Source organism: Nesoenas mayeri (assembly GCF_963082525.1).
Source record: "Nesoenas mayeri genome assembly, chromosome: 1".
Taxonomy (NCBI): domain Eukaryota; kingdom Metazoa; phylum Chordata; class Aves; order Columbiformes; family Columbidae; genus Nesoenas; species Nesoenas mayeri.
This window is the reverse complement of record NC_137541.1, coordinates 66,286,290-66,574,647: the sequence shown is the minus strand read 5'-3', so window position 1 is coordinate 66,574,647 and position 288,358 is coordinate 66,286,290. Positions and strand designations below refer to the sequence as shown.

Below are 288,358 nucleotides of genomic sequence, written 5' to 3'. Positions count from 1 at the left end.
ATCCTAAGCCATCTAGAAAATGCAGATCATATCCATATAGTTATTCAGAAGTTTGTAGCCAAGATAGGAATAAATTTAGCTTAAAGGTCAGCATTCACTTGCATTATCCACAAACGTGTCTTTTCCTTCCGTTATTCTCCTCATTCACTGTAAGCCTTCTAAATTCTGCAAAAATTAGGTAGGGATCCTGAATTCAGTGACTGTTTTAATGCACAATTCAATTTTGTTCTAAGGAGGGGAGGTTGTTTTTTGTTTTGTCTTTGTTTATGGAAAAACCACATTAAATGTGTTATTTTAAGGATTTATCAAAATGCCAACAGATAGACACAACATGAACCGGATAAATGTTGGTTCAGGAAAATTTTCTTCTACTATTTTCTAACTTTTAAATGCCTAATTTTACAGGCTTGCTAATATTTTGACATCACATTTCCAAGGTTTCCCCAATAATCTTATGACTGAGACTAATCTTCTGTCCCATATGTTATCTTCCTCCCTTCTGTCTCTTCTGCATCTGAGTTAAGCATCTTCTTGCCTGTGTGCTCAGTATCAGAAACACAGGAAATGTAAGAGCATGATTCCCTTCCTAAAAATTAGGCTGGTCCTCACAGCAGTCATCCAAAGCCTTACAGTCTGTGTGTTGTGTTCTCTGCACATCAACTCTGGAGAGTTTAGCTGTTAAAAAACCTAACTAGCACAGGGGTGAGCTGCAACTTGCAAGACTTCTGATAAAGTCAAAAAAGAAATGCTCTGACACAAATAACAAGCTCGCTTTCATGTGCCAGTCCCTAATGTGAAGCCTTTAAGGGAAAATGCTTCCTTTAACCTCACCCTTGGAAACAAGTGGATTTCTTTTGAATTTTTCACTCACACACACAAAAAGAAATCCCATGTCAATGCCTGCTCTGCAATGTTTCCCCTTGTACAGCTGAAGTTTGATGAGGTCCCGAGTGAGGACAGAGAAACTTACAGAAGCAGGTGATGCTGCTTGTGCTACTTGGACCAGAACACCTTTCCCCTTCTCAGCTGTCCCCTCTTATTACTAAGGTTGCCCAGCACTTCCCAATTTATTTGTTTAATTTGCTTTTACAGCTTTTTCAGTTCTAGATGAAATCTTCTGTTCTAGGTGTCTGCCTCAAACTGTGTTGAGACCCACTGGATTAGCCATTTATTTCAAGAACGGGACTAAAAATTCAAGCAATTCAAAGGGTACTTTCTGCACTTTCACGGAAATTCCAGAAACCCACAGCCTGGGAACAGGAATTTCAACTTTGCTGTCAAGGAGTGGCTTTTGTGCAATATGCTTACATGCAGGCAGCTGGCACATACTCCACAGAGAACTCTTTCAGCTGAACTGGTAAATTCTCTAAAGATGCTTCTGCCAGGGAGCATAACACTGTTCCCTCACAGATCTTAAAGGTGTTAACACAGGCTTTAATTAAACATACTCTGTTTGGCCTGGAGCTAACTAGGTGAAATTTGACTAAGCTTGTAATGGCTGCTCCCAGGCAGAGTAACTGTTGCTGCTTACTTTTGTGGCTCACTTTCCTCTTTCCCTTGAAAATGATGGAAGAATAAAATGTCTGATGAAAAAGTAGAAAGCGGGGGAAAAAACCCTTCAAAATTAGAAGAATGGAGTCAATAAAATAAAGAATTCTGGCAAGGTGAGCACCGAGGAGATTAAAACTGGCTGGGAACTGGAAAGGGTGCCTGGCACTGGCTGCGCAAGAAAAGCAGGAATATGAACCAGTTTGCTAGACAGGATTGAACACGGTGGTGAGAAGGAGGGAGAAAAAGTTCCTACACAAGGAAACTAAAACTAGGATCCTGCGATGGGAACATAGAAGACAAGGAGCTGGAGCGTAAAGGGAGAATTATATCTTTAAGAAGCATTTGCAAAAGTTAGTTAGAGATCATTGCAGTGTGCAGCAGCTTGTGTAAGGCAATACCAGACACTGGGTGAAGCACTGTTTCACCATACTCCTTGGTTTCAAATTCTGAACAGCAGACATGTAGCCACGGGGTATGTATGTTAATAAACTCCTTGCAGCATAGCATAGCCTTGTAGCAACCTGTTTTCTACGATCCTCCGGGTTCTTCCAATAAACTGGGTGTAATTCTGGCTAATATTCCTCTTTGTGAGAGCTAATGTACTCATCCCTTGTTGGTGCCAGAATTCCTCAACCTTCCTTTTCTGAGAGATGTTCCACGACTGAAACAGGTTCCTTTAGTCCATCACTATAATCTTTTCAACACGTTTACGTCTTTCTCCCCTGAAGTTAACAAGCAGCTGATCTTATTCGGCACATCCATTTACCTTCTGGTGTTTCACAATACAGCAATAAAAGGGATGGCAGGGAATGATGGTGGGAGCCTGGTCTCAGTTGTCACCACGGCTGGCTGGGGGCTGGCCTGCTGTAGGTGGAGGGACGCAGGGGGAGGCACCGGGTGTCACTGAGATGGGGAAGGGGTTCGGGAGGCTGGATGAAGGGTCGGGTGCAGAAAAGCTGGAAGTGGTTGGGCAAAAGGGCTGGAATTGTGTGTGAAGGATATCCTGTGACTCAAAGGAGCTTGTGAGTTGGACAACATGCAGACCTGGGCAGAAAGACCGAACCTGGCATTCAGGAGTGGAAATAGGAACACAAGAAAAATGAGAGTGGGATAAACTGCTGGCACTGGGAAAAATACAGGGCAGTCCCATTTGGAGGGGATAAGCAGAATCAGTCAAACATGAAAAAATGAACTTTATGGGGTTTTTTCAGCCATCAGAGTGCAAACTCCCTTTGCTCCTGGAGCAAAAGGCACAGATCCCCAGGCTGGGAATGCCAAGCACCTATGACTCTGCAGCTGTGATTGATGTGTGGCTGGACTATGAAAACACATCTCCTTAAAGATGATCCCACAATGGATCTGCAAAATGGCATTTAACTAATTCATTTAGGCTGTGCTTAGTCCCAGCATTTCCTAACTTTGATGCTTTTGATCTTGCCACATTAATAACACTCTGTAAAGTACTCTTGAGACCACACATATGCTATAAATGCACATAGCATCAGTCTCAAATAATTATTCTGTGTTTGTTTCAAAATGAAGTTCAAATATCCTTTGATATTAAATATGGATTTGGCTTCTATGAAACTTCCTTTCAATTTTTTCCTCCTTTATACAATTTCGTAATTGTAAAAGTGCACTAAAAAGTACTTTGCAAACTGTAATTACGATTTATAGAATAGTCCCAGGTGTCTGCACATTAATTATGACTTATTATTAATATATGCATTAATTGATCATTCATTTTATAATTACTTTGCAAGGATCTAGCCCATCAGTGGTAGCTTTGAACAAAACCACACGAAGAATAGAAATCTACTGGAAGGTCTTTTCGGTGCATGTCGCTGACCCTAGACACAAGCCGTGTCTTAATCATTAGGATTTCTTCTCAGTCATGAAAACCCGCCTCATAAAGTGACCTTAATATAGGAGCTAAAAAAATAAAGTACTTTGAGACTTGTGATTAAACCGGGAGAAGTGGGAGACTGTGGATGCCACAGGTGGTTCCATATGGTTGAATGCGATTCTGTGATACTCTGTGAATCCCCATTATTGTTTGAATCACTTATCATTTGCTTGGATTTACTTTAAACGCAAACTTTTTTTTCTGTGAGCCGTTCCTCTCCCCTGAGGGTCTCTTGCAACCAAAATGATTCTCTGATTCAATACTGTGCACAACATAAGGACCTTTTGTTTTCTGTAAAACCTGCCTTTGCAATCTTTCGTTACTGACTCATTTTTGTATCTTTCAAATTATCTCTGTTTTCGTAACTTTCACAACTTTCAGAATCTCTCCAAACTCGCTATATTATTTATTGCTTTTTGAGGTAATGGCCACAAAAAGAGGAACAAAGAAATCATAATTCCAGCTTAGTCCTCTGGTCTTTGCAAGGTCTGTTTTCTCTAGTCTTCCCACCTTCAGTACCTCACGTGGTGGCCAAGCCATCGTTAGAGGTTAACAAAAGTTTGTGATTATTTTACTGTGTATGTTCAATAGACAAGTGCTTTTACTAGCTGCCAAGTGTTTACGTGACGGAGTTGCATCTATAGAGGACATACACATGTTTGTTACATAAGATGACGCACAGCCCTGCCAGTCTCCTCAAGGGGCCCTGTACTGGCCTGGAGGAACCCATCTGCTGGTTCAAACGGGCACAGACCAACATTTGTCGCTGCCCTGCAGCAACCCAACCCACAGAAGCGAGAGGGTGCCATGGGAGCAGGTGGAGGCCGGGATCCCCCTGCACTGGGGCAACGAGGCTTTTTTCTCAGGGCTGCGTTCAGAGAGAAGCCAGCCTGCCCTAGGCCCGCTGTTTTGAGCAGCTGCTGTGATACACACCACTAGACAGCAGGTCACGGCTTCACCGAAGGCCTACATGGAACTCTCCCTTACTGACAGAGACGGGCACAGGGCGGTACCACGCCACATGTCCCTTCCATATGGAGCTGGTGTCAGGCTGCGCTCTCCCTGGACACCCTGTTCCCCTCCTCCACCACGGTCACCACTCAAGTAGGTCTCTTGCCCACACCAGGCTCTGGCAGATCCCCTCTCACAGAATCACAGAATGTCGGGGATTAGAAGGGACCTCGAAAGATCATCTAGTCCAATCCCCCTGCCGCAGCAGGAACACCTAGATGAGGTTACACCGAAATGTGTCCAGGCAGGTTTTGAATGTCTCCAGAGAAGGAGACTCCACAACCCCCCTGGGCAGCCTGTTCCAGTGCTCTGGCACCCTCACTGAGAAGAAGTTTCTTCTCAAATTTAAGTGGAATCTCTTGTGTTCCAGTTCATACCCATTACCCCTTGTCTTATATTGGTTGTCACCGAGAAGAGCCTGGCTCCATCCTCGTCACACTCACCCTTTATATATTTATAACCATTAATGAGGTCACCCCTCAGTCTCCTCCAAGCTAAAGAGACCCAGCTCCCTCAGCCTTTCCCCATAAGGCAGATGCTTCACTCCCTTAATCATTCATGAGATTGTTGTGTGGAGAACTGAGATTTTCTACATAAAATTCTTCCCTTTCTTGATCTTGGAAATAGGAAGAGCAGAAAGCAGTTATTTGCTATGTATTTATTGATTATATATAACTATTCGTTGAGATGCAAGTTTTCTGCAGCTGAATACAACGTTTCCTAGAGCTCCACGCCCCACCGCCACAACCCAGGGAACCCACGGGCGGCCTCTGGGGGGGCAGCCTGACCTTCACGTGGACCCGCCCCGCCCCTTCACACCCGCTAGCGGGTAACGGCTCCCGCCCCGCCTCACGTGCGGCGCAGGGCGGGAAGGCGGAGGGGGCAGGTGAGGCGGCGCGGCCGCCGGGGGGCGGGCAGTGACCTCCGCGGCGGGCCCCGCCCCGCCCTTCCGCCACCGCTATATCAGGAGGGGGGCGGGCGCCAGGGCGGGCCTGAGCGTGTGCGGGCACCGAGGTGAGCGGGGAGGCGGGAGCTGGGTGGTGTGGGGACGCGCTGGGGGCGATCCCTCCCGGCTGTAGCCCAGCGGCAGCGCGAACGGGCGCGGGAGGTGTCGGAGGAGGTGACTCCTCAGGCAGGAGGGCGCTGCTGCTCTTTCTTTCCTCCCCCCACTCCTCCGCCGTGCTCAGGGAGCGGCGGGGGGTCGGCGGCGCCGTGTTCTCCTCGGGAGATGCTTCCTCGCTGTCCCTGGCAAGGGCGTGATGAAGGGCCGAGCCCGGGCCTCGGAGCCGGCGGGGCGGGGTGCGGGGTCAGCTCCGTGCCCGCTGGCGGGGCCCGCGGCGGGGGCTGAGCGGGCGTCCCGGGGAAATGCGGGTTTTCTGCCCCTCGGCCGCTCGCCTCGCTCGGTGCGGGCGGCGGGTGCCCGCGGGGCCGCTGTGCCGCAGGGCAGGCAGGCAGAAATGTGGTGTCATTGCTTTCCAGGAGCAGCTGTGGGGAGTTGGAGATGAGGGTAGCGGGGCATCCCTGACAGAAATTCTTTGCTCAAGGTTAAAGCCCAGCCCCTCCCATCAAGGCTGGTGCCTTGCCATGGCACAGGCACATCTTTTGGATGGGCGTAGGCAGAGACCCGTTCCTCGTGGAGAATGAGGCTGTTGTAACTCAGCGTGCTGCTTGCTTTATTAAGCTTTTTTTTCTTCAGTTAAAATGTGTTTAATTTTGTAATTCTTGCTTGGACTGCCGCAAAGCTCGTGAGGGGCTAAAACTGATCGAATGGGGGTAAGAAGAAGAGGGGCTGTACGTTCAGGCATGCCTCTTCCACATCTTCATTCAGGCTGCAGCATGGATGTGAGGCTGGCAGCATGATTTGCAATTGCTTGCTTGCAGTTTTTTCCCTTGTGGGTGATGCGTGCAGGAAACCCGCCTAGTTTTATATGGACACTATATTGGGTTTCTGGAATCATCCCCTGTGCTGTCTGATTCTGCCTATGTAAAGGATTTCTGGTGTCTGGATGGGTGGGGAGACTCGAACAATACAAAGTTTGCCTTGCTTTGAAATTCCTGCTACAGATATTCTGAAAGGGGGAGGGAGAAGAGTGAGAGATTGTGATGAATTCTTATTGAGGCTCAATTTTGTGGCTGTATTTTCTGAATGTGTGATAAGATGTAACTTTAAAAACAAAAAGCAAACAAAAAAAATCAAAAAAAACCCAACAAAAGTGGGGGAGAGAGAGTAGGGTGAGAGAGATTTAAATAAAATTAGTTTCTTTGCAGCTCCATCCACTTCAATGGTGCAGCTTTCCCAAGCCCCTTTCTGTCGCCCATCATCACCTTCAGGCTGGTCAGAGGAGGGCAAGGACAAGAGCATGAAGGCAGCCAAGCAGCAGGTGAACCCGTCTGGGGAGAACCAACCTCCCTCCAGCCCCCTGCAGTCTGCGCTGAACTCGGCAGCCTCTCCTTCCCAGGCATATGAGACTTACATAGATAATGGGCTTATCTGCCTCAAACACAAGATCAGGAACATTGAGAAAAAGAAGGTAACTTGTTTTTTCTTTGGTATGGAACATATTTAAACTGCTGATTGTAAAACTCACTGCGTATTTTATGGTAGCTGGAATAAGATTGTCTATGTACATAGAGGATAATAATGGATGATTTTTTTTTTAAATAGCCTGTGAAAGGACCTAATTGTGGATTTGCTAGTGGCTTTTTGTTACCATTTATTGCTGCCGAGTAGTAAAGAATGGTGTCCTTTACTCTGTTCTGAAATTGCATTTGACATTGTGTGAGCATAACATTATAGCTTTGGAGAATCAGGATTGCAGATAACTATAAACCTGCTCTCAGCTGCTGGCTTTACAGTGCATGTCCAGTAGTTAGCAAAAGTAACTGAATGTTGATCAAAACTGGGGATGCTTCTCTAATAGACTGCATCAGTTAAGAACTATTATAACTTGAAACTGATTTGGAGATGGCTTAGTCTTGCAGAAATCTTCATATTTCTTCTATCGATTAAATGCATCTAATATTAGGATGTAGAGATGTATGTAAAATTGGAAATTAGAACAGTGTTTCCTATGACTCATGGACACATCGAATTCTACTAAGTATGTATTGCCCTTCAATTTGTATAAATTTTTGACTTTTGTATTTTAAATGTAGTTGAATGGTATTCACTAGAAAGCATTTATACAGAAAGCCTCCAAAGCTAGCTCTCTTGCTTTGAACTGTGCTTTTCTGGGGGGGGCAGAATAGTGTTAATAATAAAAAGAACTAAGATAATGACACGTGTAAAATATTGTGGCTATAGCTGCCCAGACTTTTGCATTCCAAGATTTTTCAGTTGATTGGCAGATGACTGAAGGATATGTACATGATTTTTAATGGGGGAAAATGCTATTTTCCCAAAAAAGTAAGCTGTTTCTGGACTGGATCAGATTATAAGTAAAACAATTATATGAATATGTTGTGCTTCTCTGAATGTCTGAAAAGCTTTGTGTTATGTCTTGGGGTGAGGAGAGGGAGTAGATCAGGCTTTTGGCCATGTGGCTAGGGGACTTGACCTTCCTGCAGCAGATGCAGTATTACTGCTGTCTCATGTCATGCATCATGCTGTAATTTTGAAGGATGTGAGATAAGCATATTTTCTTTGTGTAATTAACCGACTCTAACTTGAGAAATTCACAGTAGTAATATTCTTTGGACAGAATTAGAATACAAGAATCTTTAACTTTCACATGAATGATAGTATGGTCTCCTGAGCAAATGAAAGTGGGACTTACTGGAGTGAGTAGAAAGTATTCCTCGTCAAAGGTACTGTGTCAGTAAAATGCTATGTGGGTAGATATACAAAACAAATAGTTTTCAACTTCACGGTAGTGAACTCCCCTTTCTTTTCCCTATGTATATACAGCAGCTTGTAATACCTACTAGTTTAGTGTAATTTTAAAGACTGAGTATATTGGAAATTAATCTTATTTCTTCACTAAAGACATTAGTCCACTTTCTTAGGAAATAGCACTATAAAATCTTGATGACATAACTGAAGCCAAATTTTGAAAGACATGCTCTGGAAAAATATTCAAGGATAACATAACTAAATTCTAGCACTGACTTGGAAAAGCTGAAAAAGCTTAACCTAAAATAAGGATGTGTTTGGAGCCCCTTAAAGATCTAGGTTCAATGCATTAGTATTTCTTAAATGAAACAAAGGTAGCAAGTAAGGAATGAAAGATAGGAAAGGTAAGTAGGCAGTCCTGAAGACTGAGATTGCCAGATCAGTGGCATAGCAATACTTTTTGTTCCTTTCTTCTGAAAATGAAAGGAAGTAGTAAAATTCCTATTCTGTTGTAGTGTGCAGATGACTTAAAATACAGAAAGAATATGTAAATTCACTTGTACCCCATACTCCACATTAGACAGAAATAAATATAAAACCTTTACTTTGGATTTTCCTACAGCTCAAACTAGAAGACTACAAAGATCGACTGAAGAAGGGAGAAGCCCTCAATCAAGACCAGTTGGTAAGTTTGCTTTGTGTAGGAATGGGTGTCCTTAAAAACTTCAGATGTGTTAGAAGAGATAGGTTGCTGAAAGATGTGGTGGTGTAGTTTTACAAAAGTAATGTCTGAAGGCTTGCAATGGTATTATTCACAGAACCAAATGGATAAAAATTGTTGCTAGTTAAGCTGAACAGTGAGCCCAGAAACTTTGTCTCCTACTTTAACCTTTGTGTTGTGTACTGAAGTAATGGAAGGTTTTTGTTTATCTTTGCTCTATAGACTTTCAGCTTCACCTTTATTTCTTGATGAGTAGCCTGTATGTACCTCATCTATATGGCATTGCAGTGTCAGAAGCCAAACCTCAAGTCTTCTTGGGTAGCTAATTAATCCTCATGACTTCTTCATTACCAGTTGTTACTTGAAATAGGCTGTTGGCTGCATGGTGCTGTTGGTTACAAGTAGCTGTTGACAAACAGTCCCTGATGGTAGAAAGGAAGATTCTGGTCTAACCTGCATGGTGTCGAAAGGCTTCCCTAATACAAGAATCTAGCTCTGAGTTACTGACTTAGTTTGGAATAGTCTAATACCTGTCCTAGTGCTGCCATTAGATAGCTGGGAGTTGCCAACACTTTCAAATGCTGTTAGAACAGTATGTCTGTGATCCACTTAGTGGAGCTAGCTTCAGATTGCCTGGTGTTAAAACAGTGGTTCTGGCTTTTTTCTATCTTGCACCAGAATCAGAATGGATTCTAGAACTGAAGCAGTCTGAGTAAGGGTTTACTGTGCTAGTCATCTAGGAATCACATTTTTAAAATGTACTTCATGGACATCCTAAAGAACAATTATGTGATAAAGGGCACTTGACACTTGAGTGGTAGTGCTGATCCTGCTAATGAACCAGTTGGAAAAATACTTCACTGACTGTTGGCTTTATCACAGTGCAATAGTGTGAGAACACAAATGCAATTTCCTTACTCTGAATCATTTGTAAATAAGAAATAGACATAAATGGGCCAAGAGGGAAAATAAGTTGTTACTTAAAGTAGAGGTAGACCTATTGGAGTGAATGATCATTTAGCACTTAATTACAAAATCTGTGGTGTCTTGCCATCTCAAGAGCAGAGGTAAATTAATTAAATTTGATGCTTTGAAGTAGGATGACAACCTTTTATTACTCTAAACTCAATCTGGAGTCAGGTGGGCAAGAGCCTTTTGTGTTTAGATCATAGGTGTTAAATACAGTCTGTTCTCTTCTGTCACTGACAGTGACACTATTGAACAGTATTCTGTGTAGGTCTGAATAGTCTGAAACAGTTCTAAAGCTACTTCTAAATTTGATTAATCATCTTTGTTATACACACTGGACTGTGAAGAGCTGTTAGGTGAAAGTGCAATTAAGATGTGAGGAATTACAGAGGTGAAGGATTCCATAGATGTTTTTCTTGCAAATGTGTCCAGCAGCCCCACTCACTTAAGAAAATGGCAGTTAACTTGGTTACTGGCTTTCAGTATCCCCAGTGGAGCTTAACTTTTTTAGAATTAGTATTTTTAGTCCCATTTCTGGGGTCTCAGACTTCTAAAATTGAGAATTATATTCAGTCTTGCTAGTGAACTGACCAGTGATAAACTGTTCAGATGACTACTGTACAAGTGTGTGTCAACTCAGTATCTAAATAATCTAGTAACCTCTTTCAGGGGTTAAAATACAGAAATACTGCATTTGTACCTTTCAGATGCAAATTCTCTATGTACAAATACTGGGACCTGGTGATTGAAACTAGAGCAGGTCATTAATAGCTTGGACATTTGCCTAAAGAAACCTGACTGCCTATAATACAGTGGAGCTCTAATGTAACTTGTAGTCTATATTTTTCATTGTTTCTCAGGCAAAAGAAGTAGTGCACATCTGGTAATGAACTTGTTTTGTAAGCAGTTTGGATTAAACTCATTACTTGTACTGCCTGCCTGCCAGAGCTAATATGTGTGCTAGCCTTACTTAGGAAACATTTGTTTCAAAAAAATAGGAGCTTCCAGCAAGTTAAATGCTCTCACTAGTAATATTGTGCTGTTTAGCCAGCTAAGCAGACTTTCCTTGGTACTGTTGCTCTAACATGCTGTTAGTGTTAATAACAGGTTTGACAAAAGAAAACTATTGCTTTCCTGCAGGCTGAGTTAAAGCTTCTTACCAGAGCAGTGCTAACTGTTTTTGATGCTTTCAGATTGGGAGTTTTACTCTGGGATTTGTATGGTTAAAAGCACAATTGCCACAGTCTATCTAGTTGTTGGTGTTAAATTGTGAATCTTTCTCACCTGTGTGGGTATTAAGGTCTTAGAAGTCGTTCTCCCACATGTTAAGTGAACTTTCTAGTTTGTCCTTAAGTTGTTTGGTAACTTGTGTGAGGACAACTTAAGCTACCAGGTGAGTGTAATTCAAACACTCTGAGTGAGTAACTCAAACTTCATTGTGTTGAGTAGCATTTAGGCCTAGTAATATCTAGTAAACTACAAATAAGTGAATACAAGTAAGTGAACAATTGAACTGATTGAACAAATGAATGTGTAATTTGTTTTCCAGTTGCTTAGAAACACACATGGAATTTGCACATGTCCCAGATCTTATTGGGACAGTAGATTAAGCTTTTGTCACTGCACTGATGAAACACTTACCAACATTAACACTAGTTTGAAAGAGCTTTATATTAGACTGAGTGGCTCATTCTAGAAAAACTTCTGATATCATGCCATGAGCATAAACCAAACTGACTGTAAAGCACATGTGAGCAGCTGAAATGAAACTTAACTTGTTACTTCCCAGGCATGCCTTATGGTATGAGGATATGGGCAGGATGCCTGAACTACAGCATTTTGCCATCTTCAGAGCTGTCAAGGAGACTTATAAAAATGAACTGATTACTCAGTGGGGAGAAACTCAAAAATAGGGTATATCAAAATGCAATTAATAATCTACTTTATCTACTTTAAATAGTCTTTTTGAAGACTGGCTAGTAAAATATTGGTGAAAGACATCAGTGAAGACAGGAATACTGCTTTATTTGTGGAAGCTAAATTTGAAATACTTTTCTCAAAGTATGACTTCTATATTGTTTTCTTTCTGAAGTTTGTAGTAATTATCTGTGAAGACATTCAGCTAAGCATCAGCATAAAAGATCAGTGCTGAACTTGTCTATCTCCTGTAGTCTTTCTAGGCTTTCATATCAGCATCTGATTTGAAGTAGTTGTTTACCTATGGGAACAAAAGGAAACATGAAATAACTAGTATCCAGGCTTTCCTGTTTTCAACATTAGTGCACCAAGTATTGCACAAGATGTTGCCTGGGAAGTCTAATACAGACAAACTTGTAGGATATCTGTATGTTGGTGTGAGCTGGCTTTGTATTACACCTCAGACAGTCATGGATGAATTATATTCATGACTAAATTTAAAGTACCAGTTACAGACATAGTATCTTTAAAAAAAAATACAATTTTGGAGAAGTATACCAGTTCTCAAGGAAAACTGAAGTACAAGGGGAATGAGATGCAACCAGTAGTCTTAAGCATGAAAACCACATTTTTTTTTATCTATTCCTTTGTAGGAGGCTGTAGAGAAGTATGATGAAGTAGTACACAACTTGGAATTTGCCAAGGAGCTTCAGAAGACTTTTTCAGGACTTAGCCAAGATGTAAGTATGAAATGCTTTTCCTGACACTCTCAGGAGGTAACTACAAAGTTTGTGCTGCTTTTGTAACGGCTACATTTATATGCCAATACACAGAATATTAGGAGCATTTTGGTGCTTGTTAACTAGTTCTGTCTAGGTCTTGTCACTTGGTACACAAAGGCTATGAATAAACTTCAGTGAGTCCAGTGGTGGTCCTCTGAATGGCTGGGGGCTAGAGCATGAGACCTGTGTGGAGAGCCTGGAAGAAAGGGCCTTGTTGGGTCTGGTGTAGTAAAGGTTTGGCAGGAAATGTAATATTAACCTTCAAATACCCAGAAGATTACTGAAAGGATGGAGCCAGGCTTTTTGCTGAGAGATGGGGTAGGAGAAGGAATAATCATAAATTGAAAGATGTTCCAACTAGATACGAAGAACAGGATCACTCTGAGGATAGAGCACTAGAGGAGGCTGCCTAGGGAAGCAGTAAAATCTGTCCCTGGATCTTTTCAAGACTTAACTGCACAAACCAGGGCTGTCCTAAAATTACATTTGGCCCTTTGAAGGCAACTGTGAGGCTGATGTTAACCCCAGTGAAAATGAATTTGACAACCCTTCTAAACAATCTGGTCTCGATGACATCCCAAGATCCCTTCTGAACTGAATGTTCTGGTGTTTCCAGTGGGGGAAAGTGCTGGAGTTAAGTCACTTTGGTTTCAGTGAGAAGTACAGCTCTCAGTAAATTTTACTGAAGCTTGTGGAGTTTGCCACTTACTCTGCTGTAGTTAGTTGTCTCTAATTATGGCAAGTCACACAATTAGTGCTTTATTTAAGTATTTATTCAGGGTTTAAAGCACTACATACTTTAATTTTATGTAAGCAAGTGTTTTATCTTTGGAGAAACTAGTCTCTTGGCTCAAGCAAATACTGTCCTTATGAAGACATCTGATCCAAGGTAGCACGGGGGATGCTAAACATGATTAGTCACTGCTCTGGTGGTATTTCTGTGCCTCTTACAGACTGCTGAAGGACTAGTAAAATGGCTTGTCTTGGTGTTGACTGAGGTGCTAACAATTATGCTATAGAGGCTTATCTTGTATATGTAGTAATTCCAGGCAGTGCAGTAAATATCTTGAAGCTCTATGTGAGCAGAGATTTAAGAGACTTTTCAGCGGTGTTGCTGCTTTGGGTTCCCTCAGTCATTGTATGTTGAATGTAAACTACTGTATTTGCTTCCTATTGCTTTTCTCTGTGTAGCTGCCTGTAAAATATCAGAAATGAAGGGTTATGACCCAGGGTATCTTTCTGTAGGTGATTTTAGTAATCCAGGATTAACTTCTACCAGTTAGTGTTTGTCCTTGAAGTTATGCTGCATATAAAAGTTAACTCACTTTTTTCTTTCCTCGGCTCTACTTCTACCAGTGTGGAGTCTACAGCCGATACCCATTAGTGGAACATTAGGGGCTATTCTGGCAACAACAGCCTTATATTTTTTTTACAGTGTGTTCTAGAAAACAAAATTTTCATAGATTTTGCAAAGAAACTTAAGATACTGTGTATTGAGGCATTTTAAATTTTGCAGTTACTTATTAGTACCTGAGAAGCTTCTCAAATGCATGAGGGCTGTGTATGTTCTGTGACTTCTGGTATTGCTTATTTTGAGTGCTTCAGTCTTCTGCCAACAGAAATAAGAGGAACTGTAGGATTCTGCTGTATTACTTAAATTGGAGTATTCAAAAGTCAAGAGGCAGTTGTCTCACTACGAGAAATCTGAGACAACTTCTGAATCACTAATTTCATGTGATAAGTGGTCAGCTAGGCTTGGATTTGTGAATTGGTATAAATTCTATCAGTTCCTTATATTCAGTTGTGAAAGCTGTTAGAATAGAACAGCTAGCCAGCATAACCAGGATCTAAATGTCATAAAGGCATATCCCAGGTGAAGCTACCAGTATCAAGTTTGACTAAAAGCTAGATGTGTAGAGAAAATAGTAGGTAAATGGGGAGCTCTTCCAGAGGAGGAGCTGGAAAGATCTTGTGTATCTGAAGAGAGTTAGAAGCTTCTGTTATCTAACTAAAATCAGTCACTTTGATCAGCATGGGATGATCAATACTTGAAGTTGGTGTGTTTTATCCTAGAATCCTGTTACTAAACCATTATGTTTAACTGTTGAATTCATGTATTGAAATAGCTGCTGAAAGCACAGAGGAAGGCTCAGCGAAGAGAGAGTCTACTGAAGCTTGAAGCAGAGAAGAAAAAACTGCGTACAATACTTCAAGTCCAGTATGTGCTGCAGAACTTCACTCAAGAGCATGTTCAAAAAGATTTCAAAGGTGGTATGAATGGTGCAATATACTTGCCTTCTAAAGAACTAGACTACCTCATAAGATTTGCAAAACTGACATGTCCAGAAAGAAATGAGAACTTGAGGTAAGTTCAAGATTTCTATCTAATTGGTATGCTTCATTCATTACAATAAGTGTCTGCTGTTTGACACTGCCATGTCTTGAAATATTATGCTTTGGGATACTAATTAAAATTCTGTTCAGTACATTTGCTTTAGTGTCAGACTAGGAACGTAGCATATTTACCTCATCTGTGTATTAAAGGAAGGCTGCGGCAATTACAGCCTCAGTTGTCCAAGTCACATACAAGCCCTGCCAACTTCTGTCTCCCTGTGGGGCTGAGGGGAGATGGGCCAATATCATTGTAAATCAGGAGGCTGGTGCTATGCTGTTTCCCTGAGGTTTCACTGTTCAAGAAGTGAAAAAAAGTGTGGTAAACACAGGAGAGCTGTTCTATGTTTCATTCTCATGATGATCCTGATGTGCTTCTTTGTTCCAGAGGAACATGAGGTGGTAGTCTTGAGGCTATCTTGCTATTAACTTCAAAGTAGTTTTAAAAATTTAACCAGAGTTTTTGATATCTCTGCACTAAATGTCATACTTTTTAAGGTAATTGGTTGTCAACAGATCTAATGTTTATCTGTGCTACCTTGGCACCATACTTACACTATGATGGCTTATGCATGACAGCCTGTCTCTTTTTAAGACAGTGTAGTAAGAATTGTATTTATATGTGGGAAAAGTAGTTATTAGCTGGTAAGTTGAAACACTTTATTGGGTGTGTGATTTCCATATTCAAACATTAAGTTCTTAAAACTTCTAATCACTTGTCATATGCTAAACTTGCCTAATCTTAGCTCTTCTAAAGAACAGCTGCTTATAAAAAGCTACACAACAGGAGTCTCATCCCAGTGAAGTAACTTTTATTTCTAGCTTATCCTCATTGTATTATACTTCTACAAGAAGTATAATCCTTGCCTTTGGGATATTCAACTTCATAGTGGACTTCCAAATCCATTGTCTGGAGGGGGTGAGGTCATGGAGCTGTGTCAAAGGTTCTCAATAACAGAGTGATGGGAGCTGTTGATGGCTGCTCCTGTACCTGTACATCCAATAAATGAGGTGATCAGCTAAATAAACAGCAATTATTTCCCTGTCTGGGAATCCTGGCTTGGAATGAAGTCCAGGGATTTGCTCTTGTGGGATAGTGCTAGGCTCTCTAATCTGCTTTAATTACCAACAAAAGAGCTGCCATTTGCTAGATTAAATCATGTACAGATACAGATTGATCACTTTCAGTAGTGGATAATGGTCTTAGGATTCACTCTATGTATACAGCCTTCATTTGGAAGGCTAAACATTAGTGTCTTAAAATGAGGGGCTCTGGGATACTACAAGACTTGATCTTGGCTATGACTCCACCTGGTAAAGCTGTCATTTATTTTAGTGTTGAAGACCAGATGGAACAATCATCTCTCTACTTCTGGGACCTTCTAGAAGGAAGTGAGAAACCTGTGGTTGGAACAACATGTGAGTGTCTTGTCTAGAGAAATAACTTGGAGGTCTGAAATTTGGGTGCTGTTTAAATGTCTTGAAAACAGTGAATATACATCAAAGGCTACTAAGTTAAGCACTTTCAAGTGCTGTGTTTAACTCGGTTACCCAAGGATGTACTGCTGTTTGTTCCAAGTTCTGGGTTTTTTTGGTGCAGATCAATAACAAAACAGCATGCTTTCTTTTTCCAAGTAAAGACTTACTCTTCTACCAACATCCTAGCACCTCTTTGAGAAATAATGATGGTCATTTGAAAGTTGATGCATTAATACCTTACGGAATCAGCAGTGGGAATTTTTTTGATAGCTATCTGCAAATCAGTTAAAAATCAGTTCCCAGCCAAGAAATGCTTAGACGTATACTGATGTATATTAGAAATATACTGATGTATATTATGAAGCTTTAGTGGCTCCAGGCTGAAAGTCCCACAGCACTGAAGATTCTACCTTTTGTAGGAACTCCAGGGTCATACCCATTTTTTTTTTACTACAGTGCAGGATACCACACTAAGCAAGGACAGTTATTGCTGGAACTTGCTGTGATCTCTAATCATGCACAGTGTGATTAACTTTGACCTGTTGCAAGTATCTTCACTTTTCAAGTGTACAAAAATCTGTGAGACTCCATATTTTCTTCCTTCTGTGGCTTAGTTTCAAAAATCCTGGTTGTAAGCCTTCATACACATTCTGTGTTCCTGTTAAGAACTTGCTTGTGAGGAAGCTGTTGTTACTTGAATTGTAGTGTCTTTCCTATTGCAAACAGACCTTGTTTGTCCTGTTTGTGCTGATCTTGTAATGGCTATGCAGCAGTAATCTTTCATTTGTCATTGAAAATAATGTTGTTGAAACTGTCAGACCAGAGCACTGATGTTCCCTACCTAATTTCCACATACAGATAGTTGAACTGACAACTAAGTGTTAACTCTTTCCATACAGTTCTGGACAAAGTGCAAGGTGGCCTTGTATGGCCACAGGCTAGTAACTTTAGGCTTGTATCTGTTGACATGAATTGATAATTGCCTCATTATCTTGGGATCCATACTTTTGTAGCTTTTTGACTATCATCTAAAGAACTTCTGTGACTATTTTGTCAGTATCTCTATCACTTTAGTGTCAGTATTACATTGTTCTGTGTGAAAGCTAAACTTCAGATAAAGCTGTTATGACTTACTAGCATTCATTGCCTTGGAAGGCAATTTTTTATATCTGTATTAAATTCTAGCTTCTATTCCTGTTCATATGGTGGTCACTGGTAGGAGTGATCTTTCACTGAATATTTGTCCTGTTCTCAAGGCTGCCCTGTCTCTAGGTCCTCTGAAAGAATTTCTACTATCACTGCTATTTCTGAGGTCTTACTCTCTCCTCTCAGCTGCTGTCTCTTTTTTGCATAAAGGAGGAAACTGGACAGTGACTCTGAGTACCCAGTTAAGTTTTTCTTCAACCATGTCAACTTTAGCTTTTCTAGAACTTTAGAGGATTAAGTTCAGTCTGGAACAGTATTGTTTTCTCCTTCTCTGCCTGTTTATGAAGTTAATATTTTTTCCTTCTGAGACTTAGCATCCTGTCACTGGGAAGAGGGTCTTGCAGGGCAGTTCCATAGTGACTTTGTATAGCTTTACCTATGCTACAGTCTGTACAACATGCCTTTAGTATCAGCACTGGCCAGCTTATAGATGTAAACAAATCCCTTTCTAAGCATTTGGGAGACCTGGTGGCTCAGTGTTTACCTTGTGTGCATTTAAACACAAGCTGCAGTCTTACCTCTGCCTTACAAAGATGTTTTCAGTTGTACTATATAAAGCAATTTAAAATGTTTTAGTAAAGGAAAGTATATTATTGCTATAACTCAGTAAGATGTGTGAACTTAAAGAAGTTGCAATTTATGTAAAAGGAGGAAGTAAAGAGTCTTGACCTGTAATCTGAGTACCCCTTTAATTTCAAATTTTCATATCTTCATGGATTTTTACTCTTCAGATAAACACATGAAGGACCTGTTATCCAAACTTCTAGACTCTGGCTACTTTGAAAGTATTCCAACTCCTCGCACCACCGTGCCAGTAAAAGAATTGGAAGAAGTAAATAGAAAATCTGAGAGAACAAGACAGATGTCAAAAGGAGAGTCTGGCAAAGAACAAGGTGGAATATTACATGGTTCAATTTCTATATCATAATGTTGGGATAAGCTTGAACTGAGCGTTGACTTTGCATAGCTTGATGTTAAATCTAATCCTGTGCTGTAGCTTACTTGCAGTGTAGTAACTAAAATGAAACATGCAAGGCTTGCAGCCCTATTATGGCTAATATTGTACCAAAAAAATTTAATTCATAGTAATAGGATGCTTTTGCCTTCCAAGCAAGTCTCCATGTTAAAGATGTGAGAACTGTCTGGTGTAGGGAATATTACATATTACAATAACCAAATTATGGATACTTCAGAATGTTTGCTTAACTCTAAACTTTTGCAATTGCAAAACCAAATCAGAAAATAAAAGCTTGTCTAAAAATAGCATGTTGACTGAGAAGCTGACCTTTCAGAATATCTGGTTTAGCAATTGACACTACTGTTTAAATAGAATTAAAGACTTGCTACTATTTGGTCTGCTTTTCTGCATTTGATCAGTTGAAACAAATTAACATCCTTTTTCTAGAATCCTTTATGGAGCTTATGAAGTCTGAAATACAGCCACAGGAGGTAAGATATTTCACTGCTAATTGCTTTCCTTTAGTATTGTGATTTATCAGAAATATAACTGCACTTCTACAACTCTTCTTTAAACTTAAAAAGGGAGTTGAAACAGCAACTTAAGTGTTGCTTTATGTATCAAGCATTGAAGACTTGGTTGCATTTCTAATTCTAACCCCAAATTTATGGCTTCTCTAGGGTATTAGGAGATAAATGGGGCAGGACTATATGAAGCAGTATCGTACTTCAATGCTCTGGTATTTTCCTTCCTAAACCAAAGCATCAGCCTTTAGAGTTGAAACATGCAGATCTTCTGTGTACTATAGGATAGAGAAGATACTCATCTACTAAAGCCATCTCTAAAAGCTAAGCTTATTGTAGCAGGGTTGATATTGGTGGGCTTGAGAATGATGTAGGTCATGTTCTGATTTGTCAGAAAAGTAGGGATTCCCAAGAAAGATTTCTGTGCACAGGAGTGTGTAGATCTGTTTCAACAGCCCTTCAGACTCCTGAGTTAAATACTCAAGCTTCAACTGGCAATAGCGTAAAAACCATTAGACTTGGTTCAAAAGGTGGGGAGGGGTATCCCTTTTTTAAGTGAAAATAATGGTTCTTAAAATGCTGAATCCATGTTTCCCAGGTATCCCACCAGTGGGTATACTCTAGAACAAGTTTTTTTGTAACCTACTGGTAACACTGTTATGTGACTCTGACACTTCTCTGGTGACTTGTCATAAACAAAAAATCTCAGCCAGTGAGCCTCCTACATCCTTCACTTCATATATATATATGTATGCATACATATATATACAAACACTTCCTCTTTATGACAAAGTGGTAACTCAGGAAAACTTCAGAACATCTTAATTGAACTCTTGGGCTTACAGTAAACACAGCATGGAGTTGTGGAAGTCTAGTGGTACTAAATCTGACTTTTTAGTATTTAAACTTCATGAAGAATTATAGCTATATTTGGTTATTGGAGTTCCAAAGGGCCAGAGATTTTTGGGGAAGATAGTGGTGCTACACTTAGAACATCTACTAATATAGTACCTCAAGGTATTTTACATGCTTAAGAGGAGAGCTACCTTTTTAAAAATCACAATTGAATTTGATGTTGTCACTGCCTAGGAACGTCAGTTAGCATGGAGGATAAGGGTAATAAATTCAGCTCAAGTATGTTTCACTTGTGCGGTTCAGGACTGTTTCATGCTTCTCTGTGGCATGCCAAGCAAAGCTAATCTGTGATGTTGTAGGATAAAGCCATGGCTTTCCATGTAGGTTTTTATGGCTAGTGTTTAAACTGTCTAGGGTCTGCTTTTAGTCAGAAATTTTTAGTAGCTTAGTGACCTAACTTAACTGACCTGAACTGTAGTAGACAAATGTTTTCTTGGGAGCCATTAAGTTTCTTTGGTCTATATAGTTTCTCAACAGGCGTTATTTGCCTGAAGCAGAATACTCTGTCAAGAAGAAGCCAGAAGAGCCCAAATCTTGGGAAGCTGAGTGTGCTAGAAAGCAAGAACCTCCAAAGTCCTGGGAAATGCTTGTTGATATTGAAGAGCGGGAACAGAAGCAGAAACAAGAGACCTTAAAGCCTTGGGAAGCTCGTGTTAGGCAGCAAGAACCAAAAAGACCAGATTCTCCAAAGCCTTGGGAAGCTCGTGGTAAAGAGGAGGAGCAGAAGCGTGAGTCTACAAAGCCCTGGAACACCCGTGTTGAGGAGGAAGAACAGAAGAAGCAAGAAGCTCCAAAGGCCTGGGTAGCAGGTGTCCAAGAAGAGCAGGAGTCTCCCAAACCTTGGGTAGCGAAGGTTAGAGAGGAGCAGGACCAGAAGAAACAGGAATCAGCTAAGCCATGGGTAGCAAAAACTAGGGAAGAGCAGGAACAGAAAAAGCAGGAGTCCCCAAAACCTTGGGTAACCAAAGTTAAGGAAGAACCAGAACAAAAGCAGAAATCTCCAAAACCTTGGGTAACCCAAACTAGGGAGCAACCAGAACAAAAGAAGCCAGAGCCTGTGAAATCATGGGAAATGTCTGTTAGGGAAGAGCCAGAGCCAAAGAAGCAGGAGCCTGTGAAGGCTTGGTCTGCACATGTTAGGGAGGAGCCGGAACAAAAGAAGCAGGAGACTCGAGAGGCCTGGGAAAAAGCTGACAGGCAGCAGCAAGTGTCATCACAACAGTTACAGAACCCTCCGAAGACCTGGGGAGCTGCAAGTGTTGGGCCAAAGGAGCAGATGGGGCCAAAGAAGTTTGATATGGAACCCAAAGAAGTGAGTTGGCATATGTAGTATTACCTGTCATAAGCTTTTGACACTAGTGCATTGGACTAAAGCTATCTATTAGCACAGGCATTATAAGGGGCATTTTGTAGGCCTATATTTAGACTCCTATTTCATTCTTGGGGAGAATAATTCTGGCAGTTAAACTTTATATATGAAGACTGAGATAGTCTGCTTTGCTTTTTACATCAACACAGTATTGCTGTGTTTGAGCCTTGAATAACTGCTTTATGCATAAGACAGAAGAATTAACTACATCCCCAGCTATTGGCTCTGTCCACTGTTATCGGTACAAAGCAGGTATGACTCATCGAGGGATCAAATACTTTGTCTGTGGCTGCATGCAAATAGCACTTCAGTAATTTTGTAGGCTTTTGATTAAAATAGCTGCTGATTCAAGAGAGATCTAACATCTAGATCAGGCAATACCAACTGTACAGGGGCTTAAATATGTATTTCCAGATGAATGCATAAGCCATACTGCTGTCCTGGAGAGCCTAACAATAGCGGAGTTTGTGTTAGAAATGTAAAATGAAAGCTATTGCAGGGCTTACAGCTGGGCAGGCTGCTAGCCTATAGTTACGTTATATTCTTTCTCACCTGTGCTTGGGTAGGAACAACTGATAGTGTAAAATAGATATGACAGGCAAAATAGAGTTTAGTTAAATCAGTATGGTGATTAGTTTAGAGTTAAACTTCAGGAAAAAATAGAAAGGAATTGAGTAATTCTCTTGTACACAATGTTGTCAGCGTGACTACCTTGTTTCTTAAAGAAAGCAGAAATCACTTCATTCCATATTACTTGTAGCAAACAATTAAGCTTAAATATTGAAGTCAACTTGACAGAACTGAAAAAATTGATGTTCTTGTGCCTAGAAGCGAGAGCGCAAACAGAAGGTTGAACATGAAGTTAAAAGAGTATGTAACATGGAGCACTGGGTGACAAAATGGGATTAAGATGTTTCAGCTTGATTCATCTTTTGCACTCAAGCTGAGTAGAATCTTGTGTCTGGTGGTGGTACAAAACCTGGTTGCCTCACTAAGTAACTCTGAGCACAAGTAGGTGTTGTGCACTGAACTATGCATGGTATTTACTATAACAGACTATCACAAGTACTGGAATAATCTCAAGCATGTTAAGATGCCTTGGAATTTCTGGTGTTGATTACTGTGAAGTTTAAATGCAAGATGCTCCCTAATGAGATGAGGCTCTTATTTTTCTATAGGATGGAAAGATGGATGGCTTATGTGGTGGGCAAGACTTTGATGCAGTGAGGAAAAAGGCGGGTCTCCAGTCAGTCGGAGAAACTTGTAAACTGCCTAGGAATCTTCATAGTAATGTGCAGGTGTGCACATCAGCAAAATTAAACTAAATTAAATGTTGGAATGTGAGGTTGCTTAAGATTGCTGAATTAAGTAAACAAAGCATATTTTTAAAAGTATTCGAACTTTGATTTACATTGGGGTGTCAAACTAATTTTCACTGGTGGCCACATCAGCCTCATGGTCACCTTCAAAGGGCTGAATGTAATTTTAGGACTGTGTAAGTGTAACTATTCCAGCTGTGAGGCTGATATGGCCCCTGGTGAAAATGAATTTGACACTCCTGGTTTGGATAGTAGACCATAGTGAAACACCAGATGGCTTTAATTTTTAGTAGATGTTGATAACCCCTAATATCAAAACTATATTGAATGAGGAAAAAAAAGTGTGCTGTCAATCTAGCTAGTTTCCATAACCAGTGAAGATATCTTTGACTTCTGAGGTATGTTTCAAGAACAATTAAAATCCTATTAAGCTTTTTGGATAATGAAATTTCTCTTGCCTTTGCTTGTATGAAGAAAGAAACAGCAATCCAGTGCTATAGCTGGATCTGTTTCACTGCCAGAGAGAACCTACAAATGACATTGTGCAGGGATCTAGGTGTGGTAGGTAAAGGGCCTATGTCACTGCTCCTGTTTTCTGGAGCTGAAATTAACCTTTCTTTACTCCTGGAAATAACTGATATCTTTTAATAAATTGCTAGGCTTTGAGATGTTAAAATATACTTAACTTATTGTACCATAAGGTGCAATACCTAAGAAGTTGTGCCTAAGACAGCAGAGTGAGCTGATGTGCAGGGCTGCTGTGCTATTATTCTATGTAAAAGTGTTTGCAACCTGTGGACTGGCAAACTTGGTTAGAGCTGAATTTGTGGCCTGTTACATGAAAGTAAAGCAGTTCGGCTTGTGCTGTCATCCAGTGCCATTTAATTCATACCTGCTGTGAATACTGCTGAGTAGAAAGCAAATGTTAATTGTGTATCTATGTGGCACAGCTGGTGATCACTGTTGTGATTACAGCTTAGGTACCACCATTGCAGCTCATTTAATGCTCTGCAGCTAACAAACCTAAAGTGGAATTGAGGTACTGGCTCTCAGAATGGAGTTTTATTCATATATATGAGGTGATTGAAATGTATGTTAGTGTTATGTATAAATAGACCTCCGCTGTCTTAAAAAAAAAAAAATCAAGCTTTAATAGGAGTTCCTAGCATATTGCACTTTGGCTAGTAAAATTCTGAAGCTATCAATGTGCCTTTACATTCGTTCATTTGCAATGGTTTAATGGGTCCTGAAAAAACCTCTAGGTGTTCCAACTCCGTTTTTAGTTAGTTCTCTGGGTATATGTCAATGTTGTTTTCTGAGTATACAAGTAGTGTTGAAGTTAGGTTTCAGAAACAATTGTTATGACAAATTAGACTCTAAACTTATCAGTGCTTTGTAAAACTCTAACTTGATGTTCCTTGAACTGCTGGTATTAAGTGATCTCAACATGCATAAGTCTGAGCTGGACTAATACATTACTAAACTCATAATCTGCTGCCAGATTGAAATGACTTCCAGGATCAGCATCTAGCTGTAGGCTAGAAGAAAATGGTTTTAAACAATTTTAAGGCTGTCAAGTACCTGCTCTTTTTCTAAGCATGTCTTTTATAAAAAGTCATAAAACCTGGCAGACTTCACCTGGTTAGGTGACTTAAAGGTTAGAAGTTTGTTATCCATTTGCAAACATACAGAACCAGCTCAGTAGTGTGCTTGTGTCTTGGTAAGCTGTGGTGAGGAAGAAGAGCATAATAGAAGCATTAACCAGTTTGACCCATAATGGATTTACCGTGACAGCAAGTGTTTTAAGATTGTGTGCTTTTAAGTGAGGGCTAATAAAGTGATGGATAGGAAGATTCACATTCCTAGTAACTTAATCTATAACTTGCTGAGGTTTAACTTTATTCAACTGTATCTCTTGCCCTGCACTGAGATGCTTAATAGCTCTAGTTCCTGTTCATTATTGGAAACAATACAGCAATATAAACTTGCATAGTCAGTAGCTGATGTGCCTCAAATTCTAATGAAGATACGTTAGTACCAAAATATATTCTTCTAGCTCTAGAGCAAATTTTTTCACAGCTCAACAAGTAGCTATCATGTGGGCCACAGATATTAAAAATTGAGTCCTCCAGAGTTAATGATGTGTTATGTGTACATACATTATGCTTTGCAAAGCTCACTAAACCCTGTAAGCTTCTTCTCTGTGCATGCTATTGGAATTTCTGCAAATGCTAGTGATTAGTTTCAGATAACTGAAGAGGAAATGCAGGAGGGGTTTGGGGCTTGTTGTCCTAAAACTGGACAAAGAGCATTTCATCAGTTTGTTTAGAATTTAGTGTGACAATTGTCATGACACACATACACTTCTGCCATATAGTCTCCTAATGACTTCATACAAAATATTCAACTATACTGCTATACAGTATAGTGAAGTAGTAACTTCCTGTACTGTAGGAAAGTGAAGGCTTTCACATGTTCCTGTGTCTCAGCATTTGGGCCAGCTGAAATAATGCAACCACTTAATGTCTTCAGATTTGCCTTCCTCTAGCTGCATAGACAAACATAATTGCAGCAAAGCTTTAGAGAATCACTAAAACTTATGGTTTTAAAACACTTAACAACAAGCCTATCTCTTCCCGAAGCTGCTTTCAAAAGACATTTTAGACCATCTAGACAATCTAATATTATTGTCACTGTGTAAATAACAAGGTTTCTGCTATTTGAGTTTACTATCATGATTTTTGATACCGGAGACTTGCTAATTCTCTGATAAACCATTTCCTTCTTTTAGAGTGAGGTCAGAACCAGTTGGGATGAACTGTTATGTGACTATCTGAAACAATTAAGTAATAAGGCCCTGCAGAAGTCTTTATTTAACAACAAAGGCTCCTAGATAGGAGCACAGGTGTATTTTCCATGCCAAGCTTTGAAAAAATTAATACTTTCTGCAGGAGCTGGTGCATTGGAACTGTCCGTCTTTTTAGTGGAAGCACTTTGGTCTCATCCTGAGTAATCTGCTTGCAGCATCTTTATTAGGTGCACTTTTTTCAGAATGCCTGGAAAAAACAATCCTAATAAAAGATCTATACTTACTGGCATGGGCTTTCCTGGGAGGAAGTATGTTTTAAACACTGAGTGATGCAGCTTTAATTTCTGAGTCTGTTCTGGCCTTTGACTTAAATATTTGGATTTTCTTAGATAGAGGTGCCTAATTTTGCACTAAATGCAGGCAACTTATTGTATTATGTGCATTTGGTTGTAAGAAACTGAATTAATTCTGTCCCTTAGCAACAGTAGGCAGATTTTTTTTTTTTTAACGAAGTGAAAGCTTGATTCAGGAAATATCAATAACAGCACAGAATTCCTTGGCCTGTGGTATCTGACACCTATAGGTTACTCTGGAAGTATATTGGGTAAGGCAGTTTGTCTTGCTTCCAGTATTAGATATAACATCTTGTCTCCTTATTAGGTGCCTAAACCTGTACATCAGCCAGCTGCAGAATTTTGCTCTACTTCAACTCTTCCAAAAGATCCAGTATTGAGAAGGGAGAAACTTCAGGATCTGATGATTCAGATACAAGGGACTTACAACTTCATGCAAGTATGTTGTTGGTTTTTTTTCTTTTGTAGCATAAAGCTCCCGTTCCTACTGGGTTAGGGACAACAGTGCTGACAATGCATGTTTGTACTGAATGAATGAATCTAGTTCCATTTAGCTAACAGCAACTTGTCAACTGAGAGTGTTTCATTTGTGTCTAGAGTTTAATTTTTTTTTTCACCTAACTGTTCTCTTTTCAAAAGGAGTCCATTCTGGATTTTGATAAAGGTTCACCAAGTGCCATTGGTTCATCCCAACCACCTTCAGTTACTCCAGCAAGTAGTCCTGTAGGTAGGTAATACTGTAAGTGTAAACCATATGTAAGATTTTGCAAACACTAACAGTTTGCTTGGGCTGTAGATAAGTATGCTTGGTGAAGACAGCTTGTCTAATTATGAAGACTATGAGTATCTGATTTAAAAAAAAAAAAAGCAGCAGCTTGAGCCACTTACTTGCTTATTTGTTGCTGGAGGTGGCTTAAGTTGGTCCATCTGCCTGGAAATTTGATGTTTGTATAACCACTGACTGGCATGTGCATCTGGATCCAGCTGCAGGATTGACATGCTGTATCTTTGTAACAAACTTGTCTAGCTGTGGTGTATATAGATGTAAGCCATGAATGAGCTCAGAATAGAGTGGTTATCTAGTTACACTTAGAAAATTAGAACTTTCTACAATGGGCCATGTTAAGAAACTGTCTGGGTGGCTCTCGGGCTATTAAACACAATTAACCAGTCTATTAAATATTTATTTTTTTTAAATCTGGAGGTAAGTATCTCCAGTGTGGTAGAAATATTTTTCACTGAATACCTGTCTTTTACAAAAAAGAAACTGAAGTTTTTGGTTTGGTGTAGTTTACTGATGTGAAGTCTAAATATTTGCAGTGGACATACTAAAAATAGTAATGCATCTTCATACACCAAATGTTTTCAAAAACTAGAACTGCACACTGAGACTATATGTAGTGTTTGAATTCAAAGAAAATGTTCCTTAAGACATTATTTTTTTTTTTTTACAGCTTCAAAAGAACAGAAACTGCCAAGTCAGAGTGATTTTCTTCAACAGCCCCTTCAAGTAAGTTGAAATTAGGACTGCCCTGAAGAGGCAGAGCTGTAACTAAGGAGCAGTATGGAGATTATTCACTAGAATAGACTTAGTACTTTGTTTTTTCTTGTTTGTAACAAACTTCATGTAACTTAATAGCTTGCAAGTCTAAGAACATTCAAATGCTGCTTAAAGCTGGCTGCTATCCTGCTTGAAAAACAGGAAAAATGTTTGAAATTTCTCAAAGTAAAACAGTATATTGAAGACATGATGAAATAGTTTGAATATTTAACCCACAGATTCAAGTTGTATCTAATAGTTGTGTGCAGGAGAACATGCTGCTTCTTTCCTAGATAGTGCATGTCTTCATCTTTGAGATCCTCACTTATGCCAAAGATAGCATCTCAGGCTTTGGCGGCCATGGTTAAGTGAACCTTAAATTCACTTAATGTGCTTGCACACCTTGCTGCTTTGGCTTTTAAATAGGTTTCCTAGCCACTAACAATAATACTGAAGAAACTTGGATAAGAAACTGGTCAAAGCACTTCAGCTCCTGCCTCATTCTAAGGTTTATTTGGAAGTGACCAGAATGTGTGTTTCAGTGAAACCAACATGTTAAAGATAATCTTTCAAAACCTGATCTCAGTTTTCTTTTCTTGCAAGGCTGCTGCTTCATCCATGACATTACATGGCTCAAATACTTCCCTAGCATCTGCTGATCAGACTCTTTCTGGCCCTGATACTGAAGACTTGGTGACACCACAGGTAAAGAAAGGACCCTTGGGTTCACTGGCATGCAAAGATCTATGGGATAGCCAGCAGTAACAAAGCTGTGGTGGGGCCTCTCCTGAGTAACTGTACTTGAACAACACACAGGGACAGAATGCAAGTAACAGCAACAGTACAGCCTGCATTCTGGAATACTTCAGAAGATGGTGGGGAAAGTCTGCCTAGCTCCACATAAATGCAAAGTGAACAGTCTGCCCCTTGAAATGAGAAGGGTGTGGGATGAAAAATGCAGGCTAGGAAATATGGTGCATATTCTTGTGGGAACACATGAAGCAGCATAAATATCTGCTTTGGTTACAGTATAGAATACTCTCATGACAACACAGAGGATGCATAAATTGGGATGGATATGTCATGAAATAGACTTCTGTGTAAGCTAAAGGATGAAATGTGTTCTCACAAGCACTACCTGGAGAAATACTGGGAATCTGACTTTGTGATGTTCAGCCAAGATGTCAATTGGCTTTCTTAACTGTATTTATGTGCAGTTAAATATTCAACTAGCATTCCAATATTGTTTAGAGCTGAAAAGTGTTTCAATTTATGCAGATGACTGTCTTAAAGATCTCTTGCCAAGTTTTGCTGTGTTCAGAAACACAGCTGGCTCTTTCTTGTTGGACTCTTATACAGTGTATGTAGATTATAATGGGGAAATGTACATGCTTTTTAAAATGTTTCTTTTGCTGATGTACATGTTATCAGTATACTGTGCATGTAGCATTTACTCTATTCCTTCTTGTACTATATAGTTGAAGATAAGAGTCTTGACAGGGATATTAAAAGTCTTTCTGCCTATTGAATCAGTAGTTTTGGCCTGATTCTTGATGCCTTTTTTCATTTCTACAGTGTCATAGGAATTCTTGTGCTGACAAAGATTAAATAAAATTAGTGTTCAGTATGCATCCAGAAGACTTGTGCTGCACTGTAATGTAGAACATATGATTTAGCAGAACGTTCTTGAGTTTTGGTGCAAACTTACTGTTTGGAATTAGAGTTGCCTGTGCTCAGCATATCTCTAGTCCCTTAGGCTTGTAGTGTGGTGTCTTTCTTTTCCAGTCCTGCTTCTCATGGAAAGCAGTAGTTAAGCTTTGTTTGGTCCCAGCACAACTGGGGAATATACTCTGTGACAGGGCACTCTCCTGGTATGCACATGCAGTTCTGTTGGCACCTGTGATGGTAAACGTGGTGAGAATGGGACTGGTAGCCTTTAGCCCTAGGCTGTGTATCTAAGTATGAGTAACTCTTAAACTTAGCATTACAAGTGTGAGCCAACTATAGAACATGCAGGTTTTGCAATAGCAAACCAAAGTTTGGCTCTGAAGCCTTGTTTGACGGAGTTTATCAGAAGTTTAACATCAGACATGTCTTCCCGTTTAATTCAGGTGTGTCACAGACTTTATTGTAAATAACTGCTTGAAGCAACCTACAGTTCTTAAAATTATCTGACTTCACAGGGCTTGTTGTACATCTTCTTGTGTAAGAAGGATAATATAAGTCTGAACCTCTAAAGCTACTTACTTTAAGCTTTTGGTTAAGATGCCTATTTAGTACATTTACTTTGGACCTAATGTTTGTCATGGTCTTTCAAAACCTATTTGTATTATTATGCACTGGTATTTCATAGAACTTTGTGCTTTCTGCAATACTTCTTGTAATAGCAGGTCCATGTATGGCTTCTTCTAGGCATCAGCATCTCTTCCTCAAGAGACTGAGAAATATGCTTCCCAGCCACTGTATCAGACAACTTCACATATTTCTGAGCCACTGATATCTAAAAAGATTGAAATTGCCCAGGTGAGCTCTCACAAATACAGGTAAGGTAGATATATGCCTTACATTCCTTTTGACTTCTGATTCATATAAATATTGGTATTTAAAATCAATACTTCCTTTTGCCATCTGCCCAGATGAGACTTAATACTGGTTAATACTTGTCTGCACAACCAAGCATTGTTTCTAATCTGAAACATAATTAAGTTGGGAGGGGAAAAAAATCAACCTCCCTAAACTTCCTGAGTTCCTTTAGAAAAGAGAAGTCACTTTTAATATCAGCCAGAGAATAATCTTCCAATAAATGGAACATAAGGCATTCTGTGTTTCCTTAGTGGTGGGGGAAAAATACCTAAAGTCCCTTGATTGCAAAATTATTACAATGAGTGGTATGTATAGTAGCTCATAGGCACATTTCACTTAATCAGCAGAGACTGCAATAGAAGTACTGTTTGCTGAGAATGCACAGCAAGATTTGAAATTGTAAGCAAAAGCTCTTTTGTAGCTCTACTATGTCCAAATGTCATCCTGTAGAAACTGCTGACTTCTGTCAGTCTAGGCTTTAGAACACATTAACTGCTTCTGTTACTGCCTGACAACTATCAAGTGACCTTTCATTACATTTGTTCTTCCCTCAGGCAACTGTTCCCCTCTCAAGTGAACCGCAGTCACCATTGCCTACTTCAAGCACCTCTATGTCCCCAGTACCACCAGCGCAAAGCTTTCAGTCTCCTCCAGCAACTAGCAGTTCTGTCACAATAACAGCAGCTCCCTTCCAGGCTATGCAGACTGTAAGTATGCAAACTGAGGCTACAGAAGAATAATTGACAATAATGCTAATAACTCAGTCCTAATACTGAGGGACTGGCTCCCCTTGATATAGTGCAGAACTTGATAGATCACTTTGTTTTATTGTTAAAAATCTGTATTAGACATCTGCTTCTCCAGTGCCTTTAGAACTTAAGAGATCATCTAAGAATAGAGAACCTGTGTGGTTTTTTTCCTCTGTAGTCCAAAAAAATCTAATGTTGGGTTACCTTAGTGGTCTTAAACTAAGAGGGAGAAGTCAGACCTTTAATCAACAGATTTATAGCTGTGCCCAAAGGTAAAGTTGACTATACTTAAACTGTTCTTGTGCATAAATTTCAAATAATAAAGGCTGCAGAAGAGAGGGGGAATCCTGAAGCATATAGCTGTCAGGACTAAAAGCTTTCTGAAGACTGAACCTGTCTTGCTGCTTTTTAGACCATTTGCTTTAGTGGGATAAAACTCAGTCAATGCAGTCCACTGGAATAATGGAAAATGTCCTTGATAAAGATTAGTGTAGCTCATTATCCTAGTGTGTAAACAAGTAGTCAGTATAGATGTCTAGAGAACAGTCAACACAGACTGAGTGGTGTTTCTTGCAAGTAGATAGTATTTTTTCAGATTATACATCATTACTAATGTTTTCTAACATTACTACTGTCCAGTAGTTATCTGCAGTAAAGCTTAGAGGGACTTGGAGGAAGGGTGCCCATTTAGTTGCTGATGTTCCCTTCCCTGTAATTGGGCTTATCTACTCCTTTGCCTTCTTCAGAAGATGATAAAACCTTAATGTTCTTGCTCTAAAGCAAGCTTAGAGGTCATTTAAGATTCTCTAAAGGCATTCTCAATTCTAACAAGTTCCACAACTTGCAGGACAATCTACATCTTGCAGTATTGAGAGAGGTGGTAGGATTTGGTGGAAGAAGATAGCTAATAGCCTTTCAGAGCACAGGAAATAATGACTAAAACATCTAGGATATTCTGGTGTGGACTGTAGTGAATCACTACTGTGACTTTCTCATTGGTTTTCTGTACTAGTAGAAGAGTTTCAAGTAGAACCTGCCTCAGAAGTATGGAGTTTTGATATACGCTATAAGTAAGACAGGGAGGTGTTAGGTTTTTTTTTCTAAGCCAGATCTCTTTAAATTATGCTAAGTGGCTGGGTGGTGACTTTTTATGGAAGTGGGGAAATAACAGCATGCTATGATCAAGGAACCCATAGTCTTTCTGGGGATCCATTCTGTAAGAAAAGCAATTGGTCATGATGTAAGTGTGGAGCCTTGGTCTTGGTGACTGTGCTAGGAGTGCTTTTGGCCAAAATAGTATAACTGGAAGTTCACTTGAATTAATGCTGTGGCATTTTCAGTGATGTTAAACATTAAAGATTTCTTTTGGAATTTTTGGGTCAAACTGGCAAACATCTGTCACTATATTGTTAGGATGTTAATTCCTCCTGTAGTGGTGGCAGTCTTTAACTTCATGGTGTGGGGTTTGTGGTTTTGTGGTGGGTTTTTTTTGTTTTTTTTTCCTCTACATTGTTTAGATCTCATTGCTGCCAGGAAATCACAGCCATTGGATTTCAGTAGATAGCCAGGAGCCAGAGTTTCTTGCCAGAGAGGAGAGTACAGAGACATAATGGAAGTCTCTGATTGCATTGCATGTCCTCAGATTTCTGAATTGCTGCCATTGTGATTATGGGAACTTAAAGTCTGATCCTACCTGTAGCTGAAGTACTTGGACTAGAATTCTACCTTGTAACCCTTACTGGAAGGAAAAAGTAGACAATTTGCTACAAATAGTCCAAGATATGGCTGTTGACAGCCTGACTGCACAGCATCTTCAAATTGCTTTCTGGTGTATCAGAACCAGAATTTGTTATTTTATAATGGTTCAAGTTGTATACTCAATACTTCAGTATCATGAGGGGGTTCTGGGCTGGCTCCCTGTTAGAGGAAGCACCTGGCTTCTTGACCCTATAAAAAGTGTTCATTTCCCATTTAACTATAGAGGCTTCTGCAGATGACAAGAACTGTGAAGCTGTTCCTTGCATCTAGCTGTAGTTTGTATTGCCTGGTCTGCCTTCAGTTTATAATCTTGGAAAATGTTTAGATATCTCTAGACTCAGTACTGCTGACAGCTCTTCATATGAAATTTAGAGCCTTCTACTCAAAATAGACTTTTTCTATTTGATCTTGATACTAGTTGTCACTTGACAGCATTAATTCTGGTAGTTCTGGGTTATTGGCTATAAAACAATAGTCACTGGAGTGACTGAACTCTGGTTGATTAGATCTAACAGTAATATGTGTACCACCCTCCTGTGCAGGCTGTAACATAATAATTGTATTATAAGACTGGGTTATTTAGGCTACATGTTTACACTGAGGGAACTTAAAACAAGAATATGGAAGTTGAGGTTTGATTTAATTTTTTTTTTTCATGGAGGTGAAGGCTGTCTAATATGGTATTTATCTGAGTGGATAATAGAGTTGCACCAGGTTTCAAGATGGGTATAAAGACCTCAGTTCTTATCAAACATGAATATGTCATCTGAGCATAGGCTGTCCTAGCTTCAGGTCAAAAGCTGTAGGACAAGTACTCAATGAATCAATGTAAGGGTAAACTTCCCATAGAAGCAAAATAACTTACTGCATGGTAGCTGTTCTTTTGATCAAACATGGTAGCTATGATCAGTCAAGCTCCATTTCTTGGGTAGCAGCTATGTAAATATTAAGTCCTAGATGCTTACCGAGAAGGAAAAATCTGGGTTGAAATACAGTGTTCTTGATCCTTTCTAAGAAGCAGTTGATGTTCTAAAAACTGGTCTTGGCAGATGGATTTAGACCACAGCATAGCAGGGTGGTGGCATTAGGCAAAGACTTTATCTGGTAGTGTTAAGTACTTGTCTTGAAATATGTTGTAGGTATTTAAAGTGAATGCACCACTGCCTCCACGTAAAGACCAGGAGATTAAAGAGGATTCTTCATATTCAGCAGGATATAACCAGAGTTTCTCTACAGCAAGTACACAAACTCCTCCTCAATGCCAGTTGCAGTCTTCTCATGTTTCAGAACAAACTTCTCTTTCACAAGAATCTCTGTCTTCAGGTGAGAACTGAACTTGTTTCCATTTTTCAAGTAGTCTTTAAAGTTCTTCAGGTTATAATAGTATTTTAATTAATTAATGTGAGTATATTAAGGTTCTTCAAAGTGAAATTCTGAACTGCTTATGTAGCACCTGTTAACATTATGGTTATATCAACTCTAGCTAATGGTATGTAAACTTGATTTCAAAGCTGCTAGCAGGATGATGGGCTGCTTCAAACTAGTTTCTATACTAGTTGTATGGACAGTGACATCTAAAGGCCTGATAAAAATAATTTCTCACCTATGAAGCTCAAGTATGCAGTGCTACTTGTGAGAGTCAAACCAGTGCTCAAAATTGAAGCAGTGATGAAATACTGCATTTGGAACCATTCATTTTTGTCTCTGGTAGTAGACACCAGTGTTGTCTGTAGTGCTGGGAGTTTCAGGATGCTAAATAAGAAACTCTGTTTAAGCCTTCAGTGCTGAGGTGAATTACTCAAAATGATAAGTATTTTATGCTACTGTACAAGACTAAAATGTGTTATCTGAGAGCTGTTTAGGATTTAGAATATTCTTGTTTTAAGAATGCTGGTATTTTTCCTTTGAACTTACAGTTTACAATACAATTACTGTAAGACACATGGCTGATCTTGACTGTACTAGTACTTGCCAAAATCTTCATAGATATTACACCTTGTTATATTAGACATAATCATTCTAGATGTTACTGACAGGTCACATCTGTCTCACCTATTTAATATTCCAGCTGTATCTTGTGATGAAGTTCTAACTTTCTGCAGCAGAGATCCATGTTGTTCCTAATTAGGCCCCACATTTGTCACTTGTTTGTTACCTAGGAAGGCTTGTTTCCTAACTAGATGGCTTGTCACAAGTTCTTGTAATTCAGTGAGATATTGAGAATCAGCTGAGCTGCAGCAAACTGTTCATGTGCTTTTAGCCTAAAGCAGGTGCAAGCTGACAATGGCCTACTCTGCAGCAAAATGTAATCCTCCTTCTGTTTATATAGCTCTGACTTCTTACCAATGCTGATTTTATTAGCTGCTTGAGTCTGAGCATCTGACCTGAAGATTACTAAGCTTCTGATTAGTGGGATCATGAGCTGCCTTGTTCAACATAAAACTAACCTGCTTGACATTCAGCTACTGTACCAGGTGAATCTATATAGCTGACACTATGAAACTGAAATGAGACTAGCCCCTAAATTTGCTTGAAACAAGTTCCAGGGTGAAAGGAAGCTGGCAGCTAGGAAACAGGATTAATAAGACTAATCAAGTGACTCAAGGTCACTTAAAATTACTGTCTTTCTGCCAGAGGACTCTTCTTAGAAATTATAGTAGAAGCAGATTGCTACTGTATGAAGTCAGTGAGACACATGAAGAATGAATTCCAAATAAGAGTATAAGTATAGCAGTGAGGAAAGCATGTTTAGCTTGAATGCTCGTTCTCCTCACTGAGACTACATGTTATCAGCCTTCTATACATGTTATTTTTTTGATGGAACATCATGATTTTAATTTATCCTGTGCAGTGGCTCTGCCCAGACTTGAGAAAGGGGTTTGGACTGTCACTCTGGATCAGTTTCAAGCTTTTTTTGATTGATATGAAAGAATGGTTTATATCCATGTGTGGAGATGTATTCATGGTTGCAAGGTCTGTATGTAAAGCTGACCACTCAGCCACCCTGTGAGTGAAAAGCATTCTTGAATACCTGTTGCTTAGGGTGAACCTGCCTAATGACATGTGGTAGTAATGCCTGCTGAAGAGACCAAACCCAAATATATAGCTTTCCAGTTGTCTTATTGCTATCCAGACAAGACTGAGTTTGTTTCCTTTCAAAGGATGTTAACACTGAGGTAATCTGGTTTATTATATAGACCATTGAGGTCTTGCTTGTAGAATAGTGTTAGTTCTAAATGAATACTCTTAATCAGGTGTTACTTTATTTTATTCTAGCTTAGTTATATTCTTCACACTGTTAGCAAGCTTGCTGTCACCTACACAACTGGATCCTGTTGAATGCATTAGAGGCTTCCACTGAGCTTGGGCTGTCTACAATATACTTTAACAAGCATCAAGCTCTACAGAACAAAGGGGAGGATCCCCATCCTATTTGAAGTAGTGAGTGGCACAAGAACAGGATATTCAGAGCAGCCTAATCAGTCTCTGAACTTCTTCCCTTCTAGGTGTGGTAACTTACAGTTACAAAAGTTTTGAATTAATCTATACCTTCTCTTTTTAAGGAGTGAATTATCAACCTGATGGAGTGGTTCCTGTTAGCAATGGTAGCCTTGCCTTTTATCCAGCACAGACTAATGTTATTCCCAGACCCCCTCAGCCTTACCTTAACAGTCGTGGGTCTGTCAGAGGATCTGCTAGAGGTGGAAGGTCACTGGCTAATTCATATCGTTCCCCTGGTGGGTACAAAGGTATGTCTGTATTTACTACCACCTTAAAAAAACAAACTGAAAAACCTGCTAATATAGTAACACTGGAACATGATTTAACATGGTATTAATTTTAGGTTCTATATGTGAAACTTCTTAAAACAAGACTTCAAGAGCAATGTGAAGATAATGGGGTCTTCTGTTGTGGAATTTAAGCAAGTTCATTCTGTTTGGTTTTTTTGTAGTCCCTGTACTTTAGGTGTCAGGTGAACTGACAGAGCAATTTCATAGCCTTTTTAATTATGAAAGTAGAAAATTTCTCTAGTGGATTATTAGATTACTTAATTACATTGACTTTTCTGCTTGCTATTTCATTTACCATTCTGAACTTTTAACCCCTTTATTCTTTCTCTTGGCATCTGTCTTGCTAACATTCTGGGCAGGTGTTTTTCTCATCAGATGTCACTTGTAGTATTTGTTCAAAACAAGATATGCTTTGCTTAGTGTTGTTGCCTTTAATATTACCAGGAGAAACTGGGATGGGGAGATGCTCCCAACAGTGGGGAGCCTTTCTGGATTAATAACAAACTGAAGAGTTTTAAGAGGAGGATTGTTTGGTCTGTATAAATCAATTACTATTTTGTTGCTACCTCAAGTACTACAGAAAGTTTCAGCTGACTTTAAGTAGATACTAACTTAAGGTTGTTGGTAGCTGTGGCCTGTTCCCCTTTGAAATGGAAGGGTCCTTAGTCTGTTTCAGTTATTGGGTTGAGCCTGCTCAATACCTTGTAGGAATGTGTACCAGACAGCGAGTTGTGTGGTTCTAACCTAACAGCTAACTTAACAGTTAAGGGTTTGGTAGTGTCTGGTACTAAATTGCTTGCAGCTCCTCTTTGGTATTTAGTCTAATAGCTAAAGGGGCTAAATATTATAGTAGCACTTAAGTGTACAACAGTAATAGCAAAAATTGAAAAGTACTAATTCTATGTTAAATTCTGTCTCTGGATCTAGCAAGTTATTCAGGTGTTCCTTGAAGTCCCATTAGTATCAAACAGGCAGTTTTTAAATTCTGATGTTAATACTTTCAAACATGTAATTTTGATACATTTACAGTGGGTAGTTCTGAGTAGCTCATGAAGTGCATTCTTTATAGTAGTGAGACTCTGCTACAAATTCTGAAATAAGGAATAGATGTGTAATTGCATAACTTAACAGACATAATTGCCAAAAGGAGCTCTAGTTGTATTCTGGACTTGTGCTGTAAAACAATGAATGACACTGATTATTCAATCAACTTTATTTGAACAGGTTTTGATGCTTACAGAGGCTCGCCTTCAATAACTAATGGCAGCTATGGCCAGCTGCAGTTCCCTGGTAGAGATTATGCTGGAATGTCTTATACTCAAAGGGTGAGTATTGACTTTGTTTAAAGTAGCCTTTTGAGCACTGTATGGGAGGTAAGCCTAATACTGTAGCTTTTCATTATTGTAACAGGTGAACTATTCCTTACAAATCATAGGTTACTTCTGTTTCCTAGACAAAACCCTTTTTTTGGAATAGTAGACAGCAGTTGAAATAGGAAGTTGGTTCAGACAGGTAACATCTCTGTATGATAGGTGGATTTTAGTCTGAAGGGAATCTCCAAAATGCAAACAGATGGCAAATAGGATGTGGTATAATGAGTCCATTTTACTGTGAAGTTTAAAGTTGGTACTCAGTGCCTCTGTAGTATAAAATAATGAACTCTTAAAGGGACTGACTGAGAATGTGGTCAGGCAAAAAACCAACAACAAACAAACAAAACATGTAAAAAAGCAAAGGCTTCTGGTAGGAAGAGGGTCTTCAGCTTTGAAATTAAGTGTATTCTCCTGTACAGATTCAGACTTCTAGCAGACCTGAGAGTTAAGATATTGCTCAGTGAACTGAACTGAGTGTATAGTTCAGAAGCTAACTTGTTAGAACTGGCATTGAAATAGCACTCTTTTACAAGGTATTATAAAATTAATTTTTCCATAAATAAGGTTGTTTATCTGTATCTTAATTCTGAACTCGCTAATTGTTTATGCTAGACCTTGAATTAATTGTGCGAATGAAAAAATACTGTATTTGTTAGCCACACTTGTTTTCAGATTTCCTTATAGTCATCTTAGTAATACTTCTGTTCTCTTTTAGGATGTTAATTACCAGCAGTGCTATAAACGAGGTGGGATAACCAGTGGTCCTCGAGCAAATTCAAGAGGTAAGGCTGCCCTAAGGTTCCCAGTCATACTTATGTGCATGTGCACAGCAGATGCTGAAATAGTGTTATTGTGAATATTGAGGAAAACAATGTACTATCATTGTTCAAACAGATCAAGCTTGCTATAAATTAACCAAGCTAGATGGAAGCTTAAGTACTGTTCTTAGTTTTGCATAGCAGCAGATTTAATTTCACTATTCTCAGTTTATCTTCCCATGTTGGAGTTCTGACACAATGGTACCTTACTGAGCTTCCTTCACAAATAAACTGACTAGGAAAACATGCACAGGGTGGTTCTGATGTTGCGTTTGGCATCTTAATTGCATGATTCTGGGTAAGCTATCAGATCTTAGAAAATTTGTAAGAACCTATTCTATTAAAATAGTTTATTTGGAAATTCAGCTTTAATTCCATGCTGTGGTACAAAAACGAAAATACACAAGACTAGCTGTTTCGATCCAAGCATGAACAGCATGTGTTTTGAAAAGCTGTGAACAAGATTTTTTTTAATCCTACTGTATGTGCTGGAAAAAGCTGGACTCATAGTGCTATAGGTGAAAAGTGACATGAATAGAAATGATGGATCACTACAAAAATAAAGGGAAATTATAGCATATGGAAACTTTTAATATAAAGCAGGTCTTCCCTCAGTCTGAGGGAGGACTAGACACACTTCAGAAAATGAGAATTAGAAGAAATTATGGTGAGTCAACAGTTGAGAAAAGTGCTTGTTAACATTAAGATATCATAGCAGTGTTACTTCATTTTATTGGTTATGTTAAGGTGTTGCTTTCCAGTAGAAATGACAATGGCTTGCAGCTTTGAGGGGTGACTGCTTTAAATTTCTCATAAGATAAACAGCTTCATTTGGGGAAGTAGGGTGTGGAGAATGCTTAAAAGCAATTCTGGTTCTTCAGACTTAAAATATTTTAGCAATGTAAGCTGATACGACCTACTAAGGAAAGAACTCCAGAACAACAGTATTGAAAGAACTTGAAATGAAATTTCAGGTCTTGAAGATGACTAAATAACTAGTTAGTTCTTGATAATTTTTGCCTCTTTTTGGCTTTTTTTAGAAATCACATTTTTATTTCTGCTCAAAAGTTAGCATATGTTTTTTAATGATAATGTATATGGCAATACTAAAGCTAAAACTACTGCAAGCTACTGCTTTCTTCTACTTAAAAGCAGGAGTAGTTAAATTATGGTGCATCTTGCTGAATGCAAGTGTGGTGAATGTAAACCAGCTTCGAAGTGCTGTTCTCACTAGGGTACTTCAACTTCCTGTAGCTAAAAGTCAAATCTGTTGCAAAGCCCATACAGTTGCTGCTTAAGATGATGCCCACCGATTTAAGGGTATCATTCTGTTATAATACTTACTTATCATTGCTAATGATCTTTAACAGCAGGGTGGAGTGATTCCTCTCAGGTGAGCAGTCCAGAACGAGACAATGAAACCTTCAACAGTGGGGACTCTGGACAGGGGGACTCCCGCAGCATCACCCCTGTTGATATGCCAGTGACAAGTCAAGCTGCTGCCATACTACCAGTGCATGTCTACCCCCTCCCACAGCAGATGAGAGTTGCCTTCTCTGCTGCTAGAACATCCAACCTGGCCCCTGGAACTCTAGACCAGCCAATTGTGTTTGATCTGTTGCTCAACAATCTTGGAGAAACTTTTGATATCCAGCTTGGTAGGTTCAACTGTCCAGTGAATGGTACATATGTCTTCATCTTCCACATGCTGAAACTGGCTGTAAATGTTCCCCTGTATGTGAATCTCATGAAGAATGAAGAGGTCCTGGTATCAGCATATGCAAATGATGGGGCTCCTGATCATGAAACAGCCAGTAACCATGCGGTCCTGCAGCTGTTCCAGGGAGATCAGATCTGGTTGCGTCTGCATCGGGGAGCCATCTATGGAAGCAGCTGGAAATACTCCACCTTTTCGGGATACCTCCTTTATCAGGACTAAAAAATCCAGTGCAATGTTTACAAAAGAGCTGCTCCAAACACCTTGGTGGAGGGGGGTGGGACTAGCTTTGCACTTACTACTGACTTTATAGAAGATATGTGGTTCCTTTATTGGGGGAAATGATGGTCCTGTTGTGCAAGGTGAAATCATGGAGTTGGGGTACTGAATCAGCACTAATTTGGCACTTTATCAGTTGTGATGTAGCCTTGCTAGTAAAGCTGTGAATGTATATTGTTTGCACTTACCCTAAACTGTATTAATGTCCAGCTTACTACACTATTGATTGCCTCGAGTATGGGCTATTCACAATGCCTTGTTGTGCCTCAATAAAACAAGTTAATATGCATTTTAGTATTAATCTTGCCAGTGGTCTTTATTTTCAAAAGATATCAGAGCTTATTCCTGATGGAGGGTGTACATGCATGCTATTATGTAGAACTTGTCTTCAACTTTTAGTGATTCAGGGTAAACTGTGTAGATTAAATGGGATTACTTGTTTACTTAGTTTTTGCTTGATGCCATTCTCAAGAGTGTTCTATTGATCAAAAGGTTCAAAGGGTTATATACCTACTTCCTTTTTAACTGAAAGTCAAAATTAAAGTGAAATGCTGTAGACTTTGTTAGGACTACTTATTTTAAATGCACATCCTGTCAAAATCTAGTGTTGCTGTATCAGCTGTCTTTCAGCAGTGAAGTAGCTGAAATTTTTAAACCTCAAAACAGTCACTGAAGGGCTGGCTCACAGTTTATTACTCAGCTGCAATATATTAAAATTGACCATTGTGAAGCACAAACAGGTATGGCTTCACTCCCCCATGAGACTTGGATTGGATTGTAATGCCAAGTTCTCTTCCTTTCAGAGAACTAAGGAACTTTATTTGTAGTTGGGACCTGCTGCTTGTGTTTTAAATCAAACCTGAATACAAATGCTAAGAAGCCTTTATGGAATTCCTTATAGCTCAGGGGCTGTGTGATCAGCAATCTCTTGTGGCCTGCGACTGGAAAAGCCATCATGTATGTCTGTGTCTAAGAAGCAGCATGTCACATACTATAAAGCACTTCAGTATTTAAAATGGAAGTATGAGCTAGTAAGAAGACTGTAGGTCACTGGCTCTACTTCTAAAAGCTTCAACAGTTTTAAAAGCTTCAATAGTTTGCTTTAGCAGTAGGAAGTACTTTATCTCAGTGTACTAAGGTACATAGTAGAAAAGCCTGACTGGTGTATCTAAGGATGAACTAGAACTCTGCAAAGTAAAGAACTTTACAGCAGAGTAAAAGCAGTCTGGCTTTCTGCTTAAATGAAACAAAAAACTTAAATTGGACCTGGTATAAAGCTGTTGTTTCCTGGTAACTAGTTTTACAACAAGTCACTGCCAGAAAGATTTTGTTTTTATTCCAGGCTTGCATTTCTTTTTCATATAAATTTTTAGAGGGTGATCTTAATGCAAGTCCTGGTTTAATTTCTTTGAGTTCTGAGGTGAAAAAATTAGGATAAAGCTTTAGGGAACCTAGTTTTGTTTTGTTTTGTTTTTTACCACTACAGACAAAAATATCAAGCCATAGCCATTGAAAACTAAGCCTGTATTGTGTATTTTTAAATGTGCTAATTCTGACTCTAGCCTATAAAGCAGCTTATTTCTAGAACACTCTCAATAATAAAGGCTAAGTGGCAGGAGTTTAACTAGTATATTTTTTCTCAAACTGTTAACTCTTCTTGTGTATAAATATGGGAATATGGTAGACAGGCCTAAGTGCAAGGGGTAACTTCCAGCTTGCAGTAGCTTTGTGGCTGTGGATGGACTTTGCTTTTCTAGCAGACCTGCAATTCTGGATTTTTAGACAGAGCACTGACTCAGTCTCTCTTCTTTCAGGTTGTTTGCATAGGGACTAATAAATAAGCCCTACTCTGTGTATAGCAGCAGGGTAGCTCTTGTGCCTTAGGCTGCCTTGGTGCGGACTTCTTAATTTAGCATGTGACTTATCTTTCTTGGGTTTATTATATGTACTTGTATGATAGATTGCTTAGTTTTAAGAATAAGTTACTACTATTTCTCAGCATTGCTAACAAGCTTGGCCTTTGGCAGTGTCAGATATGTTTACTGTGAATACATGAAGGACATGTTGCTTCTAATGTTGCAGTTCACTGGAGCCTGGACAACTGCTTGGTGGACCCATGTTACACTTTGTTTCAGACTGATCTGGCAGTTGTTTTTCTTCTTGGCAGATCTATCAAAACTTATGTATCTCTAGCTTGCATATATTTAAGATATCTGAGGTAAGCATCTCAATTTCAGAGCTGGTTATCCACCTGTATAAAATGGATTTTTAAAACCAAGAAGTGATGATGAAACATGAAATCTAATCATTACACTATCCCTTGATAGTAAACTTGACTGTAAATCATATAATGGATGGCTTTGAAAGTTTCATACTTTTGTAAGCTTTATCAGCCTGAACTGGAATCATCTCTACAGCGCCAGCTACTTTCAAATAAAATGTCTGGTTTTCCCGATTTTGGTTATTAAAACACCCAAGTAACCACTCGGCAATTCTACTCCATACAGTAACTGAACGCATCAATTTTATCCTCTAGCATTCTTGTGTAGCTCCCTTAGCTAGAACTATTGGCTTTCACTGTGCTTCTGATTGGAGCTGCAAACCTCTGTTATAAAAATGAATATAAGTACAGTTGAACAGGTACTGTCATAAAAATGTTTTCAGACAATATGTGACTCAAAAGGCTAGTACTGAACCGTCCATGTCAAGGCTACATTAAAAAAAAAAAATACTGCAAAAGACCAAGCAAAACAGCTGCTTTCCACACTGGCAGCTGGCCAAAATCCACTGATAGAAAATTTCAAATACCTAGAAATACGACTTCACATGATTTCCCATAATGATAAACACTAAGCTATTGATACCTCAACCCTCATTCTTTGTTTTTCTAGATTAAAACTTGTTTTGAAAACTTCTCAAAGTACTTTTGAGTATTTCAGTGCACTATTTGCCAAAACAGTTTTAGTTACCTCAGCACATGCAGACTTAAGGACCTAGAACCATATTCTAGTTCTGGATGAATAATTGAACAGGTGAGTTTCACAACTTGAAAATACTTGTGGTAAGACCAGTATAGACTTCATGTAAGTACTAGTTGCCAATACTTTTGGTTCCACAGTTGTTAAATGAAGTTGCTTGAGTTGTTGCACCAAGTAGCATGCATTCATCATATAGAGATGATCATCAGGTCTTATTAATACATACAAGGGGGCACCATAGTTCTGCTAACTTCCTATTGCTGTGTTTTGCTATGCAAATGAGATATCTCCTAAATTCTCTCCAGATCAGTTATCTTATGCAGCCTGCTGAAGATAAATTGTAAGGAACTAATACTAGTTTTGGATTTGGAGTGAGCAAATTTCCATATTTCTTTCTCTGATTTCAGTGAAACACTGGAATTACTCTAAAATAGGAGGGTGTATGGGATTTGGCTGTGACAGAGGTAATTTTTCTCAGAGTAGCTGGTATGGTGCTATGTTTTGGGTTCATGACCAAAACACTGTTGATAAAGCAGGGATGTTTCAGTTATTGCTGAGCAGTGCTTACACAGCCTCAAGACGTTTTGTTTCTCATGCTGCTCTACCAGCCATTGAGCTCGGGGTGCATAAGAAGTTGAGAAGGGACACCCCAGAATGTATTACATCATGCTCAGCAATAAAAGCTGGGGGAAGGAGGAGGAAAGGAGGGGACATTCAGAGTAAGGGCATTTGTCTTTGCAAGTAACCACTGCATGTGATGGAGCCTTCCTGTCCTGGAGATGGCTGAACACCTGCCTGCCTGGGAAGTGGTGAACGAATCCCGTTTTGCTTTGCTTGTGTGCACAGGTTTTACTTTACCTGTTAAACTGTCTTTATCTCAACCCACGACTTCTTGCACTTTTGCCCTTCCAATTCCCTTCCCCATCCCACTGGCAGGGGACAGGGGGAGGCAAGTGAGCGAGCAGCTGTGGGGGACTGAGCTGGCTACCTGGGTTAGACCATGCCAGAGTGTTTCTTAAAGTTTTCAAAGTACTAATGCACTTGTGACTTGTGTGTTTTTTTCCAGGTTACGGAAGTGAGAGGAGACACGAATGACCTACCAGAATTGCCATGGCTAACTTCCTGCAGCAAAGGAAACCTCCCTCCTGATGGCTGCAGTGGTGCTGCAGAGAATGCCACTGCTCTGGTGCACTGGTTCAGTTTATGTACGTTTTCCTCCCTGACTGCCACAAATTATCTGCAGCTGCTTTGACAAAACAGTGGGGAAGATGGCTTTGGAATGTTAAGTCTGATCAAAGCCTTGTCTCTGGAAACCTGGCATACGTTTATCTGCTGCAGATCGCCCTTGCTAGCTCTTTATCAAATCTATTCAGGTCTTTTGAGAAAATTAAGTTTGAGAGTCTTGTGGAGGATATGAAAAGTCTGTTGTTTACTCTAACCGGAGATGTACTGTACCGTAACCAGATAAAAATGAACTTATGCACTTGTTCACAAGTCTCTGATCAGCTTAGTTTTATGTCTTGTCTCCCAACTATAAACAATTCTATTAAGCATGAAAAAGCTTATAAAAGTGTATCTGCTGATCGAACATTTCCAGGTGGTGTTGTACTTGAAAAAAAAACCAAAACCAAACATTGGAAAGTACTAATTTAACTGGAAAGTACTAGCTCACACAGCTTTTGGACTGTTTGGGTCTTGGATGAGTGAGGCTGTGGTTGATATGGAATGAAGGCTTTATGCTAAGTACAGATCCAATCACTTTGTCCTTAGTTCACTACAATGAAGTACACCCCATATAGAAAACAGTGCATACTTTTAGCTTGTAGCACATCACACAAAGGATTGTTGTCATCTTTGTCATACTTTTCCATGGGTACCTCTTATTAACTACAGCTGATAACCAGAGGCTATTGTACAGGAGCTTGGATGGCAGGTTAACATAGCAGTTGTTCTATGCCAGCAGAAAGTGTGTTACACACAGCATTCAGCTAAAACACTACCTACATTTCCAAACAACCAAAAATCAAAGGACTAATTCTAAGAAACTTGCAATATGTAAGGTTTTTCTTGTTTTGCTCCACCTCCCAAAGTTCTTGAACTTAATCAAGTTATCTTGATAGCAACTCTGCCAGGAACTTCGTCTGATTTTTCTGGAGGTCAAACTTAATGTGGCTTTAAAAATCCTTGGATTCAGCAAGTGAGTTTCAAAATATGATTCCCTGTTCTAGATGCTTCATAAAACTGTTGTTATAGTACACCTGGAGAGTTCTGGAGCTTTAAGAAAAAAATCTTTGCTCTCCCTTATCTCTCCACCTTCCTTTTATTCTCATCTATTCTTTTCCTGTACTTGCATGCTCGTGTCACTTGAGTTTCATTTAGTTGCTTTTAGCTTCTTTGTATATCACTTGTCCCTGTCACATTGGGTCTTCTCTCACCAGCAGGGTTAGACAGCTGACAAGAAAATCTCAGAGTACCTCAGATTCTTCATTTTGCAGTTCCAGATACACTATTTTGAAGTAGATGAAGCCCAAAATATTAACAGGATCTTTGCTCTAACAAAAAGGCATATGAGTTCTTGCTTATAAATAGCTACTTCCATCCTAAAGTTTTCGAATTTACAGAAAAATATTTCAACTAATGCCTAAACTTATTTTTAGAATAGCATAGCAAATGGTATCTATGGAGGTTCGTGTCTTACTGAAAGAAATATCAGGCAAGCATCAAATCTTGCACATAGGTAGATGCTTGCAACAATACTATTCACAACTAAATAACTCCTAACATACTACAAAGGGAATAACTGCTGTTGGACTGGATGTTACCTGATTCAGAGACTTGCTTGCATTGCCTCATTGACGGCTGCGTGCACAAAAAGTGGGTCTTAAAAGTAAAAGCCTAACTGTAAATTTTTTTCCACTTTTTGTAGTGAATGTTGTGTGTTAAATGTGCGGTTTTAAATGCAGGTTGTAAGTGCAATAAAATGCTGAAGAATATTTAAGGAAGATGTTAAAACAGCCTTTAAGCATGTTTTGTTCATTATTGATATGTTTTACCTCACTAGCTCCACAAGACTGAAGTCCTTCAGCAAATAAATTCAGTAACTTTTAACTTCTCCTACCACAGATGAATACACAGAAATGGAATAAACCAGATCTGCTTTTAAACTGTCCAAAACATGCTAAAGGAAGTAGAGATATAACAGTAAAAAATTGGTTTTAGTATGAAATATGATCCAAGATCTTTAAAATGAGCAGTTTTCATTGAACTAGTCTTATTTATTATGGCCAAAATGGCAAAGAATTACCATCATGAAAAAGATACACTTTTTATGCTCACCTTGTTTTTTGTTTTATGTATATTGTGTTTACTGGACATAGTCTTGTGTGCTTCTAAGAAGAGATGAAAAGGTGAATGAAAGTACCTACAATGTCTTGCTAGATGCTGTAGAGCTGCATTACTGGAGAACAGAAAGACAGCTCTTGAGTGATAATGATCAGGTGTTCCGCACCACTTCAAAAAGTGATGAAAACCACAAGAACGCACACAATCCCCAAATGCTAGGTAGGTCCAATTCATTTTTACAGCTAGATTCTTTTTTAATTATAAGCAAACTTATCAATGGACAATTTTTGTATATGAAATCATCACAGTATTATCTGCTTTAATATTTTCTTTGTAAACAATTTAGGAACTTAAGTTATTTAGTGGCAGTCAAGGTGTTGTGGCAAGCCTTACCATATAGTCCTCTTGGCTACAGAAGGGTATCCGTGCCATAAATGGCGCTTCTGTGCATTCCCCATTGTTAAGAAGAGTATTCTTCAGTAGAGGTCAGGTAATACATAAATTGAGGGAAGTACTGCTGTTTTCTTAATTGAGGAGCAATAATGAGAAATGATGTTTTATACTGTAATTAAAATGAACAAATGACACGTCCAATTGTGTTCTTAGGGCATCTATATAATGGGATGATCTTGTAATTGCCCTGGTGTTTGACTCTTCCAAAGCACAGCGAATAGTCCTTCTGTTCTTTCCACCAGTTAATAACATGTCTCTGGTTTGTTAATGTTATGTAAAACATCACCTGCAGAAGTAACCAAAGGATTTGGCTCACCAAGATCATATTAGTTGTGAGGTTTTCCTGGCATGCTGTTGGTCTGTGAGCTGCACCTTTGATAGCTACCTCACACCTGCAGGGGTGTTTAAATCTTCCCTGGGTTCACCTGCATGTTTTCAGGATTTGAGAGGAGAAATAGGACATTAGTGGAGAATCACAGTGGGCCAAATGCTTGCAGTTAGTCGTGTTTTGATGTTCCTGACAAACCTGAGTGGAAAGCACCTTCCCCCCACTTTCACACACAAATACCATTAAGATAAACCACTTTCAGGGTCTGCTAATCTGTATAATAATGAGGGCAAGTACCAGAAGCATGGTAGGAATTGTGATGTGTCTTCCAACTGCACATTTTAGGAAGCTCCTTGCAGCAAATTTCTCTCTCCCCGCGTGTTGTAAGCCCGTCTTGTGCAGGGGCACGATCCTGAGGTACCTGGATAACGGCGTCAATAACCTTCCTCATCGTCGCCATGACAGCGGTTCGCCATGGGCCCACTGTTGGTATCTCCAGGGGTGGAGCAAGGGGCAGCTGCATCAAAGGCGGGAGTGGAAGAGTCGCCGTTCCCACACAGACCGTGATGACAACAGCGCCCCCAGCCGCTCTGTCCCTCAGGGAGCGGGACACGACATGGCCGCCCCCTCACCCCGCCCACCACGGGCCGTCCTTGCTTGTGGCCGTACAACAAGATGGCGGCCACCTCTTGCCGACCTCTGCACGAAGCCGGGAGGAGGCGCTGCGGCCGTAAAGCAGCGCCGCTTTTTCCCGATACCCAGCTGTCGCAAACCGGTGAATGGCTCTGGAGAGGGACCGGGAGGGGGGGTGGGAGACACGAGCCTGTGATTGTGGCGCGGGGGGGGCGGCGGCGCTAGCGGCGGCGGCTCATCTTCCTCCTCCTGCCCCCGGGGAAGCGCTGCCCGCCGGCGAGGGAAGAGGAAGATGGATCCCAACAGGATCATCCAGGCTCTGAAGGGCACCATCGACCCCAAGCTGCGTATCGCCGCCGAGAACGAGCTCAATCAGGTGAGGCGGGGGGAGCAACGGGCGGCCGCGGCCGGGACCCGCCGGCCTGCCCTGCCCCGCCCCTGCCCCGCCGCGCCTCATCTCCCCCCGGCCGCCGCGCGGCACGGGGGCACCCGGCCCCGCTGGCAGGGGCGGGAGCGGGGGTCGGTGCCGGGGGGGTCGCCCCCTCCTCCGCGCTGAGGCGGCAGCGAAGGGCTGGGGATGGGGGACACAGGGGTCTCCGCGGCGCTGCGCTCCCCCTGCGCGGGCTGCAGCGGAAAGAGGGGCCGGGGGCGGCGGCGTCCCCAGCCAGAATGGGGCCTTCCGCGCCGGCTGTCAGCAGGGCCGGGCGGGGGCGGCCTGGCAGCGGGAGGCAGAGCCGCCCTGCTCTGGCTGCCGGGACCCCCGGGGCGGGCTCAGCCGCTGCGGGACTTGCCGGTGCTGGCAGCCTGCGGGTGCGGAGAGCGGCGCCGGGCGCCCCAGGTCCGCGCCGCAGGTGCCCTGGCGGGATCGCCGCCCTCACTCAATTTCACCCTTAATTTTGTGACCCTGGGAGCGGGGCGTAGCGAAGCGGAGCGCGGCGGCTCGGTCCTTGGGCTGTCCCGGGCGGTCGCGGTCAGTGTTGGGTGCTGGGAGGCGGGACACTGAGCGCCACGCTGCCCCGAGCCCGCGGGTGCTCAGGCAGGTCACAGAATGTTAGGGATTGGAAGGGACCTCGAAAGATCATCTGGTCCAATCCCCCTGCCGGAGCAGGAACACCTAGATGAGGTTACACGGGAAGGTGTCCAGGCGGGTTTTGAATGTCTCCAGAGAAGGAGACTCCACAACCCCTCTGGGCAGCCTGTTCCAGTGCTCTGTCACCCTCACTGAGAAGAAGTTTCTTCTCATATTTAAATGGAACCTCCTGTGTTCCAATTCCAGATGCACGGTGACAGGGACTCCAGGGTATTCCTGCTGTCCCATTCAGCAGCATGCCAAGCAAAACTTCAAGAAAGCCACATTAAGATTTTTGCGGGTAGTATTTATGACGGCATCCTGCACTTAATGTAGTGGCAGTCTGTGGTGAGCCAAAACTGTGACCAAATCTCAGTTTGGACCTTTGAGAGAAGAGAAAGTTCCCTTGCACATGAATAAAGCTTTAACCTCTATGATTTGATGGAAGATTTGGCCAATTCTATTGGAGGACTTGGATTTTTTTTTGCGTGTTAACAAAACGATCAATGGGAATTGGCTGTCAGGAATTACTGCTGCTTCAGGATTGCTACTCCGGCTTAATTTTCTATTTAGGCAAATTAAAACTTCTGAATTAGCTGTAGCTAATCCTGGCTTTAGCAGTTGGCAAGTTCCTTTAGTAAATCAGTGGATTAAGTGCTGGACATTGAGAATGCTCTTGTGGATAGTTAGATAAAAATGCAAAACTTTTTTTCTTTATTTGGCCTAGTTACTTTAAAAATTCATCAGTACCTATTTTTATACCTACTGTTAAGGGCTGAGAGGGAAATTATAAATTTTTGTCAGCATCCTGTTGCACAAGAATCAGAAGTACAATAATAAACTGCCATGTGTTTGCCAGGCTCAGAACAAAGAGGCAGATGTCTGGGTTCCTGGATCTTGCTCCTAAAACTGGCATTTTAACATAATCAATACGTACTGTGACACCCAGGAGAAGTTTTGAAAGTGTTTTAAGATTGAGATCTGTAAAATGTTTTAAGTTCAAGTGATGAATAATGCAATTTGCCTGAAAGACCCTAGTTTTGACATTGCATGTGCATTTATCAAGCATAGGCTGAGATACGGATTTTTGTTTGAAATAGCAGACACATTTTCTCTGTTCTAACTGTTATAACGAATGAATCTTGAAATGAAGACATATCTATTATTCTGTAGGCTTTCTGTTACTAAATGAAGCATGGTGTATCTGACTGATATAATGTACTGATGCAGTGTTGGTAGTTTGACGTGACTCTTCGGATGAGTAGAACAAAAGTGCTCCTGAGGAATGTTGCGTAATGTGGGCCTTTGGCACCTTGAAGCCTTTCAGTGCTTTTGAAGCAAGACTTCAAAGCGACTTGTCAGGCTCCTGTATACGTAATGACAGTGTTGACATGTAACTGTCTTCCTGCAAGTACTGGAATCCAGGTGCTGTTCTAGCTTTTATCTCGTTCTAGCAAAGGAACCAATCCACCAACCAAACAGAAAACCCTCCAGTAATAAGTACTTGAAGTGGTAATACCACACTTGGCCAAACAGAAGAGGGTCCACCTTTTTTCTCTGCTCTAGTGAAAGTGATGCTATTCCTGATACATGCTAATAGGTATTGAGGTAGATCTTCTCTTGCATTAGCCTGTCTGCAGTATACATTTGCTTTCAAGTTTGAGTCCAGGTAATCACAGGAGCTTCCCAGGAAGTATAAATCCTACTAGTCCAGCAATATAACACCTCTCTGTAGGCACCTTATTGCTTGTGCTAATACAGAGAGTCCTTTAGAACAGAATCATAATAGTCTCAACTCCATAATTTGCTTACAGTGTAGTGTGGAGAATGGAGTTAAAATGAGTGAAAGCTTATCTAGCTGTAGAAAGTCCCGGTAGGTTTTTGAAAATGCCTCTTTCTTTTCTATATGTTCCTGCACCTGTGTAAAGACAGAGATGAATCAATGAAGTTGCTGTCTGCCTTCTGGATTATCATCTAACTGCATTCAGAAATGGAATCAAGATTCCTTTTTTTTTTCCCCCCATTATTATATCTATTGGAAAGCTGTTTGTGAATTTTCTTCCTCCTGTAGCTAGAAAAAAAGTGTTGATTTCCAGCCGAAATAAATTTATGGTCTGTTTATATGCATTTATGCCAATCTTACTTCTTAACTGGAATTGGTTTCTTGATACCCACTCTCAAATCTTTGCCAAAGGCTGATCCCTACAGGACTGTTTTCCTACCCTCAACAGGCTGTATTTCTTTTACTTTATCGTAAAACTGAATTTATGAAATCTAATAATAGGAGAGCACAGCATTCTTCACTCTTCTGTGCCTTTGAATTAATCTTTCTTTTGCAATCTTGTCATTTGTGCTTGCAGCACTCCATAAAGTCTCACGCTCAATGCCACTAGTATGTCATTTGATACACCCTAAAACTACAGTTATCCTCTTTGTGCCTAACGCCTACATATTTCTTATCACTTAATATGCTGAGGTCCTTTTATCCTATAGTTGTTCCTCACTGAGAAACCTGAACCTTTAAGGAGAAATTCTTGTTGTTCTTTGGTGCATGACCCTGTATTATACTTTGCCCTATTACTCTGATCCATTTTTGTTGGTGCAGTTCTGAAGATAGTTCAGTTCCTTGTAGGATTTTTCTGATCTTTCTCGTCGGATGATGCATGCTACTTCTGAGTCATCGAAAAACTTCACTTTTCTCAGTGATCTGAACACAAATGTAAGTGTGGGATTTGTCTGAAATGTGATTCTTGATAAACTAGAGCAGTAATTTCCTGCCAGGTCAGTAATATCTGTGATGTAGCAGCTGTAATTTCCCTCTTAGCCTGTTGATTTTCTAAGTGCACACATCTTTCCATCCCCCTCTTTTTCTTTCATTTTTTTCTTCAGCTCTGTCATGTCATAATCAGTGTGCACTTTAGGATCATATTTATCAACCACACTGTACTTATTGGAACAGTCAGTTATCATACCAAGAAAGATACTCAGTTTCTGTGCACCTCTCTTTGGCAGCTGTTCTAGGCTGTTACTCTTGTTAGGTCTGTCTCATGGGCTTCAGGGACTTTTGCTGGTGGTTTATTTTTTTGTTAGTTTGGTTTGGTTTTTTTAATGGCTAAATACTGCTTTCATGTGCCAGTTCTTGGAATCTTGTGGAGTGTACTCTCTGATCATGTGAACATACAAAGCCATCTCCGATTCCAATTCGGATAGGATTACCATACAATTTTTATGCATTAACCTTCATTGGCTCAACCTGCTCTAACACATTTCTTTGGCCTGTAACAAATGGGAAAATTAGGACACAATTGTAAAAATACAGCTGTTTGTTTAAATATTGAGAAGGAGGTACAGAATTTGGCTTTGACAGGAACTGGGAAGCAGTGCTGGAATAAGAGAAAGAAGTGTAAGGAGATTGCCCAAATGCAGAAGAGTCCAGAATAAAGTTGGGCTTCTTTCCATATCATCCATATCTTTGTTGAGTTGGCTCCCATAGTAGGCAGGGATGTAAAAGCCACTCTGAGCGTGACAGTGAACACTTCATGTTACTTAGAGGAAGGAATCTCAGGTATTTGTGATGAGGAGGTTGACATGCATGATTAGAAGTGCTGTGAAAGCTGAGTTTGAGACTGAACAAGTTTGGCAGCAGAACCCACAGTGGAAAGAAGCTCAGGTAGGTTCTTATGTTTATTTTCACTTTGTGCAAAAATACGGTGCATTTCCCCCTCCTTAAATGGTGGTTTGCACATAGGCAGTGAAAGAAGAAGGTGTCTTATGAAGTCCTAGTTCATTATAACAATCTATCTGTGACTGCCAGCATAAAAACCAAGAGAGAAAATACTATTAACAACTGTAAAAATATTCCCCAGTGTGACAATAAGTAACACATATTCAGTGTGCAGCAAACAGAAAATAAAACTTAGTCAACCAGGTAGTTGAACATTCAAATCAAATGCATGAAAGCCTTAAAATAATCTTTGTAAACAATTAATTGCATACATATTCGAGGTACATTTTTCTTTCTGTGTGTTTATCTTTGCAAACAAAGTGCCTTGATTTTCCAGCGGTTTTTATGTACCATACTGGAATTCAGAGGTAGGGAGAAAGAGATGTTGTTTATTACTGGTGGAGAAGGATGGGCTTGGCATTGCTTGCAGAACCTGAGGGTGTCCAGTTTTCCACGTCCGTTGTCCTGTTGTTCTGCAGAGGAAGAAGCATCTTCCCATGCCGTTCTGTGCTCAGCTGCTGTGGTTGCTCTCACTGGAGTGGGAAGGTCACTGACAAATATGATTATAGAGCAGTTGCTTGCTGTGGGCTTTAAATGTGACAGCAAGCAAGACACAGTAATTATACTTAACTGAAATAAAGTTTAGTAGTATGTAGTGGATGATAACCAGGGAGCCAAATCTGAATGTTAGATGTGAAAATTGTTTTCTTCAGTAGGATTAATTTGGGGAAGCTTTTATGTGTGTTTCCTGCTCACTTCTCCTACTATTCTAGTCCTTTACATATGACAGTGTTCATCGTATTTTCTTGGTGTCATCTGTTCTAATGCCTAATCAAATGGAAGAGACAAAAAAATGATGCGTTCTCTGATGTTTTGAAGAATGGAGCTGACATGAGGACGATTGCATGTTAGGCCAAAAGTGAAAGGACAGAATGCAGAAAGCTGTACAGCTGCATTGCACAGATCCTGAGACATGGGACACACGTGAAAGATGATGTGTGGGGACACAGGCATCTCCTTGGTCATTGCTGTAAATTTACTCAGTTGAATCTTACTAGTGCTGTATGCCTCTTCTAGTTCAGCTGCTAGCCTTGCACATTGCTGTACCCCATCCTATTAATCCCAGTGGAAATTAAATTAGATTATTATTTTTTTTTATCATAAGTGCTCTGATCTGTGATTCGTGCAAGAGTAGTCAGTACACGTTTTATACAGCTTTAAAGTAATCATCATTCCTTATAAGCACTCAGGGAAAGTTCATCTTTCAAAAACTTGTACTTTCTCCTTTAAAGTAAACATATGCCCCTGTCGAGCAGCACCTTTATAGAAAGTTTTACCAAATCACAACAATGAGAGTTCAAGGGAGTGTGATTATTCACAAAGTGCAGGAAGCAGCCTGCTGTGTTACGGGAGTTGCGCTGCAGGTCTTTTTCAGCCATCTGGTGCCTCCCTGCGGCTTCTGGGCACGGCTCTTCAAAACCAGCAGCTTTCCATTCCTTCCGTGGGACTGACGAGATTCCTGCACTCCTGTTCTAAAAGTTCAGGTGCAGCTCTAACAATAGAAATAACTGTCGTGCTGAATTTATTGAGCTCTGACATCTTTTCCTTGTCTCTTTCCATTTACACAGTGCACACCTGACAATTGCTCTGCACCTGCTACGTGATACGTACAGCTTTACTTGCTGGTGTCCAGGAGCCTGTTGTACGGTTTCCCAAGCAAAGCAGGGAAGAATACATCCCAAGATCACAATTAGCGTGACAACTAAACCAGCAAGAATGTGCTGGTATAGGAAAAATGTTGCTGCATGCAGCTTTTTAAAAAGTCCTCTGTTCCAAAAATTGCAAGCAGTGTGTAGTTTTCCTGACCGGATTTGTTGCTGCATAAGTGAGCAGGGTGATATTCAAGCTTCACAAATACAACAGAATTCGGTGTCTTGTTTCTAAAATGGGCACACAATCGCTGTTGATCTCTGCAGCATTCGTGTTTCTGATGATGGGTGGGAAAGGGAGCTATGTGAAAATGTGGATGGGATGGAATGAGGAAACTAGGGCATTGCTCAAAGTCGTGATAGAAAGGTAATGATAATAGCGTGAAGCAGAAGGATTTAGTGGGAGCTCAATGCCATGTCCCTGTGATCTCTTTAGGGTTGTCAGTGTGTGAAGTGTAAAAAAAGCCTTCATAGTGCCATGTTGATGGGGATCGGGCCCCCCCCCGAGACGCTCTGCGTATCTTCCGTGTAACTTGCGTCACCCCAGGCACTTGCTGAGAGGATTTGCTCTGCAGGCCAAGTGACCGTATTTGTACGGATCCTGGCAAAACTTCAGGAGTAGTGATCGTGTGCCAGCACAAGTGGTACCAGTAAAGCTTTCTGGAGTAACAGTGACTTTAATGTAGATGTGGGTAAAGCTGTTTGAACAGGAAAAGGGAAGGAATTTATACTGTTACTACTGTGTCTACCCTAAATGTGATACTGGTAGGCTTACTGCAGGAAGCAACAACGAAAGAACCCCCCAAAAGGTTGCATTCTTCATCAATGTGTTTATAGTGCTAAAAGCTGTTCATAGACTGGGTCTGAGGACAGCACACTGGCACTATTTAGAAGAAAAAAGATGGTGAGAGTTCAGGCGTATTTTTGCTTTTCTGTGCTGCTGGGATTCCTTGTGCTTTTCTCATCTCCCTGGGAGTTGGGTGTTGAGTGCTGGAGGCTGCTGCAGCCCCGTGGGTCAGAAACCACCAGCTTCGTACCAGATTCTGGCCGATAGTGACTGAAAGACAAGCTTTGGACTCCAGTATACTTGATTAGAGGTGACCTTTGGAATCCAGTATGCTTCAGCCAGTTGACTTTGAAAGCTGGTATTTCAGCATGTCTGTAGATAAGTGGAGTTCCTGTACTGTTACAGCTTTTACTTCATTTGGAGCATTGCTTATGGATAATTAAAGTTTACAGGGAAGGGAATTGCAGGAGACTGTGCTTTTCATTTGACATTACCGCTTTTATCTGAGATCTGAGATTACTCAATAAAGATCAAATGAATCTCCGAGCACAGAGCAGGTTAGAATTACACTATCATTATAGTGAATAAAATGAAGGCCAGAAAGTTAAACAGTTTAGTCAAATGATTGAATGACAGCGTTGTGATGCAACTTTTACACTTAGGCTTCATGAATGCAATGTTAAGCTTACTTCATTATGGAAATGTTAGATCCAGGACCTGGGTGCATGAAGAGCAGAACATACCTCTTATTTCACAGGTTTCAAACAAGGCAGAATTTATGGGAGGATGTAGTGGACTTGTACTTAAAGCGGAGCTCTGGAAACAACCACACAACTGCCAGGCATAATCTAGCTGGAAAGAAATACTATAAAAGGTGAAATAAAGAAAGCTACTGCCATCTAGCCCCAGGAAACATCTCTCTTTGAACATCGAGCACACAGATCTAAGTGATGAAAGATCTGACCTACTAGTAACTACTAATGTTGCCAAGGCTTAGCAGTCACTGCACCATGCTGAGTCAACGATTCTTCACGTTGAAGGACCCCTGTTGAATGACAGCAGCATAATGCTATCAGATTTTCACATCTGTTAAATCTGGCGTGCTTTCCTCAGAAGTTCAGTGAGCATTGTTTTCTCTTTGAAATTCTTCAGCTGCATAGCTGATGTAGCATTTGAAAAGTTCTCAGGAAGGCTGTGGGTTTTGAAATGTCATCTATCCATGCTTGATTGTAATTAAAAATAGTTATTTTGCTGTGTTTCCCCAGTTTTGATTATTCTGTTAAGATGCACTGTACATCTAGCTGGTTAAAAGATAGATAGCTGTATAATACATAGCTGATGCAGATACTGTTTACACTTGAAAATAATTTTAAATGGTTTTCTTAATCTCTTAAAAATTCAGTATTGCTGTTATACCACAATCTATTTTGCAAGTAAATGGTATGTATTGATGAAGCATGTCAATATCCATCTGACTTAGGAAGCCTAGTTAAATAATTCAAAGACAGATCTGTAGTGCTTCTCATTATGCATTCTCAGAATTATTTAAATATTCATTATCACTAATCTCTAATAGAGGGCTTTGTCACATTACTGATTCCACCCATGTGCTGTCGTAGGCTCAGCTTTTACAAGTAATTATTTGGATTGCTGCACATCTGGGTAAATCCAAGTGCTAAAACCTTTCATATTTCATGAGGACAGTCAAAGAACACTGCAAAATACATAGCTTATAATTCTTATTCAGCTTTTGGTAATACAGTCTATTTTAAACACAGTGATTTGCTAACTTTGTTTTATGTGTTTCAGTCCTATAAGATCATCAATTTTGCTCCAAGTCTACTGCAAATCATAGTATCAGATCAAGTTGAATTTCCAGTGCGTCAAGCAGGTGAGATAAATTCCTTCTGTAGTTTTATTTCAGTAGAAAATCAGACTGTTAGTTGCTTCAAGAGGGTGTTGAGCTGTTGCAATGTGAGTTCATGTTTGTTCTGACTGTGGAAATGAGAAGGATCCATCTTTGCCATGTCTTTCCTACATGAGGATCAGGTAAAACCATGGGTGTAGGGTAGAGTCCTGCTTTGGCTTCCCTGTGTTTGTAGTAATCCCTACTGGATTGCTGTGATACTGATATGCACAGAGAATAATTTCTGCTCGAAACTCGGTACCTAGGGAGCCTTAGGTATTTTTCCACCTGGTGGTAAAGAAATAGTGATGCCAAGACAAGCAGAAGTTTAAAAACAGTGGATCTCATTTGAATACCTGTTTATTTATTTGAATCACTTTTCCTGGAAAAATGAAAGAAACCATAGTTCCCTAGGTCAAGGATGGCCACATACACTTGGTCAGTATCTGTGGTGTCTGCTCACAAAAGCAGATATGAAGAAAGGTCGCATGACTGTTAAGTTATACATTTGTAATAAATAAATTTATAGTCTAAGCATGTCTAGAAACATTGTTGAATTGTACATGAGTGCAGGTATGGTGATGCAGTTAACTTCAGGGTATACACTTGTGTCAGAACAGTTTCAAAAGTCTCATCTGTTTTAACTACTATACAATATTTTTGACAGATACAGAAAATATTAAGCTTTTTCAAGAAATTGATAAATACTGTTTCATTCACAGCTCTGTTTTTATCCTATGGAACAGCATTTCCCATAGAAGCACTGTTGTTTCTTTTGTACAGATCCTATTAATCCCCTGAGTGCGCTGGGGCATGCTGACATATGCTGTTTGTCATGCTGGCATTTATTTTTTCAAAGATAATCCAACTTTGAATGGCATTGTTAAACCATTCTGTAGTAAAGTTTTATGCTTTATCTAGACTCCATAAGGTTATTTTTATAAATTAATCTCTCATTTCAGTATCATTCAGGAAAAAAACAAGTATGTAGAGCATAATTTTTATTTATTTTTTTTTTTTTTTTTACAGCGTAGGGCTATGAAATAGAAAAGCACATTTAAATTACATTTGTAAGTCAACAGGTTTCCCTGGGATTTTTTTTTTTTTTAAAGTCAAGAATTTGGATAACAACAAGATCTATGGACAAAGTAAAATAAATCCTTGGGCTGGTCTTTCTGGACCTGTTTCTTTGTGAATATTCTGGCACGTCATAGACACAGAGCTGTTTTTCCTCTTAGTAAAGTGTTTTACAAACTACATGTTTTCATGCTTTGTAATTTGTCATCACCAAGAAAAATTATTTTACCCAGGGATATCTTATTTATACTTTAAAAGCTCAGCTAGTAATCAACTGAAATGGTACAGGGACAAGAGTTTTATTAAGAACATTACTTTAATGTCTTAGACCGTGTTTCCTATATTTCCTAAAGAATGCCTAGAGGCATTTTAGTACTGAGGCATAAATGCTGCTTTATTTTCAGTTGAAGATTAACTTTCTTTTTCATGTTTTTTCATGTGAGACAGAAGGGAACAATTCTAGGGGATTATGGGAAATCCTAATAGTGAGATAAAGCTCAGGGAATTCACAACAAACATTTCTGTCTGAATAGAAGGTGGGCCAATTGCCAATTTCATACTGGGCATTTCCCCAAGCAGAGTGTCCCATCTGCCCGCACAATGATTTGTTTACACGAGCTTTCCAAAACTTCTCTTGCTGAGCTTGAGTAGTTCTTTTAGGGATGAGTGAAAATGCAGATAAGTAGGTTTTTGTTTGCTTGTTTTGAACGGTGGAATATTGTGTCCCTGTGGAAGACTGCTGTAATAGAGAATGTATCCTGATAGAAGCTGGCTGAAATACTATTCTGTTGTGTTTAGAATGAGGGACTTGAGCCTGATCTTGTGTGGAATCATTAAAAAAAATGGTTTTCTGACTCAGCTGTGCTTAGTGCCTATAATCGTTAAGAACTTGCTCTATCTTCTGCTTCCAGCTGTACTACATGTTGAGCACAGAGTAATGTGGAGATGTGCTAGAATTAAACTATTATTTCCCCGATGTTTATACTTAGCTGCCATTTACCTGAAGAACATGGTGACGCAGTACTGGCCGGACCGTGAACCACCTCCTGGAGAAGCTGTATTTCCATTCAACATTCATGAAAATGATCGTCAGCAGATTCGTGATAACATTGTAGAAGGAATAATTCGTTCTCCTGACTTAGTGAGGTACATTACATTGTGTAGAGATACTTCTGTAGCTCAGGTTTTCAGATCTACCAGTCTGGATGTAGTTAATTTGAGGATCTCAGTTTATTGGGAGATGAAGCAAATACTTGTTCTGAAAATGTAATAACAATAAATTTTAACATATTTATGTGCACCTGTTCTTCAGAAATGTAGTAACCCAGCTAAGAGGATTGTAATGCAATTTATCCTCTTATGGTGTTGTTTAAAGTGTCTTATAACATTTGCTGTAGTGACAACCTGTCTATTTGGCTGACTCAGAGTAAATATATTAGAGGGCTATCTGCAATACAAACTTAAGCATTTGGAGAAATGCTGCCCAAGATATATTTTCTTTTTTTTTTCTGGTAGGCCTTTTCTCAATTACCTTTGCAATTTTATGTGTAATCCTGGTATTTAAATGTGTATTAGCATTCTTGGGTTTAAGATGTTAAAAGAATGAAAAAATGCTGTCCACTTTTTGCTAGAATAATAGTTTAGATTCACAAACATACTGCAGTGTATGATTGTTCACCACTAATGAAAGTGAGGCTGATAGGATGTGATTAGACTGTGATGTGTAGATGTTGAAGAAGAAAATCTTCCTCTTCTGTCTTCCTGCTCTCCACCAGCAAGATTTCAAAATATGTCTTTTTTTGTCAGTACTCATATCCAGAAGAGGGGTGCTTGGCTACAGATTGAAATTGGGATTAGAGAAAAACACTTTACAGAAATAATAAAATACGAGAATGTGTTAGACTTATAGCATCGCTGTCACTGGACGTCTTTATGAATAGATCAGAAAAACACCTGCCAGGAATGCTTACGGTATAAATGGGCCTGTTCTGAGATATCATTTCCAGTTCAGCTTTTCTAACATGCTCTGATGCAGATGATTAGTGTTTCCACTGAAAGAGAAAGGTTCTCCTTACCATGGTTGTGCTACAAGGTGAGGCAGCTTGTGTTGTTTCTGTGATAATGTATTAAAGGCATGCAGTTCCCATCATGTCGAAAAATACAAAGGCTACGTTTATACAAAAGAACGTAAAGTAATGAAAGTTCAAGGAGTTTTTTGCAAATTTGTTCAGGTATTGTTTCATAGTGTGGTATTCAAAATGTCCTGATGTTACTGTGACAATCTACATATTAAAGGATCGTTAAATCCCTGAGACAATCACCTGGAATAAAGTACAGGGTTTTTAAATACTGGATAAAATTGTAGATTTGTTGGAGGTTAAAGAAGTCAAAGAAACTTCACTGGAACTAGTCTGATGCTGTAATACTGATGGGTTTCACTGTTTGCTTGTGAGAATAAGTGGCGAGGGGGAACCAAATGAGCAACAAGCACAAACTCCAGAGGCTTGGGGGGGAAGTTTGTACAAAGCTAAAAGGATCAGTAGGTGGAGGATCCCTTATTGAACTGCTTTGTAATAGTGGCTCCTTCGGTAATGCACTGCAAGAGAATACCCAAGGAAAGCTAAAGAGAGAAGAACTGATATTTTATGCAGACTTTAAAAAAAATTATTCTTCCCTAGTGGAGCAAGGAGTATTTATTTACAGCTTCTAGCTCAGTGCCGCCCAGGTTTTTTTGTTACATCACACTTCAGTCAATTAACAATCATGTCTTACCTCACCATTGTGAGTGTCATGTAATAGTGTGTGGAAGGAAGGGGAAGTTAAGATGTTTTTACCCAATTGGCTCTGCTATGTACCTCAGAGGTTGAGAAGTGCTGTTTGAGAAGATCCCAGGAAAAATGTAATTTCATGAGGAACCTCTGGCTTGGATCATAACACAGGCCAATATTGTTCAATACAAATGTACAAATTTGTGTTTTTGTGGTTGCTTTCAGTATTAACATTCATTTTAAAAGTACAAAGCTGGCTAGTTTTGTGAGCAATTAATTGTTTTCAAATATTGCTTGAATGGGTGTGAAGAGAGAGGAAGAAGGGAGAGAACTAGTTCAAATGGTCTGATATTTGTTTTTTCCTTAAGGTTAAATCCCCTGGGATTTTTTTTTTATTGCTTTTCCTCTTCCACTTCACAGAACTCTTTCAGTGTTGTCAAAATATGTATGATACTTATGATGTAATACGTCTGTTGTGGCAAATAAACCAAGATTTGGTATCTGTCCTTTAATATTAAACACTCTGCCATGATCTTCTTTACTTACAATGTATTTCTCTTTCCCTCCTGCCATAGAGCACAGCTGACAATGTGCCTCCGTGCTATCATCAAACATGACTTTCCCGGCCACTGGACGGCTGTGGTGGACAAGATCGGCTACTACTTGCAGTCTCAGAACAGTGGGAGTTGGCTTGGGAGCCTCCTGTGCCTGTATCAGCTGGTGAAGACCTACGAGTAAGTTGATGTCCATCAGTAGGTGAGAAGTCAGTACTTGTAGGCTCAGCTGATTACCGAGAATAACGTTCTTGACAGCACTGGCAGTTCTCCAAGGAATTCAGATAGAAAAGGGGAATTAATAATTATCCTATGCTTCCTTTCCTGCAAATAAATGAAAACTCTTCATCATATTTATATCATCAGTGAAAGCAGAGAAGCTAGCAATAATCTGTATACATTTACTGACATTTTTCTTGAGGCTTTGTGCTTTTCATCTGATTTAACCCATTAGTGAAAATTTTCTTAAATGTTTATAACTTCTTTTGTGTGAAGATTTCCCAAATGCTGAATATATGAATGCAAATGATTTTCTACTTTTGTGTCATGAAGACGGTACTGTCATTGTCATATACTTCTATTGCATATTGTTACCTGCACCATCCTCCTGATTGTCTAAATCCACAAAGCGTAAAATAGGAGAAGTGTAGTGACCTCTCTCTTATTTAAAAAAAAAATATATATATCTATTGTTAGAAACAAATGTGTAAACTGCACAGAAGAAATGTAAATGAAGAAAGAGAGAATGTTGGCAAAACAAAGGAATTTTCTTTCCCTTTCAATGGCTGTTCACTCCTCTTTGTTCAGCACCCAACTTGGGTTTGGCATTGATATGAATGACAGAGAAACTCATGTCCCTACTCCTGTGAGCTGACAGTTCAGTAGTAAAGAACATTAATTCTTCCTCCTAATAGCTGCGTTTATATAAGGTAACATTTGTTGGTTTTCATTTCTCTATTTATACCTTAGAGAATTTGCACAAATTGTTGATATGGGGGCTAGAAGAGAGGAAAGTGAATGAGTGAGTGCTGGATTTATTTATTTTTTTATGGTACAGAAATTAAACTGCTGATAGGAAATAGGCATTAGAATCTCTAGTGTGTAGATCCTGGACCAACGTTTTTGTTTCCTTTGCAGATACAAAAAAGCAGAGGAGCGAGATCCTCTCATAGCAGCAATGCAAATATTTTTGCCTCGGATTCAGCAGCAGATGATCCAGCTTCTGCCTGATAACTCCCATTACTCTGTACTGCTTCAGAAACAAATCTTAAAAATCTTCTATGCTCTTGTTCAGGTTGGCATCTATGTAGAGGAAAACCAGAACTTTTACTTTACTGGGCACAGCGACCGCCTTCAGTACTCTCATGGGTGTGATTGACTAAAAATACCAATGTGGATGGGAAAAGTCATGTACAGTTAACAGCTTTTATAAAAATAGGATCTTTACAGATTTTTCTGGTCACGTGATCCGCCAGATTAAATTTTTAATGAACCTAGGTACTTCTGTACATCCTGTCTATAAGCTTACCAGAGAAATGTTCCTATTTTTGTAAAGTCACCCTTAACCTGATACAAACTATATGAGTATCTAGACTGTGCTGCTTAGCCTCTGGAAGTAGCAGTAGTGCTTATTGTAGTATAATCGTAAAATAGTGCACTTCAGTAGATGGCATTTCTCATTATCTTCTCAAGATTTGGCAGAAATTATTTATTGAGGTACAAGCATTTACAGGGATGAGTTCAGCTTTTACAGGGCTGAGTTTGGTGAGGATGTACTTTTAGAGAATGGGAAACAAAACAAGATCCTATGTAAGGGGCAGCCTGAAAATTCTTAATAGACGTTAAAAAGCCAGAGTAGTTTGTTATGAAATGGGGGGAGGATTAAAAAGACCCCTAGATCCTATTTTACCTTCCAATAGCTTACCAGAATATTGTCACTTTGCTTTGGATTTTGTAGAGAAATAAGATTTACTAGATATGGGATAGGTAATAATTAGGAGTACGTTTCACTTACTAAAATGCTATTGGTTTCCCCGAGCCCTGTGATATAGCTACTACCATTATCCCTAAAAGTCAACTGGGCTATTGTGAAGAAGAGGAAGAACCAAAAAGAATTAGCAAGTTCTTATACCAAGGAACCTTCCTCAAAGAGTGTCTGCTGAGAAATTCCTCTGTAAAATGTACCAAGAAGGCTGCAATTAGAATAGTGTTGATATCTAACCCATTACTTTTAATTTTACTTAAAACCTCACCTTCCTGGGAATGTAGCTACTGTATAAAGATTTATCTTTTTTCGCAGAGACTTGGTCTTTTGTTACAGTGTGTATTTTCTTATTTCAGTATGCATTACCACTCCAGTTGGTGAATAACCAGACTATGACTCAGTGGATGGAGATCTTCCGTACTATAATTGACAGAAATGTACCTCCCGTAAGTTTTAGTTTTGTAAAGACCTCTGAGACTTGTGTGTTGGTGTTTGAGGAACAGGCAGTGTGATGATTTTGTAAGTGTTTATTTTTCTAAGATGCCATCTCTTTAAGACTTTTATCCTTGGAATAAGTGATATTTCTGACAGAAATGCAGGAAGATCACGTAAGGTGTCAGAATTTCTTTGGCTGACGTAGTGATACATTGTAAACTCTAATCTGAGATATTTTCGAGTTTCTCAATGCTTTAGCCAGTTTATCTTGTACAAGAAGTGAAAGCTCATCACAAACCCATCATTTGTCTCTGTTCCTCTTTTTCTTTCGTGTCTTCCTTGTTTGTTGAATAACAAATTAAAAATACTACTTAAATTCTTGTTTGTGTGTGTACAACTTTAACTGCCATTTCCTAAGTTATTAGAAATTTATTTAATAGCCTTAACATTGGTCTCAGTTTCAGTTTTTTAAATGTGCATATTTTTGAAATTTAAAGTACGGACATTGTAGAGGTATTGATATATACAATTATGTTGACTAATTAAGATATCTGAAACTTCATGAATGTTATATAACTGTTAACAGATCTGAAGCTGAAGTCAGTGCTGTGCATTTGCTCAGCAAACAATGTTTACAACATCATTTGTCTCAACAAAACACACAGTTAATTGTTAATGTATTTATTTATAGGAGACTTTGCAAATTGATGAAGATGATAGACCAGAACTGGTGTGGTGGAAATGCAAGAAGTGGGCATTGCATATTGTAGCTCGTCTTTTTGAACGGTAACGAACTAACAGAATGATTAAAAATTAAGTTGGGGTTACAAGTCTGTAACGTTACTTGTGGTATAGTTAAGGGAGACAGTTTATTTTTCCTGCTCCTGTCTTCTGCCTTGAACTCTTTCACTGGCTCAGCTACTGGTCTGAGCTCATAGTGAAACGATTTGACTGTTATGCCTCTTAAGCTGACATGAAACTTGCCTTTTTTGTTTTTTTTCTACATTCAGCTACAAGTGCTTGAATATAAAGGCAGGGGAAGATTTGAAAACACATAAAAAACCAGTGAAGTTATAGAGCATGACAAAAAGGCAGCTGTGTTTACTTGACTAATCTAAGAAAAGAAAAGGGAAACAGAGTATTATTTAGGAAATTAAGGCTTAGAAGGAATCTGTGGAAAAGGATTCCTTGCAAATGGAAGGCTACTCAGAGTCCTTCATGTTTTGTAATGTGTTTTCCTGACATAGTAGACTTACCACAATGTAAATATCGGTGTTTCTTCTTTCCAAAGGTATGGTAGTCCTGGAAATGTAACTAAAGAATACTTTGAATTCTCAGAGTTTTTCTTAAAAACATATGCTGTGGGCATACAACAGGTAAGTACAGTTCAGTTGTTTCTGAATTAGATTATTTTGGCTATTCAGCAGTGTGCTGGTATTGAAGTTTATGAAACAAAACTGAACAGTCAGGCAGGTGTTCCTTGTAGTGACTGAGAAGTTCTTTAGAACTCAGTGGCATAGGCAACTAAGATATAGTAACACTAATTTTTCAGCAATTCAAAAGAACCCTGCAGGAAAATTCTCAGAAAACGCAAGTGCTGATGAAATGCTGTTATCATCATGTATAAATATTCTAGATATAGCTGAGAGAAACAACTGGTGATGCAGAGGCCTCACATCGTATAAAGGTGTATTTTCAGGCCAGTCTTTAGTAAGTGCTTTGGCTGCAAACAACTGAGGTACAGCAATCCAGTGATACTGTTTTATTTCAGCGGGTGGAGGCAAGGACAGGTAGCCTGGGAGGAATGCAGAGAAATTGTCCGAGCAGACAGGGATCAGGTTAGGAAAGCTAAAGCCCTGATAGAATGAAATAGGAGCAGGGATGTTAAGGGCAACAAGAAGAGCTTATGTAGGTATGTTGACAGTAAAAGGAAAACTAGAGAAAATGTGGGCCCTCTCCAGAAGGAAATGGGAGACCTGGTTACCTGGGAGAAGGCTGAGGTACACAGTGACTTTCTTGCCTCTGTCTTCACTGGCACATGCTCCAGCCACACCGCCCAAGTCACTGAAGGCAAAGGCAGGGACTGGGAGAATGAAGAACTGCCCACTTGTAGAAGATCAGGTTCAAGACCATCTAAGGAACCTGAAGGTTCACAAGTCCATGGGACCGAATGAGTTGCATGCACAGGTCCTGAGGGAACTGACAGATTAAGTTGCGAAGCCACTACCCATCATATGTGACAAGTTGTGGCAGTCAGGTGAAGTTTCCACTGTCTGGAAGAGCAGAAACGTAACGTGAATTTTTAAAAAGGGAAAAAAGGAAGACCTAGGGAACTACAAGCCAGTCAGTCTCACCTCTGTGTCTGGCCAGATCAAGGAGTAGATCCTTCTGGAAACTTTGCTAAAGCACATGGAAAATAAGGAGAAGATTGATGACAGCCAACATGGCTTCACTAAGGGCAAATCATGCCTGACAAATCTGGTGGTCTTCTGCAATGGGGTTACAGTGTTGGTGAAAGAACAACTGACATCATGTACCTGGACTTGTGCAAAGCATTTGACACTGTCCCACACAACATCTGTGTCTCTAAATTGGAGAGACATGGGTTTGACCTTGGACCACTTGGTGGATAAGGAATTGGGTGGATGGTTGCAGTCAAAGAGTGGGACTGTGTGCCCCCTCAGCAAGTTTGCTGATTACACCAAGCCACCTTGACAAGCTTGAGAGATGGGCCTGTGTGAACCTCATGATGTTCAACAAGGCCAAGTGCAAGGTCCTGCACATAGGTCAAGCCAATCCCAAGCACAAATACAGGCCGCATGGATAATGGATTGAGAACAGCCCTGAGAAGAAGGACTTAGGTGTCTTGGTTGATGAGAAGCTCAACATGAGCCAGCAATGTGCACTTGCAGCCCAGGAAGCCAGCTGTATCCTGGACTGCATCAAAAGGAGCATGACAAGTAGGTCAAGGGAGATTATTTTCTTCTTCTGCTCTGGTGAGACCCCACCTGGAGTACTGTGTTCAGCTCTGGGGCCCCCAACATAAGAAGGACATGGACCTGTTAGAGTTAGTCCAGAGGAGGGTCATGATGATTATCAGAGGGCTGGAGCACCTCTCCTGTGAGGACAACCTGAGAGAGATGGGGTTGTTCAGCCTGGGGAAGAGAAGGCTCCAAGGACAATTTACAGCAGCCTTCCAGTACCTAAAGGGGACCTACAAGAAAGCTGGAGAGGGACTTTTTACAAAGGCATGTAGTGATAGGGTGATGGCTTTAAACCAAAAGAGGGTAGATTTAGATTATAAATAAGGAATAAAGTCTTCACCGTGAGGGTGGTGTGGCACTGGAACAGGCTGCCCAGAGAAGCTGTGGATTCTCCATCCCTAGAAGTGTTCAACATCAGATTGGCTGGGGCTTTGAGCAACCTGGTCTAGTGGAAGGTGTTCCTGCCCGTAGCAGGAGACTTGGAACTAGATGATCTTTAAGGTCCCTTCCAACCCAAACCATTCTATGATTTCAAGATACAAGCAGATTAGAAGGTGTCTGGAGAAAAGCAGTAAAAGTTATTTTATACCTGAATAACATATTTTATGAAAATATAGAATAAGTTTGCAAGGCAATTATTTCTCTTAGGGATTGCTAATGCTTTGTGATTAACACGGTGTTGTGGAGACAATTCAGTTTTGATAAAGTTGCATAGAAAGAGAGGCAGTTTCTGTCAGATTCTCCTGTGTTTTTCTGCCGGCTCAACGGTGCGCCCCCAGGAAACCTGGGTTTCCACATCTCCAGCATCTCCGTGGTTTGGTGGAATGGCTAGAACAACTGGGTGCCTGGAAGCCTTGAGAGTGCTGGCTCCCAAGCTTAGATATTTTTGGCACAGCTTCTCCCATTTTGCATTCAGTATGCCATATATTAGGTGACTTGGAGTGGTAGTTCCCAGGCTTCTGGCTCAGCTAAAGCTCTTCGGTGTCCAGGCTTTTGGGTTACTTATTCCAAACAGGCTCCTAAGAAGCAGGGGGCTCTCTGCTCGTGATTCTGGGCTCTTGATTCCCTTTGGCCTGTAAACCTAGGAAAACACCTGGGAATGCTGTTTTTCAAGTGACAAGCGTTTAGATAATGTTTATTTCTGGAGTGTGTGGCTCCTCAGCACATTGCCAGGTGAAATATCCCTGAGGTGGCATCTGCAGGCTTCTTACTGTTTAAATTTCCAGTGTCTTTGATGCAGGGTGCCAGGCTGTTGTTGTCACTTCCAAGTCAAATTTAAACTGGATTTCAAAATATTAGGGTTGTCTGCAAAACAAAATTACTTTTCTCCATCCAGTTTGACAACAGAATAATTTATCCCTCAGCATATTAATTCAGTGTAAATAAGTAAATGTTAAGAACTGAAGAGAGGAATGGTTGTGGTAAGGCTGTAAACATTAAGTGAAATTAGAATGAGAACATATCTATTCTAAACTCCTTGCAGTGTTTAACTCCTGAGTGGAAAAATAGTCTCCCATGAGTGGTTGTCATTTGAGATACTTAAAGTTTGTCTGTTAAGAAATTAGGCTATGTAGTAGAGGGAGCAGTTTCACTTTCAAGATTAAATTAACTGGACAATGTGCATATTTCTTCCATTTCTGGCTCTTAAATGCTGATCTGTCACGTTTCCTTGCAGAGTTAGTAAGAATTCTAATGTGAATATTACATTACTGAGCCTTCATTACTTATTCATCAGTTGTTAAGTGCTGACATCGTGCTAAAGTCTATATGAGATATAGACAATTCTTGCTGAAGGAGCATGTTGTATAAAAGACTTAAGATCAGACTTAGTACTCCTAAGGAAGGAGTTACATTCACAATAACATTTATTATAGTCTTGCGAAGAATTACGAAGCAGAATTGTCCTTCTGAAAATAGGTGACTCAATATTTTGTTATGCATTGCCCTTGATTTTTATTGTTATTTATGTACATGCCAGTTCTTTACACTTACTAAGACTTTAATAGTTCACCAGCCATTAGTGCAGATTAGTGGCTTTGTACTCTAGGGTTTTTTTTTAGTAGGATGAGCCTTTATAGTAAGGAAGCTTTGTGTGATAGAGTTTGTAATCGCAAGTGGTGATAATATCTAGTAGTTACAACAGGTAATTGAAGTTAAGGGGTTTACATCTCTTCTGATTTACAAATTTAGGTGCTAACCTATTTTTCATGTCTAGTTTAGTATTTCTATTCTTGTCACTGTTCTTCTGAAGTAATTTGTCTTTTTTAGTGGCCTGTCCTTAAAAAATGAACACAGACACCACTAACAGACTTAGAAGCCAACCGATTTGAAAATCTCACTGTGCTTTTTCCTTATCTATTCCAAAATGTTCTGTGAGCCTGTGAATATTGAAGTATATCTTTGGTTTACAATCACAAGTGATCACATGGTGGGGCTAGTAGTAGACATATAAATATACATATGCATAAATGCTTGCAAGATTAGATCCTTAGTATTTAAATGATTTTTGATTTTTGGATCAAATGCATTACAGTGATTACTAACACTAGAACCTCTGCTGTAAAACTAATTAATCTGTCCATGTACATTCACTGAAGAGGTACACTGCATGTCTGCACATGAGGGACAAGACTCAATCTTCGTTTTAAAATATCAGTTTGTTATTTCTTTAGGTTCTCTTAAGAATCTTAGACCAATACAGGCAAAAGGAGTATATTGCACCGCGTGTTCTTCAGCAAGCGTTAAATTATCTGAACCAAGGGGTTATTCACTCTGTAACATGGAAGCAAATGAAGCCACACATACAGGTCAGTGCATAAAGCCCAGTTGTAAACACTACATGTCATCAGAGTGATTAAAAAAAAAACAAAACAAAACCAAACACAAACCCTACCAGTTTTGTAGTTTAAAGGTGGTTTCATGAATCTTGCATGCAGCAATGAATCTGGGCAAAACCCAGCATTTCTACATGAATGTGGTTGGTTTTTTTTCAGTATTGTAACTACCTTTTATTGCAGATACTGTTACCTCAACTAAAGATTTGGTTCCATAAATTCTTAATTTTTATTTTTGAAGTCTGCCAGAAAATCATAATGTTCTGGGTTTCATTGCTTGCCAGTCTTCAGAATTGTCTGTAGATTTGGAAATTCATAATTGATGAATAAAAGCTAAAAGCCATAAAAGATAGTAGGCAAAGAGAACATGAACTATGAGGAACTGAGCTCTGTTGTAAGGACATGTTCTAAAAGTGAACTACAAACAAGTGAGAAGTGATTTGGATGCTTTTATTTTTTCATATCATAAGCTCCCTTGTAGTTAGTTAATCTCACGAGTGTTAAGAGGAAGGACTCTGAAATCCATTCTCATAGTAAGTGTTGAATTGGTGAGATTCTTCTGCAGAATGTGATGTTCTCCTGTTTATAGCCTATATACTGAAGTATATTTTGTGTGTGGTAATGTATTGTTATAAAGTTAGATTATATAATTACTGATGTCTGGGACTGTTGCAAAAGAAAAGTATTTATATTGCAAATTTATTTCTGTTAGCCAAAATAAAAGAGCACTGGTTAAAATAACTTTGCTTTCCTGAAAATTAGATCTAGTAAATCAGTGCATAGTGGAGGGAAGCTGTACTGGAGTTTGGTTTTATGTACTTACGTGTATTTGACTTCTCTATTATTAGAATATAACAGAAGAAGTGATATTCTCTCTAATGTGCTACAAAGATGAGGATGAAGAGCTCTGGCAGGAGGATCCATATGAATATATCCGCATGAAATTTGGTAAATGCTTGTGTTTAGGATTTATCTTCTGCTTTCATCATAACTGTACACCACAATCCAAGTTAACAGCATGGCCACTGTAGTGTCTTTACCAGTGTCCTGAACAATAGGAATAAGAAAATCTGTTTCTAAAATCTCACCAATTTGGATTTAAAAGAAGAAGGCAGATCAAGTGGGTTTTGACCATTTGACTGTTAGCTTTAAAATAAATTATTTTCTTAAAGCTTTTCTGTACTTTACATGTAGTCAGTGCAGCCGAAATAAACTGTTGTGCTCACTTCTTAATGCCAGTTTCAGAATCGTGAATTACAGATGTGCCAGCTGTTTGCAAGTTCTTGCAGCTCTCACTTTGACCAGAAGAGGCCTGACTTGCTCTTTCCCTATTGAAAATCATGTCTTCAGCATATTTTCCCAATTATTATAGCTAAATTGTAAGATAAATAAATATATTTATTCTTTCAAAAGATGTAGGGCAAAATCTTGGGAATATCACATCGGACCATATTATGAATAATTACTTTTATTAAGAGAGTCATCTCTTTGAACAAGAGAAGGATACTTTACAGCAAATTTAGCTGGAAAACTCCAGTAAGCCGGGCACCACGGAGATACTTAACATTTGGGAATTTGATTTGGGATTAGCATAAGTGAAAACAGAATTTAAATGTTCGTAGAATAGTTGAAAAAAACTTGGAGAGTTGTTGTGGAAAAAATTAATCACAATATAGTGTTGATCACTGGGGTGCAAATATATTGCTGAGTTTTGGTATATGAATTCAGCTCTTTCTGTGTAAGTAGTAAATAAAATTTTTATGCTTAGCTGAGACAGTTAAATACAGATTTAAATTGTGTTGTGGAAGGTAAATATAAAAAGGCGTGAAAGAACATTTAACTGAAGTTTAGTGAAGGCACATTTGGGCTTGGAACAAGAATTCCAGTAGTCTGGTAGTATTTCTCCATCATGTTTTATCTTCAAGTTCTCAGGAAAAGTTAGCATGTAACTTTAAGATTGCATTTTTAGATCTTTTTATTTAATTCAGTTTGTCTAGGGACGTTTGGATTAGAACATGTTTGACAGCACAGATTTTTTTTCAAGATAGAAGTGATATTTTCAATATGATTAAAGGAGGCTTACTTTGATGAGTGAAGCTAAAAAACTTCAGCTTTCAACAGATATAAAACTACCCCAGATCCAAGTAGTTTTTACATACAAAAGGTTTCCCATGAGGTTTTAATAAAATCAAGCCAAAATTCTGTACATATGGTATACAGATGGTACTGGAATGTATTGTTGTTCTTCCTATAGTGTTTTTAATTAAAAAAAAAAAAAGCCAGCATTTTTCATCCCTTAAATACATAGTCTCAAAAGAATTAATGAATAAATAATGCATTCCTACTAAAGGGAATGATGAATAGGCAGTAAATTTGGAAGGTAAGAAGTAAATGCTTTCATAAGATACGTGGCGTAAGTTTGTATCAGACTCTTTAGCCTTGAAGTGAAGACAACCATGTCAATAGTTTTGAAGTTACATATTCACCTTGATTTTGTGATATCTCACAAACAAGATGGTTTATAAAACATTTATTATTATGTCATTCAGGAAAGGAATTAATTTATTTATTAATTTATTTAATTTGTTAGATGTATTTGAGGACTATGCATCCACTACAACAGCAGCGCAGAATCTCCTTTATACTGCTGCGAAGAAGAGGAAAGAGGTACGGAACCGGTGGTTTTTAATTATTTCAATTTTCCTCAATGGTGTCATTTTCACTTAAATTTGAAGGTGCTACAGGAATCTGGTCTTGAAAAACCTTCTTGCTAATATTAATACATGGTCAAACTCCTCAAGGAGTGCTGTCAGTTGTGGGAGAACTAAAATACATGCATATATAAAAATAAATTAATTAATAAATAAGTAAATAGGTTCCTCTTGCAGCTGTAAAATGAATCTGCTAGATACGAACTGAGTTGGAATAGATGTGGTGGTATTTTCCCAAGTTTACAAACAGCTTCTGTCACAGCTGTTCTGAGCTTCCTAAAGTAGCAGGGGGAAAAGTGAACCTGATCCTTATTAATTTTCAATGATGCTATTTAAAATCCTGTTGACAGCAATGAAATTAGCCAGAATGAAACCAATTTTATGCAGCTGCTCTTGAAACGAGGACATGACTTTCCTGTAGATCTTTCTATATTTAACGTGATCTGTGCAAAAGTAGTGGGCCTGGCCCTGGAAAGCATACATCCGTTTGCTAAAACTGCTCACTTTTTCTGGTTATCATTTTAACACCCCCAGAAGTGAACTGGTTTTGCCAGGAAACCTTTCTAAATCTTGTCAGCTTTACAAGCTATTGCCCACACCAACAGAAGAGAATAAGTTTATTAGGTTGTAGTTCAAGCTGTTCTTGAATATGTATATGTTTCATACATATGTGTACACACATGTATGTATTTATATATGTGTGGGACAAACCAGAAGAGAAGTTAAGGGAAAAAAAGAATCAGTGAGGTACTGCTTGACCCTCTTGTCTTTCCGTCACCTTTTTGATTTGCCTCAAAGCAACAGGATTCCTTATTTATTATTACTAATGTGAAATTTTGAGGAGATTAATTATGACAAGTTTGGGTGAAAGGCTGAAAAGGGAACCTTCTACATTTTCACTGTGGAAAGATGGTACATATGCAGTTACTTTGGCCAAGATAAAATTTTTACTTAGAAGAATCCTACTAATGTTTTAATGGAAACAATGCTATTAAAGTAATTTCACAAAAGGAGATTGTGTATTTTCTATCTTATGTAGGTATTACCAAAAATGATGGCATATTGCTACCAGATTCTGACAGAACCAACCATTGATCCAAGAAAAAAAGATGGGGCTTTGCATGTCATAGGATCCTTAGCAGATATTTTACTGAAGGTAGGTGGGTAAAGAAGAGAAAAAGGTATATGTTTGTAATTCTTATTATCAACTGCTATTTCCAGTAAAAAAATCCTAACTTAGGAAGTGCAACTAGCCCTTAGGTATGCTTATGAAGTCTGTAGAGATTGCACTGTGCAATAAGAATCTCAGAGTTTGTTTCTTTAAAACTATTAACGTCTTTCCTGTTTTTTATATTCCCATTTTGTACGCAGTTTCTTCTTCTCGTGTTTCTCCAAAGTTCTGTTTGTTTGCTACAGAACAGTTCCTTGGTCCTCTCTTGCTTTTACTAATCACAGTATCACAGTATGTTTGGGATTGGAAGGGACCTCAAAAGATCATCTAGTCGAATCCCCCTGCTGGAGCAGGAACGCCTAGGTGAGGTCGCACAGGAACATGTCCAGGCGGGTTTTGAATGTCTCCAGAGAAGGAGACTCCACAACCCCCCTGGGCAGCCTGTTCCAGTGCTCTGGCACCCTCACTGAGAAGAAGTTTTTTCTCAAATTTAAGTGGAACCTCTTGTGTTCCAGCTTGATCCCATTACCCCTTGTCCTATAATTGTTTGCCACTGAGAAGAGCCTGGCTCCATCCTCATGGCACTCACCCTTTATATATTTATAAACACTAATAAGGTCACTCCTCAGTCTCCTCTTCTCCAAACTAAAGAGACCCAGCTCCCTCAGCCTTTCTTCATAAGGGAGATGCTCCACTCCCTTAATCATCTTCGTTGCCCTACCCTGGACCCTCTCCAGCAGTTCCCTGTCCTTCTTGAACTGAGGGGCCCAGAACTGGACACAATATTCCAGATGTGATCTCACCAGGGCAGAGTAGAGGGGAAGGAGGACCTCTCTCGATCTGCTAACCACCCCCCTTGTAATACACCCCAGGATGCCATTGGCCTTCCTGGCCACAAGGGCACAGTGCTGGCTCATGGTCATGGTGTTAAATGGATGTTAAAATAGCAAACGTGCATTCCATCAGTAGCACTGCCTGTGATTCCTCAGCAAACCCCCCAACAGCCTGCACTCTTGTGGGCTGCTTCTGATTCTAGAAAAATGTTTACTTAGCATGTCGCGGGAATGTTTTGTGTAGCTTTCCAGCTTTCGTAGCCTACAATGTGTGGCTTTAAGTCTTATTTCATCAGCCAGTTGGGAGTTTTGAAAATAGCTGGAAAGAGCACAGAGTTTCTATCCTTTCTCCACCTTTATAGACAGTATCTTCACAATTTTGTGTATTTTTGAATACACATTCAAGCCACACTGTTGGTCTCTATCGTAACATTGGTTACAATTTTCCGTAAACTTTTGTAGATGCTGGAGTCCAAAGTGTGCCCTTGCTCCTCGTCAAAAGTTACTGGCAAAACATTATCCCTTTTAGCATGAGAATGATGGTCTTGTGCTCAAGGCTTCCTTTGTTAAGTATGCACAAATTTATTCTTTGTGAGTGCAGGATGTGTCTTCATGTTACAAGGCACATCTTACCAACATTACCATCCTTTTTTTTAACCAATGTACCCATCCATGATCTGATCTGAAATTCCAAAACATCAGTAACTTTTACAGGCTTTTTGTAGATTATGTTGGATTGTAAATGCCCTCCCTTGTGCTGGAGTGTAACAGTGAAAGAAGATTATGTTGTTCATGTTGTGAGAAGTCTTTCATATTGACTGGAGGTTTCTAAATCCGTTGACCTGTCCTAAGCAGAAGAAAAAACAAGATTTATTCCAGTATACTGCTCCTATTTGACATTTTCAGTCTTGAAACATGAGGTTCTAAGATAATTCATCAAAGAGTAATAAGCGCCAAACACTTCAGACTCCTCTTTACTCTGAATTTATTTGTTTTGGGATTTGGCAGATAGAAGAGTTCCATGAACTGTTTCTGCACAGAATACTTGATTTGTAAGTGTTTTCTGACTGGTCAGTTGAGAGATTGATTGATTGGTTGTAAGGAGCTCATAGACACAGTGACCCTCCCTTAGCCACCTGGCTCTCCACAATGGCTCCAGTTTAATGTGTGCATACTTCTGATCTCTGTGCACAAGAGAAAATTCTTTTCCCTTCTTCGTGTTTTTTCTCTGCTCAGTTTCTCATCTGCCTCTCAGTGTGGGGAAAAAATGGTGTATGCATTGGTGAAGTGTGATCACTTAAGATACATTTTGTATTGAATGTGCCCTTTTACCTTCTTCCTCTCTAAGCTACTGAATCATTCCTTTGGATGCTACCAGTGTCCCCAGCATATATCTTTTCTAGTATGCCGGGCTTATAGGTGCTAGGAAAGTCCAAAATCTCCGTGCTGGTGGTCCTGGCTTCCTGTCAGTATCTTGGGATTTGCCAAGGTTGGAATAATGAGGAATAATTTTCATCTAATATCCTTCTCTAGCCAAGGAGATTTCTGTCACAAACGAATTATCTAAGTCCATTAATAAACGTGTAAAAAGATGTGAGTTATTGTTGCAGCATATAAAAATAAGTTGTTTTAATGCTTATAGTAACAGCAGGTCATTTGATACTCAGATCTGTTTCATGCTAAAATTATATTTATCTTCAGCTATTCATGTACTCTGGTATATGAAGAATGGAGGTACTAGATTATCTATCCTAATTAATTTTTAAGTAAAATCAACTAGAATTGGTTGCTTTAAAGCAAGTGAAAAATTCCAGTTTGGAGTATTTCAGTCAGTGAAGTTGATTGTTATATATACAGTTCTTTCACCTCTCTGTCTTTGAACTTGCTATGCTCATGAGATACAAGATCCAGATCTCTTCATGAGACAATACCTTTATTATGTAGACAAAGCACTGTATTTCCTGTGGTTGAGAGCTGAAATGGATTATTTGCTATAATGAAGTATGTAAAAAGAATGGTTTCCAAAACTGATTTTTATTTACACCAACAGAAGAGTGTCTTCAAGGATCAAATGGAGCTGATGTTACAGAATCATGTATTTCCGTTGTTCATGTCTAACTTGGGGTACCTCAGAGCTAGAGTAAGTTCACCAGTTATATCAACTTCAATATTTGCCATGATTCTTTCCTTTGCAGTTTGACTTCATTCTGGATGTCAATGAAAGAAATAAAGCAGATACAAAGTAAAATTTTGACTAACTACCCCATATGGTAATTTTCCAGGATTTTAAATTAAAAAATTATTTGTCAGTTAAATGACTTGATCAAAAGTCTGTGTCATGTTGTTGTTTACCTCTTAGATCAGGCTGGAGAATTTGAGCAGCGGTTATGGCCCTTTTGTGACCATTTCTTGTTAGCAGACCTCAGTAACTTAGGGTGGTTGAATGGCTGTGAAGAATAGGTAGGATTTCCACAGAATAGATAATGTCAGTTTGAGTGTAACTTGAAGAAGATCACCAAGTGCCCATGTCAGTCATAAACAAGCAGTAAATTTCATTTAATTTCTGTTCTGATTTTTTTCCTCAAGAAGGACCAAAACTATGAATGTCATTTGTATGTATACTGAATTTATTGGAATTTGGGAAAGGAAAACAAGGAACTGCTTGGTTGCAAGAACTATGTTACATGTTACTTTATGAGCACACCATAATTAAGAAAAAAAAGCAATGTGTGTAAACAGAGATAGTTAGCATTATTTTTTAATCAGTTAAAGAAATGCTAAAAATTGCAGTTGTCCCTATCTTGCTTCTCTTTTTGCTATGCAGTCCTGTTGGGTACTTCATTCATTCAGTGCTTTGAAATTTCACAATGAGCTAAACTTGAGGAATGCAGTAGAGTTGGCAAAGAAGAGCCTGATTGATGATAAGGAAATGCCTGTCAAAGTAGAAGCAGCCATCGCTCTTCAGACGTTAATAAGCAACCAAGAGCAAGGTATGCTACACTGATTCATTAGTTGTATATGCTGATTATTTTTTTTTTTTGTTATTTAAAAATGGGAAGGTTGGTGCAGATTTATCTAAACGTTTCTGCCATTCATTTCATCATGTTTAGACAGCTTCACTTACTCGTTAGTTACTGTATACATCCTAGAATTCTGACTTCAAGTTTTACAGCAGGTCTTTGCACAGAAGTTAGAATCAACAAATTTCTTTTCATAAATGAAATAGCACCTGACTTTGTTTCTCTTTAGCAAAGTGAAGCAGTGTGTATGTCTAAGAACGAATGCCGCCTATGTCTAAGGGCATGTATTACCCCAAAACAGTGGATTTTTGTTGTAGATGGCATTTCAGTATTGGTTGTGTTAAATGTACAATTTATTTACTTTGCTGGTCTGCTGGTTATAGGCTGTAAAAGTGCCTTGAGTAGGTTTTAAAAATTATTTTGGTCAAGACTAATCAGGTATGTAGTAGTTTTAAGTGCTGTATATTTGTGTTTATGGGTAGTTGATTTCACTTCAGTTTCTTCTTTTAGCCAAGGAATATGTGAAGCCTTATGTAAGGCCGGTTATGCAAGAGCTCTTACACATTGTTAGAGAGACGGAAAATGATGATCTTACTAATGTCATCCAGAAGATGATCTGTGAGTACAGTCAGGAAGTCGCTACCATCGCCGTCGACATGACTCAGCACCTGGTAAGAGACAATAGCAAAGTAACAGTCCAGTCAGAAGCATGTGCCTAGTTTGGTAAACATTTAATGAACTTTGTTAGAAGTGCACACTGTTTAAAGGAATCTTTGTAAAGGTCAACCTATAGCATTCACAGTATTATTTTTTTTTTTATGAAGCATCTTTAAAATGTATACATTTTTCAAAGATCCTGAATTTTGTCACTGGTTTTAATGAGCCAGGCTCTAACTATCTAACATTTCAAATGACTTAACATAGCCAGCCTTCTCAAGAGGAGTTTTTAATTTGCTATATTCCCCTTTCAAAAGTAAGGAGCATATTTTTCAGTACTGACGTCTCTTACAGATAAGGTGTTGCTGCTGTTGAATTAGGTGTCTTGGCTTTGCATGACAAATTAGAAATGTGAATTTGTGAGTTTGCTCTTGGATGTCAAGTTAGTTGTTTTTTTCCATAGGCTGAAATATTTGGTAAAGTTCTTCAGAGTGAGGAATATGAAGAAGTAGAGGACAAAACAGTTATGGCCATGGGCATCTTGCACACAATTGACACTATCCTGACAGTTGTGGAAGATCACAAGGAGGTGAGATTTTATTTTATACGTCTTTTATCCTGCTGTTCCCTCATGCCTTTCATTTGTGACAACAAGCGCTTTAATGTATGTTGCATCACTCGAGTTGACATGAACGTGCATTTACTATAGCAGGTTGGTGAATTAGTACCAAGTGATCTCTGACAAATTTGAATTTAAATCCTGGTTTACTTTTGTGATTTTTTTTTTTTTTTTTTTTTTAAATTGTTTACCCCTCAACTTCAAGGGGAATTTGTATTCTGAGGGTAAAGTCCTTAGCTGTTTTTCTGGTAAATACTTGATTGGATAATTGTATTACAGATTGTTAAAATAGATTTCACAGAATCATAGAATGGTTAGGACTGGAAGGAACCCCTGAAGATCATCTAGTCCAACCCAATTTTAGGGAGTATTATTTTGCATAAGGCTAATTTTTTACAATGGTAACTCATATTTTGTTATTTACCCAGAAATTCTTGTGTAGAATTCCTGGGAATTGGTCTCCCAGTTGTGGTGCAATGTAAGTCTACATTTCACATATTCAGAGAAGAGGTTCTTTCTGCTCATACCACCTGGGCTGACTGAGGTAGGAAGGAGTTCAGTGACTGACCAGAGAGGCAAAGTCAATCAGTAACTTTAAGCTGAGTTGGCATAAAATGCTTTGTCCTAGACTGTTTTGCTTCCTTGATTTACAATGAGAAAGTTTCATTTCATGTGTGACATCTTTTTATGAAGCTCATAATTTTAAAAATACATAATTTAAAATACTAATTATTTTCTTGGAAGATATCGCTGTTTACTGCAGGGTGACAATAAACTGTGGCAGATGCTCTGTTAACCCCCTCCCCCCTGCCCTTCCCACTAAGGAAAGAGAATAAGAGGAAAAGGTAGAGAGACTTGCAAGTTGTAAAAAGTTAAAAATGCTTTACTAATGCTACTAATAAAATAGAGAAAATAATACAAAATATACAAAACCAATCTTGAATTTCCCAGTGCTGTGCAGCCATGGAGCTGGCACCGGTAGCTGCAGGGCAGGCACCTGCAAGTCCTGGGCTGGACTATGCAGCAAACTGGAACTGGATTCAGGGATGCAAGGTCTGGAACCAGGCCTCGGATGCCAGGCACGACAGGCAGGGTCCTCTTCAGATGCCAGCCGTGGTCAAAGAGCAAGACCCACGTAATCTCCCACTTTTGTAGGGTGTATGACGTTTATGGGATGGAATACTTAGCTGGTCAATTTTTAGTCACCTGTTCTGCTCGCCCCTCCCTGCAAATACTCCCCCTCTCACTTATGGGACATGCAAAATTTATCAGTAACCTTAGCTACCATAGCAATAAGTCTAAACCTGGGTCTTTTCTGCATACCATTGCTACCATTATTAGCTCCTGTCTGGAAAAACGTGCAGCCAAATTTAGAAAAGTGCAGTTATTTAGAAGAACTTAGCTGAAAGGAAAATTCACTGAAGGAGAGACTGGTCTTGTTTTTAACAAAACCAGGACAGAAGACCATTGTGTTCCTTCTGTATTCAAAACATCTTTTATTTCTTTACAAGAACCCCTTGTATTTTTTGAAAGCTAAAATGAAATCTGGTAAGTAAGCTGAGCATCAGGATTGATAGTCTGAAGTATATCTTCAAGTTTTAGCCTAGGAGAACCTTTGGGGTTGGGACATATTTGGTATAAACTTAGCAGCTTGTTTTTCTGTTGTATGAAGCACAAACTAAAATACTGTGCTGAGTGCCTTTCATCTCAGGATCTTATTTCAGAAGTGATATAAATGGTATAGAAATTATATATGGGGCTGAAAGCTCCTCAGAAATTCCTTTCCCTTTCACCATTAAGTATTAAGAGATTTTAGGGGACGATCATTTCTGAGTCAAGTGTCTGAAGGAAAGTGGATGAATCCGTGGTAACATACTTAATCCCTTTGCTAGAACAAGTCCAGAAAGCCTCACATCCTGCAAGGTTCTGTCTGTAATGAATAACCTGTGGTAATATCATGAAATGTCTGTATTTGCTGGTTTTAATTAGACTTACAATGTGGCCGTATAGATCTCCTTGCAATTTAGTTTAATTCATAAGTGAAGTCTCTCTGCCCAACAGGGCAAAGCTGAATCCTGATTTCAACACAGTTGTACACTCCCAGTTTCTGCACATGTTCCTCTTGCTGAGCCCACTCTGGGAAGTTCTGCACAGAACTTTGGCAAAAGCATCTCTTCCTTTCTGCCTTTAAACCCATTCTACTTCCAAGATTTTGGACAGAGGCTTCTTCACAAACATTTTGAGGACGGTGTTACTTTGTCTCTTGTGCTCTCTGGATATACAGGTTTTGATAGGACGTGTAGAATAACCAAAAAGTATTTTTTTCTTTAAATAAAGCAAAATGCTGTAAGTCACAAATTTTAAAGCAATATTGTTTATTGAAAATCTGAGTAATTAGATCAGTGAGACCTTATTTCGTAATATTGCGATTGCTAATACAGTATTTAAAGAGTCATTTAAAGCCTTTTTGCTTCAATGAACTTCTCAAACTGAATTAGTGAAATCCATTTATTAAACTACTGTATTTCTAAGTTTTTTAAAAAACTGCTTTATGTTTTTATTTCAGATAACTCAACAGCTTGAGAGCATTTGTTTACAGATCATTGGCCTCGTTTTGCAGAAACATGTTATAGGTATGTTTTAGAGATAATTTTTAGAAAAATATTAGATGTTTTTACATAAAAAAATTCTCGACTTAATTATTACAACCTATACTGTCTTCCTGAACAGAACTTCATGTTTTTTGGGTGTGCTTCACTGAAGAAAAAAAAGATGTGAATTTTCAGTTGTGATTTGTTTCTCCTGATCTCTTGTACATTAGTCAGGCTGGTTATTGTGTTCTGGAGGTCAGACTCAAAAGCAGTAGATGCAGTTCTGATTACAGTTCTAGCTGTGTTAAAGGACAACATCTACAATTACATTAGTGTTTTTATGGACACGGTCTGTGATTAAATTACTGCTTTATCAATACCCTGTACTAAAGAGCTACACAGTTTTGTGATAAGGCCTTTAAATACAACAGAAGTTGGGGAAATAAAAATATTTTGTAGGAAATTGTTTAGAAACAATGTCTTTGTGCTGGTAATATGTTTCTCTACTGTGTATTTATAAAGAAAAACTGTATATGTTGTTGTAACTATAGCCAATGTAAGGCCCATCTAAAAGAGTCTTTTCCAATTTGTATTATTTTTCTACCTATTGATTTAGTTCCTAATTACTGTCTTCTACATGTTATATGACTCGTGGCTTGGTTTCAGATTTCAAGGTGTTTGCAATTTAAATTTATTTTTTAAAGCACCTTGCTTCAAATGGTTTATCTTTTCCAGAGTTTTATGAAGAAATTCTCTCCTTGGCCTACAGCTTGACATGCCAGATGATTTCACCTCAAATGTGGCAGCTTTTAGGTGTTCTGTATGAGGTTTTCCAGCAGGATTGCTTCGAGTACTTTGCAGGTATGATCACTTCTATTCTGTTTATGTTTCTGCTATTTGGGAATTTATCTCAAAAACCCACCTTGTGAGGGTCACATCCATTTAATGTGAGGGTTTAGAACGATCATGTGTTTGAGTCGTACCGTGAACGTCTGTTTAGTGTGGGAGTGTAACAGGAGCATATTTAAGTAGGAGAAGCATGTTCAAATCTCTCAGTGTGATCAGTTATTGTAGGAGGTCCAGAACTCAAAGCAAATTAATTAATTAAGATGTAGTCCTGTGTTATTTCTTCTGAGAATGTACCATGCTTGGTGCACTTTGTAGAATAATTCTGCTAGAATAGGCTTTGCAGGGCTTGAGTTTCCACCCATGTCCAAGAATCTGAGCTAATGAATCCCATTATAGGATTACAGCCTCACTGGTTAGCACTTCATGGATTAGTTTGTAATTTTTTTCTCCTTTGCTCTCCCTGTTTTGCAGATATGATGCCCCTGTTGCATAATTATGTGACCATTGACACTGATACTTTACTGTCTAACCCAAAGCATTTAGAAATCATTTATGCTATGTGTAAAAAGGTAAGGCTTCTGATTCTTACTCTTGCGCTTATCACTGGTACTTAACAATCAGATTAGCAGGGTGACCTGAACATGCCAGGTGGTGGCCGGTCGTTTCAGAATGAAACGAAATCTGGTCTCGACTCAGTTCTGAGTACACATAGCACCTTCACACTTTTTAAGTGACATGCTTTTAAAAAAATTGCATGCACAAAATCTGTGTGGGAGAAAGTTGCTGTTCATCTCGACTCTCTTCTATGAACAGCTATTTTGGTAAGTAGAGGAATTAATGAAGCCTGATTTCCTTGGGTTGTACATCCTGTGATTAGATTCTTTAGTTGTCAGCTAAGCTGTGAACTCATTTGAAGTTCTTCCGACATTTATAATGTTTCTCTTTTATGCCGATTCTCTCATGTATAATTAAGAGATCATGCTGCAGCCTTTCTCTGATATTGGGCATTATAGAGTGTTTAGCTACCTGCTTATTTCTAAGAAACTTATATAGATATAATGTGTTCAAGAATTCTGTTTCTTTGTCAGGTTTGATTGACACTGACCATAGGGTTGAAATGTACTGAGAAGCAGCAGTCGTTTTCATGTATATGTGAATATACAGAGGGATTGCACACATCTTGTTTTTAATCAGAAAGTAGCCTAGAGAGAGGACTTCACTTTGCCAGGCTGTTAATCTGCCAGTGCCTATATTAGCATTGAAGTAAAAAATTGGAAACAGAACGTGGAAAACATCAATAAATATTCTAAGTAACATTTCCTTTAAAAAAGGGAAAACAATGACATATAAAGAATACTAACATTCATAAAGAACTATGGTGATTTCTTCTAAATTTTTGAATTCATCTTTAGCAGCCACTTATCCTTTTTTATGTCCTGTATAGATGATTTTTTATGTGTCTTAATTCCTCACAAAATATAGCATGAATAGATATGTATATGTCATATAGAGAGTGTTTGATGAGTGCAGGTACAGGAGCACTTGCTTTCAAAGTTGTCAGTGATTAATATTGATAACCTGAGTTGTCATTTTGGTTGTTAGGTATTAACAGGAGATGCAGGAGAAGACGCAGAGTGCCATGCAGCCAAACTCTTAGAAGTAATTGTTCTTCAATGCAAAGGACGGGGTATTGACCAGGTGATATATATTGAATAGATTTTCTCTTTTACTGGCTTCCAGTGACGTGTATGATTCCTGGGAAGAGCAGTTGGAATAGGAGAATTTGAGGGAAAGGTAAAGTGTGGGAATGGGGAGAAGTACAGAAAGGAACAAATGAGCTCAAGAGAGTTTGTAAGGTTTGGTTAATTTGGGGTTTTTTTTTGAGATCAGAGATTCATGGGCATGAATGGAAAATGAATATAGACTGTAAGGTAAAGATATAGTATGATGTGCAGGATTGTCTTTTGTTTTGTTTTGTTTTGTTTTGTTGCTTTTTCCTGATAGGACTTCCCTTTTAATGCAAAACACACGCTGTTAAAACTATTGTGGCTGAAATGTTAACTATACATATCCAGCTACTGAAGTTGTTTCTTTTTAATTTTTGTAATTGCTCGATGCATTTGGAAATGAAGAATTTTTGGTGCGGCTGGATTGTGGTTGCTGGGAAAAATATTATCACAGTTTTCCTGTTTGTTAAAATACGCTTTTAGATAGTAGTCTTTTTCTTATTAAGGGCTAAATTCTGGTCTTATATTTTACATAACGCTCCAGCCTAAATTACTTTAACACGTCGTGTTTGATGTTGCAATCTGTGGACTGCAGTGATAAATTTTCAGTTAATGTCACTGAAACCAGTATAAATTTACTAATGTAATTATGAAGTAATTGAAGATAAAACTGTTCCCTGGAAGATTTTATTTTTAAAAGAAATCTGGAAGAGATTGAAGTGAATTGCATGCATTTGCATTGAAATAAGTATGTGGTGGAAGGCTTAACTGAGCTCCACAACTCTGTCAATTAAAATGGTTGCACACTGAACTGAAACTCATGAACTAAAACATTCATAATGCTTCCAAAATTATTGTCAAGCATAAACCTGCACATTGAAGTATATGTAGATGTTTATGTCATTGGGTAGAAATTTGTGCATACTTGCTTTTATCTGAATAAGCTCACTCATTTCGAACTTTTATCATAAATTTAACATCACTTACATTTGTTAGGAAAAACTTCTTTTTCTTTCAGATTTAGGTAATTCCATTTTTAATGCCTGTTGGTTTTGAAATTGTTGGATATCTTTATTTAAATATGAGAATGCCTTTGAGTTATTTTCTAAACCTTTTATACATGCTAGAACAAATTCCACCAAATGGCCCCAAATATTCCTTTCCATGCTGAGAATAATAACATTGGCAGTTCTTAGCTCAGATTATGGTTATTTTGCGAAAGATTTATAAGCATGCCAGGAGAGGCTTAAAATGCTCTTATACTAGGAAGTGAATAGAATGTGTTCCTAGGTCATACTTGGACTTCATTTAACTCTGCAGAACAGTTCTGATAAAAGTATTTTAAACTGTTATATAATCTGGCAACATGTATAACGTCTGTTTTTCTTTGTTTTTCTCCTTTCCCTTCATACTTGTATGCCCAGTGTATTCCACTCTTTGTGGAGGCTGTTCTGGAGCGGTTAACTAGAGGAGTTAAAACAAGCGAGCTTCGTACCATGTGTCTTCAGGTTGCCATAGCTGCGCTCTACTACAATCCTGACCTACTTCTGCACACCTTGGAGAACATCAGATTTCCACACAATCCTGAGCCCATTACTGCACAGTTCATAAACCAGTGGATGAATGACACAGACTGTTTTCTTGGGCAAGTATTGTGTGTGGGGTTTTTTTAAGAGTCCATGGGTTTGATGGTTTTTTTCACTTCTGTTTGCATCCCTAGTCGTGTTGATGAAAGAGTTCTCATTCCTTCGCTAGTCTAAATAACAATAGTCCACACCAGCTCTAATTGCTGTGATGCCAGTAAATATGATCTATGTCCATGTAACTTTTCTTGGTTTGTTGAGCTACGTGCTGAATTTTCTGTGCTGTGAGGATGCAAGGCTATGATACATATCATATTTCAGAATTATTTTATGTTTCTTAATCAGAAACTATCTGCTCCTTCAGTAGATGTCCAGCATGCAGCTGACCAGCTGTTTTTCAGCAAGATGTTAACTTTTTTCCTGAAACACAGTGTGTCCATCTTTTCTATATTTTGTAAAGTATTTTTAATGAATTCATTTAATGTTAAAAAACCATTATTCTTTCCAATGAATCCCACACTCTGATTTTAATCCCTATGAGTTGTTCATGATCATCTTTGCATCTTTATCATTATGCCATGGGTATACTGGATGTTTAGCATAACCCCTGAACTTAAAATTCAATCCGACCTCCCTTGAACGTGTGTGTTTGCTGCACTAGTGTGCACTTGGGCAGGAGCTGAACATTTTTAAAGTAAATGAAGGTGGACAAAGCCTGTCATCGCATAGTTAAGCACACACTTGATGCTGGGCAGACGTGAAGTCCCATGCTCGGCAGCTGGTGCTTGCCTCTTGGCTGAAGATGTGGCGTCCAACTGTGAGATTCAAATCCACTCAAGGGCAATCAGACAGTCAGATGTAGTTAACAGCTTCCTCTCACCTTCCCGCTGTGAGGTACGTTTTGTCATTGGGGCTGACATCTGACTGCAGGCGTACGGGTAGGCTTAGAACGCGTCTTCTCTGTGTATAGTCTATGCCAACAGATTAAGTGAAGTGTCAGCGTGTCAGGAGTCATCGCAAGAATGAGCATGGGCCCAGGCAGCAGCTCCTGACCCACAGATGCACACCTTATTGTAGGTTGTCTTTCTTTTCCTACCTGTTTTTTATTGATACAGTCTTGTCTTTCCAATTCTAAGCAAGTCTCTTGGGGGTTTCTTACAATTAGGTTTCTCCACTCCCCAGTCATCCAAGTAAGCTTTTCTCTGTACCAGTTCTTACTTGAGTTAATATTTCTTGAACAGAATTATACACCATCTTGGTATAGCTGCATTATTGTCCCAGTTGTCCATCTTGCATTTAGAACTGTGTGGTGCTTTATAGCACTGCATTACCTTTACTGTAACTGTAATAAAATAATGACTACCAGTCAATCAATGGCCAACTGATATAAGCAGGTTTTGCCCTGAGCATGCCCTTTGTAATATTTTTAAAACACATACCAAATGTACACAGTAAAATTTGTTTTCCTCCCTCCTCTGCCCTAAGTACACATTTTAGTGGGATGAGGGTGAAGGCACAGTAGTTTGAAGAACTGCAACATAGACTACTTTATTTCAGGTCTGCACATTAATTCTGTCTGTTTTACTAGAATGAAAACCATTTGGAGATACCAGAGAAATTGCCTACTTGAGTGTATACAGGCTTTGTGCAGATTCCCCATTGATGTCTGTATTCCAAGGTGTTACCATAGCACTCATTCCTTGAAGAAAAAAAAAAATAAAAAGTACAAAATTAAACAGATAAAAAGTGAGGAAAAAAAATATTTTAGTCATTATAACAAAACCAGACAGCTCATATTATCACAAACATTCTGACTTCTTCTGCCCACTGTGTATACAAGATGGCTACGGTACGTCCTGTATCTTAACAGAAATACACATCTTATCAATTAGAGGGGTTACTTGAGTGGGTGACAAAGCATAAAGGACCCAGTGTACCTCATTTCTTTTGGAGTGCCTGTGGTTGGAAAAGGGCACATTTAATTCTATAACTTCTACACCTTGTGGAGATGTTATTGTTAATTACTGAATTATTTTTACATCTACTGACTTTAAAAAAGACCAAGAATTTTTAGGATTTCCATGTACTGATTTTTTTTTCTTATGGCTGAAGCAAAGTTCTTGAGATTCAGCTCTGTGTTGTCATTTTTTCTACTGCATATCAAATGCTGAATGCATACAGAGACAGTATGAAAGAAGATATTCCCTATAGGAGGTAAATGTGTCATTCCTTTTTTTCAAAGAAATAAAAAATGAAAGAGATTTATAGCCTTAAACTGTTCATCCTGGAGCATTTGGTGAGAAACTAGTCAGATTCAGAAGGGAAAAATGCTGAGATCTGACTAGATGCCAACCTCAAGTACTCCTGTAGGCTACAGCTTAACATTCCGTTCTTTTTTGTCGCTTTTCAAAAAGCATCAGCTACTGCAACTAGTGTTCAACTAAATTCTTCAGAGCTGAGGCAAAAATTGACAAAGCTTATGACACTGAAAATGGAGATCATCTTGCAAGATTCTGCTCAGACTCTGCGCTTGAACAGCAGCAGATCAAAATGTATCTCTTTGATCTGCTGCTACCAGCAGTGAAATAAATATCTGTAATATTGCTTAAATCTAAAAGTTGCTCTTCCTTCAGTGGTGTCTCCTCAGTCTGTGGCTTCCAGGTATAGGGCTTTTGCTGTAGTCTCGCTTGTCAGGCACGGTGATGCTATGTGATGTAAGGGTCTTCCTCCCTTTTCCTCTGGACAGCACGGCTTCTAGAAGACAATTTGTTTCAGTAAGGGTAGTAAGGGTCATAATCTGAACAACAGCCAGATACTCAGAGGCCTAACCAAGCAGGAAAAGACAGAAATACGGACAAAACCTGACTTTCTTGAAACCCTTCTTGGGTCTGCCTCTGTAGATTTCATGTCTTCGTCAGTGCGGACATCAGTGGGCACCTTGAACCATACAGTCCTTTTTCCCACCACCCATCATTCACTGCTGCTTTGGGTTGCAGTTATTATAGATTGCTTTCCAGCAAGAGGCAGTTTTAGGCTCAAATTCAAACCAGTTGGAAGACTCAGAGATCCTAGAGAAACTGGAGAAGAACAAAGTAGATTCCCTTCCACGTGTGAAGGACCAGGTGAATCTTCCTGCCATTTCTTTCTCATCTGTGCAGAAAATCTGTGACTTACTGGTAGCAGTGGCTCTCCATAAATCTCACACCCCTCTGTCTGTCTTCTGCTCATGTGAGGTCCTACTACCCATAGATTCTGCTCTGCCAGCGGCAGGGTTGTGCATGTCCACATGCTCTCAGGCTGAAGCCAACAGTGTTTGCCAAGAGAATGCAGGATTTCTCGAGCAGCACTTGTGAATGCATGAGACGAAATCCATGCGAATAATACCTCTTGTAGGGGGAAGGCAGTTATGGTAGGATAAGTAGCTGTTTTTCCATTAAAAGTATAGAAACTATTTAAAGCCGATTAGAAATTTGGAGTATTAAAAATGGCCCAGGCAAGGAGAGCTGAGAACTCATTGTAAGGCTCTGCATAAATCCAGTATGTCATTGTGGATCTTACGTATCTGTGGACGTGTGCCCGTAATACCCATTTACCACAGTGTATTGTGTTTATTTATTTCTAAATATTTTCTATAATAACCTCAAACTGAAAAGCCATTTGTAGAAACATTTGTTCCTTAACTGCTTTCCATGTTTTCCCTGGCAGCTGAAATTTGGGTGAGACTTCTGCAAGACCGATACTAATTCTCATACTAAAAATTCTTCTGTGGAAAGTAGGGTGAAAGGAAAATCTAATTTGCTTTAAAAAAAAAGTGATTTTATTTTTTTAGAAGTTGAATATGGGGATTTATTTGATAGGAGTTTAAATAGTTAGAAATCCTAGTTTTCTCAGAGTTATATATAAAATTTAGGTTTTATATAGGAAAAGAGGGTTGGTTCCAACTCTGCAGCTAGAAGGAAATGGCTAATTATTTGCAGTTTGTCAAGGAACTGGACTGATGTAATAGAAAGCAACTTGATCCTCACATAAAGGAGCAAAGCAAACCAGTAAAGGAAAAGCTTAGTGATTATTTTTTTTTTCCTTTGAAACACTTTCAGCTTGGTTTTAAATACAAAAGATTCTTGGATCTTTTTGTCCTGTGTTTGAAGGAAGTGTATTAGCAAGAAAAAGTCCTGTGGATTATGAAGACCACACGCAGCTTCTTAAGAACAGACTTGCCCAGGAGTTGTGCATTGCACTGATATGCGTTGCATGTTTAGCACTCTGGGCTTCATATACCATTGGGGGAGCAAGTAAAGTCTGTGATTGTTAGGGAGGACTATTGTGTTCTGGTGAGCAAATAAGTACGGATCTTGAAGCACAAAGCGCTAAGGAGAATTGTATCCAGGCTCCCTCATGCAGATGGAAGGCTGCTGAGATATTGAGCCTTTGGAGCCAAAGGAATGGTCCTGAGACCGTTCTATACCATTATGAAAATATGTAAATGACATTAAATTCTGTTTTGCTTGTTCAGTCCCGTGGGTAGTTGGTACAGCTGGGGCGCAGCAGAACGCTGAACTTCAGGCAAGGTGGATGCTTATCCTGCTGTTTGTCTCTGCTGGCAGGTGGAAGAAACAAGTCTCCTTCTGGCTCAGCTTCACTAAGGATGGCTTCATGCCTGGATTTTTGCTGTCCTGGTGGGCCTTCTAATAACCTGCATGTTCTGAAGACACATGTTCATTCTTACAACTTCTCTGTTTAGCAGCTCGAAAATGGAGCATGACAAATAGGCTGTATTTTTCTGGCCATTTGGGCTCCTTCCTAATGATGACTCCCTTTTAAGCAGCAATGCTTGATTCTTGCGCTTTCATTTGTTGTCCAGAAAGATAGTTTAGTATGAAGCTAAGCCACTAACTACTAAGTTGTTGTTTTGGTTTTGTTTTTTTTACAATGTTGCATTTTACAATTGGCATTGTGTAATGGTTGTAACAGTTAGAGCCAAATGTCATTAACTACTCTAGAGCATGTACACTGAAATTACTTCTTTATATATTTGGGGACTGAAGAAATTTCATTGCTTCCCAGTTTCAAGATGCAGAATAGAAGTCTTGTGCATAGATTACAGAGCTTGGGTCAAACTTGCATGAAGGTGCAGGCAGAGAGAAGGGGTGGAGGAAGTTCTTTTGGTTTGTACTTGCTGTAAGGACAACTGTGCTCAAAAAGCTATGCTTCATTCATAGGCAACATCATCTTTAGCTTGGATTTTGGTCTTCACAGTGTTGGCAGGAGAGCAAATGGTGCTGAGCTTGTTTTCAAGATAGATAAACTCACAATAGTGTTTTGTGTTTGTTGTTGTTATTTTTTAATTATTATTTTTTATGGTGAAAGCAGACCCTGTTTCCCTGCTTGGTCTGTATGCCCTCTTTTGTGCCCTGTTCCTTCTGAAAATAAAGTATTGCAGTTAGCAGTGATGGAAGGACACTCTTTGCCTACTTGCATTTTGGTACATTTTTCAACATGTGTAATGGAGCAGCCAAACCCAACATGACAAAGCGCGTAATTTGATACGCTGGTTGACTTTGTTTTTCTTGGAAGGTCTTCTGTGAGCATAATGTTACGCATGGTCATATATAATTTATTGTAGTTGTCAGCTACTCTGAGAATGGAATCACTTCGCTAAGCCCTAACAGGACTAACAACGTGGGGGGTGTAATGAAATCCCTCTTAATCCCCAGCCTTGTTTAAGCACATGCAAAGTTCAGAAAGTTGTAATACATAGTCACTTTTATTACTTAAAGAATATTGTAATTCAGTAGCATGTTGTGTGGGACCTTTGGTAACTAAATTGTAAGCACTTTTAAAATTGTATTTCTGTAGCAATTTTTGAAGTGGTGGATTGAGCTGGCACTTCCCTGTAAGCTTTATTACACTGCGGCACACAACTTGATAATTTCTTCTCTCTCAACTTCTATCCTCTTCATTCCAAAGTAGAACTCATTCAGTAGGGAAATATCTACTGAGAGTCTGGAGGACTGCCATCTTCTGCCAGCTCTGGGGGTTTGCTTGGCTTCTGTAGGTCTTGCTGTAGCTTTTTGCTGGAGCTACTTGTCCTGCAGAAGGCTGGCACAGAAGCTGTCAGCATCAAATTGAATAGTTCAAACAAAACAAGTTTGTCTCAAGCCCTTAATATTAAAAATAACATAATGGTAGAGAGGAATTGAATACTGCTGGTGTTTCCAGTAAAGGGAGAACCAAAGAGTATCTGCAGAAGAAGTTAGAGAATTTTTCCTTGTCTTGTTTGCAGATGACTTCTGTTTCTGGAAGTGAATATCAGTTCTTATTTTTAAGAGCATAGTCTTTTACTTAGTAGTCTGGCTATGGTCACATAAAAGTCTTTCTGCTACTAATTTCAAGACTTTCTTTCCCTTCAGTTATCATTTGTTTGTTTTACTGGAAGTCTATCCATTTGCAAGTTCCCTATTTGAGTGTACTGCCAACTATTCTTGATATGGTAGAATTACTTCCATGCTTTCACTGGAGTTAGCAATGTGTCTCAAGTTAGTGTTGGAAATGGACTCTTTAATAAACACATTTAAATACAGCTAGCCCTGTGGCACTCTGTAAAAGTGCCCTGCAATTCAGTGCATTCCCACTTATCATTACTCTCCACTAATAGTCTTTTTGCTAATTTCAATCCCTGCAACAGTACTGTTATCGAAGCCAAGGCAAATTAATTTTCCATCCTATTTAATGATGATAGTCTGTATCAAATGCTTTATTAAAGACAAGATATTCTGCATAATTATTTAACAGTATTTATTTAGCATTACAGATTTCGTATTTGGTAATGCGAAACAGTTGTTCCAGGAATTTGGCCAGTGCTTGAAAGGTATTTAATTGTTATTGGGAACGGACTTTCCAGTGGGGAACTTGCATTCAGAACGAAGGAAATAATGTGTTTAGGAGCTTTGATCACAGACTTTGAACACAGTCTATATGGCATTGTCTCTGTCTTCTGCCATATCAGGCACCAGGACTGTAATGCTCTCTCTACATGTCCTTGCAGTGAAAATCTGTTTTTTGTCTAACAAGTGTGTGTTGTTTCAGACTCCATGACAGAAAGATGTGTATAATAGGACTGAGCATCCTCATGGAATTACAGAACCGACCGCCTGCAGTGGATGCTGTGGCTGCCCAGATTGTCCCTTCAATCCTCCTGCTCTTCCTGGGCTTAAAACAAGTTTGCGCCTCACGAGAACTCACAGAACATGAGGATCATGCTAAAGATGAAAAACACGTTGCAGAAGATAATGGTAAAATCTCCCCTTTTCACATTGTGGATTTTGTCTGGATTTAATTTAAAGGGGGCAAGAAATTGCAGTTCATTTTTAAGACTCATTAGTCTGCTGAAAATAGCTAGGCTTAGTGGGTCCTTGAAAGATCATCTTAGGAATTGATTTTTCCTCCCAAAATGAAACCAAAATGTTTCAATGTGTAACACCTAACACTTTGTGAAAGGGTGGTATCGGTTAAGAGTAACAACAAAACTCGCAAATCCGCTCTTGTGGGTTGTGAATGTGCTTTGTCTTCTCACACAGGCAGCAGGGCTTTGCCAGGATAGCACTGGTTATATTCTTGATTCCTGGAAAGAAGCTGTTCCTAGTAGCCAACTATTTGAAAGACCTGTTGTGGTCAACTTTGAAGGAAATCTTAGCAAGTCTTCTTTGTTCAAATGGAAGGTGATTTGTAAAGTGAGGTTTGAGACAACTGAAGGTTCCTGGAGCAGACAGGCCTCTTATTGCTGAGTCTGCCAGAAGAGAAAAAACATCAAAGAATACCTTGTGGAGGGAATTGCAGGGAGAGAATTTTACACAGTATTGCAGGCAGATATGCGTAGCTGTATTTGACTTAGAATAGTAGATAGATGGTTTGAGGCCTGAAAATTAGATTGCATGTAAGCAGATTATGTAATCCACTCAAATTTCACACGTGATTGTTCTGTAATGGAATTACAGAATTCTTCTCAATGCATAGGAATACAGTATGGAAACAGCACAGTAATTTTCAAATTTCTGTCCTGTGATTCAGTGCTTCTGTTTGTTGCAGATACAGTCATCTTTATTCTTTCTAAACTGTTGACACAGGAAGATCTGAAGGTTTGGAATTAGAAGTGTTTGGGTTTTTTTTTTTTTTAATCTTGGTTATTACAAACAAGTCTCAAATATTTTTCCTTCAGTGAGAAAGAGCAGTCTTTAGAATTGCATGTTGGGGTTGCATTTAATTCAGGATGAAATACTTCTTTCATAAGGAGAATGGAAGGTAAAGCTAAGCAAAAGACGTGATTTTAACTTTGTTCAAATAAAGGAGCACTCTGAAGAATAGCAGGCAGACATTTGCCCCACATCTGGTTTTCTCTTTGTTTTGTGTCAATTTGTGAAGTCCAGGCAAGTCTCTGTTCATAATTTTAAAAGCACAGTGATGGAACACTTTGTCAAAGACACATTTCCTCAACATTTTTGGATCCTATAAATGCACAATGAGTACATAAATGGAAGAAGAAAAAAGATGGCAGTTTCACATTCCCCAGGTGTGCTTGAAAACAAAAGTTTAATGGATCTTGAATGTAGGAAACATCCTAACAGCTTCATTTTTCCAGTTCTTCTAAGGTTTTGGGGAAAGGGTGTTAACAGAGGGTCCCCTTTCCAGCTGAAACCTAGATTTATTAATTGTTCTTCATTTGTAAGCCATTGTTTCCCTATACTTTCTAATCTTTGTTTTACAAAACACATCATTGCTTCTGCAGAGGAGATACCGAGTGATGAGGAGGAGACAAACGAAGTGAGCCAGGCGATGCAAGAGAACCATGGTGGAGGAGGAGGTGGAGAGGAGGAGGATGAAGATGATGACGATGATGACTGGGATGAAGATGCCTTGGAAGAGACTGCTCTTGAAGGGTTCAGCACACCTCTTGACCTTGAAAATGGTGTTGATGAATACCAGTTTTTTACTCAAGCACTTTTAGGTATGTGTTTGCAAGCTGGCAGAATGATATAACATGATGAAATAGTTTGGAGACGTTCACGGTCATCACTTAGAAAACTGTTTTCTGTGTTAAGAGTAATAATTTAGATCATTGAAACTGGAACATGTGATTTTGCTTTCTAATGCTAGACGTAAGATTTTTTTGGCTTACAAGTACTGCAAAACACAAATGGTACCAAATACATCCAGAGATTAATTCTCTTTCGAAACTTTTTAATCACAACCTGAATAAGTGGGACTTGATCACTAGAGGGACTCCTACATATAGAAATATTTGTTTCTTTCTAGATGTTGCAATCATAATGGAGAAATAATTTCTCCCTTTCCTGTTTGACTAATCCTGTTGGTTTTAGTTTTGATCTAAGTTTTAAATTAAAAGATTCACTTCATAATTGTCCGTGAGTAACAGCCACATGGTTAACTTTGTTTCAGAAAGCAGAGAATGTAATCAAATTCCCCAAAATGGATTGCCTCTACTGCAGTGAGGATTCTGTCAGGAATACTAAACCTGTTTTGCAGTGCAAATTCTCTGTTAAAACCAAGCAGAGATTCCATGGGTTTCGTTTTGTTGTTGTGAAATGAACTTGCAATATAACCTGATAATCACTTTTCATCCCTTCCTATTCTGACAGCTGTGCAGAGCCGAGATGCAGCGTGGTACCACTCGCTGACAGCACCGCTGAGTGAGGATCAGAAGAAACAGCTGCAGGAAATTTATACATTAGCAGAACACCGGCGAAATGCTGCAGGTGAGTCGCTTCTCTTGGGCCATTTTATCTGTTGCAAGGATGTTGGAATTGCATCTAATTCGCAACAATATGAGAATAAATCTCTGTGCTAATTAGCATTTTCTGAGAGGCCTGAGTAGGATATTGTGCATATATTATCCCTTGCCTGGAAGTGTGTGTTATTCAGATAGATTACTGTTACTTTCAATTAATTGCCTTCTCACTGATATGTGCTGCTGTTTGAACAGGGTACGAACTAGTTTTGCACAATCTGACATTTGAAATGAAGAGCAAATTAAGGCAACACCTAGCTGTCAGCCAGGCATTTGATGAAGATTGCTATAGATTATCATGTGTTTAACAGTTCTGTAACTTTTTAACCGCTAACATTGCCTTCACAGTCAGTGTAAGATTTCAGGTGTTTAGAAAGCTTGCATCAGGGAAAGTAAATTCAGATTTAATAAAAAAGAATAGTGTAATGTACCCTGATTCTGTAGAGGCTTCATTTCTCAGTTTTGTTGTAGAGGTGTTTGCGATTATGCATTTAGAGAAAATCTTGAGTGTAATTTATTACTGTCACTACATTTAGGGAACAAAATTTTGACTCAGCCAAGAGGTTTTTCCATAACTTTGAATTCTTAATGGTATTGTTTCTGGCAAAAGCATTCTCTGTAGACTATTTTTCATATCCTTTCCCTTCTTTGAATTCTAGAGACTAAGACAATAGAACAACAAAGTGGCTACACGTTTGACAACAAAGGACTGATCACAGCATTTAACTTTGCTGGAAGTACTCCTGGTGGCAACTGAAGGATCAGCTACAAAGGTCAATGGGAAGGGTCTCATCACTACATTTTCTTGAAATCATCGCAAGTTCTGAGTGATAGGGGAGGGTAATTTAATGCTGCTGAAGGTTTTCTGGAAAAATAGCAGTGTGCTTTCCCCACCAGAATGCTCTTTCTAACCAGCTACTGTAATGTACAAATTCTTGTGGTGTGTCTATAATTTGGTGGACTGAAAGGAAACATTTGTCCTCGAGGAACCTGAACGACTGGGAGGAGCCAGGCTGCATCTAATTGAGTTGCACTTCTCAGGTTTTTGCTGTGCAGAATTGATAGATTCATATGGATAACAGTGCCTTCTGTTGTACATGGATTGCCTGAACAAATGGATTTTGGAGTGCATTATAATTTTTTTAAGTGTAAGGACATTTCTTGATACACTGTAAGCCTCGGTTCCATGTTTTCCAGTCACTTGCTTTTTACTGCTCGGTTTGATTGTTTGTTGGTTGAGTACACATTGCTGGATTCGGAATATTATCTCATCTTCCCTACTTGGTGCAGACCAAGCGTGTAGAGGGAGGTGTCTGTTGGAGTTGCAAAACATACACTGGTAACGGCAAAGGGTCTCAACAATACTGCAGATTTTCCCTTGATGCAGTAGTCTTAAATTATTTCTCTTAGCAATGGAATCAACTCACTTGAGTTACGATGACACACATGGCAGGTGGCTCCCCTAAATCTACCTATTGATGTTACCTCCTGCCTGGATAAGTGGTGTGGCCCTCGCATGTAGATGTTCTACATGACAACTTTTAATTTCCACTGTTTTTGCTGAATATTGAATTTTACTTGGGATTTTAGAAACCTCTTTTCTGTTTTTATTCATTCATTACCATTCCAGTGGTAGTACTGAATGATGTGGTACAAAATATTTACAGTATTTTATTTACCTTAATAGAAGTAAAACAACTTCTAACTTATTTCTTCTTACTCTTACACTTCTGTGGTTGAGTTTCTGGTCTGCATTCCATTTGGCTGTTCTTGTGTCATGCTGAAATTTCATTATCTGCCAGATTTTTCCTAAATTTCAAAGACTGATTTCTTATAAATTGCAACACATATAATAAGATGTTTGTGAATATGGTCATTTAGTGAGAACCTGGTAGCAGCACTAATTTGGATAGGTACCCCTCCTTTAGATCTATTGGGATCGCAGTGGTTTAGTCAAAATAAATAGGGGTGCTTTAGAATGTGAAGTTTGGATTAGAGATAAGATGTTGAGACCAGATTTTGTCTCTAGGTGTTAATTTCTTTATGACTTAAAAATATTTACCAAGCAATTTTAAGGGCATACTGACAATGTATGTCTTTAGAGCAGTGCTCCAGCTGAAAAGTCAAAGTCTTTCCCATACCCCATTAAATTTTCGATGACTGACATGAAGTACAGATTGCTGGCCCTGCACTGTGCTGATACTTTTTATTTTTCTTTTTTCTTTTTTTAATATGTCAGAGTGATTGGAATTCAGTCTGATAAATCTGAAGCTCTCTGCACCTTGGCTTCTGGAAAAGGCCAAAGCATCTTTGCCTGTTCCTTGTTCCATCCCCTGGAATTTTCTCAGCCTGGCAGCTGTGGGGCAGAAGGTTCTCCACTGCTTTTCTTTTACCTGCACCTTTGTGTCAGACTCTCTCTGTTGCTGCTTTTTTGTGTTTGTTTTTCTTCCCTTCTGCTGCAAAGTAAAGTTGGCCTGGATTGTGTAGGTTTTTCACTGCTGGTACTCACTTAATAGCAACCATGAAAATTTTCTCACTTTTAGCTCTTTTGTTTGTGTAGAAAACTATGAGCATTCCAGGGTCTGCATTTCCAACGGTGAACAATACATTGAGCTGCCTTGGACAGGCTCTTTAAGCTCAAGCAGCAGAGGGCCGGGACATCCTTTATATTGAATACCACGCCATGAAAATCGTAGGTCACTTTTGCTAATTTAGGCCTGGGGTTGTATTGACTGAGAAGGCAGGAAAGTGGTACATCCAGTTTGTTGGTGAGTTTCTCAGAAACCATAGTTTTGAAATTGTTCACAGATCTAATAAATGTTTTTCTGGAAGTTAAGGACACGGCCAACTTCTCTCTTACCTGATAATTGAAGTAATAGGCAGGTAAACTATTTAAGCCTGCTATTATTTTATTTTAAAAAAATATATTGTGGATGGGTTTCTTTCAGAGCCCATTTTCCTTCTCTACACTAATGCAGAGTGGAAGAGGGGCTTATTTGTGTTCTGTGCTAATGAGGTTGTTCACACAGTCACAAGCCAATATTCAGGAGTTGATGCGTTCAAGGAGAACTCTGCTTTTGCATAGGATCATCTTTGTGTCACTCAGCTGAACTGTGGCTGCTCCCTAGTTCTGCTTCTTGTATACTTCTCAGATCAACTGCCAAGAAAATTTCATCCAGATGTTTCTTACAAGGGGTTTAATAAGCAGCATGGAGTCGGGAATCTTTGTTGTCTGTTTTGCAGCAGGGGTCAGAGATGTCTGAGGGGATGGCATGGAAAAAGGTTAAATGCCCTTCCCTTCCCAGGAGATTCATGAGCAAATGTTTCTACTCGCAAAAGCAAATGTTAATTATTTTATTCCTTTTTTTGAAAAGGGATCTCATCCAAAAAGATTTATTGGGCTCTAGCCTCCACTTTAACATATGGTTCTCTTTTAACATGATAAATATCCGTTTGTACATGATCATAAATAGGTAATGGATTTTAGGGATTTCTTTATGAGTTGTGTCCAGCTTTGTACTACATTAAAGGGAGAGTAACACAAATGTGCATTACTGTCTCACTTTGAAGCCAAGGTAATCATGGAATATCAGATACCAGCACTGGCCAACCAAGCATGATGTATTTGCTGTTGGAAGTACAGAGAATCATGAATGTGTTGTAAAATAAAACAGAGGCTGATAACCAGTGACCTATGTTGCCCCATGCCCGTGTTCCCAAAGTGTGAAGGTGACTTGTATGGGCACCATGGGGGCTTTACATAGGAAATTAGGATTACATATTATAATCATAGCAAATATTCTATGATAAGCTGCTTTTTTCAGCTAAAATTAACTGGTCTTTGGTATTGAATTGCATATGCTGTTTTGTCACTCTTAAAAGAAAAACAAGAATCACCACATGTTTTGGCTGCTTCTTTTTGCTCTCTGTCTTTCAAAGTTAAAGTACTTGGTTTGCTTTCATCACAAAGCAAAATCTTTAATCAAAATGTTGAGCTTCAGAAAGTGCAGAATATCAAGCTGAAGAAAAAGCTAAAAAAAAACTCCAACAAAGCCCCCTACCCCAAACCCACATGTGCACACGGATTGAAATAGATGTGCTTTGGGAGTGTAAGTGAAAACATGGAAAGAATGTTACACATAATGATATTGCAAGATTCTGTGCTTTTGGGAGAAAGGCTGCCTGCGGGGTGTCAGGGAGACATAAAAGGGGCTGCTGTAGGACATGCCCTTTGCTTGTGAAGCCCAGGCAGTTTGTGGCTCTGGATTCCATCAGACATTGTACTGGAGAGAAGGTTGGGCTATAAAGCAAGAGAGACTTTTGTGAGCCAAGGGAACTGAAGACATGAACTATTAACTGTCTTTTGTTTCCAGAATACTTTTCAGCCTTTTTTGATTCCCTCCTTTCCATCCCTTTACCAACTACTATGCTAAAAGGTGTGTCAAGGGGTACTCAAAATATCTGAAAAGGTAAAGCTTAAACAAAATTCTTTAAAATCCTGTTGTTCTTGAAACAGTGCAGCCTATCCATTGCATTTTTATCAATAGAACAACATCTTTAGTTTGACTTATGCAGATGATACAGACCTGCAAAAACACCACCTATGTGCCTGTGGTTTGAGAGGAGCCAGTGATTTACTCCTTAACGTGGGTACTTTGAAATCCCCACACCTTGTACTGAAATCTGCTCAAAGGACAGGCAAAATTGCACTATGTAATGGAGTACCCAGTCCCAGTTCTGAAATACACCCTGGTCAGTCTTCTGATAATGTTTGACAGTCTGGCGGTCAGACCCTCAAGGATCTCCACCTCTGATTGAGGACATTCAAGTCGAAGAGACTCTGTATTTTTGCAGGTGGACACAGAATCATGTTTCCCTCATCGCAGCAGGTATGGCTCACGCATACAGGTATACCTCATGCAGCAGGTATAGCTAATGACTTGTTGTTATGAGTGAACATAACTTGGATGTCAAATCTTACCCCAAACAGATGGGGTACAGTAGAGATGGATCTTCCCAATGTGTTAAAGGAAGCCAGACATTATTCTAGATATCAGAAAGTTGTAGCATAAAGCCATATCATAAAGAGGATATACAAACAGGCCAAGCCGCTTGCTTTTGACACCTCTTCCACTACTATTACAGCCAAACAAAACCAATGTGAACCAAAAGAGAACTAGAGCAGTGCTTGTGCACTAGACGGGTAGAAACTTCCTTGGCCTGTGTATCTGATCCCAATACTCACTGCAAATGCACTTGGATACCTTTAAAATAGGATATACAACACCTGAATGGGTATCAGTACCCTGAATCTGATGGTAGTTAATGAGAGGTAAAGACTTGGTGTGATTTTTCTCTGGCAGAGAACAGATGCAAAAGTCTGGCAACCTCTTGCCCTGTCTGATGTGTAGTCACCAACGTGAGGCACGAGGTGAGATTACAGCCTTTCCTAAAGATTGTCATCATACCTCCCACCAAAGTGCTACCTGAAGTGCTCCATGTCCGGGGAGCTCACTGATGAACCTCTGCTCAACTAAAGAGTTTTGGGGAACAGCAGCTCAAAAAAAATCTGCAGGCATATGTAATTGCGACAAGTTGGGAAAGCATCCATGTAAATTGAGGTGATATGTTTGATATGATCTCAGATCTGCAGCCTTCCTGGTTTTTGCCTGGATCTTGTAGAGGATTGTCCAAGAACTTCGTCCCGTTCCTTCCTCCAGGAAAAGAATGAGCCCGACTTGTTGAGCAACCCCAGATTTGGTGCAGTGCTTTGAACTTGGGATCAGAAGAAGATTATGTATAAGCAGGTTATTTTTAGAAAACAGAAGAACTATGGCAATATGAGACAATAAATATTTATACAAAATGCATGAGGCAAAGAAATGAATATAAGATAATATAAGTGAGACTGTTCTTTGATCACACCTGTAATGGTTCTTTTCATTGCCAAACAATGTGTGAAAATTGCTTTTGATTGCATGTGTTGTTAGTATGCTTGATGTAAATCACCTGAAATGTTTTTGGGCTCAAAAAGAGACCAAAGAGGCCATGCAGATTTCTTTTGGTATTAAAAGCAGTGACTAGAGAGAGACCACTATGTGCTACATTAGCAAATTGAATTGCAGGATCATCACCTTTGTAAGAAGCCTGGAATACTAAACTGTGGGTTGGCTTTGAGGGCAAGAATTGACAAATGCAAAACATGCATCGATGACAAGAAGAACCTCTTCCTAGCTTAAAGAATTCTGTGCAGTGTTCTCTTAAGCTATGCTGAATTTGCTTTAAAAATAGTAATAAATCTTACTGCTTAGGTCGAATGTTACATCTGTTGTGCATTTATAGGGGAGGAATAATATTTCTTCAAAAAATGTAACATGCCACCTACCAAGGAGCACAATCTCATTTTATAGCCTCTCTTCATACAGCCATAAAACTTATTTGCAAGAACACTCCAGAATTAATTTTAAACAAATGTGTGTGGTACCCAGAGTTAATATGTGCATTTGTGTAGCAGTGTGTCTTTGTTAATCTCAGGCTTGTGACAACAACTATTCACAAGCACACTTTGCCTGTGAAAGAACGTAACTGATATTTGATGTAGATCATTACGGATCATTACGGATCATCCAAATACAGTTCTCAAAATATTAAAATAGTGAGGATAGTCACCTTGCAGTCCTGAGAGGGGATCGCACCAGGGCTTGGGCCAGTCTTCCGTGCATGGAATTCATGAAGAAGATAGTTTTACCAAGCCTCCCCAGGACAAGAGGTTAATCCTTCTGAAACTATAAACTTGGTATTTGTATCAGTGGATATTTCCCTGACGGTGAGTTGCTGAAGTAGCCCATTTGCTAAATTGCACCATTGGATAATGCTTGCCCTTTTCTGTACGGGGCACTTCTCTGAATCCTCCACAGTGTCAACAAGAGTAGTGGTTAGTGGCCCATTTTTATAACTGGGGAGGTTGAGTTAGTGTAGTTTGCCCAAAGCTGTAGCAGTGTGTCGCAGCTGGCACGGGGAATTAAAATTCGGGCTCTGTAGATGTGCCTGGGAGTTTTGCCATTAGCTCTAGCAGAGCCAAGATTTCACCCAAGAAATTTCCTGGGTCCTAGTGTTTGGATCACTGCTAATACCTTCCAGAGAAGCTCTGCCAGAAAATATTTTATGAAATTGCTTAGTAACAGTGAGTTCTTCTATTGAGCTGCAATTTTAATGTGTCTAGCAGTGACATTGTTTCATTGTATCTTGTGTGGGTTGCTTGGTATGACAAGCTCTCCTATGGAAAAATGGTTCTTAGCAAGGTGATCCCTGATGATGTGGGAGCAGAACTGCAGGTAACCCATAGAATCAGGGTCGTCTCTGCCAGGGGTGTCAAACTCATTTTCACTGGGGGCCACATCAGCCTCGCGGTTGCCTTCAAAGGGACAAATGTAATTTTAGGACTGTAGAAATAGGAGTAGTTACATTTATACAGTCCTAAAATTACATTCGGACCTTTAAAGGCAACCGCGAGGTTGATGTGGCCACCAGTGAAAATGAGTTTGACACCCCAATCTATACGATGTATCAGGGTGTTGGGAAGCTTGTAGCCTCTCCGCAGGTATTAACAAAGATGCTGAATGGATTGTGAAGTTGTTGCAGGTTACTGCTTTTAACATGCTCTGAAGAGTATATTTTTTCCAAAGTAAATATATGTCTCCTACGCCTCCTTCTGCCCTCTGATAGAGTGTTGATCTTCTTTTAGCCAGAGGCGCATTCGTAAGCGGAGTTCTAACTCTAAATCCCCTGAAATGGTTGTTTCTTTTGGTCAGTCCCCAGCAAGGATGAAAAAATGATCACAATTTGCTTTCTCTGGGTATCAGGTGTGTTAAATAAATAGTTTAAGAAATTTAATTACCTGTTTGATTAAACCACTGGGACATCAGCCACTCCCATGCAGTTTTCTGCTGCATTTATGGTTTTTCTGGCAGAGCTCAAGCTACATGGATTTGTGTGCACATCAGGAAAACTCTCCATAGCCTTATAAATGAAATTCAGAGTAAAATATAGAGAGCATCTGGCAAGGTCATATCCATATATGAGTAATGGATGTTTTCTTTGTTGTTAAAGATATTGGCCTGTCTCTCAACACCTTGTAGAGCAGGGTATCCAACTGCAACAAATAAGGATGCCTTATGCAGCTTCAAAATCTCCCCACTCTTTTAAATGCAAATAATCCGTGCTGTCCTTTTTAGCACAACACAAATCATTGTGTACACCCGGCTGTCTCAACAGGCTGTTGCGCAAAGTGCGATGATGGAGCGAAATGGCTTTGTCACCTTTGTGTAGAGGTTTGACCACGGCTGTGGGGCTGGCCCTCTGACCTCAACAGCAGCTCTGGGCGTCCTCTGAAAGAGCTGCATCTGCGTGGAGACGGCAAACCCTGTGTCATGTTTTCCTCCTGCCGTAAGTATCTTTCTGGAGGATGCAGCGGGTTAAACAAAACCGCAACAAGAGTCATTGGAGAACACCGCGATGCATCGGAGCGTGCACTGAACAGAACCAGCTCTTGCCATCCGTTTCTATGTGTAGAAATGTGTCAGTGTGAAGTGAGATTAAACAGATATGTGGAGTCTAGTTCCTTAATACAACAAGGATCACAGTTGTTGAATTCTGCCAAACAAGAATCAACTCAGGGTGAACAGCATGATTAGCTCAATTTGTGTTATCGTTCTGAAGAAAGACTAACAGGATCTGTCTGCATCGCTGTGAGGGGGAAAGAAAAACAACCTGGCCAAGAGAGAGTCTAGGCACAAGAAGTACACCGAGCACTGACTTTACTGGGAGAGTAAACATGGAAATTGCTCCAAAGAAGAATTACTACTACTGATGTTCAGTTACGGAATAGTTATCCCACTGTATTGTTAATCAAAAGTTTACTGATCTCCTGAAGCAAGGACTAAGGTAAGGAGGTTGCTAATACTTCCCTATTGTGCTCCTCTGATTTGTAAGTACGGCTGATTTCAGAACCCAGGGCTGGAGGATCTAAAGGACTTTCCTGGCTGCCAAAGGTCACTCTGTCAAGAAGGGAGAATTCTGCACAGTTTCAGGCTGCCTCAGTCCTTCTGGTTGCTTCTTCCTATCTGTTGCAAAGGCGAATTTGATTGTTTAATGGGATTTTCTAATACCGACTGATTGCTGTTCTAATAAAATACACATACTGAAAAACCACTGCCACTGTGTGGCTGAAGTAGCAGCTGTTTGTGGTTGCGAATCATTCCTGGCTGATTGTCGCAGAAGGGTTGTTGGGAAGTGCTTGTGTTCGTCTCTTGCCAGCTCTGATTAGGCTTTTTGTTACCCTCTTGCTTTGTGGCCTGGGCTGGAGCTTTAGGGTGCACTGGTCTTCCAGCCTGTCAGCACCTTGCCTTAGATATTCAGCTTCTGCTTTTTGTAAACAAAGAAATCCTCTCACTTAATTGTGATTCTGGATTCCTCAGTCTTCCTCTCACATGTACAGCTCTTGGGGGTTTGGGGCTGTGATCTGCTGAATTAGGAAGAACTGTACAGTCATGCCAGATTTTTCTGTCAATAAATATTCCCACAAAGCACGGACTATGAATCACAAGATTCTTTTGCTATTCTGTGTCTTTCTTTAGATTAGGTATTGTAGAAAATGTTTTCAAATAGATTTTGAGCAATTTTTTTTTTCAGCATTTCAGGGCTCAGTTACTGAATCGGGGCCCAAATCCTGATTGAGTGAAATTCTATGACTGTACAGCAGGTTGGGGAAGATACAGAAAACATGAGGCAAACAAACCTGAGGTTAACTATGACAAGAAAAAGAATGTTGCTTTGTTTATAAACTGTAAATAGTCAGTTTATATTATAGCTTTGTTTTCTTGCCTGTTCCTGATTTGGGTGGGGGGAAGGAGGGAGGAAGAGGAAAGGAGGAAGATTTAATTTACTTTTCATTTGGGGATGGAGTTGTAGTTGACTTTTAATTCCAGAATGAACTTTATGACAGTACTGCTGCAGGAAAAAAAATAAAGAAAACACAAACAAACAGCAGCTACTTAAAGATAATGTCAAAGCACATGTGCTGGTTTATTTTGTTGCCGTCTTTGTGCCTTTGATCCAAGGTCACTTACGTTATGGGATGCCTGAGTCCAAGATTTATTCTGCTGCAGGAGATCGCCTAACAGGGCACTAACAGTTCATAGTCTAATGACTTTCCAAAGTCATGTTAAAGCCCTGGGAAGCTTTTCATCCTTTCCTGAACAGTTTCTGTTTCACAATGTAATTTTGTACAATCTCTCTCTCTTTTTTTTTTTTTTTTTTAATATATATAATATCTTTCTGTGGGTTGAAGACAAACAGGGGGAAAAAAAAATCACCAACTGTGGATATGACCTTTAAAGATACACAAGTGAGCAGTAGTATGTGTAGTGCTAACAGGGAGATAAGGAAAAAGGTAAGCACACCACCTGATTTTTAAGCACCCAATTTAGGTTAGGTGGCTTATCTTGTTAGGCTTTCATAGGAGAATGGGGGACAGCCAGAGCAGTGCTTCTAACCCATCAGATGCTCTGAATCACTCTCTGGCCAAGCCTTCTTCTAAAGAGAGCTCAGGGAAGTGAACCATCCAGTGCTGGGTGGGTAATTCTTCAAATGTGACCAGATTCCTGGTTGGTTTATTTGGAGAGGAAAGAGAAACACTCAAGAGAATTATAACCAGAAGTAATTAGAGAAGAAAAGTCTCCACTTCTTGTTTGTTGATTGCACGCAAGTGCACAGTCATTTTTGCTGTTGCTCGTACATAAGAGAGATTGTGGAGCATGGCAGTGTTGATGCATATATAATACTTTGTCTTGTTGCAGTAAATTACAGCTGTTCCTTGCCCAGGAGCTGAACTATCGCTTTTCTTATGTTTTACAGTGCGTTAAGTTGCCTTAATGGTACCATCAATCATGAAATTTTTGTGCTTTTTGTTTTTGTCTTTTACTGTGGATGTTCCAACCCAAGTAAACGATACTACAGCATTCAGAGAACTTGTGAGGCTGCATTCAGGTCAGCACTGAAAGATAATCTATGAATGTCAAAGTTGTAGGACCTCGGAAAAAAGGCAATCAGCAGGAATAGCTTGGAAATCTGCTGAACAGAAGCACATAAAGGTAGGTGAGGTTCTGTTTATGAGTTACTGAATGTGACAAGCCCCTGCGCATGTGGTGTCCAGAGCTTGGGCATTCTGTTGACCATTTGCTAATTCTTTAGAATTAAGGGAAAACCCTAGAGAAGGAAAACATAACCCATGTGGTGGAGCATGTTACAGAGCTGGATTTTCTATCCATTTCTATTGCTATCCCTTTAGAACCACCGAATAATTCACATTGGAAGGGAGCTTAGCATGTTTCTAGTCAACCTGCTGCCAAAAGTAGGATCAGCTTGGAGATCAGACAAGGTTGCTCAGGATTTTATCCAGTCAGTCTTGCTGCTCTGTCTGTAGGATGGGCAGGGAGAATTCAGGGTCAGCAGTGGCAGAGTAACTTGACTGGGCTGCGTGGGCAGAGATGATGAGGAGGGCAGGTGTTGGACTTGGTCAAAATGTGATAATGACAATAATCTTGGATGGAGTGGCTCCACTTCAGACAGCGAGAGGATAATTAGACTTTGCATTTGGAAGGAAACAAGCAGGAAAAGCAATAAGCATTAGGCAGGAGTCCCACTGCGGTGCAATTTCTAACCCTGGAAAGTACAGCTTGTTTAAAGTAGCATTGTCTTCAGTTGCAAGGGTGTGTCATTTCCTCAGAGCAGTCCACAAAGAGCTGGATTCTGTGTTATCATAAACCTATAGAGTTTTGTGGGAGAGGGAGGTATAAAGGCATAAACTCTATAACATGAACTATTGAGTTGTGTGGGAGGGGGAGATATCAAAGGAGGACCTACCTGAGAAATCAGTGTCTGCTTGGATTGCAAAGTGTCAGCAGGTGTCTGGTAGGTTTTGGCTGCTGAGGGAAGCAGATGGCTCATTATTCACGAGAGAAGAAGGAGCATCTTACTGACAAAGGATCTAAGCATGGGCGAACCAGATGAATGGAGGGATCTCTGGAGGTTTCAAGGAGATGGGTTGTGACCTTGATGTTCTTAGCCTTTTCCAAGATGACAAAGCATATTGGTGAAGGAAAAAAGGCTAGACAGGGAAATGGTGGCTTTTGAAAGTTGAGAAAGGCACCTGCAGTCATTTACTTTGTGTTACTGCAGAGGAAAGCAGAGGCATATTGCTGACCCTGAAAGCATTTGCTCAACTGCAGTACAGAGATACACAGCCAGCACAACTTTGCTTTCCAGTCTCAAGATTTGCCATCAGGCTTTAGCTTCTTCACAACGATCCACCAATGAGGGTTGCAGATGTGTTGTCTCTGTATGGATGTGCTGGAAGTTCAGATAGGAAAGACCTGGCTGTGGAAAGGTCTGGATACAAATGTGGTGGTGTGGAAGAGGGGATGCGCAGGTACGCACGAGTTTAGGGAGAAGATACAGAGCTATTAGTACAGTTACGGACCATGTTTTCTCTACAGCAATTTAGAACACAGAATAGTGTGGGTTGGAAGGGACTTTCAAAAGTCATCTAGTCCAACCCCCTGCCATAAGCAGAGACATCTTCAACCAGATCAGGTTGCTCAGAACCCTATCCAGCCCAACCTTGAATGTCTCCAGGGATGGGGCATCTATCACCTCTCTGGGCAACCTGGGCCAGTGTTTCACCACCCTCATTGTAAAAAATTTCTTCCTCATGTCTAGCCTGAATCTCTTTCAGTTTAAAACCATTATCCCTTGTCTTGTCATAATACACAATTCGAAAAAGTCTGTCCCCATCTTTCTTATATGCCCCTTTTAAGCACTGAAAGGCCGCAGTGAGGTCTTCTTGGAGCCTTCCCTTCTCTAGGCTGAACAACCCCAACTCTCTCAGCCTGTCCTCACAGCAGAGCTGCTCCAGCTCTCTCATCATCTTGGTGGCCTCCTCCGGCCACTCTCCAACAAGTCCATGTCTTTCCTGCACTGAGGGCTCCAGAGCTGGACGCAGGTCTCCATCTGTAACTCTCTCCTAGATTCCCACTGTCATTTGCAGGGAAAACATTTTAGCTGCGGTACCAACCCCAGGTCGCTGCCACGGATCCGCCGCCGGCCACGTCCGGGGAAAGCAGCTCCCGGGACACGCGTGTGCGGGGCGGGAGCGGCCGTGCCGCTGTCCGCGGTGCTGACCGCCGCGGCGCCGCCACCCAGCGCGAAGTGGGGCGGGGGGATCCGGCTGCTCTGAAAAGCCGCGGGCAAAGGGGAAGGGGGTGTCTGGCCTCCTCCGGCTGGGGAAGGCTCCCTCGGCTGGGCAGGAATGACAGGTTATCTGTTGCCTTCCTGCTTGGTCTTGAAAGGATTGCCTGGTCTGTGAGCTGTCTGTAATCTCTCTGTGTCATTTCTTAAATAACGTGGCTTGGTGGCTGGCCGGAACCCAGAGATTTTCTCCATGGCAGATAACTCTGAATATCTCCAATCACAGCTACTCTTCCTGTTTCATTGCAGAAAGCTACTATTACTGAAATAACTATCCCCTAAGCTGAGCGCAGTGGGGAGTTCTCCGGAAGATAGTTCTTCTGAAAATGGCTGTGCTACACCAAAGCAGGGAGCAACTCTTCTCTTATCATCCCAGCACATTAACTGATAGAGCTGCAAAACCCAATTCCTTAAAATCCTGAACTGCTATAGCTGTGTGCTCTTGATTGCAACACTTGATTGCCTAGAACTGCTTACAGTAGCTAAAAATATCTGATATATTCAAACTATCAATGACACATCCAGCATATAATACTGGATGCCACCCACTGGCTTGAAACATTTTTTTTCACCATGTGACTGACTTGCTACAGGAGCCAGAAGGGAGGGAGAGATAGAGGTGACAAGGAAAGAAAGAGGCTCCCTTATTACTTATCTAACTTGTTGGGTCAGTTTGTCGTTCAGGGTTTTGTAGTACTAAAAGCTCTTTATGAGATGTGGTTATCTAAACTGATGGAATCTCTCTGATGGTGTTGGAGAGCTGCTTCAAGTCCAACATTTTCTAGGAAAGCTGATAGCAAAAAACATTTCTATATCTTTGTATCCCAGGCTCGTTTCTCTGCCTGCCACCATGGATGTGGCTGGGTGACCACTGGCTACCTCTTAGCAGCACTTGCACTGAAGAGGAATCCCTGCAGCCAGCTCCCTTTGGGGAGCTCTGGTGCTTTGTAAAAGGCTCAGGTATCTCTAGGTGTGAAAACCTAAGGCCACCTGGCGATCCATTGCTCTCCTCTGTGGATGGGTCATTCTCTGTTTCTCACAGGATTTTTGGGTGCGCAAGCCAAGACACATTTATTCTGCAGGCAGTCTTGCATCTTTACTGGAATGCAAATTTCACATGCCTCTTTCTACTACTTCCAGACAAGATAAATCACTCAAGACCTTAACTTTTATTTTCTACAAATTGTCTTTTTCAGTGCTGTGTGCCATGAAACCTCCACGTAAATAGGCAAGAACTGAAAGAACAGGAGTTCCTTCAAGTTATATATAAACCAAGTCTGAGCCTAGATAGTGACATTTATAGAGGCAGGTGGCTTGTTGAATAGTATGCTCAACTGCAAGCCATGATACTAAATGTCAGTCTGGGAATGCTATAAATCCTGTCTAAAAAGTGCTCAGATTGTTTTAGGTTTCAACACACTAGCCCAAAGCTCCACACATAAGAAAATAATAAACAGTGTGGGTGGCATAATTGTTACTTCTTTATATCCCAAACATATGCTTTTAGCAATCAAGACCTCATAAATTTTCCATCAATGCTTGTCAGCATTGCTTTGGTTTCCAACCAGGGGCTTTGAAGTCTGCTGGCCATTCTCCAGAGCTGTGATCTTGCCTGCACTGATGTCTGCAGTTTTGGGGGTCTAGTAAAATGCTCCTGAGAACAAAAGTGTAGCTTCTATCAGTGAAAGACAGAACTTGACAGATAGGAATAAGACTTGTTCCCATTTTAAATGGGCCCCCCTTTGCTAATCACCGTCTGCTTTGTACTCCCATCCCCACCTCAAGCTGTGGCTGTCCTGCAGCTCAGTCCTTTTAGGTTTTGCCTTTTGCAGCCTGTGCTGCTCCCATACACATTTCCTCTACAAGTTTCCCACCTGACTGGCATTTCAAAATCCTGCTCAACTCCTCAGCAGGACCTATGTGAATAACACTGCCAGATTTCCAGACCATTCCCTTCAGTTGCCCATTCTGACCTGTGGATAAGTCTCTGCAAAGCCTGCGACTGTAGCTGCAGGAGACAGGCTGCTGCAGGGCTTGTGATGCACAGGAGTTCTTCTCAGAGAAAAGGGGTTTTAATTTATTTTGATTTCTTGTTCATTTTGCCGTATTTACTTATTTGATTTGGGGTTTTTTTTGTCTCCCTGGTATTGCCTAGTAATCAAAGGTTTTTGATTAGTGTTTCTTGTAGTCTGGTGGCCAGCAGGTCCTCAGCACTGTCTCTGAAGAATTCTCCTAGTGTGACTTCTGCCTTCCCGCGTTCAGGCCTTCATCGCTGTTCTCACAACAGGACCTCGAGCACTACTCTGCTCCAAATGCATCCGAGGAGCAGGAGTCGCCACGTCCCGCCTCTCCTCTGGCGTGAGCTGATTTGACGCTTCAGCCAGGGATGCGAGTGCCAACCTGTGAACATCTGCTGCCCATGTGGACTTTTCTGTCAACAGCAGGTGAGCGCTGGGCTGGTGCTTCGGTAGCACATGGTGGGGTTGGCATGGCTGGTCAGCCTTCCTCAGCCATTGCAGCCTACCTGGCTCGCCGATTACTGGCTGCTGTCCTCCAAAACAGATGCAGCTTGGCCTGGGCAGGTTTCTGTTTACCTCGCAGCAAGCATCCTTCCTTGGGTTTATGGCAAATGGTTTTCCCTTATGGAAACTTAACAGATGCAGCACTTATTTGGGATGTCTCTAATAACAGAAAAGTTGCGAGGGGGGACATTTGGGGTTGTTTGCGCAACCCTAGACACACTCGTTCTAATATCTTTTTTCCTCCTTTTGCTGAAAGCGGATTTCACCTTCGTAAGTCTAAGCCTTAGCTATAGCAGACCCATTACAGGAAGAATTATGTAGTGCTGCAGCTCTTCATTGTGGTAAATTTAAGATACTCAATTTATGCCATTGTAACTCTTCAAAATGATCTAAGAAACTCACCTCTGAAGCCCAAAATTTGCTTACTTCTCAAGAGCAAAGATGAACCTTCTTAAAAATCTTCATGTTAAACCTTGCTGCAATTTGGTAGGAGTTTAGGGAGGAGAGAAGGAAATGGTCTGGAAAGACAATCATGATTTAAGAAGCTGTTCTCAAACAAAGTGGCCTCATTCTTTTATTTCTGTTTATCTAGCCTGTCTTTCAGAGAGCATTTTTTAGCTATCAAACCACATTTATTTAGATCTCTCTCTCATGTGACTAAGATCTTGTCAGACAGTTCCTGACTTGCAACTGCTTTATTCTGCAACCTTGATGTTCTCTTAACATTGGTTTGTATATAATTTCCTACACTTGGTCTTAGGAGCAAATTGAAAAAAACAGTTTTCTCACCATATGGGACCATATGTACCCTCACAGGAATCAGCAAAATGGCTGAGCTGCTTAGGCTGAGATTTAGCAGGGACCTCCACTTGAGTTAGGACTGTGCAGCGAGAGCACTGAAGAGCTGTTCTCTCTGGCAGGGTGGTCCGCAGGCTGCGACTGTCAGCGGATGTGGCAAGCGGTCAGCAGCTGGTCTGCAGAGTTGTGTTAAACATCAGAATAAATGTAGGTTAAAGGTGGAATTCCCTGTTTGAAAAGCATAGGATGTGCTGTGGATTTTCTGTGAACCACTGGGATGCAGGATTTGGGAACTGCTGGGGTGTGGGGCCAACCACTAGAACGTGTGCCACCCTTCTTTGACAGAGGGCTGCCCAGAGAGGTTGTGGAGTCTCTTTCTCCAGAGACATTCAGAACCCACCTGGACACATTCCTGTGTCATCTGCTCTGGGTGAACCTGCTTTAGCAGGTGGGTTGAACTAGATCATCTCCAGAGGTCCCTTCCAACTCCACCCATTCTTTGATTCTGTGATTCTTCAGATGGTTGAAGAACCCGGAGTTTGATTTGAGTTGCTGTGGAAGAGTGCATCCACAGACATCCCTCCTGTCTCAGCTCCTCCATCTAACTCTGTCACTTGTGAAGGTGGTTGCTTCATTCTACCTGCACAATCTGGGTGTCATCACCGAGAGCAAGGTGACAGAAGGAGAGCTGCCATCTGTGCGTGCTACTGCTCTGTCTGATGCCATGGTGATTCCCAGAAGCAGAGAATTACACAAAAGCTTGCTTGGTCCTTGACCCTACTTTAAATTGTTGATGGGGTGGGGGAGTGTTTAACTCCAGAGGTCTGGTTCACCTAGGTTTTTCTGTTCCTACATTGTCTAAAGACTGCTCATGCACCAAGAAAAGCACATTGTTCTGCAGTATTTTCTATAAGCAGCTGAAATGAATATAGACCTGCCTAAGCAAAGACAATCACAGGGGTTTCTTGGCAATGCTAACTAGGACATGGTCAGCAGTAAACAGCTTATTTATTTAACAGTTTTTACAGGTTCCAGTATAGGTTGGGAAATTACATATTAGTGTAGGGGAAAGAGACCTGGGGGTCCTGGTGGACAACAGGATGACCATGAGCCAGCACTGTGCCCTTGTGGCCAGGAAGGCCAATGGCATCCTGGGGTGTATTACAAAGGGGGTGGTTAGTAGGTCGAGAGAGGTTCTCCTTCCCCTCTACTATGCCCTGGTGAGACCACACCTGGAATATTGTGTCCAGTTCTGGGCCCCTCAGTTCAGGAAGGACAGGGAACTGCTGGAGAGGGTCCAGCGCAGGGCAACAAAGATGATTAAGGGAGTGGAGCATCTCCCTTATGAGGAAAGGCTGAAGGAGATGGGTCTCTTTAGTTTGGAGGAGACTGAGGGGTGACCTTATTAATGCTTATGAATATATAAAGAGTGAGTGCCATGAGGATGGAGCCAGGCTCTTCTCGGTGGCAAACAATGATAGGACAAGGGGTAATGGGATCAAGCTGGAACACAAGAGGTTCCACTTAAATTTGAGAAGAAACTTCTTCTCAGTGAGAGTGCCAGAGCACTGGAACAGGCTGCCCAGGGGGGTTGTGGAGTCTCCTTCTCTGGAGACATTCAAAACCCGCCTGGACATGTTCCTGTGCGACCTCACCTAGGCGTTCCTGCTCCAGCAGGGGGATTCGACTAGATGATCTTTTGAGGTCCCTTCCAATCCCAAACATACTGTGATACTGTGATTATTTAACAGTATTATTTAACAGTTCGTTAAAAAAACTAAAAAGTCCAAACCAACCAAAAAAAATGAAAAAAACCCCCAAACAAACAAACCACAACCAAAAAAACTCCCTAAACCAAACAGAACCCTAACTTTGGGCAGCTTTCTCATTCTTCCTTTCCGATCTTCTCTAAAGCCTCCTGTATGTTGCCCAGCTGCTGCCTCTGTAGCCCTCTGAACTCAGCCAGCCTCCGTTTGCTGAAGCCTGCAGAGCAAATGCGACGTGGTCATGTAGCAGAAGACTCACAGCATTGATCAGCTCCCCGCGAGTGATTCCATACCCAGCTGCTGTGGGTTCGCTGCGTGCCTTGTGCGAGCGCAGAGGCCTCCCGTTGCGGCAGAGCAAGCACACGTGGGCAGCTCGCGGCTCGGTGCACAGTCAACAGCTGAGTGCGAACCGCTGCTTTTGGGCACGTCTCTCTTGGATTGTGGATGGATTTCTGAGGCAGCAGCACATCCACTTCTGGGATACAGCACGCTGCTTCCTCTCAGTGTTTTGGAGACTTGCTTCAAAGCTTCAAGAGCTTCTAAATAAAGCTGTTGGAGCCTTTCTTAATATTGGTGAAGCACTGTGTTTTTTCGCTAAACTCATCCTCAAAATGGCTGGGCTAGTTTTGCTGGAACTGTCTGAAAATACTTAGCCAGAGGCAAGAACATTAGAGGGAAGATTTTTGCATGGACACTGAATGTTTGCAGTTGCAAACAACTGAAATCAGGGTCCTATAAAGGGAATATGGCGCAAATTTAACTGTTGTCATCTGTGCCAGGTGTCTGTGTATGTTAATGTTTCTGGGTGGATGCACAAGTAATATGTGCAAGTTCATAACATATCCTTTCTCTTTAGGAACCAGCCGTATTCTGGTAAAACTCATTAAAGTCCATGGAATTACAAGATAATAAATCTAATGTAACACTGGAATATTGGGCCCTATAGATGTGTTCTGTGTGTGGTATCAATCTATTTGCAGTGTATATATAAATAAGACTTGTGGTGAAATGAGAAAAACAAGCTGCTTGTACATCATCTAGGAATGAGCTCTATGTTGTGCTTAATATTTTCCAGAGACAAATGCAGTGACAGACTTATCAGAAACACCGGCTGAAACAGAGCTGTTGATCCAAACGGCCTCATCATCCTTTATCCTAAAGCCAAAGCAAAAATGAGATGTCCCAGTGGATGTGGGCTATGGTAACATTACTTTTTATCATTATTATTATTATATTCAGATGTTGGTTGTGTTTACAATTACAGTGCTGGCAGACAGACTCTATTAGAACTGCCAAAGCTGATCATCTCGCCCCAAATCTGATCATATTACTGAGAACACAGTCTGGGAGTTTACAGGGGCCAGAGACAAATTGACTCTTTCTTCCTTGCCAGCTCATCTTGCCGTATCTGTTTCAGAGTGAGGCACAACATCTATTTTATTGAGCCTTCTCCACTTGCTTTGCATCCTTCTGGGTGGCTGTTGGGCAGAGACCAAGCGAAGTTTGTGGCTTTGCACTAACGGAGGGAACAACACGCAGGTATTCTTGTGGGTTCAGTGGGTAAGTGAGCTCATGTTCGCTGCGCATGAAAGATAAACAAGGGCTTTTTTGCCTATTTTAGCACTTTTTCTTCTTTTTTGTTGGGGGGTGGGTAACAAAAGGAGTTGTGGAGGAGAGGAAATGCTTGACTAGCCTATATGTGTCATTTCTCTGTGGTTAGGCTGATTATTTTTCTGTCCCAGAGGTAAAAAGCCAACAGCGCTTGCATGGTGTACATTGCATCCAAAGGATAAAGTGGGCCTAGCAGATGAACTGGGACAAAAGGTATCCTTCAGGCAGGTCCAGCAGTCAGTGCTTCAATGAGTTTCCACTACACAGACTCCATTCCCTGGATTTAATGGCTCATGGAATGAAAATTAAGGAATGAGCAGGTTAGCTTGCCTTCTGGAGAGAAACAGAGATGCTCTTTGGAAAGTAAGGCAGATATTCAGATTATTTACAAGCAGAGCCAAGGTAACAAGAACCGATGGGAAATGACCATGTACAACAGGATTATTCTGAGGAAATGGTCTAGGGTAAACAGTGGAGCAAAACTACTTGAGCTTTTGTGTTGACTCCCGCAGGAGGGCTGTTTTCTACCGTAGGAATGACTCCTTGCAGCTGAATATTAAAGACTGTCTCAAAAGACAGCACAAACCTTCCAGCTCCTGCTCATGGAATCTCAGGACAGGAGCTCATGGGGCTTTGTGACAGCAGCATTCTCCTGTCCCACAAAATAAAGAGATTCAAAAACCTCTCCATTTAACTTACAGGGCACAGCAAGCACACAAGATTCTGTGCATCCAGCTCTAATTCAGGGAAGGGGATTTCCCATATTGCAGCTGAATCTGCCAAGCACTTGGTCACTGGAGTGGTCTGTGGCAGCATCTCCTTTGTTTACTCCTGGCAAGAGCTGTTGAAAATGGAAATCCTCTACGAGAAAGAGTTTGTTTTGATGAAGCTGAAATTTATGTTTTTTTTTTTTCCTTTGGTGGAAACTGCTCGCAGATGTCCTGGGGTTTCAAGGAAACAGAAATTGCCTTTTTAGTGGCAAAATGATTAATTCTGTCCTACCCTGCATTGTATGATGTTGTTGACATAAGGTACCTTGAAGAGGGTCTGTAGCTTCAGGCTCAGCAGGGAACAATTTCAGGAGCAGGCAGCCAAAAGTAGTTTCTTCTCACAGCAGAGAGGTACCATGGGAGACAGCAATCTGCTGGATCCTGAAGTCAGTAGGAGACAGGTGTCAGGAATCTGCTTTTTGCAGAGACAAGGTCTGCCTCGGGTGAGCGCAAAGGTCTTCTGACATGTAGCTTGTTGGCTTTCCCAGGTGCCTGAGCACCGTAGCTGGTGGCATCTGCTATTTGTGGAGGCAAGGTTGCCCAGTGGAGCTGATGCAAGTCTGTCACTGCTCTCAGAGCAGCAAGATTGTGGACCCAGAGTGCCTGCTCTGTTTTGAGCTCAGGAAAAATTCTGATCTTTCTTGGAAAGGGGCAGGACAGCTTGATCGCCATGGGAGAGAGAAGGCTGAGGAGGGAGAAGATAGGAGGGTGATCCAGCATGGTTGCCCCCCAAGGCAATATCTGGCTGCCTCAGTAAGGTGCTACAGCAGCCAGGGGCAACGAGTTCTGAGCCACTACTCCACTTTCAGAGCCTTCAGCCTCTGACCAAGAGCAAGTGCTGTGTTCCTGCAATTGTCCCCAGGTGGGGAGTCCATCCCTCAGCTCTGCATCCTGTGGGAGAGAACAAGAGAGAAAATGAAAGGGCAGAGTGGAGTAATGGTGCACATGTCCCGCTTCAGACTGGCTGGGCATTCACCAAGTTAAGAAACAGAATTCCATCCACATACCATTCCCCTTTCTAGTTGGTACAATATTTCCCTATGCCCTTTGCTTTATGCAACAACTGTTCTTGGAATTACTGGGTGCTTTCCTTCTGCGCCCTGCCACCTTTCTCTTTCTCCCTCTCTCTCCTAACTGTGTAGATACCACCCTTGGCTTTCTCCGTTTCCTATCTGTTCCTTACCCCGCGCTGTCAGTGGATTGAAAAACATCTTCCCATAGAGCAGGAGCCTTCATAAGAAAGTCATAAGCCCCCCCAGCAGTGAGGTGTTCAGAGCTGGTCAGGAAGGGGTTGGTGGTGTGCTCTGGGCTCTAAGCCCACTAAAGGTTTCTGAGCCCTTTAGGTTTGTGTGAGGGAGGGAGGAAGCATCCTTGAGGTCCCTTTCTCTGAATTCTTATTTTCTAGTTTATTTATTCTTCCTAAATTCAATTTTTAGCACCTCTTTTTGTGGGTAAGTAGGAAATAAGTATAGCCTAACTCAGCTAGTGTTTTTCCAACAGCCCTTTGTTGTGGCAAATTCAGGCACATCTGTGTTGGACCTCAATCCGCAAAACTTCTGAAATCAAAAGAAACGGTGTCCTGGCTTAGAGAAGCTCAGCACAGAGGTGAGCCCTTCTCAGGAGAGGACCGTCTATTGAAAAGACAGTGCCAGCAGGAATCTCCATCCTTAGGACAGGCTGTCCATCTGCTCCTTCAGGTGGGTGAATCCTCACAGTTACTCTTCCTGCCAACCAGATCTTAACACTGGAAACTGCCCCATGGTTCTCTTTGAGCTGCTAAGTTTCTCCTATTTCCTTTGGATTTTTCTCAGCAGACACTTGGCTTTTCCTAATGGATTTAATAAGTGATTTGCATTGATTTAGTGCATGGTGTTTCAATGTGCTGTGACAGACAATTGAAACGGGACGAGTAGAAGCCATTGTGTGTGTGCAGGAATGAAAACAGCAGGAGGAAGGTGCAGATATTGCTGTCAGCACAGCTGTTTGTGGAAAGGAGACATTTTCCCCTTCACTCTGAGCAGTAGGTGTTTAGGTTTTACATAACTAAGAACACAGCATTATCTTCACTTTAACTCTTGCTTGTTGCTACTTAGCTGTTGTTGTTTTATTTGAATGAATAAGCAGCTCTGAAGAGGAAATAGAGCTGGTTTTTCCTGTGGACAAATGCCTATGTAGAGGAGCAGTCAAGCTCAGCTTGGATGTTATTTTAAGCAGCTCATTTTTGCTACCTGACCTGTATGACTGAGTTAAGGTCATAGGAAAGTGCATCTTTTTTTCCCAGATTAGATGATGTGCTTCCTGCTTTGGGCTGATGCTAATTATTTTGATTTCTGGGACTGTAGGTAGAGATAAAAAAGGCACCTTAATTCTACCAGTCCTTGCTAAATCTTCTCAGAGGAATTCTGTAAGCTGCCTCTGTAAATGGCATCATCCTTTGGTTTCATCTTCAAAAGTAAGGGCATCAGCTACCCTGTGAAGGACAGCATCACAGAGTGTTTTCCAGTAGAAGAATAAACACGGCATAACTGTCAGTCCTGCTCCATTCTGAGTTTATACAGTACCGTTAAGCTGACTATCATCTCTTTCATGATGTTCCTTTGAGTTATTTTGTATATTGGGAGTAGTTGATGTGCTAGAGGGCGAGGCTGCCATCATTCAGGGGGACATGAACAAGCTGGAGAAACTGGATGACAGAAGCACCATGAAATGCAAGAATGCAAAGTCCTACACCTGGGGAAAAATAGCCCCATGCAAGTATGCAAGCTGGGGACTAAGCTAGAAATCAGCTTAATGTAAAGGACTTGAAGGTCCTGATGGACATAAAGTTGAACATGAGTCAAGGATGTGCCTTTGCAACAATTAGAGCCAACCACACAAGGCATGAAGCGCATTAATACCAGCAGACCCGGCAGGCTGAGGGAAGTGATTGCTCTCCTCTGTTCAGCACTTGTGAGGTGACATCTGGTGTAATGTGTCTCGTTCTGGTGCCCCCAAAAGTATGGGAAAGATAATGATAAACTGGAGCAATGTTGGTGGACACCCAATAATGTGGTCAAGGGGCAGGAGTTTGTAATGTAGAAGGAAAGGCTGGGACAGCTGGATTTCTTCATCCTTAAGGAGTCTCAGGTGGAACCTTATTGCTGCCTTAAACTACCTAATGTGGGTTACAGAGATAACAGAACCATTGTAGGTGCCCAGAGAGAAATGACAAGAGGCACCAGGCACAACTTATACCAGAGGAAATTCCTACTGTGCCTGAGGAAAAAGTTTTACCCTCAGGGAGAGATGCAAAGCTGAAGAAGTGCTCAGAGAGGCTGGAGGCCCTGAATATGGTCAAAACATAGCTGTGCAAGACCCTATGCAACCTGAGCAAATTTTGAAGGTAGCTCTGCTTTGAGCAGAGGGCTTGGACTAAATAATCTCCCTGTTACTCCATGCTTCACTTTTATTTGGTGACCCTGTACTTAATCTTTCTCTAGCTCATCAGATTTCTCTAACAGACTATTAAATATTCAAGTTATAGCTGTTCATTGTACCTCCCAAAGGAACTATTTGTGGCCTACAGCTTTTGATGTGTGTTGAACTGAGCCGGTGAACACCTAGGTATGTCTTGGCACTATACATTGTATGTCTAGTCCTGTCCCCACTGAATGGAATAGCTTGGTATTTGGTGGTGTCAGAGAGGCTGGGACTATACCCTTTAATATTTATTTTTATTGATGTCATTGAGGCTTTCTTATAGAATAAAAAGTTAATTCTTTACAGAAGTGGGAGCTTTCAGGCATGATCTTTTGCCTTACTGCGTCGTATGGCTGCTCCTTCAATGTACATCTCATATGAGGTGTGTTCATTTTGCCTTGTAACCATGATTGCCATTTGATTCTCACAACTCATTTGGGGGAAAAAAATACCCCCGTTACCATTCCTGTCCCTTCAGTAGTGGTTTCCACTCCTTCATTCATCTTCCAGTCCCTGGAGTAGTAGACACAACTGTGGTACATGTCCACAGAGAGGATCAGGGTAATGATTTTAAACTAAAAGAGGGGAGATCCAGGCTAGACATGAGGAAGAAATTTTTCACATTGAGAGTGGTGAAACCCTGGCCCAGGTTGCCCAGAGAGGTGGCAGATGCCCCATCCCTGGAGACATTCAAGGCTGGGTGGGATGGGGCTCTGAGCAACCTGATCTGGTTGAAGATGTCCCTGCTCATGGCAGAGGGTTGGACTAGATGACTTTTGAAAGTCCCTTCCAACCCAAACTATTTTATGATTCTATAATTCTATGAGTCTATGATCAGAAGTAGCTGAAAAGGAGCGGGGCTGTGGAGCTGTTCTGGCAGGTTCCCAGTGAGCCACTGTACCCCACCGCGTGCCCCTGCTTCCCTGAAAAACCTTTTCATCACCTCACCCATGCCAAATGTCAGATAAACTGCTTGTGTGGTCCTGATCCAACCAAAAAAGGCAAAGCCCTGTGGTGAGGGCCAGATGCAGATGGCTGGAGGAGAGGTGGGAACACCTTCACACAACCGTGAAAGGAGAAGCCGATGAATGCTTTCCTACAAGGGCATCAGAAGGCAGGTTACTGGTTCACAGCTCTTGTCTGTATCAGACTATCTGTCATGTACGAAGGCAATTAAAAAGCAGAGTGCAGAAGCCTGCTTTGCTGAGCAAAGGGAGGAGTGCACAAGCTCTTTGAGATGAATGTGACCGGGAGCCGTCGGGAGGTGTTGGCATTAGTCCCCTAATGCTGTCAGAGGCAGAGCTGCAGCAGAGCTGCCTGGAGAACATCAGGCTGCTTATCTCAGCCACAGCTCATCCTTGCTGTGATGCAGGAAAGGTCACACTTGTGACTACTGCACTGGGCTTCCTTCAAACCCTGCTCAGCAGCCACAAATGAATATGGAAGAAACTAAAAAAGAAATGAAACCTGGAGGCAGTAATGAAAAGAAGGGGAATGCATCCGTGACGCATTATTGCATTGAGACGTGTGCGTTTGCCAAATACGTCCTGCTCCTTTCCCTCTAGGAGATAATCCACGGGGAAAACAAGCTTTTGCTGTTGCTGTCAGCTAATGAGGTTATTCTTTTGGTTCCCATTGACAAGTCTGAGGCTGGAGTTCCTGGTGTCCCACTTCTCCCGTGCTTCCCTGCCAGGGGTGTTATGGTGGCTGTAAGCTTTCCTCGTTCCTGCGCTTTCCCTTAAAAATTGCATGGCTGTTCACAAGGAGACAGAAGGGAAAGATGACATTTTTGTCAGTTTTGCTTCCTTGGTAATGATCTGTGAATTTTCTTGGAGAGAATCAAGCAACTCAGGGATCTTGAGAGCGAAGTTTCATGAGGTCATTCACACTGATTGTGTGCTCTGCTACCCTTTTGCAGGGCAAGGACACTCTGCTTTCATACTAACACAGCACTATAATGCTTTAGATTAGCTCACTCTATTGCTTGGTGTATTTGGAATATGTCTTTTCTTATAAATAGGGGAAAAAAGGAATTAATTTTCTTTCTTAGAATTTAGATGATACTTTCACCAATGCCTCTTTCAACAAAGCCATTTTCATGTAATAGAAAATACCAAGATTTTATTTCTTTTTTATCTGATATAATACATTTTGACTTCATAATAATGTGGCACAGCAGTTGCATTTTCAATGCCAGCATAAATAGTACCTACATCACATTATCAATGATCATACGATACCTTGAGACATCTCTGTAAAGCTCACTTGCAATCTCAAGTATTTTCCTGTTTCCTCATAAGAAAACCTGAGGTAGATCACAACCTAATGGAAATGCATTCAAGGAAAAAGTATTCTGGGCATAGATTTGTTTCTTTGGACAACATTAGAGTACAAAAGTAGAGCCAAGCTGGGCATAGGGTAGACCCTCCACATCCTTGAGTCTCTGAAGCACTTAAGACCAAATTGCAGTGCTGATTTGTATGTTTTAACTGGGTCACTGAATGAGAGCCATTTGAATGCTTCATGCTCTGCATCTTCCAAGTAATTGCAGTTTAAGGATTCATTTTAATGTTAATTTTCCCACTTACACGTTTGAAGCTGAGCTTTGAGTTATGCAGAAATGAAGCACATCTCACTCTGGATTCTGGGTTGAGTCTGAAACCAGCTAAGTGTCAGTATAAAACCGACCCTACATTATAACTTCACACATTTAAAACTTTTTACATTGTGCTTTTGAGACAGTGAAAGACAAAGGACTCTTTGTTGATAACGAGTTTTCTGAAGAAGCACAAACCACGATGCTGCTTCATGCATTTGTGTATTTGAAACACTAGGATTGACAATCTTTTATGAAAATGGAAACTAAGAGAAGTTTTGTGAGGACATAATGAGATTTAAAGCTGAGGGTTGTAGCTCCCGAGTTCTTCTCCCAGCTGTACACGTAACCTTTGCTATGGTCAGTGGGCAAATTGCTTAAAACATCTACACTTCAGTTTGCTGAGGTGCCTCAACGTCTTTGCTGCCATAACCAGTCAGAAAATACTTTTATCTCCATGGAAAAATCTGACTTTGATGGTTAAAAAAAACAAAACAAAATGAATTACTGTCCAGAATCTCAGATTTGTAGCAAAGAGTTGTAGCAGGCTGGAGACCATCACTATGATGTCCTCAAGAGCTATGACTTCAGTGACTTGTGGCACAACCTCCAGTGAAGGGTGGAGTCCCATAATGAATGAGTCTCCCCTTGTTCACCGGTGTCCTGCCCCTTCCTCAGCTGGTGTGGGGTGCAGCTCGTGTGGTGTGTCCTGGCACGTGTAATCCAGTGGGAACCCTTGGCCATCTGAGGCTTCAAAACTGCAGCTCCCACCGAGAAATATGAAAGAATTGCCAAATGCATGGATTTTTTGGCCTCTGACCAGACAAATTAGCAAAACTAATGATGAGAACTGTTGCTTAATCAGAGCAGTACCTGTCCATCGTGACTGACATTGCTGGCCCTTTATTGAGAGGGTTGCATTTGCCCTGTGATAGCTCTGGCCTACAGCTAGTTAGCTGGTTGCCAGCCTAGCTGGTAAGGCACTTCCAAGCCTTGTCCCTTCCCCAACTCCAAAAGAAGCATGAGCATCCAGCTTAGGGCTTCCTCCCCATGTTCTTCCTGTACAAAAAGGAAACTCCAGCTATGAGGAACTTTGGCAAACCCAACCTCTTGACTTTTTCCTCACAGCAACCAGCACGAGCATTTCAGGGTCTCCATGTCCCCTCACTACAAGGCTTGGGGGCCTTCAGGGTCTGACAGCCCTGAGGACATTGCGGTTCCAGGTTGGGCTTTCCTGTAGAGAGTCAGGGAATGTTCTAGGGCAAAGCCTTTTGCTTGGGTGAAGATGATTCTTCTGTTTGCTTTGCAGTAGTCCTTGCAATGTGTTAAACCCTGTGGAAGTCCATAAGGGAGCACAGACGCTGCCCCAAAAGAACAAAAGAGGAACAAATGTCATCAAGAAGGGGATTTTGTTATGTAAATAAGCGCTTTTGGCGTCTAGGCGCTGCTGAGGGGCAGCCTCAGATGTACTTGTTGGCACGCTGGTGGAAGTGGTTCTTGAGGCCATGGGACAGATTTATTGAGTAGGACTGTCGAGACTGAGTTGAAGTGATCACTGACGGCAGGGACAGTGGCTGGAGGCTCCAGCAGGGCTATTAAGGTGGACACAAAGACGATCTGAAGGTAAGGATAAGGAAAAAAGCAGCTGAATTAGATTAGGGATTCGAAGTTAATGGCATTCTTCAAATGACCAAGTAGGAAACACAGCTTCAGAAGCAAGACAAAATGCTAGCTGGACAGCAAAGAAGGCTAATAAGTGAATGATACAGATTTTATTGCAGAAATATTCAGCAAAAGAATTTAATTACAGTCATGATTTATTAAAATGAGCTGGGAAGCGTCCCAGTTCAGAGTAGCTTTTTATAGAGGAAGCAGCCCACATATTGCCTATCCAATTAGCAAGAGAGATTTGTGGACATAGGATGTGGAAACTGGCAGCCACAGGGTGAATGAAAGTGTTTCTGTAAATCACATTTTGACAAATGAGGGAGAAGACTGTCTTGGCTCATCACAACCACTCCTCTGTCTGTCTCTTTTTTTCCAAACCCAGAATGGAAGTGTTTGTCCCCTCAAACAGCTGTCTTGCCTTTGCTTCTTTTGATGCTGTGAAGTTCATCAATATTCATAAGAGCTGGAAAGAGAGAGAGAGAGACTAATTTTCAGCAGAGTCAGCTGGGTGACTCACTGTCAACACTAACACTGGCAACGAGGCCAGATCCTTTGCCTTTTGGTGTCTCCCACCACCTTGCAGCAGGAAATCTACCGTGCCACTGCAGCACTGCTGGCTGGGGAGGTCTGCCCAGGACAGCAGGGATTCAGACATGACACCCACACTAATTCTAGCAACTCCAAATGAGAGCACGGGGAAACCTAAGCAAGCTTGCAAAGTGATGGGCAGAAGCTTTGAAGGGTGAGTTGTTGTGTCTAGCTGATTGGCAAGGGTAAGCCTCCATGATTCTTTTGAGAATTTTTCTCTCAGCTGATTGAATTGTCTTTTTTTTTTAAAAAAAAATACTATTTAGTCTTTACCTAGAAATGAAGCCTTTAACCTGTGCACTGCTTTTCCAAAGCGCTGGTCTGAGCAGACCAATTCACCTTTTTCTTGCTCTATGAAGTGGCTTCCTAGGTAGTATAAATTACAAAGCATTTGCACTTGTTTTAGGATTTGCTAATGTTGTTTACATGTTATGTGCATGGAGGGGAACACAGCATAACTGTATTGCGATGAGAGTCTAAAAGGAGCTTAAAGCCTGTTTCAAAAGTACCACTGTCACTTAGGGCAAAGGCAGATGTTATGGATCTACAAACACTTGCCACTCTGGGAAGAGAAGCCATGGGAAGTGTTGGGTAGAGGTACCTTGTAAGGCTCTGCAAGACAACAGTCTCAGCAGCAGAGACCAAACCAGCTCTGTGGTGGCACTGTGTGCCTGCACCGAGTAGCCCCAGTGAGCTGGGATGGTGAGTTCAGGGTCAGCATGGCTCTGCTGGTCTTCTACAGCTGATACCCAGGCCATGCCAGCCTCCTTGGAGGTGTCACGACATCCCTGTGCCTGTGACAGCACAGATGGCACCCAGTATGACTTCTGCATTTCTGGAAAAGACACTTGTGGTGTTGCATTTAGCTATGTCACCCCATGTCCACAAGTCTGTTGTTGACGGTGATGCTTGCAGGAATAGGCAGCAGTTAGTGTGCCTTGGAGTGATACTTGCAGCAGTTCCCTTCCAATTTGAGACCTATCACCCTGCTAGACCCTGGTGGTGTCTGTATAGATGGTGGCAGGTGCTGCAGGTAGGTTTTAATCCCTGGGGGTGACAACTTGGCTTTTGCCAGGTCTGGTGGATCCATGCTGGCTGTGGCACATCACAAGTGATTCCATACTTACCACCTCTTTTCCACCATCAGATGGCCACCACGGAAGTAATTATTGCACTAGACAATGCCCTCAGACACATGGTGTCAACAGTGGGGTTGGCATGTGCAGGGACAGGAGTTGGACTTGATAATCCTTGTGGGTCCCTTCCAACTCAGGACACGCTATGATTCTATGATTCTAACCCCACGGAGGAGAGTAAAATGTTGCAGCTGAGGTGAGGGCAAGATTTCTGTACTAAAAGTAATTTTCTTTTTTTCAGGGGCCCTTCACACCAAGCAAATTAAGACATTTCTTCTGTACAGTCAGTGGCACTGCAAAAATTCTGTTCTGCTCTCAGGAGTTGCCACTGAATTTGTGATGACTCTCAGGCTGTAACTCAGTGATCTCAGGTGGATGCTGTGAGTACCCCAGAGACTTAAGTTTTACATTAGCTATGTACTTACCCTACTGGATTGAAACTATTCATGGAACAACAATATTATTCTCCATTTGCAAATCTTCATCTAACGGAGATTTCCATAACACTGCATCCATAAATGCAGAGAAAGAAAAACAGAAATGAAAAACCAAAGGGTTAGGTATGTCCTTTTTTGCAACTGTCTGATATTTAGGAATCTCATGCTGTGAAAGACATGCAAAGCTTCTGCGCTTTTTCCTTTTTTTCGTCACACACATTTGCCACCAATCCAGAGTTTTTGTCTGTTTGGCATGTAAATGTGAAACTGACCCAGCATTGCTGAGATTTGCCTGATTTCCTGTTGGAGTTGGACTTGCTTTTGGCAAATGGGCACTTGCAGCTGATCCAAACCCATTCAGAAGCTCAGCAGATGCTTCTCTGAGCTTCTTCTATGCTTAAAAATGGAAATGAAGCATAAAACCAGATGTTTTCTGTGCTGTCCTGAATTACGGATTTTATTCTTCTTGTTAAAACACAGTTTACACATCTTCTAGTTTATCATTTTTGAAGATGATACAGTGTAAAATATGAGTTTCTACCTGACAAATTTTGATGGGACTCAAGGAACTGTTTTCTTTCCTAAGGCTCCGCTCCAGTTCACTTGAATTCAGCAACAACCCCCTCAGCAGGGGAGAGCAATTGCTCTGTGCATTGCAAGGACCAACACTGCAAATAAATCTGAAATTAGTCGTGGACTTTGCTGAAATTCTGTGGCCTGTGTTATGCAGGAATTCAAACAAGATCTTAACAGTCCCTTCTAGCCTAAATCTCAATGAAAGGGGGATCCATGTTTTCAAGATTAAGCATTGGAGGACTTTATTATGCAAAGAGTTTTCTGAGGAGCCAAGAAACACTTCGCTTCAGTTTTCTAGTCTGAAAATACCAGCAGTTTGTTTTGTTTTGGAAAAAAAAAATAAAAGCCATGAGAATGATGAAGCCATTGCCAGCAGTTCTGCAGGTTTGCAAAGATAAAGGGAAAATGGACTGCTGTATCTTAGTTATTCCATAGGGTGCTTAGACGTAATAGGTTTTGTGTTAATCAAGGGTGATCACCTTAATACTGAGCTGAAATGCTAAGTGGAGAAAGAACTATTATTGTCATGGCTGACCTGAATCTGGCAGGATTCTTTGTTGTTTGTGGCTTATATTTTTGAAATTAGTTTTCACCTACTAAAACTATAGCTTCTCTATAAGCTGAACTCAGAAAATGACGGTCAATAACAGAAGAAAAGACTGCTGCAATCCCACCTAAAGGCAAAAGGTTTGAACTTCTGGCTCGCAGTAATTTGCATGAAATTCGCTGTTATTTTGTTTGCAGTGATTAAAGGTGAGCAACTTAGCCCTGTGTGGGATTTCATGACTTTGAAACACATTTAGTTAATTATTACATCTTAATTTATTTGCTACTCTAGAATAAACCTTGCTGTGGGAAGCAGAGCATAGGAAACACAAGATGGTGCTTTTCAGTGGTAAAGCTTCAGCTATGGTACTGTTTTTCACACTTGCAATATTAAACCACAGTATCCACAAGGGAGGTACCATAATAGCAAAATGCTATTAAAATGATGGTGTATTTTATAAGAGCTTACAGTGTCTCTTATAATATTTGCAGATAATCTCAGTTTGTCAATTTGTTAAGTCATTATTCTCCATCTGTGATATCCAGTGATAACCAAATAGACTTTTATATTCCTTCTTATCAACATTAGTGAGCTCATCACTAACATATTGAAAAAAAACAAATGCAGGCATTAAAAAGCGGTGTAAAGACAAAATATTTTTATTCTAGCATGTGCTCAAGCATGCATAATAACCACTAATTAAAGTGTTAAGATCTTCATTTTAGAAAGACAGAAAGCCTTTGTACCCTACTAGCACATCTTTTTTGTGATTTGCTTTCTAGAATTAGTGACCAAAGGCTTGTTTTGCCTGGCACGAGACAATTGCAATTTATCAGATGCATGCACTAAAAGCAGCAGCTACCATTAGGCATTCACTTGCATCAAATCTACTACCTCTAGCCAGTATGTGCACATGACCATAGATACCCAACTGGCAGGTACTTTGCCACCTTTGGAGAGGAACACGGGAAAATTTTCAACCTTTTCTTTATGGCCTGGGTGCTGGCAGACATACACACACACCCTTGCCCCACAGACCAAGTAGGAGCCACTTCATCAGTGCAGAAGTTATTTTAAAAAACAGATGGAGAAATACTGGTGGGAATGGGGCACTGGATTGTGTAGCTGGGAGAAAAGGAGATCTTATCGCTGTCTACAACTACCTGAAAGGACGTTGTAGCATGGAGAGTGTTGGTCTCTTCTCCCAAGTAACAAGTGATAGGACAAGAGAAAATGGCCTCAAGTTGAGCCAGGGGAGGTTCAGATTGGATATTAGGAAAAAACTCTTCACAGAAAGGTTTGTCAGGCATTGGAACAGGCTGCCTGGGGAAGTGGTGGAGTCACCATCCATGGAGGGGTTTAAAAGTTGCCTAGATGAGGTTCTTTGGGACATGGTTTCAGGCTAGACATGAGGAAGAAAATTTTTACAATGAAGGTGGTGAAACAGTGGCCCAGGTTGCCCAGAGAGGTGATAGATGCCCCATCCCTGGAGACATTCAAGGCCGGGCTGGACGGGGCTCTGAGCAACCTGATCTAGTTGAAGATGTCCCTGCTCATGGCAGGGGGTTGGACTAGGTGAGCTTTGAAGGTCCCTTCCAACTCAAACTATTCTATGATTCTGTGGTTTAGTGGCAGTGTTGGGTTAAAGGTTGGACTTGATGATCTTGAAGGTCTCTTCCAACCAAAAGAATTCTATGATTCCATGAATGAGTGAGACCTCTGTGCTGTGCCTTAGAACTTTTGAGTCGGGTATTGGTTTGAGTGATAGCGATATTTAAGAAGCACTTTGCACACTACACATTAGCACTAAGTTCCTAAAAGAAGAGATCCAGGCCTCCTGTTTGCACATCCATGTGATAATGTTGTGTTCTCATAGCTTCTCCCTGAACTGCAGTATCACAGCTGGACACTAGAGAGCTCCTTTTACCAAAGACAGCTTAGCAACATGAGGGCGCCCGAGAGAGGCACCTTCCAAGTATTAATACCCCCCCCCCCTTTTAGGGGAATTTTACTAATTTTTCATTTTTCTGTTAAAAATTAATGTTCTCAAGGGAAAGCTATCTTTGCCAGAGTGATAGCTGCAGCTGTAACTCCACATCTCCGACCCCCAACAAGACGGAGATTTTGCAGGACATGTAACTTGGGAACTAATTATACAATTTCAGAGATAGCAAAAAGTAAATCAAATGCTGCTGGCTTGGAAATTATAATTAAGTTTTCCTCGGAATAACAAACACACTCAATATGTGATTTATTATGACTATTACTGTATTAATGATAGCGATAGTCTATGTCAGGCACCTATGCAGAGTACATGTTTTCGTCTAAATTGCTGTATTACAGTCACAGATGTGGGATGAATTCTAACTAGCTCTCTGCAGTCACTCTGCTGATAACCTTAAGCCTTACAACACACAAGCTATTGCTAAACACTACTCTATTAGCAAGTGATATAACAGGATGGTGACTGGGTCTGCTTCTTTCATTAGCTGTGTTTGACCTGTTTCCACAGTTGCCTTTACCCTATCAGTCATTTATTCAAAACCAAAACAAAATCTCCTATGCTGTCACTGTAAGGGCATATGCATTCCTGCTTCTCAGACACAAGCACCAGCTGCTGCAAGATGCTACAGCGATGTGACATCCTGTCATATTCCCCGTTAGAGATTTTGCCCTGGGATTGATTTACGGATACCCGTGTCCTGAGATCAGCAGTGAGAGGGCACAAGATTTTGCATCCCCGGCAAGTCCTCTCTCACTCCCACCTCCATCTCCTGAAGTGCAAAGGCTGAAAGAAGTCTATATGAAAACTTCAGAAAGGTTGGGGAATGCCTTGTTCCAGCTTCTCCTGGGCACTGAAGTGGTGCTTGGCCAGGGCACAGAGATAGCTGGCTCTGTTGAGACCTGTGGCAACAGCTGCTGCTGAAGCTCTTCCCAAAAGCACTGGTACACTGGTGCCCGCTTTCCTCGCTCCTGCCTCCTCATCCCAGTGTGAACCAGAATACGAAAGTCAGTGAAATCCAGAGCAGAGAGCCTTAGTGCTGCACACTGATCTTTCTCTTCCCAGTCCCAGTGTGCCCTCAGGGGGAGATTGCCACAGCAGGAGACACGTTTTCAGCTCCTGTCTCTGTTGCTTGCAGAGCTCCTTTGTAGCTTTGGGCACATCTCTTTACCCTTCCTATGCCCTGTTGCTTCAGATTTGTTCAGTGATGAAGCTGAGGCCTGTTTTTTTCCACCATTTATTTGCCTTGTTCCCCTACCCAAACTGGGACCAGGAGGCTTCTACTGGGCAGGGGTGAGGGACTGTATCTCGGTGAGTGCTTGTAATAAGGGCCAGGCCTGGGTGTAGGTGCCCCTTGTGTCCTGGCAGGAGGTCAGTGTCTGTGCAGCTGCTTGCACAGCTGGAGACCAGGCTGGCACAGCTGGCAGGGTGGTGAAAACAGGTGGAGACTCACTATTGCAGTTGCTCGATGACACTTTCAGCTGGATGGACCAATTCATTATGAATTAAAATGTTCCACATCTGATTAGATTACTTGCAGGCAGCCTGACAAGGCAAAAATGATTATCATTGTTTCTGCCTGGATGTTGAGGAGGATATTCTGCAGGAGAGAGTCAGACCTGATCAGGTTCACCTAGAAAGCGAAAGAAACAGTACTGAGTTTTGAGGAAGCTTCTCTTCCAAGACAGCCCGGCTGCGTTAATGACAGTGAGCTGACACGTGGCATTAACTTCTCATCACTTGGTTTCCAAAACTAGCATGCAGCAATGATAGCCAAGAGCCAAACTCCAGTGTTTTTTCTTTTTTTCAACCTACTGTCCTCTGAAAATATATAGATGTGAAGATAGAGAGGATTTTCAGCATAGGGCTGCTCCGAAGAAGGTCAGTGTGGGAGGAGAGAGGCTGCCTTTTGGTTCATTTGAAATTCTTCTCTTTTCCAAACTGCTCTGTATGAGCCTTGGCTGTGTTGTTCTGCAGCCCGTACACTGGCTCACATACACACAGAATGAGTCTCTGACATGGCACTCCTCATCTCTCTTCCTAAATGACCTTGAACCATGCAGAGGTTCCGCCTCTACCTTTGGGAACAGAGGGCACATAATGACAGAAAATTTAACAAAATGCAGCCCGAAGTTGCTGAACTGCAGCTAGCAAAATGAAAGGGTGTGGTGAAGTCAAGGCTAGCACATCCCTCGCAAAACCTCATTTCTCAGAAAATTGTGGTTTATTGTTTCCAGCCCTGGGAGCTCACATTACACCCCAGCCAAACCTAGCAGGGCCCTGTCATTCATCAGTCAGTTTTATGGCATGACAGGAGTCTGCAAAGTTAGAGGCCAGTTAAACAAATTAAAAAATTTAATGGGATCCTCTGACTGCATCTTGCAAAAGAAAAAAAAGGAAATGCCTTGGGATAGCTTTTCTTCATAGGGAGGATCATATGGGGCCCCAAAAGATGAGAATAGCAAGGTGGCCATTGGAGAGAAAAGCTTGCAAAATTTTACAAAGGAAATTAAAATGTGACTCCTGTCAAGTCACCCCTCATGGGCCTGTCTTTTCTCATCAACATTTCAGACCCTGTGATATTAAGAAAAAGTGAAAATGCTAGCTGTCACTGTGAACTACTTCTCCCCTCTAATTTTGTTTTGCTTTGACTGTCCAGAGAGCAAAGCTTTTGGGAGGTATCCAAGACCTCAGTGTCTGAGGAACTCTTTCTAGAAACTAAATATAACAGCCCTGCCAATTTAGCTGACAGATGTGGTTATTTCAGTGAAAAAGTGCCCTGGGAACTTCTAATCCCCCTCCTAATAAATAAATAAATAAATCCCCCACCATCACTTTATTCATCTCCCCAAAACATTTTGGTACGTGGGCTTAGGAAAAATGCCTCATTTAATATCATTTTTATAAACGGCTATTGAGTGGATCGTGATCTGTAGGCTATTCTTTTCATCAAGATGTCACCTATTGTCAAGTCTGACTAATAAGAGTTTATAGACCAGCAGTGAGTAGAAGCGATCTCGGCGACACAAACACAAACTCAGCAGTTCAGCTTACTGCAGCTTAGCACGGATTACTTTCCCATGGCAGACGCCAGCCTCATGCCAAAAAAGACTAACCCCGTCTTTATGATTTTTCTCTTCTTCATAATTGTCGATCGATGTAAATACACAGATAACTAGAAATAGACCTAAGCTGCAAAGTGTGGATCTCTGCAGCACTTCTTTGATGTTGGGCTGTGCTTGAATTTTCCTTCAGGCTCCTTTTCAGTCCTTTCCCTTATAAAACTACTCCAAGCAAGCTTGGTGTGTTTTTACCATTTTTATCAACAGATCTGTTTAAGCAGTAGTGTTATAAATGATATTGACTCTCAGGTAATTCATTTTTTTTCTCTCCATCTTTTCCCGAGGCAGGATTGAGAGTACCGAGGAGCACTGTGGTTTGACATAGTGGTTTGTTTGCTACTGTTATTATTTTTGTTTTTACTGGAGAGTATTGGCCTTTTGCACTGAGAAGGTGATGATGAGGGTCATTAAAATCCTTGAGTCTTGCGGGGAATCACTCATTATTCTTGAAGCAGCTCCCAGGGAAGGTCTGTCTCAGCATATGTGACCTCTAATTTACAAAGCAAAAGGTTGCCTTGTGCCTGAGGGACAGAGTTATGGAATGACCTCGATAATAGTTAAGATATGCTGGTTCTTGGAGCATCTCTGAAAGCCTCTAGACAGCCTGCAAGAAAAATGAAGGACCTAGGACGTGGCAGTAAGGTCAGATGGAACTTCAGCCAGGTCACTGAATCTGATGTGATGTCCCAGGGATGGAAGAAAAGAGGAGGTGTAATGTGCTAGGACTGGCCTACTAGAGGTGACAGAAAACCCTCCAGAGAGGCATTGCTGAGCGGGTTTGGTAACAGCAAGCACGTTAGATTTGCTCTCAAACTGTGGCTTGTTTTGATTTCTACACCTTCCAGGCTCCAAATGCTGTCCAGAAAGCCTCCAGACCCCCATTGCAGGAATCCTAGGAGTGTTTCAGCTGAACTGCAGATGACTTTTGGCTTTGGGCTGAAGCCATGGGAAATTTTTTAAGCTCCAAACTAGGCAAAGCTGAGCACTTTGTTTTAAAAATTGTTTAACAATAGAAATTCAAAGGTTACAATTTCCTACTGATTGAGAAAAAAAGCTGGAGTGGAATCATACAGGAGAGATCAGCTGAAGCACATGAAGTGAGTGTGGGTGGGCATAATAAAACAAGCGAGACTCATCCCCTTGGAGAAAGGTTCTGAAAGGAGGGAGTCCTGTGGTCTCCACTAGCAGGAGGAGGTGAAAATCCTGCGCTCATACATGTGTGCTCATCTTGGGGAACATGAAGAAAAAACACATCTCCCCAGAGCATTTCAGGCAAGCGAAGAGTTTGCATTCACATGGATAAAAGGTGTGTAAGTATTGTTAGCACATATGGCTCATAACTCTAACATTGCCAGCTTTGTAGCCACAAAACTAATTTTGAAACGTTGCAGTAACAATGTAACAAAGCTCAATGCCAGCAAATACAGGGGAGAAAGTGATTTTAGCCAAAACTAAACAGGATTTGCACATGCTCTCACACCCTCATGTGTTCTTCATCCTGTTGCATCCCTGGATTAGGGTTTATTTTTCTCTCCTTATCTGGGTGTTTGATGGCTCTAAGCCTGTTATTTTCTTCCTTGCATCACTTCTTTAGGGCTTTGGTTTATAGTCTGTCCTCTGATCCATTCTTCGTGTAGTCTGTCTTCAGTTTAGGGAGGTCCTGGTAAGCTGCACATAGATGTGATGGCATCTTGATGACTTTGGTGCCACCTGTACCTGCCATTCTCACAGCACTTCTTCCACTGGTGCTTCCACAGCCAGATAATCACTTTTGTTCAGAATTGCCTTAATATTTTAATTACAAATTCCTTGAGTGTTGCGACATATTTTACCTGTCCACAACAGATGTACGAGGGTGCAGGTGAGCACTGAAGAGCAAGGATCACTGGGGAGGGTCCAATTTATCCTACCTCAGCTTCAAGGGTCACTTAGGTGCACGGTCTATGGAACAAATGGAGAGCGAGAAGGGAGCACTGAAAAGCCACCCCAAATATCCCCAGCTGCCGCTTCCTCCATCCTGCTTCCTCCTCACACCGCCCTTCTCCACTAGCCACTAAACTGGATTTTCAAATTAATTCCCTTGAGAAGCTGTACAGGTTTTTATTGCTTTGGTTTTAACTGATCTGTGAATTTCTCAGACATTTTGGGAAAACAGTAGCCGACGCTCGATGATATTTGCAGGTGAGCAGCAGATCTGTGTGACAGGTTTCCAGCATCGGTATTGGGTTAGGTTGTTCTAATGGCACTTGAAAACTTACTTTTGCTTTAACACAGCCAGAGCTCCTCAGTACACCTTGGTGTAAGAAGACTAGTGAGAAGAAGCAGTGTCCAGAGTGGCTCATGGATGCGTTGTTCTATCTGGAGTGTTTGTTCAACATAAACACTAGAAAGTTAAGCACTATAAAACAAAACTGTAGCTACTTGCAAGAATAAAATCCAAAGAAGTCACCTGAAAAAAAAGAAGTTGTGTCCCTTTCCCAGTAGCTTTTATGGAAACTTTCACCCTCCTCAAGTTACAGAGACTCCATGTGGCTTATTTTGCAATACAGATTTTAATATTTTTGCTAAAATTTATTCCAGCTGTTGCTAATTATAAAAGTATGTATAATATTATTATACAGAGTCTTGACTGGACTTGGTGCAGATTTATTCATTTGTAATTTTTCCACCTTAAATCCAAATATTAAAAAATAGATGAAAGGAAAGAAAGGTAATTGTAACCACTGGCTTCTAGTTCACCATGATGAAATTGAGCTCGCTCACTAATCAGAGAATAAATGTAGAGATTTCCTGATTTTATCCAACTGTCTGGTTTTATCAGACCACTTGCAGTGACTGCAATTCAATTGAAACTCGGGATGCCAGAAGATCTTATTTATGAATCAGTTACTTTAGGAGCGAACTGATACTGAATTCTGGCTCAAAGATGCCCAGGAAACAAAACTGACTGAATCTGGATAGGGAACAGGCTCGGGGTCTTTAATCTCTGTTCTTATTTTGACATATAAACTTCCAAGAGACAACTACATTGAGGAATTCAGCCAACTCCGAAGGCTGAATTGAACTGACTCAGATCAGTCCAAACTGAAAATGCCTCCTTTGCCTTGCCAAAATCAGATTCTTCTTCCAAATCCAATGCCTCCCTGCAGGAGCAGTATGAATCCCAACCACTAAATATTGATCAGAGTACTGTGCTCAAATCTGTTTCTTATGCTGCATTTGACTTTGGTGCCCTGTGCAGTTCAGTATGCAACTTTACAGCTGTGTGACAATTTGCATGTGCCCTTGCATGGCCTTGTAGGGAGCATATGGTGGCAGAGTTACTGTCTGTCAGCAAAGTTGTACTTTTAAAACAGCTTCTATTTAGCAAGATCCCAACTTCAAACAGCCTCACACCCATTCTGACCTGCTTGTGCTCAGAAACAATGTTCCAGGCAGAGAAAAAATGCAGAGCAGTGCTATACACTGTAAGTGAAATGAATGTTGGGTCATCTAAGTGTCCCTCATTCGCTCATGCAGAAATGGGCCTATCTTGAGTTGGGTTTTCCCTTTTTAATTTCTGTGGTTCTGAGTCATTAGCTGATTTCCATGAAGTACATAAAAATTCAACTTAAACTGTCTTGTGCTTAATCAGCATTAAATAGATGAATGTTAGAAGTGATAATTCTTATGGCTCAAGCCCTATAGGCTACACTTTTCCCTTGATCTGATGCCATAAAAAAAGATGTTTCAGGCAAGGGCAAGGCTGAGAACTCTCTTTGGCTTTGGAACATTTCTGCAGTGCTTCTAGAGAAGGAAAAGTGCAGATCCATGCTCAATACGGTCAGGAAAATTTCTTTCTCTCCTTCTCTCCTCAACACAGGGTTCTACACACCCAAATCAAGTGCATAAAAATGGAAAGTACCAATCTCCTCAGCTGATGAATGAATCCACTGGAGTGGGCAACTTCAGCAGCGTATGTCATAGTCTGTCTCTGCTCTGTAGGTGATGAATCCCATTATTCTCATTACTGGGATTTGTCCCACCTCTGTTTTGTCCTTGACCTTCAATCTGCGATGACCAAACTCAAGTCATTCTGCACCATTTGCTGGATGCCTCTCCCCTGTCAAATCAAGGACGTTCCACCCACCACGGTCATTCAAAGACCCTGTACAATCCTGCCCATAGACTGAGGCTTAACCTGAGTCTCTTCAAAGGCAGAAAATGCATTTGTTGTATGAGCTGAAAAAGAGATTCCCTCTAATCCAGTAACAACTATGGCAAGCTTTTTCTCAGCTTGAAATCTCTCATTTTACACAAGCATATGAAACAGGTGACAAATGGATGTGAAAATGGGTCATGGAGGATTCTGTGTTACTTGCCATCTGTGTCAGGGATGGGAAATGTGCGTCCATGGGGATCCACCAGGCAGCGCTTTCCATGTGTTATCTTCTTGTTGATATTGCTTTGTAAAGACTGAGGGGTTTGAATTTTCAGGGCTAATATTTGGCACATTCTGTGACTGCCACAGGGAGAAAGCTTATTAGGGGGTTGTGGGCTGAACTTTGAAATACTATGTCCCTATTGAAAAAGAGACGCCATCCTGAGGATATTTGATTTCTTTATCTCCTAAAGATCACAGGACCAGGGCAAGAACTTTTCCTCTCCTGCTTGTATTAATAATAGTACTTCTGGCTCTTGGCCACGGTTGAAAACGGAAGGAAAAACAAACTTTCACGGGGCTGTAGGAAGGATTCACCAAACATTAACTTTTTGTAGCCTGTATAGATCTAGAAGCAAACTGATAACAAGCAAAAAGGATCATAATTAGGATTTCTCCAGCCCAGTCTGGCACAGCGTTTCACTCCACCGTTGTAGTGCTCTTGGTATCTCCCAAGTCCAAATCCTACTTGGTTAAACAGAACGATGCCCCTGCACCGAACTCCTTGGAGGTGCTCTGAACCACACGGATTGCTGCCATCTGTCCAAAGCTCTTCCAACACAGATGGCGCATTCAATTCAAGATGCCAAACTCGGTTCCAGGTTTTGCAACACTCCTTTATTTAAGATGGCAATTTCCTTTAATAGCTGGCAGAACCTGGTAGCTGGCTGGCTCATTCTTTTTTTAAATTTAATTTAATTTTATTTTATTTTTTCTTTTAACCATAGGAACATAATCTGTATCAACTGAAGATTATATGCATGGCAGATACAGAGTTTCATCCTGGGGCTACTGAAATGAATTGCAAAACCATTCAGTGACTGACTACAAGCAGAAATCAATTATACCAGTTACCAAATGACTTGGTTTAAACATAAAATTATTTGTTCAGACAGCAAGAAACTATTTACATGTGCTACTTTTGAAATTTACCTCTAGCTATGACCATATGGTAATTTAACTTTTAAATTGTATTTACCGCATTCTTATAATTTAATCAGTCAATGCAAAGCCAAACTCTTCAGAACTCCATGTTTAAGCTTGAAACTCAAAACTTTTGCAGTTTCTCTCTGCCTTTGAGCAGTCACTATCTTCAGATAATAACAGATCAATCAGTGCTCAGCCCTTTGAAGTTTAACAGTTCAAATGTGTCTACTGCCTTGTATACCCTGCCGTATGTTTTACTCCGAGTGGAGGCTAAACTTTCCTACTTCAGAAGTAATGAGCTCTGCTCAATTAGCAGAGCAAGTTCTTTTGAGCATCGTGTGTAATTAGTTTCAAGGTCTCTAGTTTTAACAGCCATTTGTTAACAATCTTTTTATATAGCTGGCATGGAACTTGTGATTCAAATACAAGTAGGCAGTCAAATAGCTGGAGTGCTTCAGCTACACACATGATTCCAGAACCCAGCTAGGCTTTTCTGAGAAGCAATTTGGCTTTACATTTCAGAAGCAATGACATGGCTACTTTAGGTAGAGAAAGAATCAAGGCTTGCACGAGCAGGAAATGCTTCTTATTAGACCAGATATTTCTGGAGGTGGCAAAGCAGCTTTGGAACAAACCATCCCATCACTGGATTCTCTTCTTTGTCTCTCTCTTTCCTCTCTTTCTCTATGTCTGTGCCTGCCTATGTGTGTACAGACTTAAGACTCCATATACAGTGGTGTTCAATGTGTATTCTCCTGCTCTCTGAATTCTGGCTTTTTGCAGTTAGTTTTTATAGGTGGACAGGACTTCTGGCAATAGACAACATCTTGAATTCAGTCAGTGACAGTGACTGCTGCATGACTAGGTAATGTTTCCCTTTATGGATCAAAAGGAGAAGACTATGTGCTTGTATTTCAGCAGGTCTTGGTGTGGAGAACAGGTCTTCCTCCACAGCTGACTTGAGCACTGCTTTCTCTCTTTCACTTGTTTGCTTGAGGGAGGAAAGGAATCATCTGGTTTATCTTGGAGAAGTGAGAATAGATTTTCCTATCACAAGAGAAACTTGACAAATAATTGTTAACTACGCTTTGTGCATAACATTGTGATAAGTGCATTAAAAAAAAAAAAAAGGAGAAAAAGAGAAAACAAATAGGATTTTTCTCCCTTGCAAACTCTACGTTTCCATGCCAATAGCCACCATTGGTGCCCTCCTAAGGAGCATGAGGACAGAAGTAGTCCTGAATGCACCAGGACTGCCATCGCTTTCCGCGCTTTTTGATGTTGTCAAGCATGGTGAGTTATGAAAACGAATGGGAAATCGTAAATCTGTATAGGAAGTGATGTTATTTATTTTGGAGAGTATGTCTGTTGCAATCTGGCTGTACGTGACTGTCATAAGATATTGTCTGCAAATCCCTTGATTAGAAAAATGGTCTTTTATCACTTCTTCAATATTTGCCGGTTTAGACCTCTGTATTTTTGTGAGCTTTATGTGGCAAACTATTTAAGCTCGAAGGGTGGACAGTGGGACTTGTGACAAAGCAGGGACGTGTACCACAGTTTTGGATAATGAATGGAGAGACCCGTCCCCTGATGGCAGCCCTGGGCCCCGTTTCATGGCAGGAGTGGGCTATCGGTGGGTTGCCCCCAACCTGGGACAAGAAGTACAGAAGGTTGGAAGACATCAGTGAGAAAGGCTATGTGGACATTGATCCACACTGAAAATGAAGTATGGGGATTCTGTTGGGAGGGACAGCCTGCCGAAGCCCAGCTGGGCTGCTGGGTGCACTGGGTTTGTTTGGGTCACATTAGCAGTGCTGCTGACCCCCCTTTAGGCTGCCTAGCTTACCTGTGTGTGGTACCTCTGCCCCAGAGAATAGTTAGACCCTCAGCTGCCCATTTTAGAACTACAGGGGATTGCAGATTTTGTTTGGTACAGTAATTTAGGATGTCAAACATTACCTAGAGGTCATTTCAACCTTTAAATCTTACGTGTTGGTTTTGCTTTCATCTACATTACAGTCCGTCTTTCCCTTCAACCCCCCTGCCAGTACCTGACATTTTAATTTATGTCAATAACAAGTCCCAGTTCCACCTTTTAGGTATGGCTTCAGTAGTGACTTTTTTGTTTTTTCCCAGGGCTGCTGGGAACTTGTGGGCTTTGGTACTTCGGTGCCTCTGAATACCAGGCTGTTTCTGTGCCCATGCACAGATGTTGGAGTCTAGCTTTACCTGTCCAAGCCACGCAACTTTGGTGAAAATGAATAGCCATGCATCACCACAAATGGTTTCCCATGCTGGGGAAAACTCCAGGGAGCCGAATGCCAAAATCTCATCAGCTGCTTAAAGGGAAAGTTTGAGCGATGGCCCTGCTTCTGGTGGAGTTTCCTTCTGTTCCGGATGTAAACACGCTGTCCTAGTCGGACTTAACTGTTATTTTTAGCTATGACAAAAGTGCATCTGAAAAGCCTGTTCTGTTGCACTTGGAAAATACCAGATCACTCCAAGTGCCAAATATGCTGGGGGAAAAAGCATTCCTGGAGAGGGCTTGCCCCGGACGGTCTGCATGAACTCTTCACAGCTTCCGCTCCCCTCTTCTTCCCACACACGCACACACGCACGGAACAGCTTGGAACTGCACAGGCTGGTGCTGAACCATGCTCAGCAGATCTTTTTTCAGGAATAACTTCAAAGTATGTCCAGTATCTTCATTCACCTAACTGAACCTAAGCTTCTTTGCTAAGCAGTTTTATTTCTTTGGTTATAAGCAGGAGGTTTTATTTAAACAGGAAAAAAGCATTAAAGGAGTGTTCGTTTTTCTGTTTTCTGAAAAAGCCATGGCTGCCTACCTCTTATACGTGGCTGAGTAGCTGATCAGAACACAGCCTTTCCTTAAGCGAAAGTTGTTGGGAATTGTCACTAACACAAGAAAGGTCACATTTGGGAGGAGACGGACATAGTGCAGGCACTGAAGTAATGCTTTGGAGAAGGCAGCCCTCTGGTGTTTTCGGAAGGACAAGTAATGGACCAGAGTAGAGAAAACAAGTCCCATGGCACTAAACCGTCTTTCCCACCAGCAAGACACAGGGAGGACTGTTTGACACAGACGATGCTGCAGCCTGGATGGCGTGGACGAGCACCCACGCTGTGGAGCAGTGTGGATGCAGTGGAGCAGCACTGATACTGTGTATCAGCACGCGTGCTGTGGATGCTGTGGAGCAGCGCGGATGCTGTGGAGCCGGCTGGGACGTTCCCAGTCCCTAGATAAGCACGGACCGCAGGGAGGCTAGTCTTGCCGCGACCGGCCGTGGAGGGGGATGCCCGTGAAGGGATGGGGGAGGCCCTGGCACCAGAGAGGGCAGCCTTGCACTTGTCTTCCGCGGGTGACAGGGGCGACTCGCCGCACCAGGGCTCCGCTCCCAGCCCCGCAGCACACCTCGCCCGCGGGCGGCACGGCCTCGCGTGGGTGCTGCCGTGCCGGGAGAGCCTCCCTCTCTGCTGTGCGGGGGCCACCCCGGGCAGAGCCCACCCCGCCGGCGGGCCGAGGTGGCGGCGGGGGTGACAGCGCGGCAAGGAGCATGCGTGCGGGGGGAGGAGGAGGAGGTAGAGGAGGAGGAGGAGGGATGGCGCGGGGAGGCGGCCGCTGTTTATTTGCAGCCGGGCAGGCTGCGCCTCGGCAGAGCGCGAGTGGCCGGCGGCGGTCCCGCTGCCCGCCCCGCACCATGCGGGCGCCGCTGCCTTCCCGCGCCGCGGCGGCAGCGGAGCCGGGGCAGCCAGCGCGGCGCCCCGCACCCGCGCCATGGTGACGGGCCCGGCGCTGGGCTCCCGCTGCCGGGACCGAGCCGCGCCGCCCTCCCCCGACCCGTCCCCGCCGTCGGCGGGCGGGCGGCGCGGCGGAGCGGTGGCAGCGGCGGTGCTGGCGGGGCTGTGCGCCCTGTGCTACGGCAACTCTCTGCGGGGCGAGTTCGTGCACGACGACGTCTGGGCCATCGTGAACAACCCCGACGTGAGGGCGGCCGCTCCCGTGGCCGCCGCTTTCTCCAACGACTTCTGGGGCAAGCGGATGGCCGAGAACACCAGCCACAAGTCTTACCGACCCCTCTGCGTTCTCACCTTCAAGTAAGTGCCCTCCGCCGGGTCGGGGGCAAGGGGTGTCCCCGGGCACCGCCGCCTCCCGTCCCGTGGCTTCGTGATTCAGCATTTCTGCCCGGAGCTGTACGGGACGGGCTGCGCCCCGGGGGAAGGACGGCGGGGCTGCTGCCGCCGGGGCGGTCCGGTGGAAGTTAACTGCAGCAGAGGAATGATGAGGAGCCGCTCCTGGGGGAGGCTGCCGCTCTCCCGGCAAGTGCCCCGCTTCCCTCGCCGTTCGGGAACAGGTGGCGCCTCTTCCCCAGGCTGCCGGGGGATAAAAGTGAAAACGGAGCATTTCTGAAAGCTCTTTCGACTGAGAAGGGTGTTTAAATAGAATTCCTCGTGAGTTGCTCCTCTTACTCATCCCCTCTGCTTTATCTCCAGTACTTTTCTCTGCAATTGAATGATCGTGCCAGAAACTTACCCGGTGCTGTTTTGAAGCAGCCCGATAATCATCCTGACCTTTCTTTTTAACGCGAAGGGAAAAGGTACCGCGCCGTTTCTCGCAGCCAGCCTGGCAGCCTCTCACGGCAGTCACGGAGTTCCCCGCCAGCCTCGTCTGCTTCAGATGTTCCCTGTGTACCGGGCAGAGTTGTTGAGGAGTTTCGGTTTTACTGGAATAAAGAGTAGCCGGGTAGCGGCAAAGTGACAGTTACCATTGCTCATCCTAGAAAGAAAATCCAGATACCTCTCTCTCTCTCTCTCTGCGAGGAGAATAATTTGCGGCAGATCAGCTTAGTTACAATTCATGTAGTTTGTCATCCTTTCCATTAGCTTGTTCTTTTTTATTTTTTACTCTGCTGAAACATAAATGATGGTGAACGTTTGCCATGTTTTAGTATTTAAAATGATGAACTCGTGTATCTGGGTGATGTTTAGCTCTAGGGTTCTGTTTGTGGGTGATCGGTAGATGCTGATTACAAACCCATAGCAGGCATGAAGCACACACCGTATAGAAACTGGAAAGTAAGTCAGGAGCAGGTGTTACTGGAACCTTGTCACTCTGCTAATTGAGTAACTAGCCATTAAAATACCTGATTTATAAATAACAGTTCATGAACTGCATGAAAAATTGCATGTTTCTGTGAGGCACAAGCAGTGTTTCGGGGAAGGCAGCGTCCCTTCAGCATTCCCATGGAGCACTTGCTGCCCTTTGGTTGTAAGGGTGGGTTTGGAGCCGAGAGCAGTTCGTGTTGGCTGTTGGGGGAAGCGGGGCTGGATGGGAACGGGGTGGAGTATCCCTGATAGAGCAAAACTGTGAACAGCACAGACCCTTGTAAACTGGCTTGTTTAGGTTTTGTACCTTCTCCTGGAAGGGGGGGATCTCAGCAGTTTTCCATAGAGAGTGAAGGCAGCCACAGGCAGAGCTGGCTTTGTGCACACACGGTGCCTTCTCCATCGGGTGTCCAGCCAAACTGTTGCACTTTGGGGAGCCATCTCATTAGTCTGTTCCCTCCAGCAATATATCTGGGGGTAATCTGAGAGGTGAGTGAACCTTCATGTATCACCACTGACCGCGTTGCATGCGATATTGGTGCCTATCCGCTTCCTAGATCAGGTTGCAGGATTGAGGTTATGTTATGCTAATTAACAAAGAATCTTAAACTTTAATAATGGAATGGAAACTAAATGCTTCATTTCCCGTTTATATGTCTTGACTCTGAGCTGGTTTTGCCTTTGCTATTTAAAGGGAGGGAGGGTGTTTAAAAAAAAAGGATGAAGTGCTGTCTCCGTCTAGTCCTTTTTGGAAATTAGTGAGACTAATTTTGTGAGCAAGATTTCACCCTCAAGTGCTCATAATAGCCGTACAGCTAAGACATAGGGTCAAAGGCAGAGTCATTTGTTCACTGCTTGGCATTGCATTTGGAATGGGGAAGGAATCGTTTATCTTCCTTGGCTGCAGAGGAAGATTATTTCCACCGGGTCCCTTCTAGCCCTCCAGTTTCCACGTTCTTCCCATTTCGTTTCTACCAGTTGTGTGTCAGAGGAAGATGTTAAGATGTGGGTGGAGTGGATCCTCCAAACTCAACGCTTCCAAAGAGGCTGCAGGGAGCTTTTGCCAAGTGACACTGAGCCTGTGGTAGAGCTGTGCTCTGCCTGCCTGAGCCACCCACCCCTGCCTTGCCCAGCCAGAGGTTGCTGGTTGCTCTCTGTCCACCCGCAGAAGGAAAAGAGTTTACCCTGGTGCTTGTCAAACACTCAACAGGAACAATAGGCTTTTAAAAGAATGGAAATGAATGTTGTTTGTTAATTACTTCTGTTAGAATTTACTGTATCTACTTAGCATACTTGAGGAAACTCTGTGATGTGTGCGTCGGAGGATCTTGCTGAGGAAAGGAAGGGGGGACCAAAGTATTCTCGTCTATTTTTATTTTATTTGCTTGTTTTATTTTATTTCTTGTGCTAATTTGGCCAAATCCAAGGCATTTTAATAGTAGTGTGCTTCTTTGTACCTGCCTGTTGGCTGTGCTTCTGTTGCATGAAACTTTCATCTGGAAGGGCTTATTTTGAGTCTAGCTGTACTAAGATTAAAAATCTGGGAGATCTCCAAACTGCATGTACAGAACAGATGTGAAGGGTGGGCTGAAATTTATATCTACAGCTCCACTGGTCTAGAGAAACTTAGTCTCTTTTCTGTCTTTTGTGGCTGTGAAAGGAAGGACTCAGGATGCCCTATGGACTTTTCATTAAGCTGAATATATCCTACATATATGATACATATTCCTGAAATGGTCTCAATTTAAAAAATTTTATCACCCATCTGTCAGAAAAATGTTAATGAGACATTGCTGGAATTTTGTAACACTAGTTCAGTGTCCCTGATGAACTGGAAATCTTAAGTGACAGTCCTCTTTCCTGTAGACTAATACTCTGGAGCCAAACAGTAAAAAGTGCTCCAGTATTTGATGCTATTCACACCGGATCTGTCAGTATGAATGATCAGAGGAAAATGAGAGTGGCCTGTGTTACTGGAACCATTAAGAAGAACTTCAATTATTCACAGAACTGCTGCATTGTTTTGCACTGATTAACGTCAGAAGGGAAAAAAAAACCCGCACTTGGACTGTTGAATTAAATAATGTTTGCTTTGCATCTTTGAACTCCTCTCACCTTTTCTCTTGGCTTCAGTAAAGTAAAGGAGTGTTAAAACTAGTGGGTTCAGAAGCATTCCTGTTACATATGGGTAACTGTTGGGTGACAGGTCTAGCACAACTCCTCATCTGCATAGGAGCTGACATGGTAGGCAGTGGTTTTGCCTAGCCTTTAGGAAAAACTTACTTCATACTCTCTTCTCCAGTTGCTCGCAGATGTTTACCTGCAGCTATTTTCTTTTCCAATAAGTGATTCAATATACTTCTTTCTAAAGAAGGTGACTTTTCGGATAGGATATACTATTTATTGGTGTCTTCCCTATAAAATGTTAAGATGAAGGATGGGAAAAAAAAAAAACCAACCTGTCAGTTCTCTAATTCACTCAAGATTTTATATTTAAACTGGGTGCTTTCTGTCTTACACCTTGTCTCCACTAACAGAACTTCAGTGAATCATTTATTCCCTCAGTAGCACTTGAGTTATTCCTTGGTTCCAGTGGTTTTGCAAAAATGTTTCTCAACTGTTGAAGCAGAAGGTGCAATCCTCAGTGCTGTTTCCCTCCCTCTTTCTCTTATTCTCTGCCAAATCCCTATTTAGATAGATTTTCAGCCCAGAAACAAGTAGGTGATGGAGGTTTGATGTAGTCAGCAGCACAGCCGACTTAGCCTGAAGGTGTGCAGTAGTAGGAAATGGTGAGAATGAAGCCTTTTGAAAAACCCCAATGCCAAGATTTAAATACTCTTAATCACCGATCAGCCTCCTGTTTTTGCAGGTGGCCCAGAAGTGAAGGCCCTGCCTGCTCAGCCTCTTTGGCAGCAGGATGGGGGGCACTGCCAAGGCAGATGCTGCTGAGGGAGGTGTCTCAAGTGACAGGTCACCAGGGACAAAAGGAAAAGGTGGTCACAGGTCTAGGCCATGTAGCTATGACAGAGACTCAGGAGGATGACCCTAGGCAGAGAAGCACAGGAGATACCTGGTCTTCTTCGAAAGAGGTGGAAGTGACTGTTCACTGTGAATCTTCTTGGCTCCATGGGAAGGGTGTAGGGGTGCCCACTCCAGCTGCTGCTGGGGGGCTCTGGTGGCCCAGGAGGAGAGGAGCTGGTGGGGACAAGCTGTAAAGCGGAACACAACTCTCCCACCAGAAAAGACATAGACAAAATTTGTACACACACTCATCTTACTAGTACTTTGGCTGGAAAAAAACTGGGTAAAAGATACATTAAAAAGGTCAGGCTGTGCTCAGCTGCTGACTATAGAATGGATGACCCTTCAGATTTGCTCACTGAGACTGATGGGCACTGATGGCTTGGGTACATACATGTCTAGGAAGTAAATGGGACTCTTCAGCAATGCTTCAGTATTCTGTGTGGGCACCTAGAGCCTCACCTAAGACTACCAGTGGCTTTGGATCAAAAACTTAAGTGGCTGTGAGCTTGGGTTAGATGTAAATACTTAGCCAAAGAGAAAAATAATCCAATAATTCAGTGCTGACCTTCTGATCTATCCAGTTGCTTATAGCTGATCCTTCTGTTTTTTCAGCTGTATCAGTGGCATGGGTTTCAAGGACCAGGAGCTTAAGAAAACTAAAATAACCTGGAGAAGAAAAAAAAGACTTTAGATTTTATTTGTTCTTGATTTAATACTATATTACAGTTTGACATCACAAGGTAATATAGTGCAGCTATAAAGTGCCAGGTTCAATACACACTGAACAAGTATTTTCTTTGCTCTGTACATCTCTATTAGGGCAACATCACAATGTTTAAGATTGTGTTAGTATTTCTCCTCTACAGCTTAGTCTAATATTTCTACCTTAGCTATAGCGATCACTCTCCACACTGATGCTGTGATACCTGCCATGAAATTGATGTCGGACTGGTGTAGCCACACCGGGCGACGTGGAATTTGTGAACAGAGGTGCAGTTGCTTTTATTAGGCTGGTTGGGTTATAGCTGGAACATACAGACACATTTCTAGGCATATCAGCTTTTCTTCTGACCCAGAGCAGAATGCCTTGTTGCCATTTCAGGCCTGGGACAGGGTGCGTGTGCCTCAGAGCTTGTTTTTCCTTCCCCAGTTCCAGGTGCACAGAAGTCCTCCCCCCCTCACACCACCTTGAATGTAATTTTCGCAGCAGGTGTCTGATGTTTTTGGCTGTAGGTTTGGGCTGCGTTTCTCTAGGGGGACCAGCAGGGTTGCTTTTGGTCCCTGGAAGTGGGCCAGGACTCCTGGAGAGGGTCAGAGGGAAGGTCCATGCCCGGGAGGGAAGGTGCAGGCCTGGCTGGGGATCCCTGTTGCCATGCAAAACCACGTTGGACTTCTGCCTAGCCGCAATGTTTTCTCAGTCCTTAATACCCAATAAAATTTGTCTGTCTCCTGAATTAAAAGCCTTTTGTTTTGAGGGGAAGAGCTCACTAAAAGATCCAGGTGGATATTCCTGAAAGACTTGGCTGATGTGAATCCAGTCACGCCTGTGTTTGCTGCTTGCTTCAGTGGTGTTTTGTCTCTGTTTAATACCTACCAATTCCTGGGGGGTTTCTCTCATCTGGCATCCTATTCCTCTTGCACCAATGTCACCCTTAATTTCCTTTAGTCTTCTTCTACCTGAAAGGCTCAGCTTTGGACCAACCTTCTTCCCCACAGGAGCATCCCTGTCAATACTCTTTACAGTCCATGAAAATAAAGTGCTCTGGCTGCTGCTGGTTAGCTAAAGGCATTTCTCTGCATTTACTCGCTGTGTTTCTGACTGCTTTCCTGGGCTTCCTCATTTATTCTCTCTCAGATTTAAAAGGAGAGGGGGAAAAAAAGTGCTGTTCTCTTTTCACTCACTATACCTTTTTTTTTTTCCCTTTGCTTCTGTATAAATTAAAATGGCACTTTCTCCATCATCTGCAGCTTGAGCTGAAAGATTACCAAATGTATTTTAAATTTGGTGGAAAAGCTCTTTTACCTAGTTTGAAATGTTCTCTTCTTTAAGCCTAATAACTTTAGATTTCTTGTAACGTTTTATCTTTTTGATGAACGAATGTCCTGGCTTGGTTCTTGATCACGTTCATCTCTTACTCTCTCAGTGCTTGCAAGAGGACTGCTTGATGGCTGCTAAAGAGTTTCACAAGAAGTTAATTTCCTTCAGTGCATTCCTCCTGCCAAACCAATGCTCATGAATAATTTGGAAGACAGCCTCTCTCTTGTTCAAAATCTGGGTAAAATGATGCCTGGTTTGTCAATTCATAAATTGCCATTTTCTAGCTTTTAAAAAAATTTTGCAAGGCTGTTTACAGAGACAAATCTAAAGCTATGTGAATGATGCTTTCAGTATGCTTAACACAGGAATGATCATCAAACCATGCTTTCCAGAGTTTCCCTAGAAATTTCTGCCCTGGCATATTTGCCACTTCCAAGGTGTTGCTGCTTCCCAGTCTAATTGTGATTTCTATTTTATTTTCTTAACTGTACTGGAAAGCAATAACCTGCTTTGAATGCCAACACTTAACTAGTGCTCTTGTAAAAGTGATCACTCTTGTGCTCTAAGGGAATTGCTATAGCCTGGGAATTGATATGGCCTCTGTCTTCTCACCCATCCCCGTTATAGCAAATCAGGTAACAAACCATTTAAACCTTATTGTCCGTTTAATTCTGAGGCATTGTACTGTACTATAAAAAGATTATCAGCACAAAGTGATGCTGCACCGCACTGGAAACTCTGCTCCGCTTGTCCTGGCCATTGCACGAACACTGCTGCAAAGGGGGCTTATCTTCTTTTTATTGCTACAGGTTTTTCGTTAATCTTTGAGCTGTTTCCACATAGAGCTTCAGGCATTATTGCCACTGATGCAGCTGCACCATTTTTGGAGTGCAAATGCTCATTTTCCTGGCACACAGTGGATGCATCTGTGGAGTTTATAAGGAGATTCCGCTGTGCACTAAAATTGGGCATTAGTTTGCATAAAGTTTGTCATTTATATCACACAATTCCAAAAGAAAGGGAAGATCACAGGAAGCTTAATCTGTCCTTGTATGTTAGATTAATTTATATAAATTTGCATGTGAGCCTTCCTCTATAAAAACTGAGGGGTGGTTTATGAGATGTGGGATGCTCTGAGACTTTCCATTAAGTGTTACTCGCTAATATAACAAATTACCATCGTTATCGTGTGCGTTTCTATTTCATAAGATGTTGTGGTTTTGTTAGCCTTTTGAAAATAATAAACCAGATTAAACTAAACAGGAGCTGCCCAGGGATAATAACAAAGTCTATAAAAAAGAAACTCTCCAATTATGGTTTACAATATTATTAAATCATAAGAGGTCTTAAAAAAGGTTGAATGAGTCTTCATGTGTACAAGTGGATAAAAAGCACTATATTAGAGGCTGGGGGTGCTGGTGATCATATACCGTAATTGGATATGTATGGGATTTATCTGTGAGCCTGTACTCTTGTGGCATAGACCCCTCTGGTGCTGGGCCTGCTAGGATGAAGTCACCAAATCCCACTTGATTTCCAGCCCCTCTGTACAGGGAATTGCTCACCCAAGGAGATATGTCCCTGCCCCATGACTTATCTAGAGGAGGAGTAAGTGCCTGTGGCTTGAGGGTAACATGCAGCATGGTCCCTGCTCTACAAATGCCGTTCTTCAAATGAGTCAGTGGTGCTGGGGCAAGGGAGGGCAAGTGGTTAACTGGTGCTGGTAGATGTTGCTTATTCTTTTAAGAGCAAGAGTGAGTTGCTTTATTCTGGAGAGCTCTTTTACAAGCTCTAGTCAGTGGACCTTCAACAACTGGTGCCTGTGAGAGTCTCCCTCTGAGAGCAGAGCCATGTAATTCCTTTTCCTAGAGAGGAATGGAGAAGCTGCTGTAGGTGGGAAGGCAAACTACACCGCTGTTCCCAGGAGACATTGATCAGCCTTAACAAAATCAAGGGATTTATGTGTTAGGGCATATGCCTCTTATTTTGATATACTTCCTGCTTGGGCATGCAGTTTTGGCAGTGATGTGCCTTGGGTGTGACACTCTAAACCACACACACTGCAACACTTGGATGTTGGGACAAGATTCTTCGCTTGAATACATGTTACAGTGCAGCTTTCTCTGCCCTGATGGAGCATATGATCAATGCTGGGATGTCTATAATTTTTATTTTGCTGGTGGCTTGGGTGATGCCCAGCACCTCTGTTGGAAGGTAACTCACAATCATAGAATTGTATAATCATTTAGGTTGGAAAAGACCTTTAAGATCAAGTCCAACCGTTAATGTAACACTGCCAAGTCTACCTCTAAACCATGTCCCTTAGAACCTCATCTATGCATCTTTTAAACACCTCCAGGGATGGTGACTCCACCACTTCCCTGGGCAGCCTGTTCCAATGCCTGACAACCCTTTCTGTGAAGAAATTTTTCCTAATATCCAATCTAAACCTCCCCTGGTGCAACTTGAGGCCATTTCCTCTCATCCTAAATGTCACCTAGTATCAAGAGACTGTTCCTTCTTCTCCTCCTGTCTCCTGGGCTTTTGCATTTGAACTGCCATTCACCACTTCTCAGGAGGCTTAGCACACACTTTGCCTCCAAGGTCTCCCCCAGCAGAAGTGTTGAAACAATGCAAAACTCTTCTCCAAGTGTTTCACAGGTGGTACCTTGAGGGAAGACCTCCTTGTCTGAGATGATGGTGTCTCTTCTTTCAAGTAACTCGATTTCTAGGAGCTTGGGCACTTGCTTTATTCAGTCCTGAATCTTTAGAATACTATTTGCCAACATCTTTCCGGTTTGACAAGAAGCCATTTCAAAAAGCCTGGCCAGCCTGAAGTATCTGCTCTTCTATCTGTGTGCTCTACTGAGCCTGTAATATGTGTCTTACAGGTTGTGCTTTAGCTCAGGCAGATGTTGCGATCTTCATGCAGAAGCGACTAGGGTCTTCTAGCCCACACGATGGTGGAAATTAGAAATGACGGTAGCATTGGTGTCTTTTGAGCTTGCAACTTAAACGGCGAAAAAACTTTCCATTTTTATGAGGCAGTTTAAATATGGAAACATAGGGACAAACCTCTCTTCCCATAGCAGAGTACAGTTACTGCCTCAGAGCTCTTGTTCATGGACATCATGTTGGAGAAACACCACTTCTTTCTTAATTTTGACATTCCTATCTCTGTATTACTCTCTTTGTTTGCTGAGCTGTATGCTGTGTATAATTACTACACAAGTCCATGGTAATACTGCTGCCAATAGACAAGACTGTATCTCTGTAAGGGTATTAAAGTTTAAGGAGGGAGGAGTTATTTTTGTTGATTTACCCTTCCCCTCCCACTGCCTTGCCCAGAATTTGCTCTGTAGTTGCTCTGCAGTGGAACAAATTTGGCTTTCCACAATAGGCTGCTTTTCCCCCTCCATGGGTAGATGAGTGTGCTGGGGAGCTTTGCAAATTTCTTGTGATTTGGACTAGAGCTGTTTGGAGCCCCAGATCTGCTCACCTGTTTGACGTACAATAAACTCAACCACTGCTAACATTTTAAAATTGTTATGCTGGGATAGTTTCAGGACAAAAGAATGTTTCCTTCATTGCCATGTGGCCTAATTTCTTATGACAAAGAGCTTTAGCAGCAAAAAACACTGGTGTGAATATAGCACCTGCGCACATTCACATTGAGCGTTCATGGACCACCAAAGATGGTGTTTAAAATATACACTAAGGCATGCTTGCAGTCATATTTTGCTGTTTAATGGAAGGCTTATCTGAATACCACGGTGTTGTTATGCTTGTGTTTTGTTCTGATTTTTTTTTTTTAAGAAAAAGGATACTCAGGAGAATAGCCAAGCTGTGAGGCTGATGCTTTTACATAACTGTTTTCAATAACTTACATCAAGTAATTCATAGTTTACTAGCTTTTTTGACTTGATGTTTGCCTCAAGAAGGGGTGTGACAAGCCTACCCTGCCTTTGGGATGGGTGACATGATGGGGTCAGGAAGATCCCTCCCCTAAAAGGTTCTGCTTCTCCTGCCAATAGACTCATTTTGCAGGATGGGAAGTGATCAGATGTGATCCATGGAGACTAATGCAAGAATTTTTTTTCAATAATGTTGTTGGATGTCATGTTTTTAGTGATTGCTCCTCACAACCTGGCCAAATAAATAAATTAGAATCTCTCACATCTTGGTGCGTGGGTTTGTGTTTCGTGATGGCCTGAGCACTTGTCCTCACGTGCACACATCTGCTTTCTCCAGAAATGAGGTGGCCAGAGCACACTTTGGCTTTTGGGGTGGGATGATTATGAGCACGGTGCTCCATCTGGCTGATTTACAGCCAGACATGATTCATTTGTATGAAGAATGGCTCCTGCAGATGGTCCCTGCCATTGCGCACATCTGCAGGTGCCTCTGATGGGACCTTTGTCTGCACTGGGGCAGGGTGGCCCTGTGTGGCCCCTTGTTCCCTGCAGTGCCCGTGAAAACAAGGTTTAGGCTTGAAAGTTCCTGCTGCCGCAGTGTATTTACAGCTGAAACTCTGCCTGGGTGTCTGTTATTGACATTTGTTGTGGTTCGTCATTCTGTGCTGGGAGAAATGAGGGAAAGTGATGTATACTGCTACCCTGAAGTGGCTTGCAGGAGAAATGGGGAAGGAAAACAAACAAACAAACAAAAATTAGAAAGCCCTGACTCTTCACATATTCTTGAGTCACTCAGACTGATGTCTTGTCAAAATGTAGCTGCATCAACCTATACTTCAAAGGGAAAGGTCAAGTCATGCAAAAAAGTCGCTTTTCCCAAACTCTCTGAGTTTCAGCTATTACCTCCATTGCGAGCAGAGCAGGAATGCACAAGTAAGTCTCCTGGTCTGGTGAAGTTAGACTGGCCTGGAAAATGCAGCCCAGGACAGATAGCACTCTGTTGCTTCTGAGTAAGGAATGTAGAGAGCATTTATAAAAAGCATATGTTGACTGGCCCTCACAGACACAGCACACCTCCTCTGTCTTACCAAAAAATCCGAGGTGCCTGCATAGTAGCAACAGCTTGGTGGCTTTGCTGTTGCATTGTGTATGTCATGGGAGACCTGGAGTCTGCTAGTAACAACAGGAAGGATTATTGGCCCTTTAGCATGTTTACAACTACATGCAAAATATTTAGATTGAGTCTTTTTCCCCACTGGGTTTCTTGCGTATTTTTTAAAAATTTCTTTTAATGTTAGTACTTTTGAATTCCTTGTTCATATATGGAGTCTTCCCTAGATAAAGACACCATGTGTATGTGTGTATAAATATATATATTTGTCAAAATGCACTGATGCAGTTAATTCTAAAGAGAATCGAGTTATCTTCAACAGCATGTAAGTCAAAGCCTGTCAGCAGCTGTTAAGCAAGATGGCTGTAAAAAACAGTGACCAGAAAAATGTGTTAATACATGCTGTAAAACAAAACAAATGTCACAGCAGCGCCTTTTCTTTTTTTTTTTTTTTAATGATCGACATAAATAATGAACCATAATTGTCTCATTGAGTCTAGGGTGATGTTAGCTAACATATCTTTAATATGAGTCATTATAAAAAGAATGCTAACTAATACACCAGCTTATTAGTGTAATCCTGATGTCAGTAAAGCATTTAAATAAATGCTTAACCTTCAGTATGTGAAAGTATTTTGAAAGATTAAGGGGAATAAGTGCATCTGTAATGACAAGCAGGTGCTCCAGCACCTTACCAAGTCCTTGTCTTGGCTGTGCCCAAGTGAAAGCATCTACTCCATAGCAGAAAATAGCTACCCATATTGTAAAGATGCTGCTTGGCTGAGACAACCACAGAAGGTGACAACAGGGAAACAGGCTGAGTGCTGTGCTTCTGGTGTTGGCTGGAGTTATTTGCTGCTAAGAAAGTACAGACCTCGTCTTACTGCAGTCAGCTTCACTGGAAGGGCACAAACCTCTCTCATCTTGGTGTCAAGAAGGTTGCCAAATTCAACTGCATATTTTATAAATTATGGAAGTGTTTTCTCTTTAATCTGATAAACCAGAAGTTCAGAGCAATTTTCACTAATTAGTTTAATAGCACTTACATTAGAAGACTGCAAATCAGGCAAAAAGCATAATTTAGAGTGTTTGAAAGATGTCTTGCTATTACAAGACCTCTCCAGTCTAGTAATGGTTCCATTTTGTTTCCTTACAGGTTAAACATATTGCTGGCTGGTATGAACCCCTTCTATTTCCACGCAGTGAATGTAATTTTACACTGTCTAGTGACTCTTGTGCTGATGTACACTTGTGACAAAGCTGTGTTCAAGGACTGTCGACTTGCTTTTGTCACGGCGCTGTTCTTTGCTGTGCATCCCATTCACACCGAGGCTGTAAGTATGTGACACACACACAAAAAATGGTGACACAGAAGCTAAAAATAAATGCATACTTTATTTTTTATTTTTTTTTAAAGAAGCCTCTGAGTCATTCAGAATACGGTACTTGTGATTTTTTCTGTGGAGGAGCAAAGGTGAGAATATGCTATATTTAAAATAAGTTGCAGGAGTCATTAAAAAGAAGTGAATTCATACTTGCCATCTTTCTGCTCCGGCACTAAATTCTAATTGACAGTTCTAATCAGCGATGCTGGGAATAAATGGATAGTCATTCAGCTGATGAAAATGTCGAGTCTTCCAAAACCAAAGGCCTCGGCGAGGCCACGCTCTCCTGCTGGGACATTGTTGCATGCCTTGAGTCATCTCCTATAGTCACCAATTTAAGGGAGAGAAAGTGAAAGGAGCATTAGCGTGTGTTCTGGATGAGATCTCTCAGATAGAAGTGATGTGACCCGTGGATTAATTTATCTTGATTTCAGTTAAAAGCTAAGAGTATCATCTTCAGAAAAAACTTATTGGTTTAATAAACATCACGGTAAGTTTACAGGGCGACAGCTCACATTGGATGTTTTTCTGTTTGCTATGGTAAAACATTTAAAAACATATTCATGCTAAAACTGCAATCTGTTAGCGTGGGGTTTCTATAGATAAAATGAGCCTTGCTGTCTTTGAGAAGGAAATGCAATGTCTAGCTATCCGTACTTAAAGAAATGCCCTCGTTAGCTGAGCTACCACTGGCATCACAGGCTCTCCTTACGAGCCTTTGTAAATGAGCGAGGGAAACGGCTGCTGCAGCTGAGAACTTTTGAGGAGAGATTACCTTAATAACAAAAAGCCATGAGCTTTACAGTTACTCCCTGTGCTGTCTCGTGTGAACTAATCAGCAAGGCTCCTTTTGATAATGCAGCTTTATATTATAAGGGAGGTTTTAGAAGAGGTGCTCTTTGAATTTATTTTTGTCTGGGTCAGAACTTAAAAAGGTTAAAATAAATGCCAGAGCACTGAATATAGCTTAATTATGTAATGTTAAAAGAGGCAAAATTTCAAAGGGCCTTTTATTTGCTTTATGGGCAGCTTTTAGATCTTTATGAAATGGAATATTGAAATAGTTTGTAAAAAGAGTGTTTATACATTCTTCTTCAGTAGTCCCTTTCTTATAAAAAGATTTGGTTAATTAATATGTAGAAAAAACTCTTATAAACTCAGATTATTCAGAAAGAGAATAAATTACATACCACTTTATCACTTTTTGGTGATAAAGTTTATTCAAATATTAATTATTAACTCTTTTCTATAGAATAAGTCTTCTCCAAAGAGTTGCTCTGTCCTTAGTCTTTTTCTTTAACAAATCTCTATTCTGGGAGTTGGACGTGTTTCTCTCTTGAGCCTGACTATACAAAATTAAAACAGATCCCTAAAATTGGCATTTCTTTATGCAACTTTATTAATGTTTTAATAAGAACATAAAATATGACTTAACTTTTGGTTTACTCATTTATTTTGCCCAGCAGGAAATCCAGCAGACAAAACTGAGCGTATCCTACACTGACTAAGTAACAATTCAGTATGCTGAGAGAGGATGATGCTGAAAGATAAAAAGCTTATAACAGTATCACCCGAAACAGCCACTGAATGCTCATGCCTTTTATATTTGTGCTTTTACACCTGTGTGTCTCTTTTCCTTTTAGGTAACAGGTATAGTAGGCAGAGCGGATGTCCTGGCCTGTCTACTCTTTCTGTTGGCTTTTCTCTCCTATAATAGGTATGGATCCTTGCTATCAGTTGTGATAATATTATATGTTCTGGCTTGAGGAGGGAGCAAAGGGGAAACCTGTCAGTTTTCGGTTGTTGCTGGCACTGGAACTTTCCCCAGCTGTGCCCTGGCCCTGCTTCCAGCTGCAGTGCCAAATTAAGTGACAACAAATAAACATAAAAACAGAAGTCAACATTTAAAGCCCCCTCTTAAGGCTGAGAGAGTTGGGGTTGTTCAGTCTGGAGAAGAGAAGGCTCTGGGGAGATCTTATTGTGGCCTTTCAGTACTTAAAAAGGGGCCTGTAAGAAAGCTGGGGACAGACTTTTTAGCAGGGCCTGTTGCGATAGGACAAGGGGTAATGGTTTTAAATTGAAGAAGGGAGATTCAGGCTAGACATGTGGAAGAAACTTTTTACAATGAGGGTGGTGAAACCCTGGCCCAGGTTGCCCAGAGAGGTGGTAGATGCCCCATCCCTGGAGACATTCAAGGCCGGGCTGGACGGGGCTCTGAGCAACCTGATCTAGTTGAAGATGGCCCTGCTCATGGCAGGGGGTTGGACTGGGTGACCTTTGAAGGTCCCTTCCAACCCAAAATATTCTATGATTCCATTGACATTACAGCTGACCGTACTCTAGAGGAAGGCTTGTAGAGCTAAAAATGCCAAAAAAATGTTTTTGATGGAAGGCAAATTGTCTCTATGTAGAGTGGAGAAAAGACACATGCCTGCCTTTAAAATACGTGCTGTGACTGTGAGACTCAAATACCAAGTCTCTGAGAGTTAAGGATTGCATCTAGACCATTAGTCATTCTTTTCAGATGAAAACTTGGCATTGTTTGCTGAATTGTGTCCTAAAACTGTAACTGAACAAGTGTAGATAAGAAATAGCTTTACTTGGATGGAGTTTCTGTCCCTTTTGCGTTGTTGTTTCATTTACAAATAGCACTGCGTCACCATCATGGCAACGTGGAAAAACTGCTTATGTCCCCCTTGGGTTGTTAGTTATAAATCTGCAATGCTGTTTTAGTCACAAGGTTTCAAAGGTGTAAAATGGGTAGTGACTTTGCAGAGATCAGCTTGTTTGATTTTGGTTCTTCCTTGCCTCACTCCCTCTTGTCCCTGCCCAGTCTATTAATGATTAGGACACATCTTTAACCCGGGGGAGTGTGGGTGGAATGAAGGAATTTTTGCTTGCATGGTGCATTTTGTCACATAAGGAAAAATAAGCATGTTCTAAATGATGGAAAGCAGGTGTTTTTCTGCCCTTTCTGTCATTGTACTTTGCCTTCCTCTGACTGTTTTAAATCCATTTGTCTTTTTCCTTCCTCTGCTCAAATTCATGGTGCACCTCTCAATATTTGTATCTTCTCTTCCTGTGTCTAAGCCTCTCTTTATTTATCAGTGAACACTGTAGATTTTTTTGTGTTACTTATTACCAGGATCTTAAGAAATTAAGGAAAAGTGCCTCAATATTTGTGTGAATGTAGTAAATACGAAAAGAACAGAAAAGTTAAAGTATTTATGTCAAATCTGTTTTTCAGGAGTGTGGATCAGCTTTATGTTGGGGAACATTTCCCTCCCACTGCCTCCCCATTCTTTTTGCTGCTTAGTTTATTCCTTGGGACGTGTGCAATGCTGGTGAAAGAAACTGGAGTCACTGTGTTTGGTGTGTGCTTGGTTTATGACTTCTTTTCCCTCTCCTGCAATGGACTCAAACTGTAAGTAACTTGCTAGTCTTGCTGCGCTTTTCAAGTGTTGCCACCTGTGTGTGCAAAATATATACTATTACATACAGCACTGTGGGAGATGGACTTGCCCTGCTGAATCAGATGGCACTTATTTGGCAAATTTAGAAGTCACCAAAACTTCATTCTATATTTTTTGTTGTTGTTTTTACTCTGCTGCTCTCTGATAACTTTTGCTGGGTAAATAGACCAGATGTGAAGAACTGTTCTCTACAATCCTCAGTTCACTCTGGAAAGACTAGTATTTATTTTTCTCTGTGGGGTTTCTCACTGAAGCATCAACATCTTAACATTTCTCTGGCCTAGCTCCTTCCATTTGCAGCATCTGCTTGATTATTCAGTCATAATGGCATGGGTTGTAGAAATATATGAGGTTTAGTAGTAAAATCAGGTTTGATCCTTTCTGTCCTTACAGGATGAAAAAAGAGGGAAAATACCCAGCCATTTCTGGAATGATTTGAATAATTAGCAGCTCTCAGCAGTCACCAGAGAAAAATCAAATACTTTGAAGTTTGTATCCCTCACCCACTTCGTGTCACAAATAACTGTGCTATTCTGTATCCCCATTAAGAGTTAGAGGTCTTTGTTTGATAGAAGCTGTCTTTTATCCATTTCTCTCTCAAACCATACCTGGTGCAGATCTGTTGACAAGGGAGTGAAGGTAAGAGCTGACTGCTACTGAGAATGGGAGGTCTCGCTCCTGCCAGCGCTTCTCGTGTTCCCACTGGTGCTGTCCCACAGGTGCCAGAGCCTGTCACACCCCTGCCTGGGCTAGTCTATGTATGTTATAAAAAAAGGGCACTGAATTTGTGTTTCTGCAGTAGTAAATTAAATCAGCTCCCAAAAGGATTCAGGGAGTGCCAGAGCTGGCACAATGTGAGAGCCGCAAATGCAGGGAGAAGCGGGACTCCGCTTTTTAAGGAGCATTGTGGCTTCCCTCCTGTTTCAGCCCTTCCTCTAGGTCCTAATGGACCACATTTCAGGCCCACTCTGGCCCTTCTAACAGCAATTGCAATCAGGAGGCAGGTATGATGGATTGGCAAAGGGTTCCTCCTATTTTGACCTGATAAATATCATAACGGTGTATCTGGTGGGCAAGTAGCCAGCAAGGAGTTTTCTGTGGACTGGTAGCCTGCCTGCCTGTTAACACTTGCACTTACTGTCTGCCAGGTGTGTTCCAGGAGCTGCCTGGCTAAAGGTAACACAAATGTTAATTAATTGGGGGAAAGTCTGTGCCCTGCTCCTTCTCCCTCCCCTCAATCTCACATTCCAAGGGCCTTATCAGGTTATTTCTTTGCTTCAGTGGCATCCAGTTGCCCAGATGTAGCAGTTATTTAGCTTGCAGGAATGAAGCTCTGTGGTCCAGATGTGCTGCATTTTCAGATTTGCTCTGGTTGCAGGTATTGTGCACTTTTTTGTCTCTGTGATGCTCAGGATTTTATGACTGTATCTGACTTTTTTAGGGGGAGGCAGAAAACCAGCAGCCTTCTACATGTTGCTGCAACTCATCTCCTCCTGCTCCTTCTTCCAGCCTGTACAGATTTGATTTCTGTTTCAATGAGGCAGAACATCAATTATTTTCTGCAGCAAAAAAATAGGAATGGCACCATATTCTTCCTCACAGTGCTTCCCATCTTACCAGAGGTCCAGGGAACAGCTTGATACAGGAGCGCTCATCTTCTGTTGCTGCAGGGTCTCTTCCTCTAGATCTAGTTAGGAATTAATAAATCCTGTCCTCCCAACACATGAAGATTGTATTTTGGATTAAATAAAATGTCATCTGTTGTAGTTAGATACCATGTTGTGTTGTTTTCGTAGTGTTCAACCTTTCAATAGGTAAGCGTGGAAAATAAAAATCCTTAAATCCTTTTCCCATTTCCCCTCTTTTTTCTCTATGCATAATCAGGAGAAATGGAGGGATCCACCAGAGGCCTGCCCGGCATCCTGCAGCTTCTCCCTCGCTGCAGGTCCCTTCGTCAGGCCGGGAGAATGGGAAGCATCGGTTCACTCACCGGGGCACCTGGAGCTCCTGCCACCCAGCATCACCTGAGGAACAGCAGAGCGGTGGCCCTTCTGTGCCCAGCAAAGCCATGTGGGCCATTCGAAGGTACTGCTGGCTACTTGCTGCTCTCGTTGTGGTTTAGTTTGCAGCTGAGCCTACCTTAAAATGTGAAGTCACTTTGTTTTAGTCGGTTTTTTTTCCTGAAATGTGCTGTAATTTTTATTAACGCTACTGGAGAGGGAAGAGAGGAGAAGGTGGGAGGAAGGTCAAGGGAAGAAAGAGGAAGAAGAAATCAAAAAGTGCATTTCTTCTGCTTGGGAAGAGGAGGCTATCTGAGGACTATCCATGTCTTGAGACTTTCTATTCTAATCTGATATTGCTAGGCAATGCTCTCTTTCCCAGCTTCTCTGCTGAGAAAGCCAGAACTGTAATGCTAGTTTGACTGGGAAGAGGGAGAATATGTGCATGTGTACAATAATGCCTGTAGTGAAGTGAATGCAGTGTGAGCAGGGTATTATGTGATACTGCTATATGGATGTACATGTCTGTGGGTATAATTTCTGCACATGAGTGTATGTACACATGGATATGTGAGTATGTGCATATTTATGTAAATACACCAAAGCAGAGGTGATGCTCACTTTTGCTTTATGCTTGAGGATGTACATATAAAGGTAAGAGATGGGCTCAGGCAGTAACAGAAGAATTTTCACTGGTCATGTCCAGCAGTTCTTGGCATGTTAATTGTTCACCTTGCTGGGGAAGAAGGGCCCTCGCTGTGACTCAGGGCCATGCTCTGGCACTGGACCCGCACTTGGTGCCCTTATTCCTGTGGGACAACACTGAGTTAGTAAACGTGACTCAGCAGCCATGGATCCGTGCCAGAGTGTGGGTTTTTTTTTCTTTTTAACCTTGGCCTTTGTACAATTTCCCCAGTAGCCCTTGCCCAGCTTGCCCTTTGTTGTCGACTTTTGTTTCAACTACGAAACGGTCACAGTATGTTTTAATTTGGAGACCTGTAATAATGATTTCCCCCACACTGCCTATTCCTTGGAGAAAAAGTGTTGTGTTCCTTAAATAGATCAGGAATTACCTGCTGCAGTTCTCTGATCATGTAACAGCTGGCACCTGAATGGGCCCCATGCAGCACTCCTGAAACCTAGGAAAAAGAGTGGTTTATTGCCACATAACACCTCTCATTACTTAGTTCAGTAGGAGCTATTTGCATGTTGTGTGTGTTTTTTATTATTATTTTTTTTTAGTGATCTTCTTGCTGCATCAGTATTGATGGCATATAGATTTTACATGAGTTCTGTAACTTCTCAGGTCACAGAGTCTGTTTCCTCTACCTGTAGTTTAAGTGGTTCAACCTACTTGAGAGCTTCTGCTCTGCAGGTGTTTTGTCTGGTTGATCTGATCTGGGGATGTTTGGCGTTTTGGTTTTGTTTTTAGCAAAGAGAGAAGTGGGTTTGGTCATGTTGCCTGTTTGTGTGGGAAATTGTGACACAAAAATGGTAAGGAAGTGAAGACTTTTCAGAAGGGGTAAGCACTTGCTACTCCAGCACGGAGACTCTTCTGGCTGTTGGGAACAACTTCTAAAGTTGTTTATTTGAATTTATTTCTTCTCCTGTATCCTCAAATGGCAGAACAATTAGGAAGAGTGGGTGACCCCAGTTCCTTCTGACATGACAGGCCAGAACAAGCTGTCCAAAATCCTTGTTTAACATCTTGCCTCTGAGGTTTAGGGACCTGGTGGGGAGGAGTAACCCGAGCACAGATGCTGGTGCTGTGGCAGGATGCAAACCCCCCTCTCTCCCCCTCCCTCCTTCAGTATGGAAGGAGTGGGCACATCTCCCTCTCTCTGCTACTTGAGGCTAACAGCTGCTTTTGTTTGGCCCCAGAGCACCCTGGCCAGGGCCATTAGGAGAAGGGAGTGCCAAGGCACCAGGGAGCCGCTGGGCTCCTGCGGCCAGTGTGGGGGATGTTTGGAGGCTTCAGGGGCACCCACAGCCAGTGTGGGGATGCAGAGAAGCTTCTAGAATGCCTACAGTCAGATCTGATCAGCCTATAGAAAACGGGATTCTTGTCGAGACTCCGCCCATTGTCGCGTGTCTCTCGGAGCACGAGCAAGATGCTGCTGCCAGGAGCCCCCCTCCCCGGGATGGAGACTGCGCTTGCCTCGCCGACACGGGTGTGAGTAAAACTTCTTGCAGAATTGCAAGTGTATTTATACTTTCTGTGCACATTTGCACGTGTAACTTTCCGTGCTCAATACGAGCACGTGTATAAATTATTTCCTCGCACAATCGCGAGTGTATTTTCCTCCCGTGCTTCCACATAAGCACGTGTAATATTCCGTGCACATTTGCACGTGTATTAACCCCCACAGGATTGCGAGTGTATTATAAATTTACCGTCGCGGAATCGCGAGTGTACTAACTTTCCGTACTCACTATGAGTACATGTATCCTTAAAAATAATCCCACACCGTGTTCAGGGAAGTGTGTACTCCTCCCGGACTCAGAGACGGCTCCAGCATTGTTTTGAGTGAAGCCATGTGCATGCAGACTGTGGACCGCCTGTTGTATTAGTTGCTGCCCCTTAATAATTTTCCTCAACTGATATCTGAACCTTTATTTAAGTCACTTTTGGAGTGCTAAAACCCTGTTTCTCACCGGTTTAATAAAAGTTGTTTTGGACACTGTAGTCCCTTAAACTAGCCTCAGGGTTCCTCTGTGGCACCCCTTGCTCTCTCCACTTTTCTTTCACTGCTTTTGTTCTCTTTGATACTTGGTCTTGTTTCTGTTTTCCCTGATGGATGCTGTGACAGAGGCTATCAATATAAAAAATGTCTCCTGTATTAGGACAAGGGGTAATGGGTTCAAGCTGGAACACAAGAGGTTCCACTTAAATATGAGAAGAAACTTCTTCACAGTGAGGGTGACAGAGCACTGGAACAGGCTGCCCAGGGAGGTTGTGGAGTCTCCTTCTCTGGAGACATTCAAAACCCGCCTGGACACATTCCTGTGTAACCTCATCTAGGTGTTCCTGCTCTGGCAGGGGGATTGGACTAGATGATCTTTCGAGGTCCCTTCCAATCCCTAACATTCTGTGATTCTGAAATTCTTTGATTCCTTTACCCCTGCTTCTTTCTTCCCACCTACTGCTCCTTTCCCCCAACTCCTTTGCTTTATACTTATTGCAGACACCCTCTCTCTGCCACCGCTTTTGGGAACGTCCTTTCCTTACACCGAGGTGAAAGCCTCTGGTTTTCCAGCCTCTGCAGGGGAGGCTGCAGAAGTTGTGTTGGAGAGACCACGCACGTGGGACGGCTTCAGAGGGAGCTCGTCCGCGCTGCTGCCAGCTGGCGCTGCTTTGCAGCAGCTGCCTCTCAGGGTGTTGTGAAGCATTTCTGCACGTGGCAAATCAAGCTTTGCATGTACAGAGCTGCTTTCTCTTTCAAAAGGGGCTCTCGTGGTGTAAGCTGCTCAGCTCCTCTTTTCCAGCGACTGGCTGCGTGCGACGCACTTGTGACAACCTGTTGTGTGATGTCTCGGTGTTGGATGCCCAAGTAGAGCTGGCTTGGTTCCAGGGACTGAGCGCGAAGCCTGCTGCTGCACACATGTGTCAGAGTTGTGCCCGAAAGCCTTGGGGAGACAGCCTGGGATGCTGCTTTGAATGAAACTTCTCTAAAATGCCAGTGGCAACCTTCTCTGCTAGTTTTTCCCTTGCTCTGAATTCCTTTTTCCTCTGAAGGCAGGATAAGGCTGAGTAATTTTGTGTTCCATGAAATGACAGTCTCATAGAGCTTGGGCAATTTGACCACTGTCTACTTGTCTAATGTCAGTGTTTGCTAGTCAGTATTAAAAAAAAAAAAGTGCTGCTACATTATTTGCAATTTTAAGAGATCTTCTCAGTTCTCAGCCACATGGAGCATGCTTGTGATTGTACGGAACAGCAAAATTCAATGTGTTGCAGGTCACTGACTCTCAAAATGATGTTCACATCACCTGGAGGTTTGTGGCCACTGCCTGATCATATGGCTGCAGTCTTACCTGTACTCCCAATTGCCTACTCCTCACAGGACAGGTTGTCTTTCTCCAGTGCTATAGGCATATTATATGATATGAAGTGGGAAGCACTCAAGGCAATTGGTCTATTGAAATCCAGTCCATATTAAAAAAAAAAATCCTTGCTGAAGCTGAAAAAAAATACAAGAAAAAAAAATGAAGTAGCTGTCAAATATACAAAATCAATTACACAATTCCTCCTCTGTAACTGATGTTTCTCTGACTTGTGTAGATCTCTTCTGTGGCAAAATGGAGGGGAAAATGTTTTCAATATTTCAAAAATTCCAGAGTTGGAGGGCAGATTTGGCATAGTGAAGTAGCTTCAGGTGCCTTATCTAGTGCACCAGGTTGCTAGTTGTAAGGTCTTCATTAGAGTAAAGTAGTTGTGCACTGCTTAATCTGTACTTTTAAGTACTTGTAATGTGGTCAATTAAGTTTCTGTTTAATAATAATTTATTATGTGTCTTGCTACTAGAGCTAACTGAAAAATGCAGGAAAATGTAATGGAGGAGTAAAGGGAATCAGTCTAATTAGCAGTAACTGGAGCTGGTTATGCAAGTTCTTGGTGCAGAGGGGTGTTTGTTTTTATTGTCACTTGCTCTTCAGCTATCTGGTGTTGTGTGGGTTGCAGCCCCAGGTGCCTTCAGGAGTTAGCCTGGATGAAATCGTGGGTTTTATCACTGTGGATTATTGCAATTTTGGGAGATACTGGCATAAACTACTGAAATGAGGTAACTACGACCTCTTATGAGTTTGGTCCATGACCTTGAGCTTTAGGACAGGCTTGTTTAATGCTGCCATCTTCCATGTAAATAAACTGTTGCATTATTTCTTTTCCTTTCCCTCTTTCCTTTTCCTTTCCCTCTTTCCTTTTCCTTTCCCTCTTTCCTTTTCCTTTCCCTCTTTCCTTTTCCTTTCCCTCTTTCCTTTTCCTTTCCCTCTTTCCTTTCCCTCTTTCCCTCTGGGTTTTTAGTGTGTGTGTGTTGTTTGTTTGCTTTTTCTTTTCTTTTTTTTCCCAAGTGACATAATGAGTGAAGAACTTGCAGGTGTGCTTGGAGCTGTGCCCAGTGGTGTCACTTTAAATGTCTTGTGTATGTGCAAAAGAGACAGAGGGAGCTCACTGCTTGTTAACACTGGGATCCAGGCACAAAACCACATTGATCCAAAATTCAATGAAATCCTGAAGGCTATAGAAGGGCTAAATGTGATCTGATGACTAAACCTGGAGCAATGTTGTTTCCTTTTGCAGCAGCAGGGGAAGGAAAATGGAAAGGCTCTGCAGAATGTGGTGCATTCCAGGGATGGCTGTGCTGGCCCAAAGGTCGATATACTATAAGGAAAAGTATGTTGAGGTCATAATGTATCTTCCCTGTGTCTCTGCACAGCATGCCAGGCCAGTGTTTGAGCTAAAACAGATGCCATTCTGCAGCATGAAGAACGGAGAGAGAGGGGAGGAAAAGCTTTGATAGGCATAACATGCGACTACGTAGTAATTGCTTGGTGTTGATTTGACTTTTTCTCACTGGGTGCTTCTATTTCCAGTTCTTGTGTAGCAATGATTTTTTTTTTCCTAAAAAACTAATTTGACAGTATAGCATGTTTCTGCTTCAACATGAAATTCCTGTTCAAAAAGCAGAAGTCTCAGCTGCATTTCTAATGCTTCCCCTTGCCACACAGTGTAATGCTGCTTCCTAAATTAATAACAAATATAGGCAGAATAGTGTGACCGGTTTCCCAGAGATGGGATTTCACATGTGCAACCTTTATACCTTTTCTTGAATTTGTTAGATGGAGTTTTGTAGGAGGATGTGGCTCGGAATAGGAAACTGCCTGAGTTACTGAAGTGTGAAGAAGACGCTTTCTGTTCGATTTGGTACAACTTTCTTTAATAAGTTGTTCTTAGTTACACTCATATACCCTGAAGGTCAGTGGCGGTTGTGTACACACACAAAGCACAGCAGTGAAAAGCACTACATGCTTCTGAGAGCACACTAAAGTAACTATTATTATAACTATTTTGGTCAGGGTCAAATGTACAACAGAAGAAACACCTTGATACTTGTTGCTGGCCTAAGGGGTCCTTACTGTGCAACAGCAAAATAGCGAGGAAAGGATATAGAGCTTTGCAAACACTACAGTAATTGTTAGTGCAGAAATTCCAGGACAGTGGCCTGGTTTGGGATTCAGTGTGTGGTGAAAAAGGTCTGGGAGTCTAGCAGTCAAAATGATTTTCTTCTTCAGGGAAGCAAAATGAGTAACCTGGAGCATTAAGCAAGGGAGCCAGCCTGGGATTTTCCTTCCTCTCTCACTGGTGATCTCTTGAGAGTTGTGAGGTTTTGAAAATACAGGAGCAAGATTCTAGTCTGTGGTGCTCTGAGCAAAGGCTGGTGTTGGATTGCCTCTGTGTGAAAGGAAAAAAAAGAAGGGCTGAATTGTTGCTGGCTATAGGCTGTGATTTTAGCAAAGAGAGGAGTGGATGTTTAACACTGAACTGAGAATAAGACAACACAGTTTCATCCCAAAAGACAAGTAGAGCCCTGAGTCCCAAGGTCCAGGAAGGCATAGTGTGTGCTGAAAGATGCCAGATTAGTTGTGTCATTGTTATCCTGGTCACTGTGGGATGCTGCTTCTATGGTGTTGTGAGCTTTTTCTAATTGTAGCAGGTTTGCTAAGCCTCTGCCATTCTTGCTATTTAGTAAGCTTAAGTAATGAATGAAGTTTGGCCCCCTTTAGGGAGGTGTATTGCAGAGGTGGATTTGGCCTGTGGTTTACTCTTCTCTGAACTCAGTTCTTTAGACCATCTTTCCATTGTGAGTCCGAGCAATAACTGTAGCTACTGCTGTGTCTGTGTCATGTCTTTTTAGGAAATGTTTGCTAGCAACAATACATGAATCTCCTTCTTTGCCTGCAGTCAATGATGATATTTATTGTCAGGCTCAGACAGTACCTGAAGCCACCAGAAGATTCTGCTAGAGCCTAGAAAGACATGCGGTGGGTGCCACTATGTTTAAAGCCTTTGATTCAGCCAAGGATTTATGTGCTCTGTCCTCTGACTATCTTCAAGAGAAACCTTGTGCAATCTTGGGAAAATAATTACATTTCTCTGTTCCCATGGCGTGTGCTGGAAGATGAGGCACAGTAACGCGTGGTTCTCTTCCACCTCCACTTGTGCGAAGCGGTTGTTGTTTTAGGACTCCTCCCAAAAAAAGCCAAGCACTATCTTTCTTCTGCGTGCTTGTGGCATTATGTGTCTTAATCTTTGAAATCTGCAAGTGCTGTTTCAGTACAAGTAACTGAAGTCATTGCTTGATAACTAAAGTTTATTTAAAACCAGCACCACTTTGGTATGGTGATGACTAATGTTGCATGCACACACAAAACCGCATGTTTAGACATCATTAGGCTGCAAAATTATGCACTCACCAAGCAAGAAAGGCCTGATTTAATTTTGACCCTGTTGCGTGTTTATATCATGACAGTCTTTAATTACACTATCACATACCATTTTTATCCGCATGATCCCTGCCCTATTTATTGCTCAGAATGGATGGTGCTCACTTAATGAGCAACTATTCAATATTTTGTTTCTTCCTTGTCCAGAGCATGGCCCAATGCCCTATTTACTTCACGTTATTCAAGTCCTGCTCTGAGACAGATTAACAACTTCTCAATAATTTCTCTGTGTACAAACTACCAAGTGCTGGTATTTCCTCACAGTTTGTTGCTTCAGTCTGTAATCTTTTAAAGTACTTTTGGCATAGCTTCTGGATGTGTAATTTCCTTGCTTTTCAAAACAAGTAAAGTGAATAGCCAGAAATTTTGCAGTGGGGAAGCACATGGGTGTGAACAGTTGGACTGAAACCTTTGAATCTACATCATTGGCATCGACTGCATGAGGAAGCAGACTGGCTGGTGGCAGCAGTAGATTGTGCTCTATAGGAGTCAGCATGAAGAGATGGGGAACTTTTCCCCTTAGGTATTTGCTGGCTGAGGAGGGACAATGACATGATGTTCCCTTCGTGACTCAGAGAGGAATAAACCCTGGGTTGTCAGTTTTTTCTGGCAGCCCCTTCCTTCCTCTCTCCCCAGTTTGTTGTCCTGCCTTGTCTACTCCAGCCTGCCCTCATCTCTTTGCTTGCTTGCTTCTCCTTAGTCATTTAATTGCTTCCAATCCTTGCCTTTTGAATCTTGTTGCTTTCCTCAAAAGCTATTGTGATTAATTACCTCTCCCAGGGTCCCTCCTATACTCCTAGCCCCAAAGTCCTTGCCCAGCCAATTCAAGGGCCCCCACGTATGTCCTTGTACTGCACATCGCATCCTCCACGTGGTCCCCACTCCTCCCATCTTTCAGATTCAATCTTCTGCTGTGGGAGCTTTGCCCAGCCAGGAGGCAAGGCCCCTCTGGGGTTTTCCAGCTCTCAGCAAAGCCTGGCTTCTTTTTGATCTCTCTTCTCCAGCTTTGGGGGTTCAGCTCTCCTCCACCCTGTACATAACACAGGAGTTCTCCCTGGGCTTGAGGAGGAGGGAGCGTGGAGAGCCAGGCAAAAGCCAGGAGCCTGCTCTGCTCTGGTGGTCAGGGTGGTGCAGAACCACAGTTACTTGCACTCTTGTCTTAATTTGTACATGGAAAAGCAGGCATTTTTGCATGCACTTTTTTGAATAAACGAGGCTGAGTTGGGAGGGAGTGTCGACCTGCTGGAAGGCAGGAGGGCTCTGCAGAGGGATCTGGATAGACTGGAAAAATGGGCTGATTCCAATGGGATGAAGTTCAACAAGGCCAAGTGCCGGATGCTGCACTTTGGCCACAACAACCCCCTGCAGCGCTACAGGCTGGGCGCAGAGTGGCTGGAGAGCAGTGAGGCGGAAAGGGACCTGGGGGTACTAATTGACAGGAAGCTCAACATGAGCCATCAGTGTGCCCAGGTGGCCAAGAAGGCCAATGGTATCCTGTCCTGTATCAAAAATAGCGTGGTCAGCAGGACATGGGAAATGATCCTTCCCCTGTACTCTGCATTGGTGAGGCCACACCTGGAGTATTGTGTTCAGTTCTGGGCCCCTCAGTTCAGGAAAGATATTGAAGTGCTGGAGCTGGTCCAGAGAAGAGCAACAAGACTGGTGAAGGGACTTGAGCACAAGACCTATGGGGAGAGGCTGAGGGAGCTGGAGTTGCTTAGTCTGGAGAAGAGGAGGCTCAGAGGTGACCTCATCACTCTCTATAACTACCTGAAGGGAAGTTTTAGCCAGGTGGGGATTGGTCTCTTCTCCCAGGCAGTCAGCAATAGGACAAGGGGGCATGGGCTTAAACTCTGCCAGGGGAAATTTAGGCTGGATATTATAAAGAAATCCTTTACAAAGAGAGTGGTCAGGCATTGGAATGGCTGCCCAGGGAGGTGGTGGACTCGCCGTCCCTGGAGGTTTTTAAACTCAGATTGGACATGGCACTTAGTGCCATGATCTAATAAACGGACTAGAGTTGGACCAAGGGTTGGACTCGATGATCTCTGAGGTCTTTTCCAGCCCAGTCGATTCTGTGATTCTGTGATCATTTTAGCTGCCCTTCTGGATAGTGCATTTTGTCCTGTGATACAGAAAAACAACCCTCTCCCTCTTTTTAAATCCTTCTGAGGAGGAAGTGCAAAGTAAACAACATCCCCTGGACTGTTAACATGTGACAGTATCAAGAGGCCCTGTTTATTTCAGTAAGCAGCAAATAAACTTATGTACTTTGGCTTCATGTACATTTAATGTCAGAAAAGGCCAAGACTGAGTCTGATTATATTTTTCTTAGCTGATGACTTAACATGTTTTAGCTACTTTTTTTTTTGTGTGGGGGGAGACTTTTTAGTCTTTTAAAGATCCATTAGACTTTCATTTAGTGCATAAAAATCCATTTTTGTGAATTCGTAAGTGGAAACTGTGCCTGGGATGAAGAACCACACTGCAAAAAAACATCATCAGGAGGAAAAGCTAATAAATGTGGTTGTTTTTTTTCTTCTCCTTCCCCATCTTTTGAAAGATGCTGATCACTTATTCATTCATGTGCAGAGGGAGTGTTGTGTTTTGGTTTTTTTTTTTTTTGTTTTTCTCTCATTAATGGGAGTGGCATTTAAGCCCTGCAATTGCAGTCACTTCGTTGTCCATCGGCCTCTTCTGTTCCCTGTGTTGCTAATTGGAAATCCCCAATTTGTAGGTGCAGTCTGTGTGTCCCAGAGCTGACTCACAGGAGACTCTGTTCATTCCCTTTACTTCACAGGACTGCCTTTCTATTCACAGTTCGTGGCAGTCTCATTAAACCCCTGTTTGAAGTAGCATTGTGCCTGTGTTCATCGGCTTTGTCTGAAAACCCTGTAAACCAGTGTCAAGGAATTAACAGCGGCTGAGAAACAGAAAAACCTTAATGGCTTGCCAGGTCATTTTCCTTGCAGTAAATCTGGGTTAGTTTGACACAGAATGCTATTTCAGTCACCCAGAAAATATAAAAACCAAACCACAACACCTGAAGATAGATGATACCCGGATTATTGAAGGTATTTCCCTGGAGCTAATCTAACTGAACAATTTCTTTCTTACATCTTTGATTTCCAGGCACATTTTTGCACATCTAGCAGAAACTTTCAGGCTGTTCTCAGGAGTGAAGGGTTCAGCTGTAACTGCCTACCTCATTAAGGACTGATGCTTTCTGAGCTGGTCCGTGTCTCCTCTGTGAACCTGGTAATCACAGTATGTATTAAGTAAAGGACAGCACAATCTCAGGACTAAGTTACGTGGCCTTAGGTTTTCACAGACTGATACAAGCAGTCATTTGCTCAAAACCATGAGGACACCTGTCTCATCAAATACAACTTGAGGTGGATGGTTCCAGTTGTGTGATGAGTGTTACTTTGATTTAAAAAAAAAACCCAAAAGGCGAGGTATTATTATAGCTGGTGAGATTTAATATTGGGTTTAAAAAGACAAAATCTGTTAGCATGTCTAAAGCTTCTCCCATCCTCCTAGTATGCTTTCCAAGACAAATAGATTCTTGCCTGACTAGAAACTTAATCTTCAACTTAATCTAAAGAAGAACAGTAGTAAATCCATTTTCACGTTTCTAATTCAGTTATCCCAATATTCTTTTCCAACTAGTGCATTAAAAACCTTAATCCTCTACTTGGCTTGGAAATGCTGGAACACTCTTTTCTCTCCCAACTGCAGGAGAGTCACTGTTGCTGTTCTTTTAAGCAATTTCCAAAACGTGAATGTCCAGGAAGCTGCAGCACAGAAGGGGCCCTTGTAAATGCATATTCCACATTCCCAAACATCCATGCTGACATTCCAGGTACTGGCTGAAGTGAGTTTTGAAAGACAAGGTTTGCACTTGGATTGCTGCTATGGGGTGTTTGCTTTCCAGGTCTGACAGGTCTCGCAGCATCTGGCCATGCTCTGCTTTGCCTTATGAGTTCTCATTACCTGCTGCAACTGGTCATGGAGCGGCTTAAATGAAAATCTTCCACTGAAGTATGTTGTGGTTTTTGTTGTTCTACTTTTTTTAATCTCCTTTCTTAAAGTTATAGGTTTGGTTGTCTTAAGAGAGTATCGTTGTTTTGCCTTGTTTAAAGCTTTGGTTGGCAGTGTGTTTGCTATAGGTCCTTTGTTCAGGCTGGGGGCTGGATGTCTGCTCAAATCTCTCATTTTGTGACCTATGAATCCCTTGTTTTTGCAAATCAGCTGTAGAATAAGGAAATACTAAGCATGAAATTTGTACTTTGAAACCGGCTATGGTAGCACTTTGCTTGTACTGGTACAGAAACTATGGAATAAAACACAGCTTATTTTCATCTGTGAAAGATGCCAGCAAGCCTGCTGGGTGTTCATTTTAGAAGGGAAAATTGGAAGGAAAAAACGTCTTTTCTCTGTTTTCCATGGAGACAAGGACTTTATTGATTGTTCAAAATAAAATTCAGGGAAAGAGTAATTATCAGTCGGAGGTGGGAGAGAGAACATTCCCTTTCTTTCGCTCCCATAAAATGCAGTTTTATCTGACCATACAACAGTGTTACACGTATCATTCTTGCAAGACCGTGTTTGGATATTTCTGCAGAGGCAAAGCTGCTGTGAGATGGTGGGCTTGGGTACTCTTGCAATATTTTGATGTTGCTTTATTTAATTGCATTTACCATAATCTCTGCCTAATCTCATGACAGCAGCTTGAATCACTGCTGTGTCTGTGGGTTACCTGTAAATGTTTGGAGCAGAGATGTTTCTTTTGTATTTTGGTAGTATGCTCAATTCATTTGTTGTTGTTCTTTTCCCTCTTTGCCCCCATTCTCTCCAGTGTCAGTTATGTCATGCGTTTATTTCAGATGATGAATTGCTTAGACTATAAATCTTTTTGGTACAAGCATCAGGAATTTTCATCTTTAGAAAGCTGTGACCTAGTCTGTGCTTCCAATGGCTGCTAATGCTGGTCTTTCTAATCTGTCCATTACAGATCAGCATTCCTTTGCTGATCTTGGCTGATGTACTGTGGATTCACTATCATGACCCTGCTTATGATCCTGAATGATATCTCCATCAGGGAATTACTCAATATGGGAAACCAAATTCCTTCATTTGTTGCCCATATAAACTTTTGGAGATGATGGACAACTTTCCAGCCAGAAGTGCAGTTGGTCTAGTGCTATGCAAGAATATGAATGTAGGAACTTCCGCATTATACTTCTTCAGGAAAAAAAAAATATAACTCTTTTTACTTAATATTAGGATTGGTCTGTCGAGCTCATATCAGTATATTCAACACAATAGAAGAACATTGTGGGAATACCATATCAAACCACTGGTTCATCTGGCTCTAGTATCTGTTTTCTGACTGTGGTCATTACTGGATGCTTATAGAGAAGAAAAGAATGGGAATGGGGCCAGTATGTGGTTATCTTTTCTCACAGTGCATGCTGAACATGTGCCATTCAGTGATGCAGTCTATGGATTTGGATGCTTTATCTGGAGCACTGTGTTTAAGACTCTCCATGGACCTTGTCTTCTGTGGAGTTGCCTAATTCCCTTTTTAGAGCGCTTCTCTCCTCTGACTTTGAGGACGTCTTGTCGCAATGAGTTCTGTGACTTAGTTGCACACTGTATGAAGAAATCTTGCTTGAAAACGGCTAATTTTATTGGGAGCTCTTTGACTTTGTGTGATAAGAAGTAGAAAGTAATTTATCTGGTTCACTGCCCCAAGCCCTTCATAATTTTATAGTATCTTTATATATTCTGCCTTTCCAAGGTGGAGAGCCCTGTCTTGTTGAATATCTCCTCACACAAAGCAACTCCTTGTGTCTGATGAGCCTTATTACCCTTTCCTGTACTTATTAGATCTTTGGGAAACTGGGCAGAGGAAGGTGACATCTTGGAATAACATGTACTCCGGATGCAGGGACACCTTGAATTTTTATTTAGTGTATTATTGCTTGTTGTTTATGTTCCATTTCTTTCTAAATGTGATGGATGCTTATGCTATTCCGAAGCTGTGTTTTCTGTGCTGATTTATGGCACCACCCTTGTTTTCTTTATTATATATTATTTTGTTCTGACTGCAGTCTGTGTAGGTAATTGAGATGTACAGTAAAAACATGAATAGAAAATCTGGGTATATTTTAATGCTGCGTTTTGAATCCTGTGTGCTGGCTTTGGTTGAAGAGCATCCTGTGACTGGCCTGTTCCTGATTACAGAGGAAGGGCTGGAGCAAGATGCTGAATTTGGCTAAGGTGGGCTCAGGCTGATTTCAGGGCCAGCGATGACATCATCAAACTCTGTAGCAGCTGTATCTGGGCCTAAGTTACCCAGATATAGGTTTACAATATATCCTCCCTTTCTTAACCACTATTTGGAGATGAGTAATAGCTCCAAGTTAACCTGGCTTGGGCAAAGCCCATGGGCTGCCCACGAGATTGAGTCCTTCTCCTTGCTTTTTGTTTGCTTTAGCGGTTTTCTCTTCTCTGTGGTGTAGTTACAGTGCAAAGGGGCTGCAGCTGGTGTCGTAGCTGGTGTCCTCTCCATCCGAGTGTCTGTGCTCCATCAGCCAGGGAGACGTGTTGCCTCTGAACCGAAGGGCAGAAAGTCTGAGCGTTTGCCTGAATTCACAAACAAAATCTGTCATAAAGCAGAGACTTAATCCAGGATTTCCCAAATCTTAAGCAGCTCTACCTCAGCAGAAGTCTTCCTATTTTTGCTGATAAATTGACCATTTCTCACTTAAAATTTGCTGAAAAAATAGAATCCCCTATTCCTCTCCCTTTTCCTACAAGCTGAAAGCTTCAGTTTTCAAGTATGAAGATGTAGGCAGTGCAAGCCATGATAGCTACTGTGCCAGGGCTTTCATGTCACTATTTGTTGCATTATTTACTTTGATCTGATTTGGCCTCTTGACTCCACCAAAAGCGCCCTTCAATTTGAATTAATTAAGAGAGCTACATTTTCTTCTTTCAATTGCCTTTAAAAGAGAAAGGCTCCCAGATGGCATTAGGGAAGGAGAGAGGTGTTTTTCTCTCTGCACAAACCATGTTTTTGTCATAGACCAAAGGCTTTCTCTGCCCTCCATTACACTTTGGGAGTCTGCTGTTTTAATGGATTGAAGGTGCTTTCTCCTGGGAGTTTGGAAATGCCAGAACTCAATGAGAACCCCTCAGTGGCATCCCAGCGCAAATGAGCAGCTTTCTAATAACGAAGATGACTTTAATATTGCAGCTTCCTGTCTCAGCAGAGCACTCAGTTAATTATGAGGTGTGAATAAGGAATATGCTTCACAGTGTCTTGGCAATCTTCTGAGTTCACTGATCCGTAAACAAGATTATTCCCTAATAGTCCTTCATCTCTGCCATTATTACACAAGGATGTTCAACTTTAAATTAAATTAAAAATGATCATCTTTAAAGTTTGTTGAGCCACAGCTAATCTTTTGAGAGTGCTTCCAGGATTAACTGTTTTTAAATTGCTTAGTTATTTGGAGAGGGGAGAATTTTTTTGTCACTCCTGCTGTGCCATTTTTATGAAGACCGCGTTGTAGCAACTCTCCGCTGGCAAATGTGAATTAGACCTGGATTTCTTTCTTTTCAAAGTCCCTGATACTGTCAGGCAGCTGATGTTTTGCGGGGAGCTGCTTCATTAAGGTACATGGTGGTTTTTTAGTGTTCTTTTAGCTGCTGCCAACCAAGGAGCAAGGGACTAAATTTGGTTCCCAAATGCCAGCTGTCCGGCCCAGCTCTGTCACTGGCCCTCAGACAGTTTGTAGGAGATGGAAATGACACGGGGCTATTGGCACAAAACTGTCACGCGATTTGCAGTCTCTCAGGGTTGGGCAGAGCTACAACTCCTTGAAGACATTTTTACCATTACTGGGAGTGTCACTGTAAATTTTTAAGGTCAAGAGGGACCATTTATGACCATCTAATCTGAGCTGGAGCATGGTGCAAGAGACAGGGCTTCATCTAAGAATTACTGTGTGAAGCCTGCATTTCTCTTTGAGCTGTGTTGCACATCTGTCAGCGAGGCAGTGCAGCCCTGACTTGACTTGATGTGATGGAGTATTTGAGGTATCCTTAGGTGGATGGTTGCAGTGATATGTGTGCCTACTTCTGGCCTGATTTATCTAATTTCAGCTTCCAAGCACTGCATCTCATTATGTCTTTTTTTCCACTAGGTTAAACAGGGCTCTTCTAGCTGAAAGTTTTGCAGTCTGTGAGAGTTGTTTTATCGTTCTTGCAGGCAGAGTGGAAGTCTGGGCTCCCTCTGGGTATGAATACCCAGCAGTTGCTATTGTGATGCAGTTTATGTACTGGGATCTGAACAAGTCTCAGATTAGGTAGTTTAGGTCCTGCTAATAATAGGTCTGCAGTGGCATAGAGATTGGAGTAAGTGAAGGAACCTTTCCAAACCCTTGCCAGTCTTCTTTTTGAATTTTTTCCTGTGGTTGTCATGCTAAACTGTTTCAAAGCAGTCAAATACAATTAATTTTTGCAGTGCAAAATTTACATATTGTAAAAGTCAGTACTTTGCTGAGTAAAACCAAGTAGATTAAAGAAAAATTAGCGTATCTTTGATAATAAATCCCTATGGGGCAACAACGAGATCTTCCCATGTGTTTGTTGTGTTTCTAGCGCAACAGTGTTTCAATCTTAATTGGAAAATTAGTCATATGAGGAGGTGCACTCGATTCTGCATCTGCACACACAGATGACATTTGGATGGTGCGCTGCTCTTGATCTTACAAGCATTGCTATGCAATCCTCAGTGAACGCAAGTGCCCAGAGTCTGGAGTTGACATTTTGTCTGGAAGGGCTGTGAGTAAACATGGGCTCTTTGAAATGCTGTGCTGAGCCCTTGTTCACAGTAGTTCACAGAGGTCCTCCTTCCCCTCTACTCTGCCCTGGTGAGACCACATCTGGAATATTGTGTCCAGTTCTGGGCCCCTCAGTTCAGGAAGGACAGGGAACTGCTGGAGAGAGTCCAGCGTAGGGCAACAAAGATGATTAAGGGAGTGGAGCATCTCCCTTATGAGGAAAAGCTGAGGGAGCTGGGTCTCTTTAGCTTGGAGAAGAGGAGACTGAGGGGTGACCTTATTAATGTTTATAAATATATAAAGGGTGAGTGCCATGAGGATGGAGCCAGGCTCTTCTCGGTGGCAAACAATGATAGGACAAGGGGTAATGGGATCAAGCTGGAACACAAGAGGTTCCACTTAAATTTGAGAAAAAACTTCTTCTCAATAAGGGTGCCAGAGCACTGGAACAGGCTGCCCAGGGGGGTTGTGGAGTCTCCTTCTCTGGAGACATTCAAAACCCACCTGGACATGTTCCTGTGCGACCTCACCTAGGCGTTCCTGCTCCAGCAGGAAGATTGGACTAGATGATCTTTCGAGGTCCCTTCCAATCCCAAACATACTGTGATACTGTGGTAAAGTTTGAGTAAAGGAGATGGAGGAAGTTTGGATGAATCATCTTTTTTAACACAAGATTGTCCCTCACAATATAGTTCCTAGCAGGTTTTGTATTGAATCTAGTTTTAGAAACAAGCAAAAACGTAGACATGTATCTTTATTTCACACTCATTATGTTTTATAATTAGAAAGTATAATTTCTGCTGAAGTCTGTTCTCTGCACTTAGAGTGTGTAGGAAGCTCTCAGGAAAGCAGGTATGTCAGGTGTTAACCTACACTGATGACGATTCATTGGTGAGATTTAGTCAGATTAAAGCACAAAGTAATATGATTAATTTGGCTCTAGGGTCACTGTTCAAGAATACATAAGATGGAACATCAGCATCATTCCTTTATACCAGCAGAGACTGTGACCAAGCTGGCAGACTATTCCGTGGATACAATTATCTTTTACATAACAAGATTCATATTTTCACATTTCATTTTTTTAAGCATCTGTCATTACCTCTTCAGAAACCCCTTACAAATTAGAGGTGCATCTTGCATAACTGAAGAGCAATTATTGTTCCATTACTAGGTAATGAAGTGCACACTTGTATGGAAAGAATGATGACTCCAAATATGATAAAGTTCAGCAAGATTCCCAAGATAATTTCTAGAAGTGTTTTCTACCTTCAAAGCTTATATTTTAATAGGTGGCAGATCTTACGTCTAATATCTTATTTAAAAAACTATTAAGGAAGAAAACACATATATGAGAGCCTGAAAAAGGGATCAAAATCAAGAGAGATGTTTTGCATCATCATTAAAGGTGCCTCCCTGGCATGGCCCAGAGTTTGAGGTTACTGACTTTGATTTAGTGGGGTGGTTTGGTGTGTGCTCTGGTGTGTTATTGTCCCCCTGGTAATTCTGCCAGGACATGGAGGAGGCTTCTGGGGAAGCAAGAGTCCTGGGAATATGGCATGGTCATCCCCTAAGGTCGATTTGAAGAAGACTTTAGTTTTCAACAGGATTAGGTTGCAGGGCTCTTGAGCGAGTCCAGATGGTGCTCCCAGGGCCTGCTTTTGAGTTGTGCGATTCCCGGCGCAATCACTCAGAAGCGATAATGCTCTCTACCAATTAGGGCTCCCAAACACTGAAGTACTTGAGCAGGAAATTATTTTGAACGTTTAGTCCTCACGTTTAATGCCCTTTTGAGTAGAGCTTAGTGTGATGATCATGACCTGCTAATCCCCCTAGCAGAGTCCCCCGGTAACTGGGACACATAATCATGATGATTACTGGGTCATTGCGACCAAACAGCTGGTGTCGATCACCGTTAGCTCTATTTGTGCTCTGTACAGCTGAGGTTTCTGCATCTCTGGTATCCTTGTGACAAGACTCTGGCCCCTGCAAGCTTAGTGAATGGCTAACAGTGCGGATCTGACTGGCTTGCTAAGCCTGCCTGTGGGATTTTTCTCACCTTCTTAAACTTGGCTTGGTGAATTTTAGAGCATTAATTTAAAAAGCTTTTTCCAATCTGTTAATGCTTATTTTCTTAAATAGCTTCTCTGATGGGAGTTGCTGTGGCTTTAGAAAGAAGAGAGGTATACTCTCTGATTCAGTAAAAGAAAAAGCTCAAAACCTAAATAAAACAATGCACTCCAGAAGATATTCTGCAGGTGGTCACTTTTTAAAGTGGTCTTCTTCGTTCTGCTAGAGGAACATCAGATGGTAAGGACTACTCAGCTCATCAGACATAGTTCTCTGTTATGTAATCCATTCATAGACTGGCTCAGTGCTGCCTCATGTCCAGTTGGATCGTCTCCATGGCTCTTCTTGGAAGGCTGCTCCACAGTCTGACAAGTTTGACTGGAAAGCTCTATTTTCCCAGTCTAAATGCCTCAATGGCCAATTTGTGCCCACTTAACCCTTGCATTTGTGCATCTGTTTTGATCTTCCTTCCTTTGTGTGCCTGTGTGTTAAAGTGTAGATGCACAGAACTAAAAGGACTGTCAAGTGAGCTACAAAACTGGTGTTAAAGTGTGAGAATCCAGCAACAACTCTTTTTAAAACATAAGTGTTCCTGGAGATGGGACACAGAAATATTGCCATGGGTTGTCACTAAATAAAGTAATAACCTTCTTACTGGTGTTGTCTAGGCAAGCTTTGTATAGTGACAACGGCTGAGACTCTCCAGAGAAGCTGCCTTTGCATTTGCCAAGGAGAAGGGTATGTTTAGACTGCTTGTTTTTTGTTTTTGTTTATTTCCTTTGGTCAAGTGCCATGAAAATCTCAGCAGCTTCAGAAACTTATGCTTTTCATTCTGACTTGCAGCCATTTTGAGAAAGCACAGAATAAAAAACATCAGCAACTGCAAATGTGTGGGATAAAAAACATACCACGAGTATCCCCACAAAATATGTTTAAGGTCTCTTTATAGGAGAATGAAGCAGTAAAGAACCTCCTGCTTTATCTTGGCAACTTGCAAACAGGAAAAATAAAGTTGAGCTATTTTGGATAGCGGCTCGTGCTTATGCTGTTTTGTACACTAGTGCAAAACAATTATAATTGAGCCGAGAACTGAAATTTAAACTGTACCTAAAACTTAAGTATCAACACTTTCACATCATGTTAGTCAAGAAACTTGCTTCTTCTTGCTTTCTTCTGGATTCCCAGAGGCATTATAGTTCTCATTATATCAGGCCTTTTGGAGACCTCAACTCCCTTTTCATGAGCATGTTGGTTAAGTTTCCTCTTCCATGCTGACGGGATGTTTCTTGCCCATTGTGTCAGTCTGAATGATTGTGTTAAAGTGATGTAGCCTGTAAGCAAAGCTAATAGGAATCGTAGCTTAAGAAGAGGATGATTGTCTTTCCTTCCTGGTAGTGTGCTTCCCAGAGGGATCTATGTCTTTTTTTGCTATCTCTGCTATGAATTTCCGTCCACGAAGTCCCATATCAAGAGTGCCTTTTATTGAGCAGGGGTGATTTGCTCATTTTTGGCCAGACAGCAAAAGGGCTGCTGGATCCCTAGGGGAAGGGTGAGCACTTCCATAATCTCTGTCTCCCTTGGAAGGTGTGTAGGCACAGTCATCCTCATGCCTGGCACAACCCCAGGGCTGACTGACCTTTCTTCAGACGGTAGGTGAAGTTGGGGCTTTCCTTCACTGCCTCTGGCCTCTGGACACATCGGGCAATACTGTAGCATCTGTTTGGGTGACAACCAATGATAAGACAAGGGGCAGTGGCTATAAACTGGAACACAGGAGGTTCCATTTAAATTTGAGAAGAAACTTCTTCACGATGAGGGTGCCAGAGCACTGAAACAGGCTGCCCAGGGGGGTTGTGGAGTCTCCTTCTCTGGAGACATTCAAAACCTGCCTGCACACCTTCCTGTGTAACCTCAGCTAGATGTTCCTGCTCCAGCGAGGGGATTGAACTAGATGATCTTTTGAGGTCTCTGCCAACCATTCTGTGATTCTGTGATGGGATGTAGTTTACGTCGCTGCTGAGAGAGGGACAAGTCCTGTGTGGGCTGGGTTTTTCTGTCCGTCAGCTGTGGAGCAACAGCTTCAGAGGAATGGTGTTCCAGCCCTGCACTAAGAAACACCCATCACTCAGCAACGGTACCAGCTCCTTTTTAGCTTAAAGGAAAAAAAGCTGAAGAGGAAATAACTTGGAGCTGCATATATTAGTGGTCTGAAGTGTTTCTGGCTCAGAGGAAACAAAATAAACTTTCTGCATGAGCTTCGACGTGTGGTGCTCGGCTCCTTTGCCATCCTCTGGCGGCAGTGTGAGGTGAAGGCATTTGGCACCTTTCAGTATTGGCATCAGGAAGAGACTGAGGCTTCTTAACACCTCCCAGCAGTTCGGCTGACTTTAATTTCCTAAGAGCAGAGGAAGGAATGTTGTCCTCCCTGCTCCCTGCCAGGCTTTGGGAGGTGAATTCCTTTGTTTTGAAAACAAATTCGATCTGAAAACATTCTTTTCCATAACAAAAATAGACTGTGTGGTAAAGTCTCTAAACCTGATGTGAAGGTGGAATGTTTCTGTCGTAAGGAGGTGCCTTTGGTGCCTGTCAGGCAGTAGATGGCTCCACACATGGATGTCATGGTATCTCCTCCGAGTAGCAGCCACAGTATCAGCTATGTACTGGGGTTCAAAGAGCTAGAAATGGACGAGCATGAGGAGTTTCAGATTTCCTTTATAGTCTTCTGTATTTCTGGTTCAGTGAAGTCTTTTATATGGAGCTATTTATGTTAAGAAACAAAGCCTAGACAGCTCTGCTCCTCTGGTTCCTCTGCTCTCTTGCTTCCATGCTGTCCTCGCTCTGGGTGGCTCAAATGGAGAGGATCTCTGCTCAGGACGTGTGCCGGCCTTTTGGATAGAGACCTGCTGCAGCCTGTGGTGAACTGCGATGTCCCCTGACCTCCTGCCTTTGGGTAATCGCTACCATTTTGCTGCTGAACTCGCAGCTTTTCAGGCTGTTCTTTCTGTCTGCAAAATGATCAGGCGCTGCCCCGAAAGTGTGCTTTTTGGTGATATTTTTAAGGGAAATAACAATTACAAAACCAGAAAATAACGTCTGATGTGAATGAGTACCCTTTATTTCACTTTCTACCTCTGCCACATTGGTAGGAGATATTAATGGCTTTCCTGACCTTAGTTCACTCTGATGGAATGGTGTTTATGCATTATAAAGGAATTAATGTGTGCTGTTCAGTAGAAATTAAATTGTCACTTTAGTTCTACTTTTCTTTTGTCCACAAAGTTGTTGAGGAAATGGATGTATATTTATGGATTAGGTACCTGATGTAGGAAGATGCTCCCAGAAGACAGCAAGGAATTAGCACACGCAGGCCATGTTGCAAATTGCATTTAAATAGCTATTGCCTTCATTTTCCCACACTTGAGTGGGAAATCATGCTGCAGAGACAAATAATGACTCTGTGACAAATCTTGAAAGAAGTACAGCTGAGGTGTCCTTACAATGAGATACGGATGGTGCAGATCGTGTATTTGGATGTGGCAATTGTGTAGGTGTGGTGAGAAAGCAGAGAAGGGCCAGGATTAAGAAAACTGGCTCTTAAATCTCCATCTTCAATCTCTAACCAACCTAATACTGCATAGTAGACTCATAGTCTAGTAAAAGCACTGCTGAGAGATAAAATGCTGGGTCTTCCTCTTCCTCCTCCACCTCTCTGCCCTCCCAGCATCACCTCTGCCATCCTCTGCAGTGTTTTCTTTGAGATGGCTGGTGTGTTGTCAAATCCTTTTGTTGTGTGGGGTTTTTTTTTTGGCGGTGGTATTTTCCTTGCTGTTAAACAAAAGATCCAGCTTTACTCCCTTCTTCTTGCTGTGTGAGTTTTAATTAATGTTTTTGCAAAGTGTGTTAAGATCCTTGGATAGCAGTGCGGTTTTGGCAGTGGTTCAGTCTCCTGGAGAAAAGCATATGCCTTAGAGTCTAGGAAAAAACATAATCTAACAGGTTTCTGGCTAGAAATAGACAGGTTAAAAAATAAAGTTAGTGGGGTTTAAAAAACTGCTTTTCTTTGGCTCCTGTAATTTGAAGCTCTAGTCTCATAATAGCATATTTTTTATGTAAATGGGGTGTCTTTTCTCCTGGAGTTGGGAGTCATCCCTGTTGAAATCTTGGGAACAATGTTCCTTTTGCAGTGTTTTTTTCTCTGAAACAGTATTTCTTTACCCAGCCTTACCATTCACTTCTCTGTTCTTGGGACAGAAATTAAAAGGGAATTTTGAAATGTTTCAGCTGTCTTCTTAAAAAAGATGGAGTGCATCCTTTTTTGAGCAATCAAAGGAACAGAAACCACAAAGCCCTCTGGATTGGTGTCAGTCCACAGTGGGGTAAAGATCCTGAATGTATCCCACAGAATCTGTGCCACGGCAGTCTGTCTGTCTGTACCAGCCCTTTTTCTCAGTCCCCGATATTAATGCTTTGAAGCAGGTTTCAGGCTGTTACTGCAGTGCTGAGTCCGAAATCGGCAGTGGGACGAAACTGGTGAAATGATCGCCCACTTCTCAGTGTTAAACCCAAACGTAAGAACAGTGTTTGCAATGTGTTACGGGGTGGCTGTTGCGGTCCCTCGGAGTCTCAGCCCAGGCTCCCGCGATGCCCCCGCAGCATGGAGATGCTGTGGGGTGGGCATGCACACAGCAGATGCTGCAGTGTTACAGGAGCTGTGAAATGGTCATGCAGCATGGATAGAGAAGTCCTGAAGAAACACCAGTTGGGCAGGTGTTGGTTTGGTTTGGTTTGGTTTTTTCGTAAGCTCTCATTCTCATAAGGGCGTTGGTATGGGTGTTTGGGGATTTTTTTTTGCATGGTTGACTTGAATTGAGTGACTGCCAACAAAATACACTTTAGGAAACCAGTGTTAGGAATGTTAGGAGTCACAGCTGCAGTTCCTGCAGAGTGGTTAGCTTCATTTTGGGAACAGTTCTACATTTTCCACACGCTTGCTCTCAAAAGTGGCCATGAAGCAGCTTGAGGACATCTGGAAGGCTGGATAACTGGTACTTCTGCAGAAAGGAGGGAAGTCATTTGGGACAGAAAGCTGTATGTTTGTTTGACAAAAATGTGTACTTGCTGCTGAAGTTCCCTTGTATCAAGCATAGTTGCTAACTCCTTTTTTGAGAGCACAAGGAATTTCCTATGTCCTACTGCATTTGTAGTGGTGGTGATGCTGCAGTTTTTCTCAGTGCTAGGCACTGCTATACATTGTTTGGTTTAATTCACTCTGCCATTCTGGAGACAAAGTCCTTGGAACTTTTGATGGCAAGTATGGCCATGGGCTATGCATTTCTAGAGAACCACCTGATAGGTACTGCAGTGGACTGTGGAGTGGGCAGCATGCTTACATACAAAGAGACACAGATGATTGCTACCAAAATTTGTCTCTGAGGAGAAGCCCAGCAGCGCAGCTCGTGCTTGGTTTGGCAGCGATCATCAAGAGATGGGCTCTCTGGTGAGACACAGTGACTGTGGGGCTGCCAGGCACTCCCCTCTCAGACCTGAGGTGCATGAGTCCCAAAGAGCTTGTCCCAGATCAGCATCTCAGGGACTGTTTGGTCTCTGGGTCTCAGATGAAGCAGATGACTAAGGTGTGATTGCATCGACACAGACAATCTACAAGCCATAAAGCAAATACCCCCACCTTGTTTTTCCAGATTTGCCTCTGCCCCTAAGTGCTGTAAGACTGGCTGGCACTTGGGGCTCTGGATAAACTCTCCTCTGGCCTTCTCGTTACTGATTTTAAACATGTGTTACCATATCAACATTATTTGTCGTTGTCTTTTATTTTTTTCCCTGTCAAAAGGCAGCCTGTCTGTGTACTGCTATTGTGAGATGACAGAAGCTTTTCCATTTATGAATCTGTCTCTTTGATTGACCCACAGAGCAGCAAAGCAAAAGGTAGCCCCACGCTTTTTGAGACTCAACAACATATTTTTCCATCAAAGCTGGCATCATTTGATGGGAACTCAAAGGCAAGGTCACCAAGAAGGTGAAAGTATCCTGCACTCTTTTGCTCAATAAATACCAAATTCAAAAGGTAGTTTTTCTCCCTCAGTAGCTCTAATTATTTTTGTCACAGCCTGAGCTGCATCGGGACAGTGTGGGTTTTGAGGGAGCTGAGTTCAAAGGAGGTGATCTCCCTCTGTAGCTGATGGAGAGAAAGATGGCCAGAGGATGGCTCAGAGGTAAGGAAGGCTCTGTATCACCCCTCCATGGTCACTGCTGATCAAAAAGGGTGCATGGGGAGGCTCATTTCCCTTGGCAAAAGTTAACCTCTCCGAATACTCCCCCCTGGCTGCTGCCGCTACTCCTCTTGCTGGGGCTTCCAACAGGTTTCATTGGGATTTTAGGATGTGGCTTGGAGTGCTTTATTTCAGGAGAGCAGGCTGATCTGTGAGATTCCCAATGCATGCTGCCCTGATGATCGTTACCAGGGCTGGGCAAAGAGGGCGGGAGCAGAAACGTGTCCTCCTGGGTGACGGTGATCCCAAGTGGTGATGTGCTCGCACAGGTGTTGTAGATCCTGAGCGGCAGGTCGGTTAGCACCAGGAATGCTGGCAGGATGCGGGTGAACAGCACCCGGGTGGGATTGTCTTGTTCTTCATCAAGTGCTGGCCCTCTACCAAAAGTTGTTTTAAAAAAATAATAATAAAGGAGTTGTGATTCCTGCTGTGAAATCAACAAGCAGTGGCTGTTGACAGAAGTGAAAGTGGAATGGATCCCGTAGGGTTTCGGCTTCCTTTTCCATAACTTGGTGAATGCTGATATTGTTTATATCAGATGTGACCTTGCAGAGTCGGTAAGAGAGAAAAAGAAATTGAAATAAATATCTGTTTGAGTTTTTAAAGTGTGCAACTTAGGGTATGGTTAGCTGAGGCAAGGGGTGTGATCTGGTGTAATACAGTCCTTATTCTGGTTATGTTACCAGAGGGGCACACACGGAATCCCAGTTACATGTTTGAAGTACTTCCACGCGCACCTATGTTTGCATCAGGCTGGCTGCAAGCCTTGCCCTGTGCCCAGGAGATGGGTGAAGGGCAGGGAGAGCCTCCGTGCAGCATATGGAGCTGTAACATGTGCCAGAGGTGGCTGCTGCTGCCAGGATGCTGACCCTGCCCAGGCAGATAGAAAGCAGGGAACAAGCGTGAGATCCTGTTGACTCCCAGCAGCATGAAAATTAATTTATTACATTCATCCTAATGAAGAAATAACACAACAAAACACCAACAAACAAACCTGGGCATCCTTGAAAGCTTTGCTTAAACTGAGCTGGTTTTTATTACTAACCTTAACCATCTGAAAAAAAATCTAAACCAACAACCCCAAAACAATACGGGAGAAAAAAAAGGCATTTCTCAGTAAGCAGACTGTTTTCTTTCTATTTTAGACATTTTATAAATAAGAAATGTAGAAAAAGAGTCAGATTCAATAACAGTCACACTTTTCCCAGGAGTTGGGATAGAAAGAAGAGGCTATTAAGATGCTGCTCCTTGTTCCCACCAGCCTGGATTGCTGAAGGTTGGTCAATGCAAGGCCACTTGTTTTTCTTGTGGAGTTTGCAAAAGTGCAGTGTGGGGAATTTGGGTTGAAACAGCCAAAAAGTTTCAACTGAAACAAACAGCCCCTTCTTCTCTGAGCATTTTGGAAATTTTACTGCTTCCCTGAGAAACGATCACCGTGGCACGTTTAATAGCCCAGCCTGTGTAATAAAAAGGGAAAACCAAATGAAGGAGGCAAAGAATCAGCTCCTCTTCCCTTGGGGAAGTGGTATTTCACTCAGCAGTAAAAGCTGCTTTTTGAGCCATGGCAGAGTGGGGTCAGTTCAGCACTTTCTGGGGGAGTCTGAGTTTGCACCTCACCTGGGCACCCGTGCACTGCAGTCAGAGGAGCTTGGGGTAAACCATGTTGCTCTCTGGTCCCTCTCTTGATATTGCTCATTTGTGTAAGATATTGCAGGAGACGGTCTGCTTCTTTTATCCATATTTACATACGGATGCAGTAACTTCAATTACCCCTCTGTATTCTTCCTTCCTCCCCCTGTCTCCATCTCTACCTTAAATGTTTGAGAATAAATTGAGGACTCAGTTTCATGTGGTACCTATAGCACTCATGGCTGACATTCAGAAGTTGTTGGTTTTTTTTGTTTAGTTAGTGTTTTTTTCCTCCACCTTCAGTATGTTCATAAGGAAGCCAAATAATTTAAACCAGCTGGAAGATCCCCAAACTGCTACAGTTCTATAATAATTTCCCTCCCAGCTTGTAAAACTGGCTCTCTCCAGTTTACTGCCAGGCCCTTTCATTGCAGATTGGAAAAAATAAAGGCCTCTGAGGATTGTGTGCTTCTCAACTCTCCAAGAGATCGATCGGATCAATTTGCCTTTGTGTATTTCGACATCTCTGTCCTCATTGTGGAGAGAGCTGCTCTGGGCTGCTGTCAGGTGGCTATTTGCAATGGGAGAGACTCCTGGATCTGCTTGGGCACTAAAACAAGCTCATTAGAGGTTTAAAACAACAATAACAACAAAAAAAAGGGAGTGGTGTGTTATTGCTCTGTAATAGGTACCAGTACATTAGGCAGAATTTTTCTTTTTACCTGAGGCAAGCAGGCTGTGGGATAATACAGCACCTGTGGTTTGGTCAAGACTTTAAACTCATGCAGATGACTTGTAGTGATTTTTGTAATGTGAGTTTTATTAAGTTGTCCAAAACACAGTAAGTTCATCAAAACTTTGCCTTGGTTCGCTCCATCCATCCTGTAAAATCTGTTTCTTTCTGGCCCTTGTAAAAAGTGCCTTTTCTGCCTTCTCCATCATTGCCCTGAGTTATCAATTCAAGGAAACAAAACTGAAGCAGAGGCAATAGCTTTGCTCAGGTAAAGTACACTTGGGTGAACTTGTGCTCTCTAGGGGCAGCTTTGGCAGGCAGCAGCCAGTTAGGTCAACTCCACCATGTCTCTGCTCCTCAGAAAACACTGCAGAAAACCTGAGCAGGGCAGGTTAGAGACTCATCCCTAAAGAGGAGAAGCTGTGAACCACGGCTGGTGTCCATAGCATAGGTGCCTCCTATGCTCAACACCACTGGAAGTGTTGGTCTCTTCTCCCAGGTAGCAAATGATGGGACAAGAGGAAATGGCCTCAGGTTGTGCTGGGGAGGTTTAGATTGGATATTAGGAAAAAAATTCTTCATGGAAAGGGCTGTCAGGCATTGGAACAGGCTGCCCAGGGAAGTGATGGAGTCACCATCCCTGGAGGAGTTTAAAAGGAGTTTAGATGAGGTTCTTAGGGACATGGTTTAGTGCTAGAGTTAGGTTAGGTTATGGTTGAATTTGATGATCCTGAAGGTCTCTTCCAACTGAAATGGTTCTATGATTCTGTTCTATTGATTCTATGAGTGTGCGATGGCTGAATTTAATAGAAACTGTAGCTGGTTTGGAGATTGCTCCTTTTTTTCCCATGTGGGATCCACAGATTGTGATTTGAAAGGTTATCTTCTCATGAAGATGTGTGGCTTTCTTCTTCCAGAACTCCCGGCTTCTTCCCTCCATGGGAGCAGGCAGCACGCAGGGCTCATCGCTTGCTTGGTTGGGCTGTGGGGTCTTGCTGGAGCCAACCCTGGTGTCCCCCGGGTCGGCTTCTGGCTCCGTGCTCTGGGCAGATCTGACAGCCTTCAGTGAGGATGTTTCTCTCTCTAGTAGTTTCTGGTGATCAAACCGAGACTGCTGAATCAGTACATTCATTTGGTGTTATTCTTAAGTCTCTGATTTGTCTCAGAATAGTCTTCTTTCCACAGGGTCTGAGGGCAGACGTTTTACATAGTTAATTCGAGAACATTTTTCTTCCCATCCTTTTCAAGGCTTAAAAAAACCCTTCAAAAGTAAACAAGGAAGCATAAAAAAGAAAGACAGTTTTCTGGAGTAAGTAAAGCATTACTGTTTCAAAATATTTTTCTTACTGAGACATATTTTGGAAAAAGCCCTTTCGCCTGTGTATAAATAACACATATACATGTAACCTGGAAGTTTTTACAATGGCTTATGAACAACAGCCTGTATTGACACTTCTCATTTTTTGAATTATGTTTTAAAAAATTTGCGTTCTTTTTTTTGCTCCACAGTCCAGGTTTCTGTGATTTGTTTTTGTTTGGCTTGTGGGTATATTGGATGCTTTCCTTGTTTAATTGCATTTTAACCACAAGAGTATATATGTGATTGGCACTTGGAACAAGTCTTTATTTCTCTAGGAATGTTTGTGGAATAACAATTCTGACTGCTGCTTTACGGATGTTACATTTAATCAATAACTCAAATACAGAAATAACAGCAGCTCTCTGTCTTCAGTCTTGGTTGGCAATATTACCCATGCTGGTTTGTACTTTTTTCTTAATTATTCAGCAAGAGCTTATTTATCATGTTTAATAATAGGATCAAACATACACAGTGCAAATATTAAAGGGGAAGAAGAATAGAAAAAATAATTGGTTAGTTTAATGCAAATTTCTGTGTCCTGCAAGCAAATTTGTGCAAGAGTCTTTAGATAGGTTTTGTTGCAGTATTGCTTGTCATGGGCCATGTGCTGGTTTGACTGAAAATGGGTTAATTTTCTTCATGCAGTTAGAAACCATTCTTTTTCATAGCCAGCACAGTCATTATTTGGACTTAGTTTAAGAAAAAGAGAGAACACCCCAGGACAGAGTTAATGTTTTTAATTGCTCTGGTCTGAGAGTCAAGTACACTCTGAGCGCTCTGCCCACAGGTGTGAGGCATCAAGGAACTGGGGCATGGATGGGGCAGAGCTTGACTGGCATCCAGACTGATCAGTGAGAGTGTTCCATCCCACTAACGTCATGCTAATTATTTAAGGAGAATTGAGACCTTCCAGTTTTGCTCTTCTGCTCTCTCTCTGGGATGCAGCTGGGGGAGTTTCGGTCGGGATGTTTAGTCCGACCTCTTGCCATTTTGCAGAGGCCTCTGGGCTTTTCTGCCTTTCTCCTTTTTTCTCTCTTTTCAATCGGCTGTTTAGGACTGCGGTATCGCTCCCTGGAACTGGCTGCTTAGTGTGGACAGAGTTCATTTGGAATTGCCTTGACAGATATATTTACTAGTAGTATATTAGTATTTTGTTATTTTATTAAATTGTGTTTATCTCAATCCAAGTTTCTCCCTTCCCTTTTGATTCTCTCCCCTATTGGGGGGTGGGGTAGGGGAGGGAGTGAGCAAGCGACTGTTACGGTTGTATGGCTAGCTCGGCTTAAACCACAACAGGCGTCTTCACAAATGAATTTGAGAGAATTACTTCTCCTGCCTTACCTGCAATGGGACTGCTGCTACACTATGGAGCAGAGGTTGTCCCACTACTCTTTCATAGCAGCCCTTCTGGTGGCCTTCGAGACCAAGGTCCTGGCTGTGTCCATGCACCTGTGCAGCAGTGGTCCCAAGAACCACCGCCATCCCTTAAGAATGAGCAGATGTGTTTGTGGTAGCTCTGATACCACTTCTTGCCTTTGCCTTCCTCCATCACCTGTATCTTCTAATCTGGACGTTTGCATCATTTTTGACCAGACCCCGTCACTGTCTGGAGTCCAGGCAAGCACAGGTCACAGGAATATCCTCTGAAGGACCTACAGCCTTTCCCATGGTGTGTGGCTCCCTCTCCTTGCCCACCAGGACCTGTCTGCTCGCACCCTCCTTTTGGTCAGCTTGTGGGACAGGTGTGGTTCTGGAGGATACCCCACATGGTAGCCAGAGCAGGTATCCATTTGGCAGTGTGGAGATGTGTTGCATGGTGGGGCTGTGGAAGGGATGAGATGACCTTGTTAAGACTGATCTTGGTGGTGGTTTACCAGAACGACCCAGACTATGGCTACCTCAAAAAAACTTCACAATGAGTTTTCATGGGTTTCCCTCAAACCAAACGGGTGATGTGCCTTCTAGCATGATGTGTCTGGGGAAGAGAGGCAACCAGTGATGTGGGATGGTTTGGTTGTCCCTGCAAATGAGCATCTGAGCATTACCCACCATCAGCTCCAGCCCCATCCAGTACAAGTGGGATGTGGTTGGGGGGTGCATTACAGGCTGCTGCAAAATTCCCAAGGGCAGAAGCGGCTTGTTTTTTTGGCTCAGTGCAACATCCCGTAAGCTTTCCTGTGAGCAACTGTGCAGGATCTTCCATGCTTGCCAGGCTTTTAAATATCAGAATTTAAAGCCAGTTCTGTGGAGATGGAGACTACAAGCTGATGTCGTTCTCTTGCTACTGCTTATTTTTTGAAGTTGCCAGTGCAGTTCAAAGCAAATATCTTAGTGACTTAAAAAACACTGGAATATTTGTGGTCTTATTTTGCTGGCAATAGATGAGACTGAATTGTGGTCAAAATAGGATGAAATGTAATTTTTTTTTTTTAATTCTGCCAAGTTTCAGAATTGTGCTTTTATTGATGTGCTTTTGGCTTTTACCGTTTATTATCTGTTTAGATGAGATGTAAAGAATAGCTTTGCAGAGGAAATCCATTTTAAAACAAGCCACTAATCTTTACTGGCTATCACAGATTTTAGTTTTTATTTTTCACAGATGAAACCTGTCATAATCAAACCATGAGTGCCTGTGATGAAGGAGCTGCTCCATTTTTAATTTGTAGAATTTAAGTATTTGTGTGTAGATGGTTGTGTGGAAAAGCAACAGAGATAAAAGTTGTTGGAAGTATAGTGTTCTGTATTTCATGCCAACAGTAATAGCACAGGCACAATTTACTTACAGGGCTGCTGACAAAAGAAGTAATTTGCTGCCAATTTTTGAATTGTTTTCTTTCAGATTCTTTCTGTGTTGCAGTATAACTTTGGCATTGAGTTGCATTTGATTGCAAACATCAAAAAGTTTCTCTGAAAGGATACCAGCTCTGAAAAATGTTATTTTGCTTCTCTACTATATTGCTAACAGACTCGTGTCATTCATATTTAAAAAGAACAAGCTATTTTTGAGGATGTTAAAAATATCAGACAGTTTCCTAACAAGAAAAGAGTGAGGAGGGTGGGTTTTTTTTTTACTATTTATTTTGTATTTAGATATGGCTGTGACATATTTACGCATTGCTTTATTTAATCTGACAGAAGCAAAGGGACATGGTAGATCAAATGTCAGATTAAGAACTTTCTGGAAAGGAAATACCTTCTTCCTGAAGTACTTAGCACTGACATCCAGTAAACTGCTTTTTAAGTAGCAGATACATGGGTTTCATTTTGAAGGAAGAGTTTGTGGAACACAGGCCAAGCTTCAGTTTGAGGATGATACAGCTGAATTTAGTGTCTCTGCCACTGGTGGCTTTTGACAGAAAGTCTGAATCCAAGTAAGGCACATCCCTTTCCTTTCCATTGTGTGCATTTGGGAAGATTCTCAGTGTAAATGAATAGCTTATAACCTCTTTTAATTTAGAGGGCACCTTCAAGAGAATCCATGAAGCTTTTCGGTCTGCATTAATGCCTCGATGAGCAAACTTGCTATTGCAGTAGTGCCTGGTATACCAGCTCTTTCACACTCCTTTTCCTCTCTCCTGCTCCCACTAAATCTGGTGGTCCTTTAACCCAGCCCAACTCTTAGACCTCACTGTCCTAAGGATGAGGCAGCCAGGGGAGGAGGGAAGATTATCAAATGCATGAATATACCCCTGCCCCTGAATTTCACCTACCACTTGTTTTCACTTATTTTCTCATTATCACTTTCTGCTTGTTTCTAGATGTACCTGTAAATCAGTTCTTGAGCGCTAGTGCTTGCGAACTCCCCATACAGACTCTCGTTTACTGTCCTGAAGTTTCATGGTCCCCCTGCCCCATCACAGCGGTGTGATAACTGCTCCTCTTTCCATCCTCTTAGCTCAAAGTCAAGGATTCAAACTGTGGGCGTGTGATCTTTCCCCCCTCTCCAATTAAATGAAAAATGTGAATTTAAATTGAATTTGGCAAGTAGTTTTGGATTACAAGTAAAATATGGAAGAATTAAAAATATTCCAAACAAATAGGTTTTGAAATAAAGCAATACTCTTCAGGCTACCTTTAGAGGGGGTTTTGGGTGCGTATTTTCTCCCCATGTTTCTTTGCAAATTGTGCCCACATCTCCTTTTGAAACGAGACTTTTACTTACCACTTTCAGTTGATTTGCCAGAAATGCTCACAACTAAAACATCATGTGCCTCTCTACAAGCATTGCAAAAAGTTTCTTTTTGGGCTGACCCCAAATGATGACTTAAAAAATATAACTCAGTTCAGCAAACATATTTAAGAAAAAAATAAACGACTGAACGTTTGGCCTGATTGAAAGCAGGCTCGGCTCTAAAAGTTTGCTTTCTTCCCCTCCTTCTTCGAGTCCGACTCTGTACCAATAAGTTATTTAAACTCCTAAAAGAGTTGTTTCAGGAGCTGAGACTGGGACCAGCTAACCTTATCCTACCCCTATGCTTCTTATCAGTGCCCATCACTTTTTTTAGGGCTGATGCACAGAGGAGGAAAGAGGTGATGGGTCTTTCCTCCAGTGGATGTGATGCTGCAGTCCAGCTCCTCACTGGGAACACAAGTGAATGGAGCTCCAGTAACAGCAGATTTCTTGGGTACTGCTGCTGGATCTTTGACAAAAACAGAGGTCTGAATATCTCCCTGTATCTTCATCTTTCTCTTCCTTTCTAACACAGAATCACAGAATGTTAGGGATTGGAAGGGACCTCAAAAGATCATCTAGTCCAATCTCCCCACTGGGGCAGGAACACCTAGATGAGGTTACACAGGAATGTGTCCAGTCGGGTTTTGAATGTCTCCAGAGAAGGAGACTCCACAACACCCCTGGGCAGCCTGTTCCAGTGCGCTCTTACCCTTACTGAGAAGAAGTTTCTTCTCATATTTAAGTGGAACCTCCTGTGTTCTAGTTTGTACCCATTGCCCCTTGTCCTTTCCTTAGTTGTCACTGAGAAGAGCCTGGCTCCATCCTCATGACACTCACCCTTTACATATTTAAAAACATTAATGAGCTCTCCAGTCCTGGCTCCTCTTTGCTCCCATTCCTTTGCCCCTCGTGCCTACCTTCTTTCTCTTTTATCCCTTCTTTTCCTTGTATAGTAACTCATACTCATGTAGCCTCTTCCTCAGCTGCAAACTTTCAGCACTCTGCAGTCCAAGCAAATGTTCTCCTCCAGAGTGGGTACAGGCATTGCAGGAGAGAGGATCTTGTATCTCAATGGCTTTGCAGGAGCAGTGCAAGGAGACTCTGATGTTGTTCCTCCAGGCCCCTGCTAGATGGTGTTTGGTAGGAGACCCTGGGGTACTGATACAAATCTCTAGTGAGCGTTGCAAATAGAGATTTTTTTCCCCAGTGCCTTGTCACGTTCCCAGAAGCGGAGCAAGTTGTTGCTAAAAGCAAAACAGGCACATCTCTGCAGTCCCTCCGCTAAATTTCAGATCCCTGTTCCAAAGTACTTGAACCATGGAAGTTTTCCAAATAAAGTGGTCGCACGACTTTGTCGATATGGGCAAATCTTTCCAGTTGTTTTTTCAGGAACAGCCTGTTTTACCTGATACTTTCAAGGAAGAAAACAATTTCAGCTTGACACAAGCTCCTGGAAGGGAAAACTTTCAGCCTGAATGAATGAAGCTTTCAAAAGAGCAATCAGATGAAAATAGGGGTTTGTAGTTGAACGTTTGGAGCAGCCAAAGCTTCTACCAGTGCTGCTTCTAATGCAATTGCTTGGAATACCTCTATACTGGTCATTAACAGGCCTAGAACAGGGAATAATGAGCCCAAGAGTGGATTTCAATGCCTTAGGTGTGTGTGAGACAGAAGAAATAAAATGGCTGAAATCAATGGCAGCTTTAATTTGCAGGCATGATGCTTTGGTTTCCTGAGATCTGGAGGAAGGTGGCTGTGCTTTGATGAGGTCTTATTTTTCCTGTTAGCCCTGCTCCACCTTGTCTCCTTGTCGCGTCAGTGGAATGTCTGGTATGAAGGGAAGCCCTTTTTCATCTTCTTGGTCACATCTCACATCTTTGATCCGTTAAGAGCATTTTGCTACTTTCCTTTTTTTCTTTTTCTATTCCTGATCCCTTACTGTGCCTCTCTCTCTTCCTTTCCCTGTTCCTTCTGCTTTTCTTCTTCTACTTTCATCCCACACAGAATGAGGTATGTATTTCCCAAAAGAATACAGAACAGTATGAGTGGGATCACCTTCCCTGCCATATATGCCGATGCAGTTATGCCCTGCTCTGATTTCCCTAAAATCCAATAAACAGCAAGAACTCCAAATGTGGTCGCAACTGAAACAGTACACAAAGAATACGTGACATTATCAGTGCGAATGAGTTAAAACAGTTGTGACATTTGTAAAATCTCTCCATGGCCCCCTAAAGGGTCTGTAAAACTGCTTCTGTTTGCGTGTGTTTATGCATCTGGGTCTGTGTGGGTTAGTGGTGGCTGGGATTTAGGGCTCTCTGGGGAGATAAGGAGCAAGGATGCCATACATATGCTACAGAGAATGTCAGGACTACTCATATGGAAGGAAGCAGGAGGGATTTTCTTTCTCCTCCTGTGCAAAGCCTGTAGCTATATGACTGGTATTTTATTTCCGTGCATTAACAGGTATTTTAAGCAAGTTGAAAATCCAGATGCATCTGTTGTATATATATATTTTTATATATATATATATATTTTTTTTTTTTTTTAATTCAATTTTTTTACTCCACAATGGATTTTCATTCCTGTTTTCTCCTGGGATATCACATGCACTTGCCCTTCAATGGTAGTCCTCAAAGAAGAATACAGGCCAAGCTTGGATGAAAAGATACCTCTATAATATAAGATGTAGCTGGCTGGACAGATTATTAGAGAAGTCATATTTAAGTATAACAGAAGAGGTAAGGTGGTCACTCTAGACAAAATGTGGCTCCTGTAAAAATTGTGCATTCTCAGCAGGGGAGTCTGTCACACTGGTTTGGAATTAGATGTGCATCTACCAATGACCTAAAGCTCTGATATTCACTTAAAATAGCCCCTTCTGAGTTTGAAGAGTCTTGATTAGAGGTTATGAAAGGGCTGGTTTAAAACTCTGGCAATTGCTAGGAGTTGGTTCTGTTTCCTGAGGAGAACATAAACGGGGATCTCACAGCAAAGGGACCTGGCCAAAACAAGCTCTCGAAACACCAAAGCTTTTTCTACTGCATACTTTTCTTGGTCTTTTAGGTGTCCCCAACAGGGACCATCCATCATATATCCTAATTGTTTGTCCAGTTTTCTTGAGAAACCCTTCGAAGAGAAAACAAGAGTGAATTCATGTTTTATACCAAAGCTGGCTCAGCCGCAGCGTGGGATCAATGTGTTGCTGATACCCCTTTGCGACAGCTCACACAGCCGTGGCAATGAGTGGCAACTGAGGAGCTGCCCCGCTCCTTTCTGCGCACTCTGGATGCCTCCAAGGGTACAGGCGAATTAAAAAAGCTGCCTTCTTCTTAGAGAAGTTTGTTTTGATTAACACAGAGTCCATCTGGTACCAGCAAAGTTTACATTCCTGTAAACTGCGCGGTATTGAGTTTTACTAGGCCACCTACCCTGCTATCTTCAATTATAAAACATCCGAGTGCCCTGATGATGTAAATGATTTCAGGATGAGCCGTGCTTTTCAGGAAGCCAGAGCTGCCAAATATCTGTCCTGGCCTCCGCTTGAACTGTGCGAGAGAAGTCCCCGCATTATGAAGCATTTCTTGGATTTATCATTTGTTGTGATTCCGGTTGCTTTGGAGGGTATTCCTGAAAGGCTTTTAAAAGATAGCAAGTAGGCAATGACACGCTGGTTTGCTTTCTGGGAAAGCTGGCACAAAGCAGAGGTGGAACTTCTGCCCAGACGGGCTCTTTTCACACTCATTTAGCAAATCTGCCAATCTGGATTTCCTCTGCTAATTTTATCATTTCATTATCAAAATCTGGGAGACACGCACCTTGAAATGTTTGCCTACCCTGGAGGCATTTTGCTGCATGTAGCTACCATTGATACAGTTTTCGTACATACTGCTCTCTTGTGGGAGTGGATGCGTGTGTGTGTTTTGGCACCAAGAGCCTCATTATGCTGGTCGGGGTGGAGCAGGTGATAGGGAGTGGTTCCCATGAACAGTGGGATGTCTGGCAGCCTGGTGTGGTTGGCAAATGCAAGGAAATCTGACCTGTAAATGACTTTATACAAAGGAGCTGTTTAAAACAGCTATAAACCAGTTAAGCTGCTGTAATTGCTTTGATTGTGCTAGCTGAAGACAAAATAAAGAGCTCTGGCTGATGTTAAGGTTGTCTGAGCAATGTTCAATGTCACTTCAGATGTTTTTGCAAGCCACAGTTTTACATGGGAAATGCTACTTCATTTTACATGCTGATGTTTAGCAAACTTCCTCATCCAGGTCCCATTTGCAGTTTGTTTGATTTTAATACAGAAGCTGTGTGGTGTTTTTTGCCTGCAGCAGAAATGTTTTCCTAGTTGCCTTTCCTGAAACAAGTAGTAGCCTCAGTCAGGTACTCTGGAAAACCATATAGTTCTTGTAAAGCTTTGATGTACTGAGTATAACTCATATGTTTATACCACTCCTACAGGTTGCTCTGTGGGCAGACAGCTGGATTACCAAGCAATGAACCATATTGTCTCGTGTGGCTTCCAGGTAGACTTGAAGACAGCAGCTTTCTTAAAATGGAAGAGCTTTGCTTATTAATTGAACTGTCACGGAAAGCAACTGAAGCTGCAAAGTAGCAAAAGCATTTGGATGAAGCATTGGAAAGCTCAGGGCTCTCTGAACTCTCTTGCTTCATCCATTCCCAGTTACCCATTGCTTTCATTCTGGTTCCTTCTTGCTTGCTGCCCATGGGCTCCCTAGCACAGAGTGATGATTTGCAGTTGGTGTCAATGCAGGGGGCTTTTTATTTATTTATTTATATTTATTTCTTCCCTGGAGATGTTACTGCTCCACAACATAAACTGTGAGGGGCCTGTCAGGATTTCCTGAAATGCTTTCAAAAGGCCTGCTCTGCAGTGGCCAGAGCTACCCTGCAATTCAGTGGAGCACTTCAAATTAACTTCGACTTGCCGATAAACTTACGCCTTGAAACTGTGTTTGTTATCTTGCATGGTGTGTGATGCTTGCTGCAAGGAAGGTGGCAAGGGCAGCATTTCAGTTACTCATAGGCAGACAAAATAAAAAGTCAAACTCAAGATGTTTAAAGAGTAAGCGTTCTTCAACTCTACTGCCAAGGATGAAAGAGCAACTACTGCCTTCCGTTTACATTCATTTTCTGGCTTTAATTTTTCAGGCCAGGCTTGGGAGGGAACAGAGAGATGGTAATGGTGTGGGTTCATCTGGAGGCCAGTGTTTAGATCCAGATCAGTGTCTAGTTTTGCAAGGCCTCGAAGCACAGACGTGGTTTCCTCGGCCTCAGCAGCCTAAAATGAAGTTCACCCTTCTTGCTGAAGAGCTGCCTTCACGAACAGCACGTCATCCCTAGCAATTGTTCCAGCTGGAACATCTTTGATGCAAACTTGATCTGTTAAAAGCCAGATCCATGCTGAGCATGGCAAAGCAGTGGGGTCTGCATGTTCCCACCTCCCCTCAGGTTCTGCTCCCTGTGCTGGTGGCTTGGCCAACCATGGGTGGCTGTTTTGGAGGGTGGCAAACACGTGGCCCAGAGATGACGGCCGCCTCATGAGTTTTAGGTCACTGGTGCAAGGTGATGCAGTTTCTCAAGGATGAAGTTGGCACTATTCTTGACACCAGTAAAAGTGCTCCTCTGTCTCTAGTTAAAGTCTTGGAGAAAGAGCTGAAGTGTTCTGGCTGATCTTTATCCAGAATAATTCCACCTAAAGCAAATAATTGTAATGGAAAAATTCTGCCCAAAGTGTTGCAGTTAGTTAAAACTACACGTGAGTGAAAACAGGTTCTTGAAAAGAGTCAGGCAGCATGATTAATAGAGGGCTCTCCTCCCTCCACCCATAAAAATATAAACAAAAAGCAACCCAACACTTCTGTTCCCACTGCAAATCACGAGGGGATTGAGTTTCTTAAAAGGTTCCAGTAGGGAACAAAAGACTGGGGTTTGATCCAACTGCTGTTAAAACCACCAAGAGGCTTTCCCTTTGGCTCCGGTGGGCCTTGGAGCAGAGCCATGGTGAACACTTGGAGGCCAACCTGACCTTTCATGGAGAGAGAAAGCTGAAGGCTTAGTTTCATCTCACTTGTAGTTGCTGGAGCCTCATGAAAATCAGTAGGAGCTCTAAACACTTTGCACTTTGCGGAGTTCAGCCCTTGAAGACTAATCTGACATTTAAGTCAGATTTAGTCCTTAAATGTCAACGTTTGTAAATAAGTAGACGCCAAAGACTGAAAGTCATCTGGCTTGCTTTAAAGTGTATGGTTTGGTTCCTAAGTTTTAGGTATGAAACTTAGGGGAAATTTTCTGGTCAGCAGTTATTTTGTAGAGAGCACACAGGTATACTTTTGTCTTGTTAAATGCCGTGTCTGTTTCTTGCTGGCTTTGCCCCCGTTTCTTTTGTCTTCAGTGTAATCTTTTCTCCATCTTGCCATGGTGACCAGGCTTGCAAACTTCCTACTATAGAAAATTCGAACAAAAAGCCAGATATTAAAGACTCTTGGCAGCATTAGGAAGTGCTGCAATCCTGTTTTTTCAAAGACTTGAAGCGTGGAAGCAATCAGATGATAGACTGTGTTGAGGAATTTGGAGAGGAAATAAGATGCATTTTACATGCGAGATGTTCACAGGATAAAGGTATGATGCTTTCATACTTGAAAGGTAACTTGCGTGCTGTTGTTGTGATTCACGGTGCAGTTTTTGTAAATCATTTAAATAGAGTATCCCAATACTGGTTGTATGTTACACAGAGGGACCTGCAAATGTTTTCATTCTGAATTTATTTTGTTTACCTGATATTTATAACTTCTTAAAATTATTTGTCATTTTTTCAATAGTTTTCTAGCTCTTCTCTGCTTAAAATATTCCTGTTATCTCTTCTGTATTTCTTTTTGCTTCTCATCACTTTATTACAATGACGAAGCCTCTGTAAGGTTCAGTAGAAGTGAAATTATCATTGAATTAATGTCATAGTCATGGCACCATTTGTTATATTAAGAAAGCTCCTTAGAATTTGGCAAGTGCTTCTCCCCTATATTAAAATAAATGTGTAGTTTTGGCTCCAGATATAGTTTAATTTTACTGATTGAGAAACAGGAAGGTTTTTATGAACACTCCTACAACAATAAGCCACCTGTATGTTTGTCTCTCTGCAGTTAATTATCATAACACCTTGTCAGCAGACTTGTAATGAAACTTAAGCATGCAAAATACACTTTAAAAAAAAATGCTTAAAATAACTTCGGTTCTGCTAGACAGTTATTCCTATCTCTAGAGACTGAGAGAGCTGGGAACAAGGAGTTTTTGCATTTTAATCACAGCCTAAAACTGAATTGCTTTGTTTGGGTGACCTTTCAAAAACGTGTCTGTGTAGTCTTCTGGGAGTCTGAAGACAGCAATCTTGGTGAGACACGTGAGGATTTTCTGAGGATTAAGGAGTGAACTGATGATTTAAAACCAAACCAAAACCAGATTTTGATGGGGAAACTGCCACGTATTGTAGTGTGTATTATTTGAAGTGGTCTCACTTAAGTCATGTGGAAAGAGCTTTGAAGAGTAAGAGTGATGTCATTATTGCTGCACGTTAGTTTAGGGTGGATAAAATAATGTACGGCTTTTTTTTTTTCCAGTTTGAAAAACAAGTTATTGTTTCAAGGTATTTAAATAAATATTTGTCTTCTTATGTTTCAGCTACCTGACTGCAAATAACAATCAGAATTTCTTGTATACTGCAAGGCCTTTTTTGAAGAGAGCTGCTTTGGTGATAAGCTACGTAAGTACAAATGGACTTTACCATGTATTTCTCTGTGTGATAAGAATGAACATTGCATGGTAGTGTCCCAAAAAACTCAGAAAGCTTAGATGGTAGATCTTAATACAAAGTTAGTCTTGGAAGATAGTCTAGAATACTTTGGCTGGGCAGAGACAAGAATATTGCTGTGTTTACGGTTCAAATTTTTTTTCAATTTATAGTGATTGCTCTTTCAACCATGTAATCATGAGCAAGTGTTTCCTGCCCTAAATACAGGGAGACTCCGTGGTGCTGGGCTGACTTTTCAGTGGCGTGCTGTTAGTGCCAGCGCAGGGCTCGGTAGGAGTCACAAGAAAAGCTCTGCCTGCAAATACCTGCTGCTTGGTGCTCTCCAAGCAGGACTTGACACATGGCAGGGAAAAAAACAAAGACCTCCATGGAGGTTTGCGGGATGTAAAACTCCTTGTGCTGCTCTAGGAGCCAGATTCCCTTGCTTGTCCATTGCCAAGTGGTTCTCAGAAAGGTAGAGGAGTCCCAGCCTGCAGAAATCCTTTCAGGGATTAGGATTACACAGCATGAGAAACACCAATGGAGTTTGTCTTTACACCTGTGCCAGCATCAGTGAGCAATAATAGCTTTTAGGACATCAGCCATGATTTTTCTCCTCTGTATTTGGGTAGAGGTCAATAGTGAAACTCTGCAGTCTGAGCTGGACCAGGATGACAGATTTGTCCTTCAAAATGTTGCCTTTGTCATGTTTAGCCAAGATGTGCCAGTTGCTGTCAGTAATGCACGTGTGAATGGGATGGGACACGCAACAACACAGCGTGCTGTCTGTGCTGAGGGTTGGCACATTTGTCACCCTGCAGAGGGTGGCAAAGTGGGATTTTGCCTAAACCACTGAGCTGACTCACTTCTGGGCACAGGGCAGAGCATGGGGAGCTATCACAACAACATATTTGCTGGAGGCCCTCGTTCTTCTAGGCAGCGCATTGCTAACCGAGGTGTTGTTCTTTGAAGGTGATTCTCGTGTTGTATTTCCGCCTCTGGATAATGGGAGGATCCATGCCGATGTTTTCAGAGCAGGACAATCCAGCTTCATTCTCGCCGTATTTACTGACGAGGTATGATGCCACTAATCAAACAAAATATTTTTCAAAAGGGCAGTCTTGACGTTATTTTTTTCCCCTATACCTGGGATGTTTTACAGATGCAAAATGAGAAGACTTGTTTTGTTGTCTTAATTACTTCTCCTTGTTGCTCTGTCTAGAATACAAAGCAACCAGCATTATTTGAACCCTCAAGCATGTTTTGGGATGTGTAGAGTTATTTTACAGATGCATTCTTACTGAAAAATGTGGGCTTATTTTTATGCAAAGCCCAAATAATACAGTTTAATTGCCTGAGCAAAGGACTGAAAAACCCAGGGTCTGAAGCCTAATCCTAAACCTTAAAACTGGCTACTCCTGAGCTATGGTATGCAAGCATTCAGGGTTTCGGCTTCAGCTGAATTTTGTATAAAAAGGGGATGACCATGCCTGTTGGTGGAATATGAATGGCTGATAAGTGAGGTGGAAGGCAGGACCCCAGTGGCACAGAGTACTGCACAGCTCTGGCTATGCATAGGATGGGCTGCCATGGATTAATTAAAAACAGTGAACCTGAAATTTGTGTTAACAGATTTGTGTTATTTTATCACTATTTTTTTAAAGGTACTTAATGCTTAAATTCGGTACTTTTTTTCCCTTGCCTGGGACCCGGTGTGTGGTTAGGTGGGCTGATACCATATCTTTCTGGTTCTTCTGGGCCACACCAGCAAGGCAGTGGCGGCTGTGCTTTAGCTCTTCCCTCCAAACCTAACCAGACCTGTGTTCCGAGTAAATGTGGTAGGAAGTTGTTGATTTCCTCTTAAGACAGAGCCATGTGCATAACTGCTCTGGTTAGCTACTGAACTGGGGAAAGACTCTTGGGAGGCTTCTGGAGGAGTTTCCTGATATCTTGAATGAGAATAGGAACAGTCCTCCTCTGTGTCACTTGCTGGCTCCTCATTCCAACAGCAGAATTGCAGCTGAGACGCAGGTTAAGATCAAACAATCCTTATTCAACATCTGGTCCAGAATTGGACTGGATCTCATTTGGGAGACCTTTATGATAATGTGACAACAGCTCCTATTACCATCAAGGCTAAAAGTGCTTTCAGGAAGCACGCTGTCTGATTTGGAAAGCTCTGATCTGTTTGCAGCGTTTCTGGCAGAGTTATTAATACCAGACTCTGTGCGGCACAGCGTGAAGGATTTGCTGCTGTCCCTTTTTGATATGTTTATGCTGAGATGGGGGTCATCAAGTCTCATAAATGATCCTGGCCTGATTCCAATTACGTATTCTGGCTGCAAATGTCTTTCGTGTGTTTGTCTCTTTACATCTCATAATGTCAGGGGAAGGCTTTTTAAACGCCAAAGCCAAGTCATTCTTGGGGTATGAAACAGTGACTATTTTTACCACTGGTACTGTGGATTTTATTAACAGCCTCATGAATGACAAATGATGTCCTCTCTGGCCCCAGCAGCAGCCCTAGCTTCACCTGCAGTCCAGCAACACCTACCAGTAAAAACCAGTATTATTGTTCTAGAGAGATTCCAAAACCCTGTAGTTATCCCAGCTCTTCGACTTCTGCTGAGCTTAATCTTAATCCTCACTTCAGCCAGTTTACCCAGAAGCCTGTGCCTTCCATCCAGAAAACCTATCCTTTCGGCAAGCCCCAATGTCAGCTGTTACATGGCTTTCTAATATGCAGAGTTAAATTTAGTTGGTAAATTCCTTCCCTGCTCATCTAGCACCAACCTCCCGTGGCTGATGCTCAGTCATGGGTGCTGATAACTGAAGCTGAAAAGAACATTTGTTGTTGAATCCTGGTCAGGGTCCAGTTAGGAGGCAGGACTGGAGGCAAGGCTGCAACACTGGCCCAAAGTCCATCCAGGAATAAAGGGCGAGAGGCAGGAGTAGGAACAAGTGAGAACTTGTGTCTATGGGGGTCCATCCAGGAGACAAGCTACCTACAGCATAGTTCCAGGGTCCATCCAGGAGACAGGGCTGAGCTGAAATGGGGCTCCTAGAGCACTGGACATCAGGTGTGGGGCCAGGTGAGGCTCATCAGGGCCCTGGCAGCATGTTGCTGCAGTTCAGTACCTGCCACTTTCCCTGCCATGGATCTTGTTGCTGACCTGTGATAATCCCTGTCCTTACTCTGCAGGCACTGTATGATCTAGAAATAAGCTGGCTCTCGAGCTTCTGTTGACCTTAACCCTAGGTGCCTGGCATGAGCCTTCATCTTAGATGTGAGGTACCTGCAGAATATGTCTATAAATTCTTCTCTGCAATTCTTATTTGTCTCAACTCAAACCTTAAGCTTGAGCTTGCAATCGAATGACTTGAAAGAGGCCAAGACCCAGCTATCCTGATCCCATGCACCACCCTAAGGCTGCAGGATCCACTTGCCAGTGTGTTAGGCTTGCGCAGCAACACCTTCTTTCCTGAACCCAGACCCCTACCCTTCACTTCCAAATAGGGGGTGGTCCACTGACTGCCTCAGAGCTGGCTACACGCCCAGCTGTTCTTCTGGCAGTCGTCTTCTTGTTAGACCTGTGAGGTCCATGTAGAAAAAAGAAATCAGAGATGAGAGCTATATTTTGTTGTTCAGTCTTGCTAATCTCACAGAGCTGTGGGAGGACTATTCAATGTGGATGATACCTTAGGGTGAGTGTCTGGACAGCTGGGGTGGCAAATTTTTGCCAAATGGATGAGTGGTCAATCTTGCAAGGCAGACTGAGACCCGATGACTGTCTCTGAACTGACAGCCCATAATGCACCCACTGACCACAGCCCTTCTCTTGGCAACAAACCTCTTCCTTCCTCACCTCCTCTTTCAGACTCAAACTATAACTCTCACCTGAGACATTATCTTATCATGGTCAGAGCTAAAACTATTGGTGCAGAACTGATGTTGTATGTACCCATCATCATGAGTGCAGGACTGGGACGTCTGATGGATCTGGCAAGGTTGAATGGCATTGGCCTGGTTTCCAGGAAGGTCTGTGTGTCTGACCAGTGACAAGGCTGGGCTGAGGTGCAGGGCTGGCGTTCAGCTTAGGTGAAAGGAAGAGGAAGGCTGAAGAGACCAGATTGTTTTTGAAGCCTAGTATTTCCACGGGGTGGAAATAAGAAGTGGTGTTAGCTGAGTTAAGTTGCTTGAGGGTGGATTTTGACGTGATACAACTTGCTGGCCCCATTGTTAGGGGTGATGTTAGGTTAGGGTCTAGGACATCAAGGCTTAAGTAGATCAACATCCAAGTAGGTGCTGGGTGTGTGGTTGCTTGCCCGACTGGTGGATGTCCAGTCACATGGGAGACTCTGTGGTTATGGTCCAGCCTCAGAGAAGATGCTAAATGGTGTGTTACTCAGCTGTGGACACCTACAGCAGCAGCATAGGAAGAGTTGGTGTGAGAAGCTTTTAAAGAGCTTTTGAAGGCAGTAATTAGGTCACAGCACTTACTTCAAAGCCAGGATGTTACTTTGGGTTGAGTTGGGAGGAAGTGAGTAGAAGAGACAAGTTTGCTGTTATGACCAGAAGGGAGAAGCCCCATGAAGCTAAAAGAAAGGCCAGTGTTGGGTGGTGATCTTGAGGTGGTTACTAACACTTTGACTATGGCTGAAGCAAGGGTTAGCACTCAGGCAAGGGGCAAGTTGTTTTGTAACCCTCAAAACACGCAGGGCACAAAGAGGAGTTTCTGTTTGCAAGCAGTCATCTGTATTTGCACTGAGCTGGGAGTGTGGCTATTGTGCATGCGTGTCTCACCAGAGTAAATGTTACACTTTTCAACAGAGTTGAAAGTTATTGTAAGACTTGGCCAGCTCGGTGCGGCCAGGAGGAAGGTTGATGACAACAAGTGGAGTAAAAAAAAGAAAGAAAAACACTTGTTTGGAAATGTGTGGCAGTCTTTGTGAAAATCATAAAGTCAGATCTGGAGTTGGGGTCTTGGTTGATATGGGATGAACCCAAAAGAGTACTGTTAACCCTTACAAGATTTCTGTGTCAGCTGGTGAGCTCTACAGGTGTAGTTTGTCCCAAGACTGGCAAGGGTTATTGGAGTCTGGCTAAGATTAGAGGTAGATATAAGTTCAGGTTTGAAAAAGTATTGAGTAATGAGGTCAGATTTTGTCAGCCCTTATGACGCTTGTAGTGTAAATTAGACGACTGAGGGTGTGAGAGAGGTCTATGCATCCATGATTGTGTGGAGGAGGGGAGCATATAGAAATAAAGGTGTGCCAAATGAATCTAAGAGGAGACAGGTTCAAAGCAAGCCAAGGACGTGGCTTGTAACAGGTAACAGAGCTGAGGAGCTCCTTCCTGCAGGATGCTGTGGGTGTGCTGAAAGTTTATGCAGGCTCAAAGAGAGATTTGCCAAGTTAAAAAAAGAAATCTAGACTACTAAATATGCAGAAACCATATTCAACTCAGATTTGCCAGCTAGAAACTGGGAAAAATTACCATGTTTGTATATGTTGTGCTTGGTATTAATTTTTGGTCACTGCTGGAGAGAGGATCCTGGTCTAGACAGACCCTTAGTGTGGCCCGGTTTGGGCTTAGAACGTGACTGTATTTTCTGTGCAACCTGTCTCCGATCTTGGATAACACAAGCTTATCAATTAAAGTAGATAGATGGTGGTTTATTTAACCATTGGAAGACAAAATACACTGAAACAATGACAGTTTTGCAGTATTAAAGAAATAATCTGTTCAGTGTGTTTACTAAATTACTTTCCTTAAAATTACAAGTGAATGGGGATGCAAGTAAATGCTTTGAAAGTCAGAATATGAATGCTTCAGTCCCTGCAAGGTACTGGATATTTCTAATATCCCCAAATACTTCAAAACTTACAGTGACATAAATGAAAGCTACATTTCCATGTCCTTCAGTGTGTTGCTTGGCAGGGGTGATCTGAGAAGATGAAAGCTGTCCATCATTCGCTTTCTCAGTGGAGGCAGAAATGACAGTGTTGGGAATCCTGCTCTTTGTAAGCCTTGCCAGTAGAGCCTGTCCATACAGGCTGTTGTCTGCCGCAGAAAGGACACACAAAAACCTTCTCTGGTGACCTACCTTAAAGCACACAGCTCAAAATCTGCTATGGGTAAGCTGCTGCAATAGAAAAACCAACCCCAAGCCACTGTTAAAACATTCTTGCTCATATTAGATGAAATTTGAGGAAGAAAGCAATTAGAAAGGTTTCGCAAGCTCCCCCGGCTTTAGGTAAGCAGCGCACCGAAGTGCAGCTGGAGTGTTTAGCTGGGTGTTGAACAGTGGGGCTGTCATGCTTCAGACGTTTTGCACAATGTTCCTTTCTTCTGCCATTCTTGAGGGGAAACAAGTAGGAGGCCTCCTCTGGATAAACAGATTGTATTACTAACACCGTGGTGAGACAAGGGAAAAGTCCATTGTACAGCATGTCTCAAGGTGCGTGAAACAGATTAAATCCTACCAGTAATTTCAAACTAAGAAAGTGTGGGTTTTTTAAAACTGTATCTTTGGGAATCAAGTTATATTAATTTCTGCTGGCATTTGCCTTGTGACCTCCCTTGGCTGATCGCTCAGGGCATGACGCAGGCTTATTTTTGGTGTTTCATTAAATAGTTAATGTATTTCTACTAAGACTGCCTTGAGATAACATTGTCCCATGGTTGAACTGCTCTCTCTGTAAGAAGCTGGCTTTCTGTATTTCTATGCTGCTTCAATCAGGTAAATGAGAATTCAGTGCCACAGAAAGCCTAAGAAATGCTTGTACGTAAAAACTGGCATATACTCCTTTTCATAGAGATTTGCGACTATTTCCCAAGCAATGCATTTAATCATCCCAGTTGTAACTTTGAAGGGGATGAACTACCGAGAGGCACACAGCTGACCTAGGCTGAAGAAGTGAGTCCCTGTGCCAGCCAGTTCTGCCGAGGCGATAGAAGTCAAGTGCAGCAACTACTCTGGTATGGGATTTTTACTGACTTTAGGCTAGGAACTAGCATTAAAATAGACCCATGTGACACATCAGTTCTTAATTAGTCAGGCTTGTGCATGCTTCCTGAGTGGAAAAGTTCTGCCTGTTTTGTCAGTGCTTTCTGTCATGTGCCCAGAGGTGCTAAACTTCAGCTCTACAGGTGATCTCTGGGGGCACCCAGCGTTCACGGCTCAATTCTAGCCAAACGGGAGAACAACAGCGTTGGTAAGAATTGATGTCATGCCCACCCAGGGGCCAGACAGTCTATACATTAAGTGTAAAATATAGTCTTTATTCCAAAGGGGCTGGGAGTGGAGGGGATGCCTATCTGGAAGACGGTGCTGTTATAGAAAGTAAAAGCCATCCTACAGTAGCAGGTTCCCAGAGGAACCTGCTTTCCCAAAGCCACCTGAAGGATTTCAGCATCTCTCTCAGTTAAGATTTCTTGGTTTATTGAACAAACCCAGGCAGGTAGTGCTGCTCTGGCAATCAGCTTGATAGGCATTTTTAATAGGTCACGGTGCTTGCTGCAAATGCTGGTTACACAAGAAACCTTCCCTGCCAAAAGCCTGCATATGGAGTGAAGGGGTGCAGCCAAATCAGAGGCCATTGATTCCTACAGGCAATGCATTTTGCTTGTCAAAATAGTTCCATGCAGGAGGGCTTGGCCATGGGCGGCCTGAGGCAAAGCAGCGTGCCCAGAACATCCCCTTGACTCCTGCTGGTGTGGGGTAGGTAATGCTCTGGGGTACAATGAACCATTTCCAGAATCGTTATCATAGCAGGTTTATAAAGCCTGGTTTTTAATTTCCTGAGGATCAGCCACCAGCATCTCAGCAGGTGTCCAGGGCACCCTCTGTCCCCCACTGTCCCAGTGAACCTCTCCTGTAGTGGCTGCCCACCAGCAGCTGGGGGGGTTTCAGGTGTGTGACTTTTGGAACATACTGCTGTGGGTGGTGAGCTGAGGGTCACGTCTGATCACTGGGCACGCTCTCACCCACAGCATGCGGATGTTTGCAGGGGGAAAACAGTGTGAGATCAATCCCAGGTCTTCCAGCATTGAGACTCTGACAGCAGGCTCAGGTTTCACTGGGAATTCACAGGCTCTTTGAAAGTCATTACTCTTCAAGAATTTGATATTTTTCGGATTCTTAGCTACAGAGCTGAAACATCTGAGCGAGAGCTGTTCAACACATCAAAGCTCTTCAGGCTGTGAAGCTGTAGAGGACAACATAGTCTGCCTTTCCTCTTGTGTCCCTGGTGCACACAAACCCACCTTACTATTCATCAAGCTGCATCTGCCTGTTTATCTGTATCTTTGTCTTTCCTACTCCTGTCCTCTAATGACTAGCAGCTCTTTGCCCCTAGATGCAAAAGTTTTGATGAAAAGGAATCCACAGGCACCTTTTCCAGTTACAAGTGTTTTCTGTCTAGCGGATACTTGCATTTGGATGTTAAAATTGGAATTGGTGTGTCTTTTGCTTGTTTGTGTAGACTTACTCAATCACCAAATGTGCTGGATAGACAAAGTGTGATTTTTCTTCTAAGGCTATGAAAAGAAAATGTTTAGGCTGACAATATACAGAGCAGGAAAATAAACTCACGGGGGAAGGTATGGCTGGACCAGCAGTTCCCAGGGGGAGCACAAATACATACAATTTTAAGACAATATCCTTAAATACCACCACCTGGTTATAATTGGAGCCACATGTGTCCTAGGAGGACATTATTGTGAAGCGCTGATTGAACACACTTGGTTTTAGGGCTTTGTAGAGGATGAAGAGAGCCTTGAGCTGAAATCAGTTCAGCTGTTAATGCAAGTGAGAAGCATTTCCTAATAGAGGAGCTCTTTCCACCCTTACAGTGAACTGAAAACTCTTAGTGCCTGGAGGTGTGGAGGTCTTCTCAAAAGAGCACTAACAAGGTCTGTGATTTCTGAATGGGCCACAATGGTCTTCATGCTTCTCTTTCAGATCACCCCTTCTTTGTGCCTCCCATTCTTTTTCTGAATACCAGTTAAGTGCAGGTACTTTTTTTTTCCCAAGCAGGAGAATATTTTGCCTTTGCCTTGCTAAAGTCTGCAGTGCAGGAAAATCTTCCACTTGCAGGTGGATACCCTGCTGGGTCTTTTGGGGTAAGGTTGGTTGTCAGGAATGGGATGGGTTGTCCCAGAACTGGGTAGATGGTAGGTTGTACCCCTGTTTGAACCTAGAAAGAACGGGGTCACTGGCCCCTGCTTTTCCATGTGGCTTTGGTGGGGCATGGTCTGAGTCCTGTAATCATTTGTGTGGCACAGTTTTAGGAAGAAATCAGTAATCTCAGGCCCTGGGAGCTGAGAAAAAAAGCTTAAGACACTCCCAAATCAGAAAGCAAATAAAATTTCACATAAATGTCTATAAATCTTGTATTTTATTTAGCTAGTCTCACAATCATCTTGTGTTCTAATTGCTTTGGTTTGGCAGAGCTGAGACTGGGGCTTTTCCAAGGTGGTTAGTCTCTTCTACAGCAAAGGGTAACAAACAATCCCTCAAGTATTTTTCTGTTCTGTTGTTTATGGCTTTAAGTAGCACCCTTTACTTTTGTTTTTGCAGCAGAAGCAATCAGTTTAGATAGTTGTTTTCTGCAACAGGTTCTAGATATGAGTCATCCTGTATTTATCTCAAACAAAGCACGCAACAGTAAATTTAAACTAAAAAATTTTAAACTAAACAAACTGGATTGCCATGACAACACCTCATACCTACAGGAGTAGTTGTGTTTTTCTGAACCCCCCAGAGATGCTGAGAAGTGAAGAGAATCACTTGATACCTGCTGAAACTTGGATTTCCATGTTCAATTTGCAAATAGAAAAAATGACTCTGCTGTAATGCAAATGCTGTTAACCGGCCTGGGAGAAAACTGATTGCCAATTAAGAGGCAGGTTCTTCCAGTCACCTCACCAGTAATACTCTGTCTTGCCTGGGATTAGCTGATAGAGCGGGAGATGTTGCAGGCAGGGATTTTTCTCCCTTGGAATTCCAGCAGACGTGAACAGCAATATAGAGAAGATCATTAATTTTAAATGTAATTCATTTAGTCAACTAATTAAAAGAAAATACTTTTGTTGCTGTTTGCAGGTAGGCTGCTGAAATATAATTACCTCCTGGAATGACTCCATGAATCCTCAAGTCTTCCAAAATTTGCAAATTATTTCCTTGCGATGTCAGATTTGATGAGAGGGTTCTTCCAAAGTTTCTCCTACCTTTAGCTTTCTCCCTGGTTAGCCTTGTGATAGGAGAGCCACACAGATGTAAAGGAGAGTACTATGTGCTTTTGAGAGCAATAAGTAAAAAGCACCACTGAATTGTCAGTAGCTATTATTAGCATCTTGCTATTTTTCTGTTACTAGTATCTAGAATAGTGATGGTTTGTAGTGCTTTATTTTGTAAAGCCACGTGTCACATTCAAGGACAGGTTAGTAATGCTGAAAGCATATCGGGACTCTGGCTCGGGTCAGAGCTCACTCAAGGTTTTCTTGCGGCTTACAAGTGCCTCCTAAAATCAGGCAGCGCCCTCCTTGATCTTGCTTCTGTGGCTGCTGGAGGCACATTCACGTTCAGCGAGGGTGTTCAGGCTTGATGATGAGAGACATGGCCAAAGGTTCTCCAGTAGGGTGTCTGGAGAGGCGAACCAGTCGACCATACGTAGATGGTAAAGACTGTCACGGGCCTTAAAATAGTTCACCGCTTTTGGCAGAGGATATTTAAGGCAGTAATTATTACTATGATGGAACAGGGTGATTGTCCATCTCCTCTGGGACCTGCCTCTGTCAGCGAGTTGTGCACATGGCTCCCAAGGAAGATGGAAACCTCACAAGCAGGTGGAAAGAGGGACTTGTTTACAAACCTTTCCTGATGAGTGCGTGTCCTGGAGAGTGTCTTCTCAGCTCCAACAGCACAACAGCAGTTTGTCTTAACCTTCCAGCAGAAATGCTTTAATGCACACTAATCTGGCTATTCTGAATTCCTCTGAAAGTTTGTTAAACTGACTCAATTTGTTGTGGCAGCAAACTGTGTTTACTTATTCTGTGCTGCGTAACAGTTTATCAGCTCCCGCCTTACCAGTGAAGATGCAGAAAAGCAACTTGTCCGTCTTTAACTGCAGTGCTGCAGTTTACAAAAATGCCAAATGCCATCTCATTCCTTCCTGCCCAGCAGCCCAGTCTGAGTAAAGTAGGGATTTGCATACAAACTCCTGTGAATATTGTGATGCTTATTGAAAATGTTAATATGCCAGGGCATAAAAGGACAGTCCCTGCAAAAAACTGTGCTTTCCTAAGGTGTCAAGTGCAAAGCTAACTCAATGCTCCAAAAATCCTGTCTAATATACACACTTGTATACACATGTAACATCACAAGTAAGCGCCTTGGCATGGTTAAGCTCCATCAGATTTTGTCTTGCCGTGTTCCTCTGTAATGCAGGCCAGAAAAGATTGACTTGGTGACTAGAAAAAGACATACTTGTTCCTTTAGAAATAGTGAACAATCAAAATTATAAGCAGAGTTTGAGTAAAATTAGATTACGTTTTTGAGGGATGCTTTCTTAAATAGGAACTGGCTTTTTAATTGCTGCTTCTGCTCAGAGAGAAGATGGATTTTGTCTCACTTTTCCCCCTTGTTTACTGCCTTAGGATAGGGAAGGAGATGAAAACGGGGGGATGGAAGACACATGTATCAAATGGCTGAAAACCTTAAAAATGTGGAAATGTTCCATTTTCCATCAGAACTGGGAGCTTAGGAAGATTTGCAGGGAAATGAGAATGTGCCTTTTCCACTGTTTACAATGAAACATTATTCCAGCTCTCTAAGCCTCCCTGCTTTTGGGTTGCTGTGCTGCTGGAGGCGTTTGTTTTTCAGATGAGAAGAGAAACTGATATCCTAACTGTGGTTATCTAAAAATGTTTTCACAGGAATTTAGGCCTGTTTCATCCCTGTGTCTTGGCCTAACACCCATCTGAAAACTTCAATACTGCCTGCCTGGAGTCACATTTAGCTTCAGTATCTTACCCCTTCTACCACAAATATAACATAATGTTTTAACTGCTGTGAGAAAGGGCTGCATTTTGACTCCAGAGAGGTATGTTTGTAAGTGATGAGTGAAACAATCCTCTGTCTACGTGACTTGACATCTCTTGGGCATCCTTTGTTATCATTTTAATAAACCTGCTAAGGTACCATGGCAACTGGGTATGATAACAACAGCCAAAGCAGGCTCAGATGGAAGAAATTCTATGCAGGATAGAATATAAATTTGTTTATTTTGGAGTATTTGCCATCTTTGGCGCTGAGTACAATGTGGATCTTTCCATTTGCAAACCAAGGAGGGGTTTGTCTGTTCTAAGGCTGTCACAGTTTTGCTTGGTTGCCTTCATCATTGCTGGAATAATCTCCAGCCTCTTGCATACAGAAGTATTTGAACTTTTCTAAATGTGGTTTGAGGGGGATGCACTTTTGGACAAGTAGGTGAGGAGCAGAAAAAAGCTTTGGGTGGAGAGGGGATCTTGCTTTGATTTTATCTTTTTCTTGTTTTCTTTAGCCCAGTTGCACACATGCTGTTCTTGTCTTCTGAAAGCCCTGCATACTTCCCAGAGGGCAGCATGTTTCCCATTTCCATTCCCCATTAATTTCCTCTCTATAGAGAATACCAATTAGTGAAGATTACAACAATTTGAAAGGCTTCTTACTTCTCCATCACATCTGTGGTGCATCTCATGCAAGCTGTCCCCAACCCTAATAAGCTGTGATGGGATCAGCCAAGAATCACCCTGTGCTTCCTTTCTTCTATATTTTCTTTCTGTGCTGGGATGCAAGGAGAAAAGACAGAGAGGTCTGACTTAAATTGCTCAATATTGTGCACATAAGAGAAATCCTAAATTGTAAGTTAAATCCAGCTAGATGGATATTTTCTATGGCAGGAGTGATGCAGTGAACTGTGTAACAGTTTGATATATGTAGGTACCTGCTTAGTTATTATTCATTTATTGTTGAAGCTGATAGAAAGTCACTTCGAAAATCTAACATTCAAATGGGAGATGACGATCTGTTAGTTTTCCAAAGACTGGTGCATAGAAACCACATAAATATTAGTGATCTTATATTATTTCTGTAAGTGACCTACTGAAGTGCCTCGTACCTATGTTAGCATCTTTTTATTGACAGAGAGGTATGGGTTTTTGTTGTTGTTGTGGTTTTTTGTGGTTTTGTTGTTTTCCTTCTCCCATACAGTACGTGGTAATTGCCAAAGGAAAATGTTTCATGTGTTGGCAGCCATTCTGTGTATTATGTCGCCAGTTTTCTTTTGCAGGTTTCTGACTTATTCCTACCTTCTGGCCTTCAATGCGTGGCTGCTGCTGGCACCGATCACCCTGTGCTACGACTGGCAGGTCGGCAGCATCCCTTTGGTCGAGTCCGTCTGGGATGCAAGGAACTTAGCCACAGTGTTGTTGGTGCTGGTGATGACATTACTCAGCCTGCACTGTATAGCTGCATTCAAGGTAACACCAAAAGACATGCAATACAACGTTTTGTTTAGGATCTTTTGTTTCCTAATCTTTAGATGAAATGGGCAGTAAACGCAAGTTTTCCTCTCAAGTGCATTGGATAGAGGTAAAAAAACATAGTGCTACATAACTAACTCAGGCAAACTTAACGGATGAAAACGTCCATCTAGGTGAATGTCTCCGTCTCTAATTGGTCTTATTTGAGGGCAAAAGTTTGCCTGGAGTCCTGCATTCAATTACTGTTAACGATCCAAACCCCACTGAAGTTGTTAAGTGTCTCTGCCTTCCCCATAGTCATTAGGCTCTTTGTCATTTGCTTCAAACAGGACTGGGACCTGTCATCTGCAGAGCTATTTGAAAATTAAATCTATTATTGTATTCGTATCTTTACTTCTAAAACCTAACTGTTGTATACAGAATATTTCCCATCACCAAAGCAATGGAAGGCAGGAAATAGAAATTATCTGGAAATTGTTTTTTAGTCTAAATAATATAGCGGTAAGCTGAGCTTTACAATTCAGCATTTCAGATCCACCATTAATCAAATTGCAGAAATGAAAGTGAGGTTGTACTAGACTTGTCAGAGATCAGATATGCGCTTACATAGAAGGTGTGTCTGTGGATCACAGGGAGTTACAGGCTCTTCTATCTGCAGTTATGTTGTGGAAGTGTTAGGAAATGTGTTGGTAATCATTTTTGAAATAGTGCAGAAAATTATCTTCCTAAACATACATCTCAATCAAAAGCATAGTAGGGGAGTAATGGCTTTTTAATACCTATGTTACATGAAAATGTGCAGGTCGTGTACACGCTTCAGTTTGTCCTGTCAGTCTTCTCTGTACCCCTGGTAAGGAGATGGACAATGAGTCAAACAGTTTGAGACTGCAGAGTCATTAATTTAGATTATACATTGACAAATGCTGTATGGGAAATATGGGAAAACACCCGATTAGGTATCTGCTAGTTCTGCCTGCAGGTTGTACATCATCTTGTGTTCCTCCTGTTTTCATTACTCACTGCTAGAGATATTTAGAAGTGTTTGTATTAGACATAATCCTGTTCCCAGGGAATGATAACATTCCCATTATCCTAGTACTGAACACTTCTGAAAAATCTTATCCCATGTTCTTTGAAGTTCTGGATTTTTTTTATTTCTTCTTCTGTTGTTGGAATTCATACTATGCATAAGATTAAAGTTGTTGGTTTGTTGGAAAAAAAAATCTTCCAGAATTATCCGAAGACATTTTGTGTTATTTTATTTTGGGTAAAACGATGATCGAGAAGGATTCCTTCGGGTAACGTCTACCAAACTGCAAAACAAAACATTTCAGAACACTTTGTGCATTAAATGTCTAGATTTTACCGCATTTTTATTCCTTCTTTTTTTTTTTCTTTAAGTCAAAATTATTCAGTCTGAATTTATGAATACCGCTGTTTGATTTGAGACTGCAACTTGTAATTCTTCGTGAGAATAAGTTCACTGCTTTGCTCTTAACCACTGTTAATGTTGCGTTAAGCAACATGAATTTTGCTCTCCAGGCATTTACTTAAAGGATGCTTTGAAATTCATCTTGTAGATTCCCTTGTGTTTATCCTTGAAAAGCCCAAACACAGAATAAATTGGATCCTAAGTGCTCTGTTTTTGTGTCTAACCAAAGTAAAACCAGAACCATGGTGCTCTAATCAGTCTCAGCTCACCAGCAGACCCACTGTCAGCGTGGAACTGATACTGGTTCCATTTAGGGTCAACTTGACATGCTTCCCCTGGCCCCAGGTACTATTAGAGGTGGCTGAAATGTTCTGCTTTTCAGGAAATCTTAAATTTCTTGAAGCTATTTTCTATTTCATTTTTAGCAACTCTCATAACAACCTGTTTGTGATACTGCCGTTAAATGGTAAGAGGATGATTACACTGTGCTGAGTAGTGTGAGTCATTGAGGAAAGCAAACAGTAGGAAGAGACCTATTTCCTGGAAGTAAATGATCCTGTTTGGCTTCAGACACTCTCAGGAATGTCTTTTACAGTCAGGAGACAAAAGGTTAGGACACATGAACTGCAGGCACAATTCCTTATGTTAGGCTATCAGAAAGCTTCTTTGCAAATTCAACAGCAGTGGCCTTTGATACAACATTGCTCCCGCCAAGACGGACCATCCTACACCTTCAGTCAAGCCCCAGACAGGCCACTTCTCATGATTTTGCAGCTTGCGGGCAGCATCAGATGCATCAGTTAATTTTTCGTATTTCATAGAGTATAAGATGTCCAGTAAAACTGTCTTAGCAGCCATTTGCTCACCTATTTCACTGCAAAGTCTAACCTGGAAGCAATAGCTTGCAGTTTTTTAAGGGATGGTTTTCGAGTGAACAGACAAATAGTTTATGTGCCTTTCATTGCAGTGTGTAGGTGTGCAGGGGTAAGAGAGGACAAAACCTCGTATTAATTCTCATCGGCACTAACACTTTCTCCCTGCACAGAGAATTCAAAAGCTAGAAATGATTTTGGCAGAACTGAAGACATCTGTGCGGTGAACACTGAACTGATTTTCAGTGGCAAGAGGCAGTGCGTGTGCATCCACAAAACAACCTCACAGGAGACTCTCAGAATATATTACATGGACTGTAATTAGCAAATGCATGTATTGGATTTCTGCCTTTGTTGCCATTGAATTTTAAACAGGGCTAATTTGTTGTTGACATTTGTGATTAGGGTAATAACCCTGTTGGCATGTATGTGTAATGCTGATAAAAGACATCTAAGGCACGAAGCTTTCTTGTTCTGTTTCATTGTGTGAGCATTGTTACATCTCAGAACGAGAAGAAACAGTGCAAGTTTTCTACCCGTAACTGCTTTCCTTGAAACACATCTTTTACTAGATGAGGGGTTTTATGCTGAAAACTGCAGAAGCAGAATGGGCAACTCTCCAGTTTGTTATTGTTTGGAGAGAAAACCTCCCTCCTCATCCTTCTTGTGCACTTTCACTGTTGTCCTTCTTACATAATGAGGAAGTCATTTGAAAAATTGCCTTGTTAATTCCTTGTCTATAACTTCCATTCACTGGGTTGTTTCATAGTTCGTTCTAATCCCTCTTGCTTATCGGCCAGAGATCTCCCCTTAAGCAGGTCACCAAGAAGGACCTGCTGCTCTGCATGGTGTTTAGGCGGACAGCCACGTTTGTCTCTTGCTGCAGCCATCCCTATCACCTGTGAAAATCAGTGCCTTTCTTTAGGAGGCCTGATGGGAGTAAAGAAAAGGCCGGCTCCTTGGCGCATCTCCCACTGGGAGCAAAGGACCTCACTGTCATCTCTGGCCAAGATTTTTTCATAGTGACTGTTGTGGCAAAACTGCAGGACGTCATTAAGCAGCTCTTTGAAACCTTTTGAGACTTGATTTTTCACTGTGCAGATGCCCAGTGAATCACTGGTGGATCTTGAAATCCTCAGGTTCTGCTCAGCTCTTTGCAGTGAACTTCTTCGCCCAGGCTGGCTGGGCTTTGAGTAGCGTACTGGTGATGTGCCAAAGGCCGGGGATGCTATTGCAAACACCCGCATCCCAGATGAATAGTAGTAGTTGGGGAAAAAAGGATGATATTTGTTATTGTTCATTTTCAAAGACCACTTCAACTGCAAGGAATGGAGCTGGTCTGCTTTGAGTCTAGGTAGATTACAAGGGTATCAGTCAAATGGATGCAGCAGTTTCTTTTTGGTTGCCAAGCACACCAGGTACAGGGCCAGCGAAATAATCTGTCTGATGCTTCAAATGGCCACCAATGTACCCAAGGGCCTGTAGTGCTGCTTTTCTGTGCTGGAAGAAACAGTGAGCACCTGGTGAGCTAGAGAGAGGACAGCAATTCTGGGCATATCATCAGGGTGACGGTTATTTCTTTGACACGTCGTAGTAATTCAGTGAGCATCAAAGCAAAACCCTTCAGGTGTTTGAAGAGCCAGTCCGCATGGCATTTTTAGGTCGCTGCTTAATTAGCAGTGTGATTAAAATGCGGCTTGTCCTGTAGTGGTAGCTGTGAACGTGTTTACAGAGCACATGATGGATCAGATTCCACTTTCCATATGGCACCTGATATATGGAGGGCTGATAGTGAGAAAATTCATGTGTCTGTGATGGGGTGATTTAGAGCAAGGTGATCAGAAAAAGTGATTTGAAACAGTAGCTTTTGTACCTGACCAGTCTGGGGGAGTTTATTGCGCCTTATACTGCTTGGCCCTCGTCTTGCATTTATGCTGATGACCAGCACTATGGAGGTACCTTCTGGTGGTTCACAGCACCTTCTATTTGTTCAGCAGGAACACATAATAATGGTGCAACAGATTCCTCATGTCTGAGGAGGGAGTGCTACTTATGTTTCATATCAATTTAAAAAAAAAAATCCTCTAAATTATGTCTTTTTAAAGAACGTGCTTTGCTGCTGTGTGTGACATGGCTATGTATGGTACAGGAAGCTGTGATGGTTTTCAGGTTGTATTCATGACATGCAACTGAAATATATATTACTATGCTGTTCTTATGCTGCAGTGGGTTGGTTTTTACTTCAGGTCTAATTTTAAGGTAATGCTGCCTCTTTACATTTCTCTGCATAATGCTTCTTAGCCAAGACAAGGCATTTTATACCAAATTATTGACTTTAATTCATGCTGTAATTGGCATCAGATTGCCATTTAGCCAGTGGTTTATAGGTATGGATATCATCCAAGCCTATTCCTCAGTCACTCACAGACTGTATTTCTTAGCTGACAATGTTTAATCCTGTTGAGGAGAGGAATATATTTGTGTCTTCTCTTTGTGTGCATGTTTCTGTTGGTTTTGCTAGCCCTCATTATGTGTATTCTGTCATGCTATTTATTTACTTTACCCTGCACTCCTGAGACCTTTGCCTCATTTCCCAGGTTTGGCATTTCATTAATAAATCACAGCTCATGGACCTTTCTGGGGAACAACTGCCTTTTATAATATTCTACAGTAGTACTAGCACAGTAAGAAAGTGTGCCTAGCAAAATTCGTATGCCACAACGCTTTCCGAACAATACCTGCTTCAAAGGCACGGCAAGGTGAATAAGGCTATTTATCGACGGAGTCTATCTGACAAGCTGGAAACCACAGTCATTTTCATAAAAGGTCCATTTAAAAGAAATCCTGCTTTCATTTTCCTGAGGGCCCACTTGAATTCCTTCCACTTAGAGAGAAGGTCAGGACTGATGTTCTTAATCCTTAGCAGCGAGGGCTTTCTGTGCTGCTTCTGTTGCTAATGTTTGCTGCGGGGAGAGAGTAATAAGCCAGAAAGACTCTGTTTAGTGAAAGCTGGAGGGAGGGAGGGATGGGGGGAGCTGCTTGCGGGCGCCCTGTGTGTCTCGCCGGCCGCATTTCTGCTCTGCCGAGTGCTGCAAGCGCATCAGCTGCGGGTCCCCAGGGGGGTGGAAACAACACGAAAACCTTCCCAGGGCGCTTGCTGTGCCAGCCCACAGGCTCAGGTGCAAGATGGAACCTTCCTCACTGTGTGCAATTGCCGTTCTGGGTTAAAAAACCGAAAGAGTGAAATTATTAAAATATCTTTTTGCATCAGATATTGTTTTTTTCCTGGGTAGATTTTTGAAATAACACGTTTGGGGTGTAGTACTCTGAGTAAATACAACCATAGCTGAAGTAGTTCTGATTTGTCCCACCGTGAAGATATTCAGCATCTCACCAAACGGGTTCTTAACTCCGGCAGGAGTTTGTCATGCTAGGTAGGTTATTTTCCTAGGGGCACATAGTTCTGCCATTTTCAGCGTATTAACACAGAATTACTGTATTTTGAGAGATATTAGTTTTGTTTCTGCCATTTTCTTCTTCTGATTTGTGTTAATATTTCAAGACCCACTCAGAGCTGAAAGGTTTTGGAGTGGCATAATAGTAGGGGTGAGTAGGAGAGGGTAGGTGGAGTGAGGACCAAGAAATTTACAGCTGGGGGAGATAATGATGCTCATTGTGGCTGCTTGGTCTTAGTTAAACATTAGGGTGCCAAGCCATTGGGTGATTTCTGTTATGATACTCTTGTTCCACGTTACATTTTAGGAGAAAACTCACGATGATCACATTTGTATGTACTGCAAGCAGTGTGCATGTATTTAAATTTTTCCTTTATTGTTTTTTCTCTCCCCCCTCCTCCATGTAGTAAATCAGCCTGCAGTCACAGAATGAAAGGGAAGAGCAAAAAACAACGACAAGGTCAAATTCTAATTCCTGGAGCAATTTTTTTACTTTCCTGTTTCCTTTTGGAATGTTCCACTTCTCTTTCAAAGGTGTATGTGCTCCTGCATCCTGCTCAGGTCAGATTGCCAAGCGAAATGAGAGGTTGCAGAGATTAGGGATTGGGAAAACTAGTTTATATCTCCAGGGAATTTTAGAAACCTGGGTAAGAAACGCCGTAAACGTGCAGCTGAATGGAAGGGTAGCTGAAGTCTACAGAGAAAAAGAAAGTAATAGATACCTAAGTTTTACTTTGAGATACTAAAGTAAAAAGTGAAATATCAGTAGAATATACTTCTGTGCCCTGCTGTAGGTTATGGGATTGGGAAAGGGCTATTTCTGCTTTTATTCCATAACTGAAGGTCTGATTTCCAGAGGTGTTGAGCATCCACAGTTCCCGTTGATGTAAATGACGTTTTTAGGCATTTACAGCATTTCTGAAAAATAGTCTGTTTTACCTAGTGATACAGGCCAGGACTTGCTTCCTTCTGGAAACAGAAAGTGAATGATCTCATTAGGGTGGTCTGAGGAATGTGCCAAGGATTTCTCTTTGCATAATCCTGGGTTAGGAAGCCAGTGATACTTTCAGGGGTTTTGATTCAGTTTCTGGCTGGTGTATGTTTGCCTGTACACCAGTTCCTGAAGAGGTGCTGTTGGTGGTGAACTGGAAGGTAGGTTTTGTTGTTGCCAAATGCTCAAAATAGGATCAATATGTCTGGTAATTAATAAAGAGTCATCAGTGATGGTCAAAATAACATTGGAAATCTCGATGGCTTGGGACTAGCTGTGAAGTGTAAAATTAGCTTAATTCTATTCAGTAGTAACGGTGGGTGTTTTTATCAGAACAAGATGATCACCAAGGAAAATGGAGTTATTTTAGGAAGACAGTGAGTTGCTAAGCCTGGGATTCAAGCAGCTGGTGCTACTGAAGATGCTGATTTTTTTGTGTGTTGTTTTGTTTTGTTTTAATGAGATGAAAGAATAAAACTCCTGATAAATTGTAGTGATTAGAGAATTTGTGGCTCTTTTTGTAGGAGCAAGCTGATTAAGCTGAGTGTCTGAGCCAGATTTGAAGCTGGGCAGTTATGTTTTCCTTACCAAATGTTTGAGTTTTTCAGACCATCTGTTAACACCTGAATTTTGGCACCGTTTGCTCGGAAGTGGTGGCACAGGCAGCAGAGGGAAACAGCCACAGCTCCACGGTGCCCTCCTGTTGGCCACAGAAGATACAGGTGTAGGTGTCCTATCCCGATTTCTGCTGGTGGCCTAAAGGAGACCGTGCTGGTGGTACCTGCAGCATGGTACAGCTCTGTCTGCCATGACCTGGCTGTGCCTGCACCAGTGAGGTGGGACTTGGGAGCACCGTGTGCTTGCATCTGCAGCTTCATGTCAACAGATTATTTTCCTGTGAAGAAATGAATCCCTAGGGTTGATTTCTGATTAGCTTAAGTTTTCTTTTTATCACGTTATGCATAAATGCAGAGTGCATTTGACATGCTTCTACACTGTCCCTTTTTATCTTCTATACTGTGTGTGTGGAAAGCTCAAGAGCAGATGTTTGCAGATCTGAACTCTTGCCAGATGAAATGCTGCTGGTGGTTTGGTGCAGGGCACTGAGGGGTCATGGTGCTGAGCTGCTTGTGGCTTCATGAGTGACTGATGCAACAGGAACACATGAATTAAGTTTGCATGCAGTTTGCACAAATGGATGTTAGGAATAAACTGAGGAAGTGTAATCCTCGCTCTGTGGTCTACAGACAGTCATGTAGCTTCTTTCAATCTCTGTGTCTCTTTTCATAGATAATGCACTTACCTCCTAGGCCTGCAAGCATTTGAAAATGTCTAAGAGCAATCATTGCTTTTGTACAGCCATGCACTAGCAGCTTCCCTGAATACCAGCTTTTCTGCGCTTGCAGTCAGATGATCCAAGTACAACATCTCACTGGCTGCAGTGGACCATTCAGACCTCTCTGGCAGAGGGTGATTTATGCTTTTGGTAGGAAAGAAGACTTTACCTCATGGAGCTGTTGGTTCTAAATGGTGGAGTGGTGACACTTGGCCTCATTCTCAAAATAAACTCTTAGAGGAAGAAATTAAACCCGCTTGATGGCTACTTTCCCATCAAACAGGCAAGCGTGTATAAACCACTTTGGAAACATTCCAAGGTCGGACAGAAGGGAATTTGCTTGGACTTCCTTGACCAGCTGCTTTCTTCTCCGAGGTGCAACTTTGTCCAACCAGGAGGAAGGTTGTCCTCACAGCTCCACTTCCCAACACCTCAGCCCTTGGAGGTGCCGGGGGATGTGAACATAAGTCCTGTCATCACAGTGTGAGGCTTAATGGATCTGGCACCTCAGGTGATGCTTTCTCAATGGGAAACACAGGGCTTATGCAAGGCCATAGCTTATGACAGATACGTCAAAGTAGTCTGCGTCCCTGCTGTGCTGGTACTTCGTGGGCTCTGGCTTGTTGAAGGCTTGTGATTTAATAGTAGTCAGCAAGAATATGTCTTATATGTAATACGAGAAGATCTCTTTCAGTTGTAAACTCCAGACTTTCTTCCTTTTCCCCCATATTGCCAAGGAAGCAATTTTTGAGATTTATTGCTGTGTTGATGGATTTTGGCCTTGGAGTGATTTTTTGCTATTTTGTTTGAGATAGTGTGACAATTTTTTGCCTTGCTTTTGGGAGAATAAATGGTGTTTTTTGGTTCTTTGATAAATTTATGAAAAGTAGTGGGTTAAAAAAACCTCGTCTTTATTAGTGGTTTGTTATTGTTTTTTGTTACAATATAATGAAGGCCTTATGGTCATTAAAGGTGGATGTGAATTTGAAAACTCTCACCAAACGATTTGCTATAAGGAATGTTACTTTGATTTGAAGTTGGCTTGTCTTTAATGAAAAGAATCATTCTAAGGTTAATTCAAAGGTGCTTTTTTCTTTTTTCCCCAGAAACCTCTGTGACAGAAAGATGTTTTATATTTCCAAAAGAAAGCACTATCTTTAAGAGGAAAGGAGATGTCTCCCTGTAAAAGGAATGAAGTGATCTATAATTTCTAGTCCTAGCCTTTTTATTTTAAGGAAAAAGGAAGTAAAAATTGCCTACTACTCTTTAAAAGCTTTTACTACTGCTCCTGGCACCTGGAAGATGCTGGTTCTGCCACTTTTAGCTCAGCAATCTCTTGGGTGGAATCACATTACTAGAATAGTTAAACCAAATAAATGGTCCTGATTTTCTTTTCCCTGAAAAATGTAACAAGCTGCAGTTAGGTAGATTTTATGTATTAACTTATCTATCTCTTTATTTATTTAAAAAAACGTGTGGAGGGCATCTCCTATTGTTTGTGTTGGATGAAGATTGTGCTGTCCTCTGTTCCTGCAGCCCTACAGTACCATTCCCTGGCGTTCTTGCACCATTCTGTCTTGCTTGTCTACTCTTCTATAAATCTATCAGCCCCTCCAGGGGAAGGAGGAATAAAAGGTGAATCTGCTAAGTAAATTTTGATAGGGAAAAAGATAAAGGAGAATATAATGTCTTATGAGACTCGTGCTTTTAGGTTATCACCTGTGGTATACACAGTCCTTTCAACACATTGTGGTTGTGTTTCTGTCCTTTTTTCTGTTCTCTCTGAGCTGCCTAGGTGAGCAGAGGTTAGCCCTTGCTGGCGGGCAGGGACAGGTAGCTCTGCTGTGCCTTGAGCCCTCGTGAGGCTGGGATAGAAGAATGTGCAGCTCTTGGGTCAGGGCAAAGGCCAGTTTTCACAGAATCACAGAATGACTGGTGTTGGAAGGGACCTCTGGATATCATCCAGTCCAACCTGCCTGCTAAAGCAGGTTCACCTAGTGTAGATCACACAGGAATGTGTCCAGGCAGGTTTTGAATGTCTCCAGAGAAGGAGACTCCACAACCTCTCAGGGCAGCCTGTTCCAGTGCTCTGGTACCCTCAAAGTAAAGAAGTTTCTCCTCATATTCAGATGGAACCTCCTGTGCTTCAGTCTGTGCCCATTGCCAGTCATCCTATCGTTGGGCACCACTGAAAGGAATCTGGTCCCATCCTCTTGACGCTCATCCTTGAGATATTTATAAATATTGATGAGATCCCCCCAGTATCTGAGCAGTCAGTAGGGACTTGTTTAGGGATGTGCAAAATAAGATCTGGCTATGGATAGGGTAACTTTTTCCTCCAGTATAAATTCCGAACTACAGGCAGCCAGTGATTTTTTTATTTCTTGTGCCAGAGGCTTAATCCAGAACGTCTGGTTAATGGCCATTGACGAGTTTCAGATGACCAGCAGCCCCCCCTGCTCCTCTTGCCCACAGGCTCTCCCCAGCTGCAGGGCCAAAATGTCACACAGTATCACAGTATGTTCTGGATTGGAAGGGACCTCAAAAGATCATCTAGTCCAATCCCAATACATGAAGTGCCTGTACAAGTTTTGGGACAGTCACTGGTTGAGTAGAGAGGAGAAACACAAACTGAGCTCTGGAGTGACTGTAGTACAAGCTCGGCAGTTTGACCTGCAGGTTCGCAGGCAGAACCACGCGTAGAGCAAAACCAGCTGAAGCCTGGGCCTTCAAGGACTGACTCTCCACAAAAGCTTCTGTCTGAACCAAATGCTTTAAAGAGGGTGCTGCCAGATGTTTCTTGTTTCAGAAGTAAGTAGCGCCACAGAGGGCTCTGCTACTCCATGAGGCTGGTTCATGCTGCTGGGCTCGCGTTTCTGAGGAACTAAGCTGGTGGCCTTCCACCGCCTTGGTCTAAGAGCTGTGACTTGTGGATGTAGAAAGGGCACACAACGCCATTTTTTCCTTCAGCTGAGCTTGTTGCCACATTTTCCTCTTTCTTATTTGATGTACAGGCTTTATTTGTCTTTCTCCAGCATTCAGTTTTCTTTGCTTATCTGCAATGCTGCAGCCTCGAATAACACCGTGTCCTTCATAGCCATGTAAACTAGAGGGTGCTTTCCCAATTATTGATTTAACGAACAGCAACTGGAGAAATATTTGATAGCTGGTTCATTTGAAACCAAGAGCATATCCTGGGGACAGAGAACATTTTATACATTAGCAGTGCACTCCTTTTAGCCCAAGATGATTTCTTGTGCCTTTGGGTCTTCATTGTGAAACCCCTGGGGTAGAGTACTGGCAGCAAATGGGCACCATAATTAGGCAAGACAAGGTGAGAAGGGACGAGAGTGTCAAATGGCAGGAGAGAAATGGATATCAATATGTCCCAAGCTGGGTGGGAGGGAAGTTGGTGTGGGACTGATATTTTGCATGTAGACTTGAGAAATAATTTTTATCCTCTTTTTTCTTCTTTCTATTAAATTTTCTATTGTAATTACAAGCCAAAATTACCATTACCGGGCACTTCTGCTCATCAGCTTCATGGATTGATGGGAATAATGTATTTTTGGTGCTGTTGTGACTGCAAGAAGGCACTGATAACTGCAATTACAAGACACTGAAAAAGTGGATAATAGAACAGGTGATGGTGGAACTGAATTCTGCTCTGTTCTCTGCCTCCTGTTTCCTCTTTGAGCCAGGGGAAGCCAGTGCACTATTTTGTGATCCTGTGGTTCAGCTCCTCTGAAGCAACATCAGAGCCTTGTAACATGTACTCTGGCATTTGTACCCATAGAAAATGCTCATTGTCTTTCCCACATAGTAAGATCATGGAATCACAGAATTGTTTTGATTGGAAGAGACCCTCAGGGTCATAGAGTCTAACTATAACCTAACCCTGGCACTAAACCATGTTCCTAAGAACCTCATCTAAACACCCTTTAAACACCTCCAGGGACGGTGACTCAACCAATTCCCTGGGCAGCCTGTTCCAATGCCTGACAACACTTTCTGTGAAGAATTTTTTCCTAATATCCAATCTAAACCTTCCCTGGTGCAACCTGAGGCCATTTCCTCTTGTCCTATCACTTGCTGCTTGGGAGAAGAGACCAACCCCCTCCATACTACAACCTCCTTTCAGGTAGTTGCAGACAGCGATAGGGTCTCCCCTCAGCCTCCTTTTCTCCAGGCTAAACAGCCCCAGTTCCCTCAACTGCTCCTCATCAGACTTGTGCTCCAGACCCCTCACCAGCTTCGTTGCCTTTCTCTGCACTCTCTCTAGTACCTCAATGTCTTTCTTATGATGAGGGGCCCAAGATGATGGTTTTAATAATGGGACTTCTGAATTTCAGTCACTGCCTTGGCCAGTGGTAACCGGTGTCACAGTCTCTAGCTGGGCAAAAAAAAAAAGCAAGACAGGTTGTTCTGCTCAGCACAGCGTTGTCGATTGAGCTCCTCTACTCAAAAATCTTGTTCAGCATTTCTAAATTTAGATCCCTCGAGTAAAGGGAAGCCAATTTCCTCTCCAAAGTAGAGAAGTCACCCACAACAATTAGGAAGTGCTGCAACCATCAAGTGATTTTGGTTGCATCTGTTGCTAAGTGTGACGAAGCTTCTCCCAATGGCTGCAGAAGGGCTCTGAGGAGGCAGCATCGTTGCAGGGCAGGAATGCACAGATGTCTGCCTGGGTGATTTAACAGACCTAATGCTATGCTTCTCTTAGCCTGATTTTATTCGTTGAGATCACCAGCAGAAAGCATGAGCTGATTCACCATCCTAGGGTGAAATCTGAAACTCTGCTTGCCCAAGGAAGCTTGGGTACCTCTGTGACACGAGCAGTGGCTGCTCTTGATCACAGTGTCCTGAGATGCTTGTGCTGGCCATGCAGCAGCTGTTTTCTGCGTGTGACTATTTGAATTCTCCTCAAAGAGTGAGCCAGCATTTAAGCGAGCTCAAGTGAAGGGCAATAACTGATCTCAAGTGAAAGATGTGAATTTTAACATATAGCACGTCTCAAATTTTCAACTCTGAGTATGGAGACCTCCTATGTTAAAGTATCATTTCAAGTTTAGATATTGCCTCGAAAGGGATAAAGTGACTGCATTAATGTGCCATTTGTGACTAGTTTTCTTTACACAAAACATGACTGCACAGGTTTTTTTTCTCAGCTATAAGCATTTAGGATTGAGCACAGCGATCTGTGTGTATGTGATATGCATTTGTGTATTTACATACAGCCACACTGTGGTAGACATGCTAATATATACATTCACACTATTCTATACTTACGTATTACCAATATGGGGTATATCTTAAGTACTACCTATGCCATCTCAAGGGAGCTACAATAGAGCCAACCTTGGAAAACGCATCAAGGGTAATAATATACACTGTGGTCAGTGTTTATGTGCTTTCTGGGCATATCCAAAGCACAGTATGTAAATATGGAAGAACAGTGTCTTGGAATAATTTCTTTTAAATGCAGAACATATCAACTGTTAATCTAAGTTGCTTATTTTATGAATAAGAATCTCAAAAGGAAAGGGGAAAGTTAGTGGTGAATGAAGTTGCACTTTTTTAGTTGATACTTGTTTAATTTTGTATTATTGCAGAAACTGGAACACAAAGAAGTTTTGGTTGGCTTGTTGTTCCTGGTTTTCCCATTCATCCCAGCCAGCAACCTCTTCTTCAGGGTGGGATTTGTGGTGGCAGAGCGAGTCCTTTACATGCCGAGGTAACTATTGCAATTGAATTCCTTTCTAATGGGACCACCATCCCATTTCTAAAAGCAAACGTAATTGCTTCTTCCCTTATACAATACTTCAAACATATTGCTATTCTCTGCCTTTCAGTTTTGGCATGATAGCATGAGAGATTTTGTAGTTGTTTGAGAGCAAATTTCTTGGCAGGAGCAAAGCTACCCAAAATTTTATTTAATTATTTATTTTAATTTATTTAATTTATTTTAATTTATTTAATTTTTTTTTTAACAGAGAATTTTTGATATGCTTGAAACAGCTCAATACAGAGATGAGGTGTTGTTTCTTGAGGATTGTTCTCCAAGACTCTTTCTCTTGGTATTACGATGGCATTATCAGCTTTAGTTGTCCAGTGTCTTTACCTAATGAGAAATATCTGAAAAGTTAACCTGTGATATTTTTGTTGTGGTATTACTCAGCTTTCCTGCTACATTAGGTGGTCAGTAAAAACAAAGGTGACAGTACTGCTGTGTTAAAAGCCTGCAGGCTTCAATTGTGGAATATATGCCTGACTTCCTGCCTGTAAGCCATTGACTGCATACCCATCTAAGAGTGGAGGATTTGCAGTTGTTGAAGAGGATGAGGAAAATCCAGCCACTTCTCCATCCTTCAGCCTCTGCCTTGGGATTTTGCTCCACTTCCAGCCTCTAACAGTTGTCACTTCAGCAATCTGGGTGCTTCTGATTCCATTTTACTCAAGGACAACTTTGAGGTGTTACTTCTGACATCTCCACAGTATCCAGACCAGAGAGTGCAGTGGCAAAGAACTTTCATCCAAGATGCACCAGATCATTGCCCATTTCACAGAACCACAGAATGGTTGAGGTTGGAAAGGGACCTCTGGAGGCTGTCTAGTCTCAACTCTCTGCTCAAGCAGGGCCACCTAGAGCCGGTTGCCTGGGACCATGTGCAGATGGCTTTTGAACATCTCCAAGGAGGAAGACTCTGCAGCCTCTCTGGGCAACCTGTGCCAGTGCATTTTTTTTCCACCCATGAACATAAATGGTAATTCTTGGAGACTGCAAGCCAGAAAGCCCAATTATACCGTCAGGTGCAGGGGGTCAGCATCTGTTATCTCTGATGGGATTGTGGAGCTCTCGACAAAACCCTGGTCCTCAATTTCACTTGGGATTACTTTGTGGTAACTGAAACAATAGTTTTATCCCACAAAGTGTTTAAATTGGATTCCTCAGAAAAAATGTGTTCCTCTAAAAATTCTGAGAAAAACACTTATAAGTGGTCTTTTGTAAAGTCATATGCATATTCTGATGGTTATTTGTATAAGCACTAACACAAAACAGCTGCTCATTGGTGTGAAACAGGCTGTGTAGGAGCTGCTGTATTTATTACAAGCTTCCTAGGCAGTAGGCTATATCTCTGTGCTCCGTTATATACTTATTCACTTTTTTGGGTCAAATCCTACTGACTTTATTCAGATGACTAGCCCTGCTTTTGTTTGCTGATAGTATTAGTGGAAGTACAGTGAGTGAAGGTTATCCCTCGGAGTTATTTTGCAAATGATACCCTCAACTAACAGATCTTGCATCATTTCAAATTAACTTGGAAATCAGATTGCTTTAAATTCATGTAACAGAGAATGAGGAAACACATGAAAGCGCAAAGCTATTAAGGAAACAGTCAGCTGAACACAAGGTTTTATTGAGTGGTTGCGTTTCCGAATCTCAAAAGAACAACTGCGGAAAATGCTTCAGCCATCAGCAGTTCCTTGTCCTCCTCCAGATGAGACTGCTGATAAAATGAGAGGAGGGGCAATGAAGAAGAAAAAAGGGTACGTTTGCGCAGGCAAAATTAATCAGCGTTAACACGTGTACATATAGCTTGTATAGTGCTTTTCTTCTTCCTGAGGGCTTTGCAAATATATGACCTACAAAGCAGGTAATTGATAGTTGCTGCTTTTTTTTTTTTCAGGCAGGAAAACGGAGGCAAGAGGATTAAATGATTTCTCTAGAGTAAGTCTGTGTCAGAGTCCCTGGATCTCAGACTTTGCTCAGATCACTAGTGTCCTGCTTTGCAGTATTTGGGTTTTGCCCTTCCCCCAGGCTGGCAGGCAACTAGCATGAGAAGGGAAGGCAGTTTGTGGTAGAGATGGGCAGTTCCCAGCCAAAGGATCCAGAGAGAGCTGAACTCTTGGCTCCGAGTTACAAGGATATGAGCTCTCTTACATCCTCTGGGTGCAAAATGACGTGAGAGGTGATGGAGACTTCTGCAAACATTCATGACTATGACAAGACAAAAATCACCTTGTTTCTTTGCTGTTCCTTGGGAGTGGGGCAGTTTAATAGTGACAGCTCTAGGAAGGGCTGATGTTCTTTATGTAGAACAGTCTTTAGCACTTTTCTTACATTATATCTTGAATAGGGCTTTTCCTATGCTTTGCTGTTCCTTCTCTACAATTCATTTAGCAAGTCAGAGGTTGTCATTCTCCTTTATTTAGACAAAAGCCTTGAATGACATGGGGAAAAATTAGAGACTTGTCTTTCTAGGCTTATGCTGCCAGGTGCTTTTCTATCTCCGTTTCAAGCAATAGCCTTCTATCAATATTTATGGATGTGGTAGTTGTGTATGTGTGTCACAGACTGAAGTCCTAATTCAGTGTTGCTGAGTAGTTACCTGGGCAAAATGTCAAGCATTTTTTTTCCAATAATAGTTAAGTAAGGGCCAAAGGATTTATGTAAAAGATGTTGTAAATAGAAAGGAATAAGCCTTTTTGCCTGATATCTCATTATATGTTTGGGCCTTGCTTTCTGGCGATTGATGGGTATTTGGAACAATTCCTCTTCTGTCTGCAGCCATGCCTTGGGGGAGAGTGATATAAGCTAAGTCACCGTGGTTGAATGTTTTCTTTAATTGGCTGTAGCAAGCTAGAAATATTTTGAGAAAATATGTATTTTTATTTAGTTTTCATTTGAGAGTTACAAGCACATATTGAAATCAGGAATTTTTAATGATGGTATTACTTTAGCCTGAAAAATTTCACAGGAAAACAATTTACTGTCTCTCAAAATTTAATTTTAATGTTGTTGTTTTCATATCTTAAGAAGGGAGAACTTGTTTTCAGGAGGGCTAGGGCTGGTGAAATAGGTATCTTGGGAGTGGTAGACAGGATGCAACTCTGTAGGCCACAGTTTTGCAGAGAGTTATCACAATCAATAGCTGGATCAGTGAAAGACTTAAACCACCATGGGTTTTTCCCTCTTCAAAATGTAGATGTAGTTATGGTTACTGCATAGCTGCTAAAGCTGCTCAGAACACCACAGACAGCCTCATTGCTTGGAAATCTAGAAGAACTATGTGCATCCAGTTATTCTGAGCTATGAGCAATTTGTCAGTACTTAAGCAGGAGCAGCAGCTCTTCCTCTGTGTTGCCCTTCCCCATGCAGAAACTGGAGAGGCAACGCAAACCCTTGGGGCATCCAGGAGCTGCCTGCCCTACTGCTGTACCAGGAGAGCTGGAGTTGCTCTCACCTCATGGGATTGGACCTTTCCTACCAGAGCAATTTCTAAGTTTTCCTCATCTTTCACTGCTACCCAGAGAGCAGCGGCACCTGGCTGGGCTGCTGTATCATAGCTGGACAACTTGAGCTGTTTTTACAGCCTCGTATGAACCAACAAACCAACCAAAGCATTGCTACAGGGCTTATTTCCAATTTACTGAAAGCAATAGGCTGTCCAGTAGTACCTGCACCATTTTTATAGCAACTTTTTCATGGTGGATATTGCAAGGACTGGGTTGCACAGTGCACGCTCCCAACACACGCAATTATGGGTTGCTGTCATTTTTTTCACCAGATCCTCACTATATCAAGAGTTGGTGTTGCAACCCTAACTGTCAATACTAGAATATGGGATCACTGCTATATACAGGATGGCATTTGCTTCAGTGTCTATCTCAAAATCTGCAAGAAAGCTAGCATCCAGAAAAGAGTGTGCTTGTATTTTTCAGGAACTTAACACATCATGTTAAAGCTTTCCCCCTGCCATAGCAAAGCAGGGACCACATGGAAGTATTACTTTTGCATAGAGCATGTTTTTGATTCTTTGTGCTAATGCTTTTTTTCCAGTTAGTGTATTCTGTACAATCCTAACTTCTGTAATTGAAGAAGAAAAAGAACCCGGTAGGTAGTGGAATAATCTGTAATTTTTATGGACCTGAGCAGAATTCACCTTTACTTATAAGGCAGCCACTTGAGGATGGGACTTACTGGTGCGTCTCTTTTTCTAGGAGCATTTTATGCTCTACACATTATCTTCATTTTTTTAAAGACCAGTTGTGTAATGGAGTGGTGTTGTCTTTTCAGTGTCCTTTGCCACTCCTTTCTTTAAGGTTATTTGAAGCTACAAGTTCCCCAGGAGCTGAATTCCTGTTCACTTGTTCAGCTCTCCTTCAGTATGAGATCACATCCAGCTAGGCATCATCTGATTTACAGAAGCAGCTCCTCTTTTCAATTGGAGTCAAACCCCAACCCCAGCAAAGTCAGCAGTGAAAGTCCCATTGGTTCTGCAGGGCTCGTTTATCTGCTCCCTGATCTCAATTCAGCAACATAATTAAGCTTTTTTGCCTGCTTTCAAGTTAAATCCACATTTCATTTGGGATTCGGATATGGAATCCAAGTTGCACCTGCTCCATTTACTTAAAAAAACATGATTTTTAATGCTGCTTTTTTTTGCAAGAGCCACTGAGCCGCCAAAGTTTAGAAGGAGTGAACTGTATTAAATTTCCTGTAGTTCAGCTGCAGACGTGAGGGCACTGGGAGGGGACTGGGAGAACATTACATGATAGAAGTGGGTCAGACCCCAGCCCCATCCTGGTCCTTTTTTACCTTGAGGGGTTGCGTGTCCCTGCCCCAGGGTGTCAATTCGAGCAGAGCTCTGCAAGGAGGAGGGGAGGTTGGGATCTTAACTGAGGCGAGGGACTCCAGTTCTGCTTCCCCATCCCAGGAATAATGACTCCGCTCTGCCCTTTGGAAGGGGACGGAGAGAGTTCTGATTAATTAATGAGAATTAACTGCTTATAGAAAGGCTAAATGCTGCAAGCATCTACCTTCCAGATGCACATTCAAACCTAAGCTCCCAGCTTTTGAAGGCTTGCCCACCCCTATTAAACACTTTAAGGAGAAATCAAAGCAGCCATCCTCCCTTAGTGCAGGCAAGAAATTATGAGATGCTTGTGCCGGATATTTTGGCAAAAGGCAGTAAAGAAGTAGAAATAAAAGCCAAAATGATTCTGCAAAGCTGAAAAATATTAGCTTGTGGCGCATTTGGTCTAGACTGCAGTCCTGTGTTATTCTAACTAAATTTAAAACATGCTTTTGAGAAACATGTTGCTCTTTGGCTATGTACAATTGATCCAGGAAAAAGGTACATTTGTGTTGCGTATGAGTGTTCATGGCTATACTGGAAAGATTTTTGGTTTCATTGTGATATATTAGGTTAAAGGAAAGCCTTTAAATGCATTTTTTCTGCTCCTGAAAATAATGCAGGTATGTAATTATATTGCTTTTAGAAAATAGTAATAAATTAAGTTAATGTAATCTTGTGGAAATAATCTACTTGGTCGTGTTGATTGAAAGAGGAATTCTTATTTACAAAGGAATATGGTGCCGCTAAGAGGATGCCTTATGAAATTTAATAGAAAATATTTTCTTACATGAAGTTTTTGGGGACTTGCAATGGAAATGAATGGGAAATTATATCCCTACTATAGAATTCCAGAAGTTACTATAGTATTTTAATTAAAACTATAGCACACAGACCCTTCCTCAGTAACATATATAAGATTTAGGGAAATTTCTGCGGAAACCCTGTGGAATTATATCAGATTTTTCATTTATAAAATGTTTTCTTTTTGTAGTGCATATAGTAATCAAAAGCCTGAAAAGTTTCTCTGTTACCTGGAAATATTTCAGATAGGAATCTGTTAGAAGGCAAATCTTGGACTCAAGTACTCTAATGAAGCTGGTTTGTTTATCACGTGAGTTATTGGAAGGAAGGGAAGGGGAATGAGTCCAAATGTTAAATAGCCATTCAAAGGTTAGTGAAATCATTAATTTCTGGTCCATATTTTCTCTCTAATAAGGGAAATAAGAGTTCCTGCATCTTCTCTAATTACATTGTGTTCTGACTGGATGACCACGTTGCTAGTGGAGGTAAATCATTTTGGTGACTTAGCTGATCCAAGTGTCTTTAACATAGGCCTCCGTATCTTTTAATTTAGAGCCAAGAACAAAGTCTAACACTAAGTCATAAGATACTTTTCCAAATTAGATGTATTGTGCCAGAGTTTATGGTTCTCTATGTCTTTGTATTATGACTTGCAGACATTATTCCAGGAAAAGGCCTCTTAATCCTGGTGAAATTTGGCATTTTATTCAGCAGAATCAGTAGTAAGTTAAGTATGTTGCCTGTTACTTGGTCATCACACTGATATTTCTGAGCTGTAAGGCTTGGTGTTTTTTTTTTTCGAGTGAGATCTAGTTTGTGTGCTAAATATTATATATTGGTGATGGTTCTGACATAATTTAAAAACCTCTAGTAACCAAGGGGAAAAAAAAGAAGGTTGATTCCATGTCATCATTACTGGGAGACAGGCAATTTAAACAAAATTTTTTTCCCCAAAAGTCAGTACCAGTGAAGACGCAGAAATACTGGCTGTCTGTGTGTGATGGAGGCACATCCTGCATCCTCCTTGCCTTTCGACATTTCGTCTAAAGACGTGACTGTTCCTACAGTTTTTTCCCTTGTATCCCTGACTGTTTGAGAAAGTTTTGATACAAGATTTTCCCACTGGAAATATGACATTTTAGTTAGCCCAAACTTTTTGTCAAGGTGCACTGACTACAGTGAAATTTTAGTTAAAATGGCTAGAAACAAAAGATTTCTCCATCCCATCTCCATCTCCATCCCTTTGTGGTCAAAAGGACACGGACAACAGAAATAGACAGCTGGATGGATCTGACCCAGAACTGCCTCATTGACAGAGATGCTTATCTGAGAGTTGGAAAGTCATGGTCCATCTGCCACACATCAGCAGTTTTCCAGGATTGTTAGCACTAGATCTACACACTGCTGGATCACTCAGTGGTGGCAATTTGATCCAGAGCTGATCCAGGCCCATGCTTGCACTTATGTCACATTAGCTAGCCCATAACTCACTGAATTTAGATCAGCCTTGTACCAGGTGCAAGAGAAAATCTTGATCCAGCAGTAAGCTTGGCAGCACAAAGTTAACTTCTCAAAAATTCTTGGCATACACTTGGACCAGCAGAGCGTGGTTATTCTAGATCAATACTTGGGCACTGATGGCTGGAGAATTTTGGAGACCCCAAGCTCGGAGCCCTACAAGTGCACTTGCTGCATCCCCAGCTCTAAGCCTGACCGAATGCAGCGGTTTGAATATGAGTGATCCAGATTGCAGTTAGTGCCTTAACTTGTGAGTTTTGGGCTTTTCTGAGTGACCTGAGTGCACGCTAGCATGCACATATAAATACACAGTTTTTACCGACAAAAACATTTTTTAAAAGTTCAAATTTTATCCTGGCCCAAAACAGCTCCAGCCTTGGAAAACTTGACATTTTTCATAAAACAGCATCTTTGCTACGCTGCCAGCACTGCTTGTTGCTGGAGCTCCGTGCCTGAGAGTGCTTTTTGGGACAGAAAGATCTACCCTGGCCATGCTTATTTTTGCCAGCGCTCCCTTCCGCATCTGACAGCTGCGTAGTGAGGCAGGAGCAGACCACATGGCGTGCCAAGCTGGCTTTTTGCAATCAATTACTCCCCATTAGAGAAGTGTGAGCAGAGCTGATGAGTTTAACAGGGCCGAACTGCCTTTTTCCCCTGCAGTGACAGCCCTGCCTGCAAGCTGCGTTTCAGCTGATTTGGGCTTTTCCTCCCAGGGTGTTTCCCCAGCTCAGGCTGCGGAGCTGGAGCGCCTTGGACCCGGAGCACGAAAAGTGTGTCGTGCCAGGTAACATATGTGTGAGACTGGGGCTGGGAAACTTGTGGGGAACTTTAAAACTGAGAGAATTGAATGTTTCTGTTCAGCATTAGGACCTGGCCTCAGACGTGGTCTTTCTCAACGCTATGCTCCCCACTCTTCAAGGAGCAGCAGCAGCAGGGCAGGCACTTAATTGAAGTTGTGCATGTGAGCGTTAAACTTGCTTCAGAGGAGCTTGCAAGTGAGGGTTAGTTTTTATGGAGGGAAAGGGAGTCATCTTAAATAAGCACTGGAAATCAAGAAGGAGGTTTGCAGCCCAGAAAGAGCCTCCGGGGTGAGATGTCAAAGCCAAGTGCATTTTCTAGTCTCAGTATAGTTTTGAGATAATCCCTTTTGTTGCATTAGCAGCCCCTGAACAGGGCAGTATTTCTTCTGTACTTTGACAGGCTGCTTGTAGGCAGCTCTTTTCTTAACTAGTATATATGTATGCATCTGGATTCTTATCTATGCTGAGCTCTGAAATCGAGTAAATGCTTTGATGAAATCAGTGAGTTTACTTCAAGTTTACCTGTGTAGCTGAGATTAAATCTGGTTAAAAAAAAAAAAAAAACAAAACAACACAAAAACCAAACCAAAACACCAGCTACTTTACAAGATTTGACATCCCCAAAATAACCATTACAAAGTGTGAGGAAGGCATCTTTTCTGCATAGCTTCTTCCACTTTTTTAAACCCCTCAGCTTACAGCCCTGCCTGGTTGGGTTAGAAAAGGCTGGGGCTGCAGCGCTGGTATCTGGGCTGGTTCCCTCTTGCGTGGTGCCTCCAATTTCAGCGCTCAGCCTGCTCTGCCCACATGCTCCTTCACAGACTGGAAACCTGCACTCTGCAAAGTCACACCTCAGAAAACACAGTAAGATGCGTGACTATAACATGCCTAGTTTTTCAGGAGCTTTTTGAAGCACTAGGTCTCTATGCAGCTTCTGGAGGAGGCAAGATGGTTTCTGATGCAGACAGCTGTAGCACAACATTCTGATAATCTTGGGCTGCAGCACCAGCCACATGTGTCTTTGATTAGATGCCGTTGCCAAGAACAAAATGCAGTGAAGCTGTTCCTGATTTTTACTGAAAAGTGATAAACCTGATCCACAGAGGGAAAGAAGAGCTGTGTGTAAGCGTTGTTAGAACAGCCTTGCCTTGGGAAAGGGGCCATAATGGCCAAAGCAAAGGTGGAATTTGTGATCTAATCACGGGAGAAGTATTTGCAAATGTTAAGTATCTGCTGTTTTGGCTCTTGTTTCAATCAGGCAGTATCTGTAGCATATTGTGGGAAACAGGGTCCCTGTGCCACCTCATTCCCATCTGCTTGTGCCTCCTCCCACTTTGCTTCCTTGCAGGTGGAACAATATTAACAAATCACAGAAATTATAGGTGAAAATCTGTCACTGCACAGCTCCCTGCCTGCGATCTGCCAGAAACACATGGCACTGGTGCTGTGGGCCTGCCTGCCAGGTGCAGCCCTGCCCTCGCTGTAATTTGGGACCTGCCTAATGTACCACTTCAGTACCACATGAGTCTGAAACACAAAGAGTCATGAAACCGCTGGCCTGTTGGTCCGTGTGCTGAGCTGTCCTGCAGCTTCACTGAATTTCTGAAGCTGCAGGTTCTTCTATAATAAGTGTTCTCATAGTGAGCCCACGGAAAAACTATTACCATGTTAACCTGTTGGACTGTTACTCAGGTCTTGCTTTGCATCTGACCCTGGGGACCAAGCTGGCGTGGACTTTTCACAGTGGGGAATGGTTGCTGTAGCAGGCTGTTGCTTATCCTACAGAAGGAAAAAAAAAGCTTAGCAGTTTTACAGTAATCCAGTGGAAAATGGACTTATAAAAATAACAGTGGGCTGGGGATTTTGCTTGTTTCCAATTGTTTCGTTTTGGCTATGAAGTATTGCAGAAAAGTACTTGCATGATGGGATGACAATGCCAAGAGAAAAGCCCTTCAGGAGAAAAGGTCCTCTCCTTTCCCCTCCCAAGGAAATGCTAGAGTTAAAATACTAAACAACCCCCAAACCCACAATCCTGCAGCCACCATACATATGCAGATAGCTATGGAGATGTCTGGAATGTAGTACTTAGAGTAATTTTTTCAAGTGGCAAATGGGTCTTTGATGAAAGGTGCTTTTGAGACATTTTCTTTTTTTTTTTCCTCTAAATGGATGTGAATAAAATCTGATTTACTAGTGAGCCAGCACTAACATTTGATATGGAACCCCTAGCACTTTGAGAAGAAAAGTTAATGTATTTGAAATGTTCTGTGTGTTTGTAGGTGATGACAGGATCAGGGCAGAGTTAACCACATAGGAATTGTCTTAGAGTCACCTGGTGAGTTACTTTAATTAGATAAGTACAGTCTCACCTGTATGGGCTCTTCTCACTATGGTACTGCTGCTTGTGCTGCTACTGACTTGCTAAAACTCAGCACAGCTTCCAACAGTTTATCTAAAGGTTGGCGAGGTTGGGATCAAGGGAAATGCGATGAACTTGCATCTCATGGGTGAAGCACTGCGGGGCGGCTCTCCAGGTCCAGTGTGTGTCAGGGCATGTTGCTGCTGCAGCAGCTCCATCATGGCAAGCTTGGTGCTCTGCTGGTTCCGAACTTCATGGCACTAAGGCTGATTTCTGTACTGGGACTGTTGAGTCTCATGTGAAACGAGTGTGTTGTAAGATATGAGAGATTATGCGTTTTTGAGACCAGGAAACAATAGTGATATAATAATGTTTTTTTGATGCTTAATACATGGCTGTGAACACTGTTTTAATTAGAACAGACCATGGGATCTGGAGGAAGGGTCTGGCTTTGCCCTGATTTCAATGTCTTTATTTGGCCTTAATGTCGAAATGTAAAGAGAAAGCAAAAATTACTAAGAAAAGTATCTTTGGGGACATTGCAAGGAGTTGTTTTTTTTTATTATTATTATTATTATTATTATTATTATTATTATTATTATTATTATTATTATTATTATTATTATTATTATTATTTCCAAACAATTTGTGGCATGAAATCACAAACGCATGCGCTTTCCTGGCAGCAAAGGACATGAGAGTGCCTTCTGTGCTTTGGGAGTCCTTGGCCTGCAAAAGACCTGCAGCCAGGAATGTAACATCTGCCCTCGAGCAAGGGTTTGGCTTGAAATGACCATGTCATAAAAAAAATTAGCAAAGAGATGCAGGTCTACCTGACCTCTGCACCAAAGGTCCCTGAAGAGATAACGTGGGTGTGTCCTCCCCACCCTCTCCTTGATGATCTGTGGCAGGCAGGAAATTGTCTGAAGTTTTAAGCTAAATTTACCAGATTCTGAAAATAAAACTATTCACCTACTTTATGCTTTCTGATCCTTTTCCTTCTTTTCCTATCTTTTGGATTCCTGTGCACTTTATAGTGCAGGTAGCTTGACTGTAGGCCAGTTAGGCTATAGTTATGGCATAACTACAACTCAGCCCTAATGTTGTCATAATTATAGAATAATCATAGAATCATACAATAGTTTGGGTTGGAAGGGACCTTAAAGATCATCTAGTACCAACCCCCCTGCCATGGGCAGAGACACATTCCACTAGATCAGGTTGCTCAAAGCCCCGTCCAACCTGGCTTTGAACACTTGCAGGGATGGGCCATCCACAGCTTCTCTGGGCAACCTGTTGCAGTGCCACACCACCCTCATGGTAAAGACTTTATTCCTTATTTCTAATCTAGATCAACCTTCTTTCAGCTTATAGCCATTATGCCTTGTCCTATCACTATATGCCCCTGTGACAAGTCCCTCTCCAGCTTTCTTGTAGGCTGTCTCTATCTTATTAAAGTGTAAATCATGTTTCAACCCTGCCCTCTTTAGCATCACTCCTTTAACCTTCCCCTTAGCAGCTTTGCAGTTTGGGATTCTGGTACATTAGCTATGCGATCCCCTTCCAGCAGGCATTTGGGTACCCATTCCCTTCTGTATTTCTACTTACTGCTGAACTCTGTAGTCTTGCTGCTTTGGCGGGTGTGTGGATGTAGAGCCTGCCTTTGGCTTACTTACCTCTCTAACTCTCAGGGAGTCCTGTGGGCTTTTCAGCAAGATACCTTGGTTTCCACTGCGTGCTCCCCAGTGCTGTGGAACTGCTGAACTGCAGCTTCAGTGCCTTGCTTGCCAGTCCCCATCAGCAGAGCAGATCACTTAATTGCCGTGTTTCTGGTTCCTGCTCTGTAAAAGGGAAACTGCAGCCATTCTCCCTTGCAAAGTGCTTTGGGAGCCCCCGATGGGAAGTGCCATGCGGAGCTGGCACTCTGTACCTGCACTGTGTCATTGCCAGTGCAGCTGGGATGGGAGCTGCGGTCTGAGATGAACCCCCCCGGCATCTCTCTGTAACTATTGTGGCGATGCACTGCAGATGTTGGAGAACAACCCCTGGAAGCTGCACCTTCCTGGTGGCTGCATGAGCTGCAGCGCGGTGCTGGCTGTGCCCCGGACGAGCAGAATGATTGCTGCTGCTAAGGTAGAAATTCCCAACAGCTGGGGCAGGGTTTGACATAAATACCAAGACACTGATGTTTGCATTTTTTGTTTTCTGGACACGTTCAAGATTCTGTTAGAAAAGGCCTGTTCTTGAAAATGTAAAGGTGTAGGGAAATTCCTTTGAAAATGGCTTTATGCTAAAGCAATTAAATAATGTTTATGTCAGATAATTAATTCCAGGGGAAGGATGAAATTACTAAAAGGCTAAATAACTGTGTGCAAACCGTCTGCAGGTTTTTGAAGCATTTCTTATTGGAAGGAAAGGGCTTATTACCGAGATTAGCTTTTTAGAGGTTTTAAAGTAGGGTTCAATAGCTATAAAGGCTGGTTTGTTTGGCACCAGCATCTCTGTTTGTAGCTCTAAATGTCTACTTGCAGTTAGTGTAGGTGCAATAAACATGTGTGCAGAAGAATTCATGGAAAGAAACAGTGCAAGTGCCATAAGAAATGTATTGCAGCAAAATGCAAGCATAGTTAAGTGAAAAAAAAAATACCGATACCCACTTCTGAAAAACAGAAGACCTCTAAAACAACAATGAAGAAGTTTTGAATTATCACAGATCTGATGTTGTCTCTGGATTTGCCACTATGTTTGTTCTACTTCAAGTGTTCTATATGGTACCTGTACTGTGCCAAAGACAGCACCACTGCCTGATGCTGGGCAGTATGTACAACAGAGGCACTTCTTTCCTCAGTGAAAGCAAGATTATCCATCTCCATCCCTAGGAAGCTCGGGCAATAGCAGTGTGCCTAGTCCTCCAGGTGGGCAGAGAAACTCTGCCGAGAAGCACACTTAACAGCTCCTCAAAGATGGGACATTTTCTTTTCCTGATCTCCTGACTGAATTTTGCCACAGAATCACAGAATGGTTGGGGTTGGAAGGGACCTCTGGAGATCATCCAGTCCAACCCACCTGCTAAAGCAGGTTCACCCAGAGCAGATGACACAGGAATGTGTCCAGGTGGGTTTTGAATGTCTCCAGAGAAGGAGACTCCACAACCTCTCTGGGCAGCCTGTTCAGTGCTCTGGCACCCTCAAAATAAAGAAGTTTTTCCTTATATTCAGATGGAACCTCCTGTGCTTCAGTCTGTGCCCGTTACCCCTCATCCTGTCCTTGGTCACCACTGAACATTGTGTTCTTAGTTTTTCTTACCTCATAACAGTCTCACTGGGAAGTTACTCAGACACCTGGGTACAGGCCAAGGAAAGCCTGTAGATCTCTGTCTGGAGCATGGGCAGGTGTGAAGAAGTCTTTGTCTACATCCTGCCTGGGTTTAAGGGTGGGACTCAGCTGGGGTTCAAGGTGTGCCAGTGTCTGCCATGTATTGATGGTTCCCCGGGTGTTATTCCAGATCATTCTATTCCCTTTTTTCTTCAGTGGGGGAGCTGCCTGGATTAAGATAGCTTTGAAGTCTAAAACTAAATCAGGTGCTAAGTAACTGCATAGGAGAGTTTTAGATAAGGTAATGAAATGCCTCAGGCAATAGGAATTGAAATTCCTTTCTGAAAATGCCAAGCACAATTAGGGGCGTACTAAGTACAGCAACCCAAAGCACTCCATTTCCAACTCAGAGGGGCATCACTGGAGGAATTAACACTTGAATGAAGGCCCATAATTACTGAATTGATTTAAAGTTACACAGGAATAAGGCTTCAGTTCAAAATGCAAGTTAACTTCACAGAAAACGTCTCAGTAGTCATGCATGGAGAGCCATGGAAGTGCTGGAAGGATTGGCGCTGAAGAAGGCCCTGTGTGGTTTCATGGAGGGGCAATGGGGAAGCTCTGCTGAGGCATCTCAGCTGCACTGGATGGGGCTCTGGAAGGGATGGGCTGGCCCTGATGGAGACGTGCAAGGCCCAGGCAGGGACTCCTGCCTTTTGGCGTGGCCTCTGCCACCTGTCCCTGCTGCCACGCGTGCCACAACGCTCACCCCCCTCAGCTTCACAATTTGTGAACTGGAATTAATAGCGACCGCCACTGGGGTTGTTTAGAGACTTCCCCGTGTTATAATGCTTTTCGATTCAGCGCTGCTCCCTCCAGTCGTGTTCAGTATTACTGTTATTACATGATGCTGTTCAGAAAAGCAGCTGCCTTCCGCAGGCTGCTGCAAGCTGCCATTATGCTGGGTGGTATTATGTACGCTACTGTACTTCTGGCATCTGGGTCTATCATTTAGATTAATTTGGAAATTGTGTGGTGAACTGAGGAAAACCGCTATTGAACTGGAGTTTGTCAGCTTGGAAAAATGTAATTAGTCCAAAGCCTCCTGTAATTGAGTAATAAATGCAATACTGAATGGTCTTGCATATAAACCAGAGTGCTGGAATATAACTTTTGGTATTTTTTTTATTTTTCAGTATGGGGTACTGCATCCTTTTTGTCCACGGTCTAAAAAAGCTGTCTACGTGGTTAAATAAGTGGAGAATTACTGTTCTGACCCTCTTTGCTTTACTGCTGCTGCTCTTCTCTTGGAAGACTGTGAAACAGAATGAAATCTGGCTGTCACGAGAATCCCTTTTCAGGTATGAGCGCTCACGGGAGAATAGTGGCATTTTTGTACTGTTTAAAATAAGTTTGTTCGTTTTGTGTATTGTTCGTTTGTTCATTTGTTCATTTTCTTTAGCACGAGTCCTGTGCTACTGGTGCATTGCTGTGATTAACATTTTGATTTTTATGAAATAACACCTATTTTCTGTTTCCTGGCAACTGTGCAAAAACTGGCGTCAGCACTTTATATGCTTATGCACAAACTTTGGGTCTGGCAGTCACATTTTTAAGACACACCGTTTTTAAATAACTTCAGTTCTGTAGATTTACCAATAATGTAACACTTTCCCTTTTAAAGAAATAGCAAAAGTTTGTTGCAATCCTCCAGAACACCATAGTAACGCTATTGAATATATTGAATTTTCTTTAGCGATGTTCTTAATGACAAAAATGAAATGCCATGAAGTATCAAACTTAATGTATCGTATTTCATTTTATTTGATTACTCCTTGCCAAACAGCTCTCTCTACAACCTCATTTATATATTTTGTTTGCACTGAAACAGACTGTTTCATTTTGTGTTTTGCTAGCAAATGTATTGCATTTGCCTCCAGCTGCTTTCAGCAGTTGTCTAATTGTGAAGTAATTGCAGAAACACAGGTGATCGGCACATGGGTTGCTTAGCTTTATTTTCTAACTTATTGGCCAGAGCAAAGTTTAATTTACACAGCACTAGAGAGTATGAAATTATTTTTTATGTGTACCCTTCGGTCTTCAGGAAACCCTATTGAAGTGGTTGGAGCTCTAGTAGTGGGATTTTTTTGTTTCCCCAAAAAAATCTGGAATAGGGGCTTATTTGCTGTGACGTGATTCATTGCCTGTCTCCCTGAAACGCTGTTTGCTGTTCAAACATCAGCAGCCATGGTGACGAGTCTGGGCTCACACAGCAGTCCTGGTGTAGCACTCCCCCAGTCCAAAGCCTTCTGGCTAATGGTGGCCATTTGGAGGAAAGCTGGACACCTTTCCAAGTTGGATGACTCTCTTGTTGGAAGAGGGGTGGGAAGATGGTAATTCCATATGCTGAGTTGCAGGTATCCATATGGTATCATGTGTTGAGTCAAACTGGAGGGGATGACAGGAGGGCATCTCCTTCTAAGGAACAGTTGGGGTGATATGGGGTGTCAGGGGGTCTATTGCAGAAGAGAAGGATGTAGCTATGTCTGCTTAGTTGGACGCAAATGGACTTCTGCCCAGCCTACCTCCATTCAAAGCAGGGTGACCATCTACCAGCCAGCTCAAGTTCAGAAACCGTGGCACTGCTTCGATGCAGCACTGAGCTGGTGCTAGTACACCTTGACTCAGGGTAGGGATCTGGTGTTGCCCAGGTTGGTAGGTAGACCTCGGTAGTCCTCGGTGGCTTGGATCGAACTGGCCTGCTCTTCAGCTCAGGTCTTTTGGGGACCATGGCAGGAGAGAGAGATCTGCACTAGGCTTTTGAGGAGAAGGCAAGAATGTAGGTGTGCTCCTGTTGGGTCACCTCTTGTGATGGCCTGCCCCTGAGAGCAATCATCAGCAGAAAAGCAATGTAAGAACAGAGACAGCAACAGTGATGCTTTTCTCCAGTCCTTTCCCAGCTTGCAGTAATCTGCAGTTTAAAGACTTCCTGAGTCAGGAGTTACTTTCTTTTTTTTATTTTTTTTGCCTTTAACAGCCACTGATGGACTTTTCTTCCATTAATGTCTCTGACTGCTTTTTCAAATCTATTTATAGTTTTGGCTTCTACAGCATCCTGTGCGCTGGGCTCTCATTAGATTACACAGTGTGCACACTAAGATTTCCCTTCTGTGTGCTGTGAGCCTTCTGCCTGATCATCCTGTTTGGTGTCCCCGTGTTCTGATGTGCTGAAGGAGTAGTGAGTAACCATCAGCTTGTCACTTGTCCTTTGCCTTCCATGCCTTTACCCCCATGCCGTCATCCAAGGCTGTCTCTTTTTCATGCTGAAGTCTGCTAGTTTTGAACTCTCCTCATATGGAAGCTGTGCTGCACCTCTGATTCTGCTTGTCAGTCTCCACTGGATGCCTTCAAACTCTAGTCTGTCCTTTTGAGGAGACCGGAATCATCTTTCAAGAGATACATGCAGCACAGTAATGCAGGACTGCTTTGTGGTTTTTGTTCTCATTTCTTCCTGATCTTCCACATACCTTTGTGACCTCTCCTAAGCACTTGGTGATATTTTCACAGCATTGTCCACATGAACTCCAAGGCACCTATTGTGAGTGGAAGTGTCTGATTTATGGACATCAGTCTGTGTGCAGATTTATGCAGATTTAGAGTGTGTGTGTACACACTCTCTGATACTTGTCTCTGTGCCAGAATTGCATTTCATCTTCCATCTTCTTGTCTAGCCTTCAGTACAGTAAGATCCTTCTGTGACAATTTGTAGCTAGCTTTAACTCCTGCAGCGTGATTCACATTGGTGTCATCAGCAAACGTGTCATCTCTCTGTTTTCTCTCTTTTCCAGACCATTTGTGAACACATGAAGCAGCTCAGATGCCACTGCATGTCTCTTAGGAACCCTGCTTGCAATCTTCTTCAATTTTAAAAACTGTTCACATACTTGTTCTCTTTGCTTGCTGTCTTCCAACTAGGTATTGATTCAGGAGAGGACCTTCTTGAAAGGATGTTGTAGCATGGAAGCTGTTGGTCTCTTCTCCCAAGTAACAAGAGACAAGATAAGAGGAAATGGCCTCAATTTGCACCAGGGGAGGTTTAGATTGGATATTAGGAAAAATTTCTTCACAGAAAGGGTTGTCAGGCATTGGAACAGGCTGCCCAGGGAAGTGGTTGAGTCACCATCCCTGGAGGTGTTTAAAAGAAGCATAGATGATGTTCTTAGGGACATGGTTTAGAGGTGGACTTGGCAGTGTTAGATTAACGGTTGGACTCAATGATCTTAAAGATCTTTCCCAACCAAAATGATTCTACAATTCTATGATTCCCTCTTACTCCATTATGCCTTTAAGAAATCGGAAGTCTTTAGAGAGGGATTTTATCAAAAACTTTTTTGAACATTTAAGTACACAACTTTGGTGTATGTGTTTCTGGCTGACTGGGCTATCTTTGGATTTTCATAAAAGGTTTCCATACTTTCAATACCCATGTACCCGTTGAGTCTATCAAAGAACAACAGATCTGCCTGACTAACTTTCTGAAAATACAAGGCTAATTCCTCTTTGTTGGATTGTAGTTATCCACAATTTTGCTAGAACTAGCCTTTATTACAGTTTTTCCCAACTTACATGGAATGCAAATCAAGACTTGTTGGTCTGTGCCCCCCTGTTCCAGCCTCGTCCCTGGAGCCAATTGATGTCATGTTCATCACCTCCCATTTCTTTAGTGTCAGCCTCATTTAAATGATAGGCTACGTACCACAGCTAATAGCAGCTCCATGTTTGATTTCCTCTGGATGCATACTACCAAGCCAAATGGATTTATAACTGTTCTTGGTGTTGATTTGTTTTAAAGCCTCTTTTCCTGCCACTTCAGTTTGAAGCAGTGCTTTGGACACACCCCTGTAAAGAAAGTCTCCCATGTGGCAACCTCCTTCAGTTCCTCTCTAGTAAGCACTGGTGCAGATAATCCGTTTGGCTTTTCTACTGCTGCCTTTTCTTCTTCAAGCACTACTTTTAGACCTCCATCATCTATTTGCCTTAGGGGGATCTTTGGCAGGTTTCCTATATCTGATGTATTCCGTTATTAGCTTTGATGGCTTTAGCAAGTTTTTCCTTAAATCTCTTTTGGTCTGCCTAATTATGGGTTATGTTTAACTCTCTGAAGTTTATACTCTTTTCCTTTTTCCTTCTGTAGCCGTCACATTCACCTTTTAAAGGGTGTTTTTCATTTCTGATAGCCTTTTTTACTATGCTATTTAACCGTATTGGCCTTTTAGTTGTCTTTTTAAGATCATCTCTGATAGGTGCTATACATCTCTCGTGAGTCTGTAATACAGTAAGACTCTTCTTGTTGATGGGAAGGAAATGCAAAACCAGAATAGTATAGCAAGAAGCTAATGTCATCCCAGGAGTGGGAGATCTCCTGTTCGGGACAGAAGGAGGAGGCTATAGATAGGCTGATGAGGAGGGCAGGAAGAAGTGGATGGAAGCATTCGCAACAGCAAGAAATTGGAAAAGACAGAGCAGGAGGAGGAGATAAGGAACAGTAAAGAAGTACGAGGGAAAATAAAAAGGAATCAGAGCAAATCTATACATGTGGGAAAGGAGACATAAATCAGCCTACTTGGTAGTCCCTGTGTGTGCTGAATTTCTTTTTAAGAAGTATGTGCTGAGAGAATCTTCACTCCCTCGTTCTTCATTCTGCTTTCTTCAGTTGCTGTTTTAATTATTTACTGCTTTTTCCCTCCTTTTAATTTTTTCCACCTTCACCTCTACTTTCCATTCTTCCATTTACTTGGATGTATTTCTTCAGGGTCTGTCTGTCTTGATTCCCTTGTCTGAGACCTGTTCTGTTATACACACTTTCTCTGTACTTGTCCAGGAGACTTATGTATACCCAGCATGTTACCATTTTTGTGCTTGTACCCCATTTGGTCCCGCTCTGAAGGCTTACTCTGCCTTGACATTATGTGGCAGCACTGTTGCCATCTCTAGGCCATCCTGACTCTCAGTCTCCAGCCCAGGGGCCAGATTTTCTGGATGCAGAAATCCTGCTTGGGTCCTGGCCAAAAGGAGCAGCATGGGGGAGGATGCTACTGTCTGAGGAGATGATGCATTGACATCTAGGTGCACAAGCCTCTATAGGCAAGGACTAAATGAGAAGCAAATGAACCACCAGCGTAAGAAGTGGCCAAATATATGGAGATCTAGATATTTGAGGCATATTATATCAACAGATCTCTAGAAGCCCCAAGCAGTTTCTCTGACTGTATTGGCAGGTGGGCAGGGAGGGCTCATTTGTTAAATATTTAAGGAGCTACTCTATACGGCGAATGCACAGGCCAGAAGGCCAGGCTACAACCGCAGTCATTGTTAATGTCTGAAGCCAGGGAGAGGGTGGTGAGGGCTATGGACTGACCTCTGCATCCGCCATTCTGACCTTTTCAAGGTTTGTCAAGCTGCCACATTTCCTGTTGCTCCTGGAAAGCATCTGCATGTGCTGCCCACGTCTGTGACAGTGCCTGGAGACGTGGTTGTAGCCAGCAAAGGAACTATATAAAACTGGCACTTTCTTGTTCAGCAGTTTTCCCTCCCAAGCCAGGTCTGCTGACTTCAGCAATTTGTAAAAACCCAGTCCCAAAAGTGGCATTTGCTGCTCTGTAATTTTGTTAATTCTGAAAGCTAGCTCAGCTGAGGAGAGCACGTCCTATTGCATTTTGTGTGTCTTCTGTAGAACAGTTTAATATGGCCCAACATTGGTATCTGTAAAATCAATACAAGGGTAGAAGGCCAAGGAAAGTGGTTGTTGGTGTCATCCAGAGAATAATTTGCCCTAGAGAACCTTCATTGATCATAATGATTCCCAAAGCAGAGGAGACCCCATTGGTCTCCCAGGGCTCCTGCTGAGGCAGGGGTGGCCTCATTTCCTTGTAAACTGAGCACTTTTCTTATGGAAATCACAGATGATCAGTGAAGCTTCTGCCCTGCATCCAGTCACTCTGCAAAGCAGAACATGCACTTAGGAAAACAACAGAGGGGATCACAGGAGGCTTTTCCCAACTGAAGTGTGATTTAGGTAATGCTGATATTTGAGGTTGGAAAATACCAGTAGTATTTTATTTCTCTGATTTATGGCTAATAGGCTTTTGTCTTTCTGTGGAGAGGAAGTGTTACGTAAAAGGGTTTGTCTATTGTAAAAGGGTTTGCCTATGGTTTATTTTCCATTTATGTCACTTACTGCTGTTGTAGAAGTCAAAAGGGAAGGAAATCTTCTGGAGAAGTGACGTCTGAGGTCGGAAGGCTTGTTTCTGGCAGGAGCCAGGTTGGTGCCATAGGTTTTCAGAAGGGCACTTGTGTGCCGGGCTGTGGAAGAGGGAACTAGGAGATTTGGGAAAGCATGCTGGAAAATTAGATTGAAATTGTGAGAGACTGAAGGCTTGCGGGAAGCAGAAATGGAAAAACATTGTGTTCTGCTTTGTTATTTATACTCCACCCTTTCCTGCTTGGCTTTCACTATGGACATTATTGTTTCCTCTGTCATTGAGCAAACAGCGTTCTCAGCTGGTTAAGAATCAATTAGTAGGAGTGTTTGCCTAAACTCTCCTAAAAAATCCCTTCTGTGCCCAGTGCTGTGTTTGCTGCTACCTCCCACCGATCAGAGACTCTAAGCAGCCTCACTCATTGCTACTTGCATTTGCAAAATGAAACAGCCCCCCCTCTCTGCCCGTGCAGGGAAAATAAATAGGTCAGGGTGTGTGAGTGGTGTGATGCAGAGCAGAGCATCATAAGAACCCAAACCGATTTCTGCCTTTCCTCTGTCACCCCCCACCCCGGCAGAAGCACGCAGCTGCAAGAAGCTTTATTAGTGACGTTTTAATAAATGGGACTGGCAGGATTGAAAATAAATTCTACTGAAAGAGTCCAGAATTAAAGTATTTAAACATATGCATCTTACTGTTAAAACCATATCTCATTAGAACTGAAGTACTTGTGCATATGTAATGTTCTCCTCACCATTAACTCAGTTTGCTCTGTTTCAGCAGGGACTGTAGTGGAGCCAGAAACTCATTGCACAGAGCTCTGAGATAACAGCAGTTTTGAGTGCCTGTCCGTGTCTCTGCCTGTAACGCCGGTGCTGATGTAATGAAACCCTCTCTGTATAAGAATTAATATTCCAGTAATGCCCAGAGGTTGTAAGTGTGTAGTTAATAGCTCCCAAGGCCAATGGAAATTAACACAGCCGTACCAGTCACACATTACTTGCTGCTGGTGCAGTATATCTTTGTGAAAACTAATACAGAAAATCATTCTCTTAAGAATAGCATCAATTAACTGATTTAATTCAGCGATTAGTCACAAAATGTCTTATTCCTGTAGTGCTCCCAGTAAGTCATTTGGAAATACCTGATGATTACGAAGCCAAATGCAAGGTGTTTTTTTAATTTCAGTAGGCAAACCGTGGCTGTGTTGTGCTGAACTCTGTAAGGCAGCCGTGTGCGAAGCTTTGGAAGCTCTCACGAAGTAGGCATTAGTGATACTTGATACCACTGGCTGCAGATAACCAAAAAGATACCGTATTTGCCACTACAATTCTCCAGTGCTGTTTTTACAATGAAATCCCTGACAAAGGGTTTCCACAGCTGTGGGTACGTTCTCTCCATGGGAGAGGGTATGCACCCCACCGTGGGGGCTGTGTGTGACCCTGTCTCATCATGATCAACTTCCTTCCCCACCAAACTTAAGCAACAGAGACGGACAAGGCAGAACAAGATGACTTGGGAATTTCCTAATCTCTGATTGTCCTGCCTGAGGTAGGAGGGTCAGAGATGATGGGGGGAGAAAAGACAGCAGCTGGCAAGGATCTGCTTGTGAGCAAGAAACAGTGCTTTGTCTGCTTTTACGTGAACAAATTAATCCATCCTTATTTCCCATTACCTCAGAGAGCCCCTATTTATGTGCTGGAAAGGATTCCCCCATTAAACAGAGTACTAACTTCTCTGGATTCTTGCAGGGGAAATGTTTCCATGGTGTACGTGATTTCTTTCTCTCTTTAACCTTGAAGTGGCATTTCCTCTAGCTGTGCAAGGTGTACCTTGCTTTCTGTGCTCTCAATTAAGTAAATAAGCATATGCTCGCTCTTCTCCTTTTGTCTTTGTGCCCTCATTTTTCATTCCAAACACTAAGTCCAATCTATGTGGCAGAGGAGACAGGGGAGGGACGGGGTGGCTGTGCAGCCACATGCCCACAGTCATGTGTTATGACACAGGAGTGTACAATTTGCCAGCTCAGGACAAGGGTCCCATTAGCCCTTACCTCCTGGCCGTACTCCGCTCAGCGTTAAGCAGTGCATGGGTGCTGGCTCGGTATTCAGATTACACTATGCTTCTCCTCTCTTGGCTGATGTATATGGAAAAGGTACCTTCTGTCTGGGACATCTTGATTTAAATCAAGATTTTCGTAAGGCGCTTTGTGACACTCAAGTTTAAGCAGGCAGCCTGTTATAGCTAAATATTAGCCTTTTTAGGGTTTTTCAATTTAATAACCCAGATTTTGAAATATGACAGCATGTGTGTGCAGGGAGTGTTGCCATCTGTGTTGGTGCTAGAGGTGCCTGAGGTGACAGCAGCTAGGACAAGCTGAATTGCTGCCACATATTTATGTCCACTTGAGGCACATGGTGGACACACTCACAACGTGAGTTACGTTGGCGTCAGTGTGCAGGAGGTGACAAGCAAACTTCTCAGAAAAAGAGACCATGAGAAGAAGGTGGGCCTTGGGGAAGGTGTGGTAACTTGGCTGCTAACACCATCCTGCTTCTGTTCCTTTTTGCAGCTCAGGAGTGAAGACCCTGCCCCACAACGCCAAGGTGCACTACAACTACGCCAATTTTCTGAAAGACCAGGGCCGTAACATTGAGGCGATCTACCACTACAAAACTGCTCTCAAGTAAGTTTCCTGAGAGCCCAGTGGGGCTTAGGCTATGTGGTGCAGCTTGCCGTTAGCCCAGTGCTCTCCCACCAGGCACAGGGTGGGTTGGCCACTCCTCACCCCCAGCTCCCAGGGCAGCTTGGCTTTCGGAGGCTGAGAAAGTTCCCTGGCTCAGTGTTTTGTGTCACTAAATGAGGTGGCCTGGCTTTCCTCCAGCTCCATGTGTGTGTACGCGTGTGTTTGTGTGCATGCTTCAATATACGAGATAGAAATGTTACCATAGCTACACGTTGAGCAATGAGGTGTCATTTACTCGGCTGAATGTATGCTGGTAAGCAGGAGGTAGTTGTCATAAATGCATTTTCAGGTTCCTGGGCCATTTATCTTAGTAAATTGTTAATGGTGCATGCCTGGAAAATGTCAGTGCTGTAGCCATCTGAAGTACAGTAATAATAATAGTACTTACTACTTGTATTGAGGCTTCTATCCACAGAGCTTTGCCTGAACACTAAACTAATTGATCCTGAAAATGCTCCTGTGCAGTAGCAGGGTAAATATCATTACTGTGGTTCTGTACAAGGGGAAGCTGAAGCAGGAGGACAAATTGCTTTGCTCATAAATGCACGTTAAATCTGGGCCCAGGGTTGGGCTGTGAAGTGGGACATGTCCTATAGTATCTCTGAAGGATGCTCTTGACTATGCAGAAATGGGGTCACTCCCTGCAAGTACCATCCATCCACTCACTGCTGCTGGTGCTGTTAGTGCAGCTCACCTGGGGCCTTGGCTGCTCCCTGATGCATAGACAGCGCTTAGTGCAGCAAACAGGTCACCCCAGTTCCCCAAAGCTCTCCCCTCTGGTCCTGGGGCTTGTGATAAGGGACAAGCCCCTAAAGGGAATGAGTGCAGGGAAAGGGTGGCAAGGGTGGCAAGTGCATGGGAGGTGGCAAGGGAAGGCAAGGACAGAGGGTGCAGAAAATGTCGTGGGAAAAAAAGTTGTATGTAGAAAGAACAGGTGGGGTGAGGAGTGGCTCTGAGGGACAGCAAGGACAGAGCTGGCTCTACAGGGCACGTCGAGAGGTGCAAGAAACATGCTTTCCTGACACATGGTGTGGCAGGAAACTCCAGAAATTACATCTATGGTTTGTCTTCTGGCCAGGGTCTTCTAATCCACGCAGATTAAGCTGGAGGGACAGGAGTTCATTGTCACCAAGGAGGCCCTGAAACTGAGTGATTTTTAGCTTTTTTTGAGCAGCATCCTGTCCTGTTTTATCACACTGGGCATTTAGGAAATTGTTCAGAAAAATCTCTGTCCTATTTTTTTCATGTTTCCAGGAATGGAAAATCCAGCAGAACTATCAATAAATTGTACTGAAGGTTAATTACCTTGGCTGTTGAAAATGTCCTCCTTTATTTTTAGTCTGATTTGTTTAACAGCAGCTTCCAGACATTGAATTTGTTTACATCTTTAAATGCTGTACTGAAGAGTCCTTTACCAAAAGTCTATTTTCCATAGAGTGATCAACTCCTCCCTTAACCTGATACAACCCACTGATGTAGCTGCTGCTGCTTTCAGTGGTGTGCAAGTGTTTTCAGTCCTCCAGAGGTTCCTGTGGCTAGTCTCCAAGCTTATTCCAATTTACCAGAAAAGGCCATTGCAAGTTAAAAAGAAGGAGTAACAAAAATTATCCAAGCCCTGCAGTGAACATACTAATATACAGAGTAACGTAACTGCTTCTACTGACATTTCCTCTGTTTGTGTAAATAGAATTTGCTGACAAAAGATTTTGTTCTTCTCTAACTCAGCAGCACCCATTTATTATAATTATAATGCTGTCTTCTGCTCTGCAGTATTTCAATTATGAAAGAGTCTGTTTTGAGAATTGATTGCAAACATTTCCTCAACTTTATTAGATAGCACAGTTTGTGCTGATGGTACCGTTTGTTTATAGAGCATCCAAAGCCTTGTCGGGTCTTGGAGCCACACAGAAGCAGCCAAGCTCTTCAGTGCTGTGCCCAGTCTCTCAGTGGCACTAGTGCTAGTGCTCCAATTGCTTCAATAATTTCAGAATGAGTTGGCACTTTTGAATTCAAAAGCAAACTCCTATCCCCCCACTGCACGTTCACTATCTGACCTGGCGGTGCAAATCAGGAGTTGGGAGTCTCCTGCTGGCTCCATCCCTGGGAAGCTGCATTAGTTAGTCCCACCACCTGATCTCTCTGCACTTAAGCTTTCCTTATTTTTACCCCTTCTTCCCACCTCTGTCACAGGGAAATTATTTGGTGCCTGTGTAATAAGCAATGAAACCATGTAAGTAAAAAGCGTAGTGTGTCCTCCTGTTGAGAACTGCATTCTGTGTTTTCCCCTCAGACTGAAATGCCTCTGGGTTGTATGCAGGCCCTGCAGCCTCTGCTAGGTGCCTATGCATGATGGCTATGTTGTGGTGATGGAAAAGGTGATGGATGTGCCACAGGCAACATCATGGTGGATATAGTGCAAGACCCTAGACAGGTATTGCGGATAAGAGCAGATTTTATGTCCAAGCTGTTCACTCATCCTCACAGACTTCAGCTGTGCAATCACTGCTCTGATTGTAGACCAATTACTCTACAATTAGAGAGAAGGAAGTAGTAGCTGTAATATCCTGACCAGATTTAGATGGTTCAGGCTATTTTTGGCCAGTGACCTGACCTGGAAATGGAAGAACAGCTGGGAGGCTAAAGCACCACTTACTGTGTGGATTTCCTCATCAGGGAGCAGGCAGGCCAGCAGCTCAGGTGCTAACACAAGAAGCTTCCTTGATTTCCCCCAGGTACCCCTCAGTGGGTGTCTGCTCTCTGGGTGAGTCTGGGTGGATCCACACTCTCTAGATTACAGAAACCACAAGGTACTCACGAGGCTTCACAGTCCGGCGGCAGCACTGTCAGAAGAACCGGAGATCAAGATATCATATCTGCCTAGTGCACAGTGAGCAGATCAATAAGGGAATTGATAGGGAAACTGAGTCGATAAGGACACAGACCGCTGCCACCACCACCCAGGAGCTCCTGGGAGGCAGGAGAAGGAGAAGCGGCATCACCCTGTACTGGCTCCGTCTGAGGCACGTGGGCGATGGCTCATCCATCATCCCAGCTCGCTTCTAAAGCTTGTGCCAAATTACAATGTAGGTCTGCTTGATCTCTGGTGAACGCGTTTAACTGTTTGCTAAACAAAAGTGATCCTGTCAGTCTGCACCCGGCTGCTTGAACTGCTCGCAATTACCATTCCACCAACGTAACGATGCGTTTCCAGGCGCTGCTGCTCTGTCAGAAGTGTCGGTGGCCATGTAGCTGTTTTGCAGAGCAACCCATTGCTCATGTGAAGGAGGCAGGTGATGTTGTAGCTATAGCTGTGGGAAGAGATGTTGAAGTGTACACAGGTTACGTAGTGAAATAATAGTGATTGAGGCTAAATCCTGGGAAAGTTGATCCCCGATACTTTAATCGCTTGCTCCCATTCCTGCTTTCAAAGGCAGGTGCGATCCTCTGCTGGCAGTTATTGGTGTGTTTCAGTTAACTTCAGGGCAGGTAAGTGGTGGAGGGGAAGAATGTGTTTTCTCTGACAGCAAAACTGCAGGGCGGCTTGCCAAGGCAAACTTGACAATTGATCCCGATAACCGCCCATTGATGCCAGTGCAGCAGGCCCGTCAAAAAAAATTCATTCCACACCCCAGCCCAGGGGCCAGTGACAATACCTCGATTTAGGCTTAGCTAGTTAGTGCAAGCTAATCATGCCGTCCAAGAGCAGGGGAAATGAAAACTGAAATGAAATGCAGAAATGGAGAACAACATTTGAAGTGGAGAAGAGAATGAAAAGTAAAAAAGTTCTGTGTATGTAGGAAAAGCTCCTCCTGCACATTGGGTTCCTAAAAGGGCAATGGAAGCAGAGCCCTTCGGAGATGCAAGATGAGTTACCCGTAACACAGACCTGATGAACAGCTGGTGTTGTGCAGTTGTAGCAGTGGTTTATAAACCTTTCAGCTTACCTTCACTGAAACAAGAAAAACACACTGCTGGATCAGACTGCTTTGCTGGTTTGCCTGATATATGGTAGTGACCCTAAGAGATGCTTCTTGGTTTTGGTTTTATTGTTTGACTTTTTTCTTTTTCTTTCTGCAAAAAGGCCAGAAATACTCCATCTGAGATGTGAGTTGACCATGGCTACTCTGAAAGCTGGCCTTAATATTCTTGCTGCTGCTCCTGCTGAAGGTTTGCGGCTGTTGGTAGGAATTTCGGAGACCCTTTGCTGCTGGAGATCAAACAGTGCTGGTCTTATCTGAAATAAAACTTGTCTCACCACTCTTGTGTTTGTGAGTGAGAATATGAGGTTGTGCAACCTCATGCAAATATGAAGAACCACTCTGATGTGCTAATGAAGATGTTTTTACTGTTGATATTAATAGTTACCATGCTTTTGTCCTGCTTCTCCCCAGCCTTGTTTGCTTGTTGTTGCCATTGAGACTGTTTTATTGCTCCTTAGGAAAGCACCTGAGTTGACATGCAGAGAGAGAAAAACAGCAGAGCCTTAAAACCCATTTGATGAACATTCATTATGTCCTTAATAACCTTTTTAACAATGAAAGGAAAAAAAAAAATCACCTTCCCTGCTACAACTGCACTCATTCAAAATTTTAATTCCCAAAGCAGCTCTGTCTTACCCTCTGTATCTCCATGTTTGTTGCCAGGGCTGTGCTTCCCATGGATGGCAGATTGATTTGAGCAACAGCAGGTGGGGCTGAATGAGGCTGCTGGGTTTCTTGCTGGAGTTGGGTGGATAAATGCGCTAATAATAATTCTGTGCTATTCAAGCTACGTTTCTGTGTCCGGCAAAATGTGAGTGTCTAATATATCATATTTTCACTTTTGGACATAAAAACATATAGATTTGCCCTTAATTAAAAAATGTCAGTAGAGCATTGTGTTTAAGTTAATAGTAGGGAAGAGTTATCTTTGTGTAAAGGCAGACACTGCAACTATCAAATGATAGCAAATAGTTGAAATGGAACTGAATTATTTTTCATAACTAGTTTTTGCTGGATGAAAGTTGCAGAAATGAACCGGGATTAGAGGATTAAAAAAGTGCTGGAAAGAAATACAGGCAGTAAGGCTCGCCCTGCAGGCATCAGGCACCATGGGCCAACGTGGAGCTGCTCTCCGGGGTGTTCCTCTTTCCCAAGGGAGATGTGGGCAAGCATGTGAACTGACTCTTACGATCAGTGGAATATCCGATAGTATAGAGTCCTGCAGGAGGTATCCATGGTATGTAATACAGCGAGTTTATGCACATAAATGCACCAGTGTGTGTACAAGAGAGTGCACACACGTTTGCATTGTGTCTTTGTGTGGTTGCATGCCCATCAACAGGTTGACAGTCACAAGCTCCCCTTGGACTTTCCCTTCTAAATGCTGCTGCCTGAACAGAGCGAGAAGGGGAGCAGCTGCCATCAGCAGATGCATGCAGAAACCTCCATTTTCCCTCGTAGCATCCTCGAGAGAAGGCAGCCTCCAGGCAGCGAGCAGGAACCCTCGGGCGGGCTTGCTCTGCTGCTCAGGGAGCTCCTCTGATGCTCAGCCTTGAGAAAAGGGGGAGAGTGGGCCAGGAGGCAGATGAACCGGTATGAAAACACTTGGTGCCGTGATGTGTGGTCTGGCTCTTGCAGAGCTTGCAAATGGTACAGATTAGGGCATGGCTCACAGCATGGAAACTGGGAGTACTGGTCTGTGGGATCAAGAAATGTCATGAGGTCCTGCTTATGTGTGCTTGGTACTTGAACATAGGCTAGATGTGGGAGGAGGAAGGAGGAAGCAGTGTGGGTACCACATCCACTTCCTTCATTGAGGGAAAAATGTTGGTGCATAACATCACTGGAATGGGTAAAAAAGGAGCAAGCAAGGCTGCGCTTTCTCCTCACTCCATTTTAGAAATAAAGCCCTAATGCTGTAAGGGAGACTCAGGTTTCTTGCTAAGCTTTCCCACACACCTACCCACTGAGTTTTTATATATCTTAAATCAACATTATCTGGCGTTGTTTAAATTCGGTTAAATTGCACTCTCCATGCAGTAAAAAAATTGTGTTCATACAGCCCTTTATGCGTGTATGTCTGTGTGTGTGCCTTGAAAATGCCTCTCAGCGTGGACTGCAGGTGGCCTTGGATACCATCTGTGATTTATTTCTGGAAAGAATTAAAATACCAGCACCATTTGTTAGCCTGTTTTTACAGTGAGTCAAAAATGTACAGCGCTGCTTGGCTACGACTGCCAGGGCTACATTTGCTCCTGAAACCGTGAGTGCCCTTCTGACACTTTATGTTACTTGGGTCAGGCCCTTGAAGCAATCCCTCTGGTTAGGCATTTGATCAAACATCTTCATAGAGACTTCACAAAATACCCTGTGCTAGTGGATGTTACAGACTTGAGCCACAGATCGCGTCCAAGCTGTCGGAAACATCTTTGCTCAGCGTTCTTCTGAATCACCCTTTGACAATAGGCTTTTGGGGTAATTGGTGCTCTTGTATATGTATATGGTGGCTGTCCTGAAGCTAGACAAAATTGCTGACTGATTTAATTGTAATTGATGGCTGAAAAGGCTGCCTGATAATTTGAATCAGAGACTTAATGGCCTTTACAGCACAGTGCATGGGATGATGGCCAAATTACTTCAGCCAGTGTAATTTATTTTTGAACCTGGTCTCTATGAAGTGCTGATCCCTCCCTGTTTCGGGGTGTACTCCACCTCTGCTCAGTTTTTCTGCTTTTCAGTGATCAAATATCTGTCAATCAAGGCACAGACTTTTATTTACTCAAAACCCAAACTGGTTTAAGTGCAACCCTGAGCCCTGATGCAGAGGCGCTATCTGTGCAGTGTAACTGCACTGACAGTGGTGGAAGCTGGATGTCGCTGATGGGATGCACAGATGTGTGTGTAACTCACCCTTGGACACTGGTATTTACAGACAGGGTCCCTTCCTAGACCATGGCTTCTGTCATGGGTGCAGGTCCTTCTGCACTGTCCTTCAGGGACTTGCTGGCTTTTCAAATGCATCTTCTTGGAGAAGAGCCCCCAGCAGCTCTGAGAGTGGCTGCTCCATAGCCTTCCTCAGACACTGCATCATCACTCTGACTACTTACATGTTGGGGACTGATGCTAAAAATCTGGAGAATGGAAAATGCTTCCCTAATGAAGCTGCAAAGCTGTTGTCTTATTGGGACAAGACATCTATTTTGATTTTTATGTAGGCTGTGCAAACAGAAACCTATGACTGTATTTTGCAGGTATTCAAGTCTGCTTTTCACTTTTGGCTATTGCAAACCTCAGTTCCAAGGGTTAATCACTCATTCCCACAGCCATTTCTTTTTTCCCTGGCCTGCTGTCCTTGTCTTTATGAAAACATTGCTCAAAGAATGGCCAGGTTGCACTTATTATTGTCATGCTAAATCAACAGAGACCTGCCTTCACTGGTCCTTACCAAAGGTCAGCAGAAAAAATGGTTCCTAGCACACATCTGTCAAGGATAACCTTGAGACTTTCAGTGAAGGCTTGGCAGGAGTATTTGGGGCACTCTGCTTATCCTCAGACTTTCAAATGGCTCCTTCAAGCAATTTGGGCAGTGCTGGAACAGGGTTGCTCTGATTTACGCTGAAAACTAAGGCAACCCCCCAGACATCTCAGAGGCAGCCATGATCACGGATGGCATTATGGGGCTGTACAGCTTTTTCTGGCACCCATGAACCTTGGGAGATGACAGGTGTGATTGCACCCCATCTGCTTAGGTGAGATATATGTTATTGCATCCCCTCACGTAATGGTTTGGTTGAAGAACTCACCCAATGGTCTCTTGTTTGCTATGTTATTCCTCTGGTTTCTGTGGGCTCTACAGAGGCGCCTGCACTGTTTGTGCTGTCTGTAAGTCAGGCATGTCGTGAATTATTAGTCTTTTATTGGGCTTCAGTGTTTTCTGGGATTTTCAGGATTTACATGGATCCTGCATAAATTCTGTATAAGCAGGCAGCCCAGTTTGATAACCTCACATTGCCGCAGCATTGCAGGGAGCATGTGAGTTTAGCAGGAAAGGTTTTGTTTATTTATATTTAGCTGTGACATTGTTTGACTTAAAATCCTTTCTTTTTTCCTCAACTCCAACTCTTAAGCTTCTACCCCCATCCAAGTTTGAAAATGTAGTGAAAATTCATAAATTGTAGTATTGTTTAATGTGCTACAGGTTTGTTTTTTAAATGGCACACTTCTGGATATGTGTTTGTTTTGTTTTCTTAATGGATGCCAGGCTTAAAGAATTCACGGGGCTTTTGTCCATTTACAGATTAAATCTGTTCAGCTTCTCTTTTGTTTTCTTTTCATGTTGCTGTCCTGGAGAGGTTTCCCTTGATATTAGGGTCCAGCACAGCTGCTGTCCCGTTTGCTCTGCCCATCAGCCTTGGATGCTCACCTTGGTGAAAGGGTTTGCTGGTGGCAGGGTGCCCGCTGGCTGCTGGTCCTGCTGGCTGGGCTGCCGAGCTGGGGGAGAAGCCGGACAGCCGGGACCCTTCTTCCTTCCACTGATCCCTGGCTGCCATTCAGCACTTACTATTAATATTTATACTGAATTGGCCTCTGGAGGTCCCAGATGAGATCAAGATCCTGCTGTGCTGGCCACTGACTGTCAATGGGATGTTGTCATCACCACAGACGACTTGTGAACAGAGAGGTGACAGTACCAGGAAGGGAAGTTTTATTATTGTCACTTTAGAGATGGAGCATGGAGACCCTGAGACACAGACTTGTCCTGGGCCACGTGGGAAACTGTGGCTGAGATGAACACTGTTTCTCAGTGTTCGTGTTGTAGGTGCTTGGTGCCAAAATGTGGATGACTTCTGCCCACTAGAAGGTAGAATATATTTGAGGTGGGTTGGGGTACCCAAAGCATCTGTGGGGACCCCCCTGCTCTTCAGCAGCAGAGGGAGGACACCTTGGGTGGGTGTCTGAAGTTAGCTGTAGGTATTGGTAATCAGGCACCCTCTCCTCTGACTTCTGCGGCAGGACCTCCATCAGGATCTGAGCTGGACCATGTAACACCAGTGAGGACCCAAATGGAACCTGTAGAACCACTCAGAGATGCCCTGAGAGCCTCTGGCACCGTGCTGGGGTGGGTCGCTCACTGCCTTGTTCCTACATTGTGTCAAGTCCTGAGCCAGGCCACCTCGTAGCTGAGCACGTGGAAATGGGCATGATGCAAGACCTGGCTGCTTTGTCATGCTTTCCCTGAAGAAGATTACGCCGGAGGCTTTCAAAGGAACCTAAAAGCGTTAGATCTCTCACTTGCCTGACTTTCCACAGGATTTCCATTAAAAAGAGATTATAATACAAAAAATCCCAGCCTGCCACAAACCCTCTGCCAAGCTGAAGGGTGTTACCTTTGAGGAAATATTGATGTGACTACTAAAACTCCTCAAGAGAAAACCAGCTGCTGCTGCTTAATATTGCAGGATCATCTTTCCCTCTATAAAAGGAATTCAAATGCTGCAAATTGAAGGTGTTTTTGAGAAAGACAGAGGATCTGGCTCTGTGACCGACACGTCTCCACATCATGTAGAGCAGCTCTCGGAACAAGGTGCCATGCTATTGTGAGGCCATAGCCCACGTTGTTGCCAGTGCAGGATCGTTCCCCACAGGGTGACTGGTCTTGGAATTACATCAAGTCCAGTTTTAATTCAACCTGACACAGAGCTTTATTGAGAACTTATGTAAATACATGAAAATGAATGTGATGTAATATTAAAATTGAAGAATTGACTTGAAGTAGTATACTGGAGTAAATATAAAATGGGCAGTATAAAAATTTGGCACAGAGGAAGCATTATTCACATAACATTCTTACTTTTGTTGGCAAACTGATGCCAATAAAATAATACGGTATGTGTTGGAATGGGGCAAAACATGCCTTGAAAACAAGTTGCCATGTTGCCAGCAAGTAATTTGGCTTCAGTAATTAAGACCTGACTGTACGCTTAACTGGGCTGCAGTGAGCCTTGGGGATGCTGAGCATTGCGGAGGGTCGCACAGGCACCAGGAAAGCCAAGAGTGGATAGCAGGGCAGCATCCCGCAGTATAGAGGACTGGTGACAGGATGTCTGTCTGTCCCAGAGCTCTTTACCCCCTCTTCTCCTTCCACCACCAGAGAGGTAATACAACCTGTTTTCTCACAGCGGTGCAGCAGTGGTAATTAATGACAGCTGCTTCAAAGGTGGAGCATTCCCTGTGAGTGCTGAGGTTAAACGCATTCTCTAATCAGAAGATGCATTAATGAAAAACAGGCATGCTAGATCTCCCCAGCTGAATCAGTTGCTCATTTTTCTCTTTAGCAGAAATGAAGATGCTTGGAGCTCCTTTGAATGTTGTGCAAGATGATGCTCACAGGTTTTTTTCTTTCTGCTACTGCTTCCATGGCATAACTGTTAGGTTAATGATGGCCAGTGTTGCTTACAGCTTTTATAATGGCTTTAAGGTCTCATGTTATAAGTCACTGGGAATGCACTTTTGACAGGTTTATCACCTGTGCTTGGCAGGGAGTGTCACTCCAGCGTGTGACATCTCAGGGCTGTCCCGCCTCAGAGAGGTTGGCTCTGGACTGCGAATCATGCGGTGGCTGTGGGTGGCTGCCCAGACCCCTGAAAGCCAGCATTGCAGCCTTTTCCATGCTGTCCCTGATAGTTTCCTTGGCTAATTGCACATTAGTCTGGCCCTGTACCCTTTTGCTCCCTGCCCCTACACAGCCATGGCTGTGCAAAAACCACATAAGGCTCTTAAGAGCGAGTGGGGAGTTGTCACGCTAATGCCTTTTGCCCCCTGAGCACCTCTGGCGCCAGCCCTGGGGCTGTTTAAAGGCAGGACTGCAAACTGAGCTTGCCAGTTGTTTAAGTGATCTCTCTCCATCTGAATTAAAAGAATTAAAATTCTTGGTGGATTATAGGTTGTAGCCATGACAACAAATTCTCTCCCTTTCCCTTTTTTTTTCCCTAGATTTGTCTTACATTTCAGAAATGTTGCCAAACAAAACTCCTCCTTTTTTTTTCTTTTAATGTTTCAGGTGATAGAAGCATTAAATTAAAAAGCAAAATAAATGGTCATCAGCATTTTGATGACTGTATATGTTTTATGCCTGGTATCTTCCTGTGAAACTGAAAATCTATTGACTGTGCAAGTCAATAAGGCTTTTGTTCAGTGGTATTAGAGGGAATTTTGCTAGCCTAAAAGAAGTGAGAATAATTACTAACAGGAGTTCTTGTGCAGTGTATACCTGTAATAGTTAAAGGGAAAGCTGCTTAAATTTATTCTGACAATTGCAGATACAGCACTGGAGGAATCATTTGAATTATTCATTCTGCAACAAGGAAACATCCCACTTGTCTTCTCTTTAGAAATGAAATGCCGGTCTGATTTAAAATATACTTTTATGGGTTGTTTTCCTTTTTTTGTTTTTAAAGTAATTTTGCCATTTCAAGGCTTCTATTAGAATTAACTGTGAATGTAGGTTTTTAAATAAAATTATTCTGATTTCTGAAAGAACGAAACAGATTTTTTTACATACACTGCTTCTTGTAGAATAAGTTTAATGAAATTCAGCTTTCTTTCATAAATAATGCAGCACTTGCATTTGATTAGGTGAAGCCTAGAGGAATTTCTACCTAATCAGATGCATAGCAAGAAGAATATTGCCTGCAGACTGCTACCATTATCAATGGTGGTGGCAAGGAAAATACAGCTCCATGTGTATCCAGATAGAAAGCTTTGTTTCTTCAGAGAAGCTGCAAAACAAGGTATATATGTTCCAACAACTGATTCCTTGAGCCTCAGAGTGTCTTGGCTATTTATAAAATAAGACCTGGGTTCTGAGTATTTTCATTATTGTGGCATGAAGAGACTTGAGGTTAACTGGAGAGCTCTTTGTCCTGGTAATGTGTTTATGACCCTTCCAAGAAATGAATCCATGTGAGCAAGAGACAGGCTTTACATCAGAGAGCTTATGGTCAAAGTAAGCAAGGTGGACATTGGGAATCATTTGGACCTATTCCAAATGTCTTGAAAAATGGCACAAACCTCTTGATACCATGAAAATGGAAAAAAAAAAGTGTATGTGCCATCATTTATTAAAATGTCACATACAGCAAAAAGCAAACCATTTTACAAGTGGTGTATCTGCAAGTTTTGCAGAAACATTTTGAGAGTTCTTGAGTAAATGTTGCTTTAATTAGTCACCTGTGGTCAAGTTTTATGATACCCTGTAAATCCAGCCACAAGAGTTTTTTTCTGCTCTGGTTTTATCCCCAGGAAGCTGTTATTAACAGCAGTGGGTGTGCATGAACAGAGGCCAGTTTGAGTAAGGCCATTAGTCCTTTAGTCATCATCCATATTAATGAATAAAAAATGGCCTAGTCCCCTTTCTCTGGCCCTGAGGCCAATTGGTGTAAATTGACCTGCAAACATTCAGATAGTGCTTGCGACCTCTGAGACACAGTGGCTGAGCCCAAACTGGCTTTTGGGACCAGACCCTGGTCTGGGCTCAGCCCTGGACCGCTCCTGGGAACTATATGAGGCTGGTGTTAAACAGTTAGGGATCGTGTTAATAGTATAACAGTGTGAATGGTCATGGGCTCAGGCTCTAACTCTCGTTACTTTATTAGAAGTGATGCTCTCTTAGGGCTTGGTTATGCTCTGGGCCGGTCTGAATTGAGTGGCATCTTGCTCTACCACCGTAATGAAGTAATACTCCAAATAAAAGAATAAAGATCTGAACCCTAATGGCAAAGCCCCAACAACACTGCCTTATCTCTTAGCGTTTACTCGGATATGTAAAATTGCAAATGTCAGAAGTTCTTTGGGATGGATGCTAAGCGGGTTTAAGCTTAAGGTTCTTTTTTTCACTTACATTTCTTGGAAAGGGCAATGAGATGTAATGAATAAATGTAAAACACAAGAAATAGAGCCCAGAATCTATGGGAGATGTGCTTGCATCCTGTGATTTGCTGTCAGGAGGTTTTAGTGCTGAGCTTAGAAGTGTATTTATGGAGCTGCTGGTCAGAACTGTGCAGTTTAAAGGTGAAATCAGTTCTCTTTTTTAATCTTGAGTTTTCATTCCTCTCAAAATTGGTGCAAGCAAATCTCCTGGGCCTAAAATGTCATGGGAGCACTGGAGGCCAAGAATAGAATTAATTTCTGAACGTTTGAAAGCAAAATCATCAGGTTTTGGGCTGTAAAATGGTAATCTGTTTCTGACTTTCTCAAGAACTGCCTGAAATACTTTTGCCCACTCATAACTCAAGTGACTTCATGTCAGATATTAGAGCTGTTTTTATGTGTGAGTACTGACAGAAGTAGTGCATGGCTTTTATCATAGCCAACTGGAAAAAAAAGACCTCAAAAATATAACTCCCAAACCTCTTTTTTGGTCCAAAACTATGTCAAAATCCCATGGAAGAAGTGGGGAAAAAAGCTAAGCCCTTGGTCATTTTGCCTAGGGTAGATAGGATGTTTTTCGCTCCAGGTCCTGCTCATGTTATCTCACAGAGTTGCATCCCAAGTGCTTAAGAGCAAGCAAGCCAGTCCCTCCCATTGCTCCCCTGCTGTTGCTATGGGAAGTATTTCTCCCAGGCTGCTTCAGCTGGGAAGGCTTAGCCTTGATAGACAGTGGATTTTAGGGCCAAGGTCAAGACTCAGCACTATACCCTTGTGACTATCTTGTCTTCAGCTGGTGTTTCTCCAAGCACAGGCAGCCTCTCGCATCCCAAGACGTGCAGGCTCACTGGGTCGCTTCAGTGATGGAAAGTGATGCTGTTTCTGTGCCATCTGCAGCCCGGCCTCAGATTTCATATTCTTTGCTCCTCTGTGACAAGATCAATTAGGGAATTCTTCAAAAATCAGTTGAGCAGGGAGTGCAGGTAGCGCGGGCAAACAGACATGGGGCAATGCGGACATTTGAGACATGTGAACTGCACCTGAGAGCCTGCAGCAGGAGTGGTTACCTCTGAGAGACGGGATGTTTATCTGTACCTGAGGGATGTTGACAGAGTCCACAGTTGTTAGTTACTGAGTGGTGGTCGCTACATTTATCTTTTGTCAGTATAACAGGCAAAGTTTTTTTAAAAAAGTGTTTGCATCCTTGACTGCTGTCTCCTGGGCTATGTGGCTTTGCAATAGTCATCAACTAAGCTTGGTGTTGGGTGGAAAAAGGATTTTGGGGCTTTTCTCTTGCTTAGTTGTAGGAAACATCCTGGTTTTATTATCAGTGCATGTCCACTCTTCCTGGAGTTCCCTCGTGCTTCACACTGTGTTCATCTCCCCAGCTTCACCCCCACGGAAGATGCTGCCAGAATCACTTATGTGCAGTGGAGCGAAAATGTGAATGATACAAATGTTGCAGCAGTGTATAAAATGCTAAATTATTCATGGTACTTCAGCACAGAAAATCCCAGGGCTGAACTGACATAATGAAAAACTCCAGGGAAAAAAAAGAAAAAAAGCAACCACACACAAAAAGAAACAAACAAACAAAAACACCGTGGAAGGTCTTATATTAAAACCAGTTGCAAACTTTAGAGTTAGACTGTATTATAGAATCTTAATCCTTTCTTCTTCCTTTAAATGCCCCTCCTCATGCTGTACCCTGGGCTATCATAGCCAACTGCTTTTAACATCATTATCCACATCACTTTCCCATGAACAGGGACCTAAGGCAATGAAATGTCAGATGACTGGTCCTGGTCCAAAATAGAAAATCTGTACTGGCAGCAGGGTTTGCAACTAGATCTTCTCAAACCAAAGCCTTGACCATCTTTAACCTGCTTCTTCCTCTGTATCGTGAATGAAATAATCATTGGGAATTGTTCAGTGGGCAAGCGCCTGTGCAGCATCTCATACCAGAGCAGCAGACAGACACACAGCTGGTCTCCCAGCTTGCCTGGGACTCCCATGGGCTGCTGCCACAGCTTTATTTCTTTAATGTAATGAACTTTAGTTTTCACCCATCTATGACACAAAGGGTCCTGGGTGTTAATCTTGCCCTGGATCACTTTTACCTCTGGAGTTTTCTGTTGTAAGACGTACAAATGAAAATATTAACGTAGGAGTACAGTTTTGTCTGAGAATTGGACCACAACGTGCTTCTTAATTCATGGCAAATTTTAATGGAGATGCAGTGTGCCCAGTATGTAGTGTTGCAAGTGAAACAGGTAGATGTAAAGATCAACAGATGAGTGAAAAGGAGAACTGAACCAAGTGGTGAAAAAATACAACTTGAAGCTTAGGAAATTCATAGCGTTAAGCAGTCTGTTTCCAGATATTCTTAGCATTTTGCTTGATCCTGAAAATATTGTTCCAACAGCTGATTTCAAGTTTCCTTTTGCACTTTATAAAAAAAAAAAAACACAAACACAAATAACAACAAAAAATACCCAGATCAATTTGAACAGTGTTGTATTGGTTTCTTTACGTGTCAAAACATACTTCCATTGGAAACATATTTTTGACAAAACAGTTCTTGCTTGTTTAAAAACATTTTGAATAAAGACATTCAAGCTGCTTTAGTCACTTTGCCTTTTGCTTGGAGGGTAAAATAGGCTTTCAAAGCTGTTCAGTGTTCCCTTTTGCCCTGGAGGCATGCAGGAACTGTAGGAGAAGATCTGATTTGCAGTTTCTTTGGGAGTTGAAAAGGTTCCTCAGGATCCCATAAGGACCGGCAGCAAGTGAAGGGAAAACAGTGTTTCCTCGCCAGCATCCTTTGCTTTACCAAGTGCTAAACAGCAGTGGTGGCAGCATTAGTAACCTCAGCTTTATATGTCCATTAATGAGTGTCTGTAACTTGATATTTTGTTTTTCGTAGACTCTACCCTCGTCACGCAAGTGCTCTCAACAACCTGGGGACGTTGACCAAAGATGTGGTGGAGGCAAAGGACTACTACAGACGGGCCCTTCAGTTAAACCCTCAGCACAACAGAGCTCTCTTCAATCTTGGCAACCTGCTCAAGTAAGTTGAATGTGGAAGTGGCACCAAGGAAATTCACATTCTCTCTACACACATCAGCAAAGTAGTTTTTGCTGCTAAGTGGTGAAGGAATGGCATTATTTCCTACTGGTGGTCAAGACTTCTGGCACAAAGGTGAGGCTTAGTTTGAATATCCTTATACTGTCCACCACATCACTTCAGGTGCTGTTTACAATTGTGCTTCAGCTGGAGGGAATTCACTTGTTCCCAATCAGGAAGCAAAAAATGAGATGCCTAAACCCGACTAGTCACCTGAGACTCCCATCTCAATGGAGCGGTATAAGCCTTTCCAGTGGAGCAAGCCATGTTCTCCCAAGACAGGCATGTGATGCAGATCTAATAAACAACACAGATCCAACAAATCCCCCTCTGCACATTCCCACTTCTCCTCATTAGCTGTATGGAAGGTTGATGCCTAGTTTAGGCATAAGCAGCGAACCCTGAGGTGCTGAGGCCAGCAGAAGGTTCATCCCATTGCAGAGGGGGTGGGTCTGCAATCGAGGGGAAAACTGGTTTTACATCCCTCTACGGTTACTCTGCTGAGCAAGAGAACAAGTTAATCAGCTTATAATTTCACTCATTGTTATTTAGAGTGTCAGCCTTGAGCAAGGAGAACAGCAGACAATCATAATCATGTGAATTAATTTGGCTAACCATATCTAAACGCTGGACTTAAATCTACACAAGAAGCTTTGCAAGTATGATAAGATCCACTTGGGGTGCAATTAAAAATATATATATCTCTACCCATGCATTACTGTTTCACACCAGCAAAAACCCCCTTGTTTTTGTGAGGATAGTATGTTATTTGCTGACAGAACTGCATAAACTACATCCGTAAAAGCAAAGTTATCAGAATAATATTACAAGTAAACTTGATAGATTTGGGTAAGAATATTGCAGCTGAGTAATTCTTAAATAAAAAGTAGATGAATGCTTTACTGGAAATACTAGAAAGAAAGGAAAATGGTAAAGACAGTCTTATTGCAAGAGAAATGGAAGGTCTTTGTATTATTCATCGAATTCGGTTGATTGAAATTAATCTTAGGTGGCAATGCTGTTTAAATATACATATTGTCCTTTTAATCCATCATGTTTGCCTTAGTTATTATTCTCTGTGATTTTTTTTAAATATAAAATATTAATACAAAAGAATGTAAGCCAGAAGCAGCACCAGGACATCCCATGTCAATAATGCTTAAATCTGGCCTGTTGATGGGCTCTTATGACCCAACAGATGCATATAAACTGAATTTGTTGCACTGGCAAAGCACAAAGGAGACATGTGGGAAAATCTCTTAGAACTGCTGTTTGTTTTCTGTGCAATATGTCATGTTTTTCCTAATGTGATAGTTAAGATATTGCGTGTATGTGCTCTGCATCCTTCTGTGGTGCTATAATTGCAGTATGTTACAAGTGTGTGATGCTTGTGCTAATCTAATTAAAATAAAGCACTCAGGTTCCACCTGCCCTTTTCCCAGAGCCATTTGCTCATATTCTCTAGACTTTTTTTTTTTAGGCTTCCCAAACAACCTAGTGCATCTGAACACACCAGTAGTATTAATTATAATGGAAACTGGGTGGGCTCATCTTCCTGTTAGGATTTTAAAAATCCTAAATTAGGTAGAGTTCATGGTGGAGGGACTAGCATGTACATAAAGGAGATTCTGTGCAGGCGGATCCTATATTAATATATCCCCTAAAACATAGCCCAAACCCCTTTGCCAGGATCTTTCCTGGATCATCCATCAACGTACAAGAGATCATCAGCCGTGCTGCTGCATGAGGCGACTTGTAGGATGACCAGACAGGAACGAGGCAGAGATTTCAAGCTCCCCCTTGCTACAACTTTGTCTTTATTTGTATTTTCTACCTCTCTCTCCAAATTATCCTTTCATGCATATGTATATAGGGCAACCAGTTTTCTGCAGACACTAAATGCTAGTATAATCCAGGTAATAAATGAAAATCTGCAGAATATTACAGGCAGATATTACTTTCTGGCTGTGCTATGAGACATCATGAAGAGTGTTTTGATTTTTAAACATATGGCGGAGAGAGAATAGATGGTCAAGCCATAAAAGCATTTTCTGTCCTCTTTGCAGAGGCTTCAGTGCATGGTGCAGATCAGGAAAATCCAAATCAGCAACGTTTGAGGCACATTGGGTAACAGCACTTCTTGTGCTGATTCATGTAACAAAGCTGTCTGGCATGGGGAATTCCCGGTTGAATTCTGCCAAGTTCTTTATGCCCATCCCTGCTCATAGTATGGAAATCTGATGGTGGATATTAGATTTCACCTCCTCTGGAGTGCTGAGAAAGGGGAACTCCAAGATTTTGGGAGGATGGGTTTGCTATTCCCATATGGGAATCTGCCTCTCATTATTCCATGTAAATAAGCTCTCTATTTAAGCATCCATTGCTTGTGATTTAAGCTTGAGTAAAAATCTGGTTTGAGGACTACATGGCAGAATTTTAAAGATTTTTTTTTCTGCAGAAGTCCTAGATGTAAAAGGATGTTTCCATTTTCTGTTTGCACATAATGAAGACAGCTATGTGCCAGAAGATGAATGTACTCAGGAAGCATTGCAGGGTAATGGCTGAATAAGCCTCTGGTTTTGTTTACATCTCCTAAAATAAAGTTGTATGTCATCATTTTCTTGCCTAATATAAATATTGGAGAGTAGATAATTAAACAATGCCAACAGATTTCTTAGTTAAAATAGACCCAAAAGATGGCCTACCTGAAAGCGATAAATCTCTTTCTCCACTTTTGTGATCTGTAATCAGTGACACACAGCAGCCTGATGCTACTTTCTTGTGTTTTATTTTGAAGTTTCCCATTATATCAATATTTAGCTCCTTTATATAGATTCAGTTTTGTTGAGCTTGAAAAACGAAGATAAATATCATTCAGAATACCTCACAAATTTATAGCCTGTGAGATGTTCTGTAAAGAGACAAGAAATAAAATATTATGAACATTTGAAGTAAATATTTGTCTCAGCATTCTGTTGGAGGAAGGATGGGAGACAACTTATTTGCAGTACTGTATCTATCCGTATGTCAAGCACTCCCAACATTCAGTACACTATTTCTTATGAAGAAAAGCCTCAAAACTCTTACGTGCTTTGCGAGTGTTATGGCTGCATTTTTGAGGGGAAAATGAAATGCCTAGAAACTATACCCAGTAAAATATTGAGTTTTTTTGAAGGAATGATTCTCTTCTGAATGTAGAATAACACACAAGGTGTTCTGTGCATTTGTTCTTGTGATTTAGTTCAAGTTTAGCAAACCTATCTATGCAGAGGAAGGAGGACTGTCTGCCCTCTCCAGTACAGGCTACTGGATATGTGTGTATGTGAATGTGCTGACACAGGCTTGTGTAACTGCCTGAAGATGCTGGAAAACATCAGATAGCTATTACGTGTATTGAGATTTAAGATCTTTCAGAGACTGAAACATTCCTCCCTTCCACTCAAAGAGGCAAGTGAGTGATAGTGCTCAGTGATACTGCATCTGGCTTTCTGGATGGTCTCTGGTTAGGATATCCTGCGCTGCATGAAGTGCTGTAGTTATCTGTCAGTATCACGTTCATATTGTAGCCTGTTTATTAAAACAAAAACCAAAACAACAACAAAAACCCCCACAAAACAAAGCATAAACAAACAAAAAAACCAACCAACCAAAACAAAACAAAGCAACAACAAAAAATCCCACCTCTGCCAGTGTCAAATTTACAGTAGATTAAAAACATAACGTAGATTGGAACAGACCTCTGGAGATCATTTGAGCAAGCCTTCTGCTCAGAGCAAGTCTAATTGGATCAGGTTTCTCTGGGTTGTGTCCAGCTGAATCTTAAACACCTCCAAGGACAGAGATGCCACAATCTCTCCATGCAGCTTGTTCCACTGTTTGACCACCCTCGTGCTGAAAAATATTTCTCCTTATATCTAACCAGAATTTCCCATGTTTCTACTTGGATCTGTTGCTTCTTGTCCTGTCATCGTGCACCTCTGAGAAGAGTTTGGCTCTGGCTTCTCTGTGTCCTCTGACCAGGTAGTTGCAGGCAGCACTGAAGTCACCCCTGAACCTTCTCCAGGCTGCACAGGCACAGCTCACTCAGCCTCAGTGCAACGGGTGCTCTAGCCCTGACCTTCTTTAGTGGCCTTCTGTTTGGCTTCCTCTGGGAAATCCATGACTTTCTTGCACCGGCGAGCCCAACTCTGGCAGACATCGCTCCAGATGTGGTCTCACAAGTACCATGTAAAGGAAAAGAATCACTTCGCCGGACCCACTGTTGGCCGCCTTTGCTATGTAGGGTACGTTGCTGACCCATGGTCAACTTGTTGTCCACCAGGATGCCTGTCATTCCCCAACCTATGTTCATGCACAGGGTTATTCCACTCCGGGCGCAGGACTTACTTATGCTTTTGTTGAACTTTCTGAGGTTCCCATCAGACTTGGTCCCTCTGAAAAGCAGCCCTGCCTTGCAGTGTATTGCCTGCTCACCCACTTTGGTATAGATGAATGGCAAAGGTGTGCATCTAAATTATCTGAATCCCTTTTAAACCAGGGAATCGAACAGGCTTAGAGGCTTGCTTTCAGACAGACAGTCTTAGACACTGCAGGCTCCCCTTGGATTGTGCTGTGAAACCAAGATGAGATGCTCAGAACAGCTGCGGAGCCCTTGTTGAGTTCTGTGTTTCTGCTTTTAATGCAGCCGAACTAACTTCACAAAACAAAGCAAATCTTGAAAGTTAAAAAATCCTCTCGAGCTTTAATTCCTAGGTTGCTCTTTCTGTTGCAAATGAAATTTACTTCAGCGCTAACAGCCCACACACAGCCCCGTGCAACGCCAGACTTCTGCAGGGTGATTTTGGCTGATGCTTTTCCAACTGCGGGGCACTCGCAAAAATATGGAAGGGATGCTTCTGGTGGAAAGAGCTGTTCTTGCCCTCGGCTTGAGCACTTGTAGAGGGAAGGCTGGGAGCTCAAGAGGGAGTCAAGAGAGGGCATTGCAAGGCAACAGAATTTGGGGAAAAATTGGATTAAGTGATCCTAGACTCCACGTGTCAGTTGAAGTTGTTCCTCTCTCTGTCGTAGCGAAGGTACACATTACCTAGCTTTTCCTGCTCTAGATCCCCAGTTTACGGTAAATTAGTGTATTGGACTGTTCTTCCAATGCTCTGCGCTCTCCCAAATTGCAGGAGATTTATGTAAGCAACGGCCTCAATCTTGCAACGCGTTGGCCTTGATCCAGGAAAGCACTTCAGCTGGTAATTAATTTTCAACTTGCATACATAAAAGTTAAGTACGCGTTTAAGTGCTTGGCCAGAGCGCTTGGTATCTCGCAGGCCTGAGCCCTCTGAGAAACTACTGGATCTGCTTTTTTCAATGTAATTCAGTCTGTCCTATAAAAAGACGCCATAATCTTTCCCTCTCTACCCCCACTTTCAGGAGACAAACATTGTTCTTGGATCAAAAGGAAAAAAAAAAGCCATTTTGAAAAAAAAAAGTAATCAAGAGGGCTGCCTCATGTTCAGAGTGCATGCTTGTGGTTAATGGGAGCTTTTACTACTGCTGAGTGGATCACTTAATCCTTTTATTTCTGTAGCTGGCATTTCCTACATTTTTTTGCCAAACATCAATACCTTTATAAAGCAGTCATCTGGTTTTGATTTATAAAAATGTGTCATGAAACTCCAGCCAAGGGATCCAAAAGTTTTATAAATTGACAAGCTAGCTAGTCTTTAATTAGTGTAGGAGAAAAGTGGTTCTTTATTTGGTTTTGCTTCATTCGTGTAATTTATATGGAACACCACTGGAAGAAGAAAAGGACTAGCACAACTGGTTTTACTTAGCTTAACGCACAGGCAAAATATTCTTCCAGTTACACAACTAGAAAGGGAAAATATCTGCAAAGCCACATATATTATCAGCTGAAATTTGCACCTTATAAACAAGATCTGGTTACTTGACCATGTCACTCAGATGAAATCTAAGGCCAAAGTGGCAAGGTGTTCCCATGTTTTCTGTGTCCCAGAGCCCTTTGTTTCTTTTTGTAAGCACTGCTATTCATATTCTTTCTACACCCAACATAAGGAGAATGTTGTTCCAGCCCAGCTAAGCATCCTTAGATGTTTGTTCAGGAAACCTTCTCATTTTTCTAAAGAAAGAAATACAGTGTGATACTAGAAAAATTGTAGCTCAAATAAATAAACATGCTTAGATTTTTGTTCAGGAAACCTTTTCCTTTTTCCAAGGCAGTAAACGCAGAAAAATGCTGGAAAAAAAAGTCTAGCTCATCAGCATAGACGTCTCTCAACTACCTTTGTTCATAATCCTTAGGATTTGTAGAACAGACTGCTCTAGCCTAATGATCGACTTGCTAAGGAATTATTTAGACATCCTAGGCAGATTTAACTTAGCAATATATGAATTTCAAAGTGTTAATTTAAGTAAGTCGTAAGTAGATATATGACAGCACTCGTCGTCTAGGAACATGCAAAGACTTTGAGGTGGGTTTTTTTTAGGAAAATACAGAAGTTTTGGTGTCTACAACCTACCGAAGTGAGAGTAAATGTCCTGTTCCTGGGTTAGTCAGTGCCTCAGTGAAGTGACTGGGGCCAGACCTCCAGAAGCTGACTGCAAACCCGGTGTTACCCCAACAGCATCATGCCCATAGACCACACAACTTCCCAAGGACATCTCTGGGAGGGTCTTGTGCAGTACTTTGTACCTGGGGACACTTTTGCTATCTTGTCTTTCATGTATCTTTAACTCCTGACAGGATGAATGATGCAGAAGGTGATGTATTTGCCGTAAAGAGAAATACTGAGAGGAGATGTAGAGTATGATTGGAGAAGTGTACAAAAACCTAGTTGTTGTGACTCAACAGTCAGAGCATGTGCCCTGTACTGATTGCATTGCAGCCAAAATACAATACTTTCATTCTTCAGTGTGCAGGGCTGAGGAATGTGCTATTTTGGGTGTGTTTTGTAGCAGACCAAACAGCGGATTCATTAAAGCCAGTGTCCTCTCAGCTCCTGGGAATAACGTACAGAAACAGTGATGGGCTGAGGAGATACTGGGTATACACGCCATGGAGAGGAGGCACGAGTGAATCGTTTAGTCTTTTGTTGAAAAGGTAAAGCTAAGGGCTTTCACATGTCTTTAAAGCAGTTAAATCAGTGGGATGACCTAAATATGCGCTTACGGGAACTTTTCTTTCTTTTTTCTCCCTCCTTCCCTGTGCTGCAGGTCCCAAGGGAAGAAGGAGGAAGCCGCAGTCTTGCTGCGGGACTCCATTAAGTACGGCCCAGAGTTCGCAGATGCTTATTCAAGCCTGGCCTCGCTGCTGGCTGAACAGGTAACGGGCATGGCCCGAGCTCCTGTGCCTTCTGCAGGGTGCAGGCACTGCTCCAGCATCCATCCGTGACACATCCCGCGCATCGCGGGGCTGGGGAGCACCCTCGCCTCGCATGTGTGCAGCGACAGAAAGCGTGGATCTGTGGCTGTCTGCAGACAGCTCTCAGGCTGCTTTAGAGATGAGTTTTCCAGGATAGGAAGCGACTCGTTCACAGTGATTAATTACACCCACATGGCGTGGCTCTGAATTAAATCACTGTTGAAGCTGTGAGTAAATACCCCTCTCTTGCAGCTCCCCGCGTCTATGGCGAGGTCTTAATCCATCGCACTTGGAATGTTGTGACAGTAGAATAGGCGAGCGCTTCCCTCTCATACACACACGCCTACATAGATAACCTTGAGATTTTGTAATAAATCACTCCAAAGCTAGGAAATGTCTGAAACAAGGTGGCCTCCGCAGCCCAAATTCTGCTCCTCGCATGCACACATCAGGTTATGGCCGTTAATTACTGTGGTAGATGATCACATACACAGGGTGTGAAGGCTCGCCAGCTTCATGTTGCTCTTAATGAGCAGCTGTTCGCTATTTTATTTAACCTCATTGTTCAATATGTGCCCCCAGGCGTTATTTACTGCGCACAGCCCAGGCTGCACTCTGAAGGCAGGATTACTCATTTCCTCTCCGGCTTGTTCCCCATGCTCATTACTTGGGGTTCTCTCTACTCTCTGTAGTTAGGTAATTTATTTCTACAAGGTCCCTGTGAGGTGAAATATTGTCCGTGCAGAGGAAAAGGGAAATTGAGGCACAAAATTCTTGAGTTCAGAAGCAGCAGCCAGGGATCGTGGGTGCCCACGTCAAGACAACCAAGCCCCACTTTTCTCTGTGCCTGTAGCAGCAGATGAGGGATGCTGTGCTTTGGGCATTGCTCCCATGGACTGTGGCCAAAACCAGTGGCCCCGTTCTGGGGGCATGGGGGTGGGTGATGAGGTCCTCATAATGGCACAGCTCCAGCACGCATCCACAAACCTTTTGAAACTGATTTTTATCTCCCCAGGTTTCAAATCTAACTGTTCCATAGCACAGAGTGCTAAAGGTTTCTTAAAAGGTTGCCAAATGCAAATACAGACAAAGCAAAGAAGTATCATCTTTCATGGTTTCCCATTAATCTGGCTGGCGAAATCTTCTCCTTGGAAGGGGATACATTTCAGCAAAACTATAAGTGAAGGTCTTGTTCTGGTTTAGACTTCTGTAATGATGTAGGCACTCTGCAAAATTAACCTATGATATATATGGGTTACTGGAAGATGTGCAATTTTATTTCAAGTGGCTTTCAAACATTTGAATATTATTAATATCAGCTGCAGGGATCCAGAAATGTAGTGTATGAATTGAAAGAACCACTTTATTGAATAGGAACTGTATTTCGAATAAGCCTGTCAAAGAAGAGTCTCCTGCAAGTACAGGAAATGAGTCCTCTGCAGAAATACCTGGGTTTAATATTCATTGAAATTATTAATTAGAACCATTGATTGTAAGGTCAACAGAGCAATAAAGCCATTACAGACTCCTGAGGCCTTCTGCCCAAAGCAAATGCCATTAGTAAGTCCAGCAGTAATTTATCTACTTTTACTTACAGGTTGTTCATCTTGTGACTTGAGGAAGCGATAGGGGAAAAAGATAGTTAGTACAATTTCCTTAGAAAATAGCCATTTTCTGGAGGCTTTTAACACCTTCTCATGTCCAGCCACAGCGGACGGCTGCCTGGTTGTGCAGCTCCTGCCTCGCACACCCATCTTAGTGACCGCGGTAGGGGTTGTCCTACAAATAGGTGCTGCTTCCCATGGCTACGGGCTGCAGAATCGCACCTAATGCTGTGCGCTTCCTGGAGGGGTACGGGCAGAAGTTTTTGGCATCTTCAGCCCAGAGGCTGGTGACAGGACCCCATTTTTCAGTTTGGGGTTTTCCGCTTTGTCCAAGCAACAGTATCCAAAATGGTTAGAAGCTTCAAACCCTTTTTTCTGTCCGCTTCTGGCCTATAGTCTGTCTCACAGCTGCAGGGGTGCCTGTGATGCCAGGCAGCATGCAGTGAACCGCACGGATGGCATCGCTGTGGAGATTTGGGGAAGGGAGCACGAACTGCCTCTCTCTTGCTGGGATGCGATAGAAAGGGGCTGAAGTGCCGTAAGTGGCAGATTGAAACAACTTGCGTGAAGCAACCGTGCCCATGACAAGCTGCTGCTCTTACAGCTTTTCACTGAGGCTAAGAAGGGGGGAAATGGGTGGGCGCAGCTCAGTGAATTAGCACCGGGACTGCCTTGGTGGGTCTCGCACAGCGTGTTCCCCCCAGTCTTAAAGACGACGAATCCAAAGTGTGGCTTATGGGTCCTTTCCTCCCTTCCAATCCCTAACATTCTGTGATTCTGTCGCTGTAAAAGTTGCTGCTGAGAGGAACGTCTCATGCACTGGCAAATTAGCCTGCAGCTCCTTTTCTCTCTGTGATAGTTGACTCTGAAGCCAGAGTTGAGACGTGGAAAAAAAAAATCCTCACATTGTATAAAACAGTTTGACTTGCTTGTGCCTTTTATTAATGCTTGCCCTTCTTACTGCTTGTGATATCATCACTTGATGTTGTAACTCAGTCGTTATGTATCATTGTTTTCCATGCTCACTGCAGTGGTGCTAATGTGAGGAATCAGACATTTTTGTTTGATGTTGCCCACTCCTGTAGCACTGCTTCCCCAGGATTTACTCTGATGTATTTGAACAGCATCTTCTTTCCAGCTCTTGCAGTTTCATAAGCCATCTCATGCTACTTGATGCCTCTTTTCAGGTCCTGGTTCCTGGCTTTAAGTGATTTTGTGTGTGTGTGTGTGTGTGTGTGTGTAATAATATCAGCCCACACTAAGAAAAGGAAACTTTTTTACTCACTTAGCTGCAGAGGAGAGCCTACTCAGGCATAACCACACTGAAAAACTGAGCCATAAAAAAACAGACTTAAAAACCCTGGAGTTCAACTGAGAGATCCTCACATGCATAATTTTTTTAATATCATAAAAATCTCATACATTTTTCAAGCCAATCTCCTCAATTTTGTGAGCTTGATTAATGTTTCATGAAGGACTGGGAGTGGCATTATTAAGTGTTAATGAGACTCGAGCCTTGATGAACTTGCAGCATTTCTCCTGAGAAGAGGAGAGGCTGTGAGGGAGAAAGCTCTGGCACAAAAAGCTGAGCCCATCCTTCCCTATTTCTGACCGTGCTTAAAGCGAACACTTTATTAGAGAAATCATCCCAGACTCTGTGCTGAGCCTGAGGCATGCAGGGTCAGGATATTAGGTGCCAAAAAAGCAATGCAGCCATGATAAAAGTACTAAAAATGCTCAGTATCAGTGGATGTGAATGTTTTGACACGGGACACTGCTAATCCAGTTTAACACAGTCCTTCCTTCCTTTAAAGATCAGGTTTATGATCAGTAAATAAAATGAAGAAAGCTAACATAAAGCCACATTTGCACACAAAGCCACATTCCTCGGCTGAAAATTAAAAGGAAAAGAAACTAGTACAGAAATATTTGAAAATATGCTTGTTAATGTATTGGTGACACAGATATTTTCTCAAAAAATTGCTCTTCATTTTAGTGAACTCTGACACTTTTCTTGACCCCACAGGATAGTGATGTCAAATTCCCATAAATATATCCAAAATATTGAAACTTAAGCACTTTTTAAAAGTGTGTTTCTGTGTTTTATCACATACTATCTTTTCTGCTGGCTGACCTTTATCATGTAAATGTGAAGGCACTTAACCATGGCAAACCATGTGCTTTCATCAAGTCATCCTCTTCCAGTGCGATTAATTCCAGCTCTCCAGTCCTGAAATAGGAGGTGAGAAAGAAGTCCACACATTTGAGCAGCTGCAGAGCAAAAGCTGCCATCAGGTGCACCCTTTAAATCTAGAGAAAGCCCCGCAGGCTCTGGGATTTGCAGGATTTAAGGAGAGTCCATAGCTGGGAATGGACCTGCCTCTCATTTCAACGTGGATTCAGCTCCTAAGCAGGAGATCAGCCTTAGTGGCTTCGGAATTTCCTCGTCGGAGACCCAGACAGCTGATTTCACTTGGCAGCTTCCTCAGAAGGCCATGGGGTTTGTTGCCGTGGGGCTGCATCGCTCCACAGAAGGGCAAGAGTTGGAAAAAGGATCTTTGGTGCTAGGGGCTTGCCTGACACCCCTCTGCACCCCTCAGCTTGTCTGCTGTGCACAGCCTTTTCCCTAAATACACCCAACAGCAAAGCTCTGAGGTTTGGAGGGGAGGAAGACCATGATAATCCATGCTAGGGAGCATGCACTGACTGGCTGGAAGGACACGGAAACCTTATTAAATTGCTCTTTGATTCAAACGAGATACCTTATTTTTGTTTCAGGACCCGGCTGTCCATAGCTCAGGCTAGCAGAGCCCAGCCAATGTGGCACTTTCTGTAGGCAGAGTGGTCCTGAAGTAAAGATCTATATTTTTCAGAAATGCTCGGCACCAACAAACCTTGAAATCTATGCAAAATGTAAGGGCTTAGCACATCTGCGAATCAGCATGGTGGCACATCCCGTCCATCCCAGTGAGCTACATCCAGGCATTTACAATGCCTGGTTTTAATGTGAATCTGTCAGATTTTCCCAGCTCTCTCATTGCCCCCATCCTCTAGCTCCCCTTATCCCTTTGCATGAGCTCCTCATCCCCCAGCTGGCACACACACCAAGCTTTTGTTCCTTCTGTTTTCCCCACTGCTTAGGGAACAAACAGCAGAGCTCCAGACCAGAGGGAAAAAGTTAGCCAGCGAGATGCTCATTAAACAAATAAATTAAAATTTGTCAGCTCCCAGATGACAGACATTTCTCAACAGAGCCAAGACGACCCCTGTCACTGTGTGTTTCCCAGCTGGGTGCGTTCCCAGATGTGTCTCACTGACATTACACAGGAGCCACCTTTTCCAGCTGTTATTTTTGTTTCATAGGTAGCTCCAATTGCAAACATATGGGGGAAAGCTGTCTGAATTGCTCTGGGATACCAGACAGCACCTTTATCACATCCATGCTGTGGGGTGAAATTTTGGCCTTGTAGAAGGCGAGATGGGTTCCCTGAGCTCCCTGTGCAGCGAGGGAGTTGTCACAAAATGCGGATATGTGGCAAATGGTACTGACACACTTTCTGCCACCACTAAGAAATCTCCTTCTCTTTCAAGGAACGGCTGAAGGAAGCAGAGGAGGTCTATAAGGCTGGCATAGAAAATTGTCCAGAGAGCTCCGATCTGCATAACAACTTCGGTGTTTTCTTAGTTGATACCGGTAAGTGAGGGGGAGGGGTTTTCCCACTCTGCCTTATTTACTTTGATTTGTTTTATTCCGCAGTACACATCTAAAAGGGTGTCAAAAGCTTCCAAAGCAATAGATGTGTCTCCACTGTAGCTTGGAAATAAATATCCCTGCACTGCTGAGATGGCACAGTGTACTGAAATTTGTAAACAATGCAGGCACTGTGCAGCAGTGGCATTCAACCTGGCTATTTCCTTCAGTGTTTCTCACCATCTTTGCACAGGCAGTTGTCCTCTTCCATTTGAGCTGGGCATCACCCTGACAATACTGCCCTTTCTACAGGAAAGCGTGGCCGCATCTGTGGACACGTACGCAGGCACGTTGCAAGAAGAGCCAGAGGCCACGAATGCATTGCAAAGAGCAAGTTTTATTTTAGTTACCTCTCTACTGAGGGATCTCCAAAGCCTCACCTAAGCTCCCAGGCAGAGCTGACACAAGTGGGGACGCAGGCACTGGTCAGTTCAGCCCTGCTGGAAGATCACTGGGCCTGCTGAGCTCACCTGTATTTCAAGGCTTCAGGCAGGCACAGCCTCCTGCTCTTTCTCACAACAAAGCAGGAATCTCAGACATAGTGATAAGGTGCCCAGGGTTTCTCACAGGCCTATGTTATCTAACACAGAGGTTCTACTCATCAAGCACACAAGGCCAGTAAAACAATTAGTGTGATGTATGTGCTTTTTCTACAGACAGGTGCAAGTCACTTGAGCGTATTTACATTTAACTAACCTCCTCGCCAAATCTTCTGCTATATCCCCATACAGCATCAAACCAAATCCCAGGCACACAAGTGGATCGTTGTGGTTGGTCTTTGGGGCACTTGCAGCTCTACTTGGTGACAAAGCTGCTCTTTGCCTGTAAAGGTTGAGTGCCACCACTATAAAACAAACATGGCTTTTAAACCACAGTCACCTGTGGAAACAAAATGTAAGGTAGCTGTGGGATGAACTGATTCTCAGGAGCTCCATTATGACATCCAAAGCCTTTCTTTTCTGGTCTGGTTCCCAGCCACCTTCCCTGGACTCAAGCACTTCCTGGCATCCACATAACAACAGCGCCAACAAATGCCACTGTAATTGCCACCTATTAGTGACAGCTTTACAAGCAAGACCACGTTTGACAAATGATTAGTGGAAACCGAACTACTATCTCACTGCAGTCCCTCCAGAACAGAGCTGAGACTTGATGGTGAAATATTGTAGGCTTCAGGTGGTTGCTACCCATTCTGCCCCTTTCACACTGTGCCCAGTTCTGGTGGTGCTTGGGAAGAAAGGACAATGGTATCTGTCAGTCTGCAGCTGACTGTCCTACCTCTGAGCTTATGCTCAGCCATTGCTTTTCTGTAGTATCTGTGTAAAATAAATACAAAGCCAAAATGAATATTCGTTATCAAAAAAAGCATCGTGGCATTAGTGACAGAGGTCAAGGTTCTGAATTTGTGCTCTGGCCAACTTCAAGCTTGCAAATAATAAAAATTCCTCAGTAATTTAACCCTGACATTGAATTCATCTTTGCTTCCCAACACAGATAAACTGCCCTATTCCTGCCAAAAATTGTGGTTTAAACACAGTGCAGTGCACTTTCTATTTTTTGCACTTGTGTGTTCTGCCAAAGTCAAACTAACTTTTCCTGGTTTACTCCTACACTTCCCTACACACAAACAACAGGAAAAAAAAAACAACACTGACTTTCAATACTTAAGGCATGATGTGTAAATAACCCTCCTGGTGACATGACAAGGTGTGAAGGAAGCGGCTGGTAGCGAGCCCATCACAGGCTGTGCTCTTCCCCAGCAGGCACAGGGAGCTGCTGTGAAGCACCATGCCAATTAACTTGCAGGATTTTGTTCTACAAGCCTCAAGCAAGTGTCAGCTCTGGGGAGCCATAACTCTAAACAGCTCTGCAGTGGTCATGGACACTCGATGTGTCTCCCTGAGCGTTGCGCATTTCCCATGTGTGTGGAGCCGGGGAGGCACTGCCTGCCTTAGGGACTGAGGTGCATGCCCAGCTGCTTCCCAGGTGGCTTTGTAGATGTGATTTTCAAAAACATCTGGATGTTTTAAAAGAGTCCTACCCTGAAAGATACGTTGTTGACCTCTTGATGAGTCTTAAGTGCTTCTAAATCTCACTACAGATATCCCTCCTCTCTTCTGTAAAGGAAACGCAGGCAAGTGTCCATGTTACTTTTATGTTGCATGGATAGTCTCAGGAAAACCCAAGTAAGATCTGAGAAGCTATGAAAGTAAAATTCCCACAGCAGCAGATTGTGCCCCAACACGCACAGGCAGTTTTCAAGTTCCGCTTTCCAGTTAGAAATGGGATTAAATACATTGGCTTAAAAAATGCCAATGCTCAAAAGCTTTGTTGGTGGACAAAGCTCCATGAGTATCAGTTTTCATCAGGAGATTATCTGGTCTAGAGTGTGCAAACCAGTTGAATGAGCACTGGTGTTAAAAATATGATCTTCACGTTGCTGAAATGCTGAAACTTTACACTGTGCCCATTAATTTATTTAGTAGGTAGTTAGCAGGCCCAGCCTGAGGAAAGCACTGCAAGGTCCTTCTTGAGGAAAACCATTATTTAAATAAAGACAAATATACTTGTGAGGATACTGGTCTGGCACCTTTCTTTTTGCACGGTGTTGTATTTTGTTGTGGTGCTGGGTGATGTCATGGACTGCGGGGCCTTGCACGAGTAGACATTTTCACACAGCGGAGCAGTGCCACCCAATGGCTCCTCTGCAACACAGAGATGGTGCCTACGTGCTCCAAAAGAAGCACTGGACACCTCTGGTCTGGGATTTAATTGCCCCGAGGTGGGAATGAGCTGATGACTGGCAGCTCCGCCCAGTCCTGTGGAGCAAAATGCAGAGACTGAGCAGGGACAGCACCACAGAGGTGGAGACAATGGTCTCAGTTTGGAAAGAGCTGCAACTATTTTCAGCGCAGGTGTGGTTGAAGAATACTGGGTGGCTTGTTCTCTGTGTCTCCGTTGCCCGTCTCTCTAGTGGGCCAAGGTGGAAGGATGGTGTCCCAGGAGCTGGTACACATGTCCCAGTCCCCTCTGTTGGGTGGGCTCTGTCCTTAGCACGAGGTTACATCCCCCCACTGTATGATCAGAGGGTGCTTTTGGTCAGGAGTCTTCTTCTTGTGACTGTACCCTCAACTTGCGAAAACCCACCCCTAGAAAATCTGTTTCTCAGGATCGTCTCTGAATATTGGAGCCTAAATCTTAGTTTCGACAGCAGCTTTCCTTACACTTCTTCTCAAAAGCTTGAGGCAAGATTTCTTTCTTAAAATGTTTTTTGTGCGTAGAGTAATAGAAAGAAAACCCAGAGCATTATTGTGTGCTGAATTTGTGGCAGGACTTTTCTGAGTCACCAGTTTAATATTAATTGCTGTTTTCCTCCCCAGGGTCTCCTGAGCGAGCCGTGTCCCACTACAGGCAGGCCATCCACCTGAGCCCCACTCACCATGTGGCCATGGTGAACCTGGGCAGGCTTCACCGCTCCCTGGGGCAGAACAAAGAAGCTGAAACTTGGTACAAGCGGTAAGAATTTGGGATGGAGACAGAGGTTTCCTTCCTCCCCCTGTATCACCTGTCTCTGCTAAAGAGCCTCTGATACATGAATCTGTGCATGTTTGAGTTTCCTCTCCTTCCTTATCCATCCATTTGAAACCAGACTTACCTGCGTTTGTCTGTTTTGGGGAAGTTGACTTCCTGGAACCGTTCCCAAGCCCCCAGCCACTGCTGTTTGTGGCTGGGAGATGCCCTAAGGAGAAGTCAGATGTTTCTTGATGGCATGAGCAGGTCGTTAGCATGACTCCCCCCTTGCTCAGAGCTGGTCTGTGGGTGCTGCACCACTAACAGCCATAGCTGTTCACAGCCCAGCATCAAAACCTTGGCACCATCAGGAACTCCAGCCCTTGCCAGCAACACACCACTAGGCAGGCTCTGACTCCCACTAGGCAGCAGGGTGGACTGGGTTGGGGGTTTTTGCCTCCTTTTTGGCATCCAGATTTGTGCTGACATTCCCTAGGTTCTGCCGCTCTCAGCCGTCCCCACCCCTGCTTCGTTCTTACATTGCGCTTTGGAGGTGGCCCTCTCCCCTTCTCAGGTAGAATGTTTGTCCATCCCTGGGACAGAATCACAGAATGTTAGGGGTTGGAAGGGACCTTGAAAGATCATCTAGTCCAATCCCCCTGCTGGAGCAGGAGCACCTAGATGAGGTTACACAGGAAGGCGTCCAGGTGGGTTTTGAATGTCTCCAGAGGAGACTCCACAACCCCCCTGGGCAGCCTGTTCCAGTGTTCTGTTACCCTCACTGTGAAGAAGTTTCTTCTCATATTTAAGTGGAACCTCCTGTATTCCAGTTTGTACCCATTGCCCCTTGTCTTACCGTTGGTTGTCACTGAGGACCTTCAAGTTGTGCTCCCCAGGGTGGGATGAGTGTGCCATGCAGGCTACAGAGTTTTGCTGCTCCATCCCAGAACAAGCTACATCTTGCTCTTCTGCTTTGAGCCCCACACCACCTGGAAGCACCTATTTTTCCCAAATTCCAGGGCACTGAAGGTATCCCGGAAGGCTGAAGTCCTGTCCCCACTGGGGGCTCTGTATTACAACACGGGGCGGTATGAAGAAGCGTTGCAGGTTTACAGAGAAGCCGCATCACTGCAGCCTTTGAACAAAGAGATACGACTGGCACTGGTGAGTGTGGGGCGAGCTCGGCCAGGGCAGGGCCACAAAAGTGGAGGGGGCTGGTTGTTAAAGTGGAGGAGTCCTGCCCAAGACTCAGAGTTTGGTTCTACCTCCATGCTCTGCACTCAGAGCCTTATTTCAGACACTGCCTTTCCAGCTGAAAAGGACTTGGCACAGAGAAAATATGACCTGCCCCTTACTTGCTAGAAAGTGTCAATCCTTCTGTCTTTCCTTGAGGTGTCTCTTAACACCACTAGCAGGAGAAGCAGGAGTCCAGCACCAGCCACTGGGTGTAGCATAATGTGCTAAAGAGGGCTGAGCGTTTCAAGATCATAACCCTTTATAATACGGCTCCACAGGCTCAGGTTTTAGCAATGATGGGGCGGATGAAAGAAGCCGAAAAGATGACCAACCATATACTCAGCGAGGATGCGGAGTGTCTGGAGTGCTACCGCCTTCTTTCAGCCATCTACAGCAAGCAGGAGCACTATGCCAAGGTACCGTGGCTACACTTGTCCCAAGGACTCTCACACAGAGCCTAGGTTGCATTTTAGACTCCACCTCTCCAGAGACACATCGCGTGCATTAGCGTACATCCAGTAGATTTATTTTTTTCATTAAACACTGTTTATCTAGGTATTGGGACTGAAGCTAAGCAGTGTGGTTATGACTTACTGCTCCTGCTGCTGTCAGCCCCACTGCCCAGTAGCCACAGGCATCTAAAAAATTCATTTCCACATGTGTTAATGATGTGGGACAAACAAGGGAAGGAGGAAGAAGACTCTTATACTGGGAGGCTCTAGTGGTGAGGGGAACATGAGAATTGGAAAGGCACAGAATACAGTAACATGATGTCCTCTTGCTTTTTCACAGGCACTTGAAGCTATAGAAAAAGCTTTTCAGCTAAAACCAAAGGATCCGAAAGTCATATCAGAGCTCTTTTTTACTAAAGGAAACCAACTAAGAGAACAGAATCTCCTTGACAAGGCTTTTGAGGTATGACTGCTCTAAGCCCTATGGATAGCTTATAGGTTAAAAGATAGAGTTAGCTGGTTGTATCTAATACTCCCTGGGGCATGCACCCTGTCTGTTGGCCTCGGGAGCTCAAGAGTTCACCAGTGGTACAGCTAAAGCTAGGGGGCAGCTAACTTTGCCCAACTTAGTCGCAACTTTTTTCCACATTCCTGTGTGGAAATAGAGCTCCCGGCTCTGAGAGGTTAAGTACAGATTTGTGGTGGGATTATGATTTTCTCAGATGCTCTTGCTGGTGACGGCCAACTTCAGGTGGCTCAGCTGGAAGCTTGGGAACCTGTGAGAGCCCACCACATTGTTATATCTCACCTCATTACCTAACAGCTGAGAGATTAGCTTATCCTGTGGAGCAGGACGCTTGATAGCTCTGAAATTATCTTAGTGTTACATAACAGCACAGAATATTATTGAGACCATTCTGAATATTCTCAGTATTCCTGGAGATATCTAATTCTGACTTGAATCCTTTCCTGTCGTGACACCATAAAAACGGTGCTGTTTGACAGAGCCCAGGAGGCCCTTGTTGCTTCTTGTCCCATGCACAGTGACAGAAACAGTGGGGAGGGACAGCACTGCCCTCAGGTCCTTGTGAAGCCTCCACGTAGGTGGCTGTACCGTAGTTTGCTGCCAGCTCCATGTGAAAGCCTTGCAGATAAGGAACATCATAGCCCACACATGGCTTGTAGATTGGCAAGGGAATGACCCTGATGTGCAGGAGACCCCAGTGGTACAGGGTGCCAGGGAGAGGGGCGCAGCGGTTAATGTGGCTCCTCATGCAGTTCTGTGGGCAGGGAAAAGCTGCAAGATGAGCTCAGCGGTAAAGAAGTGTATTATGTTGCCTCTGCTGTAAAGAAACTGAAATTCAGCTTATGCATTGTATTTGAGAAGAATTTGAAATTATATTTTAAATGGATTCAGAAGGAGAGGAAACTTTGTTTCTCTTTCTTCTCCAGATCTGGTTTTGCTTGAAGAGTCAGACTCTTAACCTAAAAATATTTCATATTTTTGTAGAGCTATAAACAGGCTGTGGAGCTCAACCCAGACCAAGCGCAGGCCTGGATGAATATGGGAGGCATTGAGCACATCAAGGTATGACAATTTTGCTTTTCCTTAAGCTGTCAAGTGCAGACACTACGACTCAGGACAGAAAGATAAATGTGTTTTAGATTGCCAAGAGCTGCATGTTTGTCAACAGTGAGTGTCCCCAACATGTTTTTATCCAAAAAGGAGGAACGTCTGTCTAATCCAACTAGAATTTTCCAACCAGTTTGCTTGAGAATATGTATCCTGTAATGTAAACCTCATATTTTAAGAGGGCAGGCTTCAGGGAACAGCCTGCCCATCTCTAAAGTTTTCCTGCTTCAACTGTTGACTTTCCTTAGAAAAATGTCACCCTGAGTTGACTTTTAAGATTCCTCTCTACCTGATTAATTTAATAAAGATGTCTAATGCAGAATTCTGGCATGAAATTATGGAAATAGACATCCTGCCCTGTGGTTGCTTATCTTTTTTGAATACCTTAGCATATCATTATCATTTGGGTCTTAAGGAGTCTCATTGTGTGAGATCCTCAAGCTATCCTATCGTTGAATAAAATTAACTGTTCTGGTACAACGTAACAGGAAAATGTAAATCTGTTTCATGCCATGTGTGTTTAATCAAATTTAGGCTAACAGCACTCAGTGATCCTTTTCATAATGAAGAAGTATTCCCGCTACCTAGCAATATCAAGTTTTATGAACTTTGTTTTCTTTGTATTACCGTCTTCGCCATTCTCAAGGAATGAACTTTCTGTGTCAGGGAATGCAAATGAGATCTGTCACTCACTGTCTTTGCAGGGGAGCTACGTCACTGCCCGTGGCTACTATGAGAAAGCCTTACAGCTGGTTCCAAACAGCAAGTTGCTGAAGGAGAATCTGGCCAAACTGGATCGCTTGGAGAAACGGTTTCAGGAAGTCCAGGAGAAAGACCAAACATAGCATTCGGTCACCAGTGGAAAGAAACTCATGCCCCTTGGAGAAGAGTATGGTGGAAGCCTGTTGCTCAAAGCGATGCCGAAGGAACTTTGATAGGACTCAGAATTACGGAAGGCAAATTTTGAATGCATGCTTGTGTTTGACTTAAGTTACAGGAGTCACTTGGCTCCTGTAGGACATGCTGGAGAATGAATGAAAACCTTCCTTCAATCAAGATCTGTGTTTAGGCTGAACCCATTTTAATCACACCGGCCAGGAGTGTGGGTGGGACATGTACCTTCAATATCTTGGTTATCACTGGGGAAACCATGGAGACAAAGCAGTCATCCATTGCAGCAGGGGTGAAGTAGCACCTCCTGTTACTCGACACGGGCTCACCTCGTCCACATGAA

General features: G+C 42.1%; 3 protein-coding genes across 3 annotated transcripts; all 3 read left to right on the top strand.

Moving 5' to 3' along the window:
- Positions 1-6,712: 6,712 nt before the first annotated feature.
- CAPRIN2 (caprin family member 2) lies at positions 6,713-40,563 on the top strand (the record flags this gene model as incomplete). Its single annotated transcript, XM_080363562.1, has 21 exons — positions 6,713-6,999; positions 8,923-8,985; positions 12,561-12,647; positions 14,816-15,054; positions 16,417-16,499; positions 18,497-18,658; positions 19,171-19,214; positions 20,629-21,474; positions 22,360-22,401; positions 22,710-22,829; positions 26,320-26,451; positions 26,652-26,739; positions 27,467-27,522; positions 28,156-28,257; positions 29,965-30,075; positions 30,690-30,842; positions 33,782-33,965; positions 36,209-36,391; positions 37,658-37,758; positions 38,522-38,588; positions 39,995-40,563. Exons 1-21 carry the CDS (start codon positions 6,751-6,753, stop codon positions 40,561-40,563), a joined length of 3,681 nt encoding a protein of 1,226 aa, XP_080219688.1. The 5' UTR covers positions 6,713-6,750.
- Positions 40,564-48,592: 8,029 nt separating this feature from the next.
- Positions 48,593-98,710, top strand: IPO8 (importin 8). Its single transcript, XM_080360215.1, has 25 exons — positions 48,593-48,730; positions 57,453-57,534; positions 59,616-59,772; positions 61,970-62,128; positions 63,086-63,242; positions 64,289-64,378; positions 65,059-65,153; positions 65,659-65,743; positions 70,024-70,158; positions 71,034-71,133; positions 72,776-72,852; positions 73,936-74,052; positions 76,951-77,040; positions 77,725-77,890; positions 78,431-78,591; positions 79,041-79,166; positions 81,763-81,829; positions 82,523-82,648; positions 83,108-83,205; positions 84,239-84,334; positions 85,788-86,008; positions 93,033-93,238; positions 94,729-94,947; positions 95,600-95,716; positions 96,408-98,710. Exons 1-25 carry the CDS (start codon positions 48,647-48,649, stop codon positions 96,503-96,505), a joined length of 3,129 nt encoding a protein of 1,042 aa, XP_080216341.1. The 5' UTR covers positions 48,593-48,646; the 3' UTR covers positions 96,506-98,710.
- Positions 98,711-141,797: 43,087 nt separating this feature from the next.
- On the top strand, positions 141,798-287,969 carry TMTC1 (transmembrane O-mannosyltransferase targeting cadherins 1; the record flags this gene model as incomplete). The annotated part of the gene is made up of 20 exons (XM_080350116.1): positions 141,798-142,117; positions 154,369-154,546; positions 156,241-156,314; positions 157,845-158,021; positions 159,955-160,155; positions 200,377-200,458; positions 201,458-201,561; positions 213,821-214,010; positions 227,712-227,833; positions 242,729-242,893; positions 251,364-251,477; positions 267,366-267,509; positions 274,791-274,899; positions 280,134-280,236; positions 283,674-283,809; positions 284,823-284,967; positions 285,318-285,455; positions 285,832-285,954; positions 287,002-287,079; positions 287,829-287,969. The coding sequence occupies 20 exons, from the start codon at positions 141,798-141,800 to the stop codon at positions 287,967-287,969; spliced, it is 2,844 nt and encodes a 947-aa protein (XP_080206242.1).
- Between the last annotated feature and the right edge of the window lie 389 nt (positions 287,970-288,358).

Bases quoted from the DNA above. Each gene is read 5' to 3' on its own strand.
- IPO8 (XM_080360215.1), top strand. From the start codon at position 48,647: ATGGATCCCAACAGGATCATCCAGGCTCTGAAGGGCACCATCGACCCC. The intron at 72,853-73,935 runs GTACGGAACCGG...TATCTTATGTAG, and splicing joins CTGCGAAGAAGAGGAAAGAG to GTATTACCAAAAATGATGGC. The intron at 94,948-95,599 runs GTATGTGTTTGC...CTATTCTGACAG, and splicing joins TTTTACTCAAGCACTTTTAG to CTGTGCAGAGCCGAGATGCA.